The 288,358-nt window shown below is 44.5% G+C and overlaps 1 long non-coding RNA gene across 3 annotated transcripts; it reads left to right on the forward strand.

Moving 5' to 3' along the window:
- Nucleotides 1-212,248: 212,248 nt before the first annotated feature.
- Nucleotides 212,249-215,178, forward strand: LOC125541546. 3 transcript variants are annotated; one of them, XR_007297578.1, is made up of 4 exons: nt 212,249-212,414; nt 213,286-213,358; nt 214,697-214,769; nt 215,148-215,178. It is a non-coding gene; the product is annotated as an uncharacterized LOC125541546 (long non-coding RNA). The 3 variants fall into 3 exon arrangements; XR_007297580.1 differs by lacking the exon at nt 215,148-215,178 and adding an exon at nt 214,859-214,935; XR_007297579.1 differs by lacking the exon at nt 215,148-215,178 and having other exon boundaries at nt 214,697-214,935.
- The last annotated feature ends 73,180 nt before the right edge of the window (nt 215,179-288,358 follow it).

Consider the following 288,358-nt stretch of genomic DNA (forward strand, 5'->3'; position numbering starts at 1 on the left):
CATAAGCATGAACATTATGCCCAATTTGATCGTGAAGACAATTCTGCACACACCGTTGGTAAGTCGCCTGGGCACTCTTAAGTCCAAAAGGCATAGACACATAGCAGAAAGCTCCAAACGGAGTGATAAAAGTCGTCTTCTCCTGATCCTTGACTGCCATCTTGATCTGATGATAACCGGAATAAGCATCCAGGAAACTCAAACATGCGCAACCCGCCGTAGCATCAATGATCTGATCAACACGGGGGAGGGAAAAAGGATCAGCCGGACAAGCCTTGTTTAGATCGGTGTAATCCACACACATACGCCAGGTGCCATTCTTTTTGAGTACAAGCACCGGGTTGGCTAACCACTCTGGGTGAAAGACTTCTATAATGAACCCAGCTGCCAAAAGCCGGGCCACCTCTTCTCCAATGGACTTGCGCCTTTCTTCATTGAACCGTCGGAGAAATTATCTGTCAGGTTTAAACTTTGGACCAATATTGAGAGTGTGCTCATCGAGTTCCCTCGGGACACCCGGCATGTCTGAAGGTTTCCATGCGAAGATGTCCCGGTTCTCACGGATGAACTCGATGAGCGCGCTTTCCTATTTTGGATCCAAGTTAGCACTGATGATGAACGGCTTGGATGAGTCACCAGGCACAAAGTCAACCATTTTGGTGTCATCAGCTGATTTGAACTTCAACACCGGCTCATGCTCTATTGTTGGTTTCTTTAATGATGTCAGGTCTGCCGGGTCAACATGATCTTTGTAAAATTTTAACTCCCCTGTTGCACAGACAGATTCAGCATATGCAGCATCACCTTCTTCACACTCCAAGGCTATTTTCTGGCTCCCGTGTACTGTGATGGTGCCCTTATAACCCGGCAGCTTAAGCTGCAAATACACATAACACAGCCGAGCCATGAATTTGGCATAAGCCGACCATCCAAACAGAGCATGATACGGGCTTTTGATCTTAACCACCTCAAAGGTTAATTTGTCTGCTCTGGAGTCATACTCATCCCCAAAGGCTACTTCCAGTTCAATCCTACCCACTTTGTATGCCGACTTGCCAGGAACCACACCGTGAAAAACAATGTTGGATTGTTTAAGACTCTTATCAGTCAATCCCATCCGGCGGAACGTCTCATAATAGAGGATGTTGATGCTGCTGCCTCCATCCATGAGTACTTTAGTGAATTTGTATCCATCAACCTGAGGTGCCACCAACAAAGCCAAGTGACCCGGATTATCGACCCGGGGTGGGTGATCCTCTCTGCTCCACACAATAGGCTGCTCTGACCAACGTAAGTAATGTGGAACTGCCGGCTCAATGGCATTGACGGCCCTCTTGTGAAGTTTTTGGTCTCTCTTACATAAGCTAGTGGTGAATACATGGTATTGCCCACTATTCAGCTGCTTCGGATTGCTCTGATATCCGGACTGCTGCTGCTGAATACCTTGGCCGGGTTGCGGATTATACCCTCCTTGGTTACCAGGATGGCCTTGACCGTGGAATCCTCCTCCACCTAAGCCGGCGCCCGGGCCTTGGAAACCGCCTCCACCTGAGCCGCCGCCTGGTCCGTGACCTCCATCAAACGCGTTTGAATTTTTAAACGCGTTCATGGTCGTACAATCTTTCCACAGGTGGGTGGATGGCTTCTCCCGGGTACCGTGTTTTGGACAAGGCTCATTCAAAAATTGCTCAAGGGTGGGACCTGACCCACCTGACCAAGGGGCTGTCGACCCTTGCGCCATTGATTTCCGCCTTGTGTATTGGTGTTAGCAACAAACTCATCAGCCTTACGTTTATTACCTCCCTGATTCGCCGGGTTATGCTGGTGACCCTTGCCGTTGCCGTTCTTCTTTCCCTTCGTTGCCTTTTCTTCGTCAGAAACCGGGTCCTTGGTAGTGTCAGAATCAACATACTTGATCAGAGCCGCCATCAACATTCCCATGTCATTACAGTCATGCTTGAGCCGCCCCAGCTTCTGCTTCAGAGGTTCAAAACGGCAATTTTTCTCCAACATTCTACTAAGCTAGCATCCATCTTATCAGATGAATGTATTATCTCCTTGAACCGGCGCACCCAATGGGTTGTGGATTCACCATCCTCTTGCTTGCAATTGGTCAGGTCCACAATCGACATAGGCTGCTTACACGTGTCTTTAAAGTTCTGGATGAACCGGGCCTTCAACTCTGCCCATGAACTGACAGAATTGGGTGGCAATCCCTTCAACCAAGTACGAGTTGTTCCATCTAACATCATAGTGAAATACTTGGCCATTGCTGCATCGCTGACCTCCAATAACTCCATAGTTATCTCATAACTCTCAATCCAAGCCCCGAGCTGTAAGTCAGCTGTGTAATTAGGCACCTTACGAGGCCCCTTAAAGTCCTTTGGAAAACGCTCATTACGTATGGCCGGCACCAAGCAAGGAACGTCTCTGGTTCTTGTGGCCACTCCTGCCTCGACCGAGGTTGCTGGATAAGCCGGAAAAGTTTGATGAGCCGCCTGATCCGCTACCATTTGAGCTGTTCGTTCTGTCTCTTGACGAATCCTCTCCTGATCCGCCAAGTTGAGGGCCCCAGCCCGCACCGGCTCATGCCTGTATGGCCGATTGCGGCGTTGAGCATTGCTTGACATATCTGTGGATTCCATATGCCCACTGTAACTCGGGCTCCGGCTTGGGCGAGGAGTTGAATGGATCATGTCTCGACTGTAGGAGTATGCATCCTGCTACGCCAGAGCTGTTTGAAGAAGTTCTCTTACCCTCCATATTTCAATTGTCGCCGGTGAGTCACCTTCCATCGGAAGAGCCGCCAGACGAGCCGATGCTGCGATGAGGTTTTTCAAAGGGTTGGAGAAGTGACCCGACAGTGTTGGGACGTAATGAGGCGGAGCGGTAATTATATGAGGTGGATCCATGGCACGTGGCTGGATCGGTGCCGGGTGTTGTAATCCGGGGTGCTTCCGACAGGTTACTTCCCCCGGCTCCGGGTGTGTGAAAAAGATTCCTAGGATCGAGCGTCAGAGGCAGACGTGATTGGGTTTTCTGATGCCTCCTCCCCATGACCTCGTTCAACGTGTTCAGATCCACCGAGAGCCGAAAGGTCTCCGCTTGAAGCTGTTGAGCACGAACGTCCAAAGCCGCCCGCTCTGCTGCCATCCTGACTTCCTCTGCGGCTAGATTTTCCTTAGCTTGCACCATCTCTTCACGTACGCGTGCCACCTCTGCGTCATGCTGGGATTTATCCGCCGGCTCTACCACGACAGTCAACATAGTCATCAGTTTATCCATGAGGTCCATCAAGATCTGAGCCGGGGGCGTGCGGGGTCTCCTGACCCGGCCGCAGCTGACCTGGTAGCTGTCGCCGCCGCTGCTGTAGAGTTCTGCCCGGGCTGTGTCCCTTCCATGAAGACTCCGGCCCAATTCGGCGGCTCAAGAGGGTCTGGAATACTGCTGCCATCGAAACAGCCCCCGAGCATGCTGTCCTGCACTGGTACAAAGAGTCCGTCTCGCGCGTTGATGAAGCAGTATTGGAACAGACGGCCGTCTCACCGCCCTCCACCGATCCTTCAGAGTATTCACCGCCGTGGATTGAACACGGGCGGTCCTCGTTCACCGAGCCGTTTCGATGAGGTTGGTGTGGATGTACGGCTCAGGACCTGACTCACCGATCCGGCCTATGAAGACGTGAATTCCGCCAAAGGGGACCCGGTATCCATACTCAATTGAGCCGGCCTCCGAGCCCCAGCCTTCGTCGTGGATGTAGATCTTGCCGCGACGACTCTTGGTCATCCGGCCCACAGCGTATCCCTTGAGACCTTCGAAGTTGCCCTTCAAGAACTCAAATCCACCGTGCGCTGGCCCCACGGTGGGCGCCAACTGTCGTGGAATTGTCACGGCAGATGTCTAGAGCAAGGACTTAGTCGTAGGGACATCGCACTAGGAAGCTTAAAGAGGTTAATCGGGACAAAGGACACGAGAGGGTTTTATACTAGTTCGGCCCCTTACGATGAAGGTAAAATCCTACATCTAGTTGGGATTGGTATTGCTGGGGTTTCGATCACCAAGAGGATCAACTCGCCGGCTTGGTTACGACTTGTTGTTTCTTTCCCTAAGCCGCCACCGGGTCGTCCCCTTATATACACGGGTTGACGCCTGGTGGCCTACAGAGTCCAGGCTGGCTCATAATCGTGTCCGGCTCGGTGACTTCCTTTACATGCCTTTCTTTACAAGTCTTTCCTTACATACGGTGGTTCACAATATCAGGGCTTAAACCGCCTTCAGGCCTTTGGGCCTTATATAAGATTTAATAAACTATAATCTTGAATGTTTACTGGGCTTCTTGTGTAACCCGCCATTGGGGCTGACCCGGCCCCTCCTGGGCGGGTCATAACTGATAGTAATATCCCCAACAACTTCACTTTCAGGAATTTGATTTACTTGTTGCGAGTCTTGCGCTCAGTTTCTTCAAGAATAGCAATGGGATGCTCATGGTAAGACAGGTCTTCTTGGAGATCAATCTCTTCGAAGTTGATGGTGCGGTCAGGAGTCTTGAAACACTTGCAAAGCTGAGACACGTGAAACACGTCATGCACATTAGCAAAGTTGGATGGAATCTCAAGTTGATAGGAGAGATCGCCTCTTTTGCCAATGATCTTGAAAGGACCCACGTATCTAGGGGCAAGCTTCCCTTTGATACCGAAGTGACGAGTACCTTTCATTGGAGAGACGCGGAGGTAGACATGGTCTCCGATCTCGAAAGCCAAGTCACAATGCTTGCTATCATAGTAACTCTTCTGGCGCGATTGCGCGGCTTTGAGATTTTCACGTATCACTTTGCACATTTCTTCAGCTTCTGTGATTAAGTCATTGCCAAGATGTTAGCGTTCACCAGTCTCTGACCAATTAAGAGGGGTACGACACTTTCTGCCATAGAGAATCTCGAATGGGGCCTTGCCCGAACTCGCTTGGAAGCTGTTGTTGTAGGAGAACTCGGCATATGGAAGACAATCTTCCCACTTCATACCGAAGGAAATGACACAAGCCCTGAGCATATCTTCAAGAATTTGATTGACCCGCTCGACTTGGCCACTAGTTTGAGGATGAAAGGCTGTGCTGGAGCGAATGTTGGTGTCCATGGCCTTCTGGAAGGAGTCCCAGAACTTAGAAGTAAAGATGCTACCACGATCTGAAGATATCAACTATGGAATGCCATGCAAGGAGACAATCCTGGAGGTATATAGCTCTGCCAACTGAGCTGCTGCGATAGATTCTTTGATAGGAAGAAAATGAGCCACATTTGTAAGCTTGTCGATGACGACGAAGATAGCATCATTTCCATGTTTGGACTTGGGAAATCCAGTCAAGAAGTCCATCTCAATATGGTCAAACTTTCATTCTGGAATAGCAAGAGGTTGGAGGAGACCAGCTGGCCGTTGGTGTTCTGCTTTCAGTCTTATGTAGACATCACATTCATTCACAAACTGAGCAATTTCTCGCTTCATTCGAGTCCACCAAAACGACTGCTTGAGGTCATGGTACATCTTTGTACTTCCAGGATGAATAGATAGGGGTGAATTGTCATCCTCATTCATAATGACTTTACGAAGGTCACCCTTAGGAACAACAATTCGATCCTCGAAGAATAGAGTATCTTTGTCATCAAGGCGATAGCACTTGTACTTGGGATGGCTCTTGGCAATACCAATCTTCACCTTCCTCACCATGGCATCAAGAAGTTGTGCCTCAGGAATTTGATCTTCCAAAGTAGGAGAGACTTGGAGGTTGGCAAGAAATCCTTGAGGAACAAATTGGAGATTAAGTTTGCGGAAAACTTCACAAAGATCCGGTTGGAAAGGCTTGAGAATCAAACTATTGCAGTAAGCCTTCCTGCTCAAAGCATCTGCAATGACATTGGCCTTGCCTGGAGTATATTCAATACTCGGATTATACTCTTGAATCATTTTGACCCAACGAGTCTGCCTGAGGTTGAGGTTAGGTTGAGTGAAGATGTACTTGAGACTCTTATGATCAGTGAAGATGTCCACTTTCCTTCCCAACAAGAGATGTCTCCATGTTAAAAGAGCATGGACAACTGCCGCCAACTCGAGGTCATGAGTGGGGTAGTTATTTTTGTTGGGATTCAACTGGCGAGAGTTATAGGCCACACCTTTCTTCTCTTGCATTAACACAGCACCGAGACCTTGCAGGGAAGCATCACAGAAAACCTCAAATGGTTTGGATTCATCAGGAGGAGTCAGAACTGGAGCTGTGACTAGCTTCTCTTTGAGGGTGTTGAAAGCGACGTCACATTCAGGCATATAGACATACTTCACATGCTTCTGGAGGAGGTTGGAAAGAGGCTTCGCGATCTTAGAAAAATTCTCAACGAATCTTCGACAATAGCTTGCAAGCCCAAGGAAACTGCGGAGCTGCTTTACATTCTGAGGCGGTTCCCAATTCACAATTGTAGACACCTTCTCAGGATTAACAGCTATGGCCTTGGCGGAGATGATATGCCCAAGGTAGAGAACCTCATCGAGCCAAAACTCACACTTTGAAAATTTCTCATAGAGCTGATGTTCTCTGAGTTTGTCCAGCACCAATCTCAAGTGCTTGGCATGATCCTCTTTGTTCTTGGAAAAGACCAAAATATCATCGAGGTACACCAAGACGAAATCATTTGTGTAAGGGCTGAAGATGAAGTTCATCATGCGAGAGAATGTTGGAGGAGCATTGACAAGGCTGAAAGACATGACAGTGTATTCATAGGAACCATAACTTGTTCTGAATGCTGTCTTGGGGATATCTTGTTCACAAATGCGAATCTGATGATAGCCCATATGAAGGTTAAGCTTGGAGAATACTTGAGCACCTTTGAGTTGTTTGAAAAGCTCATTGATGTTGGGAAGTGGGTACTTGTTCTTTATGGTCTTCTTGTTCTATGGACGGTAGTCGATGCAGAGTCGGTCCGTGCCATCTTTCTTCTTGACAAAAAGAACACCACAACCCCAAGGAGAAGAACTTGGTCAGATCTGACCCATACTTTCTTGTACATCGAGTTGTTTCTTCAGCTCCTTCAACTCTTCTGGTCCAAGCTTGTAAGGACGTTTACAAACAGGTTTCGTGCCAGGCTCAAGATCGATGACGAATTCAATTGGCTGGTGAGGAGGCATTCCTGGAAGCTCTTCTGGAAAGACGTCTTGATATTCACAAACGACTGGAATCTGAGAGATGGCATTCAACTCGCCCTTCTCATTGAGAGAAAACAGTCGAATGGTATCATCACGAGTGGCATAGATGATCACATCCTCAGACGAGTGTGTCAATTGAATCTGCCTGGCAGCACAATCAAGCTGAGCCTTATGCTTAGAAAGCCAATCCATGCCGAGAATTAGATCAATATCCGAGTTACCAAGAACAATTGGAGAGGACAGAAATTTATAGTCGCCCATCTTGATAGAAACATCCGGGACGCAGTTGTTAGATGTCATTTGCTTGCCCAGGGACACAATCTTCAACAGGAAAGGAATCTTTTCGGTAACAAACTATTGCTTGGCAACAAAAGGTCTTGAAATGAAAGAAAGCGATGCACTAGTGTCAAAAAGAACTTTTGAAGGAATATCACTAACATGAAGATTACCCATGATCACTTCTGAAGAGTCCTCCGCCTGAGCTGTGTTCAACATGTTGACCTTTGCAAACTTGGGATTATGCTTGACCACTGCATTGCTGGCAGATCTCACAGGAGGAGGAGGCGGAAGGCGCCTCTGGTTGAAGCATTTGTTCGCATAGTGCCCTTTCTGCTGACACTTGTTGCAAGTAACCCCTGAGAGCGGACGGTGATACGGAGCACTTTCCCTTGGAGCATCAGATGAAGCTTTGTTCTGATAGCCTGGGTTGGGTGGGTGGGAAGATCCATTGCCACCTTTACTCTTCTGTTGATATGGCTGACGGAACGGAGGAGGGGGAGGCAACCAGAACTTTTGCTGCTTGGCTACCACTTGAGTTGAAGAAGAAGAAGGAGTTGCATCCCTGACTCTCTTCTTGGAAGCATCGCACTTGATCTGAGCGGCCCCTTGCTTTAGTGCCATGTTGTAGAATTCATCATACTTGGTCTACTCAAAAAGCACGAGAGCTAGTTGCAGATCTTCTCTGAGGCCACCTCTGAATTGATAAATCATGCTCTTCTCGTCAGGGACGTCTTGTTTGGTGAAGTGAGCGAGCCTGTGGAACAGGATGTTGTATTGGTAAGACAAGCTGCCTTGCTTCAGATTGCAGAACTCCTCGCACTTACTCTTAGCAACACTTTGAGGAATGTGGTGAGCTTTGAAGTCTCGGCGGAAATCATCCCAGGTAATCACATGACCTCCTCTGGAATCTTTGTATTGTTGATACCACTCAGAAGCTTGGTCTTTGAGTTGGAACGAAGCAAACTTGACAAAGTCCTCAGGCCTGACGTTGCTACACTCAAATTGTTTGCAGATATCCACGAGCCAATCATCAGTGTCTGTGGCCTCGACACAGTTACTGAAGGACTTCGGCTGGTTTGCGAGGAACTGGTTGAGGGTAGCAAACTGAGCTTGATTGTTGCCATGGCCTTAATTTCCTTGGTTGCGCTCTTGCAAGAGTTGCAAAAGCATCTGTGTGTTGGCGTTGGTGGCGGCCATGACAGCTTCCCATGCCTTCGGAGGTGGAGGTGGTGGCGGAGGTTCCAGATCTGACGCATTGGAGGAGCCATCCTGAAGCGGGTGACATCCGTTAGCATCTTGACAGACATATATTCAAGCTGAATCAATGGATCGAAATTGCAACATATAGCCTTAACATTCGAACAAGAATGAACAAATGAATTCCAAAGTAAATGATCACACTTCCATAAGTTGAGAAGCCACTTAGATAAAGATAGATGCATAAAACAACAAGGTACGGATATGAACAAATAATTGGGAAGGATTACCCAATCACAAACCAAATATCTGCAGAAGAAATACTAGAGCTACATGAATTTCCACCTATGGAACTCCTGAAATTTCTGGTTATGCAATCAGGTGTTGGGGATACAGGGGAAGCATAATATCTCACCCAAAACTAGCAAATCCTACATCCAGCTGTATCCATCCTTCAACACATAACCAAGAAACCTTCGGAAATCATTTACCTCAACCTTCCAAAAGCATCCGTTATACGAGTTATGGCAATACTCCCGAACTCCCGCCCCAGTACTGGGTGGCATCGAGGTTATCTCACCAACAACTGCATAAAGTAGATTTTCGATGTCGGCGAAACTTAGGTATTCCAGAACTGCAACCATAAAATTGTGACGACAACACCTCGGAGCTCAACTCCCCGGGACACTGCCACAACCCCTAAATGTCAGGAGGCACCAAGAACAATGTTCTCGTCACAAAACCATGGAACAATTCCAAGATACCCGTGTGATCCTAATTTTTTTCGTGAAATTTGAGAAGAGAAGTGTCAAAACTCTACGTCAGGAGGCCTCACCAGAGCGACGAAGGGACTGAGGAGTAAAAAGAATTCTACTCTCCGATATATATAATCCTATAAGACTCAAAACATTTTTTCTAGACTTAACAACGCCAGCAATTCGATCAAGCAGGGGGCTCCTAAGCCGGGGAAGGCTCTGATTACCAACTTGTAACACCCATGATGCAGCTATATCTCCCACGTGTCGGAGCACGACTTAGAGGCGTAGCCGCATAGTAGGAATGTCACAAGAGGGGTAATTTTTACACATCCCATGTACTGAATTAGAAAGGGATAAAGAGCTGGCTTACAATCGCCACTTCAGACAATACATAATTATAGCAATACATCATTCAGAATACAATCAAGATCCGACTACAGAACCAAAATAAAGACAACCCCAAATGCAATAGATCCCCGATCGCCCCAACTGGGCTCCACTAGTGACCGTCTGGAAAGGAAACATAGTAACGTCCCGAAACCTCGTCGAACTCCCACTTGAGTTCGGCCGTGTCCCCTGCACTGGCATCGTCGGCACCTGCATCTGGTTTTTGGAAGTAATCTGTGAGTCACGGGGACTCAGCAATCTCACACCCGCGCGATCAAGACTATTTAAGCTTATGGTTGGAAAAGGTAGTGAGGTGGAGCTGCAGCAAGCACTAGCATATATGGCGGCTAACTTACGCAAAAGAGAGCGAGAAGAGAAGCAGGGCACGGTCGAGAAACTATAATGATCAAGAAGTGATCCTGAAACTACTTACGTTCAAGCATAACACGAAACCGTGTTCTCTTCCTGGACTCCGCCGAAAAGAGACCATCACGGCTACACACGTGGTTGATGCATTTTAATTAAGTTAAGTTTCAAGTTTTCTACAACCGGATATTAACAAATTCCCATTTGCCCATAACCGCGGGCACGGCTTTTGAAATTTCAAAACCCTGCAGGGGTGTCCGATATTCCTTCTCCCAAGACGACCCGATCATACTCGGAATCCCGGTTACAAGACATTTCGACAATGGTAAAACAAGAGCAGCAAAGCCGCTCGATGTGCCGACAAATCCCGATAGGAGCTTCACATATCTCGTTCTCAGGGCACACCTGATGAACACTAAGTACAACTAAAACCAACCCTCAAGTTTCCCCGAGGTGGTGATGCAAGTGGCTCTGTTTTGGACCAACACTCAGAGGAGCACTGGCCCGGGGGTTTAAAATAAAGATGACCCTTGAGTCCGTGGAACCCAAGGGAAAAAGGCTTAGGTGGCAAATGGTAAAACAAAGGTTGGGCCTTGCTGGAGGAGTTTTATTCATGGCGAACTGTCAAGGGGTTCCCATTATAACCCAACCGCGGACGGAACGCAAAATCAAGGAACATAACACCAGTATGACGGAAACTAGGGCGGCAAGAGTGGAACAAAACACCAGGCATAAGGATGAGCCTTCCACCATTTACCAAGTATATAGATGCATTAAAGTAAACAAGATATAATAATTATATCCCAACAATAAACATGTTCCAACAAGGAACAAACTCCATCTTCACCTGCAACTAGCAACGCTATAAGAGGGCTGAGCAAAGCGGCAACATAGCCAAACAATGGTTTGCCAGGACAAGGTGGGTTAGAGGCTTGACATGGCAATATGGGAGGCATGATTTAGCAAGTGGTAGGTATCGCGGCATAACAATAGAGCGAGCAACTAACAGGCAAAGATAGAAGTGATTTCGAGGGTATGGTCATCTTTCCTGCAAAGTTCTTTGAGTTGACGTAAGCTTGATCCTCGTAAGCATACTCAACGGGTTCCTCGATCACGTACTCGTCGCCCGGCTCTAACCAAAGCAAGAACAAAAGAAAAGGACCAACAATCAATCACGGTGCAATGCACAAGCAACATGATGCAAAACATGGCATGATATGCGGGATGTGATATGCAATGCATATGCGAGCTCCAAAAGAAAAAGATTGAACCAGGCATCAACTTGGCAAACCAAGCGTGCCGCTAGAAAGATGAGTTGATTTCGGTCGAAATCGATATAAAGATTGTCAGTGTACTAGAGTAGGGGTACCCTAGTATCCCGAACTTATGCACGGGCAGTCGCAGCATCCCGCGGCAAGGCTTGCCGGGTGACCGCCAAGGTCCTCCGTAGTTCCTTTCGAGCCATTCAAGAACAAAGTATCCAAGTCAAGGAGACAAGACCCCGGCAAGAGGAGCTTTCCAGGAAGGCTAACAAAAGCATCCCAAGACCCCGGCAAGAGGAGCTTGCCGGGAAGGCCACCCAAGGCATTTCAAGGAACTTGCCGCGGCGCACCACGCGTCCCGGCAAGGCCCGGTGAGCGACAAGCTCCCGGACGCGACAAGACAACGACAGCGGCAAGGCACTTGCCACGGCGAGCCACCTCTCTGGGCCCGCGCTCCAGCACATCCACCAACGTGTCGCTCTGGGGCCCTTCCAGGCGTACGTGGCGGGAGGCTGTGCAGCCAGTGGCGTGCGGTGGCAAGCGGCGCTGACAAGATTGCCATCATGGCGAACGGTGGCGTCCCTGGCGGTCCCTTTTTGCACTATTTAGGCGACAGAGACGGGCATTTAATGCCCTTGTCCCCTGCCGTCAGGGTTAGGTATGATACACTGTAGCAGGTAGCTGCACCTACCATAGCACCTTTCCATTTTTACCCTTTGCCTCCGTTGCCACCTGTTGGTGACCCCTTGAGCATATAAAAGGAGGCTCGTGTGCAACGTAGAGGGGGGTTCGCAAAAAACACTCACGCTCGGTCTCGTTAGCTGCTGGTGCGTACTGTAGCACTCCGCGCTCCCGAGCAAGAAATCAATACAAACCACAAAGCAGGTGTAGGATTTTACGCATCCGTGCGGCCCGAACCTGGGTAAATCGCTCGCGTGTATCGCCTCGATTTGCTCTTTGCACGATCTCCGCCTCCGCCGAACCGAAAGGGACTCGGTCCGCCGGTCCCATAGGTGCCCGTGGATCAGTACCCCAGCAAAGATCACCATAATCGAATGCACGGTTTACAAATGGCAAGCAAAACAAGAATGACACAATTCGGCAATTAACAACACGATGCCATCTAGAATGCAACAAGAAACTAAGCTACTGCACTCCAACATAGCAACAAAGCACATGGCAGTGATCTACTCAAGATGCTTGACAAAAGATGAACACTGAGATACGGCTAAATCACACAAGAGCAGGTTCAAACAAGCATGTCAAAAGTGCAAAAGATAACAGCATCAAAGACTTAGTGAAAATACTAACATGTCAGGAATTAACATCAGGAAGCAATGTTTAGAGCAAGATAACAACATGCTACAGGATCAGATTATAGCAAACAAAGGCATGCAATGAATCTACTGAAAGCATATAACAAAAGTCCGTTACTGACGATAAGCCAAAAGGGCACAAAAAATATGTTGGCACCCATGTAAACATAGCAAGTTTCATTAACAGATTTAGACTTAGCAGACAACTAGACATGGCATAAACAGAATTACGAAGGCCTCTTTGCAAGCTCGATTCACTCATCACAAGGCATTGCATGACAAACTAAGCATACTACCATCAAGAAGACATGATCAAGAAGCCAACCATGGCAAGAACAATCTCATAGCATGCATGGATCAACTACAACAACCTTGGCAAAATTGATTAACACGTAACCAATCTGCCAGGAACATTTTATAGCAAAAGTAGAGCAAGGTTAAGTCATGCTAGGGTACTCCATAAATGCAAACAGGGGCATGGATGGATAGAGCATAACCAGATGTTAAAATCATCCTTACTGAACATACTCAAAATAAGCATGGATCTCTATGAAACAACATGAATACATGGCATAAAAATAACAGCAGGGAAATGACTTAGTGAAATTCTAAGTCCCTAAAATCAACAATATTACGAGAGCTACTTTGCATGCTTGTGCTAGTCACCACATTGATCAAAAAAATTCATGGCATACACCCCTATAAAGATGGCATGGCATAGTCCAAAACACATGTAGGGCTCAAGTCCATATGCATCACAAAATAATCATGGCAAAAATGACAAATGCTCAATATCTTCTAAGTAACAGGAACTAACAAATTATAGCAGTCTTGCATGAACAATTTGAGCATCAATATGGACTCAAACAAGCATGGTACAATGGAACAAAATGAAGAGCACATCAATATGAACATTTCGATATATTGCATGCACGAAACAGAGCTACGGTTGAGAAGTTATGATGCAATGAATAGAGCTTCATAATGTATAAAAAATGACTTAGAGGAAAAAACAGGGGTCAACCCTAGGGTTTCAGATCGAGATCTAGCACACGCGGACTTCGAAGATCACCGGAGAGGAGTGGCCGGAGATCTCCACGCGGTGGCCGGAGCTAGGGGCTCGCGGGAGTGCTTGGCCTCGCCGGAGAGCTTGGGGAGGAGGCCGGAGTCGAGCACCGGCGGGAGGAGGCGCTACGGCGCAGTGGCGGCGAGCTCGCCGAGAGGAGGCGCCGGCGGGGAGCGGGCGGCGGACGGAGCTCGGCGGGCAGGCGGGTGCGGACGGCGAGCGACGACTCAGGCGCGCGGGCTGGGAGGGCCCACTGCAGGCCGCGGCGGGCCAGCGACAGAGGCGGCGGATGGTGACACGTGGTGCGGCGCGATATGTGCGGGCGCGGCGGTGGGAATTTGTCCGGCGACGCGCGGATGTGTCCGGCGGCACGAAGGGGAAAAATTAGGGTTTCGTCCGGGAATGGAGGAGGACACGTTTTTATAGCTAGATGGAGCTAGGAGTGTCCAAAAGGGGTGCGGTTTTCGGCCACGTGATCGAACGACCGAGACGATGGAGGGGGTTTGGATGGGTTATCGAGCCACTTTGGAGGGGTGTTGGGCTGCAACATACACGAGGCCTTTACGGTTCCTCGGTTAACCATTGGAGTATCAAACGGACTCCAAATGGCACGAAACTTGTCAGACGGTCTACCGGTGGTGTACCAAGGCTGCTTGGCAAATCTCAGTCCATTCCGAGAAAGTTTAACACCCTCTCACGAAAAGAGACAAAAGGGGGCGCCAGATGACGTAGGAGTGTCGGATTGCAAAACGGACAAACGGGGAAAATGCTCGGATGCATGAGACGAACACGTATGCAAATGTGATGCATATGATGACATGATATGAAATGCATGACATGGAAAAAATGCACAACGAAGACAAAACCCAACCACGAATCTCATAACTTAGAGCCGGAAATGGCAAGAGTTGGAGTACAATTATGGTAAGTTACATCCGGGGTGTTACAAAACTCCATCCATTAATTGTGGGTGTGACCTCCATGGTTATGGACAAGTCCTCCCGAGTTCGGGGTTAAACGAGGCTTTTACTGAGCTCCTGAGTTGTACCTTCCTTGTCCATACTTCCTTTTGCGGCTCTCAATCTGCTGCTGCTTCCCTTCAATCATAAGAGCCTTGTCTACCAACTCCTGGTAGTTGTTGAATGTTGCCACCATCAACTGCATGCTCATCTCATCATTCAACCCTTCCATAAACTTCTCCTGCTTTTCGGCATCTGTGGCCACATCATCAGGGGAATAACGAGATAGCTTACTAAATTCATCCACGTACTGCCCCACAGTACGGTTCCCTTGGCGTAAATTGCGAAACTCACGCTTCTTCATGCTCTTAGCTCCTGCTGAGACATGGGCTGTGCAGAATGCTTGCTGAAACTGATCCCATGTAACCTCAGAAAACGAGCTAAGTTGTCAACTGGTGGTGGTGGCGGTGGGTTGTTGTTGTTGCCTTGTTTCTGAACTAACAACTACATCAAGGTATTTTGCTGCTGGATCAACTGAGTGAGCTCCGGCGGAAAGTTAAATCTGGGGTCATGTCTCGGAGGCATCTGAGGGTTGAGAGGGAAGAGAAATAGAATAGAATGAGGTCTAGTGAGAAAACACTACCCATATGCACATGAGACAAACACAAACATATCACTCAATCAATCAAGCAAGAGCATACAATCGGTCTAGAACTATCGTTACAAAAGTGCTCGGACTATACTATATACATGGTGGAATACTACTACTAATATGGTGGTCGACTAGAAAAATTGTTCGGTAGAAGACTCCATAATATCCGCTCCAGCTTCATCAATATAGTCATCATCACTACTATCCGGGTCGGAGTCGGTGTCGTCGATGGTGATGTAGTTCTCCGAGAAAGTGGAATCGTCAACTTTTCCTCCTAGCGCGGGGTCTCCATGAATACTCCCAGCTTCCTTGTCAGATGGTCATTCTTCTCCACTAGTACGACGATTTCCTCCTCATAATCTTCGCGAGTAGCCTTGATTTCTTCCTCCAGCTCCGTGATCCTTGTCATTCCTTCTTCAAATCTATCAGGCCTGCGCACATCTGGTTCTCCTGGCGATGAATGTGCCGGTTTAACTCCTGAATGAAAGCTGCGATCGATCTATCCTTCCTGGTGCTGATCATCTCCCATTTCTCATCTCGACGCCCACAAATCTAGTAGATATTATCCTTAAGATCCTTGTGGTAAACTTCTCCAATGCATCCCATGGTGATGTGGGCTGCCATACTCTTTCCTAGACTCTAGGTTGGTGCATCAAAAGAAAACTGTATGGGGTCAGTGGCTGGCGTGAATGTCCTTCCTGGAACTTGAACTTGAATCATCCAGTGCTCCTCTTCTGGTAAAGTGGTGTTGTAAGTCCCGGTGAAGCTTGGTATTCCAATGTTCAGGTACTTAGTCACTTCCTTCAAGTGGCGTCCAAAAGGTGCTTCTTCATCCGATTAGGCGAACTTGTTCCTTGCGTCTGCCATCCTAAAGAGTAGAAAATGGAGAGGAGTCAGAAATGAGAATAGAGTAGTGATCTAGGGATTTGTCTTAGTGGTCGTGTCCTACACTCAACGTGTGCTCTGATACCATCTTGTAGCGACCCGACCTCAAATGGTCAAGTCTCTGTGCTTCAGTGTCATCCTTGGATAGGTAATGCTGACACACACAGTACTCGAAGGATTTATAACAGAGTAGCAATCAGACACTTATTACATCATATGTCTCCAAAAGAGAACTCATTATAGTAAATATGGCTTAAGGCCATCTAAGACGATAACAGCGGAAGGCTTGGAAGATAAAGTTAGTCCATCAACTCCAACGGCATAGCTGAGCTGTACGGCAATGACCTAGCGCACCTTACTCCTCGTCTGAAAAGTCTGCAACATGATATGTTGCAGCCGGGAAACGGGTCAGCACATGGAATATGCTGGCAATGTAACACAGTAAAGCAATGAACAGATAAATGCTATCACTACATGCATATATGGCTGGTGGAGGCTGTATGGTTAATATGTTTTGCGAAAAGCCAATTTTTCCCTACAACAAAGGAATATATTTGATTTAACTATCATGGTAGTTGAACAATATTGAGAAGGTTCCTCCAACTCAATCCCAATTAGAGTAATTCATTAGCCCAACAATTTAGATTAAAGTGATGAGATGCAATAGGATAATCCAAATACTAGATACTCAAGATGTCCATAACCGGGGACACGACTAACCATGATTAGATTGTACACTCTGCGGAGGTTTGCACACTTTTCCCCACAAGACTCAATCTTCTCCGTTGGATTTCTCACACTACATGATGTTTGAGAAACGGATGACTGAGACACAGTCTTTCGGAAGCATTAACTCTTTACTCTAGGTGGACAGTTGCACCTACTTTCCCTCTACATCTGCTAGCCCACCACTGAAAGAGCTCACACAACTTACTCAAACTATGCCAGAGACCATAATGGCTTGTGGCTGCACACGGAAGTTTCTAGCATGAATAATCTTAAGATCCCTTTGAACCTGGGTGGCGGACCGTAGGAAAATCACAAGGGTACTCCGGAATATCCTAGGACAACACTGGATTCTCCAGGTGCCCACACAAGCAATCCACCCAAATGTGTATTAAAGTTGCCACCTTAAGTTGAACCATTAATTAACAATATCACAACTATCATGGATACACTCGAACCCAATCCACGTCTACAAGCATAGCATAGCAATATAAGCATAACGTAGAAGTAACTCCCAAGGGTTTGATAATAAAACAGAGCAGTAGGTTCTACCTCAACATCTATTTCCAAAACCCACAAGTTAAACACTTCCTAATCATGCAGTGTTTGAGGATTGGAACTAATGCATAAAAACTGGGTATGAAAAGAGTATGATCAATGTGTTACTTGCCTTGCTGACGATCCGCAAAACCTAGGGACTCGATGTAGCACGCTTCGTACTCCGGGAATTCTATCGCAAACAAACAATAGCATACATAAGAAATCAATCAAAGATGCACGGGTAAAAGTTGAATAAGAAGATCTAACCAGAAGATTCAACTTAAGAACTCCGGTTTGCAAAATGAATCAAATCAAACGGAGCAAGGAAACTCAAACTGCAAAAGAAACAAGATCCGATTACTAATCTGAACTAAAGTCAAATTTTACAGTACAAAAATCTTGTTCAAGTTGGTTAAATAGAAAGAGGGTTACGAGACGAAGATCTAGGTGCTTGAATCGCCTGATTCCGATAAACGAGCGAAAAGATAAACTAAAACGAAAATCAGATCAGAAATCACGATCGAAAATAATTGCGAAAAACCCGAGAAAAAGAAAAACTGACGAACAGACTAACGAACAAACGTTCGCTGTCTGTGACTAATGGGCGAAAACCATTCGTTAAAACGAATGTACGGACGAACGTCCGCTATTTAGCCGAACCGAAAAAACCGATCTAATAATAACAAAAAACAAATCTAGGGTTTTTTTAAAAAACCGAATGGTTTTAACAGAAAAACCGGCGGCGGCGGCGGCGGTTACCGGCGGGGCGGTGGCGTCCGGCGGGCGGCGAGGTCCGGCGGGACGGCGGCGGCACAGGGCGCGGTGCATGGCGAAGGGCGGCGGTGGCGCGGTTCCCGAGGTAGGGCGGCGGCTAGGGTTTCGAGTGGGCTGGCAGCGGCTGGGGGCTCAGGGTCTCGGGCTTTAAAGGCAGGCCCGAGGAGTCTTGGCCGGTCACGGCCCGGAGTCGGTTGCGCGTTTTTTTAATAATTCGACGTGCAGAAAAAGAAAGAAAAGAAATACTAAACGGACTCCAAAAATCCTGATATAAATTTTCCCCGTCCTCTAAAAATATGCCGGACAAGGTGAACATTTATTTGGGCCTATACTGCAATTTTGGAAAATGCATATTTTTCCTATGCAAATGAAATAGCAATAAAATGAAATATTTGATTTTAATATTTTTTCCTCCAATATTTCATTTATTTTGGAGAAGTCATATTATCTCCTCTCATATATTTTAATATGAAAATATTTTGGAGAAAAAAAATAATAAAACCAATGATCCTCGTTTCGATATTTGATAAAATTCAAATATGAAAACGGTGAAATCCCCAACTCTCTCCGAGGGCCCTTGAGTTGCTTAGAATTTCGAGGATCGCAAATAGAGATGCAATAAAATATGATATGCATGAATGACCTATGCATAACATTCCAAATTGAAAATTTGGGATGTTACACCGCTTTGCCCACTAATGACATTTTCATGTAGGCGAAAGCAAGGATTAAATAAAGTTCATTATTGGTTATCTGTAAAATCCCAGCGAAAGGGTGAACAACATGGTTCGGAGGATGGCTGTGAGATACATATCTATGGAACTTTGTCACCGGATTGTTAATGAAGTTGAGAAGATTTCGCCCAAGTTTGCATCAAGAAGTTCACAGAAGCAATGGACGATATATACTTATTGTCCTAAGAACATATAAATGGTCGATGGAGTGTTGACATCGTCCTTAGAGTAAATATGGCAAGTTATTTTTCGGCACGCTAGCTTTGCCGAAAAACAGGGGCGCTCTGGGGACCCCGACTCATAAGTTATGATTACCGAATGCACGTGTACAGTGACCCCAGAGATCAATGCTCACTAAACACACAGAAGCTGTATAACAAGAGTCTTAGATCCATACATACCGTCTTACACAAGTAGGACCATTATGGTCAAGTCTTGAGTATATCATTGCATCAAAAATCTTCGTCAACAACTTGGACCCACGCCATCTGCCTTAACCCCACAGGCATGCTGACTGGGAAAGCGTCCTAGCTCGCATGTTCGTCACCAAAGAACTTCTTTGCCAAATACCTATTCTTCCAAGCCTGGCCAAGTAAATAGCTAGGGACAAGCCAGTGAGTACGTTTGAATGTACTCGCAAGCAACCTGAGAGTGATAACAGAATAATTTGCAAGGCTCTACTACTAAATTGGCATTTTTGCGGAAAGCTAGTTTTTCTTATGCAAGTATGATCAACATTTATCAAGAACATGAATGCGTCTGCAACAAGTATCAGGACGTTACAGACATCAATATCGAGAAAGAGTTATAAACAACTCATGCTCAAGCTCATCATGACTTCCTCATGAATCACATCAACAATATTACCAAACCGTGTTGTTCATCAGAAACATATGGACATAGTCTAAGCAGCATCACCCAACTGTCCTTGACCGTGGACACGGCTATTCGAATAGTTTGACACTCTGCAGAGGTTGCACACTTTACCCACAAGATCCGAAAAGCTTTCGTGTCATCCACGACCCGCGGTACCTCAAGTACCTGGGGTAAGCACCCGATCACTACCTTTACCTAGCCATGACTAACATAGAGTCCACTCGATTGGCAACAACCCCCGTCCCACAGTCATGTTTTAGTTCAGTGGAGCCACGCTCCCATATCTATCACATAACGCGAGCACGAGGGTACCAACAGTGTGTCCGGTGCCCTGTGAAAACAGTCATGGCCGCCTATCCAAGCACGACCCCGTCCCGAGAGTGACCACGCCACTCCCGTCACTAGTAATGCGGGCATCCATGCTAGCACGAACTAGGTAATCAATAATGCCCCGTCCCATAAGGGGTAGTGTGGTTGTACATGTTTGGTTGGGACGGTAGACAATCTTAAATCTAATCCATCTCTGTAAACAACACTTTCATCAAGCCTCGGTACACTACTTCTCCACCAAGCAGTGACCTAGTTCATCATCATCTCCCAAGGGCATTAGTGGCACCCATTGGGCTTTCTAGAGATTTCTCTCAAGGTGATTTTCACGGAATTTATGCAAGTCCATGCATCAACAACTATGGTTTGACCATCGTATCTCCAAACACAAAATAGAGCTACGAATCACGCATATCAACGGACCGTGCATCAATGCACCATGCATAGCGAGCCCATCATCAACACCATCATCATGCATACAGAATTTATCGATGAACAAAAGGGGTATATCATGGTCAAAGGGCTGCTTGCCTGGCTCAACAAGGTCTTCAATCCTTCTGGTCCATCTTCGAGTATTCCGTCTACTTCGTCAACTAATGTCCGAAACAAGCACAATAAGCAACACAACAAGGCAAAAAACAGAAGTGCTCTAAAAATGTGGATTGGACATTTCTAGGATACCTTTGGTCATATGAAAAATGGCCCAAGTGGTTTCATTGGGATTCGCTCAATGGATATTTCTAAACATTTCACTATGAAGGATTCATGGGGTTTATGGATTTGCAAGAAGTATACAGAAATATTATTTAAAAAAATGAGCAAAGTCACCCATTTAACAAGGAATGGTTTTAGAAGCACCTAGGAGTTGGTTTAACTAGATTTGGAGTTCAAATGAGTTTTCTATGAATTAGCAAAGTTGGCAATATATGGAGAAATGCACCAATATTTCATGTGGCATAGAAAGTATTGGTAAAAATGTGCAAAAACTAATATCTGAAATTATAAGTATATAGGAATATAAATCATGGCATTTGGATAAAAAATGGGCTCTCTATGATTTTCTAAAGTTTATCACAGAAATGGAAAAATAGGATTTCATAAATATTTGTGAAGGTAATCTTTCTGGAAATATGTGCAAGTAGCACCATGTGATAGATCATGAATTTAGGAACTACTATAAATTTGAATCATCAAAATTTAGAGTTAGGATGATTTAACTATGGATTTTACAATTTATATGGAAAAAGAAAAGGAAATAAGCCTTACCCTTATCCTGCGCACCGGGTGCGCGATAGTCAGTGGGCTGGCCCAGTAGCTCGGCCGCGCAGGCGGTCGGGCGAAGTCGAAGGCGCATTTCTTGGTGCTCGTTTTCGCCACAGAGAGGTGGAAAATGTTGGGGCGTTTCCACTTAACCCGCGGGGGCCCGGGCGCTGACTCGCTGACGAGCGGGGCCCGCCTGCAGGGCACCTCCCCTGCCCCGCCTCGTTTTCAACCTCCAGCGCATGGTCAAGGTGCGGGGAGGAGCAGCACCCGACGGTGATTACCGGGGCTACAGAGCGCCTCCGGCGACGCTTCGCCCACCGACGTGCTCAGGGTAGCGTGCTGCGTCGGGGAGGCCATACCACAAGCGCCCGTTTGACCGAGGGGAAGCGGGGCTTCGCCTGCAGTGGACAGCGGTGTCGGGCAAGAGGGGTTGCAGGGCGCCAGGGGAGGAGGTAAAGGGTGGAGGGGCCTCTACGGCTTGCGGTGGCTCCACTGGTGTTTAAAGGAGGGAAGGGGTGACTTCGGTTTGCGGGAATTCGGGCGGAGACCGACGGGGGAACTCCGGTCATGGAGGTGGACAGAGGGCACGAGAGGACGAGAGGCTTGGTCCGGGGGTTGCTGAGAGGGAGTGAGTGTGAATGGATACAAGAGAGAGGCCTGGGGAGGGGTGTATGTAGGAGGGCAACGAGGTGGAGCTCGTGCCCGCTCGGGGGCTCTCGGGCATGCTCAATGGGGAGGAGAGGAGGGCGAGGGAGGAGGGGTCAGACCGTGTTCCGTGTAGAGGACATCGAGGCAGCCTCGGGGGACATGATCCCGGCGCCCAAGGTCAACGGGAGGCTCGGAATGGGCGTGCTACAGTACGGGAGAGCATTGTAGCGTGCTCCAGAGCGCGAGCTCTGCACGCCATGGGTTTGTTTAAGTCCACCGGCCGCATCCATTTGTGTCTAGGGGGTCTAGGGGAGTGTAAACAATGGGGAAGATGCATTGGATGCTCTGGGAATCCTCTGGAGGGAAGAAGGGGTTGAGAGAGAGGGTGAATGGTGGTTGTCCAGAGAGGGAAAGTGAGGTTTTCACCCACCAATGATTGAGCTGAGGGCATGCAAATCCTACTGGAGGTGGAAGAGGCCTATTAGGGACTGTGGTAAAAAGTTGAGGTCAGGAAGAACAAGGAAGAAGTGAAAACAATAATTTTGGAAAATCACCAGAAAGTGTTTGATGCTAGTTTAGTCAAGCAAATGGATTCCACTTGACATGAGAATTAACAGGATCAAATGGCACATGTAAATGAGGTTGGTCACCAAGTTTGAGTCCATTTGAAAAAAGTTGCCCATGGAAATAGATTTTCATGGGCAAACCCTAGAAATCAACAGAAATAGATTTTCCAAGATTTAGTCATGGAAATTTTTCTCCTTGATGCACCTCTTGGTGTAGTGTCATAATTTAGGTATTTTAGCATGCCCACAAAAATTGGGATCAAAAGGAGGCAGTTGGCAATGTACAGTTGTTCAAACTTGGATCTGGACAGAGAGTGTTTTGGGGCACTTTTGTGAACTAAAACTATTTTGATAGGAATGAAACTTGGCAAGATAATCACATTAGTCATGTGAGACTTTCTAGAATTTTCCTGGATTTAATGGAGAATATTGTCTTCGTAAATATTTCAAAAGCTTGAAATATCTATAAAGGGTTTTTGATGGATTTGACCAATATTTTGAACATGACCATGTGTTGAAACTCTTATATATGGACAATATATGTCCAATGGGCTTCCCTAAATTTTCTCAAATATGTTTTAAACATTAAAATAATTTTAACCTATTAAAATACCATTTCTGGCCTTAAAAAAGCCTTTAAATAAAATAGAACAATAACTTTTAAAATACTATTTTTGTTTTTTGGGGAGTCCTATAACTAATATGAGTCAAATATAATTTTTGAAAGATTTTTCAAACCCTTAATTAAGTACTTGTATTTCAAGTCTAAATTCAGGGTTTTTTTGAAAAAACTAATTTAGAAAATACTTTTTGGCCAAATTATGTTTGTAAGAAAGTACTATTCTGTCCTATACACATGTCATGATCATTGGGAAAAGTTTTGGATCAAGGAGAAGGAGTAAAAGAGTTGGAGGATTTATTTGATTTTTAGAGCACTTGCAAACATCAGACAAAAATCCAATCAAAGCAAAGACCAAAACACTCATTTTTTTGTCAACCATATTTTATTATGGTTTATTAGCTTAAGCGTTGTGGCATGAAAATCGGGGTGTAACAGGGGCATGTGTTGACGCTCAAAAGTGGCACAATCATAAAAGTTGCTTAAAGCTATGTTAAGATTAATTCAAACTTATGATTGGAAGTCACCATGGGATGGCTCTCTTTGAGAAGATCAAGATGGATATGAAGATGGTCTAAAACAAAGCTCGGATGCAAAAGTTATGACAAGTTTCAGAGATGCTCATATTGACATCAGATTATAGAATGAGCATAAACTCAATTAAGATGGCGTCGTATGGAAAAAGTTTCAACATGAAAGTTGTGTGTCTCATCGAAATGGTTGATTTTGGTATAAAAATAATCTTCATCCGAGTTCGTATGCAACCTGTGGATCCAAAACAAAGTCAGAAATAGAAGCTGCAAAGTCATTTCGGACCGACCGAGTTGATCCGGAAAATTACCAAAGAGTTGGAAATGTTCACTCGGTGGGACCGAACCAAACCAATCGGTGAGACCGAGTTGATCCGGAAAATTACAAAAAGTTATAGAGAGTTGGCCACGTTCACTCGGTGGGACCGAAGCAAACCAATCGGTGAGACCGAGTTGATCCGGAAAATTGCCAAAGATTCCTGTCCGAGTTAGGTTAGGGTTTTTGATGTTTTGGGTGGAATTTTTAGTCCTTTTCTTGTACGGAAAGTCCAGCCGCCTCATAAATAGATGAGAGGTGACGGCCGATTGAGCAACACACAATCGACAAATCAATCTACATATTTTACCTTTACTTTTATATTCTCCCTTGTTCTTCTTCTTCCTCGTTTTTCGTTCATTCTTCTTCGTTACATGGCGGCAAACCTCGAGGCCCCAGGGGCGATCAGGTCGACCTAGGGCAGCCCATTGCTGCCGCGTGCCCTGACGGGGTCCCTCCCGGGTGTGTGGGGTTTCGGGTCCTCAAAAGCACCCGCCGAATAGCTTGCGTACCGCGCTTCTGGACAGGCCTCCTTCGACGTGAGCTACAGTGCATGACCCTCGGTGTTGGAGGTACATGGTGACGTGTTCGTGTGCGAACAAGGGGCGACAGACAATGCCTCAATGAGCGGAATCGTGAAGGCTTACGTCAATGTCATCACGCTCCCATTGACGGCTAAACACCCTCCACTGTTGGATAAAACAACAAAGTTTGTAAATTGCATCAGATGGGTGACACAAGAGGAAAAAATTGGTTTTGAATTGTCCAAAGAGTCCATGTGATCGCTCCAAAAGTCAGACAATGAGCATGATGAACATTAGCATTACTAGACTAAACCATTTGAAAGAAGTTCGTAAAGTTAGAAGGGAACCACCCGAAACTGACCACTTAATGTAAACAACTTCAAAGGAATTGCGATGTCACACACTTGAAAATATATGATTGGAGTCCTCATCCACATCACACAACGGACATCGGCCATTTCTATGGCCATTGTTTCTCGACCTCAACCTCTGAAGGGACCCGTCCTCACATCAACCGCACAGGAAAATATGGATCTTTAGGGGAAGTTTCATGTCCCAAATAAGGAACAACTCATCCGGGCCCGGTTTAGCCGCAATAGCCCTATAAAGGGACTTTATGGAAAGCAACCGGATGCTTACAACTGCCAAGACATCGATCGGGTCCCAAAGATTAGAATGGATTGCAATGCAGTCTAGAAGCCCTTCCCAAGCCGCCAACTCCACCGGGCTAAAGGCACTCCTGAACGTGAGCACCCAAAATCCAGCAAGGACATCTCAACAGAGATACTGTGATCAACACAAATGGTAAGAAATTTAGGGACCCAAATAGCAAAGGGCGCATTCACGATCCATCTATCAAGCCATATTAACTTCGAGGAGCCCATCCCAATCGAGATCGATGAACCAAGACAAAGAACCGAAAGGAGCGAAACAAGGGATTGCCAAAACTGAATATCCTCCCACGCAGACAAAAGGCTAAGGGTTGCCCATGAAGATACATGGATTTAATAATGTCCAGTCACAACCCTCCTTCATTATTTGAAATGCGCCACAACCATTTGGAGGGAAGGGTAATGTTCATACGCTTGGTTGAGATGGTAGCTAGACCCCCTTGGTCTTTGGGTTTATAAATATCTATCCATTTAACCATGTGATACTTTTGCTTGTCCTTCTCCCATTCCTAAAAAATTGGACTGGTACTTAGCAATCTCTTTGTGAAGGCCTTCATAAGGGCATAAAATCCCATGATAAACATGGGCAAGCTCGACAAGGACGATTTGATAAGCACCATCCAAGCCGTGTTGGGGAGCAACCTGCCCTACCAAGGCTCGACCCAATGTTGGATCTTGGTCGCCACCAGCAGAGATCCTTCATCATGAGTTGAGAGTCACTTATTGGGATCCCTAAATACAAAGTTGGGAAGATCCCCAACCTATAGTTTAGATGTTTCGCAATTCTCTAACGCTCGTCCTCATAATAACATAATACCATCACTTCACTCTTATTGAAGTTGATGGTCAATATAGACATCTCCTGAAAACACAAGAGCAAGAACTTAAGGTTGACAATGTCTAGCTCGGACCCGACCACCAATTTTAGTATAAAATTGTGCTTCAAAGTAGTGTTTGGTTCTTATAGATATCATAAAGTCCTCTTAGCCGGGGATTTTTACATCATAGGAGTTGGCTTGTATATTCCAATGATGAACTTCCTAAAATGCTCTAGGTATTCGTGAGGAAAAGCAAGTTAGATGCACACCCCACTAGCCCATATGAGAGGTTTCATACATTTATTGCTCTAGTGCATCTGTTGCATGGCAATCCCTACTCCTTGCATTAACATCGTTTATAAGGCATCTCCAGTGCCGAAGGATTAGCTGCATTGTTTCCTTCTTTTTTGACTTCTCATAAACCCCCACCATTATTATGTTTTTACATTAAGTTATAAGTTCTAGACTAACGCTCAAGTATTGAATGGGTCTTGATTGGATAATATAGAAAGGCCATGTAATTACTATTGCTTGGTTATCCTTTGGTCGGTTTATGATAAGATTACCATTAGATTACGAGATAGATAAAAGTAATGTTGAGTTCCCAATTGACCTTCTCTTTGTGAACCTTGGCATGGGAACTCTGACTTGACTCATTGTTTCATGAAAAGCAAAAACTTGTTTACTTGTATATGCTCTTATGTTACTTGCTTACTAACAACTGTGGAAATTTGCATTACATCACTATTTTTTGGATTTAAACACTACAAGACATTATCATATAATTATGTTCATGATAAGGTAGCATTCACAATAAAAAATTGTTTGTTTATGATCTACTTACTTGAGGACAATCTGGGATGCTGATATGTGTGAAGCATATCTATAATTTTTGCTTGTTTCATGCTATATTTATATCATAATGGCATCAATTTGACATCATTTTTATCAATGTCATTGGAAAAACCTATAAATCCAGTGCCCTGTATATTTTTCTGATATTTTATTTTCTGACAGAAAATCACTCCTTGTGGGATAAAAAAATTGTTTACGAAGTTTCAATTCAGAAGATCTAGTGGGCCAAAACCCTCCCAGAGGGGCGGGGGGACATCCTTCATGTGGCCCCTCCACACACACACACATACACAACAAGTGTTGGACGTGAGAGGAGTGCGTGTGGTGGCTCTAGATTTCCTCTTCACCACCTCTTGGCGCCTGATGACCCACAAGTATAGGGAATCAATCGTCGTCCTTCCGATAAGTAAGAGTGTCGAATCCAATGAGGAGCAGAAGGAATTGATAAGAACTTTCAGCAAGGAAATCTCTGCAAGTGCTATGAAGTAGTAGTAACAAATAGTCTGATAGCGCGATAATTGATAGCAAGTAACAAGTAACTGATACATCTCCGTCGTATCTATAATTTTTGTTTGTTTCATGCCAATATGTTACTACTTCCATATAATTTTGGAAACAATTTATATGATTTTCTTGGACTAACATATTGATCTAGTGCCTAGTGCCAGTTCTGTTTGTTGCATGTTTTTTTGTTTCACAGAAAATCCATATCAAACAAAGTCTAAATGCGATAAAATTTTACGGAGAATCTTTTTGGAATATTTATGTGATTTTTGGGAAAGAGAATCAACACAAGACGATGCTCGAGGGAGCCACGAGCTCAGATGGCGTGCCCCTACCCTAGGATGCACCGTGCAGACTCATGGCTCCCCTTAAGTCGGCTGGGGCCCTTCTTTTGCAGTGAGAAAGATAAATTTCAGATAAAAATCATGTTAAAATTTCAGCCCAATCGAAGTTATGGATCTCCGGGAATATAAGAAACGGTGAAGGGCCAGAAAATAGGAATGCAAAATAGAAGAGAAACACACACACACACACATAGAGAGAGAGAGGGGGGAGGGAGAGAGAGAGAGGGAGGGAGGGAGAGAGAGAGAGATCCAATCTCGATGGGGCTCCTGCCCTCCGGGAGCGATGGCGGCCATGGACCAGAGGGAAAACCCTCCTCCCATCTAGGAGGGAGGCCAAGGAAGAAGAAGAAGAAGGGCTCCCCCTCTCTTCCGGTGATGCTGGAGCGCCGCCGGGGGAATCATCATGACGACGATCTACACCAACAACCTCGCCACCGTCATCACCAACTCTCTCCCCCTCTATGCAGCGGTGTAACACCTCTTCTCCCCGCTACAATCTCTACTTAAACATGGTGCTTCACACTACATATTATTATCCAATGATGTGTTGCCATCCTATGATGTTTGAGTAGATTTCTTTTGTCCTACGGGTTAGTTGTGGTATGGTGTGATTGATATGATTTGTATGTTGATATGGTGCTGTCCTATGGTGCCCTCCGTGTCGTGCAAGCGTGTGGGATTACCGCTGTAGAGTGTTGCAATACATTCATAATTCACTTATGGTGGGTTGCAAGAGTGACAGAAGCTTAAACCCGAGTAAGGGGGTTGTTTTGTATGGGAGTAAAGAGGACTTGTTACTTAATGCTATGGTTGGGTTTTACCTTAATGATATTTAGTAGTCGCGGATTCTTGCTAGAGTTACAATCATAAGTGCATATGAGCCAAGTACGAAAAGTATGTTAGCGTATGCCTCTCCCTCATTGCATATGATAAGTATCTATCGTGTTATATTCAATTGCCTATGTGCAATCTTTCTCTTTGTGTTAAAAAAGCTATCTAATAAAACAAACTAACTTTTATTATCTAGCTAAGTACTTCTAGTTTTATTCTTGCAAACTTATCCTACTACATGTACAAAGTATTTTTATTCTTGTTCTAGGTAAAGCGAATGATTAAGTGTGCGTAGAGTAGTATCTATGGTCGATAGAACATGAGAGAATATTAATTCTACCTTTAGCTCCTCACTGGGTTTGACACTCTTATTTATTGAAAAAGGCTACAATGGATCCCTGTACTTTTGGGTTATCAAGACGTTTTTCTGGCGCCGTTGCTAGGGAGCAATAGTGTGGGGTGAATATTTCGTGTGCGCTTATTGGATTTATCACAAAGTAGCCTTTATTTTCTGTTCTAAGTTGTTTTATATCTTTAGTTATAGATATGGAACACGAAATACCAAAAAATTTAGTTGTACTTGTTATTCATGGAGATGGGGAACCTACTAAAACTCTCGATGCTAGTTATGTGTGGAACATTAATTACTTATTTGGTAATCCTGATAAATCCCCATTCAACTTAATAATGGGAGACATGTTGGATCAATGTGAATACTTTAGAGATAACCGCTTATCTCAAAAATGGAAACACTTATGGGATCAAGCTAAAATATTGCGTCGTTATGCTTGAAATATGTGCTCTATGTATGATTATACTTGTTGCTCTAAGATGAAGGCTCCGCACCTTCCCTTTCAATGTGAATTTAATGATAATAAAATATTGGCTTCTTACACTAATGGTATATATGATTACTATAATGTGGAATGAATAGAAGAATTTGTCGCTTTTAAGGGTGCTTATGAAACTGAATCTTTGTTTGAAAAGTATGAAAATTGTGATGATGCTCTTTATAGATCAAAAAATTATGCTATACTTAAAAATTGCTGTGAGAATGAAAGTGCATTATATCGACTAGAGGGGGGTGAATAGGCGATTTTTATGAATTCTTCACTGAGGAATTTTAGGGTGAGGAAATTCCTGAGTGAAGAACTACTTGCAGCAGAATAAGTACTCAGAAGTAAACATAATAGTGCATGAGCATGGTCTTCATGATGAAATGAAAACAAGCACAGAGTACAAAAAGCGTAAACATAGGATAACACAGGATAAGACAAACAAACTGAAGAAATTGAACTGAGGAAATAGAGAAAGTCTTCAGTCAAAGTCTTCAAACAGATATGAACAAGCACACAACACAGAAATGAGGAAATGGAACCAGGTAGCTTGGTGAAGACAATGATTTGGTAGACCAGTTCCAACTGTTGTGTCAGTTGTACGTCTGGTTAGGGCGGCTAGGTATTTAAACTTGAGCTAAGGTCACACAGACCTCTCCCAATCACTCATGGTAAGTCTTCAGGTGACTTCCAAACCTTCACAGACTCGGTCACTCGGCGATCCACAATTTCCTCTTGGATGCTCTAGACCATGACGCCTAACCGTCTGGAAGATGCACAGTCTTCAAAGGTAACAAGCGTCGGATCCACGCAGGATCAATCTCTTCAGTGATGCTCAATCACTTTGGGTTTGTAGGTGTTCAGGTTTGGGTTTTCCTCACTTGATGATTTTCACTCAAAGTCCTCGGAGGATGGGATGCTCTCAAATGACAAGTGTCAGTTTCTCTCGGAGCAGCCAACCAGCTAGTGGTTGTAGGGGACGGCTGTTTATAGCATAGGGAGCAGCCCGACATGATAAGACATAAATGCCCTTCAATGATATGACCGTTAGGTGGGTAGATATTTTGGGACAGCTGGCGCATAGCACAACAACGGTTGGAATTTTGAGTATCAAATTCCTGAGGGCTATCATGTTCCTCACTGTGTAGGCAATCCGCACTGGGGAATTCCTAACTCCTCAGTCAGAACAATTCCTCAGAGAACAGAAGAATTTCGTGTCTGTCACTGAAGAATATGACTAAACTGTATGAGATTTCCAATGGCTTCACTCGAAGGGATTGGTAGGTGTAGGATTTTGAGTTGAGCATCACATGGAAAATTTTCCTTAGTATTTCCTCGACCCCCTTTAACAGTACGGTGTCTCCTATGACTCAAGAAAGAGAAAATAAAACTATGAAAACAAAAGTCTTCATGCTCCATGTTCCTCGAATGAATACCAAGTCATCAGGATTACACCAATTTCTTCACTTACAAAGTCTTCAGAATGTCTTCAGAAATCCAACGTCTTGAATCGAAGAACTTCATTTTTAGGGGTCGACTTTCACTATAAATATCAAACTCCTCATAGACTTATAGACCTGTGTACACTCAAAAACGCATCAGGCCCTTAACCTATAAGTCTTCAATACACCAAAATCACTAAGGGGCACTAGATGCACTTACAGAGAATTATAAATACAATGCCGATATTGACTGAGAAAGTCTCCGATGTCCAAGAAGAGACTAATATTTTCCAGAAATCTATGGAAGAAGAAATTGATGAAACTGTGAGCTCATTGGATAAAAAGATGAGGAGGAGTGCGAAGAACAAAAGGCTGAAGAGCGGATTAGCTACCCATGCTCACCTTCTGATGAGAGTAACTCTTCAACTTATACATTGCTATGATCCCTTGGATTCGTTCAAAATATCCCTTTTGATGAAATTGATGCTTGCTATGCTTGTGGACATGATGCCAATATGAATTATGCTTATGGAGATGAACTTGCCATTGTTCTTTATGTTAAGAATGAAATTGTTGGTATTGCACCCACACATGATAGTCCTATTATCTTTTTGAATTCTCCCAACTACACTATATCAGAGAAGTTTGCACTTATTTAGGATTATATTGATGGGTTGCATTGTACCATTGCACATGATGATTTTGATGTATATAATATGCATGTGCTTCCTTCTCCTACTTGCAATTATTATGAGATAGTAACTACACCTCCACCTCTGTATGTTTCTAGTGCGATAAATTGCAAGAAACTACCTACACTATGTATCGACCTTTATTATGTGTGCAGGAATTGTTCTTTATGCCTTGCTGATGCATAGGAAGAGAGTTAGACTCCGTTGTTCTATGATATATGTTTATTTTTATCACTAATGAATTATAAATAATTGTTAATTAAAATTAACTTTTATATACCTTGGGATCTGGGTGGATCAATTACTTGAGGACTTTATGCCTAGCTTAATGGCTTTAAAGAAAGCGCTGCCTGGGAGACAACCCGGAAGTTTTAGAGAGTCATTTTATTTTGTTGAGTGCTTTTAAAAAGTTTAAAACCAAAAAATAATGAAGGGAGAATAAAAAAAATTTCAAAAAGAGAAGCGATTGGAAGATTATGCATTGGAGAAGTAAGGGTCGACCTTGAACACTTGTGTTCATGCTCATGGAAAGAATGTAGAATTTTTCATGGAAGTTTTTTGCAAAAATAATTATCCCCTCATACAAATCCATTGTATTATAAAAATAATGTGCCAAGTTTACCTTTAGCATGTTTAAATTTCTTGTTTGTTGTGTGCAGTGCAAAAACAAAAACTTTGGCTGTAGTGTTTGAATTTACATTTTTTACTGGAACGTCAAAAGTTTCTGAAATTTTTACACAATACTGCCATGCAAATTGTTTACCACTTACTAATTTGTCAGAATTTTTGGAATTACAAAAGTATATGTTTCACCTGCATCTTTACAGATTGTCCTGTTTTCACAGATTGTTGTTATAGTTTCTTTATCTGCTTATGATTGAAGTATTGTTGAGCTCCATTGATTTGGGAGCTGTAAAATTGTGATAGTATATAGTGGGTACTGTTTGTTTATAATTATGCAGTAATGTTACAATAGGACATGATGTTGAATAGCAGATTCTTCATGATGCCAACTATTTGCTCATCAGATGAGTCTTGGCCTTTGATGGGACTCATTGTCCACGTCAGAATGTGATAGTCTGTTCTGGGCACATAGAGTAAGTCCTTTACGAGGAATTTGGTCCTTGGGGCTTGACCGGGCTTCAGAGGTTTCATTGACACTTGCATGTAATGAGCAGTGAGTTCAGGTTCTTGGTACAGGCAGCGAGCTCCTTCACTGGGTGGACTGATGGGCAGGGCGTGAAGCAATTCAGAGGACGGTGCCTTATAATGAGTATTATCGGTCATCCAGTCCAATACCCAGGTGTTGATGTCTTCAGGATCACCGGTGATGTGCAGTGTCGCATAGAACTGAAGAATGAGCTCTTCATTCCAATCAACAATGTCAGAGCAAAAGTTGAGGAGGCATGCGTCATGAAGCACACAGAGCGCATAAGATAAACAAGGCAATGATTCCATGTCCACATGAGGAATATGCTCATGGTAGAAGATTTTGTTCTTGTTGAAAAGCAGTGAAGAATAGAAGTTGGCCTGGCTTGCAGTCCAGAAATGCTTCCTCCTTAGACGAGCAGAGTCATAAGGGTTGTAGTCAGTGAAGAATACATGCTCGCCAAAGAAGTCATCGGCCTTGAATTTTTGTTTCTTTGAGAAGGGATACTTTGTCTTGGGGTGAGGAGTGTCCGTCAATTGCATCACAACCTCAGGGATCTCGATCTCAGGTTCCACAGGCCGAGGAATTTTAGGTACTTCTTCAGTGGCAGCCTGGGACTTCAATTCTTCATTTACATTTTCATCAGCACTAGTGGCTAGAATTTCTTCATGGATGGACGGAGTTGCACGAGGTTCTTCCGATCCCATTTGAACTTCAGTAGTCAGTGGAGACTGAGGAATTTGTTGCAGAGGAGTGAACGAAGGAGAATTGGGGTGCTGACTTTCCCAAAAGTCATCATTCAGCACTGGCGTGGTGCATCCAATGTCCACATCAACTTCTTCATCCATTTCTTCAATGCTGGCCTCTTCAGCAGTAAACTGGGGCATTAGCGAGGAGACAATTGGTGTTGAAGGGATTGCATCCACTTCAATTTCTTCATCCAACTGCTTTGACGAAGCAGCAGAAGGATTCTCTTCATAGGATTCACTTGGAATCACATAGTCTTCATCAAAAGGAACAAGGTCCTTTGATGGCATGGTTGAGAGAGGAGCAGCATCTATTGGGTTGTCAAATGAGCTAGTCAATGGCTTCATCTTCTTCGGGGGTGAAGAATCTGATGAAGTTGATGCCTTCCTTTTCTTCACTGCCGCATGCTCTGCAGCCTTGGTCTTCTTCACATCTGATGCAGATGGAAGGATCAGAGTTGGTGTAGGCGCAGGAGGAGCAGAGGAATTTGGTTGAATTTCTTCAAGAGCAACTGATTCAGTTGCCCTGACGTCTTCACTTTCTTCAGGCACAACACTAGTGGTTGCCCTGGCAGTTTATTCAGTGGCTGGAATGCAGTCATCAGCCCTAGAATTAGAATTTTCTTCAGCAGCCTGAGTGTCATCAGCGGTGCTGGCATTTTCTTCAGTGGGCTGAGCAGATGCTTCAGCCTGAGGAATTACTTGTTGCGTTGGGGCTGCAACAGTGGAAGTGACCTTTTTAGTCAATTTTACAACCTGACTTTGGCTCCAAGCCAGTCAGCACGGTATGGGTCAAATTCATCATTGAGTTCTTGATCTCTGATTGAATTGTGACAAGTTCTTCAGTTGTCATAGAGGCAATGTTCTTCTTCAGGAAGCGCACCTTCTTGTATTGCGCTTTCTTGATCTGCCTGGCCTTCTCAAACTTCCATTTTTCTTCCTGAATGAAGTGAGTCAGCATATGACTTTGGCCAGGAGTCAGCTTGAAATCAGGCATAGGAGTATTGGGGTCCTTATGCCATAGATCAATGTACTCAAGGATCAACTTTGGATCCAAAAGCAGAGGCACACTTGTGCCCTTGGCTCTAGCGGCCCTAACTTGCCTATCTCTGATGATTTCTGCAAGTAAATCATCATCAGCTTCGTCTTCATCGGACGACACTTGGAAGCCGACTTGCCTCTTGTGAGGACTTGGGCGAGAACCTCGTCCAGCAGTGGCCTTTTTCTTTAGCAGAGAGGGGCCTGCTGAGGAATTTGGTGCAGCTGAGGAACTAGCAGAAGCTCACGAGGCAATAGAGATGCCTGTCGTTCTTTGGCACGTGGCAAGATGTAACATCCCAAATTTTCAATTTGGAATGTTATACATAGATCATTCATGCATATCATATTTTATTGCACTTCGTTTCGTGAATCCTCGAAATCCTAAGCAACTCAAGGACCCTCGGAGAGAGTTGGGGCTTTCCCTATTTTCATATTTGAGTTTTAGCAAATATTGAAACGAGGAATTTTGGTTTTAATTATTTTTCTCTCCGAAAATATTTCATATTAAAATATATGAGAGGAGATAATATGAATTCTCCAAAATAAATGAAATATTGGAGGAAAAACATTAAAATCAAATATTTGATTTTATTCGGAGTTTATTGCTATTTTATTTGAATTAGAAAAATTGCACATTTTCAAAGTTGCATTTTAGGGCCAAGAAAATGTTCATCTTGTTTTAAATATTTTATTTAGACGGTGAAAATTTGTTTTGCATTTTTAGATTTTTATTTTATTTTCTAGGATTTATTTAGTTCCGGCTTAATTTTTTTTTAAAACGCAGCGCCCGACTGGGCCAAGGCCCAGCCGAGCCAGGCCGCCGGCCCACCTCCCTGCTCCTCCGTCTCCCACCTAGAGACCGCGCCCGCCGCCTCCCCATGCCGTGGCCGAGTCAACCACGACCCCCGCCCCTTCCCCAAGCAACGCCACCCCCCTCTTATAAGCCGACCCGGGGCCCCCCTGGAGCCCCGAAGCCGCCCGCCGCCGCTGCAAGCTGCCCGCCCCGCCGCCTTGCGCCGCACGTCGCCGCTCGCTGCTGCTGCCGCACGCCTCCGCCTCGCCGCAGTCCCGCCGGAGCTGCCCCGCCTCGCCGGAGGTATACGGCGCCGCCGCCGTCCTTTCGGTTTTATTTTAAAAAAACCGATTCGTTTTTTTAGAGAACCCCTAGTTCGGTTTTTTAGATTGGTTCGCCGGTTTTTCTCGGTTTAGTTACTTTGCGGGCATTCGTCCATACGTTCGTTTTAACGAACAGTGTTCACTCATTAACCGCAGACAACGAACGTTCATTTGTTAGCCTGTTCGTCAGTTTTCTTTTTCTCGGATTTTCCGCGATTATTTTTCAATCACGATTTCTGACCCGATTTTCGTTTCAGTTTGTCTTTTCGCTCGTTTATCAGAATCAGATGATTCAAGCACCTAGATCTTCGTCTCGAAACCCTCTTTCCGTTTAATGAATTTGAACATGATTTTGGTACTGTAAAATTTGACCTTAGTCCAGATTAGTAAACAAATCTTGTTTCTTTCGCAGTTTGAGTTTCATTGCTCCGTTTGATTTGATTCTTTTTGCAAACCGGAGTTCTTAAGTTGAACTTTCTGGTTAGATCTTCTTATTTGAGATTTACCCGTGTTTTCCTTGCTTGATTTCTTATGTATGCTATTGTTTGTTTGCGATAGAACACCCGGACTGTGAAGCGTGCTACTACGATACCCTAGGTTTTGCGGATCATCAGCAAGCCAAGTAACACTTTGATCATACCCCTTTATCACCCAATTTTTATGCATTACTTCCAAGCCTCAAAGATTGCATGATTAGGATGTGATTAACATATGGGTTGGGAGAAGTAGTTGATGAGGTAGAACCTATTGCCCTGTTATATACAAACCCTGGGAGTTACTTCTACGTATTGCTTATATTTCTATGCTATGCTCGTAGACGTGGTTTGGGTGAGTGAAATCCATGACAGATGTGAGATTGTTAATTAATGGTTCAACTTAAGGTGGCAACCTGAATACACATCTGGGTGGATTGTTTGTTGGGCACCTGGAGAACCCAGTGTTGTCCTAGGATATCCCGGAGTACCCGTGTGATAATCCTATGGTCCGCCACCCAGGCTCAAAGGGAACTGAGATATTTTCATGCTAGAAACTTCCGTGTGCAGCCACAAGCTATTTTGGGCTCTAGCATAGTTGAGTAAGTTGTGTGAAGCTCTTGAAGAGGTGGATCAGCAGGTAGAGGGATGTAGGTTGGTATGGTCTGCCCGGAGTAGGGAGTTAATGCTTCTGAAAGATTGTGTCTCGGTCATCCATTTCTCAAACACCATGTAGTGCGAGAAATCCAATGGAGGAGATCGAGTCTTGTGGGGAAAAGTGCACAAACCTCTGCAGAGTGTATAAACTAATCATGGTTAGCCGTGTCCTCGGTTATGGACATCTTGAGTATCATAAGTATCTCATCATTACTAAATAATATTGTTGGGTTGTTAATTACTTTAATTGGGATTGAGTTGGAGGAGCCTTCTCAATGATGTTTCAACTACCATGATAGTTAAATAAAATATATTCCTTTGTTGTAGGAAAAAATTGGCTTTTCGCAAAAACTATAACCATAGAGCTTTCCACCAGCCAAATATGCATGTAGTGATAGCGTTATTTCTGTTCTTGCTCTACTGTGTTATTTTGCCAGCATATTCCATGTGCTGACCCGTTTTCGGGCTGCAACGTATTATGTTGCAGACTTTTCAGATGAGGAGTAAGGTTCGTTAGGTCGTTGCCGTGCAGCTCAACTATACCGTTGGAGTTGATGGACTCACTTTATCTTCCAAGCCTTCCGCTGTTATCGTATTAGATGGCCTTAAGCCATATTTATTGTAATAAGTTCTCTTTTGAGACATTCAATGTAATAAGTGTGTGATTGCTACTCTATTATAAATCCTCTAGAACTGTGTGTGTCAGCATTACCGATCTAGGGATGACACTGAAACACAGAGACTTGACCCTTTGAGGCTGGGTTGCTACAAGATGGTATCAGAGCACACGCTGCGTGTAGGACACGACCACTAAGCTAAAGCCCTAGATCACTATTCTCTTCTCATTTCTGACTCCTCTCCATTTTCTACTCTTTAGGATGGCGGACGCAAGGAACAAGTTTGCACAACCGGATGAAGACGCCCCCTTTGGACGACACTTGAAGGAAGTCACTAGGTACCTGAACATTGGAATACCAAGCTTGACCGAGACTTACAATGCCACCTTACCAGAAGAGGAGAGATCGATGATTCAAGTTCAAGTTCCAGGAAGGACATTCACGCCAGTCACTAAGCCCATAGAGTTTTCTTTCGATGCACCAACCTGGAGTCTACGAAAGAGTATGGTAGCTCACATCACCATGGGACGCATTGGAGAAGTTTATCATAAGGAGCTTAAGGATACTATCTATCAGATTTGTGGGCACCGAGATGAGCAATGGGAGATGATCAGCACCAGGAAGGATAGATCAATTGCAGCCTTCATCCAGGAGTTAAACCAGCACATTCTTCACCAGGAGAACCAGATGTGCGCAGGAATGATAGATCTGAAGAAGGCGGTGACTAGGATCACAGAACTGAAGGAAGAACTTAAGGCTACATGTGAAGATTATGAGGAGGAAATCGTCGTACTAGTGGAGAGGAATGACGATTTGGAAAGGAAGCTAGGAGTATTCATGGGAGACCCCGCACCAGGAGGAGAAGACGAAGAACCCAAGGAGATTCGTCCGGAGGACTACATCATCATCGACGACACCGACATGGACCCCGACGATAGCGATGATGACTATGAAGACGAAGCTGGAGCAGACATCATGGAGTCTTCAACCAAGGAATATTTTTAGTAGACCACCACATCAGTAGTAGTATTCCACCATGTATATAGTATAGTCGGAGCACTTTTGTAACGATAGTTACATCGATTGTATGCCCTTGCTTGTTTGATTGAGTGAAATGATTGTGTTTGTCTCATGTGCATATGGGTAGTGTTTTTCTCATTAGACCTCATTCTACTCTAATCTCTCCCCTCTAAACCCATTAGATGTCTCCGGGACGTGACCCCGGATTTACCTTCCCACCGGAACTCACTCAGTTGATCCAACAAAAGAATACACTGATGCAGTTGTTAGTTCAGAATCAAGGCAACAAGAACAACCCACCGCCACCACCACCAGTTGATAACTTAGCCCGTTTTCTGAGGTTATAGCCGCTGGTGTTTTCCAGTAGCACCGAGTCGATAGTGGCAGATGATTGGCTCCGCATGATTGGAAGGGAGTTAACCACTGCAGGATGTACAGATGCTGAGAAGGTGCGTTTTGCCGCACATTAGTTGGATGGACCAGCTGCCTCATGGTGGGAGAATTACACTGTCACCTACCCTATAGCCACTGTTACATGGGACCAGTTTCAGCAAGCTTTCCGTACAGCCCATGTCTCAACTGGAGCTATGAGTATGAAGAAACGTGAGTTTCTCAACTTGCGCCAGGGGAACCGTACTGTGGCTCAGTACGCGGATGAGTTTAGCAAGTTATCTCGCTATGCCCCTGACGATGTGGCCAAAGATGCCGCAAAGCAGGAGAAGTTTATGGAAGGGCTGAATGATGAGATGAGCATGCAGTTGATGGTGGCAACATTCAACAACTACCAGGAGTTGGTAGATAAGGCTCTTATAATTGAAGGGAAGCAGCAGCAGTTGAGAGCCGTAAGAGGAAGTACGGACAAGGAAGGTATAATTCAGGAGCTCAACAGAAACCTTGCCTAAGCCCGAACACGGGAGGACTTGTTCATAACCATGGAGGCCACACCCACAATGGAGGAAGTAACCATAATCATACTGGCCCAAGGAATGGGAATGGGAATGGAGCAAGCAACAATCAGAACCGTTCCAATCCAGCCACACCCGTGAAGAGAGACCTAAGCCACGTTACTTGTTTCAAGTGCGGGAAGACTGGACACTATGCCACGGATTGCCCTGAAGCGAAGAATGGAAACGGCAATGGGAGCGCTGGAAAGAAGCCCAATCCATTCAACAAAGGACAAGTGAACCACATTAACGTGGAGGAGGTTGAAGAGCAGCCAGACGCAGTTATTGGTAAGTTTTTGGTTAAGTATTTTACCGCCCTTGTTCTTTTTTATACTGGTGCATCACATTCATACATATCAAGGGAATTCGTGGATGATACGTGTCGGTGTCAAAACTGGCAGATCTCGGGTAGGGGGTCCCAAACTGTGCGTCTAAGGCGGATGGTAACAGGAGGCAGGGGACACGATGCTTACCCAGGTTCGGGCCCTCCTGATGGAGGTAAAACCCTACGTCCTGCTTGATTGTTCTTGATGATATGAGTATTACAAGAGTAGATCTACCACGAGATCAGAGAGGCTAAACCCTAGAAGCTAGCCTATGGTATGATTGTATGTTGTCCTATGGACTAAAACCGTCCGGTTTATATAGAGACCGGAGGGGGCTAGGGTTACACAAGGTCGGTTAAAAAGGAGGAGATATACATATCCGTATTGCCTAGCTTGCCTTCCACGCCAAGTAGAGTCCCATCCGGACACGGGACGAAATCTTCAATCTCGTATCTTCACAGTCCAACAGTCCGGCCAAAGGATATAGTCCGGCTATCCGGACACCCCCTAATCCAGGACTCCCTCAGTAGCCCCTGAACCAGGCTTCAATGACGATGAGTCCGGCGCGCGGTGTTGTTTTCAGCATTGCAAGGCGGGTTCCTCCTACGAATACACAACGGAAGAGTTTGAATACAAGGATAGTGCCCGACCCTGCAAAATAAGTTCCACATACCACCGTAGAGAAAATAATATTTCCACAAATCTAATCTGCTGACACGTTTTGACAGCATGACATCATGCCACGGCCCGGTCATTATTTGAACCGTTTTTCTTCAAAACCAGCCCCGCACATAACGCGAGGCGGTTTCTTGACACGTCTTGTCAAAGCAGAGATCGTGTTCCCCTTATCACGGGATTCTCATCAATACAAACGTGGGTAACCCAACCGTGCTTGTTGGTATGACTCCTAGATCTTAGGTAAGTCTCAAACGACCATGAGGAGGACGCCTGATATTCACGCTCTTTATAAAGGGACAAGGCTTTTTCTTCCCCCCCCCCCTCGCGCTCAATCGAATCCTTCCTCCGCCTCAAGTTCTAACACCCAATGCTTCGGACCTTCAATTATGACTGGATCCAGCCTTCAAGGCCGGTGGATGCCTTCCTCCGTCACGGAGGAGGACATCAAGAAGTTGAGGGAGGCCAGATATCTGACCGCCGAAATTGCGCATAGGCTGCCCGCCCGAGGGCAGGTCGTCCCTACTCCCGAACCCAACGAAAGCGTTGTGTTCGTCTCCCACTTCCTCCGAGGGCTAGGCCTCACTCTGGATCCCTTTGTTAGGGGTCTTATGTTCTATTACGGGCTAGATTTTTATGATCTGGCCCTGGATTCCCTTCTTCACATCTCGTCATTCATTGTCATATGTGAGGCCTTCCTCCGCATTACCCCTCACTTCGGCCTGTGGCTCAAGACCTTCTATGTGAAGCCAAAGACGGTCGAGGGGTAGTACGCAGCGTGCGGAGGTGCTTTCATAAGCAAAATTGTTGACGCTCCATGGCCAAAGGGTTCCTTTCCAGAGGTGTCCGTATTGTGGCAGCGGGAGTGGTTTTACATCACAGCTCCCCGAAGTGCCAAATGGACAGCTGCCCCCACCTTTCGCTCGGTCCCCCCACCACAACTGATGTCATGGATTAGCAGCGGGCTAAGCTGGGGTCCAGCCAAGGACGTTCTAGTACTGCAGAGCCGTATCCTAGATCTCTTCGAGCGAGACTTCAGTCTGGTTATGGTAATGCAAGTTATGCTGGTTCGTCGAGTCTAGCCTTGCAAACACCGACCCCTCCGCATGTGGGAATTCAACCCAGAAGGACCGCGCACTATTCACCATTTCCTCAGCATGACGCACGAGGAGATGTACAAATCATTCTTCGGACCCCAAATAGAGTGTCCGGACACCACCGAGGACGTGGGCCTAAGCTGCAACCGCCCCGCTGCCCAAGTAAGTAATCCCATGGACGAACACACTGTCCTTTTATTTATCATGACATCATTCTGAAGGATCGCTCTTTGACCAGGACTGGATAACAAAGGTGAATATGATCCGGTGTTCGGCCCCCCTTCATGATGGCTTGGACAATCCGGTGCTGGAAAAAAATGCTCGAGCCAGCACCTTGTCTAGTGCCCTCAAAGGAAGATGAAGGGGGGAATAAAGAGGGCGAAAGCGGGCCTCCTTCGCTACCTATTCCAATCGAGGGAATGAGCGCCTCCGCGAGGGAGGATAACACAGGGGAAGAATCTAACATTCTCTCTCCCCGGGGAAGGAAGAGGACTACCTCTGAAGATCCGGAAACTAAGGTTTCCAAACGTGAGAAGAAATCTCAGCCAGAGGGTCCTGCCTCAGAGGGTATTCTTGCCGCACAATGTCCGCGCGGGGATCAGCCCTCTACCGAGCTGTAAGTAATCAAAAAGTGCTTAATAGTGAAGATATCCTACCTTACTTCCGAAGACAAAAACCGATGCTTATAAATTGTAGTCCGGATCGCAGCCCTTCTCGACAGAGTTCATCTTCGGGGGATCTTCTTCTGGAGATGATGGAGAGCGAAACACCTCCCCCGGACTCCCCAGCTCAAGAAGCGGGCGACCTTGAAGTGTCGTTGCGAAGGGTACTAGGGCCAGAGGATAACCCTTTGGCTGCCCGGAATCCCTAGTATCCGGCTCCTAAGGAGAGCGGCAGCAAGGGTCCATACAGTGTGCGGTTGGACGCGCTGAAGGATCTTCTGAGGCAAGCTGCCGTCTCGAAAGTGCATCGTACGCCAATGGGTACGATAATTGAAAGGATTTCATCCGCTGAAAGCGGGTTGCATGAAGCTTTTATGAGTCTGCTGAAAGGCTTCGAGGTACGTGAAATAATGTATGCTTTTAACAGTACCGCATACATTACGTATGCCCATGCAGATAGTAGCCCCTGAGACTCTGGTTGTCGTCGAGGACGGCGGCAAACAGAGGATCATAGTCCCAGGTAATAACCAGACCGGCTTTTTGTGCAGGTGGTTGAAGCTTCGGTGGCTAGCCGGACTGATGGGTTTGCCGAACTAAGGCGGCAACTGGATGCGGCAGATGCCGACATCGTGCTTGTCAACAAGCGGCTTGACGAGGCACAGGGTGAGTGATTTTTCTGGTGATCGTCACATAATAAGAGTAGCGTGATGCCAGTATCTTTAATATGTTGTGACTGTAGATGGAGCTGCCACCGTGGAGACCCTTCGGGCGGAGCTTGCCCGAGCCAAGGAGCAAGCAAGGAGTAGCAATGCAGCCGCTTTAAAGGCGGCCGAAGAGTTAAGGGCCGAACAGGCCGTGCATTGCAAGAGCAAGAAAAAAATAGCCAAGATGGCTATAGAGTTAAATGATGCTGCTGACCGTTACCAGCTTCTTGAAGAAGAAAACCGGGCGAAGGCGACGGACCTGGAGAAGGCCCGGGTGGCTGCCAAGGAAGCTCACTCCAAAATTAGAGCGACGAAGGAGGAGCTGAATCAAGCTGCAAATATCGTGTTTGAGAAGCCCTTCTTGTTGCAGACTAAGTTCGGAGATCCGAAGTATGCTCCTCTGGACCGGCTATGGAGTTCTGCGGACGCGTACATGGAGGATTTGGCTGCAAGTGCTGCTGATGCAGTCGAGTACTTCAAGGATCAGAAAGGTCCCGAAGTGGAAAAGCTGTTCTGGTCACAGTTTCATGCTCCAGTCCGTCCGCTGCTGCTGAATGAGCGATTGACCGGTTGGGCCGAGCTCCATAGGTTGTCCGGACTTGCCATGAGTTCCGTTGTGGATCATTTGTGGCCGGGAGGGCCAAGGCCGAATAGCTACTTTAGCTTAGTGCAACAATTCCTTGATGCTGCGCCACACATCGATGTTGTAAAGAGATCGGCATGCATAGAAGGTGCGCGGATGGCCCTTGCCCGTGTCAAAACATACTGGGCGGAGATGGAGGCCACCACAGTTGCGGCACAGGGTTCGGCCATAGGCCGAGTGGCTGCCGAGCACTACTTTGAAGATGTCCTTGAAGGCGCTCATTCAATAGAGGCTCAGTGCTCGAAGAATATTATTTTCCAGTGATATGTAGTCCCATTGTACAAACAATGTTTTTCTGAATTAATCAAGGTTGTATTTATACTTTTGCCCGAAAGTACTATGACGCCTCATGTGCGGCCGTTTATGTATATATGTATATAACCTGGAAGTTTAAAGTTGTCGGCTTCCGCCCTCACGCATATAATGCGGGGGTATTTGCAAAAGATGCATATCCACACTTGATCCAACGTCTTGGTCCGTTAAGGAGGTGATAGCATAGCGAACGAGGCAATCGGACTATATTGCTTTAACACTTTCACTTAGCCATAGGAGTTTGACAGTGGGGCTACTATATAGCCCCTGGTACTTCTGCGCTCGTCCGAATACGGGGCACGTACGTACATGACCGGGAAACGTCCCTTCATTAATGCAGAGGAACCCCGAAGATTCCGATTAGTCATCGAGTGGTTGATCAGTCTCTCGCTATATCACGACAGTCAGTTTTTGGCTTTCTCTAGTGAGGTGCTCATCCGGATGAACCAGGGCACAATCGCAGTAGTTCTCCCAGTGCTACCTTAGCCGATATAACGGAACGTAAGGTACCAAAACGTGGGAGCCGGGCAAACCCAACATTTGACCAAAGACATGATTCGAAGCTGATGCATATAGGGCCAAACTCGCGACGCTGAACACTCCCTAAGGTGTTTGGTCTTTATAACATATACCGGGCTAAACAATGCCCTTTATAAGAAACCCCATGTGTCCAGGTACGTGCAAAATCCTAGCGTGGCCACATGCCAATAACGCCGGCATCCTTCTCGGTTGTGTGGAGTATCCGGAGGATGTGAGCAACAAGAGACAGTAAAAAGGTTTACGCAGGGCCTTAATCTAAAAAGAAACCTTTGGGCAGGTCCCTCCTGCACGTCTGCGCCCGTGTCTCCATTGTGCCGTGTCCTAGACGGGTGTAGCACGATTGTCACCTGCAAAAGGAAAGAACTTAGGTGAAACTTGCCGTGCCAAAAAGAAGAATGAATTATCAAAATTCCAGAGAGGCCTGGTTGAGCCGGGCTGGCCCTAATTGCACGTGGGAAGCCCCTGGTATCGTTTTATGAGGGTTCGAAAACCAATCTCATGCATGTATGATGGAATGCCGGACTCGTCTAACCGTGTCCGTGGTCTTGACGACCTGCCATTTTTTCTGGTTGGTGAGGCCGTCTAGTGTGCGGCTGTTAGAGCCGCCGCGTCCTCTTCCGTACGTAAAGAACGGTTGGCATTTCCGCTAACTGTGATGATGCCTCGTGGACCGGGCACTTGAGCTTGAGAAAAGCATAATGCGGTATTGCGTTAAAACGAGCGAAAGCCGCTCTTCCGAGCAGTGCTTGATAATCACTACGAAATGGAGCGATGTGAAAAGTTAACATTTCGCTTCGGAAGTTATCAGGAGAACCGAATACCACCTCTAGTAGTAGAGAGCCCGTACAGCGGGCCTCTTGGCCTGTTATTACTCCCTTGAAGGTAGTATTACTGTGGCTTATTTGTGTCGGGTCTATCCCCATTTTGCGAACTGTGTCCTGATATATCAGATTTAGATCACTGCTGTCGTACATTAGGACCCTTGTGAAATGGTATCCGTTTATTATTGGGTCTAAAACAAAGGCCGTCAGTCCTTCGCACCGGATTTTTGTATTGTGATACCTACGATCAAAAGTGATCGGGCAGGCCAACCAGGGGTTGAGCCTAGGGGTGACGGGCTTTATGGCGCGTGTGCATCGGGGTGTGTGATTGCTTCTCCCCTTTGTCACATGGATCACATTTACTGTTTTAACCTCTGGTGGGAATTTTTTCTGTCCTCCGGCACTTTGCTGGCGAGGTTCATCCTCGTCTTTGCTTGGTATCTCTTCCCCTTTGTGTTCGGCGTTTAGCTTACCGGCCTGCTTGAAGACCCAACATTCTCTGTGGGTATGATTTGCAGGTTTGTCTGGGGTGCCGTGAATCTGACAGAGTTTGTCAAGAATTTTGTTTAGGCCAGATTGTCCTTCTCTGCTGCCTTTGAAAGGCTTTTTCCGCTGACCTGGTCGAGAGCCCCTGAATCCGGCATTTACCGCCATGTTATCTGGGCTACCTTCTTTATTTCGATGCTTGTTTTTTTTGCGTCGTGGTTTACCATTGCCATCCCTGACTTTGGATGTGCTTGGGTCGCTGGTGCTGCTATGGGCCAACCAGCTATCCTCTCCCGCACAAAAGTGGGTCATGAGGCTTGTTAGGGCTGCCATTGTTCTCGGTTTTTCTTCACCGAGGTGTCTGGCGAGCCATTCGTCTCGGACGCTGTGTTTGGAAGCTGCTAAGGCTACGTCGTCCGGACAGTCGACAATTTGGTTCTTCTTGGTGAGGAACCTGTTCCAAAGCTTTCGGGCGGACTCTCCGGACTGTTGGATTATATGACTTAAATCGTCTGCATCTGGAGGCCGGACATAAGTCCCTTGAAAATTGGCCCGGAAAGCGTCCTCGAGCTCCTCCCAACTTCCAATTGAGTTTTCGGGAGGCTTTTCAGCCAATGCCTAGCTGGCCCTTTAAGCTTGAGGGGCAAGTATTTAATGGCATGGAGATCGTCTCCACGAGCCATATGGATGTGGAGGATGAAGTCCCCTATCCAGACTCCAGGGTCTGTGGTTCCATTGTACGCCTCTATGTTCACCGGTTTGAATCCCTCTGGGAATTCGTGATCTAGCACCTCATCAGTGAAACATAAGGGGTGTGCAGCACCCCTGTATTGGGATGCGCCATGGTGTTCGGACGGTTGTAGTATTCGGTGTTGGCTGTGTACCGTAACGCGCTTCCTAGACCCATAGATAGATCTGGTCGCGCCGGATTTGTGACGCAAGTTCTCACGTAGATCGTGTGTTGACTTATGCATGACTTTATTAGCCGCTCTATCGCGTTCACAGGGTGGTTGATCCGGCCGGTTGGCCGTATCACTTTTCGGCTGTATGGGCTCTAAGGCCTCATCGTCGAATTCCGGTAATAGCTTGCGCTTCGGATAGCTATTTGGATGGTAAATTCCACCATACTTTGTTACTTTGTTCCACTTGCTGTTTAGCGTATTTTGTGTGACCTTGAGCTTTTGCTTCTATTTCTTCAGGCTTCTCGCTGTGGCAATAAGCCTTCTGCAGAGGTTCTCTTGCTCCAAGTGTGTTTCCGGGAAGATGGGTGCATCTTCGTCCGGACTATTTTCTTCCCTAGACGGGGATTGATGAGGCGTATCTTTGGCGTCATCATGTTCGGACATCGGATCCGTATTATGTGTGCAGTTTGCATCTTGATCACATTCTGCCACCGGGATGGTGCAGTTGTCGTTTCTTCTTGAGTCACGTGGACTATTATTATCGTTGTTTTTGCTGTGGCGGGACTTAGAGCGGCGCCGCTGACGTCGTCGCTTGGGTTGCTTCTTGGAGGGGTCATCCTCTGCTTTCTCATCGCCATTGGCTTCTTTGGGGGTGTCCACCATGTATACGTCATGTGATGAAGTAGCGGTCCGGTGGTTCCGGCTCGTCTCCTGCATCGTCGTCCATACCATTGATGTCTTCGGAGTCGAAGTCGAGCATGTCGGTTAAGTCGTCGACAGTGGCTACTAAGTGGGTGGTGGGTGGGCAGCGAATTTCTTCGTCGTCCGCATCCCATTCTAGCCGGACATAGTTCGGCCAGGGTTCTCCTGACAGGGAGAGAGACCTTAATGAATTTAGCACATCTCCGAAAGGTGAGTGCTGAAAGATGTCCGCGGAGGTGAACTCCATGATCGGCGCCCAGTCGGACTCGACGGGCACGGATATGAGCGGCTCGGAGTCCGTGGCCGGAGATGAATCCACTGGTTTGGCGACACGGCTCTCCTAAGGGGTGAAGTCAGTATCTGGCTCTATCGCCACTGAGAGTGTGGCATCCATGGTGGGGTCCATCCCTCCGCTCTCAGATGGCGCGACTTGCTCCGGATTGATGGACGGAGTAGCTGCGCATGCGATCTCCCAAACACTGTCCGACAGCAGAGTTACGTCATGCTCGTCAAGACTGTATGGCGCGTCTGACCTGGGCTCGAATCCGTTGAAGATCAAGTCTCCGTGGATGTCGGCCTTGTAGTTCAAGTTTCCAAATCTGACCCGATGGTCAGGGGCGTAGCTCTCAATCTGCTCTAGATGGCCAAGCGAATTGGCCTGTAGTGCGAAGCTGCCGAATATGAAGATCTGTCCGGGGAGGAAACCCTCACCCTGGACCGCATCGCTAGCGATGATTGAAGGAGCCATCAAGCCTTATGGTGGCGACACAGTGGAACTCTCAATGAAAGCACCAATGTGGGTGTCAAAACCGGCGGATCTCGGGTAGGGGGTCCCGAACTGTGCGTCTAAGGCGGATGGTAACAGGAGGCAGGGGACATGATGTTTACCCAGGTTCGGGCCCTCCCGATGGAGGTAAAACCCTACGTCCTGCTTGATTGTTCTTGATGATATCAGTATTACAAGAGTAGATCTACCACGAGATCAGAGAGGCTAAGCCCTAGAAGGTAGCCTATGGTATGATTGTATGTTGTTCTACGGACTAAAACCCTCCGGTTTATATTGACACTGGAGGAGGCTAGGGTTTCACAAGGTCGGTTACAAAGGAGGAGATATACATATCCGTATTGCCTAGCTTGCCTTCCACGCCAAGTAGAGTCCCATCCAGACACGGGACGAAGTCTTCAATCTTGTATCTTCATAGTCCAACAGTCCGGCCAAAGGATATAGTCCGGCTGTCCGGAGACCCCCTAATCCAGGACTCCCTCAATACGTCTCCAACGTATCTATAATTTTTGATTGCTCCATGCTATATTATCTTCTGTTTTGGATGTTTATGGGCTTTATTATACACTTTTATATTATTTTTGGGACTAACCTATTAACCCAGAGCCAAGTGCCAATTTCTGTTTTTACCTTGTTTTAGAGTATCGCAGAAAAGGAGAATCAAACAGAGTCCAATTGACCTGAACCTTCACGGAACTTATTTTTGGAAGTAAAGCAACCAGGGAGACTTGGAGTCCATGTAAGGGAAGCAACGAGGAATCCATGAGGCAGGGGGCGCGCCCACCCCCTTGGGCGCGCCCTCCACCCTCGTGGGCCCCTTGTGGCTCCCCTGACGTACTTCTTCCGCCTATATATCTCCATATACCCTAAAACAATCGGGGAGCAGAATAGATCAGGAGTTCCGCCGCCAGAAGCCTCCGTATCCACCGAAAGCCAATCTAGACCCATTCCGGCACCCTGCTGGAGGGGGCAATCCTTCTCCGGTGGCTATCTTGATCATCCCGGTGCTCTCCATGACGAGGAGGGAGTAGTTCTCCCTCGGGGCTGAGGGTATGTACCAGTAGCTATGTGTTTGATCTCTCTCTCTCTCTCTCTCTCTCGTGTTCTTGATTTGGCACGATCTTGATGTATCGCGAGCTTTGCTATTATAGTTGGATCTTATGTTTCTCCTCCCCCTCTACTCTCTTGTAATGGATTGAGTTTCCCCTTTGAAGTTATCTTATCGGATTGAGTCTTTAAAGATTTGAGAACACTTGATGTATGTCTTTGCCATGCATATCTGTGGTGACAATGGGATATCATGTGATTAATTTGATGTATGTTTTGGTGACCAACTTGCGGGTTCCGCCCATGAACTTATGCATAGGGGTTGGCACACGTTTTCATCGTGATTCTCAGGTTGAAACTTTGGGGCACTCTTTGAGGTCCTATGTGTTGGTTGAATAGATGAATCTGAGATTGTGTGATGCATATCGTATAATCATACCCACGGATACTTGAGGTGGCACTGGAGTATCTAGGTGACATTAGGGTTTTTGGTTGATTTGTGTCTTAAGGTGTTATTCTAGTACGAACTCTAGGGTTGTTTGTGACACTTATAGGAATAGCCCAACGGATTGATTGGAAAGAATAACTTTGAGGTGGTTTCGTACCCTACCATAATCTCTTCGTTTGTTCTCCGCTATTAGTGACTTTGGAGTGACTCTTTGTTGCATGTTGAGGGATAGTTATGTGATCCAATTATGTTATTATTGTTGAGGGAACTTGCACTAGTGAAAGTATGAACCCTAGGCCTTGTTTCAACATATTGCAATACCGTTTGTGCTCATTTTTATCATTAGTTACCTTGCTGTTTTTATATTTTCAGATTACAAAAACCATTATCTACTATCCATATACCACTTGTATCACCATCTCTTCGCCAAACTAGTGCACCTATACAACTTACCATTGTATTGGGTGTGTTGGGGACACAAGAGACTCTTTGTTATTTGGTTGCAGGGTTGCTTGAGAGAGACCATCTTCATCCTACGCCTCCTACGGATTGATAAACCTTAGGTCATCCACTTGAGGGAAATTTGCTAATGTCCTACAAACCTCTGCACTTGGAGGCCCAACAATGTCTACAAGAAGAAGGTTGTGTAGTAGACATCAGGGTGCATCCAACTTGCTTGCTCACGAAGACCTAGGGCACTTGAGGAGGCCCATTGTTGGAATGTACAAGCCAAGTTCTATAATGAAGATTTCCCACTAGTATATGAAAGTGACAAAACAAGAGACTCTCTATGATGAAGATTATGGTGCTACTTTGAAGCACAAGTGTGGCAAAGGATAGTAGCATTGTCCCTTCTCTCTTTTTCTCTGTTTTCATATTTGAGATTTATCAAATATTGAAACAAGGATTTTTGGTTCTAATTATTTTTCTCTCCGAAAATATTTCATATTAAATTATATCAGAGGAGATAATATGACTTCTCCAAAATAAATGAAATATTGGAGGAAAAATATTAAAATCAAATATTTGATTTTATTCAGAGTTTATTGCTATTTTATTTGAAAATTGCATGTTTTTCAAAGTTGCATTTTAGGGCCAAGAAAATGTTCATCTTGTTCTAAATATTTTATTTAGACGGTGAAAATTTGTTTTGGCATTTTTAGATTTTTATTTTATTTTCTGGGATTTATTTAGTTCCGGCGAAATTATTTAAAAAAATGCAGCGCCTGACTGGGCCGAGGCCCAGCCGAGCCAGGCCGCCGACCCACCTCCCCGCGCCGCCGTCTCCCACCTAGAGAGCGCGCCCTCCGTCGCCGCATGCCGTGGCCGAGTCGGCCACGACCCCCCCCCCCCTCCCCAAGCCACGCCACCCCCCTCTTATAAGCCGACCCGGGCCCCCCTGGAGCCCCGAAGCCACCCGCCGCCGCTGCAAGCCGCCCGCCCCGCCGCCTTGCGCCACGCGCCGCCGCTGCCGCACGCTGTCGCCGCCGCTCGCCGCTGCTGACACACGCCGCCGCCTCGCCGCAGTCCCGCCGGAGCCGCCCCGCCTCGCCGGAGCCTCGCTGGAGGTATACGCCGCCGCCGCCGCCCATTCGGTTTTATTTAAAAAAAACCGATCCGGTTTTTTAGAGAACCCCTACTTCGTTTTTTAGATCGATTCGCCGGTTTTTCTCGGTTTAGTTACTCTGTGGACGTTCGTCCGTATGTTTGTTTTAATGAACGGTGTTCACTCGTTAACCGCAGACAACGAACGTTCGTTCGTTAGCCTGTTCGTCAGTTTTCTTTTTCTCGGATTTTCCACGATTATTTTTCAATCGCGATTTGTGATCCGATTTTCGTTTCACTTTATCTTTTCCCTCGTTTATCAGAATCAGGAAATTCAAGTGCCTAGATCTTCGTCTCGAAACCCTCTTTCCGTTTAATCAACTTGAACATGATTTCAATACTGTAGAATTTGGCCTTAGTCCAGATTAGTAAATGGATCTTGTTTCTTTCGCAGTTTGAGTTTCGTTGCTCCATTTGATTTGATTCTTTTCGCAAACCGGAGTTCGTAAGTTGAAATTTCTGGTTAGATCTTCTTATTTTAGATTTACCCGTGTTTTCCTTGCTTGATTGCTTATGTATGCTATTGTTTGTTTGCGATAGAACACCAGGAGTGCGAAGCGTGCTACTACGAGTCCCTAGGTTTTGCGGATCATCAGCAAGGCAAGTAACACTTAGATCATACCCCTTTATCACCCAGTTTTTATGCATTAGTTCCAATCCTCAAACATTGCATGATTAGGATGTGATTAACATGTGGGTTGGGAAGTAGTTGATGAGGTAGAACCTATTGCCCTGTTATATTCAAACCCTGGGAGTTACTTCTACGTATTGCATATATTTCTATGCTATGCTCGTAGATGTGGTTTGGATGAGTGATATCCATGACAAATGTGAGATTGTTAATTAATGGTTCAATTTAAGGTGGCAACTTGAATACACATTTGGGTGGATTGTTTGTCGGGCACCTGGAGAACCCAGTGTTGTCCTAGGATATCCTAGAGTACCCGTGTGATAATCCTATGGTCCACCACCCAGGCTCAAAGGGAACTGAGATATTTTCATGCTAGAAACTTCCGTGTTCAGCCAAAAGCTATTATGGCTCTAGCATAGTTGAGTAAGTTGCGTGAAGCTCTTGAAGAGGTGGATCAGCAGGTAGAGGGATGTAGGTTGGTATGGTCTGCCCGGAGTAGGGAGTTAATGCTTCTGAAAGACCATGTAGTGCGAGAAATCCAACGGAGGAGATCGACTCTTGTGGGGAAAAGTGCGCAAACCTCTATAGAGTGTATAAACTAATCATGGTTAGCCGTGTCCCCGGTTATGGACATCCTGAGTATCTAGTACTTGGAGTATCATAAGTATCTCATCACTACTAAATAATATTGTTGGGTTGTTAATTACTTTAATTGGGATTGAGTTGGAGGAACCTTCTCAATGATGTTTCAGCTACCATGATATTTAAATAAAATCTATTCCGTTGTTGTAGGAAAATTTTGGCTTTTCGCAAAAACTCTAACCATAGAGCTTTCCACCAGCCAAATATGCATGTAGTGATAGCATTATTTCTGTTCTTGCTCTACTGTGTTATTTTGCCAACATATTCCATGTGCTGACCCATTTTCGGGCTGCAACGTATTATGTTGCAGACTTTTCAGACGAGGAGTGAGGTTCTTTAGGTCATTGCCATGCAGCTCAGCTATGCTGTTGGAGTTGATGGACTCACTTTATCTTCCAAGCCTTCCACTGTTATCGTATTAGATGGCCTTAAGCCATATTTATTGTAATAAGTTCTCTTTTGAGACATTCGATGTAATAAGTGTGTGATTGCTACGCTGTTATAAATCCTCGAGTATTGTAGGTGTCAGCATTACCGATCTAGGGATGACACTGAAGCATAGAGACTTGACCGTTTGAGGTCGGGTCGCTACACGAGATGCGCAGGTGCTGAGGATTTGGTCGGAGCAGCTGAGGACTTTGGCAGAGCAGCTGAGGACTTGGGAGCAGCATGAGGAGTTGGTCGTGAGGGCTTTGAAGAGTCTAGTTGTGAGGGCATTGCTGAGGAACTTGGCTGTGAGGGCATTGAGGGTGAAGCACTTGGCTTGTGAGCAGGCTTCTTTGGCTTGCTTACAGAGGCCTCAGCAATGGCAGTAGCAGCAGAATCTTCATTAAATTTCCTCACTGCTTCCTTAGCTACTTTGGCTAGCTTGGCTTGGCGCTTGGCCCATTCATCAGGATAATCCTCACCGCGCTTGAGGCTGGTGGGATCTTCTTCTTTTGCCAGGTGCTAATGGAGGTCTTGGGCATGGAGGATTGAGAGCGAATTTCTTCATGTACTTGGGAGTAACATACCTGTACTCCCTCCACTCTCTTGCCCATCTCCTCTCAATCTTTTGAATGCGCACCTTGCGCTGATTTTTGTCCTCAGGGGGTGTGCAGTACCCAGCATAAATATCATTAGGGATTTCAAACGCTGTGTTAACCTCATGCCTCTTTCCTCCTTTCTGTGGCTTCTTTCCATCAACCATTTTCTTCAGATGAGGAATTTGAATAATGGAATTCTCTAAAGATGTATGCAACTTTTCTTCGAGGAACGCTACAAGTGAGTTAAGTTGATGGGAACCTAGTGATTCAGCAGCTGACATGAGTACCTGTGAACAGAGTATAGTTGCGAGGAATATGGAGAGGTCATATGCGTTCTCAGAGTTTTTTCAAAAAGAACAAGTTTGAGGAATTTGACCAGACGAGTCTTGAAGAATTTCACTAAGCGTTCTTTGTCTTAGGTTCTAGAGTTGTATAGATCGAAAATCCACACAATTGAGGAATGTTGAAGAAAAATATAGCTTAGAGAAATGAATCAAGAACAGATGACATGTGAGGTGTTCAGTGTGTGACGAATTTCAAGAATAAAATCCTTTGAAGATTTTGTAGAAATTTGTCGAATCAAGGAGGGTAGTAAAAGTAACTTTTGATTACCCTGGATGAAGAACACGACGAACTGAGAGGTGTAGATGTGAAGTTCGTCAGTTCAGATCTTCCACGCCCTAACTTGGAAGAGGAAGACAGCTACGGCGGTGATGGAGTGAAGAAATCCGCAGTCGGCGCGAGTACGACGGTGACGAGGTCGAGGCAGTGAAGCTCTTCCTCACCGGCGACGATGAAGTAGCGGTGACGGTAGGGTTTGAGAAGCTCGAGCTGTAGTGAGAATGAGCAGAGCAAAAGTGAAGTGAGGAAGGGAAGGGGTATTTATAGCCACGGTGAAAAAACTATTCGCCCGAAGAAATTGGATGAACGTGCCCCTGACCCTTCTCATTCACTTGACATGTGTCACCCACGTACTGAGAAGTGGAGATCGTGTGAGATCATGGGTGAAAAGATAAGTGTTGTCGTGGGATGTGGAACGGTTTGAGCGGCAAAGCCAAAAATTTAGATAGGATAGGTTAAAAGTTCCGTTCACAAATTCTTTAGCTAACAAGGACACAGTGAAGATTTTGAACGAGTTTCAAATAGAACGCACATGAAGAATTTGTGAATAGATTGGGTTGAGTATAGCATAGAGGGGGAATGGTCCGATCACATTCACATACCAGAAAAGGCAATACGAATAAATAGCTATAAGTGAATGCTGTAGACGACATAAACTCATATATATATATATAGCCAATGAAGAAAAATGACGAAAATGGTGAAGACAATGCAAGTTGAAAAACAACAGAGGAATTTCAAAGAACTGAGGAAAAACTCAATTGACAATTTTCAACATTTTGTGGTGGCGTGACCCACCGTATAAGAATGATGATTTCAGACACCGCGTACAATTGTCGTAGGGTTCTGAGAATCAAATTCTTCGTTTCACACTTAGAGTGTTATTCTTCATTGATTGGAGAAAAACATTTCTTCATGTGTTGCACATCTAAGTCATCAATTTTGCATAAGTGTTAGGATGACTGTCCTTTTCAAAGAACATTCGAAGATTCTAGGATATTTAGCTCACACCGCAACTTTCTAAATCTCTTCTCATCCAAGGGCTTAGTGAAGATATCGGCTAGCTGTTCTTCAGTCTTCACATGCTCAATAGAGATGTCTCCCTTCAACAAATGATCACGAAGAAATTGTTGACGAATCTGAATGTGCTTTGTTTTCGAGTGCTGAACTGGGTTATGAGCAATCTTGATGGCACTCTCATTGTCATACTAGAGTGGCACATTCTTCACGTTGGCGCCGTAGTCCTTGAGAGTTTGCTTCATCCATAGTAGTTGAGCACAGCAAGAACCAACAACAATGTACTCAACTTCAGCAGTAGATAGTGATACGCAGTTATGTTTCTTCGAGGACCAACAGAACAAAGATCGTCCGAGGAAATGGCATGTGACAGATGTTGACTTGTGGTCAAAACGATCACCAGCATAGTCAGAGTCTGAAAATCCAATGAGATCAAAAGCTGAGCCCTTGGGGTACCATAATCCAAGTGTTGGTGTGTGAGCTAGATATCGAAGAATATGCTTCACAGCCTTATGGTGTGATTCCTTCGGTGTAGCTTGAAATCGTGCACACATGCAAACACTAAGGATAATATCTGGCCTAGATGCACATAGGTACAATAAAGAACCAATCATGGAGCGGTATACCTTTTGATCGAAGTCAATACCATTTTCATCAGTGCATAGATGACCATTTATGGGCATAGGGATTTTGACTCCTTTGCAATCTTGCATGCCGAATTTCCTCAGTACATCCTTGAGGTATTTCTCCTGAGATATGAATATCCCATTGCGTTGTTGACGAATTTGAAGACCTAAGAAGAATTGCAATTCTCCCATCATAGACATTTCATATTCCTCCCTCATCATATAACCAAATTCATCAGTATAACGTTGGTCAGTATAGCCAAAGATAATATCATCAACATATATTTGGCACACAAACAATTCACCATCATAAGATTTAGTGAAAAGATTTGGGTCAAGTGAACCGGGTTTGAAGCCTTTCTTCATGAGGAATTCCTTCAAAGTATCATACCACGCCTGTGGGGCCTGCTTGAGGGCATAGAGGGCCTTATTGAGTCTGAAGACTTTGTCAGGATGCTTTGGATCTTCAAAACCTAGGGGTTGAGCAACATATACTTCTATCTCAAGCTTACCATTGAGGAATGCACTTTTCACATCCATTTGATATAAGATGATATCATGATGGTTAGCATAAGCAAGTAATATGCGAATAGCTTCAAGTATAGCAACAGGTGCAAAAGTTTCATCGAAACCAATTCCTTCAACCTGTGTGTAGCCTTGAGCTACAAGCCGTGCCTTATTCCTCACCACAAGGTCATTTTCATCTTGCTTGTTGCGGTAGATCCACTTTGTGCCGATGATATTGTGCTTGCAAGGATCTGGACATTTGACCAGTTCCCAGACGTTGTTGAGCTTGAATTGATGTAATTCCTCTTGCATAGCTTGAATCCACTCAGGCTCCAGAAATGCTTCATTTACCTTAGTGGGCTCCGTGATAGAGACGAAAGCAAAGTACCCAAAAAAAGTTAGATAAATGTGAAGCTCTTGAGTGTGTGAGAGGACCTGGAATGTTGATGTCACTGATGATTTTCTCAATTTGCACTTCATTTTCAACGTGAGGATGAGCGGGTTGTCGTTGAGGAATTTGATCAGTATTTTCTTCAGCACCATTTTCTTCAGGTGCACCACCATGACGTTCTCCATGTTCTGGAATGACTTCTTCAGCAGATTCTTCAGTAGGAATGACATCCTCAGTAGCCTTGAACTTAATAGATTCCTCAGGAGGTATTTCATCTGTCAGAGGAGGTAGGTGCTCTCTTTGCGAGCCATTAGTCTCATCGAACCGCACATCTACAGTTTCAACAACCTTGTGATGACAGGTGTTGAAGACTCTATAGGTGTGCGAGTCCTTACCATAACCGAGCATAAAACCTTCATGTGCTTTTGGTGCAAATTTAGAACTATGATGAGGATCTCTAATCCAACATTTAGCACCGAAGACTTTGAAATAACTCACATTGGGTTTCTTGTCAGTGAGAAGTTCATATGCTGTCTTCTTAAAGAATTTGTGAAGATATACCATGTTGATGATGTGGCATGTAGTATCAATTGCCTCAGGACAGAAGCGAGGAGGCGTCTTGTACTCATCAAGCATAGTGCGGGCCATCTCAACAAGAGTCCTATTCTTGCGCTCCACGACGCCATTTTGCTGAGGAGTATAAGGAGCAGATAACTCATGAGTAATATCAAGTTCATCAAGATAGTCATCAAGGCTAGTGTTCTTGAACTCAGTTCCATTATCACTTCTGATGTGCTTGATCTTCACACCAAAGTTGGTTGAAGCCCTCGAGGAAAATCGTTTGAAGACTTCTTGCACTTCAGTTTTGTAAGTGATAATATGGACCCATGTATATCGACAATAATCATCAACAATGACAAAGCCATATAAAGATGCAGCATTAGTAAAGGTGGCATAGTGAGTAGGGCCAAAGAGATCCATGTGAAGCAATTCAAATGGTCGAGTAGTAGTCATGATAGTGTTTGCTGGATGCTTGGCCTTGGTCATCTTTCCAGCTTCACAGGCTCCGCATAAGTGATCCTTAAGGAATTTGACATTTTCAATGCCAATGACATGCTTCTTCTTCGCGAGCGTGTGCAGATTCCTCATGCCAGCATGATCAAGTCATCGATGCCATAGCCAGCCTTCTGAAGCTTTTGCAAGTAGACATGTAGCAGGTTGTGGTCCTATAGAGAAATCAACAATATACAAATCTCCTCTCCCAAAGCCTTCGAAGACTTTGGAATTGTCAGCTTCCATGGTCACAACACAACGATACTTGCCATAGACAACAACCATATCAAGATCACAAAGCATTGAGACAGACATGAGGTTGAACCCTAAGGACTCAACAAGCATGACTTTGTCCATGTGTCGATCCTTTCAGATTGCAACCTTACCTAGACCCAATACCTTGTGTTTGCCTTTGTCAGCGTAGGTGATATGCTTCAGGTGTGATGGAGATAAAGCAGAGTCCATCAATAAGCTCCTGTCACCAGTCATGTGATTTGTACATCCACTATCGAGGCCCCACTCAGTGGCTTTCGGTTGATCATCATGCAGATGAATTAGTCCAACTTACGAACTCATATACTTCATTCGTGAAGAATATGGTATCAATTTCATCAGACAATAGAACAGATAAAGCAGTATGAGGCCGTGAGAAATGAAAATTCATTTCTTCATGAATAGCTTGCGTCCTTTCAAGCATATTCATGTCTCCAGCAAATTCTTTAGACGATTAAGTTCATTTGGAGACCTGACCTTGCATAAGAGATTAGTTCTTTTTATTCACCACCCACATCTGAAGGGGTGGCAAAGAGTTCATCATTCTGCGAACTCCATAAGAGAAGGGTGGCATAGATGCCAATCCACTTCGTTTCACATAAGAGGGATTAGGGTAAGCATAAGAGTAAGCAGAGAAATAGTTTGAGGACTTATGAACATAATGATTTGAAGAATAATGCACATATCCATAATCCTTAGATCTTCCCTACGAAACAGACGGGTTAGCACGATGATGCTCATATGAGGACTTTGGTCCATGTGAGGAGTTTGGTTCGTATGAGGACTTGGATCCATATGAAGAATTTGGTCCATATGAAGAATTTGATCTGGGGTTCCTATTCTTCACACGTGGTGTCATGATGACATTCACCTGAAGATTTTCAAGGCATCTTTTGGGAACCCGGATATTCTTCATAGGAGAACCGTTCCTGCAGTTAGTGCCAACATATCTAGCAAATACTTCACCGTTCTGATTTTTGAACAATTTATAGTTGGAGTTAATTGACTCATCAGAAGAATATGAAGATTCACATGTAAAGCCAGATAAAGTAGATGGATCCACTGAAGGCCCCTTATCAGCAACCCATGAGGTTTTGGGATACTGCTCAGGTTTCCACTAGGTCCCATCAGCATTGAGTTTTCTCTCAAAGGCAATACCCTCTTTCCTAGGGTTCTTGTTGAGGATCTGCTTTTTAAGCACATCACAAAGGGCCTGATGCCCATTGATGCTTTTGTACATGCCTGTCATATACAGTTCCTTCAGCCCTGCATCATTAGTGATACTAGCAATGTCCTCAGATGAGGAATTGGTGATAACAGAGGCAGTTGAAGAATTTGCAGCAATGGAAGTATTTGAGCATTCAGGTGACGAATTAGCAGTTTCACATTCAATGCACTTGAAACATGGAGGAACAAATTCATCCTGAGTAGCGCTGATCTGTTGAGAAAGTAATGAATCACGCTCCTTCTGAAGATCTTCATAACTCACTCTTAACTGCTCAAGATCTTGCTTTCTCTGAAGAAATTCATAAGAAAGCTTCTCATGATCAGATAGGAGAGTGTTATGGTGACCTTGAAGATTGTCAAACTTGGACTGAAGTCTCTGAAGATTTTCATTCAAGATTTTAGTGCGATCCATTTCCTCACTCAACATATCATCGCTTTTATCCAGCATGTATTGAACTTTTGCCAAAGCTCTTTGTTGTTTAGTGGCAAGGGAAGCAAGTTTGACATAACTGGGTCCAAATTCATCACCGGATTCATCATTACTGGACTCAAATAAGTAGCATTCAGTTACCTTGGCACCTTTTGCCATAAGACATGGTGCAGAGGATGATGATTCTGGATTGAAGGTCATAGCCTTGTGCGATTCCATGAATTCTCCGAACCAGGGTTCATGGTGAGATCGATGACCTTCATAGACTTCAGAGAGTCGCTCCGAGATGAGTTTCGCATGGCTGAGATGCATAATGTTCCTGAACTGATTTTGTGACAAGCTGGAGCAGATGATGTCCTTCGCCGTGAGGTTGATAGGTGTGTATTTGTGAATATCATCAGCCTCTGCCATCTTGCATAGGTCAGTAAGACCAATCTCGGTGACGGTCCAGAGTTCGCTGTTCATCGCCATGAGGCGCTTCTTCATCATGGCCTTCCACTTGGGATAATCATGACCGTCAAAGATGGGGCAAGTCACAGTCTTCATTCCTGTGGTCAACATAACTAAAACTCCAGGTGGTTAAACCAAAATCACGCAGAACAAGGGAATACCTTGCTCTGATACCAATTGAAAGTGCGTTATATCGACTAGAGGGGGGTGAATAGGCGATTTTTATGAATTCTTCACTGTGGAATTTCAGGGTGAGGAATTTGCTGAGTGAAGAACTACTTGCAGCGGAATAAGTACTCAGAAGTAAACATAACCGTTCATGAGCATGGTCTTCATGATGAAATGAAAACAAGCACAGAGTACAGAAAGCGTAAACATAGGATAACAAAGAATAAGACAAACAGACTGAAGAAATTGAACTGAGGAAATAGAGAAAGACTTCAGTCAAAGTCTTCAAACAGATATGAACAAGAACACAACACAGAAATGAGGAAATGGAAGGGTTGAGGAAATGCAACCAGGTAGCTTGGTGATCACAATGATTTGGTAGACCAGTTCCAACTGCTGTGATAGTTGTACATTTGGTTAGGGTGGCTAGGTATTTAAATCTGAGGACACACAGTCCCGGACACCCAGTCCTAAACACACAGCTCAGGACACTCAGTCCTTATTCCCCTTGAGCTAAGGTCACACAGACCTTGCCCAATCACTCATGGTAAGTCTTTAGGTGACTTCCAAACCTTCACAGACTCGGTCACTCGGCGATCCACAATTTCCTCTTGGATGCTCTAGACCATGATGCCTAACCGTCTGGAAGATGCACAGTCTTCAAAGGTAACAAGCGTCGGATCCACGCAGGATCAATATTTTCAGTGATGCTCAATCACTTTGGATTTGTAGGTGTTTGGGTTTGGGTTTTCCTCACTTGATGATTTTCACTCAAAGTCCTCGGAGGATGGGATGCTCTCAAATGATAAGTGTCAGTTTCTCTCAGAGCAGCCAACTAGCTAGTGGTTGTAGGGGGTGGCTATTTATAGCCTAGGGACTAGCCCAACATGATAAGACATAAATGCCCTTCAATGATATGACCGTTAGGTGGGTAGATATTTTGGGACAGTTGGCGCATAGCACAACAACGGTCGGAATTTTGAGTATCAAATTCCTCAGGGGTATCATGTTCCTCACTATGTAGGCAATTCGCACTGGCGAATTCCTAACTCCTCAGTCAGAACAAATTCCTCAGAGAACAAAAGAACTTCGTCTCTGTCACTGAAGAATATGACTGAACTATATGAGATTTCCAATGGCTTCACTCGAAGAGATTGATAGGTGTAGGATTTTGAGTTGAGCATCACATGGAAAATTTTCCTTAGTATTTCCTCGACCCCCTTTAACAGTACGATGTTTCCTATGACTCAAGAAAGAGAAAATAAAACTATGAAAACGAAAGTCTTCATGCTCCATGTTCCTTGAATGAATACCATGTCTTCAGGATTACACCAATTTCTTCACCTACAAAGTCTTCAGAAAGTCCTCAGAAATCCAAAGTCCTCAATCAAAGAACTTCATTTCTAGGGGTTGACTTTCACTGTAAATATCAAACTCCTCATAGACTTATAGACCTGTGTACACTCACAAACGCATCAGTCCCTTAACCTATAAGTCTTCTACACCAAAATCACTAAGGGGCACTAGATGCACTTACAGAGAATTATAAATACAATGCCGATATTGATTAAGAAAGTCTCCGATGTCCAAGAAGAGACTAATATTTTCCAGAAATCTATGGAAGAAGAAATTGATCAAACTATGAGCTCATTGGATAAAAAGATGAGGAGGAGAGCAAAGAACAAAAGGATGAAGAGCGGATTAGCTACCCATGCTCACCTTCTGATGAGAGTAACTCTTCAACTTATACATTGCTATGATCCCTTGGATTCGCTCGAAATATCCCTTTTTGATGAAATTGATGCTTGCTATGCTTGTGGACATGATGCCAATGTGAATGATGCTTATGGAGATGAACTTGCCATTGTTCTTTATGTTAAGAATGAAATTGTTGGTATTGCACCCTAACATGATAGTCCTATTATCTTTTTGAATTCTCCCAACTACACTATATCAGAGAAGTTGGCACTTATTAAGGATTATATTGATGGGTTGCATTGTACCATTGCACATGATGATTTTGATGTATCTAATATGCATGTGCTTCCTGCTCCTACTTGCAATTATTATGAGATAGGAACTACACCTCCAGCTCTGTATGTTCCTAGTGCGATAAATTGCAAGAAACTACATACACTATGTATCGGCCTTTATTATGTGTGCATGAATTGTTCTTTATGCCATGCCGATGCATAGGAAGAGAGTTAGACTCCGTTGTTCTATGATATTTGTTTATTTTTATCACTAATGAATTATAAATAATTTTTAATTAAAATTAACTTTTATATACCTTGGGATCTGGGTGGATCAATTACTTGAGGACTTTATGCCTAGCTTAATGGCTTTAAAGAAAGCGCTGCATGGGAGACAACCTGAAAGTCTTAGAGAGTCATTTTATTTTGTTGTGTGCTTTTAAAAAGTTTAAAACCAAAAAATAAAGAAGGGAGCATAAAAACTTTTTCAAAAAGAGAAGCGATTGGAAGATTATGCATTGGAGAAGTAAGGGTCGACCTTGAACACTTGTGTTCATGCTCATGGAAAGAATGTAGAATTTTTCATGGAAGTTTTTCGCAAAAATAATTATCCCCTCGTACAAATCCATTGTATTATAAAAACAATGTGCCAAGTTTACCTTTAGCATGCTTAAATTTCTTGTTTGGTGTGTGCAGTGCAAAAACAAAAACTTTGGCTGTAGTGTTTGAATTTACATTTTTTTACTTGAACGTCAAAAGTTTCTGACATTTTTACACAATACTGCTATGCAAATTGTTTATGACTTACTAATTTGTCAGAATTTTTGGAATTACAAAAGTATATGTTTCACCTGCATCTTTAGAGACTGTCCTGTATTCACAGATTGTTGTTATAGTTTCTTTATGTGCTTATGATTGAAGTATTGTTGAGCTCCATTGATTTGGGAGCTGTAGAATTGTGATAGTATATAGTGGGTAATGTTTGTTTATAATTATGCAGTAATGTTACAATAGGACATGATGGGATTTGATATTGTATGTACTAACCCCTCTAATAAAAAGTTCGGTTAAGTTTTGTGTGGATGAAGTGTTGAAAGATCGAGGGGTATCGATATAATAAGAGTAAGGAGAGGCAAGAGTTCAAGCTTGGGGATGCCCAAGCCGCCCAAGTAAATATTCTAGGAGACTCAAGCGTCTAAGCTTGGGGATGCCCCGAAAGGCATCCCATCTTTCTTCCTCAACAATTCTCGGTATGTATTGGTTTTTGTTTTGCTCACATGATATGCGTAAATTCTTGGAGCGTCATGTGCTTTTTTACTTTTATTTTAGTGATGCACTATGCTGCTATGAGATAGTCCTTGGTTTATTTATAGAATGCTCCATGCACTTCACTTATATCTTTTGAGTATGCCTTTATAGAATACTTCATGTGCTTCATTTATATCATTTGAAGTTTGGATGCTCGTTTATCTACATTCGGAAAACCGTTATTTGTATAATGCTCTTTTGCTTCACTTATATTTATTATAGCATGGTATTTTGTAGAAATAATTAAACTCTCATGCTCCACTTATATCTATTTAGGGAGTCAACAGGAATTGTTCATTCACATGGTTAGTCATAAAATCCTACATAAAACTTGTAGATCACCGAATATGATATGTTTGATTCCCTACAATAGTTTTGCGATATATTAAGATGGTAATATGTGGATGTACTAGTGGATGATTGTGGTTTAGTAAAATATCGATATTAAAGTTTGTGATTCCTGAAGTATGCACGTATAGCCTCCAGTTATGCGATGAAGTTGGAGCATGATTTATTATTTAGTGTCTACCTTATGAGTGGCGGTTGGGGATGAGAGATGGTCTTTTCTTCCCAATCTATCCCCCTAGGGGCATGCGAGTAGTACTTTGCTTCGAGGGAAAATAAACTTTCACAATAAGTATATGAGTTCTTCATCTAATGCGAGTCCATGGATTATACACACTCTCACCTTTTCGCATATTGCTAGCCTCTTCGGTACCATGCATTGCCCTTTCTCACCTCAAGAGTTGGTGCAAACTTCGTCGGTGCATCCAAACCCCATGATATGGTACGCTCTATCACACATACGCCTCCTTATATCTTCCTCAAAACAATCATCATACCTACCTATTATGGCATTTCCATAGCCATTCTAACATATATTGCCATGCAACTTCCATCATCATCATATACATGACTTGTGTGTTCATTTTCATATTGCTTTGCATGATCATAGAGAGCTAACATGGTATTTGTGGAACAGCCACCATTTATCATTGTTATACATGTGACAGTAAATCATTGCACATCCTGATACACTACTAGAGGCATTCATATAGAGTCATCTTGTATCAGTTTTATCTAGTTGTAAGTCGATATGTCCATTTTGCATCATGTTTTCCTACTATAATTTATAATGTTTTTGGTCATTATTTCACTTCATGACACAATTCTAATGCCTTTTCTCTCTTAATTTGTAAGATTTACATGGAAAGGGAAATTACCGACAGGTGCAATTCTAAACCTAAAAGAGCTACAACAGAGATAGCTATTCTATGGAGCTCCAAATTACCTAAAACTTCACGAGGATTTTTTATTGAATATATAAAAAATACCAGAACAAAGAAATACCAGAGGGGGCCACCTACTGCTCATAAGGAAACATGGCGTGACCACCCCCAGGGCGCACCTCGATGACTTGTGGGATCCACAACTGGCCTCTGGTGCCCATGTTCTGCTATATGGAGGGTTTTGCTCTAGAAAAATAAATAAGAGGAAGACTTTCAGGATGAAGCGCCGCCGTCTTGAGGCGGAACCTGGGCAGGAGCACTTTTGCTCTCCGGTGGAGCGATTCTGCCAAGGATACTTACCTCCGGGAGGGCGAAATCGAAGCCACGGGCATCACCAATGATCCTCTCATTGTGGCAAGACTAATCTTAATCAACAACTTCACAAGCACCATCTCATTGCTACTTGTGAGCTGCGTTGGGATTTCCTCGAAGAGGAGAGGATGATGCAGTATAGTAGAGATAAGTCTATCCCTCAGTTAAGAACCAAGGTTATCAATCCAGTAGGAGAACCACACAGAACCACATTAGTAGCACTTACACACACAAAAGCAAATACTTGCACCCAACGCGAACAAGGGGTTGTCAATCCCCGTGATGGTTATTTGCAAGAATCAAATCTCGTAGTGGTAGATATATAAAGTATATTTCAAAATAAAATAAAGGAAAAAATTGCAGCAAAGTATTTTTGGATTTTATATATGAGAAAAGTAGACCCGAGGGCCATAGTTTTCACTAGAGGCTTCTCTCTCGAACACAAATCATACAGTGCGTAAACAAATTACTATTGGGCAATTGATAGAAAAGCGCATTGTTATGACGATATTCAAGGCAATGATCATGTATATACGAATCACGTCTGAGACAAGTAGACTGACTCTTGCCTGCATCTACTACTATTACTCCACCCATCGACCATAGTTTTCACTAGAGGCTTCTCTATCGAACACAAAGCATATAATGGGTAAACAAATTACTGTTGGGCAATTGATAGAAAAGCGCATTGTTATGAAGATATTCAAGGGAATGATCATGTATATAGGCATCATGTCCGAGACAAGTAGACCAACTCCTGCCTGCATCTACTACTATTACTCCACCCATCGACCACTATCCAGCATGCATCTAGTATTAAGCTATAAAAACGGAGTAACGCCTTAAGCAAGATGACATGATGTAGACAAAGTAAACCTAAACAATATGAATAAACCCCGTCCTTTTATCATTAATGGTAACAATACAAATACATGTCATGTCCCTTTCTGTCACTTGGATTGAGAACCGCAAGATTGAACCCATCACAAAGCACCTCTCCCATTGCAAGATAAATCAATCTAGTTGGCCAAACCAAACGGATAGATAGGAGAGAAATAGAAAGCTATATCAATCATGCGTAAGAGATTCACAAAAAAACTCACGCATAAGATAATCTAGAGGAGACTCAATTAATATTCATGAATAATCTGTTCATAAACCCACAATTTATCAGATCCCAATAAACACATCGCAAAAGAAGATTACATCAAATAGAACTCCAAGAAGATCGAGGAGAACATTGTATTGAAGATCAAAGAGAGAGAAGAATCCATCTAGCTACTAGCTATGGACCCGTAGGTATATGGTGAACTATTCACGCATCATCAAAAGGGCAACAAGGATGATGTATAAGCCCTTCGTGACTGATTCCCCCTCTGGTAGAGTACCGGAGAAGGGCTCCAGATGGGATCTGCTACTTCTTGAGCTCGCATTGGTTTTTCCCTTAAAGAGGAAACGGTGATGCAGCAAACTAGAGATAAGTATTTCCCTCAGTTGAGAACCAAGGTATCAATCCAGTAGGAGGAAAACACAAGTCACCAATGGTTGCACCTACACAAACAAACAAATACTTGCACCCAACATGACAAAGAGGTTGTCAATCCCTTCATGGTTACTTGCAAGGATGAGATCTAATAGTGATAGATATAAAAGATAAGTAAAAGTACTAAATAAGATAAAAGTAAATAAATTGCAACAAGGTATTTTTGTGTTTTTGATTTTATTGATTTGAAAATAATATGATAAAAGATAGAACCAAGGGCCATAGTTTTCACTAGAGGTTTCTCTCTTGGAAGAAAGCATACGGTGGGTAAACAAATTACCATTGAGCAATTGACAGAAAATTGCATTGTTATGACGATATCTAAGGCAATGTTCATGAATATAGGCATCATGTATGTCACAAGTAGACCGACTCATGACTGCATCTACTACTATTTCTCCACACATCAACCGCTATCCAGCGTGCATCTAGTGTATTAAGTTAACAAGAACAGAGTAACGCCTTGAGAAAGATGACACGATCTAGAGGGATAGATCCAATCAATATGAACAAACCCCATCTTTTTATCCTTAATGGCAGCAATACAAATACGTGTCATGTCCCTTTCTGTCGCTGGGAATAAGCACCACAAGATTGAACCCATTACGAAGCACCTCTCGCATTGCAAGCAAAATCAATCTAGTTGGCCAAACCAAATCAATAAATCGGAGAGAAATACAAAGCCATCTTAATCATGCATAAAAGAGTCCAGAGAAGACTCAAATAATATTCATAGATAATTTGATCATAAACCCACAATTCATCTGATCTCAACAAACACACCAGAAAAGAAGATGACATCGAATAGATCTCCAAGGACATCGAGGAGAACATTGTATTGAAGATAAACGAGAGAGACGAAGCCATCTAGATACTAGCTATGGACGCATAGGTCTGTGGTAAACTACTCACACATCACCGGAAGGGCGGCAAGGTTGATGTAGAAGCCCTCAATGGCCGAATCCCCCTCCGGCAGAGTACTGGAAAAGGCCTCTGCTACCTCTTGAGCATGCGTTGGTTTTCCCTTGAAGAGGAAAGGGTGATGCAGCAAAGTACCATAAGTATTTCCCTCAGTTTTTGAGAACCAAGGTATCAATCCAGTAGGAGACAATGCGCAAGTCACCTAGTACCTGCACAAACAATCAAGAACCTCAAAACCAACACGATGAAGGGGTTGTCAATCCCTTCACAATCACTTGCGAAAGTGAGATCTGATAGAGATAGTAAGATAAATATTTTTGGTATTTTGTTGTATAGATTGGAAAGTAAAGATTGCAAAATAGTAAATGAGATATGATAATAAAAGAGGTGCAATATAATAAGAAAGAGACCTGGGGGCCATAGGTTTCACTAGTGGCTTCTCTCATGATAGCATGTATTACGGTGGGTGAACAAATTACTGTCGAGCAATTGATAGAAAAGTGCATAGTTACGAAGATATATAAGGCAATGATCATGAATATAGGCATCACGTCCGTGTCAAGTAGATCGAAACGATTCTGCATCTACTACTATTACTCCACACATCGACCGCTATCCATCATGCATCTAGAGTATTAATTTCATAAGAACAGAGTAACGCATTAAGCAAGATGACATGATGTAGAGGGATAAACTCAAGCAATATGACATAAACCCCATCTTTTTATCCTCGATGGCAACAATACAATACAATACGTGCCTTGCTGCCCCTACTGTCACTAGGAAAGGACACCGCAAGATTAAACCCAAAGCTAAGCACTTCTCCCATTGCAAGAAAGATCAATCTAGTAGGCCAAACTAAACTGACAATTCGAAGAGACTTGCAAATACATAAAATCATGCATATAAGAATTCAGAGAAGAACCAAATAATATTCATAGATAATCAAGTTCATAAACCCACAATTCATCAGATATCGGCAAACACACCGCAAAAGAGTATTACATCGAATAGATCTCCAAGAACATCGAGGAGAACTTTTTATTGAAGATCAAAGAGAGAGAAGAAGCCATGTATCTAATAACTATGGACCCGAAGGTCTGTGCTAAAATACTCACACTTCATCGGAGAGGCTATGGTGTTGACGTAGAAGCCCTCCGTGATTGATTCCCCTCCGGTAGATCGCTGGAAAAGGGTCCCAAGATGGGATCTCACGGGTACAGAAGGTTGCGGTGGTGGAAAAGTGGTTTCGTGGCTCCTCCTGATGTTTGTAGGGTATAAGGGTATATATAGGCGAAAGAAGTACGTCGATGGAGCTCCCTAGGGCCCACGAGGGTGGGGGCGCGCCTACCCCCCTGGGCATGCCTTCCTGCCTCGTGGCCGCCTCGCGGAGTTCCAGAATTCCAATCCATGTCTCCTAGTTTGCTTTCGGTCCAAGAAAGATCATCGCAAAGGTTTCATTCCGTTCAGATTTCGTTTGGTATTCCTTTTCTGCGAAACACCAAAATAGGCAAAAAAGCAGAAACTGGCACTGGGCCTCCGGTTAATAGGTTAGTCCCAAAAATAATATAAAAGAGCATATTAAAGCCCATTAAACATCCAAAACAGATAATATAATAGCATGGAACAACAAAAAATTATAGATACGTTGGAGACGTATCAAGCATCCCCAAGCTTAATTCCTGCTCGTCCTCGAGTAGGTAAATGGTAAAAACAGAATTTTTGATGTGGAATGCTACCTAACATATTTATCAATGTAATTTTTTTTCTTGTGGCATGAATGTTCAGATCCAAATGATTCAATACAAAATTTTAATATTGACATAAAAATAATAATACTTCAAGCATACTAACAAAGTAATTATGTCCTCTCAAAATAACATGGCCAAAGAAAGTTCATCCCTACAAAATCATATAGTTTGGTGATGCTCCATCTTCGTCATACAAAATATTCAAATCATGCACAACCCCGATGACGAGCCAGACTATTGTTTCATACTTTAGTAATCTCAAACCTTTTGAACTTTCACACAATACGTGAACGTGGGCCATGGACATAGCACTATAGGTGGAATAGAGTGGTGGTTGTGGAGAAGACAAAAGGAGGAAGATGGTCTCACATCAACTAGGTGTATCAATGGTCTATGGAGATGCCCATCAATAGATGTCAATGTGAGTGAGTAGGGATTGCCATGCAGCGGATGTACTAGAGCTATAAATGTACGAAAGCTCAACAAAATAAACTAAGTGGGTGTTCATCCAACTTTCTTGCTCACGAAGACCTATGGCATTTGAGGAAGCCCATCGTTGGAATATATACAAGCCAAGTTCTATAATGAAAATTTCCCACTAGTATATGAAAGTGACAAAATAAGAGACTCTCTACCATGAAGATCATGGTGCTACTTTGAGGCACAAGTGTGGAAAAAGGATAGTAGCATTGTCCCTTCTCTCTTTTTCTCTCATTTATTTTTGTTTTTTTGGGCCTTCTTTTTTTATTTGGCCTTTCTCCTTTTTTTTTATTTCCTCACATGGGACAATGCTCTAATAATGATGATCATCACACTTCTATTTATTCACAACTCAAAGATTACAACTCAAAACTTAGAACAAAAATATAACTCTATATGCGTGCCTCCGGCGGTGTACTGGGATGTGCAATGAATCAAGAGTGACATGTATGAAAAAATTATGAACGGTGGCTTTTCCACAAATACAATGTCAACTACATGATCATGCAAGGCAATATGACAATGATGGAGCATGTCATAATAAATGGAACGGTGGAAAGTTGCATGGCAATATATCTCGGAATGGCTATGGAAATGCCATAATAGGTAGGTATGGTGGCTGTTTTGAGGAAGGTAAATGGTGGGTTCGTGGTACCGACGAAAGTTGCACGGTACTAGAGAGGCTAGCAATGGTGGAAGGGTGAGAGTGCGTATAATCCATGGACTCAACATTACTCACAAAGAACTCACATACTTATTGCAAAATGTACAACTCATCAAAAACCAAGCACTACACGCTTGCTCCTAGGGGGATAGATTGGTAGGAAAATATAATCGCTCGTCCCCGACCGCCACTCATAAGGAAGACAATCAAACAAATACCTCATGCTTCAAATTTTTTACACAACGGTTACCATACGTGCATGATACGGGACTTGCAAACCTCAACACAAGTATTTCTCAAATTCATAATTAGTCAACTAGCATGACTCTAAAATCACCATCCTCAAGTCTCAAAACAATCATCAAGTATCAAACTTCTTCTACTATTCAATGCACTTTATATGAAAGTTTTTATTATACCCATCTTGGATGCCCATTATATTAGGACTAATTTTATAACCAAAGCCAATTACCATGCTGTTCTAAAAGACTCTCAAAATAATATAAGTGAAGCATGAGAGATCAATAATTTCTATAAAATAAAACCACCACCGTGCTCTAAAAAGATATAAGTGAAGCACTAGAGCAAAATTGTATAGCTCAAAAGATATAAGTGAAGCACATAGGGTATTCTAATAAATTCGGATTCATGCATGTCTCTCCCAAAAGGTGTCTACAGCAAGGATGATTGTGGCAAACTAAAAAGCAAAGACTCAAATCATACAAGACACTCCAAGAAAAACACATATCATGTGGTGAATAAAAATATAGCCTCAAGTGAAGTTACTGATAGACGAAGACGAAAGAGGGGATGCCTTTCGGGGCATCCCCAAGCTTAGGCTTTTGGTTGTCCTTGAATTTTACCTTGTGGTGCCTTGGGAATTGATGTCTACTACACAAACTTCTTCTTGTAGACGTTGTTGGGCCTCCAAGTGCAGAGGTTTGTAGGACAGTAGAAAATTTCCCTCAAGTGGATGACCTAAGGTTTATCAATCCGTGGGAGGCGTACGATGAAGATGGTCTCTCTCAAGCAACCCTGCAACCAAATAACAGAGAGTCTCTTGTGTCCCCAACACACCCAATACAATGGTAAATTGTATAGGTGCACTAGTTCGGCGAAGAGATGGTGATACAAGTGCAATATGGATGATACATATGAGTATTTGTAATCTGAAAATATAAAAACAGCAAGGTAACTAATGGTAAAAGTGAGCGTAAACGGTATTGCAATGCTAGGAAACAAGGCCTAGGGTTCATACTTTCACTAGTGCAAGTTCTCTCAACAATAATAACATAATTGGATCATATAACTATCCCTCAACATGCAACAAAGAGTCACTGCAAAGTCACTAATAGCGGAGAACAAACGAAGAGATAATGTTAGGGTACAAAACCACCTCAAAGTTATCCTTTCCGATCGATCTATTCAAGAGTCTGTAGTAAAATCACATGAAGCTATTCTTTCCGTTCGATCTATCATAGAGTTCGTACTAGAATAACAACTTAAGACACAAATCAACCAAAACCCTAATGTCACCTCAAGTATCCGTGGTGTGATTATATGATATGCATCACACAATCTCAGATTCATCTATTCAACCAACACAAAGAACTTCAAAGAGTGCCCCAAAGTCTCTACCGGAGAGTCAAGACGAAAATGTGTGCCAACCCTTATGCATAAGTTCACGAGGTCACGGAATTCGCAAGTTGATCACCTAAACATACATCAAGTGGATCACGTGATATCCCATTTTCACCATAGATAAGCACATGCAATACATACATCAAGTGTTCTCAAATCCTTAAAGACTCAATCCGATAAGATAACTTCAAAGGGAAAAACTCAATTCATCACAAGAGAGTAGAGGGGGAGAAACATCATAAGATCCAAATATAATAGCAAAGCTCGCGATACATCAAGATCGTGCCGACTCAAGAACACGAGAGAGAGAGAGAGAACAAACACATAGCTACTGGTACATACTCTCAGCCCCGAGGGTGAACTACTCCCCCCTCGTCATGGAGAGCGCCGGGATGATGAAGATGGCCACCGAAGAGGGATTCCCCCCTCTGGCAGGGTGCCGGAACGGGTCTAGATTGGTTTTCGGCGGCTACAGAGGCTTCTGGCGGCGGAACTCCCGATCTATTCTGTTCTCCGATGCTGTTAGGGTATATTGATATATATATATGCGAAAGAAGTCGGTCAGGGGAGCCACGAGGGGCCCTAGGGGGGCAAGCGCGCCTCCCTACCTTGTGGCCACCTCGAAGCTTCCCTGACGTCTACTCCAAGTCTCCTAGATTCCTTCCGTTCCAAAAATAACTCTCCCGAAGGTTTCATTCCGTTTGGACTCCGTTTGATATTCCTTTTCTTCGAAACACTGAAATAGGCAAGAAAACAACAATTTGGGTTGGGCCTCCGGTTAATAGGTTAGTCCCAAAAATAATATAAAAGTGTTTAGTAAAGCCCATAAACATCCAAAATAGATAATATAATAGCATGGAACAATCAAAAATTATAGATACGTTGGAGACGTATCAAGCATCCCCAAGCTTAATTCCTACTCGTCCTCGAGTAGGTAAATTATAAAAACAGAATTTTTGATGTGGAATGCTACCTACCATATTTATCCATGTAATTCTATGTATTGTGGCAAGAATATTTAGATCCGAAAGATTCAAGACAAAAGTTTATTATTGACATAAAAATAATAATACTTCAAGCATACTAACAAAGTAATCATGTCTTCTCAAAATAACATGGCCAAAGAAAGCTATCCCTACAAAATCATATAGTCTGGCTATGCTCTATCTTCATCACATAAAATATTTAAATCATGCAAAACCCCGATGACAAGCCAAGCAATTGTTTCATACTTTTGATATTCTCAAACTTATTTCAATCTTCACGCAATACATGAGCGTGAGCCATGGACATAGCACTATAGGTGGAATAGAATGGTGGTGGTGGAAAGACAAAAAGGAGAAGATAGTCTCACATCAACTAGGCGTATCAACGGGCTATGGAGATTCCCATCAATAGATATCAATGTGAGTGAGTAGGGATTGCCATGCAACGGATGCACTAGAGCTATAAGTGTATGAAAGCTCAAAAAGAAACTAAGTGGGTGTGCATCCAACTCGCTTGCTCACGAAGACCTAGGGCATTTTGAGGAAGCCCGTCATTGGAATATACAAGCCAAGTTTTATAATGAAAGATTCCCACTAGTATATGAAAGTGACAACATAGGAGGCTCTCTATCATGAAGATCATGGTACTACTTTGAAGCACAAGTGTGGTAAAAGGATAGTAGCATTGCCCCTTCTCTCTTTTTCTCTCATTTTTTGGTTTTTTTGGTTTTTTTGTTTTTTGGGCCTTCTCTTTTTTATGGCATCTTTTTTCTCTTTATTTATTTATTTTTCGTTCGGAGTCTCATCCCGACTTGTGGGGGAATCATAGTCTCCATCATCCTTTCCTCACATGGGACAATGCTCTAATAATGATGACCATCACACTTTTATTTACTTACAACTCAAGAATTACAACTCGATACTTAGAACAAGATATGACTCTATATGAATGCCTCCAGCGGTGTACCGGGATGTGCAATGAATCAAGAGTGACATGTATGAAAGAATTATGAACGGTGGCTTTGCCACAAATACAATGTCAACTACATGATGATGCAAAGCAATATGACAATGATGGAGCGTGTCATAATAAACGGAACGGTGGAAAGTTGCATGGCAATATATCTCGGAATGGCTATGGAAATGCCATAATAGGTAGGTATGGTGGCTGTTTTGAGGAAGATATATGGTGGGTTTATGGTACCGGCGAAAGTTGTGCGGTACTAGAGAGGCTAGCAATGGTGGAAGGGTGAGAGTGCGTATAATCCATGGACTCAACATTAGTCATAAAGAACTCACATACTTATTGCAAAAATCTATTAGTTACCGAAACAAAGTACTACGTGCATGCTCCTAGGGGGATAGATTGGTAGGAAAAGACAATCGCTTGTCCCCGACCGCCACTCATAAGGAAGACAATCAATAAATAAATCATGCTCCAACTTCATCACATAACGGTTCACCTTACGTGCATGCTACGGGAATCACAAAATTTAACACAAGTATCTCTCAAATTCACAACTACTCAACTAGCATGACTCTAATGTCACCATCTTCATATCTCAAAACAATCATCAAGTATCAAACTTCTCATGGTATTCAATGCACTTTATATGAAAGTTTTTATTATATCCCTCTTGGATGCCTATCATATCAGGACTAGTTTCATAACCAAAACAAATTACTATGATGTTCTAAAAGACTCTTAAAATAATATAAGTGAAGCATGAGAGTTCAACAATTTCTTCAAAATAAAACCACCGCCGTGCTCTAAAAAGATATAAGTGAAGGACTAGAGCAAATGACAAACTACTCCAAAAGATATAAGTGAAGATCAATGAGTAGTTGAATAATTAAGCAACTATGTGAAGAATCTATAACATTTAAGAATTTCAGATCTTGGTATTTTATTCAAACAGCAAGCAAAACAAAATAAAATAAAACGACGCTCCAAGCAAAACACATATCATGTGGTGAATAAAAATATAGCTCCAAGTAAAGTTACCGATGAACGAAGACGAAAGAGGGGATGCCTTCCGGGGCATCCCCAAGCTTAGTCTCTTAGTTGTCCATGAATATTACCTTGGGGTGCCTTGGGAATCTCCAAGATTATGCTCTTGCCACTCCTTATTCCATAGTCCATCGAATCTTTACCCAAAACTTGAATACTTCACAACACAAAACTTAATAGAAAACTCGTGAGCTCCGTTAGTAAAAGAAAAGAAAACACCACTTCAAGGTACTGTAATGAAATCATTCTTTATTTATATTGGTGTTAAACCTAATGTATTCCAACTTTTCTATGGTTCATAAACTCTATTACTAGCCATAGATTTACCAAAATAAGCAAACAACACACGAAAAACAGAATCTATCAGAAACAGAACAGTCTGTAGTAATCTGTATGTTTCGAATACTTCTGGAACCCCAAAAATTCTAAAATAAATTTATTAACTTGAGGAATGTATCTATTAATCATATGCAAAAATAATTAACTAAATAGCACTCTCCATTAAAAAATGGCAGCAAATCTCATGAGCGCTAAAGTTCTTTTTTTTACAGCAAGATCGCAAAGACTTTCCCAAGTCTTCCCAAAGGTTCTACTTGGCACAAACACTAATTAAAAGCATAAAACCACATGTAAACATAGGCTAGATGAATTATTTATTACTAAACAGGAGAAAAAATCAAATAACAAAAGTAAAATTGGGTTTCCTCCCAACGAGCGCTATCGTTTAACGCCCCTAGCTAGGCATGATGATTTCAATGATGCTCACATAAAAGATAAGAATTGTAACATAAAGAGAGCATCATGAAGAATATGACTATCACATTGAAGTCTAACCCACTTCATATGCATAGGGATTTTGTGAGAAATCAACTAATGGGAACAAGAATCAACTTGCATAGGAAGGTAAAACAAGCATAACTTCAAAACTTTAAGCACATAGAGAGGAAACTTGATATTATTGCAATTCCTACAAGCATATGTTCCTCCCTCATAATAATTTTCAGTAGCTTCATGAATGAATTGAAAAATATAACCATCACATAAAGAATTCTCTTCATGATCTACAAGCATAGAAAATTTACTACTCTCCACATAAGCAAGATTCTTCTCATTCGGAATAGTGGGAGTATCATAAGAAACTTGAATACTACAAATTGTTTACACATTAAAAGAGTAATTTTCAGGAAAAGGGTAATCATAATCATGGCAAGTTTTAATGTAATCATCACTACTTTTTATAGCACACGTGTCATCACAATAATCATCATAAGTAGCAACTTTGTTCTCATCATAATCAATTGAAACCTCTTCCAATATAGTGGAATCATTACTAAATAAAGTCATGACCTCTCCAAATCCAATTTCATAATTATCACAATAAGATTCAACATCCTCCAAAATAGTGGGATCATTACTTCCTAAAGTTGACGCTCTTCCAAACCCACTTTCATCAATATAATCATCATAAGTAGGAGGCATGCTATCATCATAATAATTTTGCATATCAGAACTTGGGAGACTACAAATATCATCTTCATTAAAAATAGCATCCCCAAGCTTGGGACAAACATTAATTGCAGCAAATATATTTTCAAACTTGTCATTCTCATCGAACATAGCATCCCCAAACTTGGGCATTTTCATATCATAAGCATAATCACTCTCATCATTAATAGTATGGATAGCACCAATAGTATAACAATTATCATCATCACAACGAGTAATAGGAGCAACATTATTTGGGAGGGATACATTTTTACCTTTGCTTCTCCGTCTTTTCTTTTTCTTCTTCACATCATGTGTGGGTTTTATCCTCTTTTCGGAGCTCCTTATTAATGAGAATGTTTAAATAGAAGGCTCCTCCTCGTTACCTGATTCATCATAAGAAATAATAGGAGGATATTGGGAAGCCTCTTCCCTTTCATTAGTATTATCTTCATCCTCTATTTGTTTTCTTTTCTTTATGTAATTGGCAATATAAGGATTTTTAATGCAATTCACTGCACAATACATAAAAATTTCTTCTAGATCAATATCGAGGAATTTCTCAAGGTTATATTCTGGAATATGCTTAGTTATATGTTTCATTTATTCATAACCCAAAAGCAAACTAAGTTCATTATGATGTGCAAGGGAAATCAAATCATCACAATTTTTTGACACGATACGATCATGAAACAATTTGCATTGGAGATTTAAATGACCATGTTCATTGCAAAGTTCACAAGTATGGTGAAGAAATTTTAAATTTTCAGCACAAACATCTAGCCTTTCTTGCAACCACTTAGTTTCCAAATACTAATGCCTCTTGCAAAATCTATCTTCACTATTTGGTGTGTACTTGCAAACTCTATGCACTCCACAAAAATTGACATGCTTATAAGAGGCATTTTCATTATGACTAGTGCAATCATCATTAGTACTATGGATATTCAAGGAGTTCATACTAACAACATTGCAATCATGCTCATCATTCAAAGATTTAGTGCCAAACATTTTATGGACTTCTTCTTCTAGCACTTGAGCACAATTTTCCTTTCCATCATTCTCACAAAAAATATTAAAAAGATGTAGCGTATGAGGCAAACTCAATTCCATTTTTTTGTAAGTTTCTTTTATAAATTAAACTAGTGATAAAACAAGAAACTAAAAGATTCGATTGCAAGATCTAAAGATATACCTTCAAGTCTCCCCGGCAACGACGCCAGAAAAGAGCTTGATGTCTACTACACAACCTTCTTCTTGTAGACATTGTTGGGCCTCCAAGTGCAGAGGTTTGTAGGACAGTAGCAAATTTCCCTCAAGTGGATGACTTAAGGTTTATCAATCTGTGGGAGGCATAGGATGATGATGGTCTCTCTCAAATAACCCTGCAACCAAATAAGAAAGAGTCTCTTGTGTCCCCAACACACCCAATACAATGGTAAATTGTATAGGTGCATGATAACCCACAAGTATAGGGGATCGCAACAGTTTTCGAGGGTAGAGTATTCAACCCAAATTTATTGATTCGACACAAGGGGAGCCAAAGAATATTCTCAAGTATTAGAAGCTGAGTTGTCAATTCAACCACGCCTGGAAACTTAATATCTGCAGCAAAGTATTTAGTAGCAAAGTAATATGATAGTAGTGGTAACGGTAACAAAAGGTAACAGTAGCAAAAGTAATGTTTTTGGTATTTTCTAATGATGATAGCAATAGCAACGAAAAAGTAAATAAGCGAAGAACAATATATGGAAAGCTCGTAGGCAATGGATCGGTGATGGAGAATTATGCCGGATGAGGTTCATCATGTAACAGTCATAACCTAGGGTGACACAGAACTAGCTCCAATTCATCAATGTAATGTAGGCATGTATTCCGAATATAGTCATACGTGCTTATGGAAAAGAACTTGCATGACATCTTTTGTCCTACCCTCCCGTGGCAGCGGGGTCCTAATGGAAACTTATGGATATTAAGGCCTCCTTTTAATAGAGTACCGGAACAAAGCATTACCACATAGTGAATACATGAACTCCTCAAACTATGGTCATCACCGGTAAGTATCCCAACTATTGGCACTTCGGGGTTAACGGGTCATAACAAATAAGAGGTGACTATAGACTTGCAAGATAGCATCAAGAACTCTCATATATTGATGAAAACATAATAGATTCAGATCTGAAATCATGGAACTCGGGCCCTAGTGACAAGCATTAAGCATAGCAAAGTCATAGCAACATCAATCTCAGAACATAGTGGATACTAGGGATCAAACCCTAACAAAACTAACTCGATTACATGATAGATCTCATCCAACCCATCACCGTCCAGCAAGCCTACGATGGAATTACTCACGCACGGTGGTGAGCATCATGAAATTGGTGATGGAGGATGGTTGATGATGACAATGGCGACGTATTCCCCTCTCCGGAGCCCCGAAGGGACTCCAGATCAGCCCTCCCGAGAGGTTTTAGGGCTTGGCGGCGGCTCCATATCGTAAAACGTGATGAATCCTTCTTTCTGATTTTTTTGTCTCTAAAATCAAATATAAAGGGTTGGAGTTGAGGTTGGAGGAGCTCCAGGGGGCTCACGATGTAGGGGGGTGCGCCCCCCACCCTCGTGGATAGGTGGTGGGCCCCCTGGTCTTCATCTTTTGCAAGGATTTTTTATTATTTCTGAATAGATGTTCGATGAAGTTTCAGGTCATTCCGAGAACTTTTGTTTCTGCACATAAATAACACCATAGCAATTCTGCTGAAAACAGCGTCAGTCCGGGTTAGTTCCATTCAAATCATGCAAGTTAGAGTCCAAAACAAGGGCAAAAGTGTTTGGAAAAGTAGATACAATGGAGACGTATCAACTCCCTCAAGCTTAAACATTTTCTTGTCCTCAAGCAATTCAGTTGATAAACTGAAAGTGATAAAGAAAAACTCTTACAAACTCTGTTTGCTCTTGTTGTTGTACATATGTAAAGCTAGCATCAAGTTTTCAGCAAAGATTATGACTAACCACATTCACAATAACGCTTAGGTCTCAAGTTTACTCATATCAATGGCATAATCAACTAGCGAGCAATAATAATAAATCTCGGATGACAACACTTTCTCAAAACAATCATAATATGATATAACAAGACTGTATCTCGCTAGCCCTTTGTGAGACCGCAAAACATAAATGCTGTAACATCCAAAATTTTCAATTTGGAATGTTATACATTAGATCATCATTGCATATCATGTTTTATTGCTTTCCGTTCCGTAATCCTCGAAATGCTAAGCAACTCGAGGACCCTCAGAGAGAGTTGGGGATTTCCCGGTTTTCATATTTGATTCTTTTATCAAATTTTGAAACGAGGATTTTGGTTTTAATTATTTTTCTCTCCGAAAATATTCCATATTAAAATACAAGAGAGGAGATAATATGACTTCTCCAAAATAAAAGAAATATTGGAGGAAAAATACTAAAATCAAATAATTGTTCCATTTGGATTTTATTGCAATTTTGTTTGCATTAGAAAAATTGCACGTTTTCAAAATTGCATTTTAGGGCCAAGAAAATGTTCATCTCGTTCTAAATATTTTATTTAGATGGTGAAAATTTATTTTGGCATTTTTAGTTTTTTATTTATTTTTCTAGGATTTTATTTCGGTCAGTAAAATTATTTAAAAAAAAAGTTACTGCGCCCGACTGGGCCTAAGGCCCAGCCGAGCCAGGCCGTCGCCGCCTTGGACAAGGAGTCCGAGCCGGACTCCGCTCCACCGCCGCCGCCACCTTGACCCCTCCTCCACGCCGCCCCGCCCCACCCTTTATATACGCCGCCACCCCGCCCCCAAACGCCACCGCAGCCGCCGCCACCCGCGCTAGCCGCCGCCGCCGCTTGCCGCCGCCGCTGAGCGCCGCTGCCCCGCCACTGCCTCGCCTCGCCGGAGGTAGTCACCGGACTCCGGTGCCAGTTTTTTTTATATAAAACCATTCGGTTTTTTAAACCCTAGATCCGTTTTTTCGGTTTCATTGGTTTTTCTCGGTTCTTCTAGTTAGCGGACGTTCGTCCGAACGTTTGTGTTAACGAACGGTTCTTCGCCCGTTAGATACAGCTAACGAACGCTCGTTCGTTAGTCTGTTCGTCAGTTTTCTTTTATCGGATTTAATCCATGATTTTCTCTGATCGCGATTTCTGATCCGATCTTAGTTTCTGTTTATCTTTTCGCTCGTTGGTCAGAATTAGGCGATTCAAGCGCCTAGAGTTTCATATCGAAACCCTCTTTCCATTTAACCAACTCAAACAAGTTTTCTCTATTGTAAAATTTGATCTAGTTTCAGATTAGTAAATGAATCTTCTTTCTTTTGCCGTTTGAGTTTCGTTCCTCCGTTTGATTTGATTCTTTTTGCGAACCAGAGTTCTTAATTTGAACTTTCTAGTCAACCTCTTTTATTTGATTTTTGCTTGTGCATCGTTGCTTGTTTCTTATGTATGCCATTGTTTGCTTGCGATAGAACACCCAGAGTGCAAAGCGTGCTACTACGAGTCCCTAGGTTTCGCAGATCGTCAGCAAGGCAAGTAATACTTTGATCATACCCCTTTACCACCCAGTTTTTATGCATTAGTTCCAATCCTCAAACATTGCATGATTAGGACGGCATTAACTTGTGGGTTGGGAAGTACTTGATGAGGTAGAACATATTGCCCTGTTACATTCAAACCCTTGGGAGTTACTCTACGTGTTGCTTATATTACTATGCTATGCTATGCTCGTAGACGTGGTTTGGGTTTGAGTGAAATCCATGACAGATGTGAGATTGTTAAATTAATGGTTCAACTAAAGTGGCAACTTAATCAAACAACTGGGTGGATTGAGGCACCTGGAGTACCCAGTGTTGCCTGTATTTTTTGGAAATCCCGGAATACCCGTGTGATCTTCCTATGGACCGCCACCCAGGCTCAAAGGGAACTGATATGATTCATGCTAGAAACTTCCGTGTGCATGCACAAGCTATTATGGGCTCTAGCATAGTTGAGTAAGTTATGTGAAGCTCTTGAAGAGGCAGATCAGCAGGTAGTGGGATGTAGGTTTGGTATGGTCTGTCTGGAGTAGAGAGTTAATGTTTCTGAAAGACTGTGTCTCGGTCATCCGTTTCTCAAACACCCTGTAGTGTGAGAAATCCAACGGAGGAGATCATGTCTTGTGGGGAAAAGTGCGCAAACTTCTGCAGAGTGTACAATCTAATCATGGTTAGCCGTGTCACCGGTTATGGACAATTCTTGACTATCTAGTACTTGGGTTATCACATGTATCTCATCATGTTTAATTAATATTATTGAGTTGTTAATCACTTTAATTGGGATTGAGTTGGAGGAACCTTCTCAATGATGTTTCAACTACCATGATAGTAAAATTAAAATCTATTCCTTTGTTGTAGGGAAAAATTGGCTTTTCGCAAAACTGTAACCATAGAGCTTTCCACCAGCCAAATATGCATGTAGTGATAGCATTATTTTGTTCTTGCTCTACTGTGTTACTTTGCCAGCATATTCCATGTGCTGACCCGTTTTGGGCTGCAACGTATTATGTTGCAGACTTTTCAGACAAGGAGTAAGGTTCGTTAGGTCGTTGCCGTGCAGCTCAGTTATGCCGTTGGAGTTGATGGACTCACTTTATCTTCCAAGCCTTCCGCTGTTATCGTATTAGATGGCCTTAAGCCATATTATTGTAATAAGTTCTCTCTTGAGACATTCGATGTAATAAGTGTGTGATTGCTACTCTGTTATAACTCCTTCGAGTACTGTGTGTGTCAGCATTACCGACCCAGGGATGACACTGAAGCATAGAGACTTGACCATCTAAGGTCGGGTCGCTACAAGATGGTATCAGAGCACACGCTGAGTGTAGGACACGACCACTAAGATAAACCCTAGGTCACACCTCTCTTCTCATTTCTGACTCCTCTCCATTTTCTACTCTTTAGGATGACGGAGATGAAGAACAAGTTTGCACAACCGGATGAGGACACACCTTTTGGACGTCACTTGAAGGAAGTCACTAGGTACTTGAACATTGGAATACCAAGCTTCACCGGGACGTACAACGCCACTTTACCTGAAGAGGAGCGCTGGATGATTCAAGTACAAGTTCCAGGAAGGACGTTCTCGCCAACTTCTAAACACATAGAGTTTTCTTTCGAAGCACCCACCTGGAGTCTAGTCAAGAGCATGGCAGCCCACATTACCATTGGACGCATTGGAGAAGTTTACAACAGGGAGCTTAAGGACACTATTTACCAAATATGTGGGCGCCGAGACGAGCAATGGGAAGTAATCAACACCAGGAAGGATAGATCCATTGCAGCCTTCATTCAGGAGTTAAACCAGCACATTCGACGCCAGGAGAACCAGATGTGCGTGAACATGATGGACTTGAAGAAGGCGAAGACTAGGATCATCGAGCTGGAGGAAGAACTCAAGTTTACATGCGATGGATATGAGGAGGAAATCAAGACACTACTTGAGAAGAATGACGACCTAGTCAAGAAGATCGGAGTAATCATGGGAGGACCAGCACCGGGAGACGAAGACGAAGATCCCACTCGCCCGTACAACTACATCATCATCGACGACACCGATTCCGATCCTAGTGATGATGACTATGAAGACGAAGCTGGAGCAGACATCATGGAGTCTTCCACCGATCAAAATTTCTAGATGACTACCATATATCACTAGTATTCCCCCATGTATTTAGTAGTAGTTGAACACTTGTGCGATAGTTCTAGATCGTTTGTATGCCCTTGCTTGATTGATTGAGTGAAATGATTGTGTTTGTCTCCTGTGCATATGGGTAGTGTTTTCTCATTAGACCTCTTTTCTATTCTAAATCTCTTCCATCTAAACCCCTCAGATGCCTCCGCGACATGACACCGGTTTTGCCTTCCCACCGGAGCTCACCCAGTTGATCCAACAGCAGAATACGTTGATGCAATTGCTAGTTCAGAATCAGGGCAACAACAACAACAACAACCCACCGCCCGTGGACAACCTAGCCCGTTTTCTAAGGTTACAGCTGCCGGTGTTTTCCAGTAGCACCGAGACCATAGTTGCCGACAATTGGCTACGCCGTATTGGAAGGGAGTTGACCATCGCAGGTTGCACAGATGCTGAGAGAGTGTGCTTTGCGGCACATCAATTGGATGGACCAGCAGCCTCATGGTGGGAGAATTACACAGCCACTTTTCCTATAGCCAATGTCACTTGGGACCAGTTTCAGCAAGCTTTCCGCACAGCCCATATCTCCACTGGAGCTATGCAAATGAAGAAGCGGGAGTTCCGCAACCTACGCCAGGGGAACCATACTGTGGCTCTGTACGTGGATGAGTTTAGCAAGTTATCTCGGTACGCCCCTGATGATGTGGCCACAGATGCAGCAAAACAGGAGAAGTTCATGGAAGGGCTGAATGATGAGATGAGTATGCAGTTGATGGTAGAAACCTTCAACAACTACCAGGAGTTGGTAGATAAGGCTCTTATGATTGAAGGGAAGCAACAGCAGATTGAGAGCCGCAAGAGGAAGTATGGACAAGGGAAGTATAACTCAGGAGCTCAGCAGAAACCTCGCCTAACCCCGAACTCGGGAGGACTTGTTCATAACCATGGAGGTCACAACCACACTGGAGGAGGATCGCATAACCACAATGGTTCTAAGAATGGGAATGGGAACGGAACCAACAATAATCATAACCGCCCCAACCCAGCCACACCCACCAAAAGGGACTTAAGTCATGTTACGTGTTTCAAGTGCGGGAAGACTGGACACTATGCCACGGAGTGCCCTGAAGGAAAGAATGGAAATGGAAATGGGAGCGCTGAGAAGAAGCCAAATCCATTCAACAAAGGACAAGCGAACCACGTTAACGTGGAGGAGGTTGAAGAGCAGTCGGACACGGTAATAGGTAAGTTTTTGGTTAAGTCATTTACCACTCTTGTTCTTTTCGATACTGGTGCATCGCATTCATACATATCAAGGGGATTCGTGGATAAGTTTAAACTACCAACCCAAACCCTTAGGACCCCTCTTTTAGTAAGTTCACCCGGAGCAGAGTATATGGCCAGCCGATGGTGTGACCAGATACCCTTAACCATTGGTACACATGTTTTTTCGTCCGACCTAATTATCTTGGAGTCACAAGGACTGGATGTGATATTGGGTATGGACTGGATGTCAACGTTTGGAGGAAGCATTGACTGTGTGCTAGTAAGTCGATTTATCTCACCACCCTGGAAGGAAAAAGGATTAAGTATGTATCTAGGCATGTGCCTAGGAGGAGTCAAGTGAATGCCCTTACGGGAGTCGTTCTGGAGGAAGTGCCTGTAGTGAAGGATTACCCGGATGTTTTTCCAGAGGAGTTACCAAGCATGCCACCGGATAGAGACATTGAGTTTTTGATAGAGCTGTTTCCAGGTACAGGACCAATATCCAAGAGACCCTATCGGATGCCCGCAAATGATCTGGAAGAAATTAAGAAACAGATCAAGGAATTATTGGAGAAAGGATACATCCGAAGAAGTTCATCACCTTGGGGAGCCCCAGTACTTTTGGTTGAGAAGAAGGATAAATCCCTGAGGATGGTTGTTGATTATCGAGCATTAAATCAAGTGACGATTAAGAACACATACCCACTGCCGATAATCAACGATCTGTTTGATCAGTTGCAAGGAGCTAAAGTGTTTTCGAAGATCGATTTGTGATCGGGGTATCATCAGTTGAAGATACGAGAGAAGGACATACCGAAGACAACATTCACAACACGATATGGATTATACGAGTACACGGTCATGTCATTTGGACTGACTAACGCCCCTGCCTATTTCATGAGCATGATGAACAAGGTGTTCATGGAGTATTTGGACAAGTTTGTTGTGGTGTTTATTGATGATATTATGGTATACTCGAAGAATGAGGCGGAGCACAAGGAGCATTTGCGCTTAGTTCTCGAGAAACTCAGGGAACACCAGTTGTATGCTAAGTTTAGCAAATGCGAATTTTGGTTGAAGGAAGTAGGGTTCCTTGGACATGTTATATCGGGAGAAGGTATAGCAGTAGACCCCAGCAAAATTCAGTCAGTCACTGAATGGTTGGCACCCGTTTCAGTTAGCGAGATCCGTAGTTTTCTTGGACTCGTAGGATACTACCGGAGATTCATCAAGAATTTTTCCAAGATTGCAAAGCCAATGACTGAACTGTTGAAGAAGGATACTAAGTTTAAATGGACAGAAGATTGCGAGGAAAGTTTCCAGGAATTGAAGAAACGTTTGACTACATCGCCAGAGCTAACACTGCCAGATATACATAAGGAGTTCCAAGTGTACTGCGATGCCTCACGCTTAGGACTTGGATGGGTGCTTATGCAGGATGGGAGAGTTGTTTCGTATGCCTTACGACAACTAAAACCTCATGAGATGAACTATGCCACGCATGATTTGGAGTTAGCAGCCGTAGTGCATGCATTGAAGACCTGGAGACATTACCTTATTGGAAACCGTTGTGATGTGTACACGGACCATAAGAGTTTGAAGTACATTTTCACCCAGAAGGAACTGAACCTTCGACAGAGGAGATGGTTGGAGCTTATAAAGGATTATGACATGAAACTGCACTATCATCCAGGAAAGGCCAATGTCATAGCAGATTCTTTAAGCCGGAAGAGTTATGCTAATATCCTTAAAAGTAAGGGACTGCCGAAGGAATTAGCAAAGGACATCATGGAACTTCGATTAGAGATTGTACCTAGAAGGTTCATTGCCACAATGGAGGTTCAGTCGACATTGCTGGACAAGATTCGGGAAGCCCGGAAAGAGGACAAGGGGATTGCTGAGATAAAGGAGAAGATGAGCAAAGGAAAGGCCAAAGGTTTCGTGAAGATGAGCACGATACCCTATGGTTTGAGGACCGAGTTTATGTGCCCAACAACCAGGAGATCAGGAAGTTAATACTTCAAGAGGCCCATGACTCACCATACTCGATACACCCCGGAAACACCAAGATGTATTTGGATTTGAAGGAACATTTCTGGTGGACCGGTATGAAGAAGGATATTGCCGAGTATGTCGTCGTATGTGATGTATGTCAACGCTTGAAGGCAGAGCATCAGAAGCCAGCAGGACTGTTATAGCCTATGCTGATACCCGAATGGAAGTGGGATAAACTGGGCATGGACTTTATTACCGGATTGCCCAGGACCAAAGCAGGATACGATTCCATATGGGTAGTAGTTGATCGCTTGACCAAAGTAGCTCACTTCATCCCAATGAAAACCACCTATATGAGTGCAAAGCTGGCCAAGATATATATGTCCAGGATAGTATGTCTGCATGGAGTTCCGAGGACAATTGTATCAGATCGAGGAACACAGTTTACCTCAAAGTTTAGGCACCAGTTGCACCAGACCCTGGGAACAAGATTGGAGTTTAGTACAGCATTTCGCCCACAGACGGATGGACAAACAGAGAGAGTCAACCAAATTTTGGAGGACATGTTGAGAGCCTGTGTGTTAGATTACGGACCTAGTTGGGATGACAATTTGCCGTACGCAGAGTTTTCCTACAACAATAGCTATCAAGCCAGTTTGAAGATGGCACCGTTTGAAGCCCTGTATGGACGAAGGTGCAGAACACCATTGATGTGGGACGAGGTAGGAGACCGACAGTTGTTTGGACCAGACTTGATCAAGGAGTCTGAGGAGAAGGTTAAATTGATTCGAGATAGACTGAAGATTGCTCAGTCCAGGCAGAAGAGTTATGGAGACCGAGCATATCTGCGAGTGTCACCCTTGCGAGGAGTGAAACGTTTTGGAGTTAAGGGAAAGTTAGCCCCGAGATTTGTAGGACCGTATCGTATTTTGGAACGGATGGGAGAAGTTGCCTACAAGTTGGTGTTACCCGAGGGACTGTCAGGAGTTCATGACGTGTTTCACATTTCACAGCTGAAGAAGTGTCATGCTGAGATGACAGATATACCGCTAAGAGATACAGTACCCCTGGAGGCGATTCAGTTGGACAGTGATTTGACTTATGAGGAGAAACTAGTTAAGATTCTTGAGTTTGCCAGAAGAATCACCCGAAGTAAGGTTATCAAGTTTTGTAAAGTTCAGTGGAGCCACCATACCGAGGACGAAGCCACTTGGGAACGAGAGGATGATCTCTGCAAAGACCACCCGCACCAATTTTCTAGCCAGCCCGAATCTCGAGGGCGAGATTCATCTTAAGGGGGGTAGGTTTGTAACATCCCAAATTTTCAATTTGGAATGTTATACATTAGATCATCATTGCATATCATGTTTTATTGCTTTCCGTTCCGTAATCCTTGAAATCCTAAGCAACTCGAGGACCCTCGGAGAGAGTTGGGGATTTCCCGGTTTTCATATTTGATTCTTTTATCAAATTTTGAAACGAGGATTTCGGTTTTAATTATTTTTCTCTCCGAAAATATTTCATATTAAAATACAAGAGAGGAGATAATATGACTTCTCCAAAATAAAAGAAATATTGGAGGAAAAATACTAAAATCAAATATTTGTTCCATTTGGATTTTATTGCAATTTTGTTTGCATTTGAAAAATTGCACGTTTTCAAAATTGCATTTTAGGGCCAAGAAAATGTTCATCTCCTTCTAAATATTTTATTTAGACGGTGAAAATTTGTTTTGGCATTTTTAGTTTATTTATTTATTTTTCTAGGATTTTATTTCAGTTGGCGAAATTATTAAAAAAAAAGTTCGCGCGCCCGACTAGGCCTAAGGCCCAGCCGAGCCAGGCCGCCGCCGCCCCCCCCCCCTGGCGCGCGCCGTCGCCGCCGACTCAGACAAGGAGTCCGAGCCGGACTCTGCTCCACCGCCGCCGCCGCCTTGACCCCTCCTCCAAGCCGCCCCGCCCCGCCCTTTATATACGCCGCCACCCCACCCCCAAACGCCACCGCAGCCGCCGCCGCCCGCGCTAGCCACCGCCGCCGCCGCCCGCGCTAGCCGCCGCCGCCTGCCGCCGCAGCCCGCGCCGCCGCCGCCTGCCGCCACAGCCCGCGCCGCCGCCGAGCGCTGCCGCCCCGCCGCTGCCTCGCCTCGCCGGAGGTAGTCGCCAGACTCCGCCGCCGGTTTTTTTATATAAAACCATTCGGTTTTTTTAACCCTGGATCCGGTTTTTTTCAGATTCGCTGGTTTTTCTCGGTTCTTCTAGTTAGCGGACGTTCGTCCGAACGTTCGTGTTAACGAACGGTTCTTCGCCCGTTAGATACAGCTAACGAACGCTCATTCGTTAGTCTGTTCGTTGGTTTTCTTTTATCGGATTTAATCCGCGATTTTCTCTGATCGCGATTTCTGATCCGATCTTAGTTTCTGTTTATCTTTTCGCTCGTTAGTCGGAATCAGGCGATTCAAGCGCCTAGAGTTTCATCTCGAAACTCTCTTTCCGTTTAACCAACTCAAACAAGTTTTCTCAACTGTAAATTTTTTGACCTAATTTCATATTAGTAAATGAAGCTTCTTTCTTTCGCCGTTTGAGTTTCGTTGCTCCGTTTGATTTGATTCTTTTTGCGAACCAGAGTTCTTAATTTGAACTTTCTGGTCAACCTCTTTTATTTGAGTTTTGCTTGTGCATCGTTGCTTGTTACTTATGTATGCTATTGTTTGCTTGCGATAGAACACCCGGAGTGCGAAGCGTGCTACTACGAGTCCCTAGGTTTCACAGATCGTCAGCAAGGCAAGTAACACTTTGATCATACCCCTTTACCACCAAGTTTTTATGCATTAGTTCCAATCCTCAAACATTGCATGATTAGGACGACATTAACTTGTGGGTTGGGAAGTACTTGATGAGGTAGAAGCTATTGCTCTGTTACATTCAAACCCTTGGGAGTTACTGTATGTGTTGCTTATATTACTATGCTATGCTATGCTCGTAGACGTGGTTTGGGTTTGAGTGAAATCCATGACAGATGTGAGATTGTTAAATTAATGGTTCAACTTAAGGTGGCAACTTAATCAAACAACTGGGTGGATTGAGGCACCTAGAGTACCCAGTGTTGCCTGTATTTTTTGGAAATCCCGGAGTACCCGTGTGATCTTCCTATGGACCGCCACCCAGGCTCAAAGGGAACTGAGATGATTCATGCTAGAAACTTCCGTGTGCAGCCACAAGCTATTATGGGCTCTAGCATAGTTGAGTAAGTTACGTGAAGCTCTTGAAGAGGCAGATCAGCAGGTAGTGGGATGTAGGTTTGGTATGGTCTGTCCGGAGTAGAGAGTTACTGTTTCTGAAAGACTGTGTCTCGGTCATCCTTTTCTCAAACACCCTATAGTGCGAGAAATCCAATAGAGGAGATCGAGTCTTGTGGGGAAAAGTGTGCAAACCTCTGGAGAGTGTACAATCTATTCATGGTTAGTCGTGTCCCCGGTTATGAACAATTCTTGAGTATCTAGTACTTGGGTTGTCACATGTATCTCATCATGTTTAATTAATATTGTTGGGTTGTTAATCACTTTAATTGGGATTGAGTTGGAGGAACCTTATCAATGATGTTTCAACTACCATGATAGTAAAATTAAAATCTATTCCTTTATTGTAGGGAAAAATTGGCTTTTCGCAAAACTGTAACCATAGAGCTTTCCACCAGTCAAATATGCATGTAGTGATAGCATTATTTTGTTCTTGCTCTACTGTGTTACTTTGCCAGCATATTCCATGTGCTGACCCATTTCGGGCTGCAACGTATTATGTTGTAGACTTTTCAGACGAGGAGTAAGGTTCGTTAGGTTGTTGCCGTGCAGCTCAGTTATGCCGTTGGAGTTGATGGATTCACTTTATCTTCCAAGCCTTCCGCTGTTATCGTATTAGATGGCCTTAAGCCATATTACTGTAATAAGTTCTCTCTTGAGACATTAGATGTAATTAGTGTGTGATTGCTACTCTGTTATAAATCCTTCGAGTACTGTGTGTGTCAGCATTACCGATCCAGGGATGACACTGAAGCACAGAGACTTGACCATCTGAGGTCGGGTCACTACAAATGCAAAGCACCTTTAAAGATCCAGGACTGACTAGACATTGTAATTCATGGTAAAAGAGATCCGGTCAAGTCATACTTGATGTAAACTAACAGTAATGAATGCAATGACAGCGGTGCTCTCCAACTGGTGCTTTTTAATAAGAAGATGATGACTCAACATGAAAGTAAATAGATAGGCCCTTCGCAGAGGGAAGCATGGATTTTTAGAGGTGCCAGAGCTCGGTTTTGAAATAGAGATGAATAATATTTTGAGCGGTATACTTTCATTGTCAACATAAAAACCAAGAGATGGCAATATCTTCCATGCTACACACATTATAGGCGGTTCCCAAACAGAATGGTAAAGTTTATACACGCCCTCCACCAACAAGCATCAATCCATGGCTTGCTCGAAACAATGAGTGCCTCCAACTAACAAGAGTCCCAGGGGGAGTTTTGTTTGCAATTATTTTGATTTGATTTTCATAAAGCATGGGACTGGGTATCCCGGTGACCAGCCACTTTCTCGTGAGTGAGGAGCGGAGTCCACTCCTCTTTTGAATAACCCGCCTAACATGGAAGATACGGACAGCCCTAGTTGATACATGAGCTATTCGAGCATACAAAACAGGATAATTATTTGAAGGTTTAGAGTTTGGCACATACAAATTTACTTGGAACGGCAGGTAGATACCGTATATAGGTAGGTATGGTGGACTCATATGGAATAACTTTGGGGTTTATGGAATTGGATGCACAAGCAGTATTCCCGCTTAGTACAGGTGAAGGCTAGCAACAGACTGGGAAGCGACCAGCTAGAGAGCGACAACAGTCATGAACATGCATTAAAATTAATCAACACTAAATGCAAGCATGAGTAGGATATAATCCACCATGGACATAAATATCGTGAAGGCTATGTTGATTTTGTTTCAACTACATGCGTGAACATGCGCCAAGTCAAGTCACTTAATTCATACAGAGGAGGATACCACCCTATCATACCACATCACAACCATTTTAATAGCATGTTGGCACACAAGGTAAACCATTATAAGATCCTAGCTAATCAAGCATGGCACAATAAACTATGATCTCTAATTGTCATTGCAAACATGTTTATCCATAATAGACTGAATCAGGAACTATGAACTAATCATATTTACAAAAACAAGAGAGGTCGAGTTCATACCAGTTTTTCTCATCTCAATAAGTTCATCATATAATCATCATTATTGCCTTTCACTTGCACGACCGAACGATGTGGATAATAATAATAGTGCACGTGCATTGGACTAAGCTGAAATCTGCAAGCATTCAATAAACAGGAGAAGACAAGGCAATATGGGCTCTTTTGTCAGATCAACAATAATGCATATAAGAGCCACCTCAACAATTTAATTATGGTCTTCTCCTATCGACCCCCAAAGAAAAGAAAAGAAATAAAACTATTTACACGGGAAAGCTCCCAACAAGTAAAAGAAGAACATGAAATATTTTTGGGTTTTATTTTTAATTACTACTACAAGCATGGAAAGTAAACTAATTAAAAGCTACAACTATTTTTTTTGGTTTTTTTAAGGTTTATTAAACACACAAGAAGAAAGCATAAAAAGGAAAATAAACTAGCATGGATGATACAATGAAAAAATATGAGCACCGACATCTAGCAATGAGTGTGTGAACATAAATGTAATGTCAGTGAGAAATACGTACTCCCCCAAGCTTAGGCTTTTGGCCTAAGTTGGTCTATTATCACGGTTGGCCTGGCGGATATCCATAATAATAGTTGAGGTCGTACTGGGAAGAAGAAGACTCTGATTGCCACTGGTTGGCAATCATCTCCGGATCCCATAGATAATTAGACTGTCGTGGAGGATCAACTTGTGGTTCCGACTCTGGCTCTGGGGCTGATGTAGGGTTCCGGTAGGTGTGAATAGCCTCTAATGGAAAAAGGTACTTACACTACAAAAAAAGACACATCCGTGCCGAACAAATTTTTTTTCTATCATACATATGACACTTCTATGACTATAATTGTGACAAAACCCGGTATCATCATAGATGTGGTGGGCTCCTACTTCTATGACAAAAAATCATGACAGAAAATGGGCTTTTCGTCCTGGGCGGGCCGGAGACGCAACTGCATGCCATTCTTTGGGCCGTCCATGACAGAAAAAACCATGGTAGAAGCTAGGGGGAGGAAAATTTCGGGGAGTTCCCGGTTACGGTGGGAGGTTGGGGGCCGAGCGATGCGAGTTTCTCTCGTACACGTACACGCGTGTGTGCGAGGCGTTGGCTCTAACTGAACCCGAGCGAGGCATTGGGCTCTAACTGAACCCGAGCGATTGCAATGCAGGCTCCGCGTTACTGAACCCGAGCGATCGATCGATGGCTGTTAACTGAACCCGATCGAGTGATTCCTTGGCTACTGCTGCTAACTGAAGCCGATCGATGGGATGAACAGTGAGCGTTGCGGGGGGGGTGGATGAACAGTGAGCGGTGGTGTTGCCTCTGGATGAACAGGCCCCCGTGGTGTGGTGGAGGGCTGGATGAACAGTAGACGGTGGAGGGGTGCCCATGGAGTGGTGGATGAACAGGACCCCGTGGTGTGGAGGGCAGGATGAATAGTAGACGGTGGAGGGGTGCCCGTGGAGGGTTGGTTGAACAGGACCCCATGGTGTGGATGGCTGGATGAACAATAGACGGTGGAGGGGTGGTTGAACAGTAGCCGGTGGAGTAGCGTGCGGTGGAGGCTGGATGAACAGGAGCCCGTGGAGGCTGGAGGAGGTCGACAGTGGATGAACAGTAGCTCGTGGAGGCTGGAGGGGGTCGACGGTGGAGATGAACAGTATCCAGTGGAGTCCCGTTTTGCGGTACGCCACACCCCTCCGGATGAACAGGAACGCCGTTTCAACCGTAGGAGTCCCGTTTTGCGGTACGCCACACCCCTCCCGATCAACAGGACCCCCGTTTCGACCGTAGGAGGTCCGTTTCATCCGTTTTGCGGTACGCCACACCCCTCCCGATCAACAGGACCCCCTTTTCGACCGTAGGAGGTCCGTTTCCTCCGTTGTGCGGTACGCCACACCGCTCCCGATCAACATGACCCCCGTTTTGACCGTAGGAGGTCTGTTTCCTCTGTTGTGCGGTACGCCAGGCCTCGTTTCCATCGCCTCTTCCGTCCAAGCCCTCCCGATGAACACGACCATGCATTCCGTTCCGACCCATGAACATGACGACGACGCTGTTTCTCCGTTCCGACCCAGCCATGTACACAAGCCCTCACCGTACGTATGCGCGAGTAGGCGTTCGAGACCCTACCCGTATGTTCACATACGTGGCCGTATTTTCTCTCTTGCACCCTGGCCGCTGTACGTACGTGTACATGCTACGTGTGTGCCTCTACTACGACACGTGCGCGCCTCTACTACGACATGTGCACGCCTCTACATCGACCAATATGTACGTACACGTCCGTGACTAGAATGTCAACGCTACGTATGCTTCGACCAGGTGGGTCCTGACTGTCAGGCACTTCCTTACCTGCGAAGATGTAGCTGGTGGGTCCCAGCAGTCAGGGGGGCGAAATATGGTGGCCCGTCCGGTGGGTCCCCACTATCAGGTGGAGGAATAATTTTTTTGCACGTAATAAGGAGGCACTTCCTTGCTGTGGCCGTGGACCCAGCTATCAGCCTCTCCACGTACAGTCCACGTCCGATGGAAGCCGTTCCTTGACCACGTTGACCACGCCGCGCCAAGAGCACCAGGGCGGTGGACGACGGTGAGGCCTAGGAAGGGGACGACGCGGAGCCGAGGAAGATGCGGTAGTGGATGCCCACGCGTAGAGGAGTACGAGGGCACTGGTTCGCTGCGGTGTGAGGTTGCCATCGCCGCAGAGTAACAGGTAGTGTGGGTGAGTAGAGGGATGGCCTGGCCAGCGGTGGGAGTAGTAGGGGGCGGTGAGGCCTCCGCCGCATTGCAGCCGGCCACAGGAGGCAGGAGCACGAGGCACGACCGGCGCTGATTTGGGTGACTAGAGCAAGAAGACCAGAGGTTGAAGAAGCACGACGGTCATTGGATGGACATCGTACGGTCACTAGAGCTAGAATCGTGCATATTGACTAAGTTGACAAAGCCCTCCGTCCCCGTCAACTTAGTAGGCCCACAAGTCAGCCCGCCACTATACTGGGTCCCAGCTAACAGGGGGAGTATTCATTTTTTTGTGCGTAATAAGGAGGCACTTCCTTGTGTGCGAAGATATAGCTGGTGGGTCCGAGCTGTCAGCGGAGGTAACGTTTTTTTCACGAAATACAGAGGCCCTTTCGGTGGGTTCCAGATGTCAGGTGGAGGAATCATTATTTTGCACGTAATAAGGAGGCATTTCCTTGCGTGCGGCCGTGGACCCAGCTGTCGGCCTCTCCAGCTAAAGTCCACTTCAGATGGATGTCGGTCGTTGACCACGTTGACCAGGACGCGCCAAGAGCACCAGGGCGGTGGATGACGGCGAGGCCTAGGAAGGGAACGACACGGAGGCAGGGAAGACTCGGCAGTTGTTTCCCACGCGGAGGGGAGTACGACTGTACGAGGGTTTACTGGTTCGTCTGCCGTCGCCAGAGAATAACAGCAGGTGTGGGTGAGTAGAGGGATGGCTACGCCAGCGATGGGAGTACAATGGGGCGGTGAGGCCTGCGCGGCAGCAGAGCCGCCCGCGGGGAGGAGGGAGCAGGCATTCCCGACGGCGCCTGTTTGAGCGGCTGGAGCAGGAAGAGCAGAAATTGAAGAAGCACGACGGCCGTTGGATAGCCATCCAACAGTCACTGCTTGTGCGTCAACCTTTTTTTAGGAAAGCCTCAAATCTGTGGGAAACAGCATACAACTCATCTGCCATTATTTCTAATAATTTACAGCCCATTTGCTAATTATTAAGGTTTTTTTGGAGCCCATATTCTTTTTGTTAGCATTACAACCCATATTGTGGCCACGGATAAAAAATTATACGAAATTTTGCATATTTCGGTGCAGTCCGAACTGTTTTTAATCCCGAAATTTCGACTCACATTCAAACTGATTTTAAAAATAAATGTATATCAATATAAAATCCAACAAATTCTCCACGCATAAAAATTAATGTAATTTCAAATCTCAAAATGAAAAAAGATATTTGAAACTAATTGTCAGTTTGATGTGTTTTAAAAATGTACAGCCCATTTCTCATTACTGATGGGCCATTTTCTCGGCCAGCCGAATGAAAGCTCTCCTCCTCGTCTTGAAAGATTTGCAGCCAAACAGGCCTGACAAAGCGACTTACTTGGCAAATCACAAAAAAACTGGGCTGTGGCCGTGGACCCAGCTGTCAGCCTCTCCATGTACAGTACTCTTCCGATGGAATGTCGTTGACCACGTTGACCATGCCACGCTGAGAGCACCAAGGCGGTGGATGACGGCGAGGCCTATGAAGGGGACGACGCGGAGCCGGGGAAGACGCGGCAGTGGATGCCCACGCGGAGAGGAGTACGAGGGTTCACTAGTTCGGCTGCGGTGTGAGGCTGCCGTCGCCGCAGGGCTTGGCTAGCGGTGGGAGTAGTAGGGGGCGATGAGGCCTCATCGGCAGCACAACCGGCCACTGGAGGGAAGAGCAGGCGGTCTCCCCGGTGCTGGTTTGGGCGGCTGGTGCAAGAAGAGCAGCGATTGAAGAAGCAGCAGGACCGTTCGATTCAAATCCAATGGTTACTGCTGCTAGAATCGTTTGTTTACTAAGTTAACAAGCCCAGCGTACGCGTCAACTTAGTAGGCCCACAGGTTAGCCTCCCAACCGGTGCACGCCAGATGTCAGTGGGAGGAATCATTTTTTCGCGTAATAAGGAGGCAGTTGATTGCGTGCGTCCAGGCCAGCGGAGGGAGTAGGGTGGGCCAGGGAAGCCTGCGTGGCATCACAGCGGGCTACAAGACGAGGGAGCAGGCAGTCCCGCCGGCGCTAGTTTAGCCGGCTGGAGCAGGAAGATCAGAGATTAAAGAAGCACGTCGGCCGTTGGATGGACATCCAACAGTAACTGTTGCTAGAATCGTATGTTCACTGACAAAGCCTTTCATAAACAAGTCAACCTTGAAATCCGTGGCGTGTACAGCCCATTTGCTATTACTTTTACATTTTTTACTCATTTTCTAATTCATATGGAATTTATTGCAGCCCGTTTTCCATTTTTAGAATTGCTGGCCATTTTCTGGTCAGTACCAGGGTCAAAAAATTAACTAAATATGTGGAAATTTTGAAAATTCGCAAATTTTTGCTGGGGACGAAATATTCTTAATCCAAAAACTAATAGACATAGTAAAAAAAAATAAAAAAAAATTAGTACTATGTCATGTTAAATCCAATGAAATACGTATAAGATATCAGTGAAGAACAAAAACAAAAAAAGAAACTTATATCCCATTTGCTATAAATTTTTTGGAATTTTCAACCCCTTTTGATATTACTTTTAACAGACATTGACCATACTCTTAAGCCAGGCCGGAATGCATCCCTCCTCGTCTTGAAAGATTTGCAGCCCAGTAATTCGGAGAAAACAAATAGGCCTAGCTTGGGTATTCTTCAAAAAGAAATACTAGGCTAGCTATTTTCCCAAAGAACTAGTGCATGAGCATTTAGCTTTATTTATTTATTTACTTATTTATGTTTAGGGGACCATGAGCATGTACCTGGGCCGGATTCATGTGAGAGCCTCCCTTCCAGTTAATTATGGGCTTCTCTATTGGGCCTTCATCAGTGGGCTGCATGTTATCAACAAGTGGAAAATGTTTTTCGAGTTTCAAAAAAAAAGTGTTCTGTACGATAAATAGTATGCGCTACGTATGGTACAGGGCACTAAAGGATCGAACCGTGCAACGACTTCCAAAACATTGTGTTTGTCGTTCTAACAACACATTTATTCAACCAACAGACGAAATATAATACTGATTGTACATTGAAAACAACAGCAGCATCAAACAGACGAAATATACTACTGATTGTACACGTCCGCTTCGTAGGCCCACAAGTCAGTCATCAAATCTGACGGGTCCCAACTGTCAACAGGATGAATAATTTTTTTCGTAAAACAAGGAGGCACTTCCTTCCGTGCGAAGATACAGCCGGTGGGTCCCAGCTGTCAGGTGGAGGAAACATTTTTTTAGCTTAATAAGGAGGAACTTTCCTTGCGTGCGACCATGGACCTCGTGGGTCCCAGCCGTCAGGCTCTCCATGTAAAGTCCTCTTCCGATGACTCTCGTTTGTTCACCAGGCCGCACCGAACATAGCGAGGCGGTGGACGACGGCGAGGCCCCGGACGGGAACGACTCGGAGATGGGAAAACACGGCAGTGGAGTCACAGATTGAGAGGAGGAGAAGGCTTATAACTGGTTCTTTTGTGGCGTGGGGCTGTAGTCTGTGGAGAATAACAGGAGGTGTCGAGGGGTGGAGGGATAGCCTGGCCGGCGGTGGGGTAGTGCTTCGCAGCGATGCATGCTAAGCAGAGCCGCTAGCCGCCGGAGGCCGGACCAGGCGGTTCCGGCGACGCTGGAGGAAGAAGACGAGAGATTGAAGGTGCATGCCGGCCATTGGATATAAATCCAATGGATGTGGATGACACAATCATTTGTTACCAAGTTGACAATGCCCTGCGTAGGCTTCGACCTATTGGCCCACATGTCAGCCTGCAAAAATGTGGCATATATTTAACCCATGTTTTCTAGAATGTACAGTCCATTTGCTGGGCTGGGTGAACAAATAATTTCACGTCAATCAGGCCCATTTATATTTTCTAAGAAATCCCAGCCCATTTGCACTTCCTTGAAATACACGTATTAGGTGGGCTCGTTATATATACGTATAATGTTATGTTAGAAGGAGCAATTAATATCAAAGAATAAACCGGAGAGGCGCATTTTTTCTGTATATATTTAAGAAATTAGCGAGTTATTGCTCAAAATAAAAATGAGCACGTTATTATTAAGTTGGTTCTTAAAATATTTGCAATCACCAGGATTTTCCTTGTGTGTGAGTCAAAAACAGCCAGGATTTTCCTTGCCTGTGAGTCAAAAACAACCAGGATTTTCCATGCCTGTGAGTCAAAAACAACCAGGATTTTCCTTGCCAACTTCCGTTAAACATTTACTTTTATAAGTTGGGATATTTTTATAATGTATATATAAGTCTCTATAAAATATACGGCAATAGTAATAATATAAATATATATAATGTGGTTAGAAGGGAAAACATAAATTGGACACGGCATTACTTTTATAAGAGACCTGTGTTTTATACCCCACAGTAGGCATACTAACAAGTTCACACACAAATACAACAAAAAAGGTAAACATTCATATCAAACTCAAGTTCACAGGACACGTTCATATCCATAGCCAACATTCACAATCAACAACTCAAAAGATTCATATATACACAAGCTCAGCATATCTGTGCATCCAAATGATTGATAGATCACACGACAATATTCATACATAATTTACAAAAAGATTCAGATATACACATGTTCAGTATGTTTATGCATCCAAATGATTGAGATCCCAGCCAATATGATCCATGAACGAACTTTAATTACCTAGGGTACGGACTGGTAAATGGTGTTCAATCGGGGGTACTTCTTGCTAAAATTAGTTCTTGTACGAGTAAACTTTCGAGTACATAAGAGGCAGCACAGACAATCTGAACTTGGCTTGTAGGTTTATCCTCAAATAGTGGCCTCGTGCCGAGGGAGGTTTGAGCAACTTGGCCACTACTTTCATCCAACCATTTTACTGGCTCATCTTGGTCCTGTATCTCGCCAAAATTCTACATTGCAGACGAGAAAGGTGGCGGTTGAGAAAATGAACCACCCAAATTTTTTGTGCAGTTCAACTGAAATGGAGCATCCTTGGCGTGCAGACTGATTAAGTGCCAGATGAATATAAGCGTCAACCAACTTGTGTGGAATCTTTAGACTCCATGCCATATAGTTCGCTACCATATGTGCCGATAACCAAAAGGCACAAGTTGGGACCAAAGACTGGACTGTGTTTTTCTAGGCTATGCACCAAGCAATATTTTTGGCGTTCACTCTCCTAACACTTGGAGTTTGACAATTGGTTGACGCCGGTTGATATTCGAATGAATATAGGCACTTCTTGTCAACATCTGATCATTTTGTGCAGTTCTACTAAAATCACTCGATGTAATGATTTGCCTGTGAGTTCAGGCTCCAAATTACTCCTTTATGAAATCGGTAAATAGTGGCACAATACCAAATTACCAATACATATGATAGGCACAATAATCAGGATAAAGACCAGTACCAACCTGTGTGAGGTAGCATATCAATTACTATTTCCTTTGACTGGAAGCCGAGATAAGCCAAGCGACTGACAGCAAAGGAAGAAAGCATGCGGAGTTTAGCGACTAATAGGAAAGGACGGAAGCTGTCGAGGCAATGAAGCACCCGAAGTTTTTGTGCAGTTCCACCAAAATCGAGCATCCCTGTTGGCACATATATTGAGAGAGTGAGATTACTGTAATAGTGGGACTAGTTTATGAAACATACACTAACAAATAGAAGCACCCTCATTATCTTAATGGGTAAAGTTAGCAACATAGTAGTCTTGCTTAAAGTGAGGTATTAGTTTATTTAATCAGTGCCAATTAGCTCAACTCAACACTCAAAGCATTGCCATTTATCATAGGTTGCAAAACTTTAACGTGCAAAGATAAAGGAGTTTCTCATGATAGTAGCACGATACAAATAGAGATGACATCAAACTAATATGGATGAAGGCCTTAGGCCCGTACCAACCTGAGAAAAAAAGCTTATTCATGTAGTCCCATAAGAGATGATAAAGCACTCACTGGAATCACACAATAGTATATATTTTTGTGCACTTCAAATGTATGGTTGAAATCACTCTTGTTTACCAGTGCTGAGATTATATCGAAAGATTATCAAGAACTTCCAGTAGAGTTAAAGCACTGGCTGGGATACAGTTCATTGTATTGTCTTGTGTAGTTCCATTTAATGTATGATTGGCACAACATGATCCCTGTTTGCACAAGTAGGAACAAGGTGAAACCTTCATTAGCTTAGTGAGAAAGGATAGGAAGACATTAGCATATTACTCAACCAGTAGCATCAAATTCATGATGGACAATACGAAAAACATTGCCTCATTGAACCAATGGCAATAAATTGACATGCAAAATAATAGCACTATTATGTCATGACACTAATAATATTCCCTCCCTTCTCCACCACATGATTCACCCCCATAGACAAACATACACACGTACATGATTCAGCATAGGGTCCTACTAAAGATTTGTTTAACTCCAACAGGAAAATTAGGCAGTAATAAATTAGTGGTACTTAAGTACTCCTAATTAATTAAGTGAGACAGCAGAAGTGGAAGCGCTCCCTGGAGGATCGTCTCACATGTAAGGTAGTCATTGTCGGAGCCCTTGAATGGCCTCGACTTGAGGCCTCTGGCTTCAACAAGATCGCCTTAGCACTGTTTATTCTTCTTCTTCCTCTTCATGCTTTGTTTCTCTTTCTCCTCACCAGTTGGTGAAACCAAGTACATGATTGGCCTTCTAATTCAGAATTGGTTTTGTCAGTGAGGGAGTACAAGTGTACTAGTAAAAACAGCATTATTTTCTCATGGAAGTTGGAAAATAGAGATGAACACATGCATTAAATATCATTCTTACCTAAAGGAAGGTTATGGCGCCAATATGGATGATGAGGATTGGAACACAGATCTCCCTTTGTGCAGTTCCACCAAAATGAACCAACTGTTCCATTCTGACATTCCAGTTAAACAGCACAAAAGTCACTTCTTTTAAGAAGAGTTTTGTGCAGTGCATCAAAAGGTCACAACAGCAACCAGGTGAATTGGATATCCCTGTTTGCACAAAAAGGCATAGAGGAAACAGTCAGAGTCTCAAACAATTACAGGCAAAAACATTTGGCTAAACTTGTCATGGCTTATAACAGTGGCATGGCTTCATTTTTACCAGGGACATTAGATTAAGAACAGCTAAGGCTGCGTTTTGTTCACAGGTTTGGTGCAGGATTTTCGTAGGAACATATTCCTACGGTATTCGTTCCCTTCCAATCGTTCGGAACATGGGAAAGGTGAATAGTGTTTCATAGGAAAGCTGGTCTGGTAGTACTGATTCCATCGGATTAGAAACATCCACGCGCTGCTCATTTTTGGGCGGAAGCCCGAGGCAGGCGCTCGCTGCCATGCATTAGACAGGTTGTTGTGCTGTGTTGCCGGAATAAAAAAATCAACCTATGTGTGGTACGTGTGGTGAGGACAAGAGTAGTCACTATGCAGCTGAATAAACAAATAGCATCTCATACTGCCAAGCATGCTACTCTAAAAAAACAAATCTGTACATTTCGTAGTCCATCCGAACACATTCTCTTGAGAGTTTCCTCCGGTTCGCTGTTCCATAGTTTTATACCTACATTCCTTTCCTATTCCTCTATTTTCATCAAGACCTATGTTTTATGCTCCTTTATTCTGAATGGAGCCTAAATATTTGGTATAAGGGCATGGGACAGTGGGTGCACCAGCAGTCCAGCACCATGTACGTAAACAGGGGCATAAAGTGGTGATTCATAGTTTGTTGCCCCGAGAAACAAACATCCAAGAAACATATCTAGGTTGGTCCCATTTTTGTTCACTCTAGACACCTACTCCTATGTGTGGATAGCAAATCTAGTCCTGGTCATACCACTTTGTACAGCGTTACCCCTGTATTTCCCTTTTGACCAAGAGACCAGTTGGATGACCAGTCTGTACTACTTTCGCCTCCTTTCCTTCCTGTTTGTACCAAGTCCGATGTACATACTAAATTCCCCCACCCCCACTTTATTTCTTGTTTGAACCAAGTAGTACAAGATTCGACTCCATGAAGTAGCTTTACCTCTAACAATAGAAAAAAATATGTGACGTTGGACCATCCGATCGAGAGGGGCTGAGAGGTAGAAAATGATGCACATGCAGCGACGTAGCGAGCTGGGGAAGTAGAGCTAAGGCAGTTTCGAACGAAGATATACCTAAAGGTTGTCAGGATGTGGATAGGTGGGCGGCGGGAGGCTGGATCCACCCACGGGAAACGATGAAGGGATCGGAGAACCTCCCGCGCAGGTGCTCTGCCAGAGATAACGGTGCGGCCGATAGTGGGTCTCCTCCCTCGCTGTCGACGACGGCCTAAACGCTGCCCCTCCTCCCCTTCACCGGCGGAGGGGGATACGTCCGGATCTGTAACCAGCGGTGAGGATAGAAAGCCAGTGTTTTTTGAAGGGAGAAAGACACTGTTACTACCCCTCTTGTTTAGATCTGGAGAGGATGAGAGTGTGTGAATAGAGCAACCCTAGCAAGCAAGCGCGGAGGCTCCGGCCTATATATACGTAGTGAGCAACCCTAGCAAGCAAGCAACCCCTATCTTCATCAACTCGTACAAGACCGAGAAATTTGATTACTACAACACCCTCTCCCTCGCGGACTGAGCTCCGGTGCCTTAACTGTACCTGCCTTTGGCTGCATGACAGAAGGGCCAACCACCTGTTGGGCCCACCTGTCATAGATGCAAAGGCAGGAGCAGTGAGTAGAAGCTTTCGCTACACGCTATCCCTCCCACACGAGGTGGACGGACATGCAGCAGTGGATTCGATACTGTAGAAGTAGGAGTAACATCATTGTTCGTCTTCTCGAAGAGGTGAAGAGCCAAGCGCAACCCGAACGTGGCAGTTGCGAACGCTCGCGTGGTGCGGTTCCTTAGAGTACTAGCCAAGCTCTTGCATGAGACAAAATTGCTATTGTTTAACAATTAAACTCCATTATCCATTGGTTGATACTCATTCTACATAGGTCCACGCGCTTAGCACCGTTTCCTCCTGGGGTCACCAATGTTTATTTGCTAATTAATAGCATTGCATGCAATGAACTAGCCATTGCAAGTCATTAAAAGCATGCACACCTCTCATCTCTTATTGGTTGATATGTCAAGAAACAAGAAACAAGGTAGAAGTTAATGCACCGCGCCTAAGTGTTTTGGGACTACATATTTGGTTTTCATAAGACGACTTACACAGCTAGACGGAGGGAGTAGTATAGCCCTGTAAACCGGAAAGGAGTATTTGCCTTTCTAGAGATTTCAACAAGTGACGAGACTACACCGTGTGTAGTACTCCCTCCCTTCCGGTTTATAGGGCTCAAATCTCAAATCTCATGAACCAAGGCATTTTGCGATTGGAGAGATGTATCTCATACTTTACAAATCTACCCTAATTAAACTCATGCATTAATTATGTAGTTCTCTCGTTTTCCTCTCCACCTTGGTCGCGGTGCACAATATTGAGCACTCCTACTCCCTCCGTTCCGGTTTATAGGGCTTATCTCAAAATCTTAGTTTTTTCATTTTATAAGGCTCAATTTGGTTGTTCCCCATCACAAGTTCAGATTCCAAGGTGCATTAAATAATTGCATGTAGGTATTAAGTGAAAATTGACCAATGCATGTACTTTATGCATGCATGCATTGCAATTAATACATTGGTAAACATACATTTTTGAAGAAAACAAGAGCATTAATTGGGTGCTTTTGCAAATAACAAAAAGGATTCCCCCACTCACCATCTACCTTGGTTGGTGAAATTTTTGAATTGAGCCCTATAAACCGGAAAGGAGGGAGTACATGACTAGCCGCTCTATCTACATGCGGGACATTTCAAAGCATCCGGGCCCGCGTGCCATCCACCAAATCACAACGAGGTGCTACAGTCGAGACTCACCTGTCATCCCGGTGTGGTCGTCATGACCCGTCATATCACAAAATGCACACCTTTACCAGCAGTGGTAAGGTGGCCTCCAAGTTGGACTGGACGAAGCAACCATCATTTCACTGGAACGCTCATTCAAGCCCTTTCTTCCCTTTCTTAAAGAAAACCTCACTCCAAGCTACTCACTTCTGCCATTTTTCTTCTGTACCAACGAAGGAAAGGTGGGCGAATCAGTTATGCTGCTATATTTTCATTCCAAGAATCTTCTTTTTGTGAAGCACCGACCGATTCTCACATCCTATTCTTTTCCCGTCTTCATTGCGATTGTGGTTTCCTTTCGATTGCTTTTTGTTTGTTAGTTCATTGATGGATCCTGGAGCACAAGGCAAAGATTTGCCCACGGACAACCCACTGGAGACAGCGATCTCCAGGAAGCGAGCACCGACCAACGAGTTGACCTTGTTGGCGGGCCAACCCATGGAGACGAAGAACTCCAAGAAACAAGCACTGTCCCAAGAGTTGAGGACGTTGGCGGACGAACTCCTCAAAGAAAGTTGGAAGAACAGCAATGGCCCCACCGTGCCTATCCCAAGAACTCTAATTGCCACCTATGTGAGGCTCAAGACCGAGTTTGAGGAGATAGTCGCCATTGAGAAGCAGTATTCCCCTGGCAAGGTGATGGCCCCCATCGAGGACGAGGAGATGGCCCCCGGAGGGATGAGATCCCCTGGTGAGCTGCACAAGGTAAAAAATAATGTCTTATTACCATAGTTGTGGTTTTTGATTATTTGCAATGTGCTTGCTAATATGTTAGGGTTGTGCAGGTGCCGGTGGACATCCTTGATGACTCCAATGTCATGGCCCGTCCTATTGGCATCGCCCCGGAGATCGATTCTGATGCCGCTGTCCATCCTGTGGACATCGCCCCAGAGATCGATTCCGATGTCGCGGTCAGTCCTACGGACATCGCCCCAGAAATCGATTCCCATGCCGCTGTCCGCGTTGTGGTCATTGCCCGAGAGATCGATGACAAGAAATAGTTGGTCGCGCTAATCCTTCAGGGTAGTTTGCATTGCCCTGTGTTTAATTAACAGAACGATGCATGTTATGAAACCATCTTAGGGATAGTTCACTGTCTTGTGTGGGCGGATCTTGCTACTTTTGTTTGATAGTGAATCATGCGAACCCTCTCCGAGTTATGGAAATAGATGTATCCTCACCAGCTTTTGATGTAATATATGGCATGATTAGATGTAAGTTTGAACTGTTTATCATATCAGCAGGGCTTGTTGGATGATTCTTGGTGTTAGTAGGCTAGCTACTGTGCGATCTATAGTACTTGCAAAACACTCACCGAACAGAAACGTTGGGGCTGATGAGCTCGTGGTACGCTTATACTTATCCCTCGTCGATCGACCAATAGCCCTAGCTCCTAAAATTGTAGGCTTAGCGATTGATGACCTAGGCGGGCTAGTTTGGCCTAGTGGGTTTTAGTGATATGACGTGCAACACAAAATCATAGCAGTGCGGAGACGTACTCCCTCCGTTCCAAAATAGATGACCTAGGCGGGCTAGTTTGGCCTAGTGGGTTTCAGTGATATGATGTGGTACAGTGTCGTCCAGTCTTCGCGTGTGGTAGCAGTATTGCGGGTATAGTAAGTTTTCTTGAAGAAGCAGAATTCAACGAAGTCATGATGGTTCCTTCGTCCGAACAACTTACAGTGGGAAAGGTTGGGCCTGTGATACGACCGGGGTAGACCAGGATAATTTTGTGCATGGCAGGTGGACCAGGATGGTCGATGTCCCACATGTCGGCGAATGAAAGTATTCTTTCCGATATAGAGGACGAGCAACGAGTATTCATTGTTTATTTTTGATGAAAGCTATTGTCTCCACTGTTACGACGGAGGAGTGTGAAACACGGCAGCCCAGTGAACTTGGCATGTCCACCACTCCCTCCTTCCTCATGTAATGCCCAGGTTACAGCTTTTTCTCACTTTCTCTCTATCTATTTCCTCTCAAATGTTTTTTACCTTTCTTTTTTAAAGACACAATTGTTTTTATGCCTCTTTTTAGAATTATTTTTTATACCTAGGAGCATGTGTAGAGACGGGCTCTTGCAGAGCCCACTCCTTGACTTTGTCAATACCTCTCTCTCCTCCACATAAGGAGTACTACTTGCTATGCATGCATGCGGGGGCAGCTGGCGTCTTGAGGGGCCAGGGCGGTGAGAGCGGGCTCCGGAAGCGGTCCGGACTCTAGCATAATTTTGGTTTTTTACAGTATTTCTTTCTCCATTGACAGGTAGGCCCGCGTAGATAGATAAAGAACACAAGCTGATGAGGCGCATGTGGACTGTTTGACTGGTCAACCAGACAAATACGGAGCTATACGCTGAGCCAGTGACCGTATAATCACCACATCTCGTATACAATGATCAAAGTGAGCTACCAAGACAAGTTCGATGACCGCCAATGCATTTTACTCGGTAATAAATGACCAGGATTGAAGGGGAATCCAAATTTGCTTCGTCTTCTGTCCTTGAGCTCTTAACAAACCAATGCACTATACGGTTGCCCGACCACTCCACCCCAGAGCTCTCACCAAGCGTCGTTCATGCCACCGCGCCGCACACTAACCGGTAAGGCAGCAATGGCATCCCGCCACACCGAGTTCCTCGCCGCCCACGACCGCACACAAAATGGTAGGGAAGCGATGGCATCCCGCCATGCCAAGTTCATCGCCGCTCGCAACCTCACAACTATGTGGGAGGAATTTGAAGATGCCAAGGCCGAATGGGCGGTAGAGCAAGAGGCGGCCAAAGCCGCACAGAGGGAGCGGAAAAGTCAGAAAGCACTCAAGAAAAGAGAGGCCCGCCGCCGCAAGAAAGAAAAGGACGCACGCGCTGCTGCGGAGAGGTCGGCGGAGATCCAAGCATGGTGGGGTGTCACCGACAAAGCCGGGAAGGAGAACGATGGCGTCTAGCCAGCATGTGAGAAGTAGTAGTACTAGTAGTTAGTGTGTGTGTGTGTCTGAGTACGAGCATGTACCAGTACTACTAGTTACTACTGTAGTTTTTAGAGCAAATTACCAGTACATTAGCCTAGACTAAATGGAAAAATTCCTATCCTAAGCATCAAATGGCATCTCTTTCTCTATAGGAATTGAGATGCATGTCATCTCACTTCCTATGATTTTCATATTCCTATCCTATGAATGAAAGGAGGCCTCTATTGTAGTAACTACTATAGCTAGCAGTACTGCTGGTACAGTAGTTTTCTTCAAGAAGCGGAATTCAACAAAGACATGATGGTTCCTTCTTCCAAGCAACTTCAAAGTGGGAAGTGGGCCTGTGATTTGATGGCTCATTAGTCATTGTTACTGCGGCGCGATGACCTGGGTGACTCCCTTGGAGTTCTGCGTGCATGGCAAGTGGACCAGGATGGTCGACGTCCCACATGTTGGCGAACGAGTAGTATTGTTTCCGATATCGAGGTATAGTATCACTGCGATTGGTTCGCAAAAAAATAGTATCACTACTAGTTTATAATTAATTTTTATTTCTGATGAATGCTAGTGTTTCAACTCTTATGACGAAGGGTGCCAAACACGGCACGTGCTGGATGTCCCACACGTCAGCGAAAGGAGTGGGACATGAACAACGTGGTAGAGCCCAGCGTAAAAAACAGCATGGTAGAGCGTCTCCACTTCTTCCACTTCTGGGTCGGAGACCACACGTAGTAGTACTTAGTGGTATGAACGATACAAAGTGCGATCTGGAGACAAAGACACGTTTTCTGCAAAAATGGAGACAGAGACACGTCTAGTTGGAAGGTCTCGGGGCATACATGTAAACAAATATAAAAGTTAATATGTGCATCCAACTAATATAGTAGTTGTAGTAGAGTACTTAGGCACGTACTCCATAACATCACTGTGCATTGCACGTACAACATTTAGTGGTAGTACGTAGTAAGAGACAAATGCCGCCCAAGAGTTCCCTTCTCGACCTACTTTTGGGTGTTTGGTAGAGTGTATGGAGGGTGCATGAGTCCACACTAGTTTAGCACAAATACACTAGAAGCATGCATGAAGAGAGCATGCATGAAGAGGGGTGTTGAGTTGAATATGCCTGGAGAGGGAACAAATATGCTGAGACGAGAACGCAACCAAACACACCCTATATGCCACGCATGTTCATACGATTTGTGCCTTTCTACTTCACTTACTATGCTACATTACTCAGGTTCGTACGTCCACTCCTGGGTACATGTTCGTCTCGTAGTTCCAGTCCCACATGTTCTTCATATAGATGGAACGATCCTTGCATAACACGTGCACCTTGATGCTAGATGTCTCGCGTGTTGGAAAAAGGATGAACAAAGCTCATGTAAAAAATAGAGTGGAAGAACATAGATTCCGGACGGCCGAGAAGGAGCAAGGAACCTCGTGGTGGAGCGTCTGCACTCATAATATTTAATATTATTCAGCGATATAAAATTAACCAATCATCTCCACAGTGGACTGGAAGAGTACGAAACACGGCAGCCAAGTGTAGTTACATCATACTAGTACATGGCTAACCCACGCTATCGGCATATTTCTTGGCTTCCGTGCGACACCTATCTCTAGTAATCCAGCAGCCTGTATTGCTTCTCCCTCCTCGTCTCTATCAAAGTGCGGCGGGCTGGCGTTTCTGCCGTCTATTGAGGTCGGTTAACTATCACATATTAGCGACATGCCAAGATCATTCTAAAAAAATTCATTCACGTTCCGTTTTGAAAAAGAAAAAAAATCCTTTCACGTACGAATTTGCCTGTATGTTTTGAGAAACTTGCATGTCCTATACTGCTCCTGTTTGATACTCTAACTTTGCTAGAGGTTAGACTAACTCATGACTAACCCGGAACTAACTGTAGACAAAGAGGTGTTTGGGTGACAGGGTTAGATTGACAATAAATGCACTTCATGGAGATAGAAAAGTGATTTTTCAATGGTCCCAATGAGAACTATCTCCAGTTTAAACCCTCATGGGTGGGATAGTTTTTCTTGGTGGGTTCGGTGCAACTTGCTCCAATTTAAACCCTCATGCTTGGATAGTTTAGGGATATTTGAGCCCCAACTAGCTCAAACTAACTCTAACCCATGGATCCAAACAGGGCCTATGGCCAGTCTCGACGCGGAGCAGTCGCGTGCACCAGGAAGCGGCACTCTCTCGGCCATCGCATTACTTCAAAGCCGGCGCTAGTGAGAGGTCACCTCCGCTCTGGCCGGGCATTAATGCGGCACTGACGCTCCAGGGTGACGCTGACCGTTTCACGTGGGAAGCGCGTGCTGGCAAGGGAGTATAGGTTTTGAACCGTTTCAGGTGTAGTACTGGTAGTTTGCAAAACTACTCAATTATTGCACTCGGTTTCCTAGGAAATTGTGGTAAAAAATGTCACTCCACAGCCCGCTTCCCTTCTCCTTCCTCTTCCACCGCCCGTGCATGTCCGCGGGAAGCTATCGGTCAACCCTTATATAGGAGTGCTAGCACAAAAAGATGCATGCATGGCCACTAAAATTTCCATATTAAAGCACCGCTCCGGCGGGAGTATGGCGTATGTTGTTACCTTCGGCCGGCCCATGGCTACCGGGCGACGGCGACCAAAGAAGAGGTGGCGGGAGGGGAATGAATGCATCTACTGTTTGGGTTCGCCTTTCAGCTTAAATAAATGCGCAGCATCACGTGTACCCGCGGGTGCACAAATTGTAACATACGTGTCTGCTTAAGTGGGCGTCACGTAACTGGTCTATGTGTGAGAGAGATTCTGAGAGACAGAGTGCGTGTGTGCGACTCTACTCTTCCGACATGTACTCAACCTTTTGCATCGGGATATAAGTATAATGGTATTTACTTTAGCTAGTGATTTACGTGGCCATGTTAACATGGCTGTGTTAAAAAAATGTCACTTCCTGCTCGTGATTTGCGTTATATAATTACAGGCAAGATTCTCGTTCATTGCACGGAACATCAATATGCATTTTTTTACAGAACACCTGTTGTGATTGACCCATGTAGGAGTAATCCCATGTGTAAAAACTAATGATATCTCAAGAATTTTATCAGAAAACTGGTATCTCGAGAATGTCATCGAAAAAATGAAAGATGAGAGATAAGGCGAGGAGAAGTGGAGTGTGGTGGTGACTGGTAGTCGGAATGGGCGGAGGCATGGGGATGGACGGCGCCGACAGGCGGCAGCGGCCACCATGCATGCTAGATTGTTCCAGAGACTTATTCCTTTTTTAATTGCTGAGCAATGAGGTTGCGGGAGATAATGATGTGGAGAGAGGTGCGGGTATCTTTTGTAAAATTATCATAGTTTGATTTCTATCCTCAGATATAGATCATAAGGTCTGTATTACAAGATGGCAGGCACACCATCACCACCAACTCGTTTTTTATAAGGGTACAGATGATAAGTTTTCTGACTACTAAAGTAAAGTGGAATTTGTCCATGTTATGCAAGTATAAATAAAGTTGATTGTTCATCATACGGGTAAGGTTGGATGAAGGGTGGTAGGAACAAATGCTCCGCCTAGAGCATGTGTGTGTGTGGTGTGTGTGAGAGAGATAGAGAGATGGAGTCTTAGTTTGTGTGTGTGTGAGAGAGGGAGAGAGATGGAGTCTTAGTGTGTGTGGGGGGGCGTGCGTGCTTGTGTGTGTGTGTGTGTTTGTGTGTGTGTGTGAGAGAGAGAGATGGAGTCTTAGTGTGTCTGTGTTGGGGTGTGTGTGTGTGTGTGTGTTTGTGTGTGTGTGTCGTGGGGTCCTCTGTGGCGGATGTAATTTAAGTGTCCATGGCTTTCATCATAGAGAGGTGATGTGTATGGCAGAGGCCACCAACGATGGGGTGCGAGAGAGAAAATGCCCGTAGAGAGGGAAGAGACGGTGTGTGCGCGTGAGAGGAGTCGACTTCGAGAGAACGTGTTTGTTCAAGAGACATCGAGGAATACTACTATATATCAATGGTGCATGTAGGCGGGAATTAAACTAATGGATGGTCTTATTGGTTTTAGGGATATAGGGGAAGAGTGAGAGGCAGGGGGTAGCTAGAAGGAGATTGTTAAGTGTGAGTGTGTGTTTTGCCCATCCAGGCGGAAGTTATGTGCACAAAAGAGGAGAACGATTCGATGTGGCGTTAGGATTGAGGGTAATTAACTATGAATGGAGACATAGAGACCTTGAACATGCATGTGTGAGAGGTATACATGTATACGTGGGATGTGTGTGTGTGTGTGCGCGCATGATCGAGATAAAAGAAAGAAGACATAAGTCATAGGATCAACGACATGGGAGAGACGGATCGGTATGACAATATGCATGCATGTGAGAATGCATGGAAGAAGTCCCGACAATTGAGCATGTGTTTTTGTCTTTAAGAGATAGTGGCGTGGGCTGGAGCATGCATCTATGGCGAGCAGAGGGAGTGAGGCGCAACGATTGTGCAAAAGAGACCAACCTATAAATGCATATGTATGGAGAGACATATATAGTGTGGGTGATAGGAAGCAAGACTCCGCGCGAGAAAGAAATGTTGACGGAGAAACTACAGATAGATACAGAGATGGAGATGCTAGCTAGAGGGACATCCGCTAGTTTGGGTGTTGGAGATGACCGTCGGGTGGTTCAAAGGGTGAAGTTATATGTGTGTGTGAGAGGGCACTTGACTACATGTAGAGAGAAACATATGTAGTGTGCATTATAGGAATCAAGAGTGAGGGCGAGAAAGAAGGTTGATGGAGAAACATATAAATAGAAAGATAAAGATGCTAGCTAGTGTGCGTTAGAGATAGGAGTATAGTGGATTAGAAGGCTGGGTTATGTGTGTGGGTGTGAGAGAGATAGAGAGAGGGTGCGTGTGAGTCACATACAAACAGATATCAGAGAGAAATGAGATTTAGAGAGACGGAGTTTTGTGTCTGCGAGAGAGAAAGATATTTCACAACGAGAGTGATAGCTAGAGAGACATATGAGGGAACGCAAGATATCTCTAGGGAGAGAGGGTGTGTGTGAGCGACATACAAGAGAACAATGGAGAAATATGAGACCCTGGGAGACAGAGTTTGTGTTTGTGTGTGAGAAAGAGATATTGAAGAGGAAGAGTCGTAGGTTCTCATATCTAAGGAGCGAAAGACATCTCTGTATGAGGGGTGTGCGAGTGGCACACATGGGAATAGTAGAGAGAAATGAGAGCCCAGGAGACAAAGTTTTGTGTTTGTGTGAGAGAAAGAGATTCCACATGGAGAATCATAGTTAGAGACACATAGTAGGGAGCGAGATATACTTAGAGAGAGATAGAGTGATGAAGGTCGAGGGAGAGAGTACCGTCAGTGTGTTACGAAGATAAAATATAATTGTCGACATACAGGTAGCACGAGAGATACCTGAGAGACGATGAACGCGTATAGGTCTAGAGAGATAGTCCTATATAAGCATGAGTGAGAGCTATATGAGACGAATATCTGGATTAAAGGGGATTCAAATATTTAAACTGGAGATCATGACATCGATAATATCATAACACAAATTGGTGTATCAAACATGCATATTCATTTGAATTTGGGCACACGTGTAATGTTATATAGTTTATCAATATTGGTGATCCATAGATTCTTCAGTTACAAACAATGCATGGTTTATATGCAATTAATGTCTAAACGGGATTACACTATATGTTGCGTGTGTGAAACACATTATACATGTTTGAGAAGTAAAAAAACCCGCATGAAACACACATTAATTGGAGACGGTTAGCGAGGAATGCATACATTGGATTTCAACATAAAGTGGTTTCAAATATTTGAAAATCCAAATTGATGGATACAACCTTATGAATCTGAGATCATGCCATTTGTAAACCATACTTATGTATAAATGGTGTTGTGCTTTTGAAAGTATATATAAAAAAATGATGTATATAGAATGTAATTCCAATTGAAAATGGATCCTGCCAAAAAAAATAGAATACAAACGGGATTCGAATTGAGTTGGCACCGTAAACGTGCACTCTGCAAAATTTGAACGAAGCGGGGAAAGTTGTAGTAACCGCCCGAAACCAAAATCTGCGAGATGGAAATCACTACTGCCTATCCCTGCCACGCAAAGCCTATATGCTGGATTTCTATAGGTTTCGATAGGAGTAGGTTTGTAATTTCACCCAAATGTGACATAACCGCCTCTCACCCGGATTCATACACGGTGGGCGCCAAAACACAGTGTGTCCTCGGCCGAAATCGACTCCCTCCCCGATTCATATTCATACACGGTGGGCGCCAAAAACAAACTCTCGTCGGCAAATATTCGGTGTATGCGAGATTACCATCCTATCCCCAACCGACTAGTGTTGCTGTGATGTAGTAGAAATTTGAAATGGGGGCTAAGTTTGTAAATTTCCTCGCATTTGAGACAAGCGTGCCCTGAATACATGGTTCCCCCCTTCCTCTCTACCTCCCTTTTCGCCATTCGTACTCCGTGGGTGCCAAAACACCCTCTCCACCCCACCCTCCTCCGTCCGCTGCCGTCCGCCACCCCATCCACCGCCGTCCTCCTCCACCATGCCGGAGCTGATACCCCGACGCCGCCGTCCATTACGAGAGATCGACCTCTCTCATCCACGGCTTTGGACCGGGATCCTTGCATCCCGTCCTCTCGCTTCATCCACGCCGTCGTCCACCTTGCCGGCACCGCTCCTATGACCGTCTCGTCCATCGCGCCCCGCCACCACCGTCTACCCTCCTAGATCTGCTTCCATGCCGCCGACAACCATCGCTACCGCAGCACCGTCAAATTCTCAGCAGATGCGTACACAGCGCCGCACCAGAGGCGGTGCTCTTTCATATCTGCTCAACTTATTTATCACAGCAAGAAAATAGATCGCCACTGCTTTACTCTGATTTCTTGTCTTGGTTGCGAAGTTGCCTTTGTCCGGTTTGCACCTTCAGATCCGCCATGGCACGCTCAACACCATACTCGCAATGCTCATGGTTTTCTCCTTTTATATTCCACACTAATTAAATCACAGTAGACTAAATTTCAAAATTGGGTCAGTCAATTTTTCAGAGCTCGCCGAAGTTCGCCGGTGCGATCGAAGGGGCTCGGGTGGGGATGGTGGTTTTCGGGGGCGGTGGTGGGGTCTCGTCGAACGAAGAAAACTCAACGCGGGTGGGGGCGGGGTGGGGTGGGGATGGCGGAGGAACACACGCGGTGGGGCCGGTGGTTTGGCCGGTGACCCGTGCGGTGTTCTGTATGGGAAGCACAATATGTTCCTTGTCATGAAGGGGAGCAGGGACATCTGCAGTCTAACAGCTGATAGAGCTGGCCTGTACGTGATCGATAGGCTTTCAATTACTAGCGGCAATACAACACCGTAATTTCCAACCAGTTCCACTTTCCCGATTTATATATCCTGGTTATGGTGTACCCCTGTTATGTACACTATGATCTGCCTAGTTGATGTGTGCTCTTGTTATCATGGTTTGGCAATAAAGTCTCTATACAGTATATTATGAACCTATCATCTGCCAGCTATCCTTACTTCTGGAGTCTATTTTTTTGTGTACTTATGCCAGATTATATAAATGCACGCACCATATTACAGCACACATGAGCTCTCTCATCAGAATCCAGTGATAGCACACAAGTGTTTACAGGGGCTCCCCTATATTAGAATATCATCTGCATTACAAAGATAATCTCCCAACTATTTATGTTTTCATGGTTCTCAGATATCATACGCAATTACAGTGAATATCAGAATCCGCGCATCAGAAGAATATTGTGGAACACTGCAATGACTTACAAAATTGGCACCAAGGCATTGAGTGCCATTCTGTAAGAAATGAAACTCGTACGCTCCCCACCTGTTGATTCTTGTTCAGAATATCATCCTAATGACTATTCTAACCTCGAGGAGTCAAAGGAAGATGGCCTGTCCTGTTCACCCATCAAGGTGCCTGTTCTAATTTGGCAAGGTTTTATTGATTGCGCGTATCTTGCATATGTTATCTTGCATTTCATCTACTTTGTTGCACCGCCATCTGCTTAGTTTACTCATCATATATGTCGAGATGCCATGCCCATCCATTATCAATACATATTCCATCTGTCATCGTACCATGTTTTCCCACTCAAATGCTTACATTAGTGTAGAATATATCCAATGACAATGTTTTTATCAATTGTTCGCTCCCAATTATCTGATCTGTATGAATGGTTACATTAGTGTAGAATATATCCAATGCCAATGTTTTTTTAGCTCTGCATTGTTCTTGTAAGTACATGTTGTCCTTTATCAGTGTACTTATAATGACAGGTAGGTGTTCATGTACCATCACTCTGCATCTTATTTTCCTTTGCCCTCCATTTTCTACACATCAGATCTATATTTACTCTTACCATAAGGTTGGTACTTAAGAAGTTTAGCTATGCATTGCTCTTGGCTGTACCTTTTGCCTGTATCGCTGCACTTACATTTATAGCTACTTGGTTATGTAGCATCACTCTTCATCTTATCTTAAATATTCTCCATTTTTTCGTATATTATCACATCTAGATTTACTCTTAACAAAATGTAGAATAAAGGCAATGCTTTTGAAGAAGATTCTGTGGTAAACTTCTTGAATTGCCCCCTCATCAGCATGGACAAGGCCTTTATAGAGCATGTCTTCACCAATAATGTAAGTTTGTCCATCTCAAGCCTTCAAACTTTGTTGTATATATTTGGTTAGGCATGACTGCAATAACTGTTTATTTTTGGTGTTTGCATCAAATTGCTTATTTAAAGTTTATTATATGTAGTTCATAAACAAAAGTTCATCCTTTCTCAATTTAAGTTTTCAGTTGTACAACCAAGTTCCTTCTTCATACCATGTAAATTAAACTATACAGAGCAAGTGATCTTCTTTTGCACTGCATGTATGCTTCTGTTCTTCATCTGTAATCCAGTGGTGTGGTGAACCTACCCACTACAGCACAATGTCATATTCTGCAATGTCTTAACTATGAACAATGTCATATCATTCTACTATTATTTAAATCGTCTCTTCATTTGCCAATCTAAAATGGTATAAATTGACAGCATACTAACCATTGATACTTATGAGTTCTTGATATGTAATCCAGTGGTGTCGTGAAGCTGCCAACTCCTTCACAATGTCATTTCCTGCCATGTCTTGACCTGAACAATACCATATTGTGTTAATGCAAATTTAAACTGTGTCACTTTATTCGTCAGTAAGAAATGTGATGAATTGTCAGCACTGATACTTTTATGTGCAAAACCTGTCATCTGTCTGCTTGTTTATCTTTCAGAGTGAGGAAGATATAAGTGTTGAACAAGCACAGTCTCATCATATTGCTTAGCTGCTTGCGCTGCAGCTCCCCAGCAGGGCTAACCTTTCTTGAACTCTATTTAAGTGCTATCGGTTTTGTATATTATTTTGTCGGCGTGTCTATTTGCACTGGTGGCGATCTTTGATGCCCAGCGTATGTAATCTGCTGTCTGCTTGTGCTTTATTATCATAGTGGTGAACTTTGATGCCCAGTGGATGTAATATGTCGTAATTTCTTTATTGTATAGTATAGGTTTTTTCTTGTTCACGATGCTGCAGTTATTTTACTGTATATATATCTTGTCTTCGTAGTAAACTGGCCAAACCGTAAAATGACGGTACATAATCGGGCCGTCATGCAATCACGATGTAGGTTGGGCCTGAAATGTGCCGATCAGCTCACGGGCTGGCAGTAGCCCGAAATGAACCCCGGCCCATGATTGTGCGAATCAAATCACGGGCTTTTAATAGGCCGAAAAATTGTCTTGGTCCTTGTTTGGCCTAATCAGATATCGGCTGCGAGCAGGCCGGATGTAAATAGGGCCACAGTTAGGCCCAACTATATGACGTGCTTTTAACAGGCTGAAATTAATATAGGGCCGAAATGTTAAACGGGCCCTTAAGAGGGCAAAACTAATATCAGGCCGAATTACTAAGTGGGCCTTTAGCAAGTGGCCCAAAAGCATAGTGTCCAGTTGACGGGACGAATCTGATACGGGCCATAATTGAGCCCAAAGCCTCTTAAAGGGCCGGACCTGATCTGGGCCGTAATTTGGCCCAAAACGTGGTAGGCCTTTAACGGGTCGGATCTCATATGGGACACTATTAGGCCCGGAGCGTTGCAGGCCATTAATGGACCGGCTCAAATATGGGCCGGCATTTGGCCCAAAACATGGCAGGCAGTTAATGGGCCGGCCTACTAGGGTCCATAAAATCTTGTGGGCCTACAACTGGGCCGGCCCGTTAATGTCGGCGAAATCTCGTGGGCCTTTAGCTGTGCCGGCCCATTATGACCCGGAAGAATCTTGTGGGCTTTACCTGGGCTGGCCCATTATGGCACAAAAAAAATCTTGTGGGCCTTTACCTGGCTCAGCCCATTATGGCCCGCAAAATCTTGTGGGCCTTTAGCTGGGCCAGCCCATTATGGTCCGCAAAATCTTGTGGGCCTTCAGTTGGGCCGGCCCATTTAAACTTGATGGGCCGGTCCACGTGGCAACATATCATAGGCGCGTCTCGCCCATTGGATGAGTTGACACATGTCTCCTCCAGCCAATGATGATTTGACACATGGAAAATCCCCATTGGTCGGGGCTGTTAACGGGTTATCGGATCCAAAACCCGACCCGAGAGCTTAACGGCGTTCCGTTACGGTGGATGCCACGTGTCGGTCACCCTTGACGTAAACACTTCTGTGACGCGCGATTTATTGTCATGGAAGTGGACACTTCCATGATGATAATTTTGGTAATGTCATGGAACACTTCTACGACAGCACAAGTATGACTATCTTGATTCTGTCATAAATTTGTCATGGATGTACATGCATGACAAAAAAACGACCTACTATGACAAACACGTATCATCACAGAAGTGTATTTTTTTGTAGTGTTACCTGCAGATAAATCAAACAAGGAAGGAGCAGGTAAGGTAATAGTCTCAGGATGATGTTTATCAAACAACAATTTGTATTTAAGCTCTCCTTCCCTATTATTAACAATAAAATCATGTGCCACCATACTCTTATAATCTAAATAAGCAGTGGGTAGCAATTTTTCTTCCTTCTCATAATGCCTAATAGGTATGTTGAAATGTGCAGCTGGGCGTGAAGCATAAATGCCTCCAAAAATGGGCCCCTTAGTACGGTTCAGACTTAACCGTTTAGCAATAATACCGCCCATACTAATAGAGTTATCACCAAATAAACCATGGAACAAAATAATAATATCAAGAATACTAAGGTTTCCACAGTTTCCACGACCAATTAAGCAAGGACTAGCAAATATTGCAAAGTAGCATAAAACAGGAAAATGTATGCTAGTGATTCGTGCATCGGAAACCTTCCTCGTTTCCCCTACAGTGATGGTGTCAATAAACCCATCCACATCGTCACGATGTTGTTCCTCTACGCTGCCCTCGAAAGGGATCAAACAAACCTGACAAAAATCATAAAGTGACATCTCCTTATGCTCATCATATAAATAAAACTCCACCATGGGTGGTGAGCTCCTAGAATGGAAATGAAAGTCTTGCACAAAGATATTTGTGAGTAAGAGATATTGTTCACGTTGGTCATGGAGGAAGGCGGTGAGGCCTGCATTCTCAGCCAATTCATAAAAATCATCATAAATCCCGACTACTCTCAAGAAATCATCGGAAGGCCATTCACACGGCCGAACCTCCGCGGTGCGAGGCAGATTATACTTGGGCTTCTATGAGCCCCTCAAAAATCTCTTCATTATTTTCTGAAAATTATTGATATTTTTTAGTAACTTCAAAATAAAAGTGAAAAAAGCTCAATAATATTGATTGCAACTACTCCTACAAGTGCCTAGAGCCTATATCATGCATCAAAACTACTTTCAACCATATAAATTTGACATGCAAGCTGAAGAACAGGGTCACCTAAGCAGCACAAATTTTCAATGAATAAAGCACTAGAACAAAAACTAATTGGACCAATGGAGGAGTCACATACCAAGGAACAATCTCCCCAAGCAGTTTTGTGAGAGGTGCTTTGAGCAAGGAGATCGAAAATGGCAGCAAAATGAGCTATAACTCGTGCTTGAGCTGGATATTCGCGTTTGTGGGAGGAAGGAGTGTGTGGGTGCAAGGATAAGTGGAGTAGGGCCACCGTGGGCCCACGAGGCAGGGGGCGCGCCCAGGGGGCAGGGTGCCCCCCTGGCCCTCATGGCCAGGTGCCAGCTCCTCCTACTGTGTTCTCAATGCCAAATATTCTCAAATATTCCAGAAAAAAAAATCATATTTAAATTTCAGGGCATTTGGAGAACTTTTATTTTCGGGGTATTTTTATATTGCACGGATAAATCAGATAACGGACAAAAAATACTATTTTTATTTTATTTAATATAATAACAGAAAGTAAGAGGAGGGTACAGAAGGTTGTGCCTTCGAGTTTCATCCACCCCATGATCATGAAAAGGAATCCACTAACAAGGTTGATCAAGTCTTGTTAACGAACTCATTCTGAATAACATGGAACCGGAGAAATTTCGAATAACACTATGTTACCTCAACGGGGATATGCACATCCCCAATAATAAGAATATCATATTTCGTCTTGACAGTAGGAAGAGGAAATTACAAACCTCCAAATATAATCGATGGAATTTTTCCAATAGAGTTGATACTATGAACTTGAGGTTGTTTCCTCGGAAAGTGTACCGTACGCTCATTACCATTAACATGAAACGTGGCATTGCCTTTAGTGCAATCAATAACAGCCCCTGCAGTATTCAAAAAGGGTCTTCCAAGAATAATAGACATACTACGGTCCTCGGGAATATCAAGAATAACAAAGTCTGTTAAAATAGTAACGTTTGCAACTACAACAAGCACATCCTCACAAATACCGACAGGTATAGCAGTTGATTTATTAGCCATTTGCAAAGATATTTCAGTAGGTGTCAACTTATTCAAATCAAGTCTACGATATAAAGAGAGAGACATAACACTAACACCGGCTCCAAGATCACATAAAGCAGTTTTAATATAGTTTCTTTTAATGGAGCATGGTATAGTTGGTACACCGGGATCTCCTAGTTTCTTAGGTATTCCACCTTTAAAAGTATAATTAGCAAGCATGGTGGAAATTTCAGCTTCCGGTATCTTTCTTTTATTTGTAACAATATCTTTCATATACTTAGCATAAGGATTCATTTTGAGCATATCAGTTAATCGCATACGCAAAAGATAGGTCTAATCATTTCAGCAAAGCGCTCAAAATCCTCACCATCCTTTTTCTTGGGTGGTTTGGGAGGAAAAGGCATGGGTTTCTAAACCCAAGGCTCTCTTTCCTTACCGTGTTTCCTAGCAAAAAAGTCTTTCTTATCATAATGTTGATTCTTTGATTGTGGGTAATCAAGATCAACAGCAGGTTCAATTTCTATATCATTATCATTACTAGGTTGAGCATTATCATGAACATTATCACTAGTTTCAGGTTCATTACCAGATTGTGTTTCGGCATCAGAGATAGAAATATCATTTGGATTCTCAGGTGTATCAATAACAGGTTCATTAGAAGCATGCAAAGTCCTATCATTTTTATTTTTTCTTCCTTTTAGAAGGACTAGGTGCATCTATATTATTTCTCTGAGAATCTTGCTCAATTCTCTTAGGATGGCCTTTAGGATAGAAAGGTTCCTGAGTCATTTTACCACCTCTAGTCATAACTATAACATCATTATCATTATCCTTACTATTCAATTCATTGAGTAAATCATTTTGTGCCTTAAGTACTTGTTCTACTTGAGTGGTAACCATAGAAGCATGTTTACTAATAAGTTTAAGTTCACCTTTGACATTAGCCATATAATCACCCAAGTGTTCAAGCATATTTGAATTGTATTTCAATTGTCTACCAAAATAAGCATTAAAATCTTCTTGCTTAACCATAAATTTATCAAACTCATCTAAGCATGGGCTAGCAAACTTAGTAAATGGGATTTCAACTTTATCATATCTATAGAGAGAATTTACCTTTACTACCTGTGTCGGGTTATCAAGACCATGAGTTTCTTCAATAGGTGAAGGATTAAGATCATATGTTTCTTCAACAAGCGGTAAATTAAGACTGTGTATTTCTTCAATAGGAGATAAACTCTTAACATATTCAGCTTTAATAACTTTTTCTTTCATAGATTTCTTTGCCTCTTGCATATCTTCAGGACTGAGAAATAGAATACCCCTCTTCTTCGGAGTTGGTTTAGGAATAGGATCAGGAGCTGGCTCAGGAAGTGTCCAATTATTTTCATTTGTGAACATATTATTCAATAGAATTTCAGCTTCATCCGGTGTTCTTTCCCTGAAAATAGAACCGGCACAACTCTCCAGGTAATCTCTGGAAGCATCGGTTAGTCCATTATAAAAGATATCAAGTATTTCATTTTTCTTAAGAGGATGATCAGGCAAAGCATTAAGTAACTTGAGAAGCCGCCCCCAAGCTTGTGGGAGACTCTCTTCTTCAATTTGCACAAAATTATATATATCCCTTAAGGCAGCTTGTTTCTTATGAGAAGGGAAATATTTAGCAGAGAAGTAATAAATCATATCCTGGGGACTACGCACACAACCAGGATCAAGAGAATTAAACCATATCTTAGCATCACCCTTTAATGAGAACAAAAATATTTGAAGGATATAAAAGTAACGACTTCTCTCATCATTAGTGAACAGGGTGGCTATATCATTTTATTTAGTAAGATGTGCCACAACAGTTTCAGATTCATAGCCATGAAAAGGATCAGATTCAACTAAAGTAATTATATCAGCATCAACAGAGAATTCATAATCCTTATCAACAAAGATAGGTGAAGTAGGAAAAGCAGGATCAGGTTTCATCCTAGCATTTGGAGATTGCTTATTCCATTTAGCTAATAACCTCTTAAGTTCATAACTATCCTTGCAAGCTAAAATAGCTAAAGAAGCTTCTTTATCAAAAACATAACCCTTAGGAATAACGGGCAAGTCTTCATCATCACTTTCATCAATATTATCATATTCAATATTTTCTTTCTCTCTAACCCTAGCAAGTTGTTCATCAAGAAATTCACCAAGTGGCACAGTAGTATCAAGCATAGAAGTAGTTTCATCATAAGTATCATGCATAGCAGAAGTGGCATCATCAATAACATGCGACATATCAGAACGAATAGCAGAAGCAGGTTTAGGTGTCGCAATATTACTCAAAACAGAAGGTGAATCAAGTGCAGAGCTAGATGGCAGTTCCTTACCTCCCCTCGTAGTTGAGGGATAAATCTTGGTTTTTGGATCTCTCAAGTTCTTCATAATGATAAGCAGATATAAATCTCAAGTGACTCAAAGAATAGAGCTATGCTCCCCGGCAACAGCACCAGAAAATAGTCTTGATAATCCACAAGTATAGGGGATCGCAACAATTTTCGAGGGTAGAGTATTCAACCCAAATTTATTGATTCGACACAAGGGGAGTCAAAGAATATTCTCAAGTATTAGCAGCTGAGTTGTCAATTCAACCACACCTGGAAACTTAATATCTGCAGCAAAGTATTTAGTAGCAAAGTAATATGATAGTAGTGGTAACAGTAACAAAAGGTAACAGTAGCAAAAGTAATGTTTTTGGTATTTTGTAATGATGATAGCAATAGCAACAGAAAAGTAAATTAGCAAAGAACAATATATGGAAAGCTCGTAGGCAATGGATCGGTGATGAAGAATTATGCCGGATGCGGTTCATCATGTAGCAGTCGTAACCTAGGGAGACACAGAACTAGCTGCAATTCATCAATGTAATGTAGGCATGTATTCCGAATATAGTCATCCGTGCTTATGGAAAAGAACTTGCATGACATCTTTTGTCCTACCCTCCCGTGGCAGCAGGATCCTAATGGAAACTAAGGGATATTAAGGCCTCCTTTTAATAGAGTACTGGAACAAAGCATTAGCACATAGTGAATACATGAACTCCTCAAACTATGGTCATCACCGGTAAGTATCCCGACTATTGTCACATCGGGGTTAATGGATCATAACACATAATAGGTGACTATAGACTTGCAAGATAGGATCAAGAACTCTCATATATTGTTGAAAAGGTAATAGGTTCTGATCTGAAATCATGGCACTCGGGCCCTAGTGATAAGCATTAAGCATAGCAAAGTCATAGCAACATCAATCTCAGAACATAGTGGATACTAGGGATCAAACCCTAACAAAACTAACTCGATTACATGATAGATCTCATCCAACCCATCACCATCCAGCAAGCCTACGATGGAATTACTCACGCATGGTGGTGAGCATCATGAATTGGTGATGGAGGATGGTTGATGATGACGATGGCGACAGATTCCCCTCTCCAGAGCCCCGAATGGACTCCAGATCAGCCCTCCCGAGAGGTTTTAGGGCTTGGCGGCGGCTCCGTGTCGTAAAACGCGTTGAATCCTTCTCTCTGATTTTTGTCTCTCCGAAAACAAATATATAGAGTTGGAGTTGAGGTCGGAGGAGCTCTAGGGGGCCCACGAGGTAGGGGGTGGCCCCCCACCCTCGTGGACAGGTGGTGGGCCCCCTGTTCTTCATCTTTTGCAAGGATTTTTTATTATTTCCGAATAGATGTTCTGTGAAGTTTTAGGTCATTCTGAGAACTTTTGTTTCTGCACATAAATAACAGCATAGCAATTCTGCTGAAAACAGTGTCAGTCCGGGTTAGTTCCATTAAAATCATGCAAGTTAGAGTCCAAAACAAGGGCAATAGTGTTTGGAAAAGTATATACGACGGAGACATATCAGTGCACTAGTTCGGTGAAGAGATGGTGATACAAGTGCAATATGGATGATAGATATGAGTATTTGTAATCTAAAAATATAAAAACAGCAATGTAACTAATGGTAAAAGTGCGCGTAAACGGTTTTGCAATGCTAGGAAACAAGGCCTAGGGTTCATACTTTCACTAGTGCAAGAGTTCTCAATAATAATAACATAATTGGATCATATAACTATCCCTCTACATGCAACAAAGAGTCACTCCAAAGTCACTAATAGCGGACAACAAATGACGAGATTATGGTAGGGTACGAAACCACCTCAAAGGTATCATTTCCGATCGATCTATTCAAGAGTCCATAGTAAAATAACATGAAGCTATTCTTTCCGTTCGATCTATCATAGAGTTCGTACTAGAATAACACCTTAATACACAAATCAACCAAAACCCTAATGTCACCTAGATACTCCAATGTCACCTCAAGTATCCGTGGGTATGATTATACGATATGCATCACACAATCTCAGATTAATCTATTCAACCAACACAAAGAACTTCAAAGAGTGCCCCAAAGTCTCTACCGGAGAGTCAAGACAAAAACGTGTGCCAACCCCTATGCATAAGTTCATGAGGTCACGGAACTCGCAAGTTGATCACCAAAACATACATCAAGTGGATCACGTGATATCCCATTGTCACCACAGATAAGCACATGCAAAACATACATCAAGTGTTCTCAAATCCTTAAAGACTCAGTCTGATAAGGTAACTTCAAAGGGAAAAACTCAATTCATCACAAGAGAGTAGAGGGGGAGAAACATCATAAGATCCAAATATAATAGCAAAGATCGCGATACATAAAGATCATGCCGACTCAAGAACACGAGAGAGAGAGAGAGAGATCAAACACATAGCTACTAGTACATACCCTCAGCCCCGAGGGCGAACTACTCCCTCCTCGTCATGGAGAGCGCCGGGATGATGAAGATGGCCGCCGGAGAGGGATTCCCCCCTCTGGCAGGGTGCCAGAATGGGTCTAGATTGGTTTTCGGTGGCCACAGAGGCTTCTGGCGGCGGAACTCCCGATCTATTCTGTTCTCCAATGTTTTTAGGGTATATTGATATATATAGGCGAAAGAAGTCGGTTAGGGGAGCCACGAGGGTGGGGGCCCGCCCAGGGGGCAGGAGCGCCTCCCTGCCTCATGGCCACCTCGAAGTTTCCCTAACGTCTACTCCAAGTCTCCTGGATTGCTTCCGTTCCAAAAATAACTGTCCCGAAGGTTTCATTCCGTTTGGACTCCGTTTGATATTTTTTTCTTCGAAACACTGAAATAGGGAAGAAAACAACAATTTGGGCTGGGCCTCCGGTTAATAGGTTAGTCCCAAAAATAATATAAAGTGTTTAGTAAAGCCCATAAACATCCAAAATAGATAATATAATAGCATGGAACAATCAAAAATTATAGATACGTTGGAGACGTATCAAGCATCCCAAAGCTTAGGCTCTTGCCACTCGTTGTTCCAAAATCCATCAAATCTTTACCCAAAAACTTGAAAACTTCACAACACAAAACTCAACGGAAAATCTTGTGAGCTCCGTTAGTATAAGAAAATAAACCACCACTTTCAGGTATTGTAATTAACTCATTCTTTATTTATATTGGTGTTAAACCTACTATATTCCAACCTCTCTATGGTTCATACCCCCGATACTAGCCATAGATGCATCAAAATAAGCAAACAACACACGAAAAACAGAATCTGTCAAAAACAGAATAGTCTATAGAAATCTGTAGGTTTCGAATACTTCTGTAACTCCAAAAATTCTGAGAAATTAGAAATACCAAGAAAATTTGTATGTTGATCTACTTCAGTTGGAATTGGTATTTTATTGCTCTCTGGTAAAAAATGGAAATTATCTTCGTGAGCACATGCTTTCTGTTTTTATCAGCAAGATCAAACAACAATCACCCAAGAAGATCATAAAGGCTTTACTTGGCACAAACACTAATTAAAACAGAAAAACACAATCATAAGAGAGGCTAGATAAATTATTTATTACTAAATAGGAACAAAAATTAAAGAACAAAAATAAAATTGGTTTCCTCCCAACAAGCGCTATCATTTAACGCCCCTAGCTAGGCATTGAGATTTCGATGATGCTCACATGAAAGACAAGAATTGAAGCGCAAAGAGAGCATCATGAAACACATGACAAAACACATCTAAGTCTAATATACTTCCTATGCATAGGCATATTATAGGCAAACAAATTATCATAGCAAGCAAAAACTAGCATATGTAAGGAAGTGGAAAGAAACAATAGCAATCTCAACATAACGAGAGGTGATTTTGTAACATGAAAATTTCTACAACCATATTTTCCTCTCTCATAATAATTACATGTAGGATCATAAGCAATTAAACAATATAGCTATCACAAAACATATTCTTAACACGATCCACATGTATGCAAAGTTGACACTCTTCCAAAATAGTGGGATTAACATTAACTAAAGTCATGACCTCTCCAAACCCACTTTTATCAAAAACTTCATAAGATTGATCATTCTCCAAATATGTGGGATCTAAAGTTGACACTCTTCCAAACCCACTTTCAATATTATTGCAAACATTATTATAAATCTCATATTCATCATGGGGCTTAAATAACTTTTCAAGATCATAAGAAGCACTATCACCCCAATCATGATCATTGCAACAAGTAGAGGACATAGCAAAACTAGAATCCCCAAGCTTAGGGTTTTGCACATTATTAGCAAAATTTACATCAATATAATTTATAATAAAATCATTTCACTCATGCATTTTATTCAAAGATCTATAGTGGATCGCTTCATAAAGTAATTCATCACATTTTTCAGATTCACGAATTTTAAGCAAAACCTCATAAAGATAATCTAGTGCACTCAACTCACTAGCAATAGATTCATAATAATTGGATCCTTTAAAAAGATTAGCAAGAGGATGAGGATCCATAAAATTTTAGCAAGAGAACATGCAAGCAAAAAGAAGGTACATGGCAACACAAGCAAACATGAGATCTGACGAGAAAAAGGCGAATGAAAAATAGGCGAATAAAATGGCAAATGTTTTTGAAAATCATTTTAGAAGTGGGGAAGAGGAAAACGAGAGGCGAATGGTAAATAATGTAATGCGAGGGAGAAGAGTTTATGATGGCTACTTGGTATGTCTTGACTTGGCATAGATCTCCCAGGCAACAGCGCGAGAAATCCTTCTTGCTACCTCTTGAGCATGAGTTGGTTTTCCCTTGAAGAGGAAAGGGTGATGCAGCAAAGTAGCGTAAGTATTTCCCTCAGTTTTTGAGAACCAAGGTATCAATCTAGTAGGAGACAACGCACAAGTCACCTAGTACCTGCACAAACAATCAAGAACCTCACAATCAACGCAATAAAGGGGCTGTCAACCCCTTCACGGTCACTTGTGGAAGTGAGATCTGATAGCGATAGTAAGATAAATATTTTTGGTATTTTGTTGTATAGATTGGAAAGTAAAGATTTCAAAATAGTAAACGAGATACGATAATAAAAGAGATGCAATGTAATAAGAAAGAGACCGGGGGCCATAGGTTTCACTAGTGGCTTCTCTCATGATAGCATGTATTACGGTGGGTGAACAAATTACTGCCGAACAATTGATAGAAAAGTGCATTGTTATGAAGATATCTAAGGAAATGATCATGAATATAGGCATCACGTCCGTGTTAAGTAGATCGAAACGATTCTGCATCTACTACTATTACTCCACACATTTACCGCTATCCAGCATGCATCTAGAGTATTAAGTTCATAAGAACAGAGTAACGCATTAAGCAAGATGACATGATGTAGAGGGATAAACTCAACCAATATGACGTAAACCCCATCTTTTTATCCTCGATGGAGCAATACCATACGTGCCTTGCTGCCCCTACTGTCACTGGGAAAGGACACCGCAAGATTGAACCCAAAGCTAAGCACTTCTCCCATTGCAAGGAAGATCAATCTAGTAGGCCAAACTAAACCGATTATTAGAAGAGACTTGCAAAGATATCAAATCATGCATATAAGAATTCAGAGAAGAACCAAATAAAATTCATAGATAATCAAGTTCATAAACCCACAATTCATCAGATCTCGGCAAACACACCACAAAAGAGTATTAAATTGAATAGATCTCCAAGAACATCGAGGAGAACTTTGTATTGAAGATCAAAGAGAGAGAAGAAGCCATCTAGCTAATAAATATGGACCTGAAGGTCTGTGGTAAACTACTCACACTTCATCGGAGAGGCTATGGTGTTGATGTAGAAGCCCTCCGTGATCGATTCCCCCTCCGGCAGATCACCGGAAAAGGCCCCAAGATGGGATCTCACGGGTACAAAAGGTTGCGGCGGTGCCAAAGTGATTTCGTGGCTCCCCCTGATGTTTCAAGGGTATAAGGGTATATATTGGCGAAAGCAGTACATCGGTGGAGCTCCGTGGGGCCCATGAGGGTGGGGTCGCGCCTACCCCCTGGGCGCGCCCTCCTGCCTCGTGGACGCCTCACGGAGTTCCAGACTTCCACTCCAAGTCTCTTGGTTTGATTTCGGTCCAAGAAAGATCACCGCGAAGGTTTCATTCCGTTTGGATTTCGTTTGGTATTCCTTTTCTGTGAAACATTGAAATAGGAAAAAAACAAAAACTGGCACTAGGCCTCTAGTTAATTGGATAGTCCAAAAATAATATAAAAGAGCATATTAAATCACATTAAACATCCATAACAGATAATATAATAGCGTGGAACAATAACATATTATAGGTACGTTGGAGACGTATCAGCCTCCATATGGGTCTCACGAGGACATAAACTTGTGGTGGAGGAAAAGTATTTTTGGTGTGCCCCTGGTCTACAGGAAATATGTGGGTATTTATATAAGAAGAATTAGGGTTAGAGGAGCCACAGGGGGCCCACAAGCTTGGAGGGTGCGCCCCCTGAGCTTTTCTTCACCTCGTGGCCCATCTGGCCTCCTCCCAAAGCTTCCAGGGTGTCTTGTGGTCCAAGAAAAATCGTCAAAAAGTTTCATTCTATTTGGACTCCGTTTGATATTGATTTTCAGTAAAGACAAAAACAAGGAAAAAACAACAACTGGCACTTGGCACTAGGTTACTAGTTAGTCCAAAATATGGTATAAAATAGCATAATAATGCATATAAAACATCCAAGATTGATAATATAATAGCATGGAACAATAAAAAAATATAGATATGTTGGAGACGTATCAAGCATCCCCAAGCTTAATTCCTGCTCGTCCTCGAGTAGGTAAATGATAAAAACATAATTTTTGATGCGGAATGTGATATGTCTCTGTCGTATTTATAATTTTGATTGTTTCATGCCAATAATATATCACTTTCACATACTTTTGGAAACTTTTTATATGATTTATTGGACTAACCTATTGATCCAGTGCCCAGTGCCAGTTCTTATTTTTTTGCATGTTTTTTGTATCGCAGAAAATCCATATCAAACAAAGTCCAAATGCAATGAAATTTCACGGAGAATTATTTTGGAATATATGTGATTTTTAGGAGTTGGAATCACCGCAAACGGAGGCCCACACAGCCCATAAGACACCGCGGTGCACCGATGGCCCCTGGCGCGTGGTGGTGGGTTGTGCCCTCCTCGAACGTCGGTTGGAGCTCTACTTCGGGAGCAAGGAAGCTTATATCTGGAAATAAATGGTGTTAAAATCTCAGCACAATCGGAGTTACAGATCTCCTGGAATGTAAGAAACGGTTTTCAGCCAGATCAGGGGAACGCGAAACAGAAGAGAACAAAGAGGGAGATCCAATATCGGAGGGGAGGGGGAACTCTCCTCCCATCTAGGGGGAGGCCAAGGAAGAAGAATAAGGAGGGGGGCTCTCTCCCCCTCTCTCTCAGTGGTGCCGGAGTGCCACCGGGGCAACGATCGGGACGACGATTGATACGTCTCCAACGTATCTATAATTTATGAAGTATTCATGCTGTCATTTCATCATTCTTGGATGCTTTACAATCATTTTATAGCAACTCTATATCATTTTTTGGGACTAACCTATTGACCCAGTGCCAAGTGCCAGTTGTTGTTTTTTGCTTGTTCTTTACATCGCAAGAAATCAATACCAAACGGAGTCCAAATGCAATGAAACTGCATGGGGATTTTTTATGGACCAGAAGGAACCCAATGGGCCAGAGTAGCACCTGGGGGGGTGCCCAAAGGGGGGCACAACCCACCAGGGCGCGCCAGGCCCCGCTGGCGCGCCCAAGTGGGTTGTGCCCACCTCGGTGGCCTCCCGTACCCCTTCTTTGCACTATAAAATCCCAAATATTCCGAAACCCTTCGGGGTTAACCTAGATCAGAACTTACGCCGCCCTAGGTCTCCGTAGCCACCGAAGACCAATCTAGACCTGTTCCGGCACCCTGCCGGAGGGGGGAATCATCTCCGGTGGCCATCTTCATCATCCCGACAGCCACCACGATGAGGAGGGAGTAGTCCACCCTCGGGGCTGAGGGTTTGTACTAGTAGCTATGTGTTTAATCTCTCTCTCTCGTGATCTATATCATGGGCTTTGTTAATATAGTCGAACCTTATGATGTTTCTCCTCTCTATACTCTTGTTGTGATGAATTGAGTCTTTACCCTTTGAAGTTTTGTCTTGTCGGATTGAATATTCAGAGACGAGAACAGATGATATATGTCTTGCGGTATGAAAACTTGAGGTGACAAATGGGGTATCATATTGATCCACTTGATATGTGTTATGACATTCAACTCGCGGATTCCCGTGGTGATATTAGGGTAATCTATGCATAGGGGTTGATGCACGTTTCTATTATCTTTTCTCCGACGGAAACTTTAAGGTTTCTTTATAGTTCTTTCTGTGGATTGAGTATTATGAATATGAACTTGCTTTGGTGTTATCTTAGTACGGACTCTAGGATATATCGAACGGAAAAATAGCTTTATGTTATTTTAGTACGGAGTCTTGAATATATGGAATAGAAAGAATAGCTTTGAGGTGGTTTCGTACCCTACAAACAATTCCTATCTTTTGTTCTCCGTTAATAGGAACTCGGGAGTGATTCTTCGTTACACTTTGGGGGATAATCATATGATCCAACTATGTTAGCACTGTTGAGAGATTGCACTAGCGAAAGTATGGACCCTAGGCCTCATTTTAAGCATTGCAACATCGTTTTTATGCTTGTTTACTATTTGCTACCTTGTTGTTTTTATTTATTCATATTATAAAAATATATTTCTACCATCAATATTACACTTGTATCAACATCTCTTCGTCGAACTAGTGCACATATACAATTTGCCATTGCATTGGGTGTGTTGGGGACACAAGAGATTTCTTGTATCTGGTTGTAGGTTCATTTGAGAGAGACCATCTTCATCCTACACCTCTCATGGATTGATAAAACTTAGGTCATCCACTTGATGGAAAATTGGTACTATCCTACAAAACTCCACGCTTGGAGGCCCAACACATGTCTACAAGAATAAAGTTGCATAGTAGACATCAAGCTCTTTTCCGGCGCTTTGCTCGGGAGGTGAGTGCTTGAAGGTATATCTTTAGATCTTGCAATTGAATATTTTAGTTTCTTGTTTATCACTAGTTTCGTTTACAAAAGGAAACTCCAGAAAAATGGAATTTTGACTGCATCATATTATTGATCATCTTTATAATATTTTTGTTGAAAATGATGCATCAGAAAATTGTGCTCAATTGTTAGAAGAAGAAGTCAATAAAATGCTTGGCACAAATAATATTTGAATGATGAGCATGATTGCAAGTTGTTAGTGTGAGTTCTTTGAATATCCAAAATGCTAATGATGATTGCATAATTCATACAAAAATGTTTCTTATAAGCATGTCACTTTTTGCAGAGTGAATTGGGAGTGCCTTTGCTCACCAAAAAGGGGAGATAAATTTTGTAAGAAGCATAAATATTTAGAAACAAGAAAGTTGCAAGAGAGGCTAGATGGTTGTGCTGAAAGATGTAATTTTTTTTGCCATCCTTGTGAACTTTGCAATGAATATGGTCATTTAAATCTCCAATGCAAATTATTTCATGATCAAATCGTGTCCAAAAATTGTGATAACTTGATTACCCTTGAGCATCATAAAGAGCTTAGTCTTCTCTTGGGGTATGAAGAAATGAAATGTATAACTAAGGGTAATCCAAAATTTAATCTCGAGAGATTTCTTGATTTTGATCTAGAGGAAATTTATATATTTTGTGTGGTAAATTGCATTGATAACCCTTATATTGCCAACTATCTAAGGTCAAGAGAACGAATAGAATATGAAGAGAGTAATAATGAAAGGGAAAATATTTCCTAAAACCCTCCTAGTGTTTATTATGATGAATCAGGTAACAATGAGGAGCTTCCTATCCAACCAATCTCATCAATAAGAAGCTTGAAAAGATTAATTAAACACAAACATGATGTAGTGAAGAAGAAGAAAAGAAGAAAGAAGAGAGGTAAAAGGTATCTCTCCCAAATAATGTTGCTCCTATTATTGTTGTGCCTCATGAAAATGAATCAAAAATAATTTTGGAAAATGATACACTTGATCATGATTTTGTTATGCCTATTGCTTGTTGTGATGATTATGATTGGGAAGATAATGATACTTCTTATAATATTGGAAATATTTTGGCACCAACTTGGGAAATTATGATAATAGCAATTGTTATACCGTTGGTGCCATTCATACTATTAATGTTATGATGTGCCAAGCCACAAGCTTGGCGATGCTATGTTTGATGAGAATGACATGTTTGATAATTTATTTGCTGCAACTAATGATTATCGCAAGCTTGGGGAGTCTATGTTTAATTAAGATGATCTTTTTAGTCCCCCTAGTTTGATTGATCAAACTTATTTTGATGATAGCATGCCTCCCATTTATGATGATTACATTGATAAAAGTGGGTTTGGAAGAGTGTCAACTCTAGGTAGTAGTGATCCCACTATTTTGGAGGGTGTTGAATCTCATTACAATATTGATGAAAGTGGATTTGTAGAGGTCATGACTTTATTTAGTGATACATCCACTATTTTGGAAGAGGTTTCAACTGACTATGGCAATACAGTTGCTTTCTATGATGATTATTATGATGACATGTATGCCATAGGGAGTAATAAATTTTCTATGCTTGTGGATCATGAAGAGAATGCTTTATGTAATGGTTATATTGATGAATCTATTCATGATGCTACTGAAAATTATTATGAGAGAGGAACTTATGATGCATGATGTGCTCTTTGTGTTTCAATTCTTATCTTTTATGTGAGCATCATTGAAATCATCATGCCTAGCTTAAAAGTCATTAAAGAAAAGCGCTTGTTGGGAGGCTACCCAACACTTTATTTACTGTTTTTATGTGTTCACATGGTTATGCTACTGTATTGATCATGTTTTATAGCTTTTGTTTCAATAAAGTGCCAAGTAAAGCCTTTGGGTTCATGTTGGGTGATAGTTGATTTGCCCCTGCTGAAAAACAGAAACTTTTGCGCTCACGAAAATGAGTCTCATTTTTAACAGAAGAGTGATATATAGTTGATTATTTTTGCAGAGGTTTAATATACAAATTTTTAACGCGGTACAATTTTTTCATAATTTTTGGAGTAGCAGAAATATGGTTTGATTACAGATTACTATAGACTGTTCTATTTTTGACAGATTCTGTTTTCAATGCATAGTTTGCTTGCTTTCTAGTTTCTATGGCTTATATTGCTCAATATAAATTGTGGAAATGATATGCTACAGTAGGAATTGTGTGGAAAAGATTATGAATATTGTCTCTGACATTACCAAAGTGAAATGGTTTGCTCTTTATCATACTAACCTATCTTACGAAGTTCCGTCAAGTTTTGTGTGATTGAAGTTTTCAAGTTTTTGGTGTGATATCGATATGAGGAGAATAAGAAGTGACAAGACTCTAAGCTTGGGGATGCCCAAGGCACCACAAGTTAATATCCATGGAATATCCAAGCAACTAAGCTTGGGGATGCCCCGAAAGGCATCCCCTCTTTCGTCTCCAACATTATCGGTAACCTCACTTCGAGCTATTTTTCATTCGTCACATGATATGAGTTTTACATGAAGCGTCATTTTATTTTGTTAGGATTTGCTTTCTTTTATTTAGAATAACATTTTACATATTTTATTTCAATAAAACTGGCAATGATAGCCTTTGCCATGCTTATTTTGCAAGTATACATGTTGCTGTTTGAAAATAGGAAGTTTACCGCTATTGCAAAAATTCCCTAGAAAATTCAGAATATGATAAAATGTTGAACCTTTCTGCAAAATGAGATCTGATAAATTTTATTCCGTGTGGTAAATTTTCATAATGTTTGGATTTAGCGAAGTATTGATGCTCTTGCATTCTTTAGAGACTGTACCGTTTTGGCAGATTGCTGTTATGTTTGCATATGTTTGCTTGTTTAATGATTCTATTTGAGGATAGGAGTATTAAATATGTCGAGGCATTTAGTATGCAATTTTGAATAATAATTATAGTGATTTGCTACAGTAGAGAATGATAAGTTTTTTGCATTGGTTTATACTAACTTATCTCACGAGTTCTTGTTGAGTTTTGTGTGGATGAAGCTTTTGAGATTTAGGAAAACCGTGATATGAGAAGAATTAAGGAGACACAAAAGCTCAATATTGGGGATGCCCAAGGCATCCCAAGACAATATTTCAAGAAGTATCTATCATCTAAGCTTGGGGATGCCCCAGTAGGCATCCCACCTTTTTCTTCAACAATTATCAGTTAGTATCGGTTGAGCCTAAGTTTTTGCTTCTTCACATGAGTTGTGTTATTCTTAGAATTTCATTTTATTTTCATTTTTCTTGCTGTTTTAATAAAATACTTAGATATGAAAGTTTTTAAATAAAACAAAGTCCTCAATTATTTGCCAAGGAGGCTAAGTAAGCGACATTCACTTCCCGTTAACGAAGATCTTTTCTGTGGAATTGCTCTTGTGCTTCACTTATATCCTATGAGTAAAATGTTGAATAAATTGAATATCATGAAGCTGAAATCATATCATGCCTAGTGGTAGCTTCACATTGGGTTTACAAAGTGAAATCTTTTGAGGCTTGACAATCACAATATTGGCCATACAAGCAATTCATGAATAATTAGTATAAGGAAGAGAACTTTCACATGCAAATACACTATCATGGAAATACTTTGTGATTGTGAGCCCCCATCAAAATATTATATGCAAAAATTGTTGACGTTGGACAAGAAGACAACATAATGGTTTATGTTTGTTCATATTCACACAGAAGTCATATTGTTATAGATCCTTCAACATGTGGTGCTTTCCCCCCATCTTTGCTAGCCAAAAATTCTCCACCAAGTAGAGATACTATTTGTGCATCCAAAAACCCTTAAACCCAAATCTTATTTTCAAGAGTCCACCATACCTACCTAAGGATTGAGCAAGATCCTTCAAGTAAGTTGTCATCGAAGCAATAAGGCAATAAAAACTGCTTCTAAAAGTGTTACATCATTTAGTGTAAGAGAAAATTGAGCATTGTACGAACTTGGATGACAAAGAATAAAAGCGATAGACTTCATAATAAAGTTTGTCCTCTTAAGGGGCAATACAACGTGACATTCTCTTGCACCAAGGGATTGAGCATGCAAACAAATAAGCGCATGGAAACCTCTGCTTACCTTTGCGAAGTGCCTATCTTTTACTTTTATGAATTTACTTTTATGTAAAGAGTCAAAGTTTTTCTCTCTATTCCTTTTTATTTTTATATTTTGGGAAGCATCATGTGGTGAGGAAAGATCTAGGCACATATGTCCAGTTGAATATGGGTAGCATGAGTCATTATTGTTGACATCACCTTTGAGGTGAATACGTTGGGAGGAAAAACAATAAGCCCCTATCTTTCTATGTGTCCGGTTGAAACATTTTGCTCATGTGTACAAGGTGAGTGTTAGCAATCATAGAAGACTGCATGATGGCTGAGTATGTGGAGCTCTTACTTAAACTCTATTGAATAACTTGAATTGCAATTGCTTGGTGACTGAGAACATAGGTTGTTGGGTTTCAAGAGAATTCATTGTTTGAACCTTAACATGTGAATGAGTGGCCATTATAACATGAGAAGTTTTATAAAAAAGAATTGCTGTTATGATGCTAGGAAAAGTGATTGAAATTATCATTGATCAAACTTATGCACTTTGCTAGCATTCACACTTCATGAATTATTTCTTTTATCATTTACCTACTCGACGACGAGTAGGAATTAAGCTTGGGGATGTTGATATGTCTCCAACGTATCTATAATTTATGAAGTATTCATGCTGTTATTTCATCATTCTTGGATGTTTTACAATCATTTTATTGCAACTTTATATCATTTTTGGGACTAACCTATTGACCCAGTGCAAGTGTTAGTTGCTGTTTTTTGCTTCTTTTTACATCACAGGAAATCAATACCAAACGGAGTCCAAACGCAATGAAACTCCATGGGGATTTTTGATGGACCAGAAGGAACCCAATGGGCTAGAGCAGCACCTAGAACTACTAGGGAAAACCCTAGCTGTAGCGCGGGTATTTTGCATATCAGTAGCGCCTGAGGACGCGCTACTGATAAGGCGCTACAGCTATTCCTTAGCAATAGCGCGTGCTACATGCGCTGCTGCTAAGACATATAGCAGCAGCGTTTCTTTGCTCTAGCGCTACTGCTAATATAGCTACTTGTAGCGTGTTTACTCTCCATCTCTACTAGTATTCTTTTTATCATTTTTTTAATTTTTAGTGTATTTATACGCCGTTATACAAATTTTGGTACAATACCAATTATGAGATTGTTATATCAATATGTCCATAATAGCGTGTCAAATGAAGGTGGATTAGGTTTAAGTGGAGGGAACATGTGGTGCATGTCAATAGTATACTACTAATCCAAACTTGATCTAGTTTGGACTAGTAGTACTTTCGATGTGCACCACATGTTGCCTCCACTTGAATCTAATCCACCAACACAAGCTATTTAATCATCATCATAGTCATTACCACCAATAGTAGCTATTTAATCATCATAGTCATAGTGTAGCACAGATCATCATCTTCAAACTCATTCTAGCTAGCTAATCACCACCAACACTAGTTGCGGTAGCTATCTAATCACCACCAACACTAGCTAATAATAATCATCATAGTCATTACCACCAACACTAGCTATTTAATCATCATAACTCATTTCTAGCTAGCTAATCACTCCTGCTGCTCTCTCTCAGCTAAAATAACATAAAACATGTGTAGCACTCCTGCTTCATCAAGTTGGAGCATGCAGATGAACCTTTCTCCTAATCGTGGGATGCGCTTCTGATTGCTGCCCCCTAGTAATTCTCTGCGATCGTTCACAATTTTGCTCCAGTCTTTCACTATTAAGCATTCCTCGCTATTAGAAATCCTGAATGCACTAAAGTGCATTGTAGGAAATCTTGGCCGTAAGCTAACAATTCTCATGCGACCTTTAGTCTCGATCGAATGAGGCACAACATTCATCGGGAGTCCCTATTGAAGAACATCGTATAGTAACATACTTAGCAATGAATTTTAGCTTAAAAATAATGTATGCAAAAGATGCACTAAGGACAAATAGTAAAAATCTTGCCATCTTTCCTAAATAGATGTGACTGTAGTTCAGTACGAACACTATTGGTCACACGTTTTGAGTACTAAGATTTTTAAGTCCAGAAAAATAATTTGTATTGACAGTATGAAGATCCTCAAGCCATGAAACATAATGACTTATCTCCTCGCAGTTTAGTTGAGCCCCGGGATAGTAGTAGGTCCTGTCTACCAAGCGCTGGACATGTTTGCTTGAACGGAAATAAGTTGTCAATAGAAATTAGTTGTCAACTATTTTTGAATAAACAATATCGAAGACATAAATATGGTTGAGAAACTCACACAATGGTATAACTCGAGGCGTCTGCACATCGACCCAGATGTCGATATTACCTTCAATATCATCTTTCGGATGAATATCAAAGGTGATAACCATATCAGGCTCAAGTGCATAAGTCTTGCATAGTGCTTGCCAAGTTTTGCATTCAAAATAGGTGTAGGTGTCTGCGTTGTATAATTTTGCGTGGAAAGTATAACCATGCTCGGTCTTCAAGTAAACTCTCTTTACCTCCATAGTATTTTTCATAGAACTGAAACCTATCTTGTCCAAGACAAAAACTCTTGCATGGCAGGGGATATGCTAGTAGAATAGTAAAAAATTTAAATTATAAGTTGAAGCAAATGAAGCAGATGTCATTCTTAATTACAAAAAAAGACTTGTCGTTGTGACTTACTGTATCCACTTCGAAGTTCTCATCCAGCTTGATGCTGAAGCGCCTATCATCATCTAGGAAGATTCTGTCGCACAGGCCGCGCTCGTCTTTGCAGTATTCGCAAATACCGAAATCCTTTTCGTCGTCAAACATTTCCTATGTTCATAGTTGAAACATTAATTGAAAATCGATCAAAGGCAACTACCAGGATACTCAACACACAAATCCGGGGCACTCGATATTTCCTACATATTCTGGCACAAGTCATGCGAAAATTCACGGAAAAATCCAGCATGACCTTTGCTAAAATAGGACATATCGAGCGCCTGAAATTTGCCGAAACGGAAATGAATCAACACTCCGGCAAAACATAGGCCACTCGGAGGTGTAACCTGCAAACATGACTCACCACTTGGGCACGCACATATTCTATTTGAGCAACATAAGATATACATTTCAAAATATCTCATAGGACTCATATTGACATGAGCATTCAATAAGAAAAACCAAATCGTAAAATAAATAAGTATTCAAATTAGCATGCATTAAATAAGCAAAAGTAAATCATCTCATGCGTCCGTACATCCTCAAATATTATCACTAATACATCCCGAATAGTATCATACATATAACATCATTAATACAACTAAAACCCTAGCACACGACGGGTATCGGCGCGGGCGGTGGACACCCACAGAGAAGGAACCATCACATGATCATAGCTCTAGTGAGATCCCTGGAGAATCTGCCAGGTATTGGAGAACCTGTGCTCCAATGCAAACAAGTAGCGACGGACGTGCGTGTCCTCCTCACTGACACGGTGACGCACCACCTCTGCGGGGTCCTCGAGCCTCTGGACCATAACTGGCCCATGCGACCGGTTTGGGTCAACGATGGGCTGACTCCTCACCAACCTGCGCCCCCCGGTAGGTAGCGCCTCCCAGTACCACCCCGGCGGAGCCCAGTCCCGGACATGGCCCATCTGGTGACGCAGGTGTCCTGCACCGACTCAACGATGAGGTTCTGGGATAGGCATCGTCGACATCGATGCGGGAATAATTTGTTTAACTAAAAAAGTAAACTAGTTCTATTAATTTTCGTACTAAAAATAAAATAGTTGTATTAACTCAACTAGTTCAATTAAGCACTTACTATAAATAAAAATAAACTAGTTTTTACTAAAAATAAACTAGTTCAACTAGTTATATTAATTTTCTTACTAATTCTACTAAACACTTACTAAAAACAGTAAAAAACTAGTTAGATGAACTCTAAAATTTAACCCTAACTAGTTTGATGAACTCTAAAATTTAACCCTAAATAATTTGATGAACTCTAAAATTTAACCCTAACTAATTTGATGAACTCTAAAACTAATTCTATTCAACAACTACTGCCATAATTAGCATCTAATTTGATGAACCCTAACTAATTAGATGAAGTCTGAAATTTAAACCTAAGAACCCTAGCTAGGCAGAGGTAGGGGAGGAGGAGGAGGAGGGCGTGCACACCTCGGGCGCAGCGGAGTTAGGGAGAGGGGCACGCGGTGTCGAGGTCGGGGCGGCAGGCGCGTGGCGATGTAGGGGGCGTCGAGGTCGGGGTCGGGGGCGGCGTCGAGGTCGGGGTCAGGGGTGGTGTCGACGGCGTGCGGAGGGCGATGGGAGAGTGCGCGGCCTCCGAGCGATGACGGCGGCAATAGCAGTCAACGCACGCGTGTTGGATTTGGGGGGCGTTGGGGAAGAAGAAAACGGTTTTGGTTAAGTGGAAAGTAGCAGTAGCGCGTTCCACAGAAAGCGCTACTTCTACATTAGCTATAACGCGTGTCCATAAAGCCCGCTGCTGCTATGCATTTCTCCTTTATTTTCTTTTTCATTTATTTTCATTCAAATTTTATTTTTTGCCTTCCCCTTTTTCTATTTCTTTCATTTTCATTTACTTTCCTACATGTTTTTCATTTTATTTTCCTTTCCTTAGCAGTAGCGCTTCCTGCGTGAAACACGCTGCTACAACAATCCTAGCAGCATCGCGCTTTCCTTAGGCACGCTACTACTATAGGTACCCTGGCGAGAATAGTAAGGAGAATTGTAATAGTAGCGCCTCTACAGTTAGACGCGCTACTGCTATGATCTTAGCTGCAGCGCGTTTGGAAAACATGCGCTACAGGTAAATTGTAGTAGCGCTTCTTTTTGTCCCGTGCTACTGGTAAGTTTCTGTGTATAAGGTTTTCCCTAGTAGGCCGGGGGGTGCCCCGAGGGGGCACAACCCACCAGGGTGCGCCAGGCCCCCCTGGCGTGCCCAGGTGGGTTGTGCCCACCTCGGTGGCCTCCCGTACCCCTTCTTTGCACTATAAAAACCCAAATATTCCAAAACCCTTTGGGGTTAACCTAGATCATAAGTTCCGCCGCCCCAGGGCTCCGTAACCACCAAAACCCAATCTAGACCCGTTCCGGCACCCTGTCGGAGGGGGAAATCACCTCCCGTGGCCATCTTCATCATCGCGGCGGCCACCACGATGAGGAGGGAGTAGTCCGCCCTCGGGGCTGAGGGTTTGTACCAATAGCTATGTGTTTAATCTCTCTCTCTCTCTCGTGATCTATATCATGGGCTTTGTTAATATAGTCGGATCATATGATGTTTCTCCCCTCTATACTCTTGTTGTGTTGAACTGAGTCTTTACCCTTTGAAGTTTTGTCTTGTCGGATTGAATATTCAGAGATGAGAACACATGATATATGTCTTGCGGTATGAACAATTGGGGTATCATATTGATCCACTTGATATGTGTTATGGCATTCAACTCGCGGATTCCCGCGGTGATATTTTGGTAATCTATGCATAGGGGTTGATGCATGTTTCTATTATCTTTTCACCGAAGGAAACTTTGGGGTCTCTTTATAGTTCTTTGTGTGGATTGATTATTATGAATTTGAACTTGCTTTGGTGTTACCTTAGTACGGACTCTAGGATAGATCGAACGGAAAAAATAGCTTTGTGTTATTTTAGTACAGACTCTTCAATAGATTGAACGAAAAGAATAGCTTTGAGGTGGTTTCGTACCCTACAAACGATTCCTATCTTTTTTTCTCCACTAATAGGAACTCGGGAGTGATTCTTCGTTACACTTTGGGGGATAATCATATGATCCAACTATGTTAGCACTGTTGAGAGATTGCACTAGCGAAAGTACAGACCCTAGGCCTCATTTGTAAGCATTGCAACCCCGTTTTTGTGCTCATTCACTATTTGCTACATTGCTATTTTTATTTATTCAGATTATAAAAATATATTTCTACCATCCATATTACACGTTTATCGCCATCTCTTCGCCGAACTAGTGCACCTATACAATTTGCCATTGCATTGGGTGTGTTGGGGACATAAGAGATTTCTTGTATTTGGTTGCAGGGTCGTTTGAGAGAGACCATCTTCGTCCTACACCTCTCACGGATTGATAAACTGTAGGTCATCCACTTGAGGGAAAATTGGTACTGTCCTACAAAACTCTACGCTTGGAGGCCCAACACGGGTCTACAAGAATAAAGTTGCGTAGTAGATATCAGCGATCTACATCAACAATCTTGCTACCATCAACACCAACTTCCTCACCCTCTATGCAACGGTGTAACACTTCTCCTACCCGCTGTAATCTCTACTTATACATGGTGCTCAACTCCATATATTATTTCCCAATGATCTATGGTTATCCTATGATATTTGAGTAGATCTGTTTTGTCATGTGGGTTAATCATGATCTTGGTTGGTATGATTGTATATTTTATTTATGGTGCTGTCCTACCGTGCCCTCCATTCTTGCGCAAACGTGAGGGCCCCCTGCTATAGGGTGTTGCAATATGTTCATGATTTTCTTATGGTGGGTTGCGAGAGTGACAGAAACTTAAACCCGAGTAGGTAGGTTATGGCATATGGGAGTAAGCAGGACTTGATACTTAATGCTATGGTTGGGTTCGACTTTATCGAAGAAGGCTACAAATGATCCCCTATACTTGTGGGTTATCAAGACCTTTTTCTGGCGTCGTTGCCGGGGACAATAGTGTGGGGTGAATATTCTCGTGTGTGCTGGTTTGATTTATCACTAAGTAGTTTTTATTTCCTGCTCTAAGTTGTTCTCTATCTTCGGTTATGGATATGGAACACAAAACACCAAAAAATTAGTGGTACTTGCTACTCATGGAGATGGGGAACCTCCTAAAACCCTCGATGCTCGTTATGTAAAAGATATTATGCACTACTTTGATAATCCTGAGAAAACCCCATTCAACTTGATAATGGGAGTAACGTTGGATCAACATGAATACTTTAGGGATTAAAGGTTTACACAAAAAGGGAAACTTTTATGGGATCAAATTCATATGTTGCATTGGTATGCTTGGAATTTATGCCAGAGATATGATTATACTTGTTGCTCTAGGATGAATGCTCCAAACCTTCCCTTTTCATGCAAATTTAATGATAATGAAACCTTGGCTTCTTATGCTAATGGTATATATGATTACTATGATGTGGAACGAATAGAAGAATTTGTTGCTTTTAAGGGTGCTTATGAAATTGAATCTTTGTTTGAAATGTTTGAAGATTTTGATGATTCAGTTTATAAACCTGAAATTTTTTCTATCCTTAAATATTTGCCGGGGTACTGATCCACGGGCACCTATGGGACCGGCAGGCCGAGTCCCTTTCGGTTCGGCGGGGGCGGAGGTCGCGCAAAGAGCAAATCGAGGCGATGCACGCGAGCGATTTACCCAGGTTCGGGCCGCACGGATGCGTAAAACCCTACTCCTGCTTTGTGGTTTGCATTGATTTCTTGCTCGGGAGCGCTGAGTGCTACAGTACACACCAGCAGCTAGCGAGACCGAGCGTGAATGTTTTTCGAACCCCCCCCCCCTACGTTGCACGCGGGCCTCCTTTTATATGCTCAAGGGGTCATCGACAGGTGGCAACGGAGGTAAAGGGCAAAAATGGAAAGGTGCTGTGGTAGGTACAGCTACCTGCTACAGTGTATCATACCTAACCCTGACGACAGGGGACAAGGGCCTTAAATGCCCATCTGTGTCGCCTAAACAGTGCGAAAAGGGACCACCAGGGACGCCACCGTTCGCCACGATGGCGAACTTGTCAGCGCTGCTTGCCACCACACGCCGCTGGCTGCACAGCCTCCCGCCACGTACGCCTGGAAGGGCCCCAGAGCGACACGTTGGTGGATGTGCTGGAGCGCGGGCCCAGAGAGGTGGTTTGCTGCGGCAAGCGCCTTGCCGCCGTCGTTGTCTCGTCGCGTCCGGGAGCTTGTCGCTCACTGGGCCTTGCCGGGGCGCGTGGTGCGCTGCGGCAAGTTCCTTGAAATGCCTTGGGTGGCCTTCCCGGCAAGCTCCTCTTGCCGGGGTCTTGGGATGCTTTTGATAGCCTTCCCCGCAAGCTCCTCTTGCCGGGGCCTTGTCTTCTTGACTTGGATACTTTGTCCTTGAACGGCTCCAAAGGAACCACGGAGGATCTTGGCGGTCGCCCGGCAAGCCTTGTCGCGGGATGCTGCGACTGCCCATGCACGAGTTTGGGATACTAGGGTACCCCTACTCTAGTACACCGACTGGAGCCCCCGGGCCTGGGCCATACACGGTGCCGAGCGCTGTTGGGCGAGGCGCAAAACAGGGCACGGGCACGCGTGGCCTAGGTTGCGTCGTATCTCACTCCGTATCCACCGCGCCCTCCCCGAACGGCACGCTTTGAATGCGGCGTCTGGGAGAGGTCGTGGGGGTTACTTTATTTGGAAATGCGGAACGTCCGCCCCCTCCCTCTTTATAAGCAGGGGAAACAGGGGCAGTTCGCCCACTTGCCCGTTGCCATTCCCAATCTCAGAAATCTCCGCCGCTCCCTCGCCTTCCCAAAGCAGAGAGAGAGAAAGAGCAGCGCTTCGCCCCCCATTGCCACCAGCTCCACCACGCCGTCGACCTCCTCCACTGCTTCCGCCATGGCTCCAAAAGCCGACAAGCGGAAGGCCGTGAAGACGACCGAGGCGCAGCGGCTCGCGGCGCTGCGGAAGGAGCGATCCGTCTTCCCCCCAAGCTTGACGCGAAGGAGCTGAGGGAGAACTACTACCTTTTCTGGTCGGCGGAGACGCGCGCGCATCTGCGCACAAAGGTACTCCCCGCCGCCGCTTGGAAGAAGGCTCCAAACGGATACCCCTTTTTTGCTCTGTTCTTCTACTGCGGGCTCTGCCCGCCTTTCTCTGATTTCTTCTGCGACATCATGAATACCTATGGATTCCATCTCCTCGACTTCACCCCCAACGCCGTCCTGACAATGGCAGTTTTCGCACATCTCTGCGAAAACTTTGTCGGAGTCCTTCCCAACGTAGCCCTCTTCTACCACTTCTTCATACCCCGAGTAGAGAGAGGAGAGCCTCTATCCGGCGGGATCGCCTGGATCTCAAGGGCCGGCAAGAAGGAGACCTATCTGGAGGGAGAATTCCGCGGCAAGTGGGAGGAGTGGAGAGCTGATTGGTGCTGGATTGACGAGGAGAGCCCGCAGCCATTCACCACCCGGCACCGAACCCCAGTAACCCGCGGCAGCGATTGGAGTGACGTGGCCCCAGAGGACGACAAGCTGAAGATTGCTGTCACCAGGATCCTGCGCCTGAGGCTTGCCGGGCTTACTGTTGGCGCTGTTGGCGCAGACTTCCTTCGCCGCCGCATCGCCCCCCTGCAGGAACGGGGGAGGCCCACTTGGGAGTTCAAGAACGCGGCAGATATCATGAGGCTGCGGCCGGGCCTCAACTATAATTTCACAGTCCTGGAGCTCAACGCGATGCTGCAGGAACTGTTCAAGTATGACCCCCAACATCCCGAGGTGTTCAGGTTGCCGGGGGGCGTCGTGCCTTTGTGCAACAATTCCGCGCTCGACCGCATCCGTGCAATGATGCCGGAGTGCGACTCGCACGGGATTGTGCCAACTTGGCAGGAGCCTGCAGACGAGGTCGTGCAGCAATTCTTCGATGACTTGGTGGAAGTGCCAATCCGCCTCGACGAGAAGGACGGCCTCACCCGCGACACCACGGATGCGGAGTTGGCGCTCATCGCCACCAGGATGGAGGAGGCAGCGGCAGCCGCAGCCGCGGGCGAGTTCGGGTTCACTGTGGAGGAGGCCAATGCAGCAGAAGCGGCAAGCCGTGCCGAGCGAGGGGAGCCTGCCGGCAAGAAGGGGCTTGCCGGGCAAGACGCCGAGCCGAGCGAGCCCGCCAAGGACACGAGCGGCTCGTTGCAGATCGACTCTTCTCCCACCTCGTCTTCCGACAGGCCACCAGAAGCAGAGCCTCCATCCCCACCAAGAAGGCGTCTCCGCAAGGTCGGTGACGTGGCGGAGCGGCAAGCGGGCCAACAGTCGCCACGCCGCGTGACACGCTCCACCGCGGCAAACACCGTTGCCGCGGGAGCGCCTCATGCTGCGACGGCAACTGGAGCGGAGTCTAGCCGGACCGCCGCTTCAGTCCCTGCCGCTACTCACGCCGCGCTGACAGCCGGAGCGGGGTCGTCTCAGACCGCTGCCACTGCTCCCGCCAAGCGGCCAAGGGAAGCTTCTCCTCCACCTCCTCGCACCGGGCATGCGCTGGGCTTCGACTTCTCCGTGCTAAGCTCCGACGAGGAAGAAGAAGAAGAGTAAGCTTCTCTCGCTGTACTTGCATTTCTTCAGTTCTTGTTGTTGGTCTTGTTTCTCACTTGCTTTTCCCTGAATCTGTTCCTCTTTAGGACTCTGGCCTAGAGGGCGGCAAAGAGAGCTAAGGCCCCGGTGATCATCATCGAGGACGAGCCCACTGCGACAGCAGGTGGCGCGCCCGAGACGACCTTGCCGGACCCGGCGACTTTCCTCCAGGGCAGCCCCCAGCGTAAGTGCATGGTTTACTTTCCGCGGCGAGGCGCGCATGGGTACTTGTCTTTGCTGATATCTGCTTGTTGACTTGTGTAGGAGCCGAGCAGCCCCACTAGGAGCCAAGGGAGAATTCCCTGACAAGGGAGAACTCTCCGGCAAGGGAGGGCTTCCCGGTAAGGGAGAAGTCTCCGGCAAGGGAGGGTTCTCCGGCAAGGGGTAGCACCAGCGGCCCCCCGACGGCGGAAACCACTACTGCAGAGCCTGGTGCAGGTACTCCTCTTGCTTCAAAACTTCCCTTGGGTTCTTCTTCTTTTGATCTTCTTGAGTTTTTGCTGGATTTTGCTTGACTCTTTTCCCCTTGCCGGCTGTCAGACCCATCTGCTACGGAGCAGATGGAGACCGAGGTCGCCGCCGAGGACGTAGCCGGCGCGGGTGATCCCGCCGGCGCCGAGGCCGCCAAGGCTGGCGCCGCGGCGACTGGCGAGGGACCTGGCGATCGTACTGACGGCCCAGAGGCCGCAGGAGCGCCAGGCGCTACACCGACCACCGACCCGTCCGCCGAAGCCGCAGCGCCAAGCACCAAGGAGCCTCAGCCGGGCGTTTACTTGAAGGCCGGCGAAGGCGTCTTCATCAACCTCCCCTGGGCGTCAAGCTCCAGGGCGCCGGTCGAGGGGGAGATCTTCGACGGAGAAGTGCTTGCCTCCGCGGGGTTGAAGCTGGTCGACGCGCCAAGCAGGAGCAGCAACGAGCCCGAAGAAGAGCGGCTGTTGCGGAAGTTGATGTCGCTCTACCGCGCGCGGAAAGCCAAGCTGGAGTCCCGCGAGGCGCTTGTCGCGAAGGCGGGAGCAGACATTGAAAAACGCGCAGAATAGCTCGGGGGTTTCCACCGGGAAGCCGTCCGATCCCTGGCGGAGGAGCGGGAGCAGCTCGCTGAAGCGCAGAAGGCCTTCCTCCTCGAGAAGGCCGAAGCCGAAGAGCGGCAGCGACTTGCCGCTGTGAAGCTAGCCGCGGAGGAGGGCGAGCTGGCGCAGCAGAAGGTCAACCTCGACTCCCATGAGGAGGAGCTTGCCGCGCACGAGGGAAAACTCGGTGAAGCCCTCAAACAAGAAGAGGACGCCGCTGCCGCCGCCGAGGCCGTCAAGGAGGAGTTGAAGACGAGGGTGGCACAGCTAGAAGCCGATCTCGCCGAGAAGGGCAGAGAGCTCAGCTCCGCCAAGGTCTCCAACGTGGATCTTGAGTTGAAGCTAACCACTTTGACCAAGACTCTGGACAGCGCCAAGAAGCGGGAGGCGGCCTTGAAGGAGGAAATCAAGGCTGACAAGGCGCTGCTGGAGAGTGCTGCCGCCGCCCAGAACGCCTTCAGGGAGACTGTGACGCACTGGACGGAGAGTCTGGTGAATGCCGCCACAGACATCGACAAGGAGCTGGCACAGCTGGGTATGGAAGATCTTGGGTATCCTTCCGACGACAACCTCCAACCCAGCGCCAAGCTCGTCCTGTTCTTCAAGGGCGTGGCGACAGCCCTCCAGTGACTCCAGGAGAGGATCCCCAAGCAGCTGGCCGACGAGTCGCGCAAGATCTGCGCAGGGGCCCTCGAGAAAGTGTTGATGAAGGTGGCCTTCCACAATCCTGGCCTCCGCCTCACCAACATCCTCAGGACCTTGCCACCGGAGGCTGACCTAGAGGAGCTCAAGGCCCTTGTCGCACCCATTGTGGACAAGGTGAGCGGGATTAAGAGGGTCGAAGGCGATCGCGTAGATTAGGCCGCCCATTTCTTATTTCATTGTCGCTGCTTATTATGCCATGAAAAAAATCTATTACAGCTGCGACAAGCTATCTTTGTAATATAGCTTTGTTCTATGGAATGATTGCAATGTTATTCCCTTTACTTGATCCCTCCCTTTGTATGTCTTTTAACCCTACGCTTTTAGGGAACTTGCCGGTGCAGGCACCTTAGCCGCGAGCGCTGAGTGCGGGACGTCAGCAGCCTGCTGGCGGTGCCGCTACCGGCAAGAAACCTTGTCGCAACTAGTTGCAGCTCACTTAAGTTGCTGAGCGGACTCGAAACAAAGTAAGGGCGCTAGCCGCTCACTTAAGTTGCTGAGCGGACTCGAAACAAAGTAAGGGCGCTAGCAGCTCACTTAATTTGTTGAGCGGACTTGAAACAAAATAAGGGCGCAACTAGCTACGAGTTGGTTCCTCCGCGCACAGGTTTTCCATACAAAGTGCGGTCGTTCAAGGGAGATAACTTAAAATTTAAAAAAATTTATTGCTCAAACTTTGGCAACTTAGCTTTTCTGTTGTCTGCTTCCCGGCAAGGCGAAACTTTCTTGAACGGCGCCTGGCCCATACCATCGTCTTCTCCTTTCCTCCCCGGCAAACTTGTGGGCGAGGGGAACCTTGCTTTCAAAAGAAAGAAGAGACAATACAGATATGCGCCTTTACGGCTTGTTATTGCTTACCAGGGTTTAGGTGCTGCACAAAGTGTTAGATCATATATGCCAGAAAATAGAAAGCATAAAATCGACAAAATGTGCGGAGCACATAAGCTTTACTTATGCACGGGGTCTGCGCCCGGCTTTGTACAAAGGATTACATGCAATAGCGGCAAGACTTGTACAAAAGGTGGTTGCCGGAACAGGTTCCGACAACCGCGCCTTACGGGTAAAACTTGCGAAGATGCTCAATGTTCCAGGAGTTGCTCACCGGAATGCCATCTTCGGTCTCAAGGCGGATAGCGCCAGGCCTAGTGACTCGTTTCACCCGGTAAGGGCCTTCCCACTTCGGCGTCAACTTGTTGGAATTCTTGGCGGACTGAACTCGCCGAAGAACAAGGTCGCCTTCCTCGAGACTTCTGGCGTTAACTTTGCGGCTATGGTAGCGGCGCAAAGCTTGCTGGTAGCGAGCAGCTCGCACAGCAGCCTGAAGACGATCTTCCTCAAGGAGCAACGCGTCATCTTGTCGCAGCTGCTCTTGCTCAAGCTCATCATAAGCGAGCACTCGAGGTGACCCGTATACGAGTTCCGTGGTGATAACTGCCTCTGCTCCATAGACTAGAGCGAAAGGTGTCTGTCCAGTGGCTCGATTTGGCATCGTCCTGATCAACCAAAGAACCACCGGTAGCTCCTCGATCCAGTTTCTTCCGCACTTGTGCAGCCTGTCGAAAATTCTGGTCTTGAGCCCGCGCAGCACTTCAGCATTTGCCCTCTCCGCTTGACCGTTGCTTCTCGGGTGAGCAACAGAAGCGAAGCAGACCTTGGCGCCAAGATCTTGGACGTACTGCATGAAGGTGCGGCTCGTGAATTGTGTACCGTTGTCGGTGATTATCCTGTTAGGGATCCCGAAGCGGCAAACAATCGACCTGAAGAACTTGACTGCTGACTGTGCTGTCACCTTCCTCACTGGTTCCACTTCCGGCCACTTTGTGAACTTGTCGATTGCAACATACAAGTACTCCAAGCCCCCGACAGCTCGGGGAAAGGGGCCGAGGATATCGAGCCCCCAGACCGAAAATGGCCAGGATAAAGGGATCGTCTGGAGAGCTTGAGCTGGCTGGTGTATCTGCTTGGAATGGAAATGGCATGCTTCACACTTGGTTACTTGTGCAGTTGCATCCTGGAGGGCTGTTGGCCAGAAGAAACCTTGCCGGAAAGCTTTACCGACAAGTGCTCTTGCGCCAATGTGGTGACAACATATGCCTCCATGTATTTCCGCCAACAGCTCTTGTCCATCTTCCCGGGGAATACACTTCAATTTCACACCGTTGAGTCTTCTTCTGTACAGTGTCTTGTCGACAAACTGGTACATACTTGACTGCCGGGCTACTCTTTCCGCTTCTTCTTGCTCTTCGGGAAGTTCTCCTGTCTGAAGGAAATGGACAATCTGCTGTGCCCATGCTGGAGCTTGTGGCTCGACAACAAGGACTAAAGGCGAATCTGCGGCTGCGGGAACGTCCGCTTCTACGGCGAGAACATGGGTCTCCGCCGGAGCTTGACGTTCCCCGGCAAGCTTGCCGGAGCAAAACTTGTCGGGAGCTTCTGCTACAACGGAGAAAACCCTAGGGCTTGCCGGAGCAGACTGCTCCTCAGCGCTCTTTGTGTTGATCTTGGGGACTGCTGCGGGAACATCCGCTTCTACGGCAAGAACCTGCGGCTCTGCCGGAGCGTGACGTTCCCCGGCAAGCTTGCCGGACCAAAACTTGCCGGGAGCTTCTGCTTCAATGGAACAAGCCCTGGGGTTTGCCGGAGCAGACTGCTCCGCAGCGCTATTGTCGTTGATCTTGGGGACCTTCTTGGCGGCGGCTTCGGGAAGCTGTGCCAGCAAATAGTCACCAGAAACCAACTTCCTCTTCTTGCTCTGTCCAGTTGATGGCGTTACGGACGGCTGATTCAGCTTGAGCACAAAGATCCCTGGTTCCACAGGTAACTTAAGTGCGGCGCACTTTGACAGGCCATCTGCAATGGCGTTCTGAGCTCTTGGAACATGTTCCATTTGTAGGCCATCAAAGTGCTCTTCTAGCTTTCTCACTTCGTCGACGTAAGCTTCCATCAACGGACTCTAATAACTCTTGTTTACTTGGCGGACGACAAGCTGTGAGTCACCCCTAACAATGAGCTTCTTGATCCCAAGGTCTGCCGCGATCCGGAGACTGGCAAGCAAGCCCTCATACTCTGCAGTATTGTTTGTTGCTTGCTCCTTGGGAAAGTGCATCTGGACTACGTACTTGAGGTGCTCTCCGATGGGTGCGACAAGCAGCACACCAGCGCCGGCGCCTTGCAGCGAAAAGGCACCATCGAAGTACATCAGCCACTCTTTGCTTGCTTCCTTGTCGGGGATGCTCGTTTCTGGAATTTCTTCGTCTGGTGTTGGCGTCCATTCTGCTATGAATTCTGCCAATGCTCTGCTCTGGATAGTTGAAGTGCTTTCAAACTTGAGGCCAAAGCTTGACAGTTCCAGTGCCCACTCAACAATCCTGCCTGTCGCTTCTGGATTCTGCAGTATCCTCTTCAGCGGAAAGCGAGTGACAACTGTGATCTCATGTGCTTGGAAGTAATGGCGCAGCTTTCTCGAGGCCAGGAGAAGGCCGAAAAGCAATTTCTGCACACCAGAGTACCTTGACCTAGCCCCCTACAGAAGGGAGCTGACAAAGTAAACTGGGCGCTGCACCATTTTCTTCTGTATCTCCTCGTGCTTCTGCGCAGGTTAATCTTTGTTGGGACCAGAGCTTGTTGGGGGAGCGCCCTGCTTGTCGCTGGATGTGCTTGCCGTGGTTGCAGGCTCGTCATCTGCCTCCCTCTATGCTACTAACGCAGCACTAACCACTTGATTGGTTGCCTCTATGTACAGCAGCAACTTCTCTTGTGGCTTAGGTGCGACAAGTATTGGAGGGGAGGACAGGTATCTCTTCAAGTCTTGCAGCGCAGCCTCCGCTTCCGGAGTCCATCTCATTGGTCCTGCCTTTTTCAATAATTTGAAAAAGGGCAGGGCACGCTCAGCAGACCTAGAGATAAACCTGCTGAGAGCAGCCACGCAACCGGCAAGTTTTTGTACATCCTTGACGCGCTTTGGTGCTTCAATCTGCTCAATGGCCTTGATCTTGTCGGGATTGGCTTCAATTCCTCGTTGAGACACAAAGAACCCGAGAAGCTTGCCGGAGGGAACTCCAAACACACACTTTTCTGGGTTGAGCTTGAGGCTGATCTTGCGCAGATTCGCAAAGGTCTCGTCTAAATCTTGAATCAGGGTTGCTCTGTCCTTGCTCTTGACCACTATATCATCCATGTATGCTTCCACATTTTTGTGTATTTGCGGCTCAAGAGCGACATGAACTACCCTTGCAAATGTTGAACCAGCATTTTTTAGTCCGAAAGGCATTCGTACGAAGCAATACGTGCCACATGGAGTAATAAATGCGGTCTTCTCCTCATCTTCTTCTGCCATGAAGATCTGATGATATCCTGAGTATGCGTCAAGAAATGAAAGCAAATCACATCCGGCTGTGGAGTCAACAATCTGGTCAATGCGCGGCAAAGGAAATGGGTCTTTGGGACAAGCTTTGTTAACGTCGGTAAAATCGATACAAAGTCTCCATTTCCCGTTTGCCTTGCGCACGACTACAGGATTGGCCAACCACGTAGGATGGAGCACTCCTCTGACAAGGCCTGCTGCTTCCAGTTTCTTGATTTCTTCTGCAATGAATTCTTGGCGCTCCACTGCCTGCTTCCTGACCTTCTGCTTAACGGGCCGCGCATGAGGACAAACGGCGAGGTGGTGCTCAATCACTTTCCTGGGAACACCGGGGATGTCAGACGGTTGCCAGGCAAACACGTCGACATTTGCCCGAAGGAAAGCAACGAGCGCGCTTTCCTATTTAGGGTCGAGCGTGGCACTGATGGTGAAGGTACCACCAGTGCCGTCCTCCTTGGCGGACACCTTTTTCGTCTCTGGCGGAGCTGCCATCGTCTTCTTACACTTTCCGATGGAGCTCGATGGTGCGTCCTCGACGGCAGCGCAGCACTGCGAAGAGGTGCGCTTGCCGGAGTGGGCATCAGAACTCTTGCCGGGCTTGGTCTTCTTCCCCCCGGGAGCTTCAGCGGCAAGTGACTTGTGATCTGTTGCGGCTGCTGCTTCCCGGTAGATCTTGTCGGCACAGATAAGGGCATCTTTCTTGTCGCCGGGGACAGAGATGACGCTTATCGGGCCTGGCATCTTCAACATGTTATATGCGTAGTGAGAGGCCGCCATGAACTTGGCGAGTGCTGACGGCCAAGTATCCCATTGTAAGGCAATGGAATATCGGCAACGTCGAATGTGACCCTCTCAGTCCTGAAGTTGAGCTCGCTGCCAAATGTTACTGGCAGCGTGACCTTCCCCTTCGGCTTGCTTCTTCCCGGATTGATTCCTTGGAATGTACCGGTCTCTTCGAGCTCCCTGTCGGGGATCTGGAGTTTTTGGAGTACAGTGGCGGAGATCAGGTTCAAGCCGGCCCCGCCGTCAACTAGCATCTTAGTGACCTTGAGGTTGCGGATAGTTGGTGAAACCAACATCGGCAAGCACCCGACCGCTGTTGTGCGATCAGGGTGGTCCTCAATATCAAAGATGATAGGCGTGTTGGACCATTTCAGAAGTTTGCACGATTCGACAGGTGGTTCCGCTGCATTGACTTCCCGCACCCACTGCTTGAGTTGGCGGTGTGAAGTATGCAGAGAAGCACCGCCGTCAACGCACAAAACCTCTGTGGCTTTCTAAAACTTTTGCTCACTGGTCTCAACATCATCCATGTCTTCGTCGTTGTCGTCTTCATCGTTGTCGCGGCCGCGGGGAGGCCTGTCTCCTTGCCGCTGCTTGGCCTTGCCGCGGCGTCCTCCCCGGTCGGCGCGCTTCTTTCCGGATTCTCCAGCACCTCCTTGGGCTCTCTCCTTGTCTTGCCGCTCGTACTCAGCCTTTTGCTGCTGGACAAGCTGCTCGACCTTCTTGTAGCTCTGGAGGTCATGGCCCTTGGTGTAGTGAATCTTGCAGTATTGCTTGTCGGAGCCGTCCTGCTTGTCGGCGACTGCCACAGCCTGGCAGTTGGCGCACGCGGCAATCTCCTTGCCAGAGCTACCAACCTTGGCCTGCTTGGCGCCACCTTCGTTGCCGGACTGCTCAACGACTAGCACCTCTTTGCCTTTCTTCTTCCTGTTTCGCCGCCGGTTCTTCTTTGCTGGGGCAGCATCCTCACTGTCAGATCCTTCTGCTCCGATCTTCTCTCCGGGGAGTTTCCTCCCTTCCTCAGCACGTGCACACTTGTCGGCCAGGGCATATAGCTCACTGACGTCTCTGATCCTGCACATTGCCATCTCCTCCCGCATCCTGCGGTTACGCACGTTCTGGTGGAACGCGCTGATGACCGCGGCGGGGTGGACGTCTGGGATGTTGTACTGTACACGGCTGAACCTCTGAATGTACTTGCGCAGGGGCTCTCCTTCCTTCTGGGCGAGCAGGTGAAGGTCGCTCTCTTGACCATGAGGTGTGTGGCCGCCTGTAAAGGCGCCGACAAACTGGTGGCATAGGTCAGCCCAGGAAGATATGGAGTTGTCCGGCAAGTGCATAAGCCAGGACCTGACGTTGGGCTTGAGCACCAACGGAAAGTAGTTGGCAAGGATCTTGTCGTCTCGCCCCCCGGCAGCCTGCACCGCGATGGTGTAGATGCTGAGGAACTCCGACGGATGCGTCTTGCCGTCGTACTTCTCGGGTACATCTGGTTTGAAATTCTTCATGCTGGGCCACTGGACTTGCCGCAGCTCACGGGTGAACGCAGGGCAACCTACCGCGTACGGCAAGTCGCCTGGTTTCCCTAGCGCATGCATGTCAACAGAGGGTCCAGCGCGCTGGTCTGATTGACGCGGCGCTTCTCTTCGGCGCTCGATGTGAGTTCGAGCGTCTTCTTGTTGTCGTTCTTGAAGAACTTGGCGCTGATCGCGACGAGCTCGCAGATCTGACGATGCGGTGGAGTCGCTGTCAAGGTGGATCCGGCGGGTCGGCGATCTTGGCCTTCGGGGCGGAGAGTGCACAGTAGTTGCACCCCCACCAGTCTTGTCGTCTCCGGCTCGTGCCTGGCTGGCTTGCCGCGGTTGTGATGTACTCGGCTGCCGTGGAGCGTCGCCGTTGGCAAAGCCGATGAGACTCTGGATAGTGGCCCTCCAGTCGTCGATCTTGTCCGCCGCTGGAGGGTAGTCTAGAAGCAGCTGAGCTCGCGCCAAAGCTTCTGCTGCAGTGGCGGGTGGTGGTGGCGAACGGTGCGAGGAGCGGGATATGCTCGGACTTCTAACCACGTTAGAAGGAGCAGTATCCCGTCCAGGCGACCGTGCCTCGCTCGTGCCAGCATGTTGGCGTACATGGTGATCTTGAGCGCTCCGAGATCCACCAGCTCGATCTTGATCTAGCGAGCGCATGGTACCGTGAGTACCATGATGCTGCCGTTCCCGCGCCTCCTGAGAAGGGCGCGGTGCATGCACGGACGCCGAGGTCTTGGAGTGCGCCCGGTCGTTGTGGGAGCCGGCTACGCCGCCGATGGGCAGCGCAACCTTGTCCTTGGACCTGGCAGCACCGTGAGCTCCCTCGTCGACGCCCGTTCTTCCGCCGCCGTCTGCCCCACCAACCGTTTGCTCCGGCGGTGGTTGGCTCGGTGCGGACAGAGCAGCTGCCTCAGAAACCTTCTTCTTCGGCGGCATGTTGATGAAGATGATGAAGATCTAGCTTGCGAGAACGCCGGATCTAGTTCGCACAACCTCGACGCCCCCTACCTGGCGCGCCAAAGATGCCGGGGTACTGATCCATGGGCACCTATGGGACCGGCGGACCGAGTCCCTTTCGGTTCGGCGGGGGCGGAGGTCGCGCAAAGAGCAAATCGAGGCGATGCACGCGAGCGATTTACCCAGGTTCGGGCTGCACGGATGTGTAAAACCCTACTCCTGCTTTGTGGTTTGTATTGATTTCTTGCTCGGGAGCGCTGAGTGCTACAGTACACACCAGCAGCTAGCGAGACCGAGCGTGAATGTTTTTCGAACCCCCCCCCCCTACATTGCACGCGGGCCTCCTTTTATATGCTCAAGGGGTCACCGACAGGTGGCAATGGAGGTAAAGGGCAAAAATGGAAAGGTGCTGTGGTAGGTACAGCTACCTGCTATAGTGTATCATACCTAACCCTGACGGCAGGGGACAAGGGCCTTAAATGCCCGTCTGTGTCGCCTAAACAGTGCGAAAAGGGACCGCCAGGGACGCCACCGTTCGCCACGATGGCGAACTTGTCAGCGCCGCTTGCCACCACACGCCGCTGGCTGCACAGCCTCCCGCCACGTACGCCTGGAAGGGCCCCAAAGCGACACGTTGGTGGATGTGCTGGAGCGCGGGCCCAGAGAGGTGGTTTGCTGCGGCAAGCGCCTTGCCGCCGTCGTTGTCTCGTCGCGTCCGGGAGCTTGTCGCTCACCGGGCCTTGCCGGGGCGCGTGGTGCGCCGCGGCAAGTTCCTTGAAATGCCTTGGGTGGCCTTCCCGGCAAGCTCCTCTTGCCGGGGTCTTGGGATGCTTTTGATAGCCTTCCCCGCAAGCTCCTCTTGCCGGGGCCTTGTCTTCTTGACTTGGATACTTTGTCCTTGAACGGCTCCAAAGGAACCACGGAGGATCTTGGCGGTCGCCCGGCAAGCCTTGCCGCGGGATGCTGCGACTGCCCGTGCACGAGTTCGGGATACTAGGGTACCCCTACTCTAGTACACCGACAATATTGCTATGATACTTATAAATTCAATTCCTATATTGATGAATTTATTGAGAGAGTCTCCGTTGTCCAGGAAGAGACTAATATTTTGCCGGAGTCTATGGAAGAAGGAATTGATGAAACTGTGAGTTCATTGGATGAACAAGATGATGAGGAGAGCGAAGAACAAAAGGAGGAAGGGTGGATTAGCTACCCGTGCCCACCTTCTGATGAGAGTAACTCTTCAACTCATACATTATTTAATTTCCCTTCGTTCTTACCGAAGGATGAATGCCATGATAATTGCTATGATGTTGTTGATTCGTTTGAAATATCCCTTTTTGATGATGCTTGCTATGCTTGTGGCCATGATGCCAATATGAATTATGCTTATGGGGATGAACTTGCTATTGTTCCTTATATTAAGAATGAAATTATTGCTATTGCACTCACACATGATAGTTTTATTATCTTTTTGAATTCTCCGAACTACACTATATTGGAGAAATTTACTCTTATCAAGGATTATATTGGTGGGTTGCATTCTACCGTTACACATTATGATTTTTATGAATGTAATATGCATGTGCTTGCTACTCCTACTTGCAATTATTATGAGAGAGGAACTATATCTCCACCTCTCTATGTTTCCAACAAGAAAAAATTGCAAGAAATTGCTTATGCTATGTATTGGCCTTTACTTGATGTGCATGAATTGTTCTTGTATGACATGCCGACGCATAGAAAGAGAGTTAGGCTTCCACATTGCATGATATATGTTGCTTTGTGCTCACTACTAAATGATAAATCATTGTTGACTCAAATTGGCTTTGATATACCTTGGGATCCGGGTGGATCCATTACTTGAGCACTTTATGCCTAGCTTAATGGCTTTAAAGAAAGCGCTGCTAGGGAGACAACCTGGAAGTTTTAGAGATCCATTTATTTCCGTTGAGTGCTATTATATAGTTTAAAAACAAAAAATATAGGGGGGAACCTTAAAACTTCACAAAAAGAAAAGCGAAAGTGAGAGAGACGAGCATTGTGAAAGTGGAGGATGTCCTTGAACTTTGTTCATGCCCATGGAAACTTTATGAATCTTGAATTGCAGAAAATTTTAAACAAAAATAATTATCCCCTTGGACAATTCCATTGTATTATAAAAATAATGTGCGAAGATTTTCCTTTAGTATGTTTAAATTGCTTGTTGGTTTGTGCGGTGCAAAACAGAAACTTTGGCTGTAGTGCTCGATTTTACATTTTTTACTGGAATGTCAAACGGTTCTGAAACTTTTTGCACTGTCTTTATATACAAAATGTTCATTTTGTCCTAAGTTTTCAGAATTGTTTGAGTTACATAAGTATGGTAGATGTTCGAATCTTTACAGACTGTCCTGATTTCAGAGATTGCTGTTATAGCTTCATTATTTGCGTATGTTTGAATTCCTGTTGAAGCCTCCTTGACTTGGGGCCATAGAATTGTGATAGCATACAGTGGGTAATGTTTGTTTATAATTATACAATAATGTTACAGCAGTACACGATGGGATTTCATTGCCATGTTTACTAACCCCGCCACTAAAAGTTCGGTTCAGTTTTGTGTGGATGAAGGGTTCAAAGATCGTGGAGATCACGATGCAAGGAGAAGGAGGAGAGGCAAGAGCTCAAGCTTTGGGATGCCCAAGGCACCCCAAGTAAATATTCAAGGAGACTCAAGTGTCTAAGCTTGGGGATGCCCCAGAAGGCATCCCATCTTTCTTCAACAAGTATCGGTATGTTTTCAGATTCGTTTCGTTCACGTGATATGTGCAAACCTTGGAGCGTCTTTTGCATTTAGTAACCATTTTTATTTTATGCACCATGCTAGTATGAGATAGTCCATGGTTGATTTATAGAATGCTCATTGCACTTCACTTATATCTTTTGAGTAGGGCTGTATAGAATGCTTCATGTGCTTCACTTATATCATTTGAAGTTTTGATTGCCTGTTTCTCTTCACATAGAAAACCGTTATTTGAAGAATTCTCTTTTGCTTCACTTATATTTCTTAGAGCATGGTCTTTTTTAGAAAGAATTAAACTCTAATTCTTCACATATATCTATTTAGAGAGTCAACATGAATTGGTCAATTGCATGGTTAGTCATAAAATCCTACATCACACTTGTGGATCATTGAATATGATATGTTTCATTCCTTGCAATAGTTTTGCTATATAGAGATGATAATATGTGGGAGTTACTAGTAAACGGTTGTGGTTAGTAAGAATATTGGTGTTAAGGTTTGTGATTCTCGAAGCATGCACGTATAGTCTCTCATTATGCTATGATGTTGGAGCATGATTTATTATTGATTGTCTTCCTTATGAGTGGCGGTCGGGGATGAGCGATGGTCTTTTCCTACCAATCTATCCCCCTAGGGGCATGCGTAGTAGTACTTTGCTTCGAGGGCCAATAAACTTTTGCAATAAGTATATGAGTTCTTTATGACTAATGTGAGTCCATGGATTATGCACACTCTTACCTTTCTGCAATTTGCTAGCCTCTACGGTACCGTGCATTGCCCTTTCTCACATCGAGACGTGGTGCAAACTTTGCAGGTGCATCCAAACCTCGTGATATGATACACTCTATCACACATAAGCCTTATTATATCTTCCTCAAAATAGCCACCATACCTATCTATTATGGCTTTTCCATGGCCATTCTGAGATATATTGCAATGCAACTTCCACCGCTTCCGTTTGATGACTTGAGCATTCATTGTCATATTGCTTTGCATGATCATATAGCTGACATAGTAGTTGTGGCTCAACCACCGTTCATCATGTTTCATACATGTTACACTAGATCATTGCACATCCTGGTATATGCCAGAGGCATTCATATAGAGTCATACTTTGTCATAGGTTTCGAGTTGTAATTTTTATTTCTTTTGAGTTATAAGTAAATAGAAGTGTGATGATCATCATTATTCATTTTTAGAGCAGTGCCCCAGTGAGGAAAGGATGATGGAGACTATGATTCCCCCAAAAGTCGGGATGAGACTCCAGACAATGAGTGAAAAAATATAAAAAAATATAAAAAGAAAAAAAAGAAAAAAGAAAAATAAAAAAAGAAAGAAAAAAGAAAAGAAAAGAAAGAAAATAAATAAAAAGAAAGAAAATAAACAAAGAGAGAAGGGGCATTGTTAGTATCATTTACCACACTTGTGCTTCAAAGTAGCACCATGTTTTTCATATGGAGTGTCTCTTATGTTGTCACTTTCATATACTAGTGGGAATTTTTCATTATAGGATTAGATGCACACCCACTTAGTTTTCATATTGAGCTTTCATACACTTATAGCTCTTAGTGCATTCGTTGCATGACAATCCCTACTCCTCGCATTGATATCGATTCATGGGCATCTCCATAGCATGTTGGTTAGTAGCGTCGATGTGAGACTTTCTTACTTTTTGTCTTCTTTATATTTACCCCTATCATCATACTCTATTCCACCTGTGGTGCTATATCCATGGCTTGCGCTCATGTATTGCGTGAGGGTTGAAAAAGCTGAAGCGCGTTAAAAAGTATGAACCAATTGCTCGGCTTGTCATCGGGGTTGTGCATGATAAATACTTTGTGTTAATAGGACAGAGCATGACAAGACTATATGATTTTTTAGGGATAATTTTCTTTAGTGTTGATATTTTGAAAGACATGATTGTTTGTTGGGATGCCTGAGTATTGATGTCTTTATGTCAAATTATAGACTATTGCTTTGAATCACTTATGTCTTAATATTCATGCCATGATTAGATATATGATGAAGTTTATGCTAGGTAGCATTCCACATCAAAAATTATCCTTTTTATCATTTACCTACTCGAGGATGAGCAGGAATTAAGCTTGGGGATGGTGATACGTCTCAGTCGTATCTATAATTTTTGATTGTTTCATGCCAATATTATATCACTTTCACATACTTTTGGCAACTTTTTATATGATTTATTGGACTAACCTATTGATCCAGTGCCCAGTGTCAGTTCCTGTTTTTGCATGTTTTTTGTATCGCAGAAAATCCATATCAAACAAAGTCCAAATTCAATAAAATTTCATGACGAATTATTTTGGAATATATGTGATTTTTGGGAGTTGGAATCACCACAAACGGAGGCCCACACATCCCACGAGGCACCAGGGCACGCTAGAGGCCCCTGGCACGTGGTGGTGGGTTGTGCCCTCCTCGAACGTTGGTTGGAGCTCTACTTCGGGCGCAAGGAAGCTTATATCCGGGAATAAATCGTGTTAAAATTTCAGCGCAATCAGAGTTATGGATCTCCCGGAATATAAGAAACGGTTTTCGGCCAGATCAGGGGAACACGAAACAGAAAAGGACAGAGAGGGAGATCCAATCTCGGAGGGGCTCCCGCCCCTCCGTATCCATGGAGCCATGGACTAGAGGGGGAACTCTCCTCCCATCTAGGGTGGAGACCAAGGAAGAAGAAGAAGGAGGGGGCCCTCTCCTCCTCTATCTCGGTGGCGCCGGAGTGCTGCCGGGGCAGCGATCGGGACAGTGATCTACATCAACAATCTTGCTACCATCAACACCAACTTTCTCCCCCTCGATGTAGTGGTGTAACTGAAGGAAATATGCCCTAGAGGAAATAATAAAGTTATTATTTATTTCCTTATATCATGATATATGTTTATTATTCATGCTAGAATTGTATTAGCCGGAAACTTAGTACATGTGTGAATACATAGACAAACAGAGTGTCACTAGTATGCCTCTACTTGACTAGCTCGTTGAATCAAAGATGGTTAAGTTTCCTAGCCATAGACATGAGTTGTCATTTGATTAACGGGATCACATCATTGGAGAATGATGTGACTGACTTGACCCATTACGTTAGCTTAGCATGATGATCCTTTAGTTTGTTGCTACTGTTTTCTTCATGACTTATACATGTTCCTCTGACTATGAGATTATGCAACTCCCGAATACCGGAGGAACACTTTGTGTGCTACCAAATGTCACAACGTAACTGGGTGATTATAAAGGTTCTCTACAGGTGTCTCCGATGGTAGTTGTTGAGTTGGCATAGATCGAGATTAGAATTTGTTACTCCGATTGTCGGAGAGGTATCTCTGGGCCCTCTCAGTAATGCACATCACTATAAGCCTTGCAAGCAATGTGACTAATGAGTTAGTTGCAGGATGATGCATTACGGAACGAGTAAAGAGACTTGCTGGTAACGATATTGAACTGGGTATTGAGATACCGACGATCGAATCTCGGGCAAGTAACATACCAATGACAAAGGGAAGAACATATGTTGTTATGCCATTTGACCAATAAAGATCTTCGTAGAATATGTAGGAACCAATATGAGCATCTAGGTTCCGCTATTGGTTATTTACTAGAGATGAGTCTCGGTCATGTCTACATAGTTCTCGAACCCGTAGGTTCCGCACGCTTAACATTCGGTGACGATCGATATTATGAGTTTATGTGTTTTGATGTACCGAAGGTTGTTCGGAGTCCCGGTTGAGATCAGGGACATGACGAGGAGTCTCGAAATGTTCGAGACGTAAAGATCGATATATTGGAAGGCTCGGACATCGGAAAGGTTCTGAGTGGTTCGGGTATTTATCGGAGTACCAAAAAGTTACAGGAATTCGCGAGGGAGTATATGGGCCCGATTGGGCTTTAGGGGAAAGAGAAAGGGGATGCTGCGCGCCCCCCAAGGCCTAGTCCAAATTGGACTAGGGGGAGGGGCGGTGCCCCATCCTTCCTTCTCTTCTCTTTTCCCCTTCCTTCTCTCCTACTCTGACTACATGGAAGGGGGGGAATCCTACTCCCGGTGGGACTAGGACTCCCTAGGGCACGCCATAGTAGAGGGTCGGCCCTTCCCCTCCTCCACTCCTTTATATACGGGGGAGGGAGGAACCCCATGGACACACAAGTTGATCAGTTGATCTTTTAGCCGTGTGAAGTGCCCCCTCCACCATAATATACCTCGGTCATATCGTAGCGGTGCTTAGGCAAAGCCCTGCGTCGGTAGCATCATCATCACCGTCATAACGTCATCGTGCTGATGGAACTCTCCCTCAAAGCTCTGCTGGATCGGAGTTCGTGGGACGTCACTGAGCTAAACGTGTGCTGAACTTAGAGGTGGCGTACGTTCGGTACTTGGATCGGTCGGATCATGAATACATACGACTACATCAACCGCGTTCTCATAACGCTTCCGCTTACGGTCTACGAGGGTACGTGGACGACACTCTCCCCTCTTGTTGCTATGCATCACCATGATCTTGCGTGTGCCCAGGAATTTTTTTGGAATTACTGTGTTCCCCAACAGTGGTATCCGAGCTAGGTTTATGCGTAGATGTCATATGCACGAGTAGAACACAAAGGAGTTGTGGGCGTGGGTATATACATATTGCTTGCTGTCACTAGTTGATTCTTGATTCAGCGGCATTGTTGGATGAAGCGGCCCAAACCGGCATTACGCGTACGCGTACGCGAGACTGGTTCTACCGACGTGCTTTGGACATAGGTGGCTAGTGGGTGTCTGTTTCTCAAGCTTTTGTTGGATCGGATTCAATGAACATGGTTCTTTTTGAAGATCAAAAAGCAATCACTATACCGCGTTGTGGTTTTTGATGCGTAGGTAAGAAATGTTCTTGCTCAGCCATAGCAGCCATGTAAAATTTGCAACAACAAAGTAGAGGATGTCTAACTCGTTTTTGAAGGGCATGTTGTGATGTGATATGGTCAAGAAGTGATGAGATATAAGTTTTTGTATAAGATGATCATGTTTTGTTGAAGTTATCGGTAACTGGTAGAAGCCTAATGGTTGTCTCTTTATTGCATAAGATGTTAGTGTCAAATAATTGCTTTACTTTATGGCTATGCGATAGTAATAGTTACAAGAGCAATAGTTGACGAGAAGACCATGTGATGACAGGTTGATAGAGATCAAGATGATGGAGATCATGGTGTCATGCTGGTAACAGTAGAGATCATGACGGTACTTTGGAGATGGAGATCAAAGGCACAAGATGATGATGGCCATATCATGTCACATATTTTTGATTGCATGTGACGTTTATCCTTTATCCATGTTATTTTGCTTAGTTCGGCGGTAGCATTATAAGATGATCTCTCACTAAATTTCAAGGTATAAGTATTCTCCCTGAGTATGCACTGTCGCGAAAGTTCTTCGTGCTGAGACACCACGTGATGATCGGGTGTGATAAGCTCTATGTTCACATACAACGGGTGCAAGCCAGTTTTGCACACGCGGAATACTTGGGTTAAACTTGACGAGCCTAGCATATGCAGATATGGCCTCGGAACACTGGAGACCGAAAGGTCGAGCATGAATCATATAGTAGATATGATCAACATAGTGATGTTCACCATTGAAAACTAGTCCATATCACGTGATGATCGGACATGGTTTAGTTGATTTGGATCACGTGATCATTTAGATGACTAGAGGGATGTCTATCTAAGTGGGAGTTCTAAAGTAATATGATTAAATGGAACTTTAATTTAAAATGAACTTAGTCCTGATAGTATTTGCATATCTATGTTGTAGATCAATAGCTTGCGATATAGCTCCCCATTAATTTTTTGATATGTTCCTAGAGAAAATAAAGTTGAAATATGTTAGTAGCAATGATACAGATTGGATCCGTGATCCGAGGATTATCCTCATTGCTGCATAGAAGAATTATGTCCTTGATGCACCGCTAGGTGACAGACCTATTACAGGAGCAGATGCACACATTATGAACATTTGACAAAGCTCGGTATGATGACTGCTTAATAGTTTAGTGCACCATGCTTTACGGCTTAGAACCGGGACTTAAAAAATGTTTTGAAATTTCATGAAGCATACGAGATGTTCCAAGAGCTGAAATTGGTATTTCAGACTCATGCCCGAGTCGAGAGGTATGAGACCTCTGACAAGTACTTTGCCTACAAGATGAAGGAGAATAGCTCAGCTAGTGAGCATGTGCTCAGAATGTCTGAGTACTACAATCACTTGAATCAATTGGGAGTTAATCTTCTAGATAAGATAGTGACTGACAGAGTTCTCTAGTCACTATCACCAAGTTACTAGAACTTCGTGATGAACTATAATATGCAAGGGACAACAGAAACAATTCCCAAGCTCTTCGTGATGTTGAAATCCACGAAGGTAGAAATCAAGAAAAACATCAAGTGTTGATCGTTGACAACACCACTAGTTTCAAGAAATGGGCAAAGGGAAGAAGGGGGACTTCAAGAAAAATGGCAAGCAAGTTTCTTCTCAAGTGAAGAATCCCAAGTCTAGACCTAAGCCTGAGACTAAGTGCTTCTACTACAAAGGGACTGGTCACTGGAAGCAGAAGTGCCCCAAGTATTTGGCGGATAAGAAGGATGGCAAAGTGAACAAAGGTATATTTGATATACATGTTATTGATGTGTACTTTACTAGTGTTTATAGCAACCCCTCAGTATTTGATAGTAGTTCAGTTGCTAAGATCAGTAAGTCGAAATGGGAGTTGCAGAATGAACAGAGACTAGTTAAGGGTGAAGTGATGATGTATGTTGGAAGTGGTTCGAAGATTGATATGATCATCATCACCCTCGCTATACTTTTCAGATTAGTGTTGAACCTAAATAAATGTTATTTGGTGTTTGCGTTAAGCATGAATATGATTTTATCATGTTTATTGCAATACGGTTATTCATTTAAAGTCGGAGAATAATTGTTGTTCTGTTTACATGAATAAACCCTTCAATGGTCATACACCCAAGGTGAATGGTTTATTGAATATCAATCGTAGTGATACACATGTCCATAATATTGAAGCCAAAAGATGCAAAGTTAATAATCATAGTGCAACTTATTTGTGGCACTGCCGTTTAGGTCATATTGGTGTACAACGCATGAAGAAAATCCATGCTGATGGGCTTTTGGAATCACTTGATTATGAATTAGTTGATGCTTGCGAACCATGCCTCATGGGCAAGATGACTAAGACTCCATTCTCCGGAACAATGGAGCGAGCAACAGACTTGTTGGAAATAATACATACTGATGTATGCAGTCCGATGAGTGTTGAGGCTCGCAGTGGGTATCATTATTTTCTGACCTTCACATATGATTTGAGCAGATATGGGTATATCTACTTGATGAAACATAAATCTGAAACATTTGAAAAGTTCAAAGAATTTCAGAGTGAAGTGGAAAATCATCATAACAAGAAAATAAAGTTTCTATGATCTGATCACGGAGACGAATATTTGACTTACAAGTTTGGTCTTCAACTAAAACAATGTGGAATAGTTTCACAAATTCATGCCACCTGGAACACCACAATATAATGGTGTTTCCGAACATCATAACCGTACTTTATTGGATATAGTGCAATCTATGATGTCTCTTACCGATTTGCCACTATCGTTTTGGGGTTATGCATTAGAGATAGCTACATTCACATTAAATAGGGCACCGTCTAATCCGTTGAGATGGCACTGTATGAATGATGGTTTGTCTTGAAACCTAAGCTATCCTTTCTTAAAGTTTGGGGTTGTGATGCTTATGTGAAAAAGTTTCAGCCAGATAAGCACAAACCTAAATCAGAAAAGTGTGTATTCATAGGATACCCAAAAGAAATTGTTGGGTACACCTTCTATCACAGATCCAAAAGTCAATATATTTGTTGCTAAGAGTGGATCCTTTCTAGAGAAGAAGTTTCTCTTGAAAGAAGTGAGTGGGAGGAATGTAGAACTTGATAAGGTAATTGTACCTTCTCCCGAATTGGAAAGTAGTTCATCACAGAAATCAGTTCTAGTGATATCTACACCAATTAGTGAGGAAGCTAATGATGATGATCATGAAACTTCAGATCAAGTTACTACCGAACCTCGTAGGACAACCAGAGTATGGTCCGCACCAGAGTGGTACGGTAATCCTTTCTGGAAGTCATGTTACTAGACCATGACGAACCTACGAACTACGAGGAAGCGATGATGAGCCTAGATTCCGCGAAATGGCTTGAGGCCATGAAATCTAAGATGGGATCCATGTATGAGAACAAAGTATGGACTTTGATTGACTTGCCTGATGATCGGTGAGTCATTAAGAATAAATGGATCTTCAAGAGGAAGATGGATGCTGATAGTAGTGTTACTATCTACAAAGCTCGAATTGTCGCAAAAATGTTTTTGACAAGTTCAAGGTGTTGACTACGATGACATTTTCTCACTCGTATTGATGCTTAAAAGTCTGTCCGAATCATGTTAGCAGTTGCCGCATTTTATGAAATCTGGCAAGTGGATGTCAAAACTGTATTCCTTAATGGATTTCTTAAAGAAGAGTTGTATATGATGCAACTAGAAGGTTTTGTCGATCCTAAAAGGTGCTAACAAAGTGAGCGAGCCCCAGCGATCCATCTATGGACTGGTGCAAACACCTCGGAGTTGGAATATATGCTTTGATAAAGTGATCAAAACATATGGTTTTATACAAACTTGCGGTGAAGCCTGTATTTACAAGAAAGTGAGTGGGAGCACTACAACATTTCTGATAAGTGTATGTGAATGACATATTGTTGATCAGAAATAATGTATAATTTTCTGAAGGCATAAAGGAGTGTTTGAAAGGAGTTTTTCAAAGAAAGACCTTGGTGAAGCTACTTACATATTTGAGCATCAAGATCTATAGAGATAGATCTAGACGCTTGATATATGTTCAATGAGTACATACCTTGACAAGATTTTGAAGTAGTTCAAAATGGAACGGTCAAAGAAGGAGTTCTTGCATGTGTTGCAAGGTGTGAAGTTGAGTAAAGACTCAAAATCCGACCACGGCAGAAAATAGAAAAAGAATGAAAAGTCATTCCCTATGCCTCAGTCATAGGTTCTATAAAGTATGCTATGCCGTTTACCAGTCCTATTGTATACCTTAGCATGATTCTGGCAAGGGAGTACAATAGTGAACTAGGAGTAGATCACTTGACAACGGTCAAAATTATCCTTAGAGGACTAAGGAAATATTTCTCGGTTATGGAGACGATAAAAGAGTTCATCGTAAAGAGTTACGTCGATGCAAGCTTTTTACATCAATCTAGATGACTCTAAGTCTCGATCTGGATACATATTGGAAGTGGAAGCAATTAGCTAGAGTAGCTCCGTGCAGAGCATTGTAGACATAGAAATTTGCGAAACACATACGGATCTGAATGTTGCAGACCCGTAGACTGAACTTCTCTCACAAGAAAAACATGATCACTCTTTGGGTGTTAATCACATAGCAATGTGAACTAGATTATTGACTCTAGTAAACCCTTTGGGTATTAGTCACATGGAGATGTGAACTAATCACATAAAGATGTGAACTAGATTATTGACTCTAGTGCAAGTAGGAGACTAAAGGAAATATGCCCTATAGGCAATAATAAAGTTATTATTTATTTCCTTATATCATGATAAATGTTTATTATTCATGCTAGAATTGTATTAACCGGAAACTTAGTACATGTGTGAATACATAGACAAACAGAGTGTCACTAGTATGCCTCTACTTGACTAGCTCATTGAATCAAAGATGGTTAAGTTTCCTAGCCATAGACATGAGTTGTCATTTGATTAAAGGGATCACATCATTGGAGAATGATGTGATTGACTTGACCCATTCCGTTAGCTTAGCACGATGATCGTTTAGTTTGTTGCTACTGCTTTCTTCATGACTTATACATGTTCCTCTGACTATGAGATTATGCAACTCCCAAATACCGGAGGAACACTTTGTGTGCTATGAAACGTCACAACGTAACTGGGACATTATAAAGGTGCTCTATAGGTGTCTCCGATGGTACTTGTTGAGTTGTCATAGATCGAGATTAGGATTTGTCACTCCGATTGTTGGAGAGGTATCTCTGGGCCCTCTCGGTAATGCACATCACTATAAGCCTTGCAAGCAATGTGACTAATGAGTTAGTTGCAGGATGATGCATTATGGAACGAGTAAAGAGACTTGCCGGTAATGAGATTGAACTAGGTATTGATATACCGACGATCAAATCTCGGGCAGGTAACATACTGATGACAAAGGGAACAACGTATGTCGTTATGCGGTTTGACCGATAAAGATCTTCGTAGAATATGTAGGAACCAATATGAGCATCTAGGTTCCGCTATTGGTTATTGACCAGAGATGAGTCTCGGTCATGTCTACATAGTTCTCGAACCCGTAGGGTCCGCACGCTTAACGTTCGGTGACGATCGGTATTATGAGTTTATGTGTTTTGATGTACCGAAGGTAGTTCGGAGTCCCGGATGAGATCAGAGACATGACGAGGAGTCTCGAAATGTTCGGGACGTAAAGATCGATATATTGGAAGGCTATATTCGGACATCGGAAAGGTTCTAAGTGGTTCGGGTATTTATCGGAGTACCAGAGAGTTAACGAGAATTCGCCGGGGAGTATATGGGCCTTATTGGTCTTTAGGTGAAAGAGAGAGGGGATGCTGTGCGCCCCCCAAGGCCTAGTCCGAATTGGACTATGGGGAGGGGCGGCACCCCCTCCTTCCTTCTCTTCTCCTTTCCCTTTCCTTCTCTCCTACTCCTACTACATGGAAGGGGGGAATCCTACTCTCGGTGGGAGTAGGACTCCCCAAGGCGCACCATAGTAGAGGGCCGGCCCTCCCCCTCCTCCACTCCTTTATATACGGGCGAGGGAGGCACCCCATGGACACACAAGTTGATCAGTTGATCTTTTAGCCGTGTGCGGTGCCCCCTCCACCATAATCTTCCTCGGTCATATCGTAGTGGTGCTTAGGCGAAGCCCAGCGCCGGTAGCATCATCATCACCGCCATCACACCGTCGTGCTGACAGAACTCTCCCTCGAAGCTCTGCTAGATCGGAGTTCGTGGGACGTCACCGAGCTGAATGTGTGCTGAACTTGGAGGTGTCATATGTTCGGTACTTGGATCGGTCGGATTGTGAAATGTACGACTACATCAACCGTGTTCTCATAACGCTTCCACTTACGGTCTACGAGGGTACATGGACGACACTCTCCCCTCTCGTTGCTATGCATCACCATGATCTTGCGTGTGCGTAGAATTTTTTAGAAATTACTGCATTGCCAACAGTGGCATCCGAGCCAGTATTATGCGTAGATGGCATATGCACGAGTAGAACACAAAGGAGTTGTGGGTGTGGGTATATACATATTGCTTGCCGTCACTAGTTGATTCTTGATTCAGTAGCATTGTTGGATGAAGCGGCCCAAACCGACATTACGCGTACGCTTACGCGAGACTCGTTCTACCGACGTGCTTCGCACACAGGTGGCTAGTGGGTAACTGTTTCTCCAGCTTTAGTTGAATCGGATTCAATGAACAGGGTTCTTTCTGAAGATCAAAAAGCAATCACTATACCGCGTTGTGGTTTTTGATGCGTAGGTAAGAACGGTTCTTGCTCAGCCCGTAGCAGCCACGTAAAACTTGCAACAACAAAGTAGAGGATGTCTAACTTGTTTTGGAGGGCATGTTGTGATGTGATATGGTCAAGACGTGATGAGGTAAGTTGTTGTATAAGACGATCATGTTTTGTTGAAGTTATCGGCAACTAGCAGAAGCCTAATGGTTGTCTCTTTATTGCATAAGATGTAAGTGTCAAATAATTGATTTCCTTTATCGCTACGCGATAGCAATAGTTGCGAGAGCAATAGTTGGCGAGACGACCATGTGACGACACGTTGATATAGATCAAGATGATGGCGATCATGGTGTCATGCCTGTAACAATAGAGATCATGACGGTACTTTGGAGATGGAGATCAAAGGCACAAGATGATGATGGCCATATTATGTCACATATTTTTGATTGCATGTGATGTTTATCCTTTATGCATCTTATTTTGCTTAGTTCGGCGGTAGCATTATAAGATGATCTAAGTAAATTTCAATGTATAAGTGTTCTCCCTGAGTATGCACTGTTGCGAAAGTTCTTCGTGCTGAGACACCACGTGATGATCGGGTGTGATAGGCTCTATGTTCACATACAACGGGTGCAAGCTAGTTTTGCACACGCGGAATACTCGGGTTAAACTTGACGAGCCTAGCATATGCAGATATGGCCTCGGAACACTGGAGACCGAAAGGTCGAGCATGAATCATATAGCAGATATGATCAACATAGTGATGTTCACCATTGAAAACTACTCCATCTCACGTGATGATCGGACATGGTTTAGTTGATTTGGATCACGTGATCATTTAGATGACTAGATGGATGTCTATCTAAGTGGGAGTTCATAAGTAATATGATTAAATTGAACTTTAATTTATCATGAACTTAGTCCTCATAGTATTTGCATATCTATGTTGTAGATCAATAGCTTACGATATAGCTCCCCATTTATTTTTTGATATGTTCCTAGAGAAAATAAATTTGAAATATGTTAGTAGCAATGATACGGATTGGATCCGTGATCTGAGGATTATCCTCATTGCTGCACAGAAGAATTATGTCCTTGATGCACCGCTAGGTGACAGACCTATTGCAGGAGCAGACGCACACGTTATGAATGTTTGACAAAGCTCGGTATGATGACTGCTTAATAGTTTAGTGCACCATGCTTTATGGCTTAGAACCGGGACTTCAAAAATGTTTTGAAATGTCATGGAGCATACGAGATGTTCCAAGAGCTGAAATTGGTATTTCAGACTCATGCCCAAGTCAAGAGGTATGAGACCTCTGACAAGTACTTTGCCTACAAGATGAAGGAGAACAACTCAGCTAGTGAGCATGTGCTCAGAATGTTTGAGTACTACAATTACTTGAATCAAGTGGGAGTTAATCTTCTAGATAAGATAGTGACTGACAGAGTTCTCTAGTCACTATCACCAAGTTACTAGAACTTCGTGATGAACTATAATATGCAAGGGGTAACGGAAACGATTCCAAAGCTCTTTGTGATGCTGAAATCGATGAAGGTAGAAATCAAGAAAAACATCAAGTGTTGATGGTTGACAAGACCACTAGTTTCAAGAAAAGGGCAAAGGGAAGAAGGGGAACTTCAAGAAAAATGGCAAGCAAGTTGCTGCTCAAGTGAAGAAGCCCAAGTCTAGACCTAAGCCTGAGACTAAGTGCTTCTACTACGAAGGGACTGGTCACTGGAAGCAGAACTGCCCCAAGTATTTGGCGGATAAGAAGTATTGCAAAGTGAACAAAGGTATATTTGATATACATGTTATTGATGTGTACTTTACTAGTGTTTATAGCAACCCCTAAGTATTTGATACTAGTTCAATTGCTAAGATTAGTAACTCAAAACGGGAGTTGCAGAATGAATAGAGACTAGTTAAGGGTGAAGCGACGATGTGTGCTGGAAGTGGTTCCAAGATTGATATGATCATCATCACACAGTCGCTATACTTTTGAGATTAGCGTTGAACCTAAATAAATGTTATTTGGTGTTTGCGTTAAGCATGAATATGATTTTATCATGTTTATTGCAATACAGTTATTCATTTAAAGTCAGAGAATAATTGTTGTTCTGTTTACATGAATAAACCCTTCAATGGTCATACACCCATGGTGAATGGTTTATTGAATCTCAATCGTAGTGATACACATATTCATAATATTGAAGCCAAAAGATGCAAAGTTAATAATGATAGTGCAACTTATTTGTGGCACTACCGTTTAGGTCATATTGGTGTAAAGCGCATGAAGAAAATCCATGCTGATGGGCTTTTGGAATCACTTGATTATGAATTAGTTGATGCTTGCGAACCATGCGTCATGGGCAAGATGACTAAGACTCCGTTCTTTGGAACAATGGAGCGAGCAACAGACTTGTTGGAAATAATACATACTGATGTATGTAGTCCGATGAGTGTTGAGGCTCGCTATGTAGTAATAGTTATGGTGTTCACTAATTCACGTGTGTGCTTGTTTTCTTTATCACTAAGTAGTTTTTATTTCCTGTTCTAAGTTGTTCTCTATCTCTAGTTATGGATATAGAACACGAAACACCACAAAATTAGTGGTACTTGCTACTCATGGAGATGGGGAACCTCCTAAAACCCTCGATGCTCATTATGTAAAAGATATTATGCACTACTTTGATAATCCTGAGAAAACCCCATTCAACTTGATAATGGGAGTAACGTTGGATCAACGTGACTACTTTAGGGATTAACGGTTGACACAAAAAGGGAAACTTTTAAGGGATCAAATTCATATGTTTTTTTGTGGGATCAAATTCATATGTTGCATTGGCATGCTTGGAATTTATGCCAGAGATATGATTATACTTGTTGCTCTAGGATGAATGCTCCACACCTTCCCTTTTTATGCAAATTTAATGATAATGAAACCTTGGCTAATTATGCTAATGGTATATATGATTACTATGATGTGGAACGAACAGAAAAATTTGTTGCTTTTAAGGGTGCTTATGAAATTGAATCTTTGTTTGAAAAGTTGAAGATTTTGATGATTCAGTTTATAGACCTGAAAATTTTTCTATCTTTAAATATTGCTATGATACTTAAATTCAATTCCAATATTGATGAATTTATTGAGAGAGTCTCCCCTGTCCAATAAGAGACTAATATTTTGCAGGAATCTATGGAAGAAGGAATTGATGAAACTGTGAGTTCATTGGATGAAAAAGATGATGTGGAGAGCGAAGAACAAAAGGAGGAAGGGTGGATTAGCTAGCCGTGCCCACCTTCTAATGGGAGTAACACTTAACTCATACATTGTTTAATTTCCCTTCATTCTTTACCGAAGGATGAATGCCATGATTATTTCTATGATCCTGTTGATTCATTTGAAATATACCTTTTTGATGATGCTTTCTATGCTTGTGGCCATGATGCCAATATGAATTATGATTACGGGGATGAACTTGCTATAGTTCCTTATATTAAGAATTAAATTATTGCTATTGCACGCACACATGATAGTCCTATTATATTTTTGAATTCTCCGAACTACACTATATCAAAGAAGTTTGCTCTTATCAAGGATTATATTGATGGGTTGCATTCTACCATTATACATGATGATTCTTATGAATGCAATACATGAGCGTGAGCCATGGATATAGCACTATGGGTGGAATAGAGTATGATGTTGGAGGTTGTGTGGAGAAGACAAAAAATAAAGTCTCACATTGACAAGGCTAATCAACAGGCTATGGAGATGCCCATCAATTGATATCAATGCAAGGAGTAGGGATTGCGATGCAACAGATGCACTAGAGCTAAAAGTGTATGAAATCTCAAAAGAATACTAAGTTGGTGTGCATCCAAATTGCTTTCTCATGAAGACCTCGGGCATTTGAGGAAGCCCATCATTGGAATATACAAGCCAAGTTCTATAATGAAAAATTTCCACTAGTAATATATAAAAGTGACAGAATAGGAGACTCTCTATCATGAATAACATGGTGCTACTTTGAAGCACAAGTGTGGAAAAGGATAATAACATTGTCCCTTCTCTCTTTTTCTCTCATTTTTTCTTTTTTTTCTTGGGCTCTTTGGCCTCTTTATTTATTTATTTTTTGGGCTCTTTGTCCTTTTTTTCGTCCGGAGTCTCATCCCTACTTGTGGGGGAACCATAGTCTTCATCATCCTTTCCTCACAAGGGACAATGCTCTAATAATGATGACCATCACACCTTTATTTACTTACAACTCAAGAATTACAACTCGATACTAGAAAAAAAATATGACTCTATATGATGCCACCGGTGGTGTACTGGGATGTGCAATGATCTAGCATGACATGTATAAAAAAGATGAATGGTGGACAATCATACGTCTCCAGCGTATCTATAATTTTTGATTGTTCCATGCTATTATATTATATATTTTGGATGTAATGCACTTATTTTTACACTTTTATATTATTTTTGGGACTAACCTATTAACCGGAGGCCCAACCCAAATTGTTGTTTTTGCCTATTTCAGTGTTTCGCCGAAACGGAATATCAAACGGAGTCCAAACGGAATGAAACCTTTGGGAGCATTATTTTTGGAACAAACATGATCCATAGGACTTGGAGTGGACATCAAGAAAGAATCGAGGAGGCCACGAGGTAGGGGGCGCGCCCACCCCCCTGGGCGCGCCCTCCACCCTCGTGGGCCCCTCGTTGCTCCATCGACCTACTTCTTCCTCCTATATATATCCATATACCCTGCAAACATCCAGGAACACCACGAAACCCTATTTCCACTGCCGCAACCTTCTGTACCCAAGAGATCCCATCTTGGGGCCTTTTCCGGAGCTCTGCCGGAGGGGGCATTGATCACGGAGGGCCTCTACATCATCTCCATGGCCCCTCCGATGATGTGTTAGTAGTTTACTTCAGACCTTCGGGTCCATAGCTAGTAGCTAGATGGCTTCTTCTCTCTCTTTGGATGTCAATACAAAGTTCTCCTCGACACTACTAGGAAAAGGCCTACTAGTGGCACACCAGTTTTGCCTACTAATGGCGCACTACTGGTGTACCACTAGTACCACGCCACTAGTATTATATACTAATGGCGCACCACTGGTGCGCCATTAGTATCTGGTATACCAATGGCGCACCATGCCGTGGGCCATTAGTATAGACCAACATGCACCATTAGTATGCCTCCTAGGGGGCCATATTTACCCATGTGCTTTGGCATACTAATGGCACACTATGGGGTGATGCGCCATTAGTATCCTTGGGCATACTTATGGCGCACTGTTTAGTGATGCGCCATTAGTATCCTTTGGCATACTAATGGCGCACTTTGAGGTGATGCGCCATTAGTATGAATATTAGGTTTTTTTACTTTTCTGATTTTTGCACAGGTTACAAAATATATTATTGGAGAAAATATAGACAGCACCACACAGCAACAGCAGATTCATTGAATACAATAGAAGATTAGTCTCTGAATTCAAAAGACCGAACAATGATAGAACATTACATGTCTCGAGACCGCGAGTAGCGAGTTTGTCTTCACATTACAAGTCGATATCGATCATATAATCTACCATCACATAGAAGAGAGCTGCGGTCATCACGATGAGCATCATTGCGATGAAACTGGTCTTCATCCGGTTCCTCCAACGCTCCCTCCTCTCTCCCGCTAGATAGCGGGCGTATCTAGATTCCACCTCCGCCCTAGTGGTGTACCCTTTGTAATTGTTACCGCTGAAACGGTGAACCTATCTCCGACACTCCTCCCAGTCATCGTAGACTCCGGGAACCTTACCCTTGTACACGACATACGACGGCATCTCTATGCACAAGCCAAACAACAGACAATACATAAGCAATATATAAGTATGCAACAAAAGGATCGGAAGAGAAAAGCAAGACATTAATAGCACGATTCATGGTCCTACTAATAAATAGCATCGATTACATCTAAGTTGAACGACTGTCCAAACCAAAGAGACATACAATTCATTAAAGTTTAATTACAACATGAGCCAATCAATGTTTCAGAACTACACATAGCATCACTACTTTCGACTTGACTCATGGGACCGGAGCATGGATGAAGCCGTCGTCTGTCATGATGATCATGAAATCACGGGCGTTGTCAGCCTGCATTTGTAGCGTTGTGTCTATCTCACTGTTGGACGGTTGATATCTGAGGTAGAACTGCCCCGAGGTATGAAGGACATCTGGATGGATGATTTCTGTAAACTCCGACTAGATGCGAAAGAATTCTTGTCTGATGTCCGCATCCTGGATTGCCGACAAGCTCGCGGCCCAATCTTTGAGATTATCTGGTAGCAGAAGGTGATGATGGTCCCATACTATCGCCCGCATGTGATGGAGGGCGTAGTAGGCATCCTTCTGACCTCCAGGAGGCTGCTTGACGCAGCAGAACTTAGTATCATGGGCGAACACGTGCCTGTCGTACCTACGAACTAGCCTGGTGAAGGTTCCTCCAGATTTGGCGTAGCCGGGGAGAACATCATCAAGAACTTTCTTGATATTTGTGTAGTCTATCTTGGAGTCACGGTTCGGGTCAATATACGTGGCCATGGAATATTTCGGGCTTAAGAGGATGAGTGTGCAATGTGTGTCACTGCACAGAACACGGAATGTTAGAAAAAAAGAACGATCGAAATTTAAGAAATCATATGTTACGGGGTGGTTAGGGGATGACTTACTCAGGAAAGTAAGGCACGAGGAAGTTATCCTTATCTGGGTTTGCTAGAATGACGCCTTCGAGGTATGAACTCGCGACTTGGCGGTCCCCAGCGCTGCCCAAGAGCTTGGCACGCATGTAGAAGGGGTCAACTATCACGATGTCTGGGGTCTTGTCTCTAATGATCCACATCTCCATACTCAGCGAAAATAGCCGAACGAAGGTGTAGTGCAACGGATGAAGGTTAAACATAGCAAAGATGTCATCAAACCGCAGGACGATCGTACCCCCGATGGCGCCATCCACAAAGCCCTTGCCCTCTGGCACCTTGGCCATGAAAACCGGGTATGCCACATCATTTTCTCTGAGACGCCGCTTCTCCAAAGAAAGAACACTGCCATGCAGACTCCGCATAGCACCAGTTGCAGCATTGAGCATATTTGTCGGTAGCATCGCCCTACCCGCCACATGCACCCTCCTCGAGATATCCTTAGGTGAAGGTGGCCCGTCCTGAGCAGGATCGTACTCGGTGCCGGCTGGCTCGCACCGGCACCCTTTTTAGTCTTTCGTCTCCGTCCCTTCTTCTTGATCTGCTGTAATGGGACCGAGTTCTGCTCACAGACCGCCTTCTTGAGCGTGTTGGGGCTGATAATATTTCGCACCTCAGCTCTCTGAGGCTCGGTGAAGGCGGCAGCTGGAGGCGTCTCCTGAGAACTGAACGCCAGATGACGCCTGTTGCAATTGGGTTTCTCCGCCGTACCAGCTAGATCACGGTCGTCTTGGTTGGGTTCTTGAGAAGGAGGCCCGCAGAACTAGTCACCGTACCCATGTTCGGCAAAGTACTTATCGACGTTGGTAAATGTACCGTCGTCGTTGTCGTCGTCGTCCGTATCCTATGCCATATGCATGTCCAGATCCTGTGCCATAGGGATGTCCGGCATGTCCGGTAGCGTTGCGGCGTTCTTGCCATGGCTTGGCACTGGCACGACTGGCGGTCTTGTCTGTGGGGTGGTGTCCCCCACCCCCAAACGAATCTGGCTCTTCGGCCAAAGCAGGGGCCAGGTTACGCAGGCGCTGAGGGTCACCTCATCATCTTCGTCGGCCCCGGCGGGTCGAATCGGAGGTAATAGCTCGTCGCAGCCTGGCAGCACCCGAACCAGTTCAACCCTATACACTGTGGGTGGCATCGGATAACCGTGGAACACGGGGTTGCCCAGTTGAACGATTCTGCCCTTGGCGACATCGACCAACTCGCTGCCCACGAAGTGCAGGAGAGTGCAAGGAACGTCGGCGGTGCCCTGCGAAAACATGTAGGGCGTCAGGGATGCCCAGTCAAAGGCAAGGAGATGAAGTCATCGGCCGAGAGGCTTAGTTATCGTGATGCCTTCGAGCTCGGCTATTGTCGAGGCACCGCCAACGACGGGCATGCAACTGACGGAGGGGCCGCTTGCTGGCGAGGTTCCGGTCGGCGTATACCCGGGTGCATTAAGCTCCAATGCCCGTGCCGGTGCTGGAGACACGAATACTGCCTCCACCGGAGACACCAATGGCGCCGCCGGAGACACCAATGGCGCTGCCTGCGCGTTGTGCGAGTTGCTGGCCATGAAGCTCGGAACTGGGGAAGGCCCCTGTTGGCCGCCCGCAATCCACGTCGTCAGCCCATGAATCAACGTAGGCACCATGGCGTTGAGCATCGTTCCCAGTTGTTGTTGCACTTGCTCTTGGACAATCTCCGGAATCCGCGCCACTTGTGCCTTGAGTGTTTCAACCTCACGCGACTGGCTTTCCGAGCTGGTCTTTTTCTCCTTTCGCCCACCAGCGGTATAGTATGACGACCATTTTGTGGACAAGCCTTTGCCGGTCACACGACCAGCTGACGTTGGCTTACTGAGCTTAGCCTTGTTTTTCATTATGTTCAACGCCCTATTTAAAGGGATGTCGAAAGGGGAGCTCTGAGATGACCACGCGCTACTGCTTTCATTGTCCTGTGGAAGGAACGTGAACCATTTAGAAATATTGGGGATTAATTAGAATGCAACCATATGGAGCTAATTACGCGGGGGTGTATTCCTTACCAGAACAAGCTCAAGCGCCCTGTTCTTCGGATCCGTGGTAAGCTCCTTTGTTACCGGGTCCTCCTTGTACCGGGCCCTGAGAAAGTTCCTGGTATTCTTGCCACGGTATTTCTCGAAGCGGGGTGGTAGGCCTTGCTCGGCACGCTCCGCGTCCTCCCTGTCCCATATAGGCTCCGCCACTCTGTAACCGCCGGGATCGAGTTGGTGGACCCCTAAGTTCAACTGCCGCATTTCTTTCCCCACTGACTTGTTTCAGAGGTTGCGCTGCTCTCGCACTTGATCTTGAACTCCTTGTAGTCATCTTCGCTCATCAAAGGATATTTCTCCTTGATCTTCTCATAACTATCACCTTTTTCAATCATTGCCTTCATCGTGCTTCTCCAAGTAGATAGGGCCGTGCTCATCCTCGTGAGGGCGGCATTGTTCACTTTATTCCCAGAGAGGCGTGTGTTTGCAAAGTCAGCGTGGAACTTGTATCATTTGTGCAGCTTCGTGATGAGGAGGCTGCGCAAATTCCCTCGGTCCTTATGCCTTAGGTTCTTGGTGTTAATCGAGACGGTGCTCCGGAGAATGCACCCGAGCTAAACCGAGCACCCCTTGACTATTTCTTTGGGCTCCGTCGGATGCCCGTCGGAGTTCACTTTAGTGAATTCCTCCTTGACGGTGCAGAGCACGCTCGGGCGCCGGTCCTTCCATTGCCTCTTCGGTTGGCTGCCATCTGTGCGTGCGCCGCCATCATCAGTGGTGGCATCCTCGGCGGCACCATCAGTGGTGTCATCCCCGACGCCACTAGGGGTCGTGTAGTTAGGATCGGTGTCTTCCGCGGCGTCCTCATAGCGGTGAGGTTCTTCCTCCAACTCCTGGGACAGCTCCCAAAATTACATGCCGCCCGAACCGCCGGCCTCATCGTTGTGGGCCATGTTTCGCTCTAAATAGGAAAAAAGTTTGGTCAAAAAGTTTGTTATTGTCAAGGAACAAGATCATGGTCTCATCATTTAGGGTTTGTCGACACCGAGGCATCCTCAAAGCTAAGCTTTTATCATTTAGGGTTTGTCGACGCCGAGGCATCCTAAAAGCCTAAGAGTACATCATTTAGGTTCTCATCGCGACACCGAGGCACCCTAAAAGCCAAGGTTTCATCATTTAGGGTTTGTCGACGCCGAGGCACCCTAAATGCTAAGTTAAGTTTTCATCATTTAGGGTTTATCGATGCCGAGACACTCTAGGTTGGGCCTAATCACTTGGCACTAATCACTTGGCTCTATTGCCACCTATGTTGGGTTTATCAACTAGGGTTTATCGATGCTAAGGAGAATTCTAAGTTGTGCCTAATCACTTGGCTCAATTGCCACCTATGGTTTAATGCAGCAAGAATGGCGGGGCAGTTGATCCTACTTAACTAAGTACTAAGATACCCCGGCACATGCATTAGTCACAAGTACCCCATATGTCCTATTTTTAGCAAAGTCATGCTAAATTTCACGGAAAATTTCAGCATGACCTTTGCTGAAAATAGGACATATGGAGTACCCAAATTTGCCAGAACGGAAGTTAATCGACATTCTGGCAAACTCAAGGGCCTCTCGGGGTACCTACAAAATCATTATCCCTGCGTAATGAAGTCGCCAATGGGTCATTTCAGAAGATCACAAGTAGCGTCATCACAAGTACAACATCATCACAAGTACATCAACAGTTAATAAGCAAAACTAAGAGCAGAATGTTCTTGCAACAAACATTATTGTGTGACACTGAAAGGCATCACTGTGCTTAAAGGGAAGGATGACTTAAGTGGCCAGATGTATATGATTGCACCACTTGATCTGCACTTCTCTATATTATATGATGTACTGAAGAAGCATGTCGCAAATGATGCAGACTACAAAGTAAGTTATCTTAGCAGGTAGTTTCAATCATGCATATTTAAGATTTATTGTGTCTCCTTAACTCATTACCCATACAATTTTGCAGGTGATCATATTCTGTACTACTGCAATGGTTACAAAACTTGTTGCTGAAGTTCTCTCCCAGCTGAAACTGAATATAGGAGAGATTCATTCCAGGAAGTCACAATCTACCACTCGAACATATTTCTCACCTTGTTGCAGGTGATCTAGAGTAACAAGAGCTGAAGTTCGAGAGTAACAAGTAACAAGAGCACATCTAGCAAAAAAAGATAAATAGGAACATATTTCTCACCTTGGAGGTGTTGCTGCTACTGCACTGCCTGAACTTCACTTCCTTTACCTCCTCGGAAACCTGAAATATGCAGATGTTAGAAAGCTTCTAATTTGTATATGATGATTCTAAGAAAAGGGAAAAGGAGTATCAAGAACAGATTCACATGTCTGGCTGTTAGCCATTACAAACTTCAATTTATCTATTTCTGTATCTCACAAACTATCATAAATGAATAATAGTATTATAGTTCAGCTATTCCATGGAATAATCTCTCTGAACGTTCTTGCTTTAAAGTTGTCAGAAGTTCTAGCTAGACTTCTAGCCATGACAAAGACATGTACTAAAAGTTCTCAGAAATAACCAAAAATAAAAATTCATATCAAGACAGGAAGATGTTTGTTTGACCAAATAGTTACCACTCTCTGAACCATATTACTAAAAATTGGCAGGAACTTGCCTCCAATCTAAAACTTGTTGCAGGTGATCATATTCTGTACTACTACAACTCGAACAATACCAACTCAACTCTAGCTGTCTTACATAGTGAACCGACATACAAATTCACTGAATCTTAGCTGCCAACTACACAATGACCTGACATACAAATTCACTGAATCCTAGCAAAAGCAATGACGGCCACAGCAAGTTGCAGCATCTTCACACTTGCTCCATCATGTGCATTTACACCAGGATGACACAACACAATACAGCCATGCATCAACACATGAAAATGGTAACTAATTAACAGTTTTACACAATGACAAGATTAGCTACCGACAGTTCTTCCATTGGCCTTATGAATGGCAAGCTAGTTTTAGGGGAATAAAAACCATCTCTCGGTTACAGACAAGCCAATCCCATATGGACTGGTGATGTACATTAACATTAACATGCCGCCATGGCCCTAGGGTTTGCAGGGGAGGGGGTGGAGGAGAAGGGACGAATCACCTAGGGAGGGGATGGAGGAATGGAGGAAGACGCCGGCATTAAAGCTCCGGCAGCGGCTAGGCGTTGAAGCTCCGGTGACGTTGAGGGAGCGGGCACGAGCAGAGGGGGGACGGTGAGGGAGGCGGCACTCGGCTCGGCGTCACATGGCCTGGCTGAGCTGAGGTAGAGGCGGTCGTCGTCTCATCCTCCTCCTCGTCCTCCTCCTCTGGCTCGGGGCGCGGGGGTGGCGGCGCGGCGGAGCTGCAGTGGTGGGGGGCGCGGGGGCGCGGGGCGGCGGCGCGGGGGGAGCTGCGGTGGTGGGGGCGCGGGGGCGACGGGGGTGGAGTCCGGCGGGGGTCGGGGCGGCGGCGTCGGGGCAGCGCGCGGGTGGATCTGGCGAGGGAGAGGGGCGAAGGGGATCTGGCGAGAGGGAGAGGGAGGAATTAGCTAGGGGGAAGCTTACTAATGGCGCACCCCGCAGCGGTGCGCCATTAGTAATCTTTTTTTATATAGCAATGGCGCACCAGCCAGAGGTGCGCCATTAGTAATCTTTTTTTTATATAGCAATGACGCACCAGACAGAGATGCGCCATTAGTAATCTTTTTTTATATAGCAATGGTGCAACCAGCCAGAGGTGCGCCATAAGTAATTTTTTTGTTGCATCTAATAATTTTTTAGATGAATATTAATATGAAACAGTAATAATTTTTAATAAAAACAGTAATAATTTTTTAAAAAATATCATCAAATTTGTTATTTGAAAATATTTATGAATATGAAAAAATATCATCAAATTTATTATTTGAAAATATCATCAAATTTGTTATTTGAAAATATTTATGAATATGAAATAATATCATCAAATTTATTATTTGAAAATATCATCAAATTTGTTATTTGAAAATATAATGAAATTTGTTTTTTTTGCAATTTTAGTTGCATTCATTTGTGACAGTGGAGCGGGTCGGGGAGGTTGCGGTGGAGGGAGCGGGGGGTCATCGGCGGCAGTGGAGCGGGGGAGGGTGCGGCGGGTCGTCGGCGGCGGTGGAGCGGGGGGAGGGTGCGGGGGGTCGGCGGCGGGTGGAGCGGGGGAGAGGGTGCGGGGGGTCGTCGGCCGCGGTGGAGCGGGGGAGGGTGTGGGGGGTCGGCGGCAGCGGCCGGTGGACCGGGGTAGAGGGTGCGGGGGGTGCTTGGCGGCGAGGGGGACCGGATCTAGCGAGGTGGGATAGCGATCGAGATGGAGGGGATCGAGATCGAGTGTCCATGAAATTTAAAAACATTCATGAGTTCAAAAAGTGCCCATGAAATACAATCGAGAAATGAAGGCTACAATTTAAATACAATCGATCTTAGCTAGCTATCTGTTCACAATCTTCTTGCCCTTATTTTTGGTAAATGGAGTTCTTCTCTTGAACGAACGTCCTTTAGGTAGGGTGGTCCTGCTTCTTCTTGTGGTGTATGCTGATACTTCATCGTCGTCGTGATGTTCCATCTTCGGGTCGTCGTACTTGTCGAAGTCTCGCTCATTGGCGACTCCATCCATTCCGATGATCTTCCTTTTGCCTCTCCTCACGACAACACGACTGGGTTTTGGCGGGTCGGTAATGAAGAAGCATTGGTCCACTTGGGAAGCCAGTACCCATGGCTCATTTTTCGCGGTGACGTTTGCGCCCGCGGTCTTGGATTTGGCTTCGGGTAAAACCATGGTGGTGAAATACCGGTCTTCTTTTATGACGTTCTTGGCCCATCTGACACGGAACATCGGGACCTTCTCTCCAGCGTAGCTCAGCTCCCAGATCTCCTCGATCCTTCCGTAGTATCTGTCCTTGTCGTTATTGGTGTAGGATTCCATCGTTACCCCGGAGTTCTGATAACCATTTCTCTTCATGTCCTTTCCCTCGGTGTAGAATGTGTAGCCGTTGATATTGTACGCCTGATACGTCATCAGGTTGTGCTCGGCGTCCTGTGACAAGGCGAATATGAGTTGTTCTTCCGCGGAAGAATCCTCATGTAAAGGGTATGACAGAAGCTTCTGCTTGAACCAACGCGTGAAACATGAGTTGGGCTCTTTGATTATATCTCCGTCCGTCCTCTGTTGGCCTCGGTCATTGTACGTCTTCTCAATAAAGGTTTTGTGCTCTACCACCCAAGGATCGACCACGTCTATGTGTTGGAGCGCGACTAGGTTTGCTCTTTCAAAGTCGGCGAGTCGACCCTCGAAGTCGACATGCATTTCGCGGCGACCCTCATGGTGACCCCATCCAGCGAGCCTGCCGAGGTGCCTGTTGACGGGTAGACCAACGAGGTTCTCGATGCCTAGATAATTCATGCAGTAGGAGATGCACTCTTCGGTCAGAAAGTCCCTGGCTATGCTTCCCTCTGGACGTGACATGTTGCTAACGTATCCTTTGATGACACCATTCATCCTTTCGAACGGCATCATGCTGTGCAGGAACGTCGGCCCGAGTTGGATGATATCCTCCACAATATGGACCAGCAGATGCATCATAACGTCGAAGATTGCGGGCGGGAAGTACATCTCAAGCTCGCATAGTATCACCACGATCTCTTCCTGTAGCCTTCTGAGTTGCCTCACGCCAACCGACTTCCGAGAGATGACGTCGAAAAAGTTGCATAGGCCAAATAGCCTTTCACGGACGTGCGCGTCCATGATCCCACGGATTGCAACTGGAAGTATCTGCGTCATCAGCACGTGACAGTCGTGAGACTTCATCCCGCTAAACTTCTTCTTCACTGGGTCTAGGTATCTGCTTATCTTCCCCGCGTAACCGTAAGGAAGTTTTACTCCTACGAGGTAGGTGAAAAACTGATCGATCTCCTCCTGACTTAGAGTGAAGCACGCGGGAGGGTAGTCATTTCCGGTCTTCTTGGCCTTTTTGCCTTTGCGATGACTTTCCGTGTCCTGCTTCGCCTCATCATCATCATCATCATCATCATTAGCGTGAAGCTCCTCCCTGATGCCCATTGATTTCAAGTATGCCCTTTGCTTTTGGCCCATCTTTGGTCCTCTCTAGCATGTTGAGCAGGGTACCTAGCAGACTCTCGCACACGTTCTTCGTGATATGCATGACATCAAGGCTGTGAGGCACACGGTGGATCTTCCAGTACGGGAAGTCCCAGAAAATAGACCTCGTTTTCCATACCTTCAGCAGCGGCTCTGGCGCCTTTCGCTTCTTTCCCGGATCTGGCGCCTTTTGCTTCTTTCCCGGCAGTGGGAAATCTTTCCAATTTTTCAACATCTCGTCTATTTCCTCGCAGCTCCTCGTACGCGGGCGTCTTCGGGGTTCGGTTTCACCATCGAACAGATCCTTGCGTTTTCTCCACGGGTCATCGTCGCGAAGCCACCTTCGATGTCCCATGAACACGGTTTTCGAAGACCCGGGATCTCTATCTAGCTGGTGATACGTTGTGTCATCCATGCACCTGACGCATCCAGAAAATCCATGGACCACCTGCCCCGCGAGATATCCGTAACCGAGATAGTCGTGCACCATCGTGAGCAGTGCGGCTCTCATAGGGAAATATTCTTTCTCTGCAGCGTCCCACGTATTGGCTGGCGTTTTCCACAGTGTGTCTACCTCCTCTTTTAGCAGCCGCAGATACAGATTGATGTCGTTCCCTGGTTGTTTCGGCCCTTCAATTAGCATACTCATGTGAATGTACTTCCTCTTCATGCACAACCAGGGGGAAGGTTGTACATCTACACAAACACAGGCCAGGTGCTATGTGTGCTTCTCTGGCTGCCAAACGGATTGACTCCATCGGTGCTCGCGCCCAGCACGATGTTCCTTGGATCCATCCCAAATTCTGGGTGTTCGAAGTTCAACGCTTGCCACTGGCTCCCATCCTTAGGGTGACTCAGCATCTTGTCTTTTTGATTTATCTCCGGATCATTTGCGTCATCTTCTTGCTTCTTCTCCTCCCTATCCGCATGCCAACGCATGAGCTTTGCTACCTTAGGGTCTACGAAATACCGCTGCAGACGAGGAGTGATCGGAAAGTACCACACCGATTTTCGAGGGGCTTTCTTGCTCTTCTTGTATCTAGTGACGCCGCACACCGAACATATGGTAGACTCCGCGTGCTCGTCCCGATAAATGATGCAATTGTTCATGCACACATGGTATTTCACGTGCGGTAAATCCAGAGGACACACGATTTTCTTCGCCTCCTCGAAACTAGTCGGGCACTTGTTGCCCTTGGGAAGACGTTCGTTCCAGAATGACATGTTCTCGTCGAAGCATGCGTCGGTCATTTTGTGTTTTACCTTCATCTCCAGAGCCATGAGCGTTACTTTCAGGCGGGTATCCTCGGGCCTGCATCCTTCATACAATGGAGTAACTGTGTCTATCTCCAGTTGATCCAGCTTGGCTTTCTCTCGGGCGGCAGCTCTTGCATTATCCGTCTGCTTGAGAAGCAGCTCTTGAATATGAGGGTCCTGCACCCAGCCCATCGATGGTCCATCATCGTCTGCTCCGCCGGCATCTTCATCTTCATGATCATGCCCTTCGTCTGCTCCGGCATCTTCCTCATCGTCATGTCCGGCATCTTCTACATGATGACTGTGTACAACATCACCATCGTGATCATGTCCTGGAGATTCTTCGTCTTCTCGCCCGCCCGAGCCGCGGTGGTTGTCTTGCTGCCCTTCCTCATTTCTTACCGGCCCCCATGGACGACTTCATAGTCATCTTCATCACCTTGCCACCGATAGCCATCCATGAAACCATGCAAGAGCAGGTGGTCCCACACCTGCCCAGAATCCGGGTCTACAATAAGGCTCTTCATCTTGCATCTTTGACACGGACATCTTATCTCCGTCTCATTCTTTTGAAGCATCTCGGCCTTCTCGGAGCTCAAAAACCTATTCACGATGCCTTCGGTCATCATGCGGACGATGGTCGCCTGCGGGGTAGAGCCAAACGATATTTTAGAACCAAGAAAAAATTTGGCATGAGTTTCCCTAAAAATAGGAGCAAAAAGAATGCATAGTGCCAAAATTCTCGCCGAAACGGAAATGAATCAACATTCCGGGAAAATATTGGCAACTATCGCATTTCAAATACCGATACCTGCAAACACAAACATATATGCAACACCACAAACATATGCAACACCACAAACATGCATAGATCTAGCTAGGCCACAAAAAGTGCATGTGCACGTTGTTGGAGGGAGAACAACATAAAGAGAGCTTCCCCCCTTACTTACCTATAAAAAAGGTAATTTAACCACTTAATTTGGATGAATCTATGGTGCAAATGAGGTGAGGAGGAGGAGGCAGCCGAGTCAAGCTTGGAGGAGGATGAGGTGGAGAGAATGAAGTGGGGAAAGTGAGTGGGTAGGTGTGGCTGTCCAACATATCTTGTTGGTCCCAGGTTACTAATGGCGCACCACCTGAAAATGCGCCATTAGTAACCCTGGTTACTAATGGCGCACCTGCTGGTGGTGCGCCATTAGTAGTTTTGCAAAATAAATAAAATAAAATAATATATATATATACTAATGGCACACCGTGGCATAGTACGCCATTACTAGTTTAAACTAGTAATGGCGCAGTACGCCACGGTGCGCCATTAGTAGTTTTGCAAAAAAAAGAATAAAAGAAATACAGTAGTGGCGCACTGTGTGGCTGGTGTGCCATTACTAGTTAGAACTAGTAATGGCGCACTGTGCCTGGATGCGCCATTAGTATGTTTGGAAAAATGAAGAAAAAAATGTTACTAGTGGCGCACCATGTGTCTGGTGCGCCATTAGCGTCTTCCACACTAATGGCGCACCTGCACATGGTGCACCACTGCTATATAGTAGTGCCGCACCACATGTCAGGTGCGCCATTAGTATCCATTTCATCTATAGCCCTTTTCCTAGTAGTGCGATTCTCTTGGAGATCTATTGGATGTAATCTTCTTTTGCGGTGTGTTTGTCGAGATCCGATGAATTGTGGGTTTATGATCAAGTCTATCTATGAACAATTTTTGAATCTTCTCTGAATTCTTTTATGTATGATTGGTTTATCTTTGCAAGTGACTTTGAATTATCAGTTTGGTTTCGCCTACTAGATTGATCTTTCTTGCAATGGGAGAAGTGCTTAGCTTTGGGTTCAATCTTGCGGTGCTCGATCCCAGTGGCAGAAAGGGAAACGACACATATTGTATTGTTGCCATCGAGGATAAAAAGATGGGGTTTACATCATATTGCATGAGTTTATCCCTCTACATCATGTCATCTTGCTTAAGGCGTTACTCTGTTCTTAAGAACTTAATACTCTAGATGCATGCTGGATAGCGGTCGATGTGTGGAGTAATAGTAGTAGATGCAGAGTCGTTTCGGTCTACTTGTCACGGACGTGATGCCTATATACATGATCATGCCTACATATTCTCATAATTATTCGCTATTCTATCATGCTCGACAGTAATTTGTTCACCCACCGTAATACTTATGCTATCTTGAGAGAAGCTACTAGTGAAACCTATGGCCCCCGGGTCTATTCTCCATCATACAAGTTTCGTATCTATTTTATTTTGCAATCTTTACTTTCAATCTATATCATAAAAATACCAAAAATATTTATCTTATTATTATCATGTCTATCAGATCTCACTCTTGCAGGTGGCCGTGAAGGGATTGACAACCCCTTTTATCGCGTTGGTTGCGAGGTTCTTATTTGTTTGTGTAGGTACGAGGTGACTCACGCATGGTCTCCTACTGGATTGATACCTTGGTTCTCAAAAACTAAGGGAAATACTTACGCTGCTTTACTGCATCACCCTTTCCTCTTCAAGGGAACACTACTAGGGAAAAGCCTAGCAGCAGCGCGGGTTTTGGGTCTATTAGCAGCGCGGGGGCCGGCGCTACAGCTAACGTATAGCAGCAGCGCGGGTGCCACCCGCGCTACTACTACGTCCGTTAGTAGTAGGGTGGGTAAAAACCCAGGCAACTACTAACCCGCGGAATTTTTTTTTCGAATTTTTTGCGTGAATTTTCAAATTTCTGAATTATTTTAACCTCTAATCTCTAATCACCCTCATCGCTGCTCAATTTAATCTCTAATCACCCCTTATCATTCCAAATCATCTAACTTCCCGGACGGTCACCCATCCTCTCACTACTCCAGCCTGAGCACGCTTAACTTCCGGGTTCTATTCTCCCTCGATTCCAAGTCTGCACTTGTTGTTTTCCTGACAATAGTAAGATGTCAATCCTATTAACCCTCGGGAGTTTAGCTTGAGCATGAAGTCACACATTTTGCTGTTTGAGTTTAAAACTATTGTTCTAAAAAACAATAATTATTTAGTAACACTAATATTTCTTGAATAAGGAGTTTGACCACATTTTGACCAAAGTTTGACCACAGTTTGACCAGATTTGACCAAAATTCCAAAAAACTGGAATAATTATTTAGTAACACTAATATTCTTGAATAATTATTTAGTAACACTAATACTTCTTGAATAAGTAGTTTGACCACAGTTTAACCAGATTTGACCAAAATTAAAAAAAACTGAAATTTGAGCATAACTTTTTTTTCCTTTTAGAATTTGAGGATTCTAAAAATTTGCAAACAGGCCGTAGGCAGTCTCCATCGTATGCGGATTTTCGTGCTGAACATTTTGATATATTATACGTTTTTTCTGACATCGTATGCAAAAGTTATAGCCGTTTTACATTTTCCCTACACTTTTTGCAAAACATGTCCAAATTTAAGTTTTTAAATTTTCCTAACTAGTAGATGTAGTAACATAACTACATCTCGAAGGAATTTAATTTTTGAAACATTTTGATATATTATATGTTTTTTTCTAACATCGTATGCAAAAGTTATAGCCGTTTTACATTTTCCCTACACTTTTTGCAAAACATGTCCAAATTTAAGTTTTTAAATTTTCCTAACTAGTAGATGTAGTAACATAACTACATCTCGGAGGATTTTAATTTTTTAAGTTTTTATCATTTTCGTTTGCTTTTTACAAAACTGAAAAGGCGATCCACAAGGGGGGGGGTAGAGTTTCAAAAATGGGACCTTTAGTAGTAGCGAGGGATTTTACCCCTCGCTACTACTATGGCATGTCCCGGAGGGGCACGGTTGAGATTCTTAGTAGTAGCGAGGGGTAAAAACTTAGTAGTAGCGCGGGTTTATAACCCTCGCTACTACTATGGCATGGCCCAGGGGCACGGTAGAGACTGCTTAGTAGTAGCGAGGGGTAAAAACCAGCGCTACTGCTATCAACTTAGTAGTAGCGAGGGTTAAGAACCCGCGCTACTACTATGGCATGTCCCGGGGGGCACGGTAGAGACCGCTTAGTAGTAGCGAGGGTAAAAACCAGCGCTACTGCTATCAACTTAGTAGTAGCGAGGGTTAAAAACCCACGCTACTACTACTTAGCAGCAGCGCCTGATTTTAAAGCGCGTTGCTGGTAAGATTCTGTGTATAGGATTTTCCCTAGTAGTGGAAAACCAACGCAGTGCTCAAGAGGTAGAAATAAGGATTTCTGGTGCCGTTGTCGGGGAGATCTATGCCAATTCAAGACATACCAAGTTCCCATCACAACTCTTGTCCTTCGCATTACATTATTTGCCATTTGCCTCTCGTTTTCCTCTCCCCCACTTCACCCTTGCTGTTTTATTCACGCTCTTTTCCTTTCACCCTCTCTTTCCGTTCGCCTCTTTTTCGCTTACCTCTTGTTGCTTGTTTCCCTTATGGCCTTACCAAAAGGAGTTGATCCTCACCTTAGAAGGTTGGAAGAAATCGAAAACAACGTTAGAAGCTTTATGTCCTTGCAGTTTGAGCATAATAATTTCTTTAGGAACGAGCTTAAAGAACAAAAAAGTTTTATCGATTTCATGAATAAAGAGCTTGACGATATGTCTAAGGAATTTTATGGTTTAAAATCTCATCTTGCTCATCTTGAAAAATTAATTGCTGAAATGTCGGATAAGCAGGCCACCTTAGTTAATAAGATGGGCACTAAACCGGAAAGTTTTCATGATAATAAGGATGAAGATCTAAACGTGATTGATATGTCCCCAATTAAATACTTGTTTTGCAATATGAATCTTGATAATGATGGGACTGATAGAAACGAACCCACTATTTTGGATTTCAAGGAACTTAATTATGATAATTGCTCTTTGATAGATTGTATTTCCTTGTTGCAATCCATGCTAAATTCTCCTCATGCTTATAGTCAAAATAAAGCTTTTACTAAAAATATCGTTGATGCTTTGATGCAATCTTATGAAGAAAAACTTGAGTTGGAAGTTTCTATCCCTAGAAAACTTTATGATGAGTGGGAACCTACAATTAAAATTAAAATTAAAGATCATGAATGCTATGCTTTGTGTGATTTGGGTGCTAGTGTTTCCACGATCCCAAAAACTTTGTGTGATTTGCTAGGTTTCCGTGAATTTGATGATTGTTCTTTAAACTTGTACCTTGCGGATTCCACTATTAAGAAACATATGGGAAAATTAATGATGTTCTTATTGTTGAAAATAGGAATTATGTGCCCATAGATTTCATTGTTCTTGATATAGATTGCAACCCTTCATGTCTGATTATTCTTGGTAGACCTTTCCTTAGAACGATTGGTGCAATTATTGATATGAAGGAAGGGAATATTAAATTCAAATTTCCATTAAGGAAAGGAATGGAACACTTCCCCAGAAAGAAAATTAAATTGCCATATGAATCTATTATAAGATCCACTTATGGATTGCCTACCAAAGATGACAATACCTAGATCTATCTTCGCTTTTATGCCTAGCTAGGGGCGTTAAACGATAGCGCTTGTTGGGAGGCAACCCAATTCTATTTTTATTCCTTGCTTTTTTGCTCCTGTTTAGCAATAAATAATTTATCTAGCCTCTGTTTTGCTTGTGTTTTTTGTGTTTAATTAGTGTTTGTGCCAAGTAGAACCGTTGGGAAGACTTGGGGAAAGTCTTTTTGATCTTGCTGTAAAAAACAGAAACTTTAGCACTTACCAGAATTGCTGTCATTTTTTTATTGGAGACCGATATTTGGTTAATTCTTTTTGCAGATGATTAATAAATAAATTCCTCACGTCCAGCAATTTATTTTAGAATTTTTGGGGTTCTAGAAGTTTGCGTTAGTTACAGATTACTACAGACTGTTCTATTTTTGATAGATTCTGTTTTTCGTGTGTTGTTTGCTTATTTGATGAATCCATGACTAGTAAAAGAGTTTATGAACCACAGAGAAGTTGGAATACAGTAGGTTTAACACCAATATAAATAAATAATGAGTTCATTACAGTACCTTGAAGTGGTGTTTTGTTTTCTTTCGCTAACGGAGCTCACGAAGATTTTCTTGTAAGTTTTGTGTTGTGAAGTTTTCGTGTTTTGGGTAAAGATTTGATGGATTATGGAACAAGGAGTGGCAAGAGCCTAAGATTGGGGATGCCCATGGCACCCCAAGGTAAATCCAAGGACACCAAAAAGCCTAATCTTGGGGATGCGCCGGAAGGCATCCCCTCTTTTGTCTTTGTTCATCGGTAACTTTACTTGGAGCTATATTTTTATTCACCCCATGATATGTGTTTTTCTTGGAGCGTATTGTATGATTTGAGTCTTTGATTTTTAGTTTACCACAATCAGACTTTCTGTACACACCTTTTGAGAGAGCACATGAATTAGAATTTATTAGAATACTCTATGTGCTTCACTTATATCTTTTGAGCTATATAGTTTTTGCTCTAGTGCTTCACTTATATCTTTTAGAGCACGTCGGTGGTTTTATTTTATAGAAATAATTGATCTCTCATGATTCGCTTATATTATTTTGAGAGTCCTTTAGAACAACACGGCAATTTGCTTTTAGGCATAATAAAAACTTTCATATAAGTGCATTGAATACTAAGAGAAGTTTGATACTTGATGATTGTTTTGCGATATGGAGATGGTGATATTAGAGTCATGCTAGTTGAGTAATTGTGAATTTGAGAAATACTTGTGTTGAATTTTGTGATTCCCGTCGCATGCACGTATGGTGAACCGTTATGTGATGAAGTCGGAGCATGATTTATTTATTTATTGCCTTCCTTATGAGTGGTGGTCGGGGACGATCGATGGTCTTTTCCTACCGATCTATCCCCCTAGGAGCATACGCGTAGAACTTTGTTTCGATAACTAATAGATTTTTGCAATAAGTATGTGAGTTCTTTATGACTAATGTTGAGTCCATGGATTATATGCACCCTCACCCTTCCACCATTGCTAGCCTCTCTAGTACCGCGCAACTTTCACCGGTACCATAATTCCACCATATACCTTCCTCAAAACAGCCATCATACCTACCTATTATGGCATTTCCATAGCCACTCCAAGATATATTGCCATGCAACTTTCCACCGTTCCGTTTGTTATGACACGCTTCATCATTGTCATATTGCCATGCATGATCATGTAGTTGACATCATATTTGTGGCAAGGCCACCGTTCATAATTCTTTCATACATGTCACTCTTGATTCATTGCATATCCTGGTACACCGCCGGAGGCATTCACATAGAGTCATATTTTGTTCTAAGTATTGAGTTGTAATTCTTGAGTTGTAAGTAAAAAGAAGTGTGATGATCATCATTATTAGAGCATTGTCCCAGTGTGGAAAGGATGATTGAGACTATGATTCCCCCACATGTCGGGATGAGACTCTGGATGAAAAAAAAGAAAAGAGGCCAAAAAAAGAAGAAAGAAGGTCCAAATAAAAAAATGAGAGAAAAAGAGAGAAGGGACAATGTTACTATCCTTTTTCCACACTTGTGCTTCAAAGTAGTAGCATGATCTTCATGATAAAGAGTCTCCTATGTTGTCACTTTCATAAACTAGTGGGAATTTTACATTATAGAACTTGGCTTGTATATTCCAATGATGGGCTTCCTCAAATTTCCCTAGGTCTTCGTGAGCAAGAAAGTTGGATGCACACCCACTTAGTTTCTTTTGTTGAGCTTTCATACACTTATAGCTCTGGTGCATCCGTTGCATGGAAATACCTACTCACTCACATTGATATCTATTAATGGGCGTATCCATAGCCCGTTGATATGCCTAGTTGATGTGAGACTATCTTCTCCTTTTTTGTCTTATCCACAACCTCCATTCTATTCCACCATAGTGCTATATCCATGGCTCATGCTCATATATTGCGCGAAGATTGAAAAAGTTTGAGAACATCAAAAGTATGAAACAATTGCTTGGCTTGTCACCGGGGATGTGCATGATTTAATATTTTTTGTGATGAAGATAGAGCATAGCCAGACTATATGATTTTGTAGGGATAACTTTCTTTGGCCATGTTATTTTGAGAAGACGTGATTGCTTAGTTAGTATGCTTGAAGTACTATTATTTCTATGTCAATATTAAACTTTTATCTTGAATCTTTCGGATCTGAACATTCATGCCACAATAAAGAAAAATTACATTGAGAAATATGTTAGGAAGCATTCCACATCAAAAATTCTGTTTTTATCATTTACCTACTCAAGGACGAGCATGAATTAAGCTTGGGGATGCTGGATACGCCTCCAACGTATCTATAATTTTTGATTGTTCCATGCTATTATATTATCTATTTTGGATGTTAATGGGCTTATTTTTACACTTTTATATTATTTTTGGGACTAACCTATTAACCGGAGGCCCAGCCCAAATTGTTGTTTTTTGCCTATTTCAGTGTTTCGCCGAAAAGGAATATCAAACGGAGTCCAAACGGAATGAAACCTTCAGGAGCATTATTTATGGAACAAACGTGATCTGGAGGACTTGGAGTGGATGTCAAGAAACAATCGAGGAGGCCACGAGGCAGGGGGCGCGCCCACCCCCTGGGCACGCCCTCCACCCTCGTGGGCCCCTCATTGCTCCACCGACCTACTTCTTCCTCCTATATATATCCATATACCCCGCAAACATCCAGGAGCACCACGAAACCCTATTTCTACCGCCGCAACCTTCTGTACCCAAGGGATCCCATCTTGGGGCCTTTTCTGGAGCTCCGCCAGAGGGGGCATTGATCACGGAGGGCCTCTACATCAACTCCATGTCCCCTCCGATGATGTGTGAGTAGTTTACTTCAGACCTTCGGGTCCATAGCTAGTAGCTAGATGGCTTATTCTCTCTATTTGGATCTCAATACAAAGTTCTCCTCGATTCTCTTGGAGATCTATTCGATGTAATCTTCTTTTGCGGTGTGTTTGTCGAGATCCGATGAATTATGGGTTTATGATCAAGTCTATCTATGAACAATATTTGAATCTTCTCTAAATTCTTTTATGTATGATTTGTTTATCTTTGCAAGTCTCTTTGAATTATCAGTTTGGTTTGGCCTACTAGATTGATCTTTCTTGCAATGGGAGAAGTGCTTAGCTTTGGGTTCAATCTTGCGGTGCTCGATCCCAGTGGCAGAAAGGGAAACGACACGTATTGTATTGTTGCCATCGAGGATAAAAAGATGGGGTTTACATCATATTGCATGAGTTTATCCCTCTACATCTTGTCATCTTGCTTAAGGCGTTACTCTGTTCTTATGAACTTAATACTCTAGATGCATGCTGGATAGCGGTCGATGTGTGGAGTAATAGTAGTAGATGCAGAATTGTTTCGGTCTACTTGTCACGGACGTGATGCCTATATACATGATCATGCCTAGATATTCTCATAATTATTCGCTTTTCTATCAATTGTTCGACAGTAATTTGTTCACCCACCGTAATACTTATGCTATCTTGAGAGAATCCACTAGTGAAACCTATGGCCCCCGGGTCTATTCTCTATCAAACAAGTTTCCTATCTATTTTTATTTTGCAATCTTTACTTTCAATCTATATCATAAAAATACCAAAAATATTTATCTAATTATTATCATCTCTATCAGATCTCACTCTTGCAAGTGGCCATGAAGGGATTGACAACCCCTTTTTTTGCGTTGGTTGCGAGGTTCTTATTTGTTTGTGTAGGTACGAGTTGACTCGCGCTTGGTCTCCTACTGGATTGATACCTTGGTTGTCAAAAACTGAGGGAAATACTTATGCTGCTTTACTGCATCACCCTTTCCTCTTCAAGGGAAAACCAACACAGTGCTCAAGAGGTAGCAGCCAAGCCACACATACTATGTCAACTATATGATCATGCAAAGCAATATGACAATGATGATATGTGTCATAATAAGACAGAAAAGTGGAAGTTGCATGGCAATATATCTCAGAATGACTATGGAAATTCCGTAATAGGTAAGTATGGTGGCTATTTTGGGGAAGATATAAGGTGCCTTATGTGTGAAAGAGTGTATCATGTTACGGGGTTTGGATGCACCGGCGAAATTTCCACCATAACTCAAGGTGAGAAAGGGCAATGCACGGTACTGAAGAGGCTAGCAAAATTCGGAAAGGTGAGAGTGCATATAATCCATGGACTCACATTACTCATAAAGAACTCACATACTTATCGAAAAAGTTTATTACCCTCGAAGCAAAGTACTATTACTACTACTACTACTACTACTACTACTACTACTACTACTACTACTACTACTACTACTACTACTACGCATCACTCGTCCCCAACCGCCACCCCTAAGGAAGGCAATCAATAATAAATCATGCTCCAATTTCATAGCATAACGAGAGACCATACGTGCATGCTTCGCGAATCACAAACCTTAACACAAATATTCTTACGAAGCCATAATTACTTACTAGCATGACTCTAATATCACCATATTTATATCTCAAAAGAAATGCAAGGAATCAAACTTCTCATATATTCAATGATCTTCATGAAAGTTTTTATTATATTCCTCTTGAATACCCATCGTATTAGGACTAAATTCATAACACAAGCAAATTACTGTACTATTTATAAGACTCTCAAGATAATATAAGTGAGGCATGCAATCTCATTATTTTTTTAAATATAACCACCGTCGTGCTCTAGAAGATATAAGTGAAGCACTAGAGCAACTACCTAGCTCAAAAAATATATGTGAAGCACATAGAGTATTCTAACAAATTCAAGATTCATGTGTGCCCCTCTCCAAAGGTGTGTCCAGCAAGGATGATTGTGGCAAACTAAAAAGCAAATAAAGCAAAGACTCATATAATACAAGACGCTCCAAGCAAAACACATATCATGTGATGATAAAAATATAGCCTGAAGTAATTTACTCATGGATTATAGACAAAAGAGGGGATGCCTTTAGGGGCATCCCCAAGCTTAGATGCTTGGTTGTCCTTGAATATTACCCTGGGGTGCCATGGGCATCCCCAATCTTAGGCTCCCGCCACTCCTTATTCCGTAGTCCATTGAAACTTCTCCCAAAACTTGAAAACTTCACAACACAATACTCAACAGAAAGCTCGTGAGATTCGTTAGTATAATAAAGCAAATCACTACTTTAGGTTCTGTTATAAACTCATTCCAATTTTATATTTGCATTATATCCACTGTATTCTAACTTCAGCATGGTTCATACCCCCCGATACGATCCATAGATTCATCAAAATAAGTGAAACACAATGAAAGCAGAATCTGTCAAAAAAACAGAACAGTCTGTAGTAATCTGGACTTTAGCAAAACTTCAGTAACTCCAAAAATTCTGAAAAATTAGGACAATGTGGGAAATTTGTATATCAATCTTTTGTAAAACATTCAAGAATTTATCGCATTCTAGCAGAGCAGATCAATTATGTTATTAGGCGCAAACAATTCTGTTTTCTCACAAAATCAAATCAACAATCTTCCAAATCAGCCCAAAGGTCTTACTTGGCACAAACACTAATTAAAATACTAAAACACAATCATAATAGAAGTATAATTGCAAATTATTGAAAAACAGAAGAAAAGTAAAAAAACATAAAATAAAATTGGGTTGCCTCCCAACAAGCGCTACTGTTTCACGCTCGTAGCTAGGCATATTGCATAGATCTAGGTATTGTAATAGAAGTGAGGGAGATCATCCATGCTCATCTCATACTCCCTCCTTTCAGCAGTGAGTTTCCTTTGTGGTAAGCAAAAATAATCAAAAGGGCTAAATTTAATTGGGTACGGATCTATAAGATCAAGTTTGGGACGAGGAGGTTCTTCCCTTGGTCCTTTATATGTGAATACTATTTCTTTATTATAAACATTCATTTGATTATAATCTCTAAGCTCTTCTTTAAAAACATGTCCTAGCCCATTATTTTCTATAGCAAAACTATCATTGTGTTCAGAAATTTTATCAATCAAAATAGATGGAGGAACCTTTTTCTTAGATTTTCAGTGTAAGTAGCATAATCAGGAGATTGTAATGTCCTTATCTCTTCTTGATTAAAAAGGATCTCCTCTAAAGGAGGGCAACCACAATTTATATTGTAATGAGCAAATATTTCACGTGCTTCTTCAATGATATGCCCACATTCATAAGCTAAAAATATAGTTGTAACACACTTAACGGAAGGATCATGAATATTAGATAATTCTAGAAGGATCCTTTGTATGGATGGATGCATGTGAACAACTTGTTTTTCGAGTTCAACTATAAGCAAAGATATTGCATCCTCAAGACTATAAGTTTTATTAAGGATCGACCCTCCTAGCGTAGGTGTACCAGCACAAGTAAAGAAATCCTAAATAACACCTTTTCCAATAATATTACCGTTACCTACACGGAGTTTTTTAGTGTGCATGATAGTAGTTTCTTTCTCATGAGGATCTAATCATTATGTCATCATATGCATCCATATTTTGAGCATTCTGAATTTGGTTTATTTGGACACTTTGATCCAAGAGACCTTAAGCAACTCAAGGACCATGTGAGAGAGTTGGAGGTTTTCATAAAACTCCATTTTTGAATTTTCAAAAATTGGTAAATTGGATCAAGGTGATTTTTATTTGAAATTATTTTTCCAATTATTTAAAAATAAATAAAATAATGAGAGAAGATAATATGACTTCTTCAAAATAGAGGAACTAATGGAAATTTAATTTTTAATAAAAATATATATTTTATTTGAATTTTATTTGATATTTTAACCGGTTAAATTAGGAAAAAATGCATTTTTTAAAATTGTATTTTAGCCCTGAAAAATGTTCACGTGGTCCTAAATATTAGGGGAGGACCGTGAAAATTATTTTTGGAATTTCAGGATTTTTATTTATTTCTATTTTGGATTTTTCTCTATGGTGTTTTTTTAAGATTTCTTTTGGACCGAACAGGGCCGAAGGCCCAGCCGGCCCGCTTGCCGCACCGCCTCCCCACGTCATGCTCACGCCGGACTCCGGCGGGAGTCCGAGCCGGCCACGCCTCCCGCCGCCCCCTTGCCCAAGTCGGTCGCCCCCCCCCATTTATATAGCGCACCGCCCCCCTCTCTTCCCCAAGGCGCCGCCTGTAGTCGCCGCTGCTGACGCCGCCGCTTCCCGCCGCACCGCCTTGCCGCCTCCCGCCGCCTTGCCGCCTCCTGCCGCTGCCAACGCTGTCGCACGCCGCTACCGCCGCCTCGCCGGTTTTTCTTCCTGAATTTGTATAAGACCGATAAACCCGCCCGTTTTTTTAAAAGTTTGGTTTTATTTTATTTTAGATCGATTTATTATTTAGGTTATGTTATTTAGTGAACGTTCACCCGATTTGTTCTGTTAACGAACTAATTCGTTCGTTAGTTTCTGTTAGCGAACGTTCATTCATTAGATTTTGTTTTAGTTCAATTTTCGGCCAAGGGCGCATCTGTATTGATTTTCATTGCAGATTAGTCCCTGATCTTCAAACCTTCACTACTTTTTGCTCGTTTATCCAAATCCATTGAAACCAACGCCAAAATCTTCATATTGTGCCCCTCTGTCTAGATAAACAACTTGAACATGATTTTGGAAATTTAAAATTTGGTTTCTAGCAGATTTGAATTTGAACTTCTTTTGATCATAGTTTGAGTTTCGTAACTCCGATTCGAGTGATTCTTTTTGCAAATCGAAGCTCTTCACTGAATTTTCTGTTTAGATATTTTCTTTTGGTTTTACCTTTGCATCTTATGCTTGAGTGCTTATGTATGCTATTGTTTGTTCATGATAGAGTTTCCGGAGTGCGAGGCTTGCTACTACGAATCTCTAGGGTTTTCCAATCGTCGACAATGCAAGTACCATTTGATCATGCCCTTTTATTACCCAGTTTTTATGCATTAGTTTCAACCCTCAAACATTGCATGAGTAGGATTTGATAATATGTGGGTGTGGGAAGTAGTTGATGAGGTAGGAACCTATTGTCTTTTATTAAACCCCGGGTATTATTGTGTTATGCTTGCACTAATTTGCTATGCTTGCAGAAGTGGATTAGTTTGTGAGATTCATGAAAGATGTGAGAGTTACTTATAACTAAGGGAAACTTAAGGTGTCTACTTTGATACACATCTGGGTGGATTGGTTGTGGGCACCTGGGGAATCTAGTGTTGTCCTAGGAGATCCCGGGGTACCCATGCGATCCTCCTATGGAATGCCACCCAGGCTTAAAGGGATCATAAGATTATTCATGCTAGAAACTTCCCTGTGTAGCCACAAGCCATTATGGGCTCTAGCTTAGTTGAGTAAGTTGTGGGAATCCTTTCCATGATGGGCTAGCAGATGTAGGGGAATTGTAGGTGTACCAGCCTATCTATCGGTTAAGGGGACCTCTTCGAAAAGACTATGTCTCGGTCATCCATTTCTCAAACATCATGCAATGCGAGAAATACAACAAAGGAGATAGAGTCTTGTGGGGAAGACTGTGCAAACCTCTGCAGAGTGTATAAACTAATCATGGTTAGCCGTGTCCCCAGTTATGGACATCTTGAGTATCTGGTGTATGAATTATTGTTTTGATCTCATCACTCTACTTAATGAATTTGTTGGGTTATTAATGTTAATTTGGGATGGGGGTACCTTCTCAATAATGTCATCAAACTTTGTAGTTAAATAAAATATATTCCTTTGTAGTAGGGAAAACTTAGCTTTATGCAAAAGATAACCGTAGAGCCTCCACCAGCTAAATATGCATGTAGTGATAGCTTTTATTTGTTCATTGCTCGATAGTGTTATCTTGCCAGCGTATTCTATGTGCTGACCTACACGACTGCAATGTATCATGTTGCAGAGTTTTTAGACGAAGAGTAAGGTGCGATAGGTCGTTGTCATGCACTCAGTTTTGCCGTGGAGTTGGATGGACACATTTATCTTCGAAGCTTCCACAGTTATCTATTTTAGATGGCCTTCAGCCATATTATTGTAATAAGTACTCTTTATGAGACACTCAATGTAATAAGTGTGTGATTGAACTCTGCAATAAATCCTCGAGTACTGTGTGTGCCAGCAATACCGATCCAAGGATGACACTTAAACACAGAGACTACAGTCCATTGGGATCAGGTCGCTACAAGATGGTATCAGAGCACACGCTGACGGTAGGACGCGACCACTAGGAAAAACCACAAGATACTCTTCTCTACACATTTCTAACTCTTCTCCATTTCTACTCTATAGATTGTGGACCCAAGGAACAAGTTCACTCAACTGGATGACGACACCCCTTTCGGATGACACTTGAAAGAAGTCACAAGATACCTGAACATCGGCATACCAAGCTTCACCGGAACCTTCATTGCCACCTTACCAGAAGAGGAGCGCTGGACGATTCAAGTTCGTGTTCTAGGAAGAACGTTCACGCCAGTTACCGAGCCCATCGAGTTTTCCTTTGACACACCAACCTGGAGTATAGGAAAGAGCATGGCTACCCACATCGCCATTGGACGCATAGATGAGGTGCACAACAAGGATCTTAAGGAAACCACCTACCAGATATGTGGACGCCGAGATGAGCAATGGGAGATGATTCACACCAGGAAGGATAAATCCATTGTAGCCTGCATATAGGAGTTGAACCAGCACATTCGACGCTACGATAACCAGATGTGCGCCAACATGATAGACATGAAGAAGGTGATGACCCGGAACATGGAGCTGGAGGTAGAACTCAAGTCTACGCATGATGGTTATGAAGAAGAAATTGTTGTACTACCACTACTACAACGTAACGCCCTCGATGCGGCTATATCTCCCACGTGTCGAAGCACGACTTAGAGGCATAACCACATTGAAAGAAATGTCGCAAGTGAGGTAATCTTCACACAACCCATGTAATACATAAGGGAAAGAGATACATAGTTGGCTTACAATCGCCACTTCACACAATTACATGAATAAAGCATTACATCAATCAAATACACTCATGGTCTGACTACGGAACCAAAATGAAAGAAGACTACCCCAAATGCTACACAGATCCCCGATCGACCCCAACTGAGCTCCACTACTGATCAACTAGAACGAAAACAACACAAACGACAAGATCTTCAACGAGCTCCTCCTAGAGCTTGGTTGCATCACCTACACGGTATCATCGGCACCTGCAAACTGGGTTTGGAAGTATCTATGAGTCACGGGGACTCAGCAATCTCACACCCTCACGATCAAGACTATTTAAGCTTATAGGTAAGGTAAGGTATGATGTGGAGCTGCAGCAAGCGACTAGCATATTTGGTGGCTAACATGTACGCAAAAGAGAGCGAGAAGATAAGGCAAAACACGGTCGAACAACTATGATCAAGAAGTGATCCTAGAACAACCTACGTCGAGCATTAGTCCAACACCGTGTTCACTTCCCGGGCTCCGCCGGAAAGAGACCATCACGGTTACACACACGGTTGATGCATTTTAATTAAGTTAAACTTCAAGTTTTCTACAACCGGACATTAACAAATTCACATCTGCCCATAACTGTGGGCACGGCTTTCGAAAGTTCAAATCCCTACAGGGGTGTCCCAACTTAGCCCATCACAAGCTCTCACGGTCAACGAAGGATATTCCTTCTCCCAAGACAATCCGATCAGGCTCGGCATCCAGGTTACAAGACATCCTCGACAATGGTAAAACAAGTCCAGCAACACCGCCCGAATGTGCCGACAAATCCCGATAGGAGCTGCACATATCTCGTTCTCAGGGCACACTCAGATAGCTCAAGCTACGAGTAAAACCAGCCCTCGAGTTTCCCCGAGGTGGCCCCGCAGGCTGCCCGGTTCGGACCAACACTTAGAGAAGCACTGGCCCGGGGGGTTAAAATAAAGATGACCCTTGGGTCCGTGAAACCCAAGGGAAAAAAGGCTAGGTGGCGAATGGTAAAACCAATGTTGGCCATTGCTGGAGGAGTTTTATTCAAGGCGAACTATCAAGGGGTTCCCATTATAACCCGACCGCATAAGGAACGCATAATCCAGGAACATAACACCGATATGACGGAAACTAGGGCGGCAAGAGTGGAACAAAACACCAGGCATAAGGCCGAGCCTTCCACCCTTTACCAAGTATATAGATGCATTAATTAAATAAGAGATATTGTGATATCCCAACAAGATATCCATGTTCCAAACATGGAACAAGCTCCAATCTTCACCTGCAACTAACAATGCTATAAGAGGGGCTGAGCAAAGCGGTAACATAGCCAAACAACGGTTTGCTAGGACAAGGTGGGTTAGAGGCTTGGTTCAACAATATGGGAGGCATGATAAGCAAGTGGTAGGTATCGCAGCATAGGCACAGCAAAAGAGCGAGCAACTAGCAAGCAAAGATAGAAGTGATTTCAAGGGTATGGTCATCTTGCCTGAGATCCCACAAGGAAGAAGAACGAGTCCATGAAGAAGACAAACGGACGTAGATGAACGGATCCTCACAACTCCGGAACGAAACCGAAGCTAACGCGAGAAGTAACCCGGAAAGAAACAAAAAACAAAGTAAACAACCATCACATAATCATGGCATGATGCACAATCGAGTATGATGCATGTCCGGTTTAATGAAGCATGGCATGGCAAAGTGCACAAGCAATCCAACAAATTAAGTGGAGCTCAATATGCATCGGGATGCATATTGACAAACACCACATTCAAGTTATTTAGTTCGATCTCCTTTATGTACCCAACAATATTAAATGTTGATTAACATGGCAAGGGGTGAAGCAAATGATAACTACCTATCTAGGCAAGTTTAAATGAGGCCGGAACAACAAACAACAAGTCCGAAAACTCCTCATGCGCATATTATAGATTTGGTACTGTTCTGCCCTAAACCATATTTTTAGAGTTGTTAAACATGCAAAGTGATGCCACCAAGATAAACTAGACATTTTTCCACCCCATTTACATATAAAGTTCATTAAAAACCGAGTTACGGATATTTAGTTATGAAAAAAATCATTTTAACATGGCATAGGAGCAAATTTAACCAAACAGCATTTTAAACATTTTAAACATAGATGAAAGTTGCATATTATTAAACTAGATGAAAATCTAAGCAAGTTTCATATTAAGTTTGTTTTAATCCGATGCACGGTTGGAGAGTTATAAAATGCATGATGTCTAGGGGGTTTCCTGCAAAACTGTTGTCTCTGGGAAAATAGACAAATCTCCAGACAATAAAAGAACATTACGGGGCCAAAACTGGGGTGTACTGGGCCTCACCATGGGCCAAGCCCAGTCAGTGGAGGAGCTGGTAGGCCGCCAGCTAGGCCGAGGTGAGGCCGGCCCAGGCGTGTGCGGTCGATCTGGAATCGGTCAGCGCGAGCGGCCGAGGCACTCTGCTCGTTTCTGAAGCAGAACGACAATGGCAGGTTCAGGCTGATGCCAGTGGCATGATGGACTTTGGCGACGTGGGCGCAAGGAACGGAGGGAGTGCGGCTAGGGAGATGGCTGCCGTTCTCAGGCGTGGAGAGGCGCGGCTGGAAACAGGGGCGGCTGGATCCGACCAGCATCGACGACGAGAAGATCCCGGCGGCAGCGGCATGCTCCTACGGACAGAGAGAGAGAGAGAGAGGCTCGGGTGAGTGGGGAGGAGAGAAGGGAGAAGAAGGACGCGAGGAGAGCGCGGGGAAGGAAAGGGCGGCCCTGCTGGAGCTCGTTTTGTCAGGTTCGGGCGGCGGACAGTGCATTTCCTGCGGTGGCGCTGGTCCATGGCGGCAGGTGGGCGAGGCAAGGTGTTGTTCGGTTCCTGCAGGGGAGGTGAGGTGATGGTGACTCCGGCAGTGCAGCAGCTATGGGTTGGAGCTAGGACCTCCACGGCGGCGCTGCGAGACAACAGAGAGAGAGAGAGAGAGAGTGAGAGAGAGAGAGAGAAAAGAGAGAGCAGGGCACGGCGGGGAACTCATCTCCGGCGAGGTCCGATCTCCAGCGGGGATGAGAAGGCGTCAGGGTCCTCTCCCGCTTGGGATCGAGCGAGGAGGCAGAGGGGGGCCCCATGGCTGTTGGATGGATGGATTTGTGGATCTGGAGGTGAGCGCTTGTGGTTGGCTTGCTGGTGATCCCGAGGGAAATGGAGAGGGTGTCGGCGGCGTGGGAAATTGGAGGAGAAGGTGGACGAGGGGATCAGGGAGGATCCCGATGTGGGATTCGGTGGAGTGTGGCGGTGGCTGAAAGGGGACAAAAGACCTAGATTTTAGGGTTGCTGCCTAGGGGATAGGTCTATATATATAGCGCTGGATTTTTGGGTAGGGGCTAATCCGTCCCTCCGATAGTAATCGGACGGTCGGGAAAAATAGGCTAGGGAGCCCAAATAAGAAAACGGAGACGTTTTGTAGACGTTTGGGGATGATCCGGACCCAACGGTGGCGACTGCCCGGGTCGGGTCCGGGATAGCTTTCGGACGCGCGCGCGAGGAGGGACGAGGTGTGACGAGAGAGGTTAGGTTGGACCTGGCGGTAGGTAGTGGGCCGTATAGACGTTCTCGAGCTGAGAGAAGAGAAGAGAGGGAGGCCCGACGACTGTTTCCGGAGACCGAAAACGTCCAACGTTTTGACCGACTATATTGTCGCTATAGTTAACGGTTGGGCTATCAAACGGACTCTGAATGCGATGAAACTTGGCAGGCGGCCTACTAACAACAAAACAACACCGCACACCAAGTTTCATCCCATTCCGAGAACCTCTTCCGGCCACCTGTAAAATAATATTTCGGACGTGCTGCGGACGCGTGCAAGTGTGTCTGTACTCATAACGGACAACGGAAGGAACGGGGAGGCCGAGACAGATGCAATTTTCAAAAACATGATGATGCAATGCACATGATGACATGACAAGATGCGACACGCAAGCAAATGACAAAGCAATAACAGCGAATAACTGGAGGACACCTGGCACATCGGTCTCGGGGCGTGACATACAAGATGCTGCTAACGCGACACTACGATCAGAGATCCTTCGACGAAACTGTGTGCGATGCCATAATCGCAAACGGTGGTGTAAAAAACCCATCAAAAAAGGTGCAAAACATTTGTGATGGACGATGCATCAAACACGGTTCTGATTTTAGTTGCGTGTGCGATGCAGGGCATACGGTTCTGCTCAGTTAACCATTTGTGATGAGGAGGAACGAAATAAATAGGCAACTAGATGAAGGTGTGTGCGATGTACAACATACGGTTCACTCGGATGAACTGTTTGTTATTAGGCAACACAAAAGAAACGGGCAGCCAGATGAGGGTGTGTTTGATATACAGCATGCGGTTCACTCGGATGAACTGTTTGCGCTGAGGCAAGAGAACATAAACGGTTCAATATAACAAGATGTTTGTGATACGCCGCAAACATGTCTGCAATCAGAAATGTGTGCGAATACCGATAATAACAGAAACGGTTCCTAGTGTGGTTCGTGTTCATCTGATCATCATCTCATTCTTGTGCTAGCTTGATGTTCCTGAAGGAAATATGCCCTAGAGGCAATAATAAATTTATTATTTATTTCCTTATATCATGATAAATGTTTATTATTCATGCTAGAATTGTATTAACTGGAAACATGATACATGTGTGAATACATAGACAAACAGAGTGTCACTAGTATGCCTCTACTTGACTAGCTCGTTATTCAAAGATGGTTATGTTTCCTAGCCATGGACAAAGAGTTGTCATTTGATTAACGGGATCACATCATTAGGAGAATGATGTGATTGACTTGACCCATTCTGTTAGCATAGCACTTGATCGTTTAGTTTATTGCTATTGCTTTCTTCATGACTTATACATGTTCCTATGACTATGAGATTATGCAACTCCCATTAACCGGAGGAACACTTTGTGTGCTACCAAACGTCACAACGTAACTGGGTGAATATAAAGGTGCTCTACAGGTGTCTCCGAAGGTACTTGTTGGGTTGGCGTATTTCGAGATTAGGATTTGTCACTCCGATTGTCGGATAGGTATCTCTGGGCCCTCTCGGTAATGCACATCACTATAAGCTTTGCAAGCATTGCAACTAATGAGTTAGTTGCGGAATGATGTGTTACAGAACGAGTAAAGAGACTTACCGGTAACGAGATTGAACTAGGTATTGAGATACCGACGATCGAATCTCAGGCAAGTAACATACCGATGACGAAGGGAACAACGTATGTTGTTATGCGGTTTGACCGATAAAGATCTTCGTAGAATATGTAGGAGACAATATGAGCATCCAGTTTCCGCTATTGGTTATTGACCGGAGACGTGTCTCGGTCATGTCTACATAGTTCTCGAACCCGTAGGGTCCGCACGCTTAAAGTTCGATGACGGTTATATTATGAGTTTATGTGTTTTGATGTACCGAAGGAAATCAGAGTCCCGGATGAGATCGGGGACATGACAAGGAGTCTCGAAATGGTCGAGACGTAAAGATCGATATATTGGACGACTATATTCGGACATCGGAAAGGTTCCGAGTGATTCGGTTATTTTCGGGAGTACTGGGGACTTACGGGAATTCGTATTGGGCCTTAATGGGCCATACGGGAAAGGAGAGAAAGGCCTCAAAGGGTGGCCGCACCCCTCCCCATGGGCTGGTCCGAATTGGACTAGGGAGGGGGCGCACCCCCTTCCTTCCTTCTCCTTTCCCCTTCCCTTTCCTTCCCTCCTACTCCTACTACTTGGAAGGCCTCCTAGTTCTACTAGGAAAGGGGAAATCCTACTCCCGGTAGGAGTAGGACTCCCCTAGGGCGCGCCATAGAGAGGGCCGGCCCTCCCCCTCCTCTACTCCTTTATATACGGGGGCAGGGGGCACCCCAAAGACACAACAATTGATCTCTTGATCTCTTAGCCGTGTGCGGTGCCCCCCTCCACCATAATCCACCTCGGTCATATATCGTAGCGGTGCTTAGGCGAAGCCCTGCGTTAGTAGAACATCATCATCGTCACCACGCCGTCGTGCTGACGGAAATCTCCCTCAAAGCTTGGCTGGATCGGAGTTCGAGGGACGTCATCGAGTTGAACGTGTGCAGAACTCAGAGGTGCCGTGCGTTCGGTACTTGATCGGTCGGATCGTGAAGACATACGACTACATCAACTATGTTGTGCTAACGCTTCCGCTTTCGGTCTACGAGGGTACGTAGACAACACTCTCCCCTCTTGTTGCTATGCATCACCATGATCTTGCGTGTGCGTAGGAAAATTTTGAAATTACTACGTTCCCCAACAGTTCCTTCTATGCGAAGTTTCCATTAATTGATGGTATTTTATGAACACGCTACCGTTTCTCGCCATTTCCTCACCTGTTTCCCGCCACCCAACGATATTGCGCATAGGCGGCGTGCGACACACGGAGGTGACAAGCGCAGCCTGTATCACACCCACCTTTTTCAAGCATGCCAACCCACCAAAGCGCCGCCTCTGCCATCAACCTCGTCGACAAGGAAAACGAGCAGGCGCCACGGCCCATCGAGGCCGAGGCGCTCCCCAGATAGGTTTGCAAGATAATAAAGAGCAAGTAAATAAAAGGTAAGAAGCAATAAATTAAATATAGCGAGTGTGGAAAAGTGGTGGTAGGAGTTGCGAAATTGCCCCTAAGCAATTGACTACTTTACTAGACCGATAGCAAGTTTCATGTGGGAGAGGCCACTGCTAGCATGTCATCCCTTACTTGGAATTCTATGCACTTCTGATTGGAACTATTAGCAAGCATCCGCAACTACTAACGTTCATTAAGGTAAAACCCAACCATAGCATTAAGATATATTGGTCCCCCTTCAGTCCCGTATGCATCAATTTCTATGCTAGGCTGAAGCTTCTGTCACCCTTGCCCTCCAATACATAGTCCTATCGACATACAACTAACCCTATGGTGTGATCCACGCGCGCGCTCATATGATGGGCACCAAAGGACAACAACATAACCACATGCAAATTAAATCAATCATAGCAATTCATCAACTACCAATAGGAGAACGAAAATCTACTCAGACATCATAGGATGGCAACACATCACTTGATAATAATATTAAGCATAAAGCACCATGTTCAAGTAGAGGGTACATCGGGTTGCGGGAGAGTGGACCGCTGTAGATAGAGGGGGGAAGGTGATGGAGATGTTGGTGAAGATGGCGGAAGTGTTGGTGTAGATCGCGGTGATGATGATGATGGACACGGCAGCGTTCCGGCGCCACCGGAAGAGAAGGGGAGGGGGAGGCCCTTCGTATTCTTCTTCCTTGACCTCCTCCCTAGATGGGAGAAGGGTTTCCCCTATGGTCCTTGGCCTCCATGGCATGGGAGGGGCGAGAGCCCCTCCGAGATTGGATTCATCTCTTTGTCTCTCTCTGTTTCTGCGTTTTCAGATTCTACCCTTTCACCGTTTCTTATATTCCCGGAGATCCGTAACTCCGATTGGGCTGAAATTTTAACACGATCTCTATCCGGATATTAGCTTTCTTGCGGCGAAAGAAGGGCATCAACCGCCTTACGGGGTGGCCACGAGGGTCAGGGGCGCGCCCCCCTACCTCGGGCCCCCCTCGGGTATCGTCTCGTGTGGATTTTTCTTCCCAAAAATCACATATATTCCAAAAAAATCTCCGTCAGTTTTTATCCTGTTTGTACTCTGTTTGATATGGATATTCTGCGAAACAAAAAACATGCAACAAACAGGAACTAGCACTGGGCACTGGATCAATATGTTAGTCCCAAAAATAGTATAAAAAGTTGCCAAAAGTATATGAAAATTGAATAATATTGGCATGGAACAATAAAAAATTAGAGATACGACGGAGGCGTATCAGCATCCCCAAGCTTAATTCCTGCTCGTCCTTGAGTACGTAAATGATAAAAAGATAATTTTTGATGTGGAATGCTACCTAGCATAATCTTGATCATGTATCTAATCATGGCATGAATATTAAGATACGAGTGATTCAAAGCAATAGTCTATCATTTGACATAAAAACAATAATACTTCAAGCCTACTAATAAATCAATCATTTTTTTTCAAAATAACATGGCCAAAGAAAGTTATCCCTACAAAATCATATGGTCTGGCTATGCTCCATCTTCACCACACAAAATATTCAAATCATGCACAACCCCAATGACAAGCCAAGCAATTGTTTCATACTTTTGATGTTCTCAAACCTTTTCAACTTTCACGCAATACATGAGCGTGAGCCATGGATATAGCAGCATAGGTGGAATAGAATGGTGGTTGTGGAGAAGACAAAAAAGAGAAGATAGTCTCACATCAACTAGGCGTATCAACGGGCCATGGAGATGCCCATCAATAGATATCAATGTGAGTGAGTAGGGATTGCCATGCAACAGATGCACTAAGAGCTATAAGTGTATGAAAGCTCAGACTAAAAACTAAGTGGGTGTGCATCCAACTTGCTTGCTCATGAAGTCCTCGGGCGTTTGAGGAAGCGCATCATCGAAATATACAAGCCAAGCTCTATAATGAAAATTCCCACTAGTATATGAAAGTGATAACTCAAGAGTCTCTCTATATGAAGAACATGGTGCTACTCTGAAGCACAAGTGTGGTAAAAGGATAGTAACATTGCCCCTTCTCTCTTTTTCTCTCATTTTTTATTTTTTTGGTGGGATTCTTTGGCCTCTTTTTTTATTTGGGCTTCTTTGGCCTCTTTTATTTATTTTTAAAGTACGGAGTCTCATCTCGACTTGTGGGGGAATCATAGTCTCCATCATCCTTTCCTCACCAGGGCAATGCTCTAATAATGATGATCATCACACTTTTATTTACTTACAACTCGATACTAGAAGAAAGATATGACTCTATATGAATGCCTCCGGCGGTGTACCGGGATGTGCAATGATCTAGCGTAGCAATGACATCGAAAAACATACAAGCCATGAAAACATCATGCTAGCTATCTTACGATCATGCAAAGCAATATGACAATGAATGTTCAAGTCATGTATATGATGATGATGGAAGTTGCATGGAAATATATCTCGGAATGGCTATGGAAATGCCATGATAGGTAGGTATGGTGGCTGATTTGAGGAAGGTATGTGGTGGGTTTATGGTACAGGCGAAAGTTGCGCGATACTAGAGAGGATAGCAATGATGGAGGGATGAGAGTGCGTATAATCCATGGACTCAACATTAGTCATAAAGAACTCACATACTTATTGCAAAAATCTATTAGTCATTGAAAAAAAGTACTACGCGCATGCTCCTAGGGGGATAGATTGGTAGGAAAAGACCATCGCTCATCCCCGACCGCCACTCATAAGGAAGACAATCAATAAATACCTCATGCTCCGACTTCGTTACATAACGGTTCACCATACGTGCATGCTACGGGAATCACAAACCTCAACACAAGTATTTCTACTAATCCACAACTACCCACTAGCATGAATCTAATATCACCACTACAACAAAAACCCACCTATAACAACGCATATCTAGCAACGAAAGTCGAGATGCGTTGAGTTAAACAAACCTCCCACCTCCCCACGAAGGATAACCTCCCTGTATCCACCTCGGTCCAAATATCATGCAACCAACACGCAGCCAAGCAGGAAAAAAAGAACCCAATCTCTTATCTCCCCACCACCTCTCTCCCCGATTCACATGTCCCACCCGAGCTCCACCACAACGCCGCCGCCGCCTCTGATTCGAGGAAACTCCGGTGCTCCCCTTCACCACGCCTCACCAGCTCGTCCCCCCTCTTGTTGTCCTCTGGCCCCGCCCCCAACCCCCACCGCCACGACATCCTCCACGCCTCTGCACGGCGCGACGGTTCATTGTTGTAGCTCATGTGCTCGGCCCAGCAATCCCACTTCCACACGCGATCGGCTACCGGCTAGGCTCGATGGCGCTGTTCCACCTTGGCTACCTCGACTCCGATGTGACGGTTCAGTAAGGCACCCCTCCCCTCTGCTCTTGCCCTGCCGCGGCTTTGTGGCATGGCATTTTGCCATGGATAATTCTTTGCCATCCATTACGACAATGATTAATGCTGCCTTATCACTTGCCTGATCCGCCTTTGTGGGCGCTGGCTTGCACCGACAGCTACACCACTCCATGGTTTGTATTCCTCACTATTCTCATATGTGCACAGAAATACTGCTACCTAGGGGTAATTCAGTCATCTGGGTGTACGCATACAAGTGATTCACCACATGGCTGTATGTGTTGATTCAGGAAAATGTGTGCGTTCTCTTTTTCTAAATAGTTCTATCTTGTGATACATTAGATTTTAATTTTTCATGTAGCTATGTGTGTGGATAATTAATTAATATATCCATGAAGATGATTAGACTGTCAATTGAATAAGTAGATAGTATCTCTGGATATCCTAGCTGTTAGTTTCTGACTATTTATAAAAACCATTCCTTCTAGTATCATTTAATAGGTGACCACTATTATGTACAACATCATGATTTTTTTTTGAGAAAGAAAACAAATATCTTCTTATCGGTGTTATGAAACCTTACTGATTTCCTTGTAATAATCTATGGATAAGCCCCACATGCATCTCTACGTCCTATTATTTCTCTTTATCTTTATTTCATAATCCTTTATTTCATCTCTCCTTGCTAGTTCTGAAATTGACTTCGCATCAGCCAACATTTGTCTGTTTATTCTTTCTCTTAACACGTAAATCCTCAGGTTCAGAATGATGATACTAGCTAGTGCTTATGGTATGACTTATGATCCACTGATTTAGAGATGTAAAACTTAAATGTTCTTGCAAGTACTTATGAAGCGAATCCATCATTCTTTGCAGTGCCAAAATTTCTTACATATTCATCTTTGGGAGAAAGATCAAGGCATATAGTGGGCTACTTCTGCAAAAGGAGGTACGACAGCATGATTCCAGCTGGGTAGTAAACGTGTAGGTGATTTACATGACATTATCTGCAATGTAATTTAAAAACCGAGGTTGAAAAAGTTTGTGTATTCATAATTCAGATTTGTCTTATTCCCAAGCATCTATATAAATTAAAATCATGTGAAAACATACTTGTTATCATTTAATAGAACCACCTGATTTAGCTTTGTGGGAATTATGTTCTATCAACCTAAAAAGCACGGACACGGGGACGGAAAGACGGGGATACGCATACAAGGACACGGGATACATTATTTTTCAAATACAGTCGTTCGGGGATACGGTGAGTATATATAAAATAAATAAGAAATATACAGAGTCAAAACAGAAAAAAACAATGAAACACTGCTGGGTCTGGATCCCACAGAGGATAGTTCGTATCTACGAACACCAGGGACCAGGCTGTCCTTTAATCTCACCCACGGACGGGTGGCCCCGGGGGTGGCGCTCCCTGATGCCATGCTCCCTAGAAACAAGTAGAAATCATTCAAGCGAGCACAACATGGGGAAGCAATTAGCAGCCTCTCAATTGAAGGAAATCATGTCACAAAGATGAAGAGGTTGAGGAGAGGTTGTTGGCCTTGGGGTTACCTGCTCGAGTGTGGTTGCCTCCGGGAGCAGAAGCTGCTAGGGGCGGTGGTCGAGTCCAGGTGGCGGCGGCGCGTTCGCTACTGGTTAGCAGCAGGTCCTTCGTTATGTGGCGTGCGTGCGTACGAGAGTTTGTATTGTGCCGAGGCTATTATTGGGCCTCCGGAGTCCCTCAACGTATCCCAGCCGTATCGATGCTTTTTTCTATTTTTTTAAATTCAAGAATCATGGGAAGCTGCGGGATACGTGTATCCCAGCTTATCCAAGCGTGTCGCCGTATCCCGCTGTACTAGGACACCAAATCGGCAGATTTTGCCGTATCCATGCTTTGTAGCTCTCAACGTCAAGTACTTCTAGAAATTTGAAAATATCTACATTTATATGTATTGTTTTGAGAACTGCAGATCTTTCTTTGCAATCAAGGATGCTATATTTGTCGATGTACATAGTTTTTGGCATGTACCTCACTGTATCTTCATTATATTCTTTGTAAGGTGTTTAACTCGTTTAACATAAGGACGCTCTTTTCAAAAGGCCCTCTTTTCTCCGTCTATATAGCATAGTGCTATGGCTGGGACTGTAAAAAGTGATCAAATTATGATATTTCATAGCTCTTTAGAGGTGATGATATATGTTGGATTACAAAACAAGGATATTGTTCTGGTGCTTGCTTCGACTTGGGTGTTCAGAGAAGTGAAACTTTAACTAATCTGTTTAGGGAAGCAACATATTGCATTTAAAGTGAAGCTTCCTCTATGATATGGAGATGCAATCATCCATCTAAAGACAAGGTATGCTCATTTCTCTATTGTGTGAATTCAACATGGCTGAGCAACAATTTATTTGCTCATACTTTTTTCAATATTAATGCTTATTGCAGTTCCTGCTTAGCTTGGGAAATCCAAAGAAGAATGTTGCCCTTGCTACACTCCAGAGTACTGATCTATAATATAAAACTAAAAACTATGGGTGTTGACTTGGTACTCCCTCCGGGAGTAACTGTTTCTTGGTTTACATAACCACTAAAACAAAATTATTAGTCATATAGTAAGATTAACTATCACATGTCCTCCAACCTTTATATGTTGCTCTTTTGTTTAAATTTTACTTCCCTGTTAATTGATTTTCTTTGATGGTACCTTGCTATTCTCATTTCTTTGTTGTTGTAGATTGCCAAGATAAATAGATGATGCATGGCTCAGAAGTTGATTACAAGATCGAGAAGGTAGCTACTACTAGATAGTTTCAGATTATGTTTTGGAATGTAATTTTTAGGGTCAATGTTTCAAACACTATGTGTTTAGATGGCTGAGTCGTTCAGTGCAAGGTTGAGAATCAGACTATTACTAGATAGTTTCACATATTGTAATCTGTGTATCATGTTCTTTGTAAAGCAATCAAGTTGATTTAATATATGTGACCTTTCTCATTGTTATGTTTGTGTCTCCTATGCATTATCAACATTAATGCAATAAGTTCTGGATGCTAATATACAAAATACCATTAATTGTCCAAGCAATACGATAATTCTTCTAGGCATTACAATGGTCATTTTCTAGGCTAGCCACCAACACATATGAAGTGTTGTTGTGCTCTAGCTCTATATGTTGCTATCTTCCAACACTTATTTATGTTGTTTACCAACGCATGTATATATGTTGGTGTAGACCTTTGCAACGCCACCAACGGCAACGCATTTTAATCTGTTGGTGTAGACCTTAGCAACGCTTATATGGACATACGACAACACATTGATGCGTTGCCAAAGGGGGGTTCTTGTTGTAGTGCACCATCTTTATATCGCAAAACTATTGCAAGGAATCAACCATATCATATTCAGTGATTTACATGTTTTATGTAGGAATTTATGACTAACCATGTGAATGACCAATTCCTGTCATCTCTCTAAATAGATATAAGTGAAGAAAGAGAGTTTAAATCTTTCTACAAAAGATACGCCCACGCTCTAACAAATATAAGTGAAGCAAAAGAGCATTCTACAAATGGCGGTTTTCTATGTAAAGAGAAACAGGCAATCCAAACTTCAAATGATATAAGCGAAGCACATGAAGCATTCTATAAAGCCATACTCAAAAGATATAAGTGAAGTGCAATGAGCATTCTAAAAACCAACCAAGGACTATATCATACCAGCATGGTGCATAAAAGAAAAATGAAAACTAAATGCAAAAGACACTCCAAGATTTACACATATCACATGAATGAAACGAATCCGAAAACATACCGATATTTGTTGAAGAAAGAGGGGATGCCTTTCGGGGCATCCCCAAGCTTGGACACTTGAGTCTCCTTGAATATTTACTTGGGGTTCCTCGGGCATCCCCAAGCTTGAGCTCTTGCCTCTCTTCCTTCTTCTCACATCGAGACCTTCTCGATCATCGAACACTTCATCCATACAAAACTTCAACAGAAAACTTGGTAAGATCCGTTAGTATAATAAAGCAAATCACTACTCTAAGTACTGTTGCAAACCAATTCATATTTTTTTTTGAATTGTGTCTAGTGTAATATAACTTTTTCATGGCTTAATCCACAGATATGAATTGATAGTTTCATCAAAACGAGCAAACTATGCATCAAAAACAGAATCTGTCTAAAACAGAACAGTCTGTAATAATCTGAACATTCACCATACTTATGATACTTGAAAAATTCTACCAAAATTATTACAAATAAAAAATTTGTATATAAAGACATTGCAAAAATAATCAGCACCATTTGACGTTCCAGCTGAAAATGTAAAATCGCGCACTACAGCCAAAGTTTCTGTCCTGCACCATACAAACCATCAAGCAAATGTAAACATCCTAAAGTCAAACCTTGGCAAATTATTTTTATAATACAATAGAATTGTACAAGGGGATAAATATTTTTGTTAAAAATTTTCTGTAATCAAGATTCACAAAGTTGCCGTGAGCATGAACAAAGTTCAAGGAGCTCTCCCACTTCAACAATGCTTGTCTTTCTCACTTTCACTTTCCTTTTTGAAAAAGTTTTGGATTCCCCTCTTTATTTTTGTTGTTTTAAAACTATATGAAAGCACTCAACAGAAATAAATGACTCTCTAAAACTTCCGGGTTGTCTCCCTGGCAGCGCTTTCTTTAAAGCCATTAAGCTAGGCATATAGTGCTCAAGTAGTGAATCCACCCGGATCCCAAGGTATATCAAAGCCAATTTTAATTAGCAATGATTTGTAATTTAGTAGTGAGCACAAAGCAACATATATCATGTAATGACGAAGTCTAACTCTCTTCCTATGCATCGGCATGTCATAAAAGAACAATTCTTGCATATATAGTAAAGGCCAATGCATAGTATAAACAATTTCTTGCAATTTTATCATGTGGGAAACATAGAGAGGTGGAGATATAGTTCCTCTCTCATAATAATTGCAAGTAGGAGCAGAAAGCACATGCATATTATATCTATCAAAATTATCATGTGTAATAGTAAAACGCAACCCATCAATATAATCCTTAATAAGTGCAAACTTTTCTGATATAGTGTAGTCGGGAGAATTCAAAAATATAATAGGACTATCATGCATGGGTGCAATAGCAACAATTTCATGTTTAACTTAAGGAACTATAGCAAGTTCATCTCCATCAGCATAATTCATATTGGCATCTTGGCACAAGCATAGCAAGCATCATCAAAAAGGGATATTTCAAGAGAATCAACGGGATCATAATAATCATCATAGAAATCATCCTTCGGTAAGCACGAAGAGAAATTAAACAATGTATGAGTTGAACAGTTACTCTCATTAGAAGGTGGGCACGGGTAGCTAATCCGCTCTTCCTCCTTTTGTTCTTCGCTCTCCTCCTCATCTTTTTCATCCAATGAGCTCATAGTTTCATCAATTTCTTCTTCCATAGACTCTTGCAAAATATAAGTCTCTTCTTGGACAGTGGGGTAGTCCTCAATATCTGGTTCAACATAGGCATTAGAAGCATAATTATCATAGCAATATTTAAGTATGGAAAATTTTTCAGATTTGTAAAGAGTAGCATCATACGTTTCAATCAAAGAAGCAATTTCATAAGCACCCTTAAAAGAAACAAATTCTTCAATTTGTTGAACATCATAGTAACTATAAACACCCTTAGCATACGAAGATACGATTCCATTATCACTAAACTCACATTGATAGGGAAGGTGTTTTTTAGGGTTTTCAGAACAACAAGTAATATCATATATTTCGCATAAATTCCAAGCATAGCAGTGCAAACAATGAATTTGACCTAGTAAAATTTTCCCTTTTTCAGATATTCGGTTCGCACATAACAAGCATGCTCATCTAAAGATTTTCCCTCAACTAATCTAGTTGGGGTTTCAGCACGAGCAATTAGGGATCAAAGACGATCCAAGTAATAAGCTTCAGTAGTGTGATAGATTTTGAGTGGTTCTTCAACCATTGGTTTAGTAGGTACAACTAATTTTTTTGGTATTTTGTGTTTCCTACCCATAACTAAAGATAGAAAACAACTAATAACAACAAATAAAAATTACTTAGTGATAAAGCAAACAAGCACACACGAGAATATTCACCCCACGCTATTGCTCCCCGGCAACGGCGCAAGAAAAAGGTCTTGATAACCCACAAGTATAGGGGATCACAACAGTTTTCGATAAGTAAGAGTGTCGAACCCAACGAGGAGCTAAAGGCAGAACAAATATTCCCTCAAGTTCTATCGACCACCGATACAACTCTACGCACGCTTGATGTTCGCTTTACCTAGAACAAGTATGAAACTAGAAGTACTTTGTAGGTATTGTTGGATAGGTTTGCAAGATAATAAAGAGCAAGTAAATAAAAGGTAGGGGCTGTTGTAAGTAAAGAAGCAATAAAGTAAATATAGCGAGTGTGGAAAAGTGGTGGTAGGAGTTGCGAAATTGCCCTAAGAAATTGACTACTTTACTAGACCGATAGCAAGTTTCATCCCTTACTTGGAATTCTATGCACTTCTGATTGGAACTATTAGCAAGCATCCGCAACTACTAACGTTCATTAAGGTAAAACCCAACCATAGCATTAAGATATATTGGTCCCCCTTCAATCACGTATGCATCAATTTCTATGCTAGGATGAAGTTTCTGTCACCCTTGCCCTCCAATACATAGTCCTATCAACATACAACTAACCCTATGGTGTGATCCACGCGCGCGCTCATATGATGGGCACCAAAGGACAACAACATAACCACAAGCAAATTAAATCAATCATAGCAATTCATCAACCACCGATAGGACAATGAAAATTTGCTCAGACATCATACGATGGCAACACATCATTGGATAATAATATGAAGCATAAAGCACCATGTTCAAGTAGAGGGTACAGCGGGTGGCGGGAGAGTGGACCGCTGTAGATAGAGGGGGGAAGGTGATGGAGATGTTGGTGAAGATGGCGGAGGTGTTGGTGTAGATCGCGGTGATGATGATGATGATGGCCACGGCAGTGTTCCGGCGCCACCGGAAAAGAAGGGGAGAGGGGGCCCCTTCGTCTTCTTCTTCCTTGACCTCCTCCCTAGATGGGAGAAGGGTTTCCCCTTTGGTCCTTGGCCTCCATGGCATGGGAGGGGCGAGAGCCCCTCCGAGATTGGATATGTCTCTCTGTCTCTCTCTGTTTCTACGTTCTCAGATTCTACCCTTTCACCGTTTCTTATATTCCCGGAGATCCGTAACTCCGATTGGGCTGAAATTTTAACACGATCTCTATCCGGATATTAGCTTTCTTGCAGCGAAAGAAGGGCATAAACTTCCTTATAGGGTGGCCACGAGGGTCAGGGGCACGCCCCCTGCCTCGTGGCCCCCTCGGGTATCGTCTCGCATGGATTTTTCTTTGCAAAAATCACATATATTCCAAAAAAATCTCCGTCAATTTTTATCCCGTTTGGATTCCGTTTGATATGGATATTCTGCGAAACAAAAAACATGCAACAAACAAGAACTGGCACTGGGCACTGGATCAATATGTTAGTCCCAAAAATAGTATAAAAAGTTGCCAATAGTATATGAAAATTGAATAATATTGTCATGGAACAATAAAAAATTATAGATACGACGGAGACGTATCAGCCCTCAGCGCCGTACTTGCACCAGAGGCCGGCCGCGCCGTACTTCCACCGGACACCCGCCGCGCCGTTCTCATGGGTGCCACCGTTCGCCTTTTCCGCGGCCCGCTGGATGGCAACGTGCTGGTCTGTAGGCTCGACCGCCTCCTTGGCCAAGGTGTTCACCTGGGCGCAGTAGAGGAACATGGCCGTCGCATCCTCGAGCTGGTGATCTTTGACGAAATAGCCAACTTGGAGCTTGAGATCGCGCTCCAGATGTACCACGAGTGTTTCGACTACTTGGACGAACGCCTGCATGAGTTTAGGCAGAGCCAACAGCTACCGTAGGCAAGGGCTGCTGGTCGTGGTCTCATGGACGCGTTTTTTTTTGAAAAGTCATTTCACATGGATAGCTATGTATTCACAGCAATCATAGTATTGCTTTGTTCATTGCTCTGTTTCAATGTGTGTACTCTGTTTTCCATTCTTATATGTTCTATTTCAATGTGTGTGTATGCGCTTTCCATTCTATATATGTGGATGATAACAGTTAGATTCAAATTACTATACAAAAACAGATAGAAAATGGAATTCATAATATATATATATATATATATATATTAAATGTTCATTAGTTCATCACCCATATATATAGGATGGGTCTATTCTAACAACACCCATTAAGACCTTATTCCAACAACACCTGTGCTTATTCTGCTAACACCCCAACCATAGCCACCCGACCTGACGACACACCCACCCACTGGTCGTGCCCATTTTCTTCCCCCACCTCACCGCCTCTCTCCCTCCCTTCCCCCACCATTCTCCACCTTCTCCCCACCTTCTTCCCGCAGGCGCACCCCCCCCCCCCCCCCCCCCCCCCCCCCCCCCCCCCGCCCCCCCCCCCCCCCCGAAATCGCCGTGAGCCGCCCACTTCCGCCTGATCCCAATCCCCACCACCTCCAACCCCACCATGACTGCTGGAACCTCTCGATCCACTCCCCCCTTCTTCAACCTCCTTATCACGGCGTCAGCACCCACCCACGCCGCCGCCGGCGCCCACTCCCCGCCCTCCCTACACCATCACCTTCCCCACCTCCCCCATGTCACACCTCCCCATCCAGATCTCCCGCAGCAGAAGATCAAAACCGGTCCGTCGCCCCATCACCTCCTCCCTCAGCCCCCGCGCGGCCATGGCGCCCCTTGCCCCCACCTCCTCCCGCGGCCATGGCGCCTCCCTCCCCCAAGCGGCCACCTCAGAGCCGCGACTCCACTGCCTCCATTGATCAGAGGTCGAGCGTCCCCGTCCTCCATGCGGCGACCTCCTTCCCTGAGTTCATCGCACGCGCACCACTGCTGGATCCGGCCAGCGACCCACGCTACGCACCACGGCTGCTACCGCAACAGCCGTCCCCCCTAAGTCGGGCGGCCCCGCGCTCGACTACCCCCTGCAGTCCACCTTGGGTTGCGCTGCAGCCCGCCCTCCCCGGCCGGGAAGTTCTCCCAAGCACACCGGCATCCCCCTGCTTCTTCTCGTCTTCCGATGAACAGACAAACACCTGAGCGTTTGGGGTTGTTCTCGCAGCTCACTTTTTTGATTTTGGGAGGAAAAGTCAGTGCACTGTAGTTTGCTATTCCTGCTATTGCGGTTTCAGCTTGCTAAATTTTTGCATGAGATGAATGAAAAATCCGTCGTCATAGTAGTTCAAAAATATTGTGCATTGTCTCGTGGTTTCCTGAAGCATGGTGTTGCAGTGCGGTTATGTTCTGGAGCGATTTATGTGAATGCAGTCCATTAGCAGACACATGCGTGCTCACACCCCCTACGGTTATGTTCTGGAGTGGTTCACGGTTCTTGCAGCTCGAGTTGGGCGGTCCGCAGCATGTGCGTGTAGTGTGGCGCGTGGATGTGTGTAGTGCGGCGTGTGGGTGTCTGCAGTGCTCAACAATTGTCGTGGAGAACCCGACGACGAGCACCACCTCCACGCCACCGTGCCGATGGCCAAAGTCAAAGGAACCCCCATTCAGTGTGACACTAGTTGTTCTTCTTCCATGGGTCAAGCAGGAGAAGAAAATCCAGGGTCAACGCCACTCTTCCGCATGCAGTGCACTTCATCTCATGAGTGGTTGTGTAAGTTCATCTAGTGCCCTTTAGTGATTTTGATGTATTGAAGACTTATAGGTTAAGGGACTAATGTGTTTTTGAGTGTACACAGGTCTATACATCTATGAGGAGTTTGATATTTACAGAGAATGTCCACCCCTAAAAATGAGGTTCTTCGACTAAAGACTTTGGATTTCTGAAGACTTTCTGAAGACTTTGAAAGTGAAGAAATTGGTACAATCCTGAAGACTTGGTATTCATTCGAGGAACATGAAGCATGAAGACTTCTGTTTTAGTAGTTTCATTTTCTCTTTCTTGAGTCATAGGAAACACCGTACTGTTAAAGGGGGTTGAGGAGTCCTGGATTAGGGGGTGTTCGGGTAGCCGGACTATACCTTTAGCCGGACTCCTGGACTATGAAGATACAAGATTGAAGACCTCATCCCGTGTCCGGATGGGACTTTCCTTGGCGTGGAAGGCAAGCTTGGCGATGCGGATATTCAAGATCTACCATTGTAACCGACCCTGTGTAACCCTAACCCTATCCGGTGTCTATATAAACCAGAGAGTTGTAGTCCATAGGCAATCAACTCCATACACAACAATCATACCATAGGCTAGCTTCTAGGATTTATCCTCCTTGATCTCATGGTAGATCTACTCTTGTACTACCTATATCATCAATATTAATCAAGCAGGAGTAGGGTATTACCTCCATCGAGAGGGCCCGAACCTGGGTAAAACAAAGTGTTCCCTGGCTCCTGTTCCCATCCGGCCTAGACGCACAATTCGGGACCCCCTACCCGAGATCCGCTGGTTTTGACACCGACATTGGTGCTTTCATTGAGGGTTCCTCTGTGTCGTCGCTTTTAGGCCCGATGGCTCCTTCGATCATCAACAACGATGCAGTCCAGGGTGAGACTTTTCTCCTCGGACAGATCTTCGTCTTCAGTGGCTTCGCACTGCGGGCCAATTCGCTTGGCCACCTTGAGCAGATCGAAAGCTACGCCCCTGGCCATCAGGTCAGGTTTGGAAGCCTAAACTATACGGCTGACATCCACGGGGACTTGATCTTTGACGGATTCGAGCCACAACCAAGCGCGCCGCACTGTCTCGATGGGCATGATATAGCTCTGCCACCGAACAGCGCCTCGGAGGCCGCGCACGCAACGGTTCCGACCATTGATTCGGAGCCCACTGCACCGATCGAGGATCGGCGGTTGGACGCTGCCTCAGGGGCTGTGATCTCAGAGGCGATTGAGCCAAACTCCAGCCCCGCACTCCACATGGCCCGTGACTCTGAGGAGCCGGATTCTTCTCCGAGCTCCGAGCCCCCCGCGCCCCTGCCGATCGAATCCGATTGGGCGCCGATCATGGAGTTCACCGCCGCGGACATCTTTCAGCACTCGCCCTTCGGCGACATCCTGAAATCTCTAAAGTCTCTCTCTTTATCAGGAGAGCCCTGGCCGGACTACGGTCAGCAAGGTTGGGATACGGATGACGAAGAAATTCAAAGCCCACCCACCACCCACTTCGTAGCCACTGTCGACGACTTAACCGACACGCTTGACTTCGACTCCGAAGACATCGACGGCATGGACGACGATGCAGGAGACGAACAAGAACCAGCACCTGTAGGGCGCTGGAAGGCCACCTCATCATATGACATATATATGGTGGATACTCCAAAAGATGGAGATGGCGATGGAACAGTGGGGGATGACGCCCCCAAGAAACAGCAAAAGCGCCGGCGTCAGTGGCGCCGCTCTAAATCCCGCCAAAGCAAAAACGGTGATTCCGGCACGGAAGATAATACTACCCCGGATAGCGCCGAAGAACACCCACCTCAGCAAAATTCGGCACAGGAAGATGGAGAAATCAGCCCTCATGAAAGAGTGGCAGACCGAGAGGTCGAGGATGATAACTATACGCCCCCCTCCGAAGATGAGGCTAGCCTCGATGACGACGAATTCGTCATACCATCAGACCCCGCCGAACAAGAGCGTTTTAAATGCATGCTTTTAGCCACGGCAAGCAGCCTCAAGAAAAAGCAGCAACAGCTTAGAGCTGCCCAAGAATTGCTAGCTGACAGATGGACTGAAGACCTTGCGGCCGAAGAGTATGAACTCGAATGCCCCTCCAAGAGTTACCCGAAGTGCAGGCCGCTACCCCGATCAGAGGAGGAAGCACCTACATCACGAGCGCATGACATGGCAGACCGGCCACCTCGCGGCCGCGCCAGAGAGGCTTGTCGGCCCTCCACCCAAGCCATGCCCCGACGCCGCTCAACTAAGGCACGGGAAAATGCGCCCGACCTGCGAAACATACTGGAGGATAAGGCAAGACAAACAAGATCGATCTACGGATCGCGCAGGCGCCCTACGGCATGTGACAATGATCTTCACTCCAGATACAACAAATCTGGCCAGGCCGAACACAACAGACATAGCTCTTCTAAGTTGTGTTGTGATATAGCACAGTACAGAGGTGCCGCACACCCGCTATGCTTCACGAATGAAGTAATGGATCATAAAATCCCAGAGGGTTTCAAACCCGTAAACATCGAATCATATGATGGCACAACAGATCCGACGGTATGGATCAAGGATTATCTCCTTCACATCCACATGGCACGCGGCAATGATCTACACGCCATCAAATACCTCCCGCTCAAACTTAAAGGACCGGCCTGGCATTGGCTTAACAGCTTGCCAGCAGACTCAATCGGTTCTTGGGAGGACCTGGAAGCCGCATTCCTCGACAACTTCCAGGGCACTTACGTGCGACCGCCGAATGCCGACGACTTAAGCCACATAATTCAGCAGCCAGAAGAATCGGCCAGACAATTCTGGACACGGTTCCTAACATAGAAAAACCAGATAGTCGACTGTCTGGATGCAGAGGCCCTAGCAGCCTTCAAGCATAACATCCGCGATGAGTGGCTTGCCCGGCACCTGGGACAGGAAAAGACGAAATCCATGGCATCCCTCATGACACTCATGACCCACTTTTGCACGGGAGAAGACAACTGGCTAGCTCGCAGTAACAACTTATCAAAGAACCCTGGTAATTCGGGTACCAAGGAAAAAAGTGGCAGGACACGTCGGAATAAGCAAAAACGCCGCGTTAACAGCGACAGCAATGAAGACACGGCAGTCAACGTCGGATTCAAAGGCTATAAATCCGGTCAGCGGAAAAAGCCATTCAAAAAGAATACTCAGGGCCCGTCCAGTTTGGACCGAATACTCGATCGCTTGTGCCAGATACATGGCACCCCCGAAAGGCCAGCCAATCACACTAACAGAGATTGTTGGGTGTTCAAGCAGGCAGGCAAGTTAAGGGCCGAAAACAGAGACAAGGGGCTGCACAGCGACGACGAGGAGCCCAAGCCGCCGAACAACAATGGACAAAAGGGTTTTCCCCCACAAGTGCGGACAGTGAACATGATATACGCAACCCATATTCCCAAGCGGGAGTGGAAACGTGCGCTACGGGACGTATACGTGATAGAGCCAGTCGCCCCAAAGTTCAACCCATGGTCCTCCTGCCCGATCACTTTTGATCGAAGGGACCATCCCACTAGTATCCGTCATGGCGGCTTCGCCGCATTGGTTCTCGACCCAATCGTCGACGGATTTCATCTCACGGGAGTCCTCATGGACGGCGGCAGTAGCCTGAACCTGCTTTATCAGGATACAGTGCGAAAAATGGGCATAAATCCCTCAAGGATTAAGCCCACAAGAATGACCTTTAAAGGCGTTATACCAGGTGTAGAAGCCAACTGTACAGGCTCAGTAACACTTGACGTGGTCTTCGGATCCCCGGATAATTTCCGAAGCAAAGAGTCAATCTTCGATATAGTCCCGTTTTGCAGTGGCTATCACGCCCTACTCGGACGAACCGCATTCGCAAAGTTCAATGCGGTGTCACACTACGCATATCTCAAACTCAAGATGCCAGGCCCTCAAGGAGTAATTACGGTCAACGGAAACACCAAACGCTCCCTCCGTATGGAGGAGCATACGGCTGCTCTCGCAGCGGAGGTACAAAGTAGTCTTCTCAGGCAATTCTCCAGTCCGGCCATTAAAAAGCCAGACACTGCTAAGCGCGCCCGGAGTAACCTACAGCAGGACCGCCTGGCACACTCTGAGCAAGCGTAGAAATACGGCCCCAACACCAGCTTTCGCGACATAGCGAAACCAGTACCTCGCGTACATAACTACGCCCTTGAAATACCATGGGCACAGGGGAAGCGGCACAATAACGGCACGCCCAAAATACGGCTTAAAACGTACTAGGGGCTGCCGGATTCTTTTTTTTAATTTTTTCTTACTTTCAGGACTCCATACTTCAGACGACCTGTTCGGCAACTCGACTGCCGCACAAACGATGCAAGAACCAGGGAGGCAGACAAGCCATGCCGCATTATGGAACTCCCGGGTGGTCTCTGTTACGAGCAGTATACCTGTTTTAAATACAATTCCGCGGCCTGGCCCCTGGTCAGGACATACTGAATAGTCCAATATCTTTTTCTTACCGCACTATTTATATCGTTCGGCTTTGATAAATAGCCTTTATATAAACAATGCATCGCCTTTGTCTGTTTTTTGCATTACTCTCTTTTATATATGTTCATTTGCACCTGTACACTGTGGTACGGTAAGTACGCCAGGGGCTTCAGTACCCTTTAATATGGTGTGAGAAGTCCGTACACTTTCACAAGTGCAGCACCCGAACTTATAGAACTATATGCATCGGCTCCGAATCATGATTTGGGTCAATAGTTGGGTTTGCCCGGCTCCTATGTTTTGGTGCCTTACGTTCCGCTATATCGTCTAAGGTAGCACTAGGAGAACCACTGCGATTGTGCCCCAGTTGAGCTGGGTTAAGCACCTCAGTGGAGAAAGCTAAAACTGACTGTCATGATGAGGCGAGAGACCGGTCGCTGTTCGAGAGGTTTTTCGAGTCCCTAAAGACTTATGCCGCTTCGAGCGAGGAGCTGGATAACCCCAGCCAAGGCATGGATAGCGCCCCGAACTCGGTCTTCCGAACTAGGGGCTTCGCCAAAATTTAAAATTATAAAGTTCTATGGCTAAGTGAGAGTGTTCAAGCATTATAGTCTGATTGCCTGGTTCGTCGTGCTGAGCGCCTCCCTCGAAGGACCCAACCATGGGAAAAAGAGTGCTCAGGTTTATCACCGAACACCCCAGCACTAGTGGCATGGGGGCAGAAGCCGACGACTGTCCATCTCTCAATTTTTGATAAACGGCCGCACAAAAAATAATATTTTAAATTCAATAAGCATTGCTTAGCGCATATGAACAAGTTTTCAGCGCACAGGATAAACACGAGCGAGTTCATTCAAAAATTACATCCTTGGTACATTCATCCGCCACAAGGCGGGCACCCGCAAGAACATCCTTATAGTAATTCTCGGGCTTGCGATGCTCCTTCCCCGGCGGCGGCCCGTCCCTCACAAGCTTCTCACCGTCCAGCTTACCCCAGTGCACCTTAGCACGGGCAAGGGCCCGACGGGCACCTTCAATGCAGACGGAGCGCTTGACGACCTTGAGCCTTGGACAGGCCTCCACCAGCCACCGCACCAGCCCAAAGTAGCTCCCAGGCAGGGCCTCTCCGGGCCACAGCATAACTATGAAGCGCTTCATGGCCTGTTCGGCCGCCTTGTGGAGCTCGACCAGCTGTTTCAGCTGGTCGCTCAAGGGCACAGGGTGTCCGGCCTCAGCATACTGAGACCAGAACACCTTCTCCGTCGAGCTGCCCTCTTCAGCTTGGTAGAATGCGGCGGCGTCGGATACGCTGCGGGGAAGATCTGCGAATGCCCCTGGAGAGCTCCGGATTCGGGTAAGTAACAAGTAGTTTACTTTTATATTTCTGCTTTGCATGAAGAATGCCTTACCCGCTGCTATCTTTTTCACCTCCTCCAACTCTTGGAGGGCCTTTTGGGCTTCGGCCTTGGCAGACTTGGCAGTCTCAAGGGCCGTCGCGAGCTCGGACGCTTGGGTCTTTGACTCAAGCTCCAAACTCTCATGTTTTTTCATGAGAGCCTGAAGCTCTTGCTGCACCTCGCCGGCCTGAGCCCCAAGTTTCTCTCGCTCGGTGCGCTCCGCGGCCGTTTTATTTTTGGCCTCAGATAGCGCCTGCTTGAGGGTCGCCACCTCAGTCGTGGCCCCTACAATAAGCAGTACAATCCTGATATTTTTTGCAATCACGCCTCTCTATAGGCACCCTTTTCAGTAAGGTATTTCTTACCTTATTTCTCCTCGAGCTGCCGCTTGGCAAGGCCGAGCTCTTGCTCGGTCCGCCCGTGGTCCTGTTTCAGGACACCCACCTCCGCAGTCAGTGCGGCGGTGGATAGCAGCGAAGCCTGCATACGCATATTGACTCTTTATTGTTAGACTCCTGCGAAATTTAATAGATCCTCTATTCGGCTTTTCCTTCCGAACGCCAAACAGAGCATCTGGGGCTACTGTCTATGCGGTAATATTTTTACATATTTTTTACTTACCTCGAAGCCTGTTAGGAGGCTAGCGCAAGCTTCACTCAGTCCGCTCTTGGCGGACTGAACCTTCTGGATCACCATACTCATAATAGTACGGTGCTCCTCGTCGATGGAGGCGCCTTCAAGCACCTCCAGCAGATTGTCCGGCACCTCCGGTTGGACGGAGGCTGCCAGCTCAGAAGGCTTGCTCCTCTTTGAAGGAGTTCGCCTGCCGCGGTCCGGAATCGTTGAAGATTCCGGCACGGTGTCCGGCTCAAAGCCGGACTTGGAGCCCTGGGGGGGTCTTGTCCCCTTTACTCCTGGAGTCCGGGAGGTCGCCTTGCGGCTCCTCCAGGACCACCTCCTCCTGCCCCGGAGCTCGTTGTGACGCCACTTCGGCGTCATCCGCAGTGCGGGGAGAGACAGCGGGCGGAACTGAGTTCACGTCCGAAGAATCCAGGGAGCCGCTCGACGACTCGTTGAGTTCGGCCCGGGGCGGGCTGCATGATTATATTCGGCATTAGGGAAAGCTGTGCAACGAAAGGAATATCATGAATTACTCTGGTATCCGAACACTTACGATTTCGCTGGACGCCTGGCTCTGTCCGGCCACTCCTCTTCGTCTTCGTCGGCGTCGGGGGCGTAGTCCGGTGGAGGGGTTTTCCTCTTCTTGGACCCCTCGGCCTTCCCCCGTGGGGCGGCCTTCCTTTTCTTTCATCCCCCCGCTGGGGGGGGGAGAGCTTTCTTCTTCCTCCTCCTCGTTTTCACGGGAGGAGGGCATCTCGGACTCTTCAAATGACGAGTCCGACAACACCATGTTGCGGGTGCTCTTTCGAGTCCTCGTGGTCTTCTTCTTGGCCTTCTTTTCTGGCACCACATAAGGCGCTGGAGCCAGTAGCTTAACTAGTAGAGCTGGGGCTGGGTCTTCGGGCAGCGGAGCCGGACAGTTAATCGGTCTGGATACCGCCCGCCAAGCCTGTCAAAGGTGAGGGAGTTTAGATCCCGCATAGAGTTAAACTATGAAAGAAGCTGAACATCCTGTAAAAGGTGAAAATAGCTTACCTCGCTAGCGTGATGCTGCGAGCTGTATCCGCGGTCCTCGGAAGCGGATGCGGGAGCCTCAGCACCTTTGATTAGCACCTTCCAGACGTCTTCATACGTCGTGTCGAAGAGCCTATTAAGGGTTCAGTGCTGTGCCGGGTCGAACTCCCACAAAGTAAAGTCCCGTTGTTGGCACGGGAGGATTCGGCGAACGAGCATGACCTGGACTACATTTACAAGCCTGATTGACTTGTTTACCAGGGACTGGATGCATGTCTTCAGTCCGGTCACCTCTTCCTCGTTACCCCACGATAGGCCCGTCTCTTTCCAGGACATGAGCCGCGTGGGGGGTCCGGATCGGAACTCGGGGGGTGCGATCCTGTTCGGATCGCGTGGCTTGGTGATGTAAAACCACCCGGCTTGCCACCCCTTTAGGGTCTGTATGAAGGAGCCCTCGAACCACAGCACGTTGGCAATCTTGCCCGCCATGGCACCTCCGCACTCCGCCTGGTTGCCGCACACCACCTTGGGCTTGACGTTGAAGGTCTTGAGCCAGAGGCCGAAATGGGGGCGGACGCGGAGGAAAGCCTCGCACACGACGATAAACGCCGAGATGTTGAGGATGAAGTTCGGGGCCAGATCGTGAAAATCCGGTCCGTAGTAGAACATGAGCCCCCGGACGAATGGGTGAAGTGGAAAACCCAGTCCGCGGAGGAAGTGGGGAAGGAATACTACCCTCTCGTGGGGCCATGGGGTGGGGACAAGCTGCCCCTCCTCGGGAAGCCGGTGCGCGATGTCTTTGGACAAGTATCCAGCCTTCCTAAGCTTTTTAACGTCGCCCTCCGTGACGGAGGAGACCTTCCACTTGCCTCCCGCTCCGGACATCGCTGGAGAAGGTTGAGGTGGGAAGTGCGGGCTTGGGCGCTGGAGCTCGAGTGCGCAGGAGATGGATAGGCAAAGGAGGAAGAAGGCGTAGGTAAAAAGGTGGAACTTTATCCCCTTATATGGGCGGATGCGGTTGTGCGTCCCCACCTGCCTAATAAAACTCGCTTGCCTCCCAAGCGCCGTGGTAAATGGCGCGGTTAGGGTTACCCACGTCCGTATTGATGAGAATCCCGTAAAAAGGGCACACGATCTCTGCTTTGACAAGACGTGCGAAGGAAACCGCCTCCCAAAACATGCTGAGGTGGAAAAGTAAAAACGATTCGAGTAAAGGACTTGGCCGTAGTGTGATAGCGCACTGCGGAATACGTCAGCAGATTTGATTTGTGTCAATATTATTCTCTCTATGGCAATATGTGGAAACTTATTTTAGAGAACCGGACACTACTCTTGGTGTTTACAAATCTTCTATGAAGGACATGGAGGAGGAACCCGCCTTGCAATGCCGAAGACAATTTGCACGCCGGACTCGTCGTCATTGAAGCCTGGTTCAGGGGCTACTGAGGGAGTCCTGGATTAGGGGGTGTTTGAGTAGCCGGACTATACCTTCAGCCGGACTCCTGGACTATGAAGATACAAGATTGAAGACCTCGTTCCGTGTCCGGATGGGACTTTCCTTGGCGTGGAAGGCAAGCTTGGCGATGCGGATATTCAAGATCTCCTACCATTGCAACCGACTCTGTGTAACCCTAACCCTATCCGGTGTCTATATAAACCGGAGGGTTATAGTCCTTAGGCAATCAACTCCATACACAACAATCATACCATAGGCTAGCTTCTAGGGTTTAGCCTCCTTGATCTTGTGGTAGATCTACTCTTGTACTACCTATATCATCAATAGTAATCAAGTAGGAGTAGGGTATTACCTCCATTGAGAGGGCCCGAACCTAGGTAAAACAAAGTGTTCCCTGCCTCCTATTACCATCCGGCCTAGACGCACAGTTCGGGACCCCCTACCCGAGATCCGCTGGTTTTGACACCGACAGGGGTCGAGGAAATACTAAGGAAAAATTTCTAGGTGATGCTCAACTCAAAATCCTACACCTACCAATCCCTTTGAGTGAAGCCATTAGAAATCTCGTACAGTTCAGTCATATTCTTCAGTGAGAGAGGTGAAGTTCTTCTGGTCTCTAAGTAATTTGATCTGACTAGGGAGTTAGGAATTCGCTAGTGCGGATTGCCTACATAGTGAGGAACATGATAGCCCTGAGGAATTTGATACTCAAAATTCCGACCGTTGCTGTGCTATGCGCCAGCTGTCCCAAAATATCTGCCCACCTAACGGTCATATCATTGAAGGGCATTTATGTCTTATCATGTAGGGCTGTTCCCTAGGCTATAAATAGCCGCCCCTACAACCACTAGCTGGCTAGCTGCTCCGAGAGAAACTGACACTTGTCATTTGAGAGCATCCCATCCTCCGAGGACTTTGAGCGAAAATCATCAAGTGAGGAAAACCCAAACCCAACACCTACAAACCCCAAGTGATTGAGCATCACTGAAGAGATTGATCCTGCATGGATCCGACGCTTGTTACCTTTGAAGACTGTGCTTCTTCCAGACGGTTAGGCGTCAAGGTCTAGAGCATCCAAGAGGAATTGTGGATCGCCAAGTGACCAAGTTTGTTAAGGTTCGGAAGTCACCTGAAGACTTACCACGAGCGATTGGGCGAGGTCTGTGTGACCTTAGCTCAAGGGGAATGCGGTGAGGACTCAGTGTTCTGGACTGCGTGTTCAGAACTGGGTGTCCGGGACTGTGTGTCCTCAGGTTTAAATACCTAGCTGCCCTAAGCAGACGTACAACTGTCACAGCATTTGGAACTGGTCTACCAAATCATTGTCTTCACCAAGCTCACTGGTTCTATTTCCTCAACTCTTTCATTTCCTCATAACTGTGTTGAGTTCTTGTTCGTATCTATGTCTGAAGACTTTGACTGAAGACTTTCTCAATTTCCTCAGTTCAATTTCTTCACTCAGTTTGTCTCCATCCTGTGTTATCCTATGCTTACGCTTTCGGTACTCTGTGCTTATCTTCATTTCATCATGATGACTATGCTTGTTTTCTGTTATGTTTCCTTTGAGTACTTATTCCGCTGCTAGTAGTTCTTCGCTAAGGAATTTCCTCACCTGCAAATTCCTCAGTGAAGAATTCATAAAAATCGCCTATTCACCCCCCTCTAGTCGATATAACGCACTTTCAATTGGTATCAGAGCAAGGTACTCCCTTGTTTTGTGTGATTTTGGTTTAACCGCCTGGATTTTTAGTTATGTCGACCGCAGGTATGATCAAGGTTTCTACTAGGTGTCCTACCTTTGATGGGACGGACTACCCCTACTGGAAGAATAAGATGCGCATGCATCTTGAGGCAATTGATAACGATCTATGGTACGTTGTGGAGAATGGTGTTCCCTCTGTTACTCCCACCATCAATGCTGCTGATGTGAAGAGATTCAAGCAACTTGACTCTCAAGCGAAGAATATCATATGTGGCCATCTGAGCAAAGGACAGTATGGCAGAGTGAGTGCTTTGGAGACAACCAAGCTTATCTGGGACAGGCTGTCCAAGGTCAATGAAGGAGTCTCAACACAACGTGACTCTCGAGTTGATGTTCTTCGCAATCTCTTCAACCGCTTCAAAAGACTCGACAATGAAAATGTTCAACAAACCTTCGATCGCCTCACTGACATCTCAAATGAGCTTCAAGCACTTGGTGCCACTGACATCACCGACCATGAGGTGGTGAAGAAATTGCTGAGATCGCTTGATTCCTCATTTGATACTCTAGCATTGATGATACAAGAACGTGCTGATTACAAGTCACTTGATCCTGCTGATATCCTCGAGAGGCTAAATACTCATGAGTTATAGCTTGTTGAGAAGAGAGATCTCTATGGTTCAAGCTATGGCAGATCACGTGCCCTGAAGGCCAAGGCAGTGTCTGAATCTGAAGATGAAGATTCTGGTAGCAGCCTTGGTGATCCTGAAGAACTGATCCATGAGCTAGCACTGCTCGTGAAGAAATTCCAGAAGTTCTCAAGATGTGGTATCTTTGGAAAATCCTCAAGGAGCAATGATTCCTCATCCAGTGACTACAAGAAGAGGCTTTGTCACAAATGCAAGAAACCTGGACACTACATTCAAGATTGTCCTCAGTGGGAAAAGGAATAAAAGAAGAAGAAATACAAGGATTACAGTTCTGATGATGCGAAGAAGAAGAAGAAATCCTCAAAATCTTCATCATCAAAATCCTCAAAGTCTTCATCTTACAAGAAGAGCAGCTCCAAAAAGGCTCGGGCGTTCATTGGCAAGGAAATGGACTCTAAGGCTGAATCTGATGGACATGAGGAAGAGGAGGCGTCTGAGGAGTCTGAGTCTGGTGTGGCGATCCTGGCTCTCCCTACTGCTTTCGTCAGCAAGTCCATCTTCAACTCTGAAGAAAATGGCTTCACTAACATGGCTGATGGAAACAATGATGACTACGCTCCCACCTATTGCTTCATGGCAAAAGGTGCCAAGCTACTCAAATACCCCTCCTCTGAATCAAGTGAGAATGAATCTGATGAAAACCTCAAACCCAGCTATTCCAAACTTGCTAAGATTGCTGTAAAACAACAAAAGGCTTTTGAAAAGGTTCAAAACATGCTAGACAAAAGTGATGATATGTTGGGTGAAGAAATGGATCGCACTAAAACTTTGACTGAAAGTCTTCAAAGACTTCATACTAAGTATGACACCTTTCAAGATCATCATAACACTCTCTTATCTGATCATGAGAAGCTTTCATATGAATTTCTTCAAAGAAAGCAAGACCTTGAGAAGCTAAGAGTGAGTTATGAAGATCTTCAAAAGGAGCACGATTCATTACTTGCTCAACAAATCAGCGCTTCTCAGGAAGAATTTGTTCCTCCATGCTTGAAGTGCATTGAACGTGAATCTGCTAATTCTTCACCTGAATGTTCAAATGCTGCTAATGTTTCAAATTCTTCACATGCCTCTGCTATCCCTAATTCCTCATCTGAGGACACTGCTAGTATCACTGACGATGCAGGGCTGAAGTAATTGTACATGACAGGCATGTACAAAAGCCTCAAAGGGCATTAGACTCTTTGTGATGTGCTTAAAAAGCAGATCCTCAACAGGAACCCTAGGAAAGAGGGTATTGCCTTTGAGAGGAAACTCAATGCTGATGGTACATATGGGAAGCCTGAGCAGTACCCCAAAACCTCATGGGTTGCTGCAAAGGGACCTCCAGATGATCCATCTAACTTATCTGGCTTTCCATGTGAATCTCCTCGTTTTGATGATGAGTCATTTGACTCCAACTATAAACTGTTCAAAATTCTGAATGGTGAAGTATTTGCTAAATATGTTGGCACTAACTGCAGGAACTATGAAGTAAATCTGGGTTCCCAAAAGGTGCCTTGAAAGTCTTCAGGTGAATGTCCTCAGGACACCACCTGTGAAGAATAGGAACCCTAGATCAAATTCTTCATATGGACCAAATTCCTCAAAAGGATCAAAGTCCTGATATGAATATCATCGTGCTAATGACTCTGTTTCGCAGGGAAGAGCTAAGGGCTATGAATATGAGCATTATTCTTCTAATCGTTATGTTCATAAGTCCTCGAAGAATTTCTCTTCTTATTCATATGCTTATCCTAACCCCTCTTCTGTGAAATGAAATGGGCCGACTTCTATGCCACCTTTCTCGTATGGAGCTCGCGGAGTGATGAACTCTTTGCCACCCCTTCATATGTGGGTGGTGAAGGAAAAGAACTAATCTCTTCTGCAGGGTCAGGTCTCCAGACGTACGTAATCGTCTGAAGAATTTGCCGGAGACCTGAATGTGCCTGAAAGGACATAGGCTAATCATGAAGAAATGAACTTTCATTTATCACGTCCTCATACTGCTTTATCTATTCTGTTGCTTGATGAAATTGATCTGATGAATTGATGTCATATTCTTCACTGATGAGGTATATGAGTACGTAAGTTCCACTAATTCATCTGCAGGATGATCAACCCAAAGCCACTGAGTGGGTCCTCGATAGTGGATGTACAAATCACATGACCGGTGACAAGAATCTATTGATGGATGCTCCCTTATCACCATCGCATATGAAGCATATCATCTTTGCTAACAAAGGAAAAAGTCAGGTATTGGGTCTAGGTAAGGTTGCGATCACAAAGGATCAACACATGGACAAAGTCATGCTTGTCGAGTCCTTAGGATACAACCTCATGTATGTCTCAATGCTTTCCGATCTTGATATGGTTGTTGTCTTTGGCAATTACCGTTGTGTTGTGGTTATGGAAGCTGACAATTCCAAAGTCTTCGAAGGCTTTAGGAGAGGAGACCTGTATATTGTTGATTTCTCTACAGGCCCGCAACTAGCCATGTGTCTACTTGCAAAAGCTTCAGAAGGCTGGCTCTGGCATCAACGACTTGGTCATGCAGGCATGAGGAATTTTCACATGCTTGCAAAGAAGAAGCATGTCATTGGCATCGAGAATGTCAAATTCCTCAAGGATCACTTATGCGGAGCCTGTGAAGCTGGGAAGATGACAAAGGCTAAGCATCCAGCAAAGACTATCATGACCACCACTCGTCCATTTGAATTGCTTCACATGGATCTCTTTGGTCCTAACCATTATTCTGCAGTCTCAAATGATGCATCTTAATATGGCTTTGTTATTGTTGATGATTACTCTCGATACACATGGGTACACGTTGTTACTTACAAACATGAAGTGCAGGAAGTCTTCAAACGATTTTCCTCGAGGGCTTCAACCAACTTTGGTGTGAAGATCAAGCACATCAGAAGTGACAATGGAACTAAGTTCATGAATTCTGGTCTTGATGACTATCTTGATGAACTTGGTATTACTCATGAGTTGTCTGCTCCTTATACTCCTCAACAGAATGGTGTCGTGGAGCGCAAGAGCAGGACTCTTGCTGCGATGACTCGCACTATGCTTGATGAATACAAAACGTCTCGTCGTTTCTGGATTGAGGCAATTGATACTATGTGCCACAACATCAACAGGGTATATCTTCACAAATTCTTCAAGAAGACTGCCTATGAACTCCTCACTGATAAGAAACCCAATGTATGTTATTTCAATGTCTTTGGTGCTAAATGTTAGATTAGAGATCCTCATCACAACTCAAAATTTGCACCGAAAGCACATGAAGGTTTTATGCTTGGTTACGGAAAGGACTCGCACACCTACAGAGTTTTCAACAACGTTCTTCACAAGGTTGTTGAAACTGTAGATGTGCGGTTCGATGAAACTAATGGCTCGCAAAGAGAGCACCTACCTACTGTGATAGATGAACGAGCACCTGAGGAAACTATCAAGTTCAAGGCTACTGAGGATGTCATTCCTACTAAAGAATCTGCTGAAGAATTCATTCCAGAACATGAAGAACGTGGAGCTAATGCACCTGAGGAAAGTACTATAGAAAATGGTGCTGAAGAAAATGCTGATCAAATTCCTCAACGATAACCAACTCATCCTCGCGTTGCAAAAGAAGTGCAAGTTGAAAAGATCATCAATGACAATAAAGCGCCAGGTCCTCTGACACGCTCAAAAGCTTCACATTTATCTAACTTTTGTGGGCACTATGCTTTTGTCTCTATGACAGAGCCCAGTAAGGTAGATGAAGCATTTCTGGAGCCTCAGTGGATTCAGGCCATGCAAGAAGAATTACATCAGTTCGAGCTGAACAATGTCTGGGAACTAGTCAAACGTCCAGATCCTCGCAAGCACAATATCATTGGCACAAAATGGATCTATCGCAACAAGCAAGACGAAAATGGCCTTGTGGTAAGGAATAAGGCACGGCTTGTAGCTCAAGGCTACACATAGGTTGAAGGAATTGATTTTGATGAAACTTTTGCACATGTTGCTAGACTTGAGGCTATTCGCATATTACTTGCTTATGCTAACCATCATGATATCACTCTATATCAAATGGATGTGAAAAGTGCATTCCTCAATGGTAAGCTTGAGGAAGAAGTATATGTTGCTCAACCCCTAGGTTTTGAAGATCCAAAGCATCCTGACAAAGTCTTCAGACTCAATAAGGCCCTCTATGGCCTCAAGCAGGCCCCACAGGCGTGGTATGATACTTTGAAGGAATTCCTTATGAAGAAAGGCTTCAAACCTGGTTCACTCAACCCTACTCTTTTCACTAAATCTTATGATGGCGTATTTTTTGTGTGCCAAATATATGTTGATGATATTATCTTTGGCTGTACTGACCAACGTTATAGTGATGAATTTGCCAATATGATGAGTGAAGAATATCAAATGTCTATGATGGGAGAATTGAAATTCTTCTTAGGTATTCAAATTCGTCAACAACGCAATGGCATATTCATATCTCAGGAGAAATATCTCAAGGATGTACTGAGGAAATTCGGCATGCAAGATTGCAAAGGCGTCAAAATTCCTATGCCCACAAATGGCCGTCTGTGCATTGATGAAAATGGTATCGACTTCGATCATAAGGTATATCGCTCCATGATTGGTTCTTTATTGTACTTATGTGCATCTAGGCAAGATATTATGCTTAGTGTTTTCATGTGTGCCCGATTTCAAGCTACACCGAAGGAATCACACCATAAGGCTGTGAAGCATATTCTTCGATATCTAGCTCACACACCAACACTTGGATTATGGTACCCCAAGGGCTCGGCTTTTGATCTCCTTGGATTTTCTGACTATGACTATGCTAGTGATCGTGTGGATCGCAAGTCAACATCAGGTACATGTCATTTCCTCGGACGATCTTTGGTCTGTTGGTCCTCGAAGAAACAGAACTGCGTATCACTATCTACTGATGAAGCTGAGTACATTGCCGCTGGTTCTTGCTGTGCTCAATTGCTATGGATGAAGCAAACTCTCAAGGACTATGGCGCCAACATGAAGAATGTGCCTCACTTCTGTGAGAATGAGAGTATCATCAAGATTGCTCACAACCCAGTTTAGCACTCGAAGACAAAGCACATTCAGATTTGTCATCATTTTCTTCGTGATCATGTGTTCAAGGGAGACATTTCTATTGAGCATGTGAAGACTGAAGAACAGCTAGCCGATATCTTCACAAAGCCCTTGGATGAGAAGAGATTTAGCAAGTTGCGGTATGAGGTAAATATCTTAGAATCTTCGAATTTTGTTTGAAAAGGACACTCATCCTAACACTTATGAAAAATTGATGACTTAGATGTGCAACACATGAAGAAACGTTTTTCTTCAATCAATGAAGAATAACACTCCGAGTGTGAAGAAATTAACGAAGAATTTGATTCTCAGAACCCTACGACAATTGTATGCGGTGTCTGAAATCATCATTCTTATACGGTGGGTCTCGCCACCACCAACAGTTGAAATTCCTCAGTTGTTCAAATTCTTCAACTTTGCATTGTCTTCACTGTTTCCGTCGTTTTTCTTCATTGGCTATATATATATGATTTTATGTCCTCTACAACATTCACTTATGGCTATTTTTTCAAGTTGGTTTTTCTGCTAAGTGAATGTGATCGGACCCTTCCCCCTCTATGCTATACTCAACCCAATCTGTTCACAAATTCTTCATGTGCGTTCTATTTGAAACTTGTTCAAAATCTTCACTATGTACTTGTCAGCTGAAGAAATTGCGAACGGAACTTTAAAACCTATCTTATCTAAATTTTTGGCTTTGCCGCTCAAACCGTTCCGCATCCCATGATATACTTATCTATTCACCCATGATCACACACGATCTCCACGTCTCAGTACGTGGGTGACACATGTCAAGTGAATGAGAAGGGTCAGGGGCACGTTCGTCCAAATTCTTCGGGCGAACAGTTTTTCACCGTGGCTATAAATAGCCCCCTTCCCTTCCTCACTTCCTTTACTCCGCTCGACCTCTCTCCAGCTTGAGCTTCTCAAACCCTAGCGCCGCCGCTACATCATCGTCGCCGGTGAGGAAAAGCTTCACTGCCTTGACCTGATCGTCGTCGTACTCGCGCCGGCCGCGGAAATCTTCACTCCCCCGCCGCCGTAGCTGTCTTCCTCCACCAAGTTAGGGCGTTGAAGATCTGCACTGACGAACTTCACATCTCCTCATACCAGTTCGTCGTGTTCTTCGTCCAGGGTAATTAAAAGTTACTTTTACTGCCCTCTTTGATTCAAATATTTTCTACAAAATCCTCAAAGGTGTTTTGATTCATATCTTCACACACTAAAACACCTCACATGTCATATGTTCTTGATTCGTTTCTGTAAGCTACGTTTTTCTTCAAGATTCCTCAAATGTGTGGATTTTTGATCTATACATCTCTGGAACCTAAGACAAAGAATGCTTAGTGAAATTCTTCAAGACTCATCTGGTCAAATTCCTCAAACTTGTTCTTTATAAACAACCTTCTGAGAACGCATATGACCTCTCCAAATTCCTCGCAACTATACTCTATTCACAGGTACTCATGTCAGCTGCTGAATCACTAGGTTATCATCAATTTAACTCATTTGCAGCATTCCTCGAAGAAAAGTTGCATACCTCTTCAGAGAATTCAATTGTTCAAATTCCTCAACTGAAGAAAATGGCTGATGGTAAGAAGCCACAGAAAGGAGGAAAGAGGCCTGAGTTTGACGCATACCGCGCTGATTGGCTTAGAGCCAAGGTTCGTTTTGTGAGACTTGCTAATAACTTCACCTCAAATGTTGTAACCCCAACGCAGCAGGAAATTCCTCAAGCTGAAGAAATTGCCAGGGCATCCACTAGTGGTGCTCCTGAAGAAAATGAAGAAGTCAGGGCAACTGCATTAGTTGTACCTAAAGAAATTCAACCCAATTCCTCTGCTCCTCCTGCACCTACACCAACTCCAATACTTCCATCTACATCAGATGTGAAGAAGACTAAGGCCGCAGAGCGTGCAACAGTGAATAAAAGGAGGGCATCGACTTCATCAGATTCTTCAGCCCCGAAGAAGATGAAGCCATTGACTACCTTGTTTGCAAACCCCATTGATGTTGTTCCTATCTCAACCATTCCATCAAAGGACCTTGTTCCTTTCGATGAAGAATATGTGATTCCAAGTGAATCCGATGAAGAGAATCCCTCTGCTGCTTCGTCAGAGCAGATGGATGAAGAAATTGAAGTGGATACAATCCCTTCAACACCAGTTGTCTCCTCGCCTATGCATCAGTTTACTGCTGAAGAGGCCGGTGTTGAAGAAATGGAAGATGAAGATGTGGACATTGGCTGTACCACACCTGTGCTAAGTGATGAATTTTGGGAAATTCAGCACCCCAACTCTCCACTCTTCACACCATTACAACAAATTCCTCAGTCCCAAGAAACCACTGTACAAATGGGATCTGATGAACCACATGCCACACCGTCTGTCCATGAAGAAATTACAGCCACTATTGCTGAAGATCATGTAAATGAAAAATTGAAGTCACAGGCTGCCACTGAAGCAACACGTGAAATTCCTCAGCCTGTGGAACCTGAGATCGAGATCCCGGAGGTTGTGATGCAATTGACTGACACTCCTCACCCCAAGCCAAAGGATCCATTCTCAAAGAAGAAGAAATTCAAGGTTGATTATTTCTTCGGCGAGCACGTGTTCTTCACTGACTACAATCCTTATGACTCTGCTCGTCTAAGGAGGAAGCGTTTCTGGACTGCAAGCCAGGCCAACTTCTATTCTTCACTTCTTTACAACAAAGACAAAATCTTCTACCATGAGCATATTCCTCACATGGACATGGAATCATTACCTTGCTTCTCTCTTGTGCTTAGTGTTCTTCATGATGCAGGCCTCCTCAACTTTTGCTCTGACATTGTTGATTGGAATAAAGATCTTATTCTTCAGTTCTACGCTACATTGCATATCACAGGTGATCCTGAAGATATCAACACCTGGGTCCTGGATTGGATGACCGAAAATACTCACTATAAGGCACCGGCCTCTGAATTGCTTCACGCCCTGCCCATCAGTCCACCCAGTGAAGGAGCTCGCTGCCTATATCATGAACCAGAACTCACAGCTCATTACATGCAAGTGTTAATGAAGCCTTTGAAGCCCGTTCAAGCCCCAAGGACCAAATTCCTCGTGAAGGATTTACTCTATGTGCCTAGAACTTTCTATCGCATTCTGACGAGGACAATGAGTCCCATCAAAGGCCACGACTCATCTGATGAGGAAATAGTTGGCATCATGAAGAATCTGCTATTCAACATCATTCATAGCATTCCTATCAACTATCATGATTTCTTCATGAGGACTCTGGCAAATGCTGCACTTTCTCCGTTTGAGCTGAAACCTTATGCACCTTGGATTATGAGATTCCTCAGGACAAGGTCATCACTCTACAAGGCTGATTTTCAGAATCACCTTAGCTATTTGCCCCCGATTGAAGTCCTCAAGCAGGCTTTTACTTCAAATGATGAAAACGGCAAGACTCCTGCCGTCATTGATGAAGGCATTCGTCCATTGGATGGTGAGTTTCGCAAAGCTGCATCTTATTCCACCAATGATGACTCTGCCACACATGACTCTGCTGCCAATGCACCCAAGTCTACTCCTCAAGCCACTGCTCGTCATGTGATGACTGACCGTGAGCTTCTGCTTAGTCTTCACCAGAAGGTGGATCGAAGCCATAAATGGGTTAAGCGTCAGTTTGGTTCATTTCTTCACAACATGACTACTACACACAATTCAGTGAAGAAAAACCATTACTACCTCCATGAAGTTTTCGATCGCACCTGGGCCATTCTATCACATCTGTATGGTGAACAAGATCTCAAGGCGATGGGTCTCAAGGATGATTTTGACTGGCCTGCACCTCCACCGAAGAAATACAAGAAGGTCAAGGTTCCTCCTTTGGTGTCCAGCTCATACTCTTCATCACGCGACACCGATGAGCATGAAGACTTGGACGACCCTGCGGCAGGCCCTTCCACGACAAACGACCCCAACAACGCTGGCGCTCCTTCATCAACTTGATATTCTTCAGGGGCGTTAGTCCTCACTTTCGACCCTTTTGGTCATTCGATGACAAAGGGGGAGAATTTTGAGTTAGTCTTCAAGCGGGTCTATCTATATGGGCATTTTTTTGCGAAGTTACAACTCTCGTTCTTCTGAGACTTTATTGGATCGAGTTGTAAACTTAAACCCGATGGTGCTCTGATACGTTTGATGTATTTTTCTGCATGCTTATTCCTCATATATGTTAATGCACGTATGCTGAATTACATCAGTCACCATATTTCATCATGCATTTCAAATTCCTCATTATGATATGTCAAATGTGTGTATGAATTACAAGATATAGGGGAAGATCTCCATGTTTCTACTCTTCAAGTGTGCAATGTTTCAAAAGCAAATTCCTCACCGTGCACATCTTTAGGGGGAGTTCTTCTATATCTTGCAATCAAATTCCTCAATATCAGTATTTTACACTTCATATGTTTATCCCCGTTGAAAACTTAACCTATATTGTCATCAATCACCAAAAAGGGGGAGATTGTAAGTGCATCTAGTGCCCCTTAGTGATTTTGGTGTATTGAAGACTTATAGGTTAAGGTACTAATGTGTTTTTGAGTGTACACATGTCTATAAGTCTATGAGGAGTTTGATATTTACAGAGAAAGTCGACCCCTAAAAATGAGGTTCTTCGACTGAGCACTTTGGATTTCTGAAGACTTTTTGAAGACTTTGAAAGTGAACAAATTGGTGCAACCCTGAAGACTTGGTATTCGTTCGAGGAACATGAAGCATGAAGACTTCTGTTTTAGTAGTTTCATTTTCTCTGTCTTGAGTCATAGGAAACACCGTACTGTTAAAGGGGGTCGAGGAAATACTAAGGAAAAATTTCCAGGTGATGCTCAACTCAAAATCCTACACCTACCAATCCCTTCGAGTGAAGCCATTGGAAATCTCATACAGTTCAGTCATATTCTTCAGTGATAGAGACGAAGTTCTTCTGGTCTCTGAGGAATTTGCTCTAACTGAGGAGTTAGGAATTCGCCAGTGCGGATTGCCTACATAGTGAGGAACATGATAGCCCCGAGGAATTTGATACTCAAAATTCCAGACCGTTGCTGTGCTATGCGCCAGCTGTCCCAAAATATCTACCCGCCTAACAGTCATATCATTGAAGGGCATTTATGTCTTATCATGTCGGGCTGCTCCCTAGGCTATAAATAGCCGCTGCCTACAACCACTAGCTGGTTGGCTGCTCCGAGAGAAACTGACAGTTGTCATTTGAGAGCATCCCATCATCCGAGGACTTTGAGCGAAAATCATCAAGTGAGGAAAACCCAAACCCAACACCTACAAACCCCAAGTGATTGAGCATCACTGAAGAGATTGATCCTGCGTGGATCCGATGCTTGTTACCTTTGAAGACTGTGCTTCTTCTAGACGGTTAGGCGTCAAGGTCTGGAGAATCCAAGAGGAGTTGTGGATCGCCAAGTGACCAAGTTTGTGAAGGTTCAGAAGTCACCTGAAGACTTACCACAAGTGATTGGGCGAGGTCTGTGTGACCTTAGCTCAAGGGGAATACGGTGAGGACTGAGTGTTCTAGACTACGTGTTCAGAACTGGGTGTCCGAGACTGTGTGTCCTCAGGTTTAAATACCTAGCCTTCCTAACCAGACGTACAACTGTCACGGCAGTTGGAACTGGTCTACCAAATCATTGTCTTCACCAAGCTCACTGGTTCTATTTCCTCAACTCTTTCATCTCCTCATAACTATGTTGAGTGCTTGTTCATATCTGTGTCTGAAGACTTTGACTGAAGACTTTCTCAATTTCCTCAGTTCAATTTCTTCAGTTAGTTTGTCTTCATCCTGTGTTATCATGTGCTTACGCTTTCGGTACTCTGTGCTTATCTTCATTTCATCATGATGACTATGCTTGTGTTCTGTTATGTTTCCTTTGAGTACTTATTCCGCTGCTAGTAGTTCTTCGCTAAGGAATTTCCTCACCTGCATATTCCTCAGTGAAGAATTCATAAAAATTGCCTATTCACCCCCTCCAGTCGATATAACGCAGTTTCAGGTTGTAGCTGAGAGAGCGTGTGTGTGCAGAGGAGGACTTGTCTTGGTTTTGCAGCTAGGAGTGTCCAGTTTGGTAGCCACCTGATACATGTTATTTTTGTATTTATTTTGTTGTGCGGCGTGATCTCAGTGTGTTATGCCAAGTGCTAGGTTCGCTTCATAAAAAAATAGCAAAGAAATTCCCACAAGAGGTTCACTTCTTTTTCTAATGCAAATTGTATTGTTTGTGGGATGATTGAAATAAATAGTATCGAAGTTCACTTGCAAAAAATAATGCGGTTCACTTTCGAGAGTGACGTTGCTCACTTGCGCCCGACGTGAAAAGTGCGGAAATATTACAGAAACAACAAAAAGTAATGTGGTTCACTTTGATATATGTCGCGGTTCACTTACCTCTCCTCTGCGGTCCACTCTCATTCACAAAAAAATGAGAAAAAGACAAGAAAAACTTGTCTGAGAAAAATTACGTCCGACAAAAAAAATTATGCAGCTCGCTTGCCCGTTTGATGCAATGCAGTTTTCAGTCTAAAGCAGTGTGGTCGGCCGTATGATGTTGTTCATCCCGTAAGTGCAATTTTTTTGTTACGGAAGCGAAAAAAAGTAATGCGGTTCCCTTCTTGATAGTGTTGTGGTTCATTTACGCCCGATGTGAAGTGCACTCTACTTTCTCGTCTTTGAAAAAATTACGTTTGAATAAAAGAAACCATGCACTTCTCTTACCCGTCTGATGCAGTACGGTTTTCCATCTGATGCAGTGCGGTTTTCAGTCGGATGAAGTACCCACGTCGATTTGGATGTCGTGAAAAATAGACTCTCCGCATTTCGTTAAAATCAAAATTGCTCTTAAACCGTAAGGAATTATAGAAAGTGTTCTACATGACAAAGTTGCACCTCATCGATATCTTTCCAACGGCGTATTGTTTGAATCATTCCGACCAGCGATTTGTAAAAAATTCTTGAAAACGGCCGCTGCCTCTCATCAACAGCCGCACGATTTTCAAAATTAATTAAAAACCGCAAGGAATCTCAACACCATTTCAACATATGAAAGGTCCGTAGCTTTCCAACGGCGTATCACATGTCTCGTTTCGACAAACGGTTCGAAAACAGTACGAAGATTGCAAAAAAATTCGAAAAACAGAATTCCGCGATTCACTAAATTTAAAACTGCTCTTAAACCGTAACGAATTAGGGAAAATAATAGATATGAAGAAGATGTGCCTCGACGATATATTTCCAACGGCGTATCATTTTCTTCATTCCGAAAAGGGGTTTAGAAAAAATCGCGAAAATATGCTCGCTGCCACTCATTGTCCGCCGCACCATTTTCGAAACTGCTTTTAAACCGTGAGGAAACTCGGAAAGTGTTCAACATGGCGAAGTTGCGCCTAATCCATATCTTTTTAATGGTATATTATATGCCTCGTTCCGATAAACGGTTAAAAAACTAGAGCAAAAACAGTACCCGAAATACACTATGTGCAGTTTTTTCCGACACGAAGTTCACTAGTCTGTATTGCAGTGCTCTTGCGATAGAAAATGCAATTCTCTCGCGTTGAGTGTCGGGGCACTAATCCACGACCACCTATGGGACCGACGGACCGAGTCCCTTTCGGTTCGGCGGGGGCGAGGGTCGCACGAAGAGCGGATCGAGGCAAAGCACACGAGCAGTTTACCCAGGTTCGGGCCGCACGGATGCGTAAAACCCTACTCCTGCTTTGTGGTTTGTATTGAGTTCTTGCTCGGGAGCGCGGAGTGCTACAGTACACCCCAGCAGCTAACGAGACCGAGCGTGAGTGTTCTCTTCCCCCTCCCCCTCTATGTTGCGCATGGGCCACCTTTTATATGCTCAAGGGGTCACCGACAGGTGGCAACGTAGACAAGGGTAAAAATGGAAAGGTGTTGCGGTTGGTACAGCTACCTGCTACAGTGTATCATACCTAACCCTGACGGCAGGGGACAAGGGCATTAAATGCCCGTCTGCGTCGCCTAAATAGTGCAAAAGGGACCGTCAGGGATGCCACCGCTTGCCACGATGGCAATCTTGTCAGCGCCGCTTGCCACCGCGCGCCGCTGGCTGCACAGCCTCCCGCCACGTACGCCTAGAAGGGTCCCAGAGCGACACGTTGGTGGATGTGCTGGAGCACGGGCACAGAGTGGTGGCTTGCCGCGGCCGTCGTCTTGTCGCGTCCGGGAGCTTGTCGCTCACCGGGCCTTGCCAGGACGCGTGGCGCGTCGCGGCAAGTTCCTTGAGATGCCTTGGTTGGCCTTCCCGGCAAGCTCCTCTTGCCGGGGTCTTGTCTCCTTGGCTTGGATACTTTGTCCTTGAATGGCTCCAAAGGAACCACGGAGGACCTTGGCGGTCACCCGGCAAGCCTTGCCGCGGGATGCTGCGACTGGCCGTGCACAAGTTCGGGATACTAGGGTATCCCTACTCTAGTACACCGACATTGAGCGTGCAGTGCGGAAGTGTTGTCAGAATAACTATTCTGCTAATATTAGCATAATAGACCGGCTGTGTATATGTGATGATACTTAACTAGTAGGTACAATGCATAAAATTGAAAACGAACAATACTGAAACTAATAATCCCTCCTGGGGCCATTATTCCGGCAGCCCCTCGCCAGCAGCTCCCTGGTGCTCGGCGTTTTCCCAGTGTGGAGGCAGTACTCCGCCTCCTCCGCCTCGCAGCGCTTGACGTACCGATCTGCCTCTTGCTGGCAGACGCGCACGGCCTATCTTGCCATTTTGTTGGGTGCCCACCGGAGCTCCTCGTCGATGGCATGCTGGAGCTTATCGGCCCACCTACATGCAGCGACGAGGCGCCCAGCGCCTATGACATTCCTCGCTATGTACCCTTCTTCGTACACCTCCTCGACACAACGACGCGCCCGGCCCCAAAGCTCCGCTGGCTCCTTTTTCCAGGCGGCAACATGGGCTTCACAGGCCGCCTAGTACCTGGCTTCCTCCTCCGCCATCTCCTTCTTGAACGCCACTTGCCTGGCTTTCTCACCTGGCGGCAGCGACTTCCACAGACAAAGATTGTACTGGCCCCAAAACCAATCCAAAGTTGGGGGGTCCGGCGCAACCTCGTCAGGCGGCGCGTTGTGTTCCTCATCGCTGCTAATCGAGTGAGCATCCTGGGGGGGCTACTCCTCGTCGGTGCGTGGGCAGACCGGCAGCGCCACGACAGAGATTTGAGAGAGGGAGAGAGAGAGGGCGAGCAAGGGGAGGATGTTGATGAGAATGCAGGCGGGACGACGTGAGCAAGATAGTATTTATTGGAGGCCGGAATATAGATTGACGGGGACAGTACAAACGCTGGTCGCTGAAATTTATGAGTACTGTAGTTTGAATTACACACGATTCCCACAGCGAAATCCGTGTGTGAACATAATAGCCAAAATCCGTGTGTGAACATAATAGCCGACGGTTTCCAATGCAAAACCGTGTCTGATTAAAGATACCCGCCATTCACCTACCAAACCTCGAGCCCCGAGATAGACTGCCAATCGTGTGGGGGCCGGTTGACTTGCCAGATCTTTACATTTTCTTTTTTGAACACCAGATATTCACATAGTCTGATGATTTTTTAACTCGCACACAAGTACACAAAAATATGATTTTTCAAACTGTTATGGTTAGGCGTTGCATGTAGATGTAGTTTGAATTTGAATTACGGTCATTAAATGGTTAAAAAATCACTTAAATATCTTGAAAAGGTCAAATGATCTCTCAAATTTTCCAAATTTTCACAAGACAGTTGTATTAGTGCACATTAAACATAGAAAAAAATTTGAAGGCCGTAAGAGGAAGCTATCCCCCGTTCGTCATCAAACATGCATTGTTCCCTCTCGGAATCACGAACCTTCTAGTGACTTGCTCCGGTTTGTGAGGGGTGTGTGTCCAAACTTTCGTCAAATATGCCAATTTTTTTACCACATCATCTTGGTGGCATGACATTAAATCAAGAAAGGTTTCATTTCTCCATGCATGTGTGCCCATGCCTTGAGACCAATATGTTTGAAAATTCCTTCTAATTTACTGCACATGCAATTAACTCGCACACAAGTACACAAAAATATGATTTTTCAAACCGTTATGGTTAGGCGTTGCATGTAGATGTAGTTCAAATTTGAATTACAGTCATTAAATGGTTAGAAAATCACTTAAATGTCTTTAAAAGGTCAAATGACCCCTGAAATTTTCAAAAATTTCACATGACAGTTGTATTAGTCCACGTTAGACATAGAAAAAAAATTGAACGCCGTAATAGGAAGCTATCTCCCATTCTCCGTCAAACATGCATTGTTCCCTGTCAGAACAACGAACCTTCTAGTGAGTTGCTCCGGTTTGTGAGGGGTGTGTGTCCAAACTTTCGTCAAATAGGCCAATTTTTTTCCCACATCATCTTGGTGGCATGACATTAAATCAACCAAGGTTTCATGTTTTTCTGATCATTTTTTTTAATTTTTTGGAATTAAAATGCCATGTCACTCCATGCATACTTATGCATGTGTCCATGTCGTGAGACCAATATGTTTGAAAATTCCTTCTAATTTACTGCACATGTAATTAACTTGCACACAAGTACACATAGATGATTTTTCAAACCGTTTTGGTTATGCGTTGCATGTAGATGTTGTTCAAATTTGAATTACGGTCTTTAAATGGCTAGAAAATCACTTAAATTTTTTAAAAGGTCAAATTACCGCTAGAATTTTCAAAAATTTCACATTACAGTTGTAGTATTGCACGTTAGACGTAGAAAAAATTGAAGGCCGTAAGAGGAAGCTATCTCCCATTTGTCATCAAACATGCATTGTTCCCTTTCGGAACCATGAGCCTTCTAGTGAGTTGCTCCAGTTTGTTAGGGGTGAGTGTCCAAACTTTCGTCAAACCTGCCAATTTTTTTACCACATCATCTTGGTGGCATGACATTACATCAACCAAGGGTTCATGTGTTTCTGATATTTTTTAATTTTTTTGGAATTAAAATGCCATGTCACTCCATGCATACATATGCCTGTGTCCATGCCGTGAGACAAATATGTTTGAAAATTCCTTCTAATTTACTGCACATGGAATTAACTCACACACAAGTACACAAATACAATCGTTATGGTTGGGCGTTGCATGTACATGTAGTTCAAATTTGAATTAAGTGGCTAGAAAATCACTTAAATGTCTTTAAAATGTCAAATGACCCCTAGAATTTTCCAAAATTTCACATTACAGTTGTAGTAGTGCATGTTAAACATAGAAAAAAATTGAAGGCCGTAAGAGGAAGCTATCTCCCATTCATCATCAAATATGCATTGTTCCCTCTCGGAACCATGAGCCTTCTAGTGAGTTGCTCCGGTTTGTGAGGGGTGTGTGTCCAAACTTTCGTCAAACAGGCCAATTTTTTACCACATCATCTTGGTGGCATGACATTAAATCAAGCAAGGTTTCATGTTTTTCTGATAATTTTATAATTTTTTGGAATTAAAATGCCATGCTACTCCATGCATGTGTGCCTATGCCTTGAGACCAATATGTTTGAAAATTCCTTCTAATTTACTGCACATGGAATTAACTCGCACACAAGTAGACAAAAATATGATTTTTCAAACCATTATGGTTAGGCGTTGTATGTAGATGTAGTTCAAATTTGAATTACGGTCATTAAATGGTTAGAAAATCACTTAAATGTCTTTAAAAGGTAAAATGACCCCTGAAATTTTCAAAAATTTCACATGACAGTTGTATTAGTGCACGTTAGACGTAGAAAAAAATTGAATGTCGTAAGAGGAAGCTATCTCCCGTTCGTCATCAAACATGCATTGTTCCCTCTCGGAACCATGAACCTTCTAGTGAGTTGCTCCGGTTTGTGAGGGGTGTGTGTCCAAACTTTTGTCAAACAGGCCAATTTTTTTTACCACATCATCTTGGTGGCATGACATTAAATCAACCAAGGTTTCATGTTTTTCTGATTTTTTTTTAATTTTTTGGAATTGAAATGCCATATCACTCCATGCATATGTATGCATGTGTCCATGTTGTGAGACCGATATGTTTGAAAATTCCTTCTAATTTACCGCACATGGAATTAACTTGCACACAAGTACACATATATGATTTTTCAAACCGTTTTGGTTAGGCGTTGCATGTAGATGTAGTTCAAATTTGAATTACGGTCATTAAATCACTAGAAAATCACTTAAATTTTTTCAAAGGTAAAATGACCCCTAAAATTTACAAAAAATTCACATTACGGTTTTAGTAGTGCATGTTAGACGTAGAAAAAATTGAAGGCCGTAAGAGGAAGCTATCCCCCGTTCGTCATCAAACATGCATTGTTCCCTCTCGGAACCACGAGCCCTCTAGTGAGTTGCTCCGGTTTGTGAGGGGTGTGCCAAACTTTCGTCAAACATGCCAATTTTTTTACCACATCATCTTGGTGGTATGACATTACATCAACCAAGGTTTCATGTGTTTCTGATATTTTTAAAATTTTTTGGAATTAAAATGCCATGTTAGTCCATGCTTAATTGTGTCATAGCCTTGAGACCAATATGTTTGAAAATTCCTTCCAATTTATTGCACATGGAATTAAATAGCACACAGGTACACAAAATATGAGTTTTCAAACTGTTATGTTAGCTGTTGCATGTGCATGTAGTTATAATTTCAATTATGGTCATTAAATGGCTAGAAAATCACTTAAATGTCTTAAAAGGTCAAATGACCCTTGAAATTTTTGGAAAATTTGACATGACAGTTGTATTAGTACTAAAAAATTTCTCGTACATTTAAAACACCATCCATTGCCACTGTACTCAAAATTCGTCTTTCACAGCTAATAAAAGATATCTACAACATCACACAGAGTTGTTTTCGAGGAACCGTTTGCGATGAAAATATCTCGGTCTATTTAAGTCTCCCTCCTTAAGCTTCGCCGGCTTGTCTGCTCCAGTGCCGGTGTCCGTGTCAAAACCGGCGGATCTCGGGTAGGGGGTCCCGAACTGTGCATCAAGGCCGGATGGTAACAGGAGACAAGGGACACGATGTTTTTACCCAGGTTCGGGCCCTCTCGATGGAGGTAATACCCTGCTCCTGCTTGATTAATATTGATGATATGGGTAGTACAAGAGTAGATCTACCACGAGATCAAGGAGGCTAAACCCTAGAAGCTAGCCTATGGTCTGATTGTTGTATATGGAGTTGATGTACTACGGACTACAACCCTCCGGTTTATATAGACACCGGATAGGGTTAGGGTTACACAGAGTCGGTTACAATGGTAGGAGATCTTGAATATCCGCATCGCCAAGCTTGCCTTCCACGCCAAGGAAAGTCCCATCCGGAGACGGGACGAAGTCTTCAATCTTGTATCTTCATAGTCCAGGAGTCCGGCTGAAGGTATAGTCCGGATACCCGAACACCCCCTAATCCAGGACTCCCTCAGTAGCCCCTGAACCAGGCTTCAATGACGACGAGTCCGGCGCGCAGATTGTTCGGCATTGCAAGGCGGGTTCTTCTCCGAATCCTGTGTACCTTTATATATAATGTCCGATTTTTGTAATGTAGTGCCCCTCGGCTTCCACGCCCAACCATGGCCGTCTTCCACGTGTCAAACGAATGCGAAAAGCCGGGGCGTTTTTACATCCACACCCCTAGCCGTATAAACGAGCCGCCTATTTAACGGGATGGGGATTTAGGTCCAAACCACATCTTCTCCTCTCCGCGAGTTATCATTAGAGCGCTTCCAACAAAGGTCCATTCCAACATGACCATCCGTTGCAGCTCCTCCCCTCGCCCCTCCGGTCCCAAACCCGGGGACTGGGAGAGTTGCACCATCCCGCATAGCGAGTTAGTGTCGCTTCAGGCCAAGGGATTTCTCCCTCAGGCATACATGTTCCCGGTCTGAGCCGGTCTGGCCACCTACAATGGCGGAAAACAAGCGGAGAGCACCCCCAATCCTTCTAAAGGGGAGCGGGTGTGCCTCGTCCACTATCTAATAAGGGGACTGGGATTTCCAATTCATCCATTTCTCCGCGGGCTTCTGGAGTTCTACGGCCTCCAGCTCCACAATCTCACGCCCGCCTCCGTATTACATACTGCGGGTTTCGTCGCCCTTTGCAAGCTACTTTTAGGCGTTAAGGCTCATTTTGCGCTGTGGAAGAGGTTATTCTGCCTGGTGCCCCCTTCTCTCAAGAGGGGTCTATATACCAAGTGGGCGGAGCCAAAGTATGGTGCATCGCCGGGACCGGATACCTATCCGGAGCCCCAAAGAAGGCGTCCGAGGACTGGCCTTCGGAATGGTTTTACATAGATGACATCCCGCTACCGGACCCTATCCGGGTCGGTCTCCCTGAGTTCAACAGTGCTCCATTGAAGAAACGCTTGAGCTGGCGTCCGCGGAGCTCTCAGAGAGAAAGCGACAGAGACGTCCTTTACCTGATGGGACAGATAAGATTGTTGGCTCATTCCGGACTAACCATGATTGGAGTCATGGCCGCATGCATTATGCGGGGGGTGCAGCCGCTTCAATATAGAGGCCACCCCATGTGGGATTTCAACGGGGAGGATGACGGCACCCGTTACGGTCGTAAGGGGCCGGCCTCAGCCGCCGCCCTAGTAAAGATCTTATCCTCTTCGTACAAGGGAGAAAAGGAGGAATTCCTCCGCGTCAACCCGCAGGCCGGATTTACTATGTACGATCCTCCAAGTTGGGTAAGTGAACAATTGCGCTTGCCCGTTTGTTTTATACTCCCACGGTTAGATATGTAGTCTAATGACTTCAATGCAGGAACTGCGACAGGAGGTAAAGGATATAAACAGCCGCCCTCCACAGCCCGAGGACCTAGAACGGTCCCTCGATCCGGAGTCCGAAGAGGATCCGGACATATCAGTGGAGTTTATCGACGGGGTGTTCCATCAGCTAACCAAGGACAATACCTTGGTAGCCATTACGGCTGATTACCCAGGGTTAATCCCGGCCTCCCAGGTGATAGAAACCGGAGTCTCATTCCCTGGAGAGAGATTCCATTCTCATGTATTCCGGTGTTTCTGACGACAACCGTGTTTTGCAGGGGAGATTTCCGAGGCGGGAGGCCGAACCTGTGGCGGTTAGCCAACGAGGGGCCGCAGGGCCCCGTGGGGCATAAAGGAATGTAGTACGGACTGAGATGCCGGCGCAAAGGTACAGCGCACCCTCTGTTTCCCTGGTGTTACTCTGTCAGGGAATATTAACGTTCATGCTATCTTCAGAACGAAGAGACCTCGCCGGACTACATCCGGAGAGGTTGCCAATCGTGCCTCCACCAGCCAGGTTCCAACGTCTGGCCAGGAAGCGGAGGCGAGCACAAGGCGCGCACCGGACGCTCCTCCGACAGAGGATGCAGATAGGTTGTCTGCCACAAATTCTGAAGTGGAGAGTGCCATGAACCACAGGCGTCGCCGGACAGTTCTACGCGACTCTTGTTTCTCCCAAGAGGCTTTAGATGCCTTTAATTCGGGAGATGCGTACCTCCGTATCGCTCAAAATGGTTTAGCCAGAGCCACGGAGCAGTATGTAAAAGACATACGGGTAAGAAAATTTTGGTCAAATATATATATATACCAGTAGCCCCCGAGACATGAAACAGTTAGAGCAACTGATTTAAGGATCATTTTATATGCAGGTTCTTACAAAGAAGAGTACCGTACTGTCCCAGGAGCTGGAAAAGTGCAAGGCCCAACTAGAGGCCGCACTAGCCGCAGCAGGGGAGCCCAAAGAGACCCCCTCAGGTAAGATACACTTCGAAAGATTAGTATTGTGCGGTGTGGGTGCAAATCTGACAAATCATATTGCAGATGGCGCCGGACTCGATCCGGAAAAGCAACAACTCTTACGCCGGCTAAAGGCCGGTGAGAGTACGTTGACAAAGGTGAGGCGAGAGAAGAATGATCTTCAGGATGCCAACACCAAGCTGGACGTCGAACTTAAAGATGTTCGTGGCCAGATGTCGGACTCCATGAAGGAGAATCAGCGGCTTCGACGCGGCATATTTAGTAAGTGCTTGAACGAACTTTGAAAAAAGAGTTCGGCGAGGAAGTCGACTAATAGAGTAATGTTTGTAGGTATGCTCATAGGTCGTCCTGCAGAGGAGATGCCCGGTTCTACGGGTGACCTCCTTCCCGAACTCTTGCAACTGCACGAGTGAATTCGGCAGGCGATGTGAGGCGTTACCCAAGCCTTATGGCCTGCCCACTCCATGCCCGAGGGCCTTGCAGAGCTTGCAGAGAAGCTGAAGGGAGCTCGGCGGCGCTTCCCGTTGTGGAAGATATCGGCCTGCCGACAAGGAGCTAGGGAGGCCTGGGCCATGGTGAAGACCCGTTTTACGAAGTCTGACCCAAACCACATGGCCGAGGTCGGACCAGTAGGGCCTGACGGGAAGGAGATCCATGTAAGCTTAGTATACAGCCAAGTAGAGTTGGCCGCGAAGTATTCCCAGCAGGACTGTAAATTAGAAAGCTTGTTAGATGGTATAGAAGAGGAATACAATCAGTCAGAATGACTATGTAATTTTGAATTGACATGTGTAATGCCTTCTAGCCGGATTGTAGATCGTTTGTCGTTGCCGACCTTTTCGCTTCAACCTTGGGACCTGACGGTCCGGAGTGTGTCCGAATACCATAGCGGTTATATAAGAACCGGGGTATGCGTGGAGACCAGGCATAGGGGTCATTAGTGCTTTATCAGACAAGTGCCCAACTAGTTATGTTATATTACATGGTTAGTAAGAAACATCTTCCAGAGAGAATAGTTCCGTTAGGGGTTCCTTTCGCTGGGAGGCATGCCCTAAAGTGCATGTTCAAACTGCGTGAAAAAACGCAGAAAAAAGCATCTGGGGCGCATAAAATGAGTAAAAAGATCATCTTTTATTTCACCGACCAAATATTCCCTTAAGAACGCTAGCTTTCGGCTTCACCCAGTCTGAGGTACACATCCGGCTGACCCGATAGTAACAATCGCAGAGGTGCTCCCTTTACTGCCTAGCCGAACAATCGGGAACGTAGGGGTAAGCACAGGAGCCAGGCAACCCAGCTTGGCCAAAACTTAAGTCATATCGGTGCATATAATGGTGAAGAAAAAGGTACATGCGGAAGTTTGACGCATGTGTTGGGCATGAAGCCCGTATAAATAAGCTTCTGTTAAAGAAGCCCCCAGGTTTAATGAGCGCGAGTGGCGCGTCACTAGATGAGCCTTTAAGGGCTATAAAAGAAAAGAGGGGAAGGAGAGAAATGTAAGACAGAAAAATGCAAAAAATGGACAGAGGAAGGAGACGAACACAGAGTCCGGCGCTAGGCATAGAATCTTCGGAGACGGGTGGCGTTCCACGGGTTCGGCTCGAGTCGGTTATCCGACGCATCTCATAGGCGGTATGCCCCACCAGTCAGGACTTGGTCGATTATGAATGGACCTTCCAACTTGGGCTTGAGTTTGTCCTTTTTCTTATCCGGCAGGCGTTGAACTAGTTCGCCAACATTGTAATTTTTGGCCCGTACTTCTCTACTTTGATATCTTCGGGCCTGCTGTTGATAAAATGCGGAACGGGCTTTTGCCACGTCATGCTCCTCCTCCAAGGCGTCCAAGTTGTCCTGCCGATCGAGCTCGTCTTCTCTTTCTTCGTACATGCGCACTCTAGGTGAGTCATGAATTATGTCACAGGGTAGAACTGCCTCTGCGCCGTACACCATAAAAAATGGTGTGTATCCGGTGGTGCGAATTGGTGTCGTCCGCAGCCCCCATAGCACGGAGTCGAGCTCCTCTACCCAGTGTGTATTAGATTCCTTGAGGGACCGCACCAGTCTGGGTTTAATGCCGCTCATGATAAGACCATTTGCACATTCGACCTGGCCATTGGTTTGTGGGTGATAGACGGAAGCATAATCGAGCTTGATGCCCATGTTTTTGCACCAGAGTTTTACCTCGTCGGTGGTAAAGTTTGTACCGTTATCGGTTATGATGCTGTGGGGGACGCCATAATGGTGTACAACCCCGGATATGAAGTCTATCACAGGTCCGGATTCGGCCATTTTAACAAGCTTGGCTTCTATCCATTTGGTGAACTTATCCACCATGACCAGTAAGTATTTTTTTCTATGGGTCCCACCTTTAAGGGGTCCGACCATGTCAAGCCCCCAGACCGCAAAAGGCCAGGTGATGGGTATAGTTTGGAGTGCGGTGGGTGGCATATGGCTTTGGTTGGCAAAAAGTTGGCAACCAACGCATCGTTGGACTAGGTCCTGAGCGTCTGCCCGGGCCATCGGCCAATAAAAGCCTGTACGGAAAGCCTTGCTAACAAGGGACCGAGCAGCGGCGTGGTGACCACCGAGTCCGGCATGAATTTCAGCCAGAAGGTTCCGCCCTTCCACTTCGGAGATGCACCTTTGAAGGACTCCGGTAGTGCTTTTTCTCCCAAACGGGAGATGAAGCAGCTTAAAGCCGCCACGCATCCGGTTAATTTTTGTATTTGTTTGAGGTCCTTTGGGATATCCAATTGTGACAAAGCTCGGATCTTGTCTGGATTTGCTTCAATTCCTCTACCAGATACAATGAAGCCCAAGAGCTTTCCGGCTGGAATGCCGAAGACGCATTTTTCCGGGTTGAGCTTGATGTCATATTTTTGGAGGTTATCGAATGTAAGCCTCAAGTCGTCTACTAGAGATTCGACATGTCTTGATTTGATGACCACATCATCCACATACGCCTCCACTGTTTTGCCGATCTGGTTTGCCAGACATGTCTGGATCATGCGCTGATATGTTGCGCCGGCGTTTTTCAGCCCGAAGGGCATTGTGTTGAAGCAGAATGGGCCGTACGGTGTGATGAATGCTATTGCGGCTTGGTCTGATTCTGCCATCTTGATTTGATGGTAACTGGAGTATGTGTCGAGGAAACACAACGAATCGTGTCCTGCGGTGGCATCGATAATTTGATCGATACGGGGGAGGGGGAAGGGATCCTTTGGGCAAGCCTTGTTAAGGTCTTTAAAATCGACACACAGGCGCTAGGATTTGTCCTTCTTTGGTACCATCACCAGGTTTGCTAGCCAGTCCAGATGCTTTATGTCTCTAATGAATACGGCCTCCAATAGCTTGGCTAGCTCCTCTCCCATAGCCTGTCTCTTGGGTCCGGAAAAACGCCGAAGGGCTTGTTTGACAGGTTTGAATCCTTTTAGGATATTTAAGCTGTGTTCGGCCAGCCTGCGTGGGATCCCTGGCATCTCTGAAGGGTGCCAGGCAAAAATGTCCCAGTTCTCTCATAGGAACTCTCGTAGTGCGGTGTCTACATCAGGGTTCAGTCGTGCCCCGATGGAAGCTGTTTTATTGGGGTCCGTTGGATGGACCTGGAATTTGACTATTTCGTCAGCTGGCTTGAAGGATGTGGATTTGGATCTCTTGTCGAGTATCACATCATACCTGTTAACCATGGAGCGCAGCGCAGTTAGTTCCTCGGCCGCTAAGGCTTCGGATAGTGCCCCAAGGGCTAATGCGGCCGTCTTATTTTCGGCGCGGAGTGCTATGTCCCGATCACTAGCTAGAGTGATAATTCCGTTCGGCCCGGGCATCTTAAGCTTCATGTACCCGTAATGGGGTATTGCTTGGAAGATTGTGAATGCTTCCCGCCCTAGTAAAGCGTGATATCCACTTTTTAACGGGGCCACCTGAAACGTGACTTCTTCGGACCTGTAATTATCCGGCGTGCCGAACACCACATCTAGCGTGATTTTTCCTGTGCAGCGCGCTTCCCGACTGGGGATTATTCCTCTAAAGGTTGTGCTGCTTCACTCGATGCGGTTCGAGTCTATTTCCATTTTTTGAAGGGTTTCGTCATAAATGAGGTTCAGTCCGCTGCCTCCATCCATGAGCACCTTAGTGAGGCGAAAGCCGTCCACTATGGGACTGAGGACCAATGTGGCTGGTGCTCCGGCTGTTCGGAATCTAGGTTCATCACCTGCATTGAAGGTAATAGCAGTGTCGCTCCATGGATTTATTATTGCAACTTGATAGACTTCGGCGAGGCTGCGGAGTGTTCTTTTTCGCATATTGCTTGATGCGAAAGTCTCGAAGACTGTGAGAACGGTACTGGTGTCCTCGGGCTGGCTTTCTGCGGCCTCCAGAATTAAGAGGTCCTCGCCAATTTTGGCCACCTGCCGGAGTATCCAACATGCTCTAAGGCTGTGAGTTGGTGTGGCGTCCTCTATACTGTGAATTCTACAGGGTCCATCAAGCCACCTTTCCAGTACGGTTCCATGCCCTGTAGATGGTTTTGGCTTTTTGGTGTTTATCCCGGGTGTCCTATGATGATGCACCCTCTTAGTTCGGACGGGATTACTATTCAAGGCCGGATTATCCCAAAATTTTATTTCGGTTTTCCAGGCGCTTTCCATCGCACAGTATTTTTGTACTATGGACGCCAAGTCAGCGAAGCGTGTAATATCACGACGACTTACGACGTTAAGGATTCCCTCGTCCGTGCAATTACTGCAGAAAATTGAGATTGCGTCTCCCTCGTGGCAATCCTTTATCCTGTTCATAACCAGGAGGAATCTGGCCCAATAATGATGTACTGTTTCCTCGGGCCTCTGCCTGATTTGGGAGAGATCGCTTATGTTCGGGTGGGCGGGTGTCGTTGAATCTGAAACCTCACCCAATCCAAGATTCGGAGGCCGAAGAGTTTTCGAACTCTGAGGTTCGGATTCTTGGATGTTGTCCAAAGAATCTAGCCCGTTGCCTGATCCTAAGCTCAGGTCTTGAGTTACATCCTCCCCTCCGCGGGTATCCGGCTTGGAGGGGTCGGGAATTCGGACGTAGCTAGTCCTTAAAATAGATGAAGGGTCGCCACACTGCGCCTCTACCACGGCAACGTGGTGGGTGACTTGGGGAGAGTTAATTTCTCTTAGATCGGGTTTAAGCCCAACCTGGTCGTAATCCGTAGAGACCCCCAGGGCGGCGATGCGATCCAAGTGCTCGTTTACGGAAGAGAGCTCCATTGGATCTAGCTGCTCGACGAGCTCCGAGTTGACGTGTAGGTTGCTTTTGATGACCCGAGAGGTCACCGTCGGCGCAACAGCCGAACAGGCGGTCATGAGGAAACCACCTAGCCGGAGAGTTTGGCCGACAGCCAAGGCTCCCTTAGCAACGGCGCCGTCTTTAAAGATAGGAGGAGGCATCCTTCCTGATTGCGACGGCACAGAGGAACTCTCAATGAAAGCACCAATGTCGGTGTCAAAACCGGCGGATCTCGGGTAGGGGGTCCCGAACTGTGCGTCAAGGCCGGATGGTAACAGGAGACAAGGGACACGATGTTTTTACCCAGGTTCGGGCCCTCTCGATGGAGGTAATACCCTACTCCTGCTTGATTAATATTGATGATATGGGTAGTACAAGAGTAGATCTACCACGAGATCAAGGAGGCTAAACCCTATAAGCTAGCCTATGGTCTAATTGTTGTATATGGAGTTGATGTCCTACGGACTACAACCCTCCGGTTTATATAGACACCGGATAGGGTTAGGGTTACACGGAGTCGGTTACAATGGTAGGAGATCTTGAATATCCACATCGCCAAGCTTGCCTTCCACGCCAAGGAAAGTCCCATCCGGACACGGGACGAAGTCTTCAATCTTGTATCTTCATAGTCCAGGAGTCCGGCTGAAGGTATAGTCCGGCTACCCGAACACCCCCTAATCCAGGATTCCCTCAGCCGGTAACCCCCGAATCCTCGAATCCCAACCCCCATTCCCACACCCCTTATTGCAAAGATTACATCATGGAAAAGCTTCGTGAAGGCCCGTATGATAGCAGCATCCTCCCTGAGCGCAGCCGCCTGCACCGAGAGCGCGACCGCCTACACCGAGACTGCCGCCTCATCCGCATTGAGCGCGGCCGCTTCCGCCGAGAGGGCGTCTGCGGCAGCCGACAGGGCAGCTCCAGCAACCGAGACGGCTGCAGCTGTTGCTGCTACGACGGCGGCTGTAGACACCGAGAGCGCTCGAGCTGCCGTCCGTGCCGCTGATGTCGCCCTGGCCAGGGTCGAGACCATTCATGCCAAGATCGAGGATGCACACGCCAAGATATTCCAGGCCACCTCGGACTCCAGCATGCAACCCACGTTTGAAAAGGCAGTGTTGGCCATGGAGCACCTACTTCCTCATGAGGTCGCCAAGTGGGAGCTGGAGATGTAGGAGGCGGCGGAGATCAAGGAGCGCTGGGAGGAGGAGTTGCGCGTGGCCGAGGTCGAGGTAGGGAAGAGTTTGTCCGTCGAGGAATCGGCGGTGGAGTACTAACGCGAGCTCTGGCGTAGCCACTACTGCGAGTACTACAACCTTGAGGGCGGCGCCGAGGACGAGGACGAGGACGCGATCGACTTCCGCAGGGGGACGCGGAGTCCTCCAACGACGGCATGTCGCCAGGACAAGTCATCGACGTCTCATCTCACACTGGCGATGCATAGGCCGGCGCGGCGGCGGATTTGTTAAAATTATGCGTACTTTGGCTTTTTTTTGTAATGTTGGTCTTTTGTTTATCAATGTTTAGGTCAATTGGCTCTGTTTAATTACTAAAATTGCTCGATTCAGTAAGTGTGGTATGTCTGCTATACGCTCTTTTTTGTGCCAAATTAGCAAGCGATGTTAAATTATGCAATGACGTACCCGGGGAAATTTCCACCAAAATTTGAATTATCAAACTCATCCCATGTGCGTAAAGCAGAAGAATCATTTGTGATGGACACAATCGTTCAAAGTGAATTGTCCGACGGCACCACGCGCAAAGTTTCCCTCCACATTTCCAAAATTTTGGCCTACCGCCAAAATATCTACCCCCACCCCTTCCCCCCTTCCCCACCCCCTTTTCTCCCCGACCACAAGTCACATTTCCCCTGTTTCCTCCTTCCTTCCTTCCTTGCTAAGCTATAGTTGCTTCCTTGTTCTCGCCGTCTCGCATCCTACTGCCGCGGTCGCCACGGTCTTCTTCAAAGATACCTCCAGCGGTTCCTCCTCCGGTGAGTACTCCTTCACCGCCCGGGTATGCCTCTCTTCTCTCTCAAGCTATGACTTGGAATGAAGGATTTTTACCCAACGGTCGATTTGAGTCATTTCTTCCTCTTGTAGCTCCCTAAGACCATCAGTGGCAACAAATGGAGCGGGGTGGCTGAATATCTATTTGCTCGTTGTCACCATCAATCTCCATACGTGAAGCTAGTTGCGTATGATTCTGTGGATAGCGGGAGGAAGTTTCTTACATGTGCAGAGAAGGTTAGAACCTCTTTCATTGTTAGAAATCATTTGTTAGATGTGATTCAGAAACTGTCACTGTCCCAACCCATTCATACCACACCTTCAACCAAACGCATCCTAAGGCAGTGTCACAATTTGTACCTAGTATCTTAAATTGTTGCCACCTCATCAGCGGTGCCATTAGAAAATTACTTAGAACCGCTTCAGCAGTTTGTGCAGCCAACTTTGGTCCACACATCCGAGCAGCCAAGCAGTAAAATACTAAATATTTATGGCATGAAGGAACTGGGCATCGGAGCAACTACGTGCTCCAGAGTCCGGGTCCCTGATTTTTTTCTGCTGCATCGGCTCGTCAGTGCAGGGCACCAGTGCGAGATGTAGCAACAATTGTCTTTACCCTAGTTTTGGCATACCCTAGTTTTACCCTAGTTCTATGTTACTAAATTTGTGCATGTACACAACTGTTAATATCAATTTGCTGTCATCCAAACACTGTCGCTATGCTATTGCAGTTATATTTACCTTCCTGATAATATGTTCAATTTGTTATTTATTGTACATGAGTAAGAACTTTTAGCGTCATTGTAGTTAATTATAGATTCTGATGTTCCTAAATTTGGTTGTTGTCTCAGTACCAATTATTTCATTTGCATATTGATCTTTTTGAGAAGATATGTCATAATTAACATGTTTCTTCAGTTTTTCAAAATCAGCATTAGTGATTTTCTATGTTGCTATAAACCCATTTCTCCTACACTTGTTACTGATCTAGTTTTAAATATTATAGGATGAACGGAAGTGTTCTTACTTGGAGTGGGTTGATCAAGAGTGGCCACAGTCTTTGAAGATGTGCCTAGCAAAGCTCTGGAGGGCCTATCCCCGACGATGTTTCGATGCCTCGCCTGATCGCACACAGCCCCAGCCTGGGTCCCAGGAGGGCCTATCCCCGATGATTTCTGGGTCGTGTGCGAAAGACACGCTATCGCACACACTCACTTGGCGACAGTACCAAATGCCGACGCGGAAAGGGGTTAAAAATCGTTTGTTTAGGACTGACGCGCACCAGTGTACTGGAGAAGCATGAAGACCTGAAGAAGAAGCTAGGGATATTCATGGGGGATCCCGAACCTAGAGTGTACATTCGTTAAGAAGATTACATCATACTAGACGACACAAACTGCCACCCCGACAGCGATGATCATTATGAAGATGAAGCTGGAGCATATATTATGGAGTCTTCCACCGATCAAAATTTCTATTCGACCACCATATTACCATTAGAATTCTTCCATGTATATAGTAATAGACCACGAGGTTTTGTAACGGTAGCTTAGATCGATTGTATGAATCTTGTTTGAATGGAGTGGTGTGAAATGAATGTGTTTGTCTCATGTGCATATCGGTAGTGAAATCTCTCTTTAGACATCACTCTATTTTGTTCTCACCCCTCTAAACCTATCAGATGCCTCTGAGACGTGACCCCACATTTGCCTGTCCACCGGAGCTCCCTCAGTCGATTCAACAACAGAATGCCTTGATGCAGCTGCTAGTACAGAACCAAGGCAACAACAACAACAATAACAACAACAACAATCCACCGCCACCACCTCCAGTCAACAACTTAGCCCGCTTTCTAAGGTTGAATCCGCCGGTGTTCTCTAGTAGCACCGAGCCGATTGTTGCTGATGATTGGCTCAGCAAGATTGGAAGGGAGCTGACCACCGCAGTTTGCACAAATTCTGAGAAGGTGCGCTTTGCCGCACATCAACTAGATCGACCCGCAGCCTCATGGTGGGAGAACTACACCGTGATACGTCTCCAACGTATCTATAATTTTTGATTGCTCCATGCTATATTATCTACTGTTTTGGACTATATTCGGCTTTATTTTCCACTTTTATATCAATTTTGGGACTAACCTATTAACCGGAGGCCCAGCCCAGAATTGCTGTTTTTTTGCCTATTTCAGTGTTTTGGAGAAACAGAATATCAAACGGAGTCCAAACAGAATAAAACCTTCGGGAACATGATTTTCTCACCGAACGTGATCTAGGATACTTGGACCCTACTCCAAGGAGTCAAAGAGGAGGTCACGAGGGTGGGGGGCGCCACCCCTAGGGCGTGCCCCCTGCCTCGCGGGCCCCTCGGTGCTCCACCGACGTACTCCTTCCTCCTATATATACATACGTACACCCAAACGATCAGAACAGGAGCCAAAAACCTAATTCCACCACCGCAACTTTCTGTATCCACGAGATCCCATCTTGGGGCCTGTTCCGGAGCTCTGCCGGAGAGGGCCGTCATCACGGAGGGCTTCTACATCATCAGAGCCCCTCCGATGAAGTGTGAGTAGTTTACCTCAGACCTTCGGGTTCATAGTTAGTAGCTAGATGGCTTCTTCTCTCTTTTTGGATCTCAATACAAAGTTCTCCCCCTCTCTTGTGGAGATCTATTCGATGTAATATTCTTTTTGCGGTGTGTTCGTTGAGACCGATGAATTGTGGGTTTATGATCAAGTCTATCTATGAATAATATTTGAATCTTCTCTGAATTCTTTGATGTATGATTGGTTATCTTTGCAAGTCTCTTCGAATTATCCGTTTGGTTTGGCCAACTAGATTGGTAGTTCTTTCCATGGGAGAAGTGCTTAGCTTTGGGTTCGATCTTGCGGTGTCCTTTCCTAGTGACAGAAGGGGCAGCAAGGCACATATTGCATTGTTGCCATCGAGGATAACAAGATGGGGTTTATTTCATATTGCATGAATTTATCTCTCTACATCATGTCATCTTGCTTAAGGCGTTACTTTGTTTTTAACTTAATACTCTAGATGCATGTTGGATTGCGGTCGATGAGTGGAGTAATAGTAGTAGATGCAGAATCTTTTCGGTCGACTTGTCATGTACGTGATGCCTATATACATGGTCATGGCTAGATATTCTCGTAACTATGCTCAATTCTGCCAATTGCTCAACAGTAATTTGTTCACCCACCGTAGAATACTTATGCTCTTGAGAGAAGCCACTAGTGAAACCTATGGCCCCCGGGTCTATTCTCATCATATCAATCTCCATCACTTTAATCTTGCTTTGCTTTTTTACTTTGCCTTTACTTTTTACTTTGCATCTTTATACCAAAAATACCAAAAATATTATATCTATCAGATCTCGTAAGTGACCGTGAAGGGATTGACAACCCCTAATCGCGTTGGTTGCGAGTAGCTAACGTTTTGTGCAGGTACGAGGGACTTGAGCGTGGCCTCCTACTGGATTGATACCCTGGTTCTCAAAAACTGAGGGAAATACTTACGCTACTTTGCTGCATCATCCCTTCCTCTTCGGGGAAAACCAACGCAAGCTCAAGACGTAGCACACCGCCACTTTCCCCGTGGCCAATGTTACATGGGATCAATTTCAGCAGGTCTTCCGCACTACACATGCCTCAGCTGGAGCTATGAGCATGAAGAAGTGTGAGTTTCGCAACTTATGCCAGGGAAACCATACTGTGGCGTAGTACATAGATGAGTTTAGCAAGTTAGCTCGCTATGCCCCAGATGTTGTGGCCACAGATGCCGCGAAGCAGGATAAGTTTATGGAGGGGCTGAATGACAAGTTGAGTATGCAGTTGATGGTAGCAACATTCACCAACTATCAGGAGCTCGTAGACAGGGCTCTTATGATTGAAGGCAAGCAAAAACAGATAGAGAACAGCAAACGGAAATGTGGACAAGGGAAGTACAACTCTGGAGCTCAGCAGAAGCCTCGTTTTACCCCGAACTCAGGAAGACATACCCATCATAACCATGGGGAAGTTCACATAACCATAGTGGCCCTAAGAATGGAAATGAGAATGGAGGAAACAACAGTCATAGCCGTTCCAACCTAGCAACACCCGCCAAGAAGGATTTGAGCCATGTTACCTGTTTCAAGTGCGGGAAGACTGGACACTACGACACTGATTGTTCTGAGGTAAAGAATGGTAAGGAAAATGGAAGCTCTGGAAAGAAGCCCAACCTTTTCACCGGAGGGCAGGTGAACCACATCAACGCGGAGGAAGTTGAAGAGCAGCCCGATGCCGTTATTGGTAAGTTTTTTATTAAGTCATTTATAGCTATTGTCCTTTTTGACACTGGTGTATCGCATTCATACATATCAAGGGGATTTGAGGATAAGTTTAAGTTTCCCACCGTAGCCCTTAAGACACCTATGTTATTAAGCTCACATGGAGCAGAGTATATGGCTAGAAGAGGATGTTTTTAGTTACCATTGACCATAGGTAGGCATGTTTTCCCCTCAGATCTAATAAGTTTGGAGTCACAAGGATTGTATGTGATACTAGGCATGGCCTGACTATCGATGTATGGAGGAAATATCGATTGTGCTAGTAAGTCAATTCTACTCACCGCCCAGATGGAAAAATGATCAAGTATGTGTCTAGGCATGCGCCAAGGAGGACTCAAGTAAATTCACTTTCAGGAGTTGTTGAGGAGGAAGCGCTAGTTGTGAAGGATTATCCCGACGTATTCCTGGAGGAACTACCAGGCATGCCACCAGAACGAGATGTAGAATTTTTGATAGAACTGTTACCAGGTACCGGACCAATATCGAACAGACCGTATCGGATGCCCGCAAATGATCTGGAGGAAATTAAGAAGCAGATTAAGGAGTTATTGGAGAAATGTTATATTCGACCAAGTTCATCAAGGTGGGGAGCCCCAGTGCTCTTAGTTGAGAAGAAGGATGGATCTCTGAGAATGGTTGTGGATTATCGTGCACTGAATGAGGTGACGATCAAGAACAAATACCCACTACCGATGATCAATGATTTGTTTGACCAGCTGCAGGGAGCTAAAGTATTCTCCAAGATCGATCTTCGATCAGGATACCACTAGCTGAAGATCCGAGAACAGGATATATCTAAGATAACTTTTACCACAAGGTATGGGCTATATGAGCACACTGTCATGTCTTTTGGATTGACTAACGCCCCTGCCTACTTTATGAGTATGATGAATAAGGTATTCATGGAGTTCTTGGATAAGTTTGTTGTCGTGTTCATTGATGATATATTGGTATACTCGAAGAATGAAGAAGAACACAAGGAACATTTGCGCTTGGTTCTCGAGAAGCTCAGGGAACATCAGCTATATGCCAAGTTTAGCAAATGTGAGTTTTGGTTGAAGGAAGTTGGATTTCTCGGACATGTTATATCAGGAGATGGTATAGCAGTAGACCCTTCCAAGGTTCAGTCCGTCACTGAGTGGATGGCACCATCCTCAGTTGGTGAGATACGCATATTTCTTGGACTCGCATGATATTACCGGAGATTCATTGAGAATTTTTACAAACTTGCGAAGCCCATGATGGAGTTATTGAAGAAGGACACCAAGTTCAAATGGACCGAAGAATGTGAGGCCAGTTTTCAGGAGTTGAAGAAACATTTAGTAATTCTTCCGGATATACACAAGGATTTCCAAGTATATTGTGACGCTTCTTGCTAGGAACTTGGAGGTGTACTTATGCAAGACAGAAGAGTTGTTTCATATGCCTCACATTAGCTTAGACCTCATGAGTTGAATTATGCCACGCGTGATTTGGAGTTAGCAGCCATAGTACATGAGCTCAAGACTTGGAGATATTTTCTTATTGGAAATCGTTGTGATGTATACACTGATCATAAGAGTTTGAAGTATATCTTCACGCAGAAGGAGTTGAATCTCAGGCAAAGGAGATGGTTGGAGCTCATAAAGGATTATGATATGAAGTTTCATTATCATCCAGCAAAGGCCAATGTTGTAGCAAATGCTTTGAGCCGCAATAGTTATGTTAATACTCTCGTGACTGGAGGATTACCGCAAGAGTTAGCCGATGATTTGAGAGAACTTAGTTTGGAGATAGTTCCGAGAGGTTTTGTTGCAGCGTTGGAAGTTCAGTCCACATTGTTGGGAAAGATTCGAGGAGCCCAGAAGACTGATAAGGAGATTGTGGAGATAAAGGAAAAGATGAGTAAAGGAAAAACTAAAGGTTTTTGTGAGGATGAACACGAAAATTTATGGTTTGAGGATCATATTTATGTGCCCAATGATTTAGATATCAGGAAGTTAATACTTCAGGAGGCCCATGACTCGCCATACTCGATTAACCCTGGAAACACCAATATGTATTTGGATTTGAAGGAGCGTTTCTGGTGGACAGGGATGAAGAAGGACATTGCCGAGTATGTAGCCGTATGTGACGTATGTCAGAGAGTCAAGGCATAGCATCAGAAGCCAGCAGGATTGCTTCAGCCTTTGCCAATACCTGAATGGAAGTCGGATAACCTTGGCATGGATTTCATCACTGGATTACCTAGGACATGATCAGGTTATGATTCCATCTGGGTAGTAGTAGATCGCTTGACTAAAGTGGCTCACTTTATCCCCATGAAAACCACTTATACAAGCGTGAAGTTGGCCAAGATATATATGACCAGGATCGTATGTCTGCATGGAGTTCCAAGGACCATCATATCAGATAGAGGAACACAGTTTACCTCAAAGTTTTGGAATCAATTACACCAGACTTTGGGTACCAGGCTAGAGTTTAGTACAACCTTTCATCCATAGACATATGGACATACCAAGAGAGTGAACTAGGTTCTGGAGGACCTGTTGAGAGCTTGTGCACTAGATTATGGATCTAGTTGGGATGATAATTTTCCTTATGCAGAGTTCTCATATAACAAAAGTTACCAGGCTAGTTTGAAGATGGCCCCTTTCGAAGCTTTGTATGGAAGGAGGTGCAGGACACCCTTGATGTGGGATGAAGTTGGAGACCGCCAATTGTTCGGACCAGATTTAATCAGAGAGTCTAAAGAGAAGGTTAAGTTGATCCGTGATAGACTGAAGGTAGCTTAATCCAGGCAGAAGAGTTATGCTGACACTAAACGCAAGGAGGTAGCCTATGAAGTCGGAGACAGAGCATATCTCCGTGTGTCACCACTTCGAGGAGTTAAATGATTTGGAGTCAAAGGAAAGTTAGCCCCAAGATTTGTAGGACCTTATAGAGTTTTGGAATGTATGGGAGTGGCCTACAAGTTGGACTTACCCTAAGGAATGTCAGGAGTTCATGATGTGTTTCACGTTTCCCAGTTGAAGAAGTGCAATGCAGAGATGGCCGATATTCCTCTGAGAGATACAGTGCCCCTGGAAGAAATTCAGTTGGAGAGTGACCTAACCTACGGGGAGAAACCCGTCAAGACTCTCAAGTTTGCCAACCGAGTTACACGCAGCAATGTCATCAAGTTTTGCAAAGTTCAGTGGAGCCACCATACCGAGGAAGGAGCCACCTGGGAGCGAGAAGAAGACCTACAAAAAGACCACTCACACCTATTTGCTAGCCAACCCGAATCTCGAGGACGAGATTCATCTTAAGGGGGGTAGGTTTGTAACATCCCAATTTTCAATTTGGATGTTAATCATTAGGTCATCGTATGCATCCATATTTTGATAATTTTGAATTTGTTTTATTTGGACACTTTGATCCTAGAGACCTTAAGCAACTCCAGGACCATGTGAGAGAGTTGGAGGTTTTCATAAAACTCTATTTTTAAATTTTCAAAAATTGGTAAATTAGATCATGGTGATTTTTATTTGATTTTTTTCCAGTTATTTCAAAATAAATAAAATAATGAGAGAAGATAATATGAATTCTTAAAAATAGAGGAAATAATGGAAATTTAATTTTGAATAAAAATATATATTTATTTGAATTTTATTTGAAATTTTATTCAGTTAAATTAGGGAAAATTGCATTTTAGCCCAGAGAAATGTTCACGTGGTCCTAAATATTAGGAGAGAACCGTGAAAATTATTTTTGCAATTTTATTTATTTTTATTTTGTATTTTTCTCTATGGAGAAATTATTATTTCTTTCAAAAAAGGTTTCTTTCGGACGGAACTGGGCCGAAGGCCCAGCCGGCCTGCTTGCCGCACCGCCTCCCCGCACCGTGCTCACGCCGGACTCTGGCGGGAGTCTGAGTCGGCCACGCCGCCCGCCGCCCCCTTGCCCAAGTCGGTCGCCACCCCCCCTTTATATAGCATGCCCCTTCTCCTCCCCAAGCCGCCCCGCCGCCCGAGCCGCCGCCCGTAGCTGCCGCTGCCGCTTCCCGCCGTGCCGCCGCCAGCTCGCGCCGCCGCCTCGCTTCGCCGCCGCCTTGCTTTGCCGCCGCCTTGCCGCCTCCCACCGCTGCCGACGCCGCCGCACGCCGCCTCACCGGAGTAGCCGCTCGCTGCTGCCGCCGGTTTTTCTTCTCGAACCGGTATAAGACCGATAAAACACGTCTGTTTTTTTAGTTTGGTTTTATGTTATTTTAGATCGGTTTATTATTTAGGTTATGTTATTTAGTGAACATTCACCCGATTCATTCTGTTAACGGACGAATTTGTTCGTTAGTTTCTGTCAGCGAACGTTCGTTCGTTAGATTTTTCTTTTTAGTTTAATTTTTGCCAGGGACCCATCTGTAATTTTTTCATCATAGATTAGTCCCCGATCTTCAAACCCTCACCACTTTTTGCTCGTTTATCCAAATCCAGTGAAACCAACGCCAAAATCTTCGTCTTGTGCCACTTTGTCAAGGTAAACAACTTGAACATGATTTTGGAAATTTAAAATTTTGTTTCAAGCAGATTCGAATTTGAACTTCTTTTGATCGTAGTTTGAGTTTCGTAACTCCGATTCGAGTGATTCTTTTTGCTAATCGAAGCTCTTCACTTGAACTTTCTGTTTAGATCTTTTCTTTTGGTTTTGCCTTTACATATTATTCTTGAGTTCTTATGTATGACATTATTTGTTCACGGTATTTTCCGGAGTGCGGGGCTTGCTACTACGATCTCTAGGGTTTTCCGATCGTCAGCAAGGCAAGTAACACTTTGATCATACCCTTTTATTACCCAGTTTTTATGCATTACTTTCACCCCTCAAACATTGCATGAGTAGGATTTGATAATATGTGGGTGTGGGAAGTAGTTGATGAGGTAGGAACCTATCGTCTTTTATTATACCCCGAGTATTATTGTGTTATGCTTGTAGACATGGATTGGTTTGTGAGATTCATGAAAGATGTGAGAGTTATTTATAACTAAGGGAAACTTAAGGTGGCTACTTTAATACACATCTAGGTGGATTGGTTGTGGGCACCTGGGGAATCCAGTGTTGTCCTAAGAGATCCCGGGAGCCCCGTGTGATCCTCGTATGGAATGCCACCCAGGCTCAAAGGGATCATAAGATTATTCGTGCTAGAAATTTCCGTGTGCAGCCACAAGCCATTGTGGGCTCTAGAATAGTTGAGTAAGTTGTGAGAATCCTTTCCATGATGGGCTAGCAGATGTAGGGGAATTGTAGGTGTACCGGCCTATCTATCGGTTAAGGGGACCTCTTCGGAAAGACTGTGTCTCGGTCATCCATTTCTCAAACATCATGCAGTGTGAGAAATACAAGGAGGAGGTCGAGTCTTGTGGGGAAAAGTGTGCAAACCTCTATTGAGTGTATAAACTAATCATGGTTAGCCGTGTCCCTGGTTATGGACATCTTGAGTATCTGGTATTCGTATTATTGTTTTGATCTCATCACTCTACTTAATGAATTTGATGGGTTATTAATGTTAATTTGGGATTGAGTTGGGGGTACCTTCTCAATAATATCATCAAACTTTGTAGTTAAATAAAATATATTCCTTTGTAGTAGGGAAAAATTAGCTTTATGCAAATGATAACCATAGAGCCTCCACTAGCCAAATATGCATGTAGTGATAGATGTTATTTGTTCATTGCTCTATAGTGTTATCTTGCCAGCATATTCCATGTGTTGACCTACGCGGCTGCAACGTATCATGTTACAGAGTTTTCAGTCGAAGAGTAAGGTGCGATAGGTTGTTGTCATGCACTTAGTTTTGCCGTGGAGTCGGATGGACTCATTTATCTTTGAAGCGTCCATAGTTATCTATTTTAGATGGCCTTCAGCCATATTATTGTAATAAGTACTCTTTATGAGACACTCGATGTAATAAGTGTGTGATTGAACTCTGCAATAAATCCTCGAGTACTATGTGTGTCAGCAATACCGGTACAGGGGTGACACTTAAACACAGAGACTGCGGTCCATTGGGATCGGCTCGCTACAGGATCATTATCAACAAAATCATTAAAAAAATCTCAAGATTATTACTAGTTTTTCAACGATAACCTCCCCAGATTCAGACATGATGACAAAGGAAGCAATCAACACACAAGCAAACTAAAAAGCGAATGGAAACAAGGCAAATAAAAAGGCAAATATTTTTGTATTTTTCAGAAAATGTTTTAGAAGTGGGGGATATGAAAACGAGAGGCAAATGGTGAATAATGTAAATGCAAGAGATGAGAGATTATGTTGGGTACTTGGTAGGCTTGATGTAGATCCTCCCCGACAACGGCACTAGAAATCCTTCCTTCTACTTCTTGATCTTGTGTTGGTTTTTCACTTGAAGAGGAAAGGGTGATGAAACAAAGTAGAGATAAGTATTTCTCTCAGTTGAGAATCAAGGTATCAATCTAGTAGGAGGAACACACAAGACACCAATGGTTGAACCTACATAAACAAATAAATACTTGCACCCAACGCGACAAAGGGGTGGTCAAACCCTTCACGGTTGCTTGCAAGGATGAGATATGATACTGATAGATATAAAAGACAAGTAAAAGTACTAAATAAGATAAAGTAAATAAATTTCTGCAAGGTATTTTTACGTTTTTGATTTTATACATCTGAAAATAATATGATAAAAGATAGACCCGGGGGCCATAGCTTTCACTAGAGGCTTCTCTCTTGAAAGAAAGCATACGGTGGGTAAAGAAATTACTGTTGAGCAATTGATACAAAAGCCCATAGTTATGATGATATCTAAGGCAATGATCATGAATATAGGCATTACGTACGTCACAAGTAGACCAACTTCTGCCTGCATCTACTATTACTCCACACATCGATGATTATCCAGCATGGATCTAGTGTATTAAGTTAACAAGAACGGAGTAATGCCTTAAGCAAGATGACATGATGTAGAGGGATAGATCCAATCAATATGAACAAACCCCTTTCTGTCACTTGGAATAAGCACCGCAAGATTGAACCCATTACAAAGGACCTCTCCCATTGCAAGAAAAATCAATCTAGTTGGCCAAACCAAATAAATAGATCAGAGAGAAATACAAAGCTATCTTAATCATGCATAAAAGATTTCAGAGAAGACTCAAAATATTCATAAATAATCTGCTCATAAACCCACAATTCATTGAATATCAACAAACACACTGCAAAAGAAGATTACATGGAATAGATCTCCAAGAACATCAAGGAGAAGATTGTATTGAAGATCAAAGAGAGAGAAGAAGGCCATCAAGCTACTAGATATGGACCCGTAGGTCTATGGTAAACTACTCACACATCATTGGAAGGGCGGCAAGTTTGATGTAGAAGCCCTTCGTGGTCGAATTCCCCTCCGGCAAAGTACCGAAAAAGGCCTCCAGATGGGATCTCACCAGGACAGAAACTTATGGCGGCGGAAAGTATTTTTGGTGTTCCCCCTGGTCTATAGGGAATATTTTGGGTATTTATAGAAGAAGAACAGGGTTAGAGGAGCCGAAGAGGGGCCCACAAGCTTTGAGGGAGCCCCCTAGCGCGTGCCCCCGGAGCTTGTCGTCACGTCGTGGCCCATCTGGCCTCCTCCCGTAGCGTCTAGGGTGTATTACGGTCCAAGAAAAATCGTCAAACCGTTTCGTTCCATTTGGACTCTGTATGGTATTGATTTTCTGTAAAGACAAAAACAAGGGAAAACATCAACTGGCACTTGACACTAGGTAAATAGGTTAGTCCAAAAAATGATATCAAATAGCGTAATAATGCGTATAAAACGTCCAAGATTGATAATATAATAGCATGGAACAATCAAAAATTATAGATACGTTGGAGACGTATCAGGATCTCTAATATAATAGCATGGAACAATCAAGAACATAAATTTATGGTGACGGAAAAAGTGTTTCGGGCGGCTCTCTGATTTATTGGGAATATTAGAGAATTTATACAGGTGGAATTAGGTTAAGATGTTTCATGACGGGCCCACAAGCCCAGGGGGCACACCCCCTAGGGCGCGCCTGGTGAGCTTGTCGTTCCCTTGTGACTCGTCTGGTCTTCTCCCAAATTTCGAGTGTCTCTCTTGGTGCATAAAAAATCATCAAAAAATTCCGTAGCGTTTGGACTCCGTTTGGTACTAATTTCCTGAAAATCCAAAAACAAGCCAAAACAGGAACTAGCACTGGGCATTAGGCTAATAGGTTAGTCCCAAAAAATGATATATAATTGCATATAGTTGCATGTAAAACATCCAAGATTTATACTATAATAGCATGGAAGAATCAAAAGTTATAGATATGTTGGAGACGTATCAAACATCTCCAAGCTTAATTCCCGCTTGTCCTTGAGTAGGTAAATGATAAAAACATAATTTTTATGTGGAATGTTGTGACGCCCTCGATTCAATCATACACACAAACGTGTATGATCAACATCAGGGACTCATGGGAAGATATAACAACACAACTCTAAAAATAAAATAGGTTATACAAGCATCATATTACAAGCCAGAGGCCTCGAGCGCTTGAATACAAGAGCTTGATCGTAGACGAGTCAGTGGAAGCAACAATGTCTGAGTACAAACATAAGTTAAACAAGTTGCCATAAGATGTCTAGCACAAACTGGGATACGGATCGAAAGAGGCACATGCCTCCTGCCTGGGATCCTCCTAAACTACTCCTGGTCATCGTCAGCGGCCTGCACATAGTAGTAGGCACCTCCAGTGTAGTAGGAGTCATTGTCGAAAGTGGCGTCTGGATCTTAGGCTCCAACATCTGGTCGCAACAACCGGGTATAGAAAGGGGAAAAGGGGGGAGAAAAGCAACCGTGAGTACTCATCCAAAGTACTTGCAAGCAAGGAGCTACACTATATATGCATTGGTATCAATGAAAGGGGTAGTATATATGGACTGAACTGCAGAATGCCAGAATAAGAGGGGGATAGCTAGTCCTATCGAGGACTATGCTTCTGGCATTCTCCGTCTTGAAGCAGTAGAAGAGAGTAGATGGTAAGTTAACCAAGTATCACCGCATAGCATAATCCTACCCGGCGATCCTCTCCTCACCGCCCTGTGAGAGAGCGATCAGCGGGTTATATCTGGCACTTGGAAGGGTGTGTTTTACTAAATATCCGGTTCTAGTTGTCATAAGGTCAAGGTACAACTCCGGGTCGTCCTTTTACTGAGGGACACTACTATTCGAATAGATAAACTTCCCTACAGGGGTGCACCACATTTCCCAACACGCTCGATCCCATTTGGCCGGACATACTTTCCTGGGTCATGCTCGACCTCGGAAGATCAACACGTCACAGCCCCACCTAGGCACAATAGAGAGGTCAGCACGCCAGTCTAAATCCTATGCGCGCAGTGGTCTGGGCTAATCGCCCATTGCACACCTACATGTTATGTACGCGGCCGGTGAGCAGACCTAGCAACCTCCATTAAAAAGGAAGTTGCGTTACGCGGTTCAACCCAGTGTGGGCTGCTTAGTCACCGACTTCAAGAAGGCTTTGGCTGATACCACGATGTTGGGTTCCCATAACTGTTCCCGCGTAGTTGGTTAGTGCGTATAGGCAAGTGGCTAGACTCAGATCAAATACCAAGATCTCGTTAAGCATGTTAATCGATGTAACTGCGGACGCCAACCAGGGCCAGGCCCACCTCTCTCCTAGGTGGTCTCAACCTGCCTTGTCGATCCGCCACAAAGATCCACCCAAAGGGCCGTCGGGACAAAGGTCCTTTTAGCACCCAATCCGTGAATCACTCGCGGGTACTCTATGAGCCGACCCGTCTTTAATCATGACATGTATCATGTATAAGATATATAATATATGCCCGTGATCACCTCCCTATTGATCACGGCCCGATAGTATAGCATCGCAGACGGACAAGAATGTAGGGTCAGTGATGATAAACTAGCATCCTATACTAATAATTTAGGATTGCAAGTAAGGTATCAACAACTGTAGCAACAATGACAGGCTATGCAACAGAGTAGGATTAACCGAAAGCATTAACATGCTACACTACTCTAATGCAAGCAGTATAGAGAAGAATAGGAGATACCTGGTGATCAAGGGGGGGGCTTGCCTGGTTGCTCTAGCAAGTAGGGGTCATCAACAACGTAGTCGATCAGGGCCCCAGCAGCGGCGTCAGTCTCGTAGTCTACCAGAGAGAAGATGGGGAAGAAACAATGAATACAATGCAAACAGATGCATAACGATGCATGACATGACAATTAGCGTTGCTAGTTGTGCCCTAACACGGTAGTAGGTGATATCGACGAAGGGGGGAAACATTCGGGAAAGTATCCGCGGAGTTTTGCGTTTTTGGACAAATGAATTGGAGGGGAAAAGTTATGTGTTTTCTATGGTAGGTATGTGTGGCGGACGAACAGGATGCGTATTCGGATTCGTCTCATCGTTCTGAGGAACTTTCATGTACAAAGTATTTTCATCCGAGCTACAGATTATTTTATATTAATTTCTAAAGATTTAAATCATTTTTAGTATTTATTTAGTTATTTTAAATAAACATTATCCAGAATAGTGTTTACTGATGTCATCATGATGTCAGCATGACATCAGCAGTCAACAGGGTGTTGACTAGGTCAAACTGATGTGTGGGTCCCGCATGTCATTGCATGTTAACTAATTAACCAAATCAATTAGTTTAATTAACAGATTAGTTAGGTTAGTTAATTAATTAGGTTTATTAAACACAATTAATTAAATAAATAAATAATATTTTTATTTATTTATTTTAAATTCTTTTTTTATTAAAATGTTCTGCGGGTGGGCCCCCTGTGTCATAGGCAGGGGGTCCTTAGTGGGCACACAGGGTTACGGGGGCGGGCGCAACCGCCGCCCTCCCTGATAGCGAGGCGAGGCCGTGCCGGTGCAGCTTTCGGGCGTGGGTGCCGGCGACCATGGCCAGGAGCTGGCGGGGCAGGTTAGCACCCAGTGGAGGGCGGCGCCGGCGGCCAGCACTGGCGGGACGGAAGTGGCCGGCGATGCGGCACAGGCCAAGGGAGAGGTGCGGGGCACATGGAGCGAGGGGCCGAGGTGCGAGGAGGGAAGAGGCGACGGAGGCAGGGCACCGGCGGGGGTGGCGAGCGGTCTAAGCGCGAAGGCGAGGGGCAGCAGAGTGGGGGAGGCGGCCACGGTGGGCGCGCACGAGGCGGGGCGCGGCCACGGTGGGCGTGCGCGGGACGCCGGTCTAGTCGAGGCGCAGGGAGGAGGCTGCGGCCCAAGGGTAGCAGTGGGCGCGGGATGCGCACTTCAGCGTGGTCAAGCGTGGCCAGTAGCAGGGGCGGGCGAGGCGCGACGTTCGGGGCGCGGCTTAGCGCGCGTATGGGGCGGTGTGCGCGCGCGTGCTGTGGACGGCGCCGTCGACAAATTGGAGGAAAGGAGCTCACGGCGGTGCGTAGGGATTCAGGCAACAGGGGTTGAGGAGGAGGTCGGAGACGTCGTTCTGGCGGGGATGCAGGCCGTCGTGGTGGCTCCGGGCAGCGACGGACGAGGGCGAGGCGGCGGCGTGCCCCGACCCAATCTGGATCGGGGGAGGGGGAGGGGAGAGCATTGTGGGGGAAGTGGGGAGTGGGATAGGGTTTGACCGGGTGGAGTGGTGGTTATGGGGAGTGGGGGTTGGCCAGTTGGGTCGGCCTGGTGGGCCGAAGTCCAGTGGGGGGTTCCCCTTTTCTTTCCTTTTGTATTTGTTTTGTTGTTTTTTATTCTTTATTCTTTTATTTATTTTCCTTTCCGTTTTAATTCACTTTAAAATATTTAGGCATTTTCTAAAAAAGTGTTTTCTTCATAATAATTACCTATGTAATATTTAGCACTAACCGAACAATTTTGTTCTAGTGTTTGAAACTCTTTGATGTTTGACAAAAATTCATATTCAAATTTGAATAGTTTTCATCCAACGCGAGATTAGCGAGAGTAACAGAGGTGACGTGGCATCGTTAACATGGGTTTACTATAGCTTAATTGTCCGGGCATTACAAAACTCCTCCACTACAAGTAAGCTCGTCCCGAGATTTAGGAGGTAGAAGGAAACAATGCGGGGTATTTATCACGCAGGTGGTCCTCGTGTTCCCAAGTGGCTTCGTCTTCAGAGTGATGCGACCACTGGACCTTGAGGAACATGATCGCCTTCTGACGTGCGCGGTGTTCAGCTTGGTCGAGAATGTGGACCGTATGCTCTTTATAGGAGAGGTCTTGTTGCAATTCGAGCACTTCATGATCCACTGCTCGGATTGGGTCCTTGAAGCAGCGGCGGAGTTGTGACACGTGGAAGACATCATGAACCTGAGAAAGGTTTGATGGAAGCTCCAATTGATATGCCACTTTTCCACGCCTTTCAAGAATAGTGAAAGGAACAATATAGCAAGGATCTAGCTTGCCCTTGATCCCGAAGTGGTGAGCACCCTTCATTGGTGTAACTCGAAGGTAGGCCTCTTCTCCAGGTTGATAGACCATGTCTTTGTGATGACGGTCATACTGACTTTTCTGACGTGATTGAGCAGTCTTGAGATTCTCGCGAATAATGTGGACTTGTTCTTTGACATGTTGGATAATATCCGGACCGAAGAGTGGACATTCCCCAGTTTCTGACTAGTTCAGAGGGGTTCGACACTTCCGTCCATATAGCACTTCGAAGGGGCCATCTTTAGACTAGCTTGATAGCTATTATTATAAGAGAACTCGGCATACGACAGAGATTCCTCCCATTTCTTATCGAAGGAAATTACACAAGCTCGAAGCATGTCTTCGAGAACTTGGTTGACATGTTCAACTTGTCCTTGCGACTAAGGATAAAATGCAGTACTGAATGACAGATGAGTTCCCATAACTTCTTGAAAACTTGCCCAGAATCTTGAAGTGAACAAGCTGCCACGGTCTGAACTGATAACCAGTGGAATACCATGAAGTGAAACAATTCTGGGCATGTAGAGAGTTGCAAGGTGACTAGCATTGATTGTTTCTTTGACCGCCAGAAAATGTGCAACCTTAGAAAGCCGGTTAATGACGACTAGAATGGCATCATTACCTTTCTGCGATTTGGAAAATCCAGTAATGAAGTCCATTTCAATATGGTCCCATTTCCATTCAGGAATAGAGATATGTTGCAGAGTTCCAGCAGGCCTTTGATGTTCTGCTTTGATACGACGGCAAACGTCACACTCAGCAACATAACGAGCAATGTCTTGCTTCATATTACACCACCAGAATCTCTGACGGATGTCTTGGTACATCTTTGTACTACCAGGATGGATAGACAGAGGCGTATCATGAGCTTCTTTCATAACCCTTGGAGCCAGAACCATGTTTTTCCTCGCACATGGCACCACTAGGCGTCCTTTGAAGTACAACGCGTGATGAGGACACCACAACCATCGACAAGTCTCCAACAATTATAGGTCCAATCACAAGAAGTCGCGCCAAACAAATAAGTGACCAGGTGAACGCTAACTTAAGTTTACCTTGTAACCTTGATGACACAACTATGCTTTCATCTCCATTGTTGTTGGTTGAACTTAGGTATAACATGGAAGCAATCCAACAACCTATGAGCTCTTGAAGCAACCGCTTTGGAGGAACAAGTTTGGAGAAAACTAGTTGCAACCGAAGCTGATGCTGTAAGTTTTTACCTCTGATGTTTTGGTGTGGCACACCCATGTTATTGAGAGATGGGGCCGTAGGGGCACATCAACAGAAGCTACATCAAATTATCTTTCCAATGCAAAAAACCTCACATCATTTGGAGTTGTGAGTCAAAAGTTCTAATCATTCTCGTGGAAGGTGTCCAGGCTGTCAAGACTTCGCGAATTTTCGAGGAGCTCTGCAACAACTCCCAAAGTTGACTAGTTATTCACCCAAGAAAGCCATACAAACCTGCTTACTTTTGAAACCATTTTCACACCTAGCTAAGGGGGGTTGTCCCTGCTATAAAACCCCATCTCCCCCATCCCGTAGGAAACCTTTTGTCAAACCATTCAGCTACAAGCTTATGTAGCAAGACTGCTAGAGAGATCCGAGAGATCTTGCTACCTTTGCTCTTGTGAGTTCATTCGGATTCGCGAGAAGGAGCCTATGGTTCCCCCTAGTTCGTGCTCTACGGTTCCGGCCGTTTTGTGTGCATTAGTCCCGGTTTGTGGTTCTGCGATTGTTCGGACAGCGGGTTGGAGTTCTTGTAGCTTCGGTCAGCCATCCCCAACGTACGGGTTGCATCCTACCTTGGCAGGTATAAAGCTAGTTATCCCGGCTGCTTGCAGCTAGTTATCCCTCCCGATTCGATCCTACGGCGTGAAGATCGGGCCATCTTCGGGCGTGAACTCGTTCATCGGGTTCCCACCTATCATCTGGCATCACAGCCTTCGTTGACACGGTAGGATCTGTTATCCAAGTTTATCTTGCTATCATCCCTTTAGATCGAGTGTTTTTCATACTATATTTTCTGTCCTAGAAGTCCAAAGCCCCACCAAAAATAAATCCAAGCCTTGTTGGTGCTAAGATCTTGTTCTTGCATACCTTGCATGTTCTTCATCTTTTAGAACTGCACCAAGTTCATCTTCGTAATTGCTTTCAGATTTGGTTGTTGTGCTTTGGAAAAAGAGAGGGAAAAAAGAGTGGCAAAAAATCAAAGAGAGAAAAAAAATGAGTGGAAAAAAGTCAAGAGAGAAAAAGAAAGTCTTGTGTAAGATCCAAATGTTTCAGCTTGATAGAACAAAATTTCAAAAGCTTGCGTGTTGTGTTTTTCAATCTTGGTGCAAAGGTGCAGCAGATCCATCCACATATTTTTCTTGGTTTGCATCAACTTGATTTCAGCACAAGCCCCCTTTTTGTTTACCCCACCGAGCTCCACCAAAAACCGAAGCTAGTTCTTTGATCCCTGTCTTTCAATCGCTTTAACACATCCGGGAGAAGCACAATCTGATGAGAACTCATAAGAACTTTGGTGAGTAAGAGGTGAGGTTGTGTGATTCCACAAAATTATCATATTCCACTTTTGGCCTTACTAACATGGCAGGATCTAGATCGAGTGTTCATGGAGAAAACCATGGGGAAGAAGATGCCCCGGTCACACGTGCTGATTTTCAGGAATTACAGAACATGGTTCAAGACCTTGGAAGGATGTTTCACGAGCGACCTCCAACAGGTGGCGATAGGGTTCAACACCGACAACACCCTATTGACCCACTTGTGGAAGTTGGGGATGAAAATTCCGTGCATACTGCTGTGGATGGTGACTTGGAGGATGATAACAATAGCCATGGTGGACATGTGGTTGCTGCTTGTGGGTGTGGTGTTGCTGCTCATGGAGGGCAGCGAGGAGGACAACTTCGAGGGCGAGGGCATGGTCCTCGTGGGCACTACTATGACCCTCATGAGCGTGTTGCTCGTGGTCATGGAGATGATTTTGATGATTATGATGGTGTCCCATACCGTCGTGCTGCTGAAGATGGGCATCGTGCAGAACGTCATGATCGAGATGAGATGGCAAGAATCAAGTTGCACATCCCCAAGTTCACAGGAAAGGAAGACCCCGATGCATATTTTGATTGGTAAGAGTAGTGTGATCAGATTTTTCGTATCCATAACCTTGCTGATCCGAAGAGAGTCAACCTTGCGTGTGTTGAGTTTTCTGGTTACACACTCACTTGGTGGAATCAACTACAAGAAAATCAGCTGCTGCTAGGCCGTGATCACATTGACACTTGGGAAGAGATGAAACAAGCCATGAGGCGAAGGTTTGTTCCTTCACAATACCAAAGAGATCTCCGAAACAGATTGTAGCGTCTCAGCTAAGGTACGCGCACGGTGGATGAGTACTATAAAGAGATGTAATTGTTGTTGGTTCGTGCTCGTATTCGTGAAGATGAGGAGTCAAAGATGGCAAGATTTTTGCATGGTCTCGACAATGAAATTTCTGATTTTGTGGAGATGTTTCCCTATAACACTCTACAAGATATTTTGGAGCAAGCAAAGCGCACGGAGAGGAAGGTGCAGCGGAGTGGTCATGGACGGAAATCTCATAACCGCACCACCACACCATGGCAAAGGTTGCAGCCAAGTGCCTCTCATGGTGGTTCTCAGTTTCAGCATACTTCACACCCTACTACCACCCGGCGAACAATGGTTTCATCGGCATCATCACCAGCCCCTAGGAATGTGGACAAGCGTGCTCCTTCTACTGCTGGAAGTACCTCTAACCCCACGGCTGTACCATCATCTCGAAGCCGAGATATTGAGTGTTGGAAGTGCAAAGGGTATGGTCACATTTCTCCTGAATGTCGAAACAAGAGAGTTCTCTTTGTGAATGAACAAGGTCAATGGGAATCTGAGAGTGAGCATGAAGATAATGGAGCATCGGGTGATCATGAGGATGAAGAGGGCGAGAAGAGTGGTTGTGATATTCAGGCCGACATGGGAGATTGCTTTGTTTCTCGTCGTGTGCTTAGTGTTAATGCACCTAGAGAAGAGAAAAGGCGGCGACATAATATTTTTCACACCCGTGGCACCATCAAGGACAAGGTTTGCAGAATTATTGTTGACAATGGCAGTTGAAACAACATTGCAAGTTCAGATTTGGTAGAGAAGTTGGGACTGAAACAAAGAAGGCACCCAAGTCCATATAAGATGCAATGGCTCAATGATTGTGGTACACTTCGAGTAAGCAGCATTGTCACCGTTCAGTTTTCCATTGGGAAGTACCGGGATCAAGTGGAATGTGACGTGGTGCCAATGCAAGCATGCCATTGCTGTTGGGAAGACCTTGGTTGTATGATCATGATGTGCAAATCAGCGTCCGTACTAATCGTCTCTCATTCAAATACGAGGGAGAGTGCAGATCTTTGCTCCCTTTGACACCCAAAGAAATATTGATGGATGATCTGAAAAAGAAAGAGAGAGTGAGCGAGAAACACTTGAGTGACATCCACCAACACAGTGAGCGAGAGAATCCAAAGCCAAATAAAACCCCACAGCTTAAATTGACCAAGACATGGGAAAACAGGGATTAGTTATGATGGCTAGGAAAAGGGACATGAGAGAGTTGAGAGAACCCAATTCCGTGTTCTTTGTACTTTTGTACAGGGACAATTTTCTTTCTACTAATGAATTAACCTCCACCACTCCTAGTGTTGTTGTTGAAATTTTGAAGGGGTATGAAGATGTGTTCCCCGAGGAGATACCACTAGGGCTGCCACCACAAAGAGGCATTGAGCACCAAATTGATTTGGTCCCAGGGGCCCCATTGCCGAACCGACCACCATACCACACAAATCCGGAGGAAACCAAGGAGATTCAGTGACAAGTTGAAGGCCTACTAAACAAAGGTTATGTAAGGGAAAATCTCTCTCCTTGTGCTATACCCGTTCTTTTAGTACCAAAGAAAGATGGATCTTCCCGAATGTGTTGTGATTGTAGGCCTATTAACAACATCATCGTGGGGTATAGGCATCCAATACCTAGGCTTGATGATATGCTTGATGAACTTAGTGGTGCCACCATATTTTCTAAAATTGACTTGCGAAGTGGCTACCACCAAATAAGAATGAGAGAGGGTGATGAATGGAAAACTACTTTCAAAACAAAATCTGGTTTGTATGAGTGGTTAGTTATGCCATTTGGATTGACAAATGCACCTAGTACCTTCATGAGATTGATAAATCATGTGCTTAGAAAGTTCATTGGCAAGTTTGTGGTTGTTTACTTTGATGACATCTTGATTTATAGCAAAACTTTGGATGAACATGTTGAACACATTCAGTGTGTGCTTGCCGTCCTAAGAGAGGAGAAATTATATGCTAACAAGGAGAAGTGCACATTTTGCATAGAAAAAGTTGTGTTTCCTGGCTTTGTTGTTTCAGGTCAAGGTGTGGAGGTAGATGAGGAGAAGGTCAAGGCCATCCGTCAATGGATGCCTCCACAAAATGTAACCCAAGTACGAAGCTTTCCAGGCCTTGCTGGCTTCTACCATCGGTTTGTGAAGGACTTCAGCACCATTGCTGCCCCAATGAATGAGCTAACCAAGAAAGATGTTCCCTTCAGGTGGGCAAATGCACAAGAGAAGGCCTTCCAAGAGCTCAAAGAAAAATGGACATTTACACCATTGCTTGCACTACCCAACTTTGGTAAGACTTTTGAAATTGAATGTGATGCAAGTGGTGTGGTTATTGGAGGCGTACTAATGCAAGAAGGTAGGCCTATTGCATATTTTAGTGAGAAGCTAAGTGGTCCAACTCTAAATTATTCAGTTTATGACAAAGAATTATATGCACTTGTGAGATCTTTGGAAACATGGCAACAGTATTTGTGGCCTAAAGAATTTGTGATACATTCTGACCATGAATCTTTAAAGCACCTTAGGGGTCAACAAAAACTGAACCGTAGACATGCAAAATGGAGTGAATTCGTAGAATCTTTTCCCTATATTGTCAAGTACAAGAAAGTAAAAGATAATGTTGTTGCTGATGCTTTGTCTAGACGCCATATTTTACTCTCACAACTTGATACTAAAATTCTTGGGCTGCAAAGCATCAAAGAATTGTATGTCAATGACCCATATTTTGCTGAACCACACTCAAAGTGTAGTGAGGGAAAAGGTTGGGAAAAGTTTCACTTGCATGATGAATTCTTGTTTCGAGCTAACAAATTGTGCATCCCAGATTGCTCTGTTCGTTTGTTGCTTTTGCAGGAGGCTCATGCTGGTGGTCTCATGGGACATTTTGGAGCAAAGAGAACTGAGAGTGTGCTGATTGACCATTTCTTTTGGCCAAGGATGAAGCGTGATGTTGAGCGCTACATACTACGTTGTGAGATTTGCTGCAAAGCTAAGTCACGTTTAAACCCTCATGGACTTTATACGCCCTTATCCATTCCTAGTACACCTTGGGAAGATATTTCTATGGATTTTTTTCTTGGATTACCACACACTAAAAGGTGGAGTTATTCAGTTTTTGTGGTGGTTGATAGGTTTAGCAAGATGGCTCATTTTATCCTGTGTCATAAGAGCGATGATGCTTCACACATTGCTGATTTGTTTTTCAGGGAAATCGTGCGGCTACATGGAGTACCACGCACTATTGTTTCAGATCATGACACCAAGTTTCTGAGCTATTTTTGGAAAATATTGTGGGCAAAGCTACGGACAAAGCTTCTCTTTTCCACTACATGCCACCCACAAACGGATGGACAAACTGAAGTTGTCAACCGCACGCTATCCATGATGCTGAGAGAAGTTTTAAAGAAAAATTTGAAGATGTGGGAAGAATGTCTTCCCCACGTGGAGTTTGCATACAACAGGGCAGTACATTCAACCACTAAATTTTGTCCTTTTAAAATTGTTTATGGTTTCAAATCTGCTGCTCCCAAAGATCTTTTGCCTTTACCATTGCAGGAGCGAACCAATCTTGATGCAAAATGAGAAGACTAAGGAAAATATTGAGAAGATGACTGAACAATATGCAAAATGAGCAAACAAGGGAAGAAAGAAGGTCTTGTTTGAAGAAGGTGATCTTGTGTGGGTACACCTACGGAAGGATCGTTTCCCAGATCAACGCAAATGCAAGTTGCAACCACGTGGAGATGGTCCATTCAAAGTTCTTGCGAAGATCAATGACAATGCCTACAAGATTGACCTTCCGATGGATTATGGTGTTAGTCCAACTTTCAATGTGTCCGACCTCTCTCCATACTTTGGACCATCAGAGTCGATGGCGACTCCTCTTCAAGAGGGGGAGGATGATGAGGACAACACAACCATCGACAAGTCTCCAACAATTATAGGTCCAATCACAAGAAGTCGCGCCAAACAAATAAGTGACCAGGTGAACGCTAACTTAAGTTTACCTTGTAACTTTGATGACACAACTATGCTTTCATCTCCATCGTTGTTGGTTGAACTTAGGTATAACATGGAAGCAATCCAACAACCTATGAGCTCTTGAACCAACCGCTTTGGAGGAACAAGTTTGGAGAAAACAAGTTGCAACCGAAGCTGATGCTGTAAGTTTTTACCTCTGATGTTTTGGTGTGGCACACCCATGTTATGGAGAGATGGGGCCGTAGGGTCACATCAACAGAAGCTACATCAAATTATCTTTCCAATGCAAAAAATCTCACATCATTTGGAGTTGTGAGTCAAAAGTTCTAATCATTCTCGTGGAAGGTGTCCAGGCTGTCAAGACTTCGCGAATTTTCGAGGAGCTCTGCAACAACTCCCAAAGTTGACTACTTATTCACCCAAGAAAGCCATACAAACCTGCTTACTTTTGAAACCATTTTCACACCTAGCTAAGGGGGGTTGTCCCTGCTATAAAACCCCATCTCCCCCATCTTGTAGGAAACCTTTTGTCAAACCATTCAGCTACAAGCTTATGTAGCAAGACTGCTAGAGAGATCCGAGAGATCTTGCTACCTTTGCTCTTGTGAGTTCATTCGGATTTGCGAGAAGGAGCCTATGGTTCCCCCTAGTTCGTGCTCTACGGTTCCGGCCGTTTTGTGTGGATTAGTCCCGGTTTGTGGTTCTGCGATTGTTCGGACAGCGGGTTGGAGTTCTTGTCGCTTCGGTCAGCCATCCCCAATGTACGGGTTGCATCCAACCTTGGCAGGTATAAAGCTAGTTATCCCGGCTGCTTGTAGCTAGTTATCCCTCCCTATTCGATCCTACAACGTGAAGATCGGTCCATCTTCGGGCGTGAACTCGTTCATCGGGTTCCCACCTATCAAGGCGCCATCATCGACAATAGTGAAGAATGAGGGCTTTCCTTCTACGAGATAGCGTTTAATCTGCTCGACTTCAGAGTCATAATGTTGAATAGTCTTGATATCGCCCACAAGATCCGGTTCGACAGCCAGGGTATTGAGAGAACCCTTAGGAACAACACGAAGATTCATCTTTTGGAACTCTCGGGGAGGGGGAGCAAGTGCACCAGGAGGGATAATATGAAGGTTCAGCTTTCTAAATTTTTCAATAAGCGAGGGTTGAACTTTTCGAAGCTGGAGGTGGTTGCAGTAAGACTTATGGCTTAAGGCATCAGCCTTTACATTAGCCTTGCCTGTGGTATAGGAAATACCCAAGTCAAAGTCTACAACAGTCTCCATCCATCTCTGTTGACGAAGGTTCAGGTCTAGCTGAGGAAACAGATACTTCAGACTTTGGTGGTCGGTGAAGATCTCGCAACGATTACCGAGAAGGTAATGTCGCCACTGTTTTAGTGCATGAATGGCAGCAAGAAGCTCGAGGTCATGAACTGGGTAGTTTTCTTCATGAGGGCACAATTTATGAGAGGCATAAGCAATCACTTTGCGCTCTTGCATTAGGACACAGCCTAATCCTTGACGGGAAGCGTCGCAGTAAATGACGAAGTCCTTCTTAGTATTAGGTGGAGCAAGCACTTGGGCAGAAGTTAACTTGTCTTTGAGTGCTTGGAAACTTTCCAGACACTTGTCTGTCCATTGGAACTTGATGCCCTTATGCAAGAGGTTAGTTAGAGTCCTGGCGATCTTGGAGAAGTTCTCGACGAATCGACGACAATAGCTGCAAGTCTGAGAAAACTTCTGACTTGCTTGACATTCTTCGGAGGAGTCCAATCGAGAATAGCCTGGACTCGTTCTGGGTTTACGGCAATACCATCCTTGCAGATGACATGCCCAAGATAGGTTACTTCGGGTAGCTAGCATTCACACTGGGAGAACTTGGCGTATAGTTGATGCTACCGAAGCTTTTCCAGCACAAGACGAAGATGTTCAGCATGTTCTTCTTTGTTCTTCAAAAATACCAGGATATCATACAGATAAATCATGATGAACTTGTCGAGGTAATCCATGAATATATAGTTCATCAGACGAGAGAAGGTGGCTGGAGCATTGGTTAAGCCGAAAGACATGACGGTGTACTTGTATGATCCATATCGAGTCACGGAGGCGGTCTTTGGGATATCCTCTTCATGAACACGGATCTGGTGGTAACCCAACCTCAAGTCGAGTTTGGAGAACACTGATGAACCAGCCAGTTGATCATACAAATCATATCCGAGGGAGGGGACATTTGTTCTGGATAGTGGCTTGGTTAATAGGACGATAGTCTTGGACTAATCGGTTCGTCCCATCCTTCTTCTTAACAAAGAGAGAAGGTGCTCCCCAAGGAGAGCAACTAGGGCGAATGAAACCTTTCGGAAGAGATTTGTCGATTTCCTCCTTAAGCTCAATGAGTTCATGTGGCGG

This window comes from Triticum urartu, chromosome 2 (assembly GCF_003073215.2).
Source record: "Triticum urartu cultivar G1812 chromosome 2, Tu2.1, whole genome shotgun sequence".
NCBI classification, from domain to species: domain Eukaryota; kingdom Viridiplantae; phylum Streptophyta; class Magnoliopsida; order Poales; family Poaceae; genus Triticum; species Triticum urartu.